The sequence below is a fragment of the Neoarius graeffei genome, chromosome 2 (assembly GCF_027579695.1).
Source record: "Neoarius graeffei isolate fNeoGra1 chromosome 2, fNeoGra1.pri, whole genome shotgun sequence".
Classification (NCBI taxonomy): Eukaryota; Metazoa; Chordata; class Actinopteri; order Siluriformes; family Ariidae; genus Neoarius; species Neoarius graeffei.
In genome coordinates, this window is record NC_083570.1 from 92,439,783 (window position 1) to 92,690,998 (window position 251,216).

At 42.3% G+C, this 251,216-nt stretch overlaps 5 protein-coding genes across 6 annotated transcripts in view; 2 read left to right on the plus strand and 3 right to left on the minus strand.

Annotated features, from left to right (window-relative positions):
- Positions 1-360: 360 nt before the first annotated feature.
- On the minus strand, positions 361-15,579 carry LOC132874378 (exosome complex component RRP40-like). Its single transcript, XM_060910514.1, has 4 exons — positions 15,258-15,579; positions 6,398-6,547; positions 6,134-6,285; positions 361-803 (listed from the first exon to the last, which is right to left on the minus strand). Exons 1-4 carry the CDS (start codon positions 15,492-15,494, stop codon positions 596-598), a joined length of 747 nt encoding a protein of 248 aa, XP_060766497.1. The 5' UTR covers positions 15,495-15,579; the 3' UTR covers positions 361-595.
- A 4,796-nt stretch (positions 15,580-20,375) lies between these two features.
- nudt22 (nudix (nucleoside diphosphate linked moiety X)-type motif 22) lies at positions 20,376-46,182 on the plus strand. Its single transcript, XM_060915205.1, has 6 exons — positions 20,376-20,880; positions 24,023-24,623; positions 30,957-31,070; positions 39,621-39,718; positions 45,459-45,552; positions 45,684-46,182. The coding sequence occupies exons 1-6, from the start codon at positions 20,795-20,797 to the stop codon at positions 45,786-45,788; spliced, it is 1,098 nt and encodes a 365-aa protein (XP_060771188.1). The 5' UTR covers positions 20,376-20,794; the 3' UTR covers positions 45,789-46,182.
- Positions 46,183-48,220: 2,038 nt separating this feature from the next.
- si:ch211-107m4.1 (heterogeneous nuclear ribonucleoprotein U-like protein 2) lies at positions 48,221-102,166 on the minus strand. Of its 2 annotated transcripts, XM_060915207.1 has the most exons (14): positions 101,520-102,166; positions 95,250-95,379; positions 95,068-95,144; positions 93,755-93,894; positions 92,122-92,218; positions 91,846-91,958; positions 88,030-88,296; positions 87,112-87,234; positions 82,302-82,409; positions 78,348-78,516; positions 58,343-58,522; positions 58,102-58,163; positions 57,920-58,009; positions 48,221-48,532 (listed from the first exon to the last, which is right to left on the minus strand). In XM_060915207.1, the coding sequence occupies exons 1-14, from the start codon at positions 102,022-102,024 to the stop codon at positions 48,458-48,460; spliced, it is 2,136 nt and encodes a 711-aa protein (XP_060771190.1). In that variant the 5' UTR covers positions 102,025-102,166; the 3' UTR covers positions 48,221-48,457. The 2 variants fall into 2 exon arrangements, with proteins under 2 accessions (XP_060771190.1, XP_060771191.1); XM_060915208.1 differs by lacking the exon at positions 82,302-82,409.
- Positions 102,167-102,432: 266 nt separating this feature from the next.
- On the plus strand, positions 102,433-142,314 carry smyd5 (SMYD family member 5). Its single transcript, XM_060910527.1, has 13 exons — positions 102,433-102,525; positions 102,894-103,002; positions 114,311-114,450; positions 119,578-119,699; positions 125,449-125,518; positions 125,745-125,849; positions 125,946-126,008; positions 128,249-128,319; positions 131,047-131,153; positions 131,352-131,408; positions 131,531-131,625; positions 136,418-136,488; positions 141,959-142,314. Exons 1-13 carry the CDS (start codon positions 102,433-102,435, stop codon positions 142,095-142,097), a joined length of 1,242 nt encoding a protein of 413 aa, XP_060766510.1. The 3' UTR covers positions 142,098-142,314.
- Positions 142,315-233,843: 91,529 nt separating this feature from the next.
- The window catches only part of LOC132870238 (uncharacterized), a 22,224-nt gene continuing 4,851 nt past the window's right edge, over positions 233,844-251,216 (minus strand). The window contains exons 3-4 of the mRNA XM_060903883.1: positions 249,122-250,297; positions 233,844-235,596 (exon numbers count right to left, since the gene is read on the minus strand). Coding sequence (XP_060759866.1) covers positions 233,844-235,596; positions 249,122-250,297 — 2,929 coding nt within the window. The remainder of the gene's footprint in view (positions 235,597-249,121; positions 250,298-251,216) is intronic.

Below are 251,216 nucleotides of genomic sequence, written 5' to 3' on the forward strand. Positions count from 1 at the left end.
TTTCCATGCTGTCTTTTCAGATCGGAACGATTGTGCAAAGCAGCATGGGATTTCCCAGGCTAGTGAAAAAGTGATTGGCCGCCATTTTGCTGAGTCGCTCGAGGTGATTATCGAGAATTAGTCAGAATTTCTTGATCAATCAGTGTGTGATTTTCTATAATCACCTCCGTATATTAATTATAATATCATCTGCTGTTCTGAACAACCTTTATACCAAATAAAGACCTGTGAATAATTAACAGTGCATTAAGCAGCTGTTAAAACCATAATTAAGGTAAAATATCATCATTGGGATTACAGTTGCTTTATAATTATGTAGTATACCATGTTTACCAACTTACAAAAAGTATTATAAGCACGTTCATTTCATCACAGAAAAATTTATTTATACAAAAATATACTGAAACAAGGCTCCAGTAGAAAAAAAATCTGTTAATACAGAAATAATGTGTGAGCTGCTGCACCTGCGTCCCAGACAGTACAGAAGTGCAGTCCATCCAGAGTCCTACTCGTATACTGTACACTCTCCTGTGAGCCACATTTGGCCTGTGCTGATGGGTCCATGAGGAATCGCCATGGAAACCAGCACTGTGCACTAGAGGGCGCCCTCTGCCACTCTCTTGAACAAAGCCTGTCTCTGCTGCGGGGTCATGTTCTCACAGCTCTCCAGGAGATTGGCCACGATCAGTGTCTGCTGAACGGTCTTCGCCTTTACCCACACCCTGCCGTTCAAACCCACCACCATCTCGAAAGGGAAGAGCTTCTCAAGATCTTTCACGATCTCACTCTGAGGTGAAAGGAGCCTGCAGGGAGAAAAAAAGAGCAGCGATTTGAGAAAGGGTGAGGGTGCAATTTTAATATTTATGGATGGAAGCAACTAAAATGTAAGCATGCTTCAATCTTGCAGCAAAAACGGATAATGTCATAACACAGCAGGTTCTTTATAACTTGTGTTTAAGGGAATAAAATTCATTGTATGTAGTGAAAGTTCATCATGTCTAACTATTCAAACTATTCTTTAAGTTCGTTTCTTAAGACAAGGATTTTTTAAGATGTTACCTTGTTGTTGACAGTTTCGGCGATAAAGGCACGTCACCACTCGACATCTGGTGACTGTTTTGAAGAAGGCGGAAGTTTATCACCGAAACTGTCAACAACAAGGTAACATCTTAAAAAATCCTTGTCTTAAGAAACGAACTTAAAGAATAGTTAAAATTCATTGTAGATTTGTGATGGAGCATCACAGTAAATGAGTGGGTTTGAATATCAGAAGATCAAGAAAATACAGAATGGTTTACTTCAAATCATCTCAACTCAACTCAAACTTTATTTATAGAGCATGTTTAAAAACAACCGGGGTTGACCAAAGTGCTGTACAGGTTAATATATATAATATACATATAATGCCACAATTACAAGAAATTAAGATAAATACTAAAATACTTAAACTTGGTTAAAAGCCAGGGAGAAAAAGTGTTTTTAGAGAAGATTTAAAAACCTCAATGATCCTGCAGATCGGATGTGCCAGGGCAAGTTATTCCAGAGCCTAGGGGCCGCCGCCACAAAGGCTCGGTCACCTTTGGTTTTTAGTTTTGTTTTAGGGGCGACCAGTAGCAGCTGATTAGAGAATCTCAGTGTTCTGGCAGGGGTGTGGATATGAATGAGCTCGGTCAAATACTGGGGAGCTAAGCCATTAAGAGCTTTAAAAACTAACAGTAAAATTTTAAAATCTATTCTAAAAGCAACCGGGAGCCAGTGCAGCGACGCAAGGACCGGGGATATGTGGACACGCTTGCGTTTTCCGGTGAGGAGGAGAAAATCATGACATTAAACAAACAAAAAAAAAAACACAAGAGTGCTCTGAAAGCACAATATCCCCCGCTGCCAACTAGGCTATAACTCTAGTAAAATGCGACTGAACTGAACAAAATTGCATAACTAAGAATGCTGTTAAGTTTCATGAAATTCCCCCAAAAATTGTGAGAGGAGTTGATTTCAGAAGGTTAGCACCCTTCCTGGGACGGACAGACAGATGGACGGACGGACATCACCACGACATAATCCCTCTTTGGGCCTTTCAGCCAGCGGGGGATAAAATTGTGAAGGAAGTTGATTTCAGAAAGCAAGCACACTTTGATGAAATTGCCAAAGTACAAGTTTGTTACAAATCAAGGGCATAACTCTGGTAAAATCTGCCCAAATTAAGCAATTTCAATATGCGTATAACTGTCATATAACAAAGCCTTTTGCCAAGTTTGATGAAATTCCTCCACAAATTGTGAGAGGAGTTGATTTCAGAAGAACGTACAGCTTCATGAAATTGTCAAAGTACAAGTTATTTAATCAAGGGTCAAAATTCTGGTAAAATTTTCACAAACGAAATTAAATCGCAATATGCGTATTACTGTCATATAACGAGGCCTTTTGCCAAGCTTTGAGAAATTCATCCAAAAATTGTGAGAGGAGTTGATGTCAGAAGGCAAACACACCTTCATGAAATTGCCAAAGTACAATTTTGCTAATCAAGAGCTGTAACTCTGGTAAAATGTGACCCAGTTGAACGAATTACAATAAACGTACTACTGACAGATAACAAAGAATCCTGCCAAGTTTCGTGAAATGCCTCCAAAAACTGTGAGAGGAGTTGATTTCAGAAGGCGAGTACCCTTCCCGGGACGGAAGGATATCGCCCCGACATAATCCCCCTTCGTTTTACATTTTACATTACTCCTAAAAAATACAATGTCGTCAATAAAACATCCGGGGAAATGGCTCAACGGACTGATGTTAGAACTTTAACATGTTTAAGCTAAAGTCTGCTTATTTTTTTCATCTAGAACATCTTATATTAATGCATGATGATGGCAGAGAACCCATTGAAACAAATGAGACAAAAATATTATACTTGGTCATTTATTTATTGAGGAAAATGACCCAATATTACATATCTGTGAGTGGCAAAAGTATGTGAACCTTTGCTTTCAGTATCTGGTGTGACCCCCTTGTGCAGCAATAACTGCAACTAAACGTTTCCGGTAACTGTTGATCAGTCCTGCACACCGGCTTGGAGGAATTTTAGCCCATTCCTCTGTACAGAACAGCTTCAACTCTGGGATGTTGGTGGGTTTCCTCATATGAACTGCTCGCTTCAGGTCCTTCCACAACATTTCCATTGGATTAAGGTCAGGACTTTGACTTGGCCATTCCAAAACATTCACTTTAATCATTCTTTGGTAGAACGACTTGTGTGCTTAGGGTCGTTGTCTTGCTGCATGACCCACCTTCTCTTGAGATTCAGTTCGTGGACAAATGTCCTGACATTTTCCTTTAGAATTCGCTGGTATAATTCAGAATTCATTGTTCCATCAATGATGGCAAGCCGTCCTGGCCCAGATGCAGCAAAGCAAGCCCAAACCATGATACTACCACCACCATGTTTCACAGATGGAATAAGGTTCTTATTCTGGAATGCAGTGTTTTCCTTTCTCCAAACATGCAGTGGGGCAAAAAAGTATTTAGTCAGCCACCAATTGTGCAAGTTCTCCCACTTAAAAAGATGAGAGAGGCCTGTAATTTTCATCATAGATACACTTCATCTATGAGAGACAGAATGGTGGGAAAGAATCCAGGAAATCACATTGTAGGATTTTTAATGAATTAATTGGTAAATTCCTCTGTAAAATAAGTATTTGGTCACCTACAAACAAGCAAGATTTCTGGCTCTCACAGACCTGTAACTACTTCTTTAAGAGGCTCCTCTGTCCTCCACTCGTTACCTGTATTAATGGCACCTGTTTGAACTCGTTATCAGTATAAAAGACACCTGTCCACAACCTCAAACAGTCACACTCCAAACTCCACTATGGCCAAGACCAAAGAGCTGTCAAAGGACACCAGAAACAAAATTGTAGACCTGCACCAGGCTGGGAAGACTGAATCTGCAATATGTAAGCAGCTTGGTGTGAAGAAATCAACTGTGGGAGCAATTATTAGAAAATGGAAGACATACAAGACCACTGATAATCTCCCTCGATCTGGGGCTCGACGCAAGATCTCACCCTGTGGGGTCAAAATGATCACAAGAACGGTGAGCAAAAATCCCAGAACCACACGGGGGGACCTAGTGAATGACCTGCAGAGAGCTGGGACCAAAGTAACAAAGGCTACCATCAGTAACACACTACGCCGCCAGGGACTCAAATCCTGCAGTGCCAGACGTGTCCCCCTGCTTAAGCCAGTACATGTCCAGGCCCGTCTGAAGTTTGCTAGAGAGCATTTGGATGATCCAGAAGAGGATTGGGAGAATGTCATATGGTCAGATGAAACCAAAATAGAACTTTTTGGTAAAAACTCAACTTGTCGTGTTTGGAGGAGAAAGAATGCTGAGTTGCATCCAAAGAACACCATACCTACTGTGAAGCATGGGGGTGGAAACATCATGCTTTGGGGCTGTTTTTCTCCAAAGGGACCAGGACGACTGATCCGTGTAAAGGAAAGAATGAATGGGGCCATGTATCGTGAGATTTTGAGTGAAAACCTCCTTCCATCAGCAAGGGCATTGAAGATGAAACGTGGCTGGGTCTTTCAGCATGACAATGATCCCAAACACACCGCCCGGGCAACGAAGGAGTGGCTTCGTAAGAAGCATTTCAAGGTCCTGGAGTGGCCTAGCCAGTCTCCAGATCTCAACCCCATAGAAAATCTTTGGAGGGAGTTGAAAGTCCGTGTTGCCCAGCGACAGCCCCAAAACATCACTGCTCTAGAGGAGATCTGCATGGAGGAATGGGCCAAAATACCAGCAACAGTGTGTGAAAACCTTGTGAAGACTTACAGGAAACGTTTGACCTCTGTCATTGCCAACAAAGGGGATATAACAAAGTATTGAGATGAACTTTTGTTATTGACCAAATACTTATTTTCCACCATAATTTGCAAATAAATTCTTTAAAAATCAGACAATGTGATTTTCTGGATTTTTTTTCCTCATTCTGTCTCTCATAGTTGAAGTGTACCTATGATGAAAATTACAGGCCTCTCATCTTTTTAAGTGGGAGAACTTGCACAATTGGTGACTGACTAAATACTTTTTTGCCCCACTGTAACGCTTCTTATTTAAGCCAAAAAGTTCTATGTGGGTCTCATCTGTCCACAAAAAACTTTTCCAATAGCCTTCTGGCTTGTCCATGTGATTTTTAGCAAACTGCAGATGAGCAGCAATGTTCTTTTTGGAGAGCAGTGGCTTTCTCCTTGCAACCCTGCCATGCACACCATTGTTGTTCAGTGTTCTCCTGATGGTGGACTCATGAACATTAGCCAATGTGAGAGAGGCCTTCAGTTACTTAGAAGTTACCCTGGGGTCCTTTATGACCTCGCCGACTATTACACGCCTTGCTCTTGGAGTGATCTTTGTTGGTCGCCCACTCCTGGGGAGGGTAACAATGGTCTTGAATTTCCTCCATTTGTACACAATCTGTCTGACTGTGGATTGGTGGAGTCCAAACTCTTTAGAGATGGTTTTGTAACCTTTTCCAGCCTGATGAGCATCAACAACACTTTTTCTGAGGTCCTCAGAAATCTCCTTTGTTCGTGCCATGATACACTTCCACAAACATGTGTTGTGAAGATCAGACTTTGATAGATCCCTGTTCTTTAAATAAAACAGGGTGCCCACTCACACCTGATTGTCATCCCATTGATTGAAAACACCTGAGTCTAATTTCACCTTCAAATTAACTGCTAATCCTAGAGGTTCACATACTTTTGCCACTCACAGATATGTAATATTGGATCATTTTCCTCAATAAATAAACGACCAAGTATAATATTTTTGTCGCATTTGTTTAACTGGGTTCTCTTTATCTACTTTTAGGACTTGTGTGAAAATCTGATGATGTTTTAGGTCATATATATGCAGAAATATAGAAAATTCTAAAGGGTTCACAAACTTTCAAGCACCACTGTACATGTAAATATTTCTAAAATTCTTTTTACCACTGAAGTTGCTGATTTGTAATGAAAACCTTTGTGACAAACTGTAAAAGAATGCTAAACAGAAGCATTTCCACTCGTCTCAGACCTTTTGACCCCACTGTATTAATATTCAAGCTGGTGCTACTCGAGGATCTCTGCATACCTGCGCACTAATCCCAAAGACACCTTGAAGAGAAACCCATCTGCTCCAAACACTCCCATCCCGTTCGCCCGGCCACAGCTGTCTATACACACCAGCTCTGGCTCCATGTCTTTGTTTGCGATGATAAACTGGGCATACACCAGATCCCCCACCTGTACAAGGGGTTAAATAAAGAAAGAAAGAAAGAAATCACATTTAATTTCAGTGCACTTTCTCTGCAAACACAATGACATGCAATAAGATCTGGTAGGGATGGAAGTGTACCTGCACATTGGGTCTGTTCCTTTTAGTCGCTCCTTCAAAGGCTAGGTAGGACAATGAGGCCTGTTCACTGCCTCCCACATCCACTTTAAAGATGTCCCCAGACTTCGCTGTCACTATCCCAATCACGGCCTCGCCTTTAACTGGAACGTACTGAAGAGAAATCGTTCAAAATAAAACTAATATTCATACTTGAACTCCGCAGTGACAGTATACAGGTCCTTGAGTAACTACACAAGTCTAAACTCAAAAGCTAAATCCCAGACAGCTTACTACTGAATATATATATTCATCGGTTATTTTATTAGAAACACCCATACATCTGCAGTTCTCTAATCAGCCAATTCTTTGACAGCAGCACGATGCATCAAATCATGCAGATACAAATCAAGCACTTCAAACATTAAATGTTCACTTCAATCTGGGGGGCGTCGTGGCTCAGGTGGTTAAGGCGCCATACCATGAATGCGGGCGACCTGGGTTCGATTCCGGCCCGAGGTCATTTCCCGATCCCTTCCCGTCTCTCTCTCCCGCTCATTTCCTGTCTCTACACTGTCCTATCCAATAAAGGTGCAAAAAGCCCAAAAAAATATCTTTAAAAAAAAAAATTAAAAAAAAAAAAAAAAATGTTCACTTCAATCATCAGAATGGGAAAAACTGTGATCTCAAAGTGTGACTTTCACTCAGTGCGTTTACATGCACATAGAGAAAATCGAATTTCTGCCGTTGCTCAACTGAAATCGAAGTTCTAAATGCCATGGAAACACCTTAGCTAGGCTGAAATTGAACCGAACTGGATTTCTCGTAATCGAGCTACACGACCTAGATTATGCGATTTTAGCCGAGCTACTTAGTGCATGTAAACCCTATCGAGCTACTTACTTCAGCACTGCCCCTTCCGGAAGTGACGAGTGACGAGACCACAAGCGGGAAACACAACAGCCTCGGTCAGCATGACAACGAATCATGACAACGGCATGAATCTTTTCTTTTTGTGGCATTGTTTGCACTGTTAAAATTTAGCTCACTTACTGTATCACCAAATACATCTGTACAGCTGTTGCATAGCTGTGAATTGTGTACATAAACAAGTCATTGTATTTGTGTGTGTGTGTGTATATATATATATATATATATATATATATATATATATATATATATATATATATCTCCAACATCTGAAGAATGTCAATAAAAACAAAACAATTGAACTTTTTTGTGTTTAAGACATAAGTTAAATTGTAAGCAAAAAAAAATATATTTTTTGCAAGCAAAAAATGGACTTTAGAAAAATATACAATTGTGCAAAATAAGTTGTCTTACAAAACAGTGGTCTGCGCAGGACAGTTTGTAGCCATACAGTCTGTTAGAGCAAGCCTAACAGCTTGAGCACGGAACTTGTGAACACGGAACTGCCAGTGTTGCCAGATTGGGCGGTTTTAAGTGCATTTTGGCGGATTTGAACAAGTTTTGGGCTGGAAAACGTCAGCAGTATCTGGCAACACTGCTGATAACTTTGTTTATACTCTTGAATAGCTCTTCTTCATGATGACAACCGGAAGTGTACCAACACGATGGGGTGTGTAGCGCCACCTGTGGCTCGGGTGCACAATGTACCTCACACAATAGCTTGATTTCCTTGTGTGCATGTAGGATTGGATTTCTCTGGCACCCCTGCTGGGACCCTTAGCTCGATTACCGACAGTAGCTCGATTTGGATGTGCATGTAAACGCACTGACTGTGGCATGAGTGTTGGTTTGAGCCAGATGGACTGGTTTGAGTGTTTCAGAAACTGTTGATCTCCTGGGGTTTTCACACACAACAGTCTCTAGAGTTTACACAGACAGAATGGTGCGAAAAACAAAAAACATTGAGTTCTATGGGTGGAAACAAACATCTTGTTGATAAGAGAGGTCAGAGAAAAATGGCCAGATTGGTTTGAGCTGTTTTGCCAGGAAGGATATAGCAACTCTTTACAACTGTGGTGAGCAGAAAAGCATCTCAGCATGCAACAGCAGAAGACCATAATGGGTTCCAGTCCTGCAGCCAAGAAAAGGAGTCTTAGAATCAAGAACAAGTTCCTATTAAAGTGGCTGGGGACCGTAAATAATAATAATAATAAAAAAAACTCCATAGGGTGTTAAAGAAAGTCGTTTTCTAGGAAGCAGGATGTCATTTGGCATTCAGCATGAAAGAAACTTCTTTAAAGTTTCCTATTTTAAGGGAGCTGTCTGGTGAAAAATCGAATGTTGACAATTTTCCACTTTCCCCAAATGGAGCTGATCAGCTCGGACATATTTGCTATCAGACCATTCTTCTTCTAATAGCTTAGCTAGTTGGATAATGCAGCTATCAAGTACTAGAACTCAATCTCGGCCAAAATATTTCCTGTAAAAAATCTGCTTCAATCCTTATCCATTGTTATCTCCGTCAACTTTTTACCTCCGCCAGCTTTGTTGGAGGAGGTTATGTTTTCGCCGCTGTTTGTTTGTCTTTTCCCAATGTATCTCGAAAAGTAGTGAACAGATTTGGATGAAATTTGGAGGAAAGGTGGGTCATGGGCCATGGAACAATTGATTTGATTTTGATGCAAATCCGGATATGTATGTGGGTCCAGGATTTTTTTATTTAAACTGTTCCCAATGTAAATCAAAAAGTAGTGAACAGATTTGGATGAAATTTGGTGTACAGCTTTAGTATTATCCTAGGTTCAGGTAATTTGATTTTGATGTTGATAACATCTGGCTTGGTGAAGGTCTACACTCTACTGAGTGCCCTTCTAGTTTTTGGTGCTGTTACTCAAAATTTCGCTGTGTAGCTGACCGCTGTAGTGTGGTCATCTTGGGGGCGGCCATCTTAGACAATCAGAAATTTTACAGAAAAGCTGGACGTTATTCCATTTTGAAGCAAAATTTGTGATTACAGCATAAATACGTATCATACTGTAATACCAGAAGACATTTTAATAGTACATGATATCTATCACAATAATTAGCTTGGTTGAGATTTTGATAAGATGGTAAGTAAATAGCAGAGCTGCTTTATGGTAAACTATCTGTTCACAGTATTATATAAATATTTTTTTTAATTTTAATTAACACTTGGAAGTATTTAACAAGAGAAACAAAGGAAAGTTAAAACATACAAATGACACAAAAACACATTTTATCCGCCAGCCACCTCCTGTTGGAGTTATAAAAGCACTGACAGCTGATACAAGAAAAACTAGAAGGGCACACGGTAGAGCGTATACCTCTGCCAAGCCACATATCAACAACATCAAAATCACATCGCTTGAACCGAGGACAATACTAAAGCGGTATTTCATCAAAATCGGTTCAGTACTTTTTGAGTTACGTTTGGAACAGACAAAAACAATCCTGGATCCGCATACACTACCGTTCAAAAGTTTGGGGTCACCCAGACAATTTTGTGTTTTCCATGAAAAGTCACACTTTTATTTACCACCATAAGTTGTAAAATGAATAGAAAATAGAGTCAAGACATTTTTCTGGCCATTTTGAGCATTTAATCGACCCCACAAATGTGATGCTCCAGAAACTCAATCTGCTCAAAGGAAGGTCAGTTTTATAGCTTCTCTAAAGAGCTCAACTGTTTTCAGCTGTGCTAACATGATTGTACAAGGGTTTTCTAATCATCCATTAGCCTTCTGAGGCAATGAGCAAACACATTGTACCATTAGAACACTGGAGTGAGAGTTGCTGGAAATGGGCCTCTATACACCTATGGAGATATTGCACCAAAAACCAGACATTTGCAGCTAGAATAGTCATTTACCACATTAGCAATGTATAGAGTGGATTTCTGATTAGTTTAAAGTGATCTTCATTGAAAAGAACAGTGCTTTTCTTTCAAAAATAAGGACATTTCAAAGTGACCCCAAACTTTTGAACGGTAGTGTACATATCCGGATTTGCATCGAAATCTAATCAATGGTTCCTTGGCTGATGACTCACCTTTCCTCCAAATTTCATTGAAATCCCGTTCACTACTTCTTGAGTTACGTTGGGAAAAGCAAACAAACAGTGGCAAAAACATATTAAAAAAAAAATGTTGTTAACACATTCTAATATTAATATGGTCATTGTATCCCCTAACTTGAGAGGGAAAATTCTACCATAAAACATATTAAAATGTGCTTATATTAAAGATTTTATTACATGCTTTGTGATGGTAGTAGTAGCTGCGCATGTTTTTTTTTTTCCTCGCACCTCCAAATTTACATCTGCAATCCAATGAATGAAAGTTTGGCCAGCTTGGTGGATCGTCCTGTACCCCCAAGTACTGCTGTGATTAGGCAGTGCAACACTAGGTGGTCCGTGTCTTGTTTGTGATGGTGCTAAATCTTTGGCTGGTGCTGTATTTTCATTATTCTTGTGAGTCACTAACATTAAAGGGAGTCACTGCTAGCACCAACACAACGGCATTTAAAGGTAGACTGCCTTTCAGATTTTTCAAGTGTAGGTCATAAAAAGAATTTTCCCCGACACCCAATTATTTTTGTTTAGTGGAACAAAAGCTACTTAATTCAAATCACAGACTTCCAATTTTATTAGGTGTGTTTTGAAATAGGACAATTAATGAATTTAGGGCCACGTGGCCCTAAATTCTCCACTATTATTTCTTGCTTCACCGTGACGCAATTCAAGATACTACGTCATGCATGACGTGGTGGGCTTTCCCCGTTCGCACAAGGCATTGTGGGATACAAATTTGAAACCGGAGAGAAAAATGGCGGAGTGAGTGTGAATGTGAAAGACCGACTACAGTAACGGAAAGTGAGAAGAAAAGACATTATGTTGCGAAGGAAAGGAAACGCAGGACCAAACTAATAAATATCGGCAGTGTTCGTTTAGCGACAGAATGATGTAACTGTCAGTGCACGGTCAAAGGTAAACCTGTAGATGGCAGTAATGCAACACTGTGGATGCCAGCTGCCGTAAAATCCAAGTGAAGATGATGATGATGACGACGACGCCAAAAGGTGAACCTGCGCATGCGCACACGGACTTCCTCTGTCTGCTTGACTGCACAAACCGAGTGATTTCATGCACATTATTTGCTCAGGAATCCCCTCAAATTAAATAACTCCCCGGCCACAGAATGGCCTGTTTTTTTTTTTTTAAGATATTACAGAAATAAACTTATATCACAAAGACCACATTTCAGAGGGAAGTAAATTTCACTGATTTTATGAAATCAAAAGGCCGTCTAGTATTAATAGGAGAAAACATTTAACCAAAGTCAAACATAACAGATAACATTAGTTTTGCTGTTAGCTCTGGAAAAAAAAAAAAAAAAAGAGCAAGAGCTTCTTTTCTCGCTGACTATTTCCCAGTGAGATGTTCAACCTCATATTAATGAGAAATCCAACTTAGAAGTAGTAGAGACAGCAAACACTCGACTCAAACTTTCAGGCTGCGATGCAGCTCAGCTTGGTTAGCTAGAGATCTAGATGATGAGCAAGAGGGTGTTTACTATGGTTTCCTGGGGGAAACTATGGCCTAATGGTCAGAGAAGCAGCTTTGGGACCAAAAGGTCACTGGTTTGATTCCCTGGACCAGCAGGAATGGCTGAAGTGCCCTTAAAGTGCATATTCTGGACCAATTTCGTGGGGTTTTTTTTATATGAAAGTATGTCCCTTTAGGCGGTACGGTGGTGTAGTGGTTAGCGCTGTCGCCTCACAGCAAGAAGGTCCTGGGTTCGAGCCCCGGGGCCGGCGAGGGCCTTTCTGTGCGGAGTTTGCATGTTCTCCCCGTGTCCGCGTGGGTTTCCTCCGGGTGCTCCGGTTTCCCCCACAGTCCAAAGACATGCAGGTTAGGTTAACTGGTGACTCTAAATTGACCGTAGGTGTGAATGTGAGTGTGAATGGTTGTCTGTGTCTATGTGTCAGCCCTGTGATGACCTGGCGACTTGTCCAGGGTGTACCCCGCCTTTCGCCCGTAGTCAGCTGGGATAGGCTCCAGCTTGCCTGCGACCCTGTAGAACAGGATAAAGCGGCTAGAGATAATGAGATGATCTTCAAAAGCATCCAAGGTTTATTGTTCCCCCATCTCATCGAGACATTGGTTAGTGTTCACTTCCCGCAATGCGCTTTGACTACATACTTCATATCTCTACCTAAATAGAGCGATGCAGCAGCACTTTAATATTTTTATCTGTCCAGCTCTCTCACCTCCTCATCGGTACACTCTGCTCAAGCTAACCTGTTACATTAGGGGCATTGAGCGGACACTCTTATCCAGAGCGAAGTACATACAACACACCCAGAGCAGCCTTGCTTAAAGTGCATATCGCGGGTAAATTCAGGAGCAAGATCAATGTAATTCTCCTATTTTATATTAAACTTTGGTCAAATATCTGTAACATTTTGCATTCTCTGCAATTTTTGTACCTTGCGCAATACCAGAAAAATTCAGTTGAAATCAAGCCATTTGAGGCGAATTGGTCCGTCTCTGAAAAAACTTGGCATTTGGATTTCCCGGGAAACATTGATTTTCGTGACGTCGCGTGCGGGACGCCTCCCTCTGAATCCTACGTCAGTGCTGGTTTGTTTATGAGAAAACGACCTGGTGGTTTTCTGCAAATTTCTTCACCGTTATCGCGTAATTATTAAAATGGTTAACAGATGTATCGTAGGAGGGTGTAGCAACACCAATCTTGATGGGATTAGTACTCATCATTTTCCAAAAGACCGGACAATGAGAGAGAAATGGGAGCGCTTGGTCTACACAGGCTGTGCACTGAAACCATGCAAAGCTCTCGCAGCCTGCTGGCGCTTCCGCAGGTAACGTCACGAATCTGGCTCCAGACTCCCTTGGGATTTTTCCAGATGCATTTTGTTATTTTATTTTTTTTCTGCTGTAGACAGATGGCCTTGTGCAAAATTACCCTTCTGGATGAGTGTGTAAAGGGACATACTCATCTCATTCTCATCTCATTATCTCTAGCCACTTTATCCTTCTACAGGGTCGCAGGCAAGCTGGAGCCTATCCCAGCTGACTACGGGCGAAAGGCGGGGTACACCCTGGACAAGTCGCCAGGTCATCACAGGGCTGACACATAGACACAGACAACCATTCACACTCACATTCACACCTACGGTCAATTTAGAGTCACCAGTTAACCTAACCTGCATGTCTTTGGACTGTGGGGGAAACCGGAGCACCCGGAGGAAACCCACGCGGACACAGGGAGAACATGCAAACTCCGCACAGAAAGGCCCTCACCGGCCACAGGGCTCGAACCCGGACCTTCTTGCTGTGAGGCGACAGCACTAACCACTACACCACCGTGCCGCCCCTTTTGAAGATCATATTCATGATAAAAATAAATATGCAAGGGTGGACTGTTCCTGTAATGGTGCTGATGCTGTTAAATTACTTGTAAATTTACTTTGGTATCTTCAGTGCAGAACTAAAAATCCCCTATGAAATCCCAATAATCTTGCTGATTGGTGCCATTTGGAGTAAGAGGACAGCTGTGTGCTGTAGCCTAATGGTTCAAGAAGCAGCTTCGGGACCAAAAGGTCTCAGGTTCGAGTCCCTAGACCAGCAGGAATGGCTTGAGTAAGGCACCTAATCCCCAACTAGTATGTCGCTCTGGATAAGAGCGTCCGCTCAATGCCTCTAATGTAACAGGTTAGCTTGAGCAGAGTGTACCGATGAGGAGGTGAGAGAGCCGGACAGATGAAAACATTAAAGTGCTGCTGCATCGCTCTATTTAGGTAGAGATGAATTAGGTAGGGGGCGGCACGGTGGTGTAGTGGTTAGCGCTGTCGCCTCACAGCAAGAAGGTCCGGGTTCGAGCCCCGTGGCCGGCGAGGGTCTTTCTGTGTGGAGTTTGCATGTTCTCCCCGTGTCCGCGTGGGTTTCCTCCGGGTGCTCCGGTTTCCCCCACAGTCCAAAGACATGCAGGTTAGGTTAACTGACCGTAGGTGTGAATGTGAGTGTGAATGGTTGTCTGTGTCTATGTATCAGCCCTGTGATGACCTGGCGACTTGTCCAGGGTGTACCCCGCCTTTCGACCGTAGTCAGCTGGGATAGGCTCCAGCTTGCCTGCGACCCTGTAGAAGGATAAAGCGGCTAGAGATAATGAGATAAGATGAGATGAGAGATGAATTAGGTAGTCAAAGCGCATTGCACGAAGTGAACACTGACCAATATCTCGATGAGATGGGGGAACAATAAACCTTGGATGCTTCTGAAGATCGTATTCATCTCATCTCATTATCTCTAGCCACTTTATCCTGTTCTACAGGGTCGCAGGCAAGCTGGAGCCTATCCCAGCTGACTACGGGTGAAAGGCGGGGTACACCCTGGACAAGTCGCCAGGTCATCACAGGGCTGACACATAGACACAGACAACCATTCACACTCACATTCACACCTACGCTCAATTTAGAGTCACCAGTTAACCTAACCTGCATGTCTTTGGACTGTGGGGGAAACCGGAGCACCCGGAGAAAACCCACGCGGACACCATGCAAACTCCTTGGGCTCGAACCCAGGACCTTCTTGCTGGGAGGTGACAGTGCTAACCACTACACCACCCTCAGTGCAGAACTAAAAATCCTAAATATTCCCAGTATTCCCTATGAAATCCCAATAATCTTGCTGATTGGTGCCATTTGGAGTATGAGGACAGCTGTGTGCTGTAGCCTAATGGTTCGAGAAGCAGCTTTGGGGCCAAAAGGTCTCAGGTTCGAGTCCCTGGAGCAGCAGGAATGGCTTGAGTAAGGCACCTAATCCCCAACTAGCATGTCGCTTTGGATAAGAGCGTCCGCTCAATGCTTGTAATGTAACCAGCTGATAGTCGGCAGTATAATGACTAGTTTCTTACGCGTTTCTGCTGGGAATCGATCCAGTACAGATTGGGCTGTTTATGGCGGAGGAGGCCGCTTTTAAACACCACGATCTCGTCTCCGTTTCGCCGCAGTCCCGGTCCGCAGATGATCTTTTCAGCTTTCACGCTGCTGTCCTCCTCTACAGATGACACATCGAACCGGAAGACATCTCCAGGTAACACGACCTCACCGATCTGAGCCTTAAAACAAGAGTGTATGACGTCCATGGTCATATATAAGATTACTATATACACTATACACACACTACAGTGCACACTTTCACTAGACCCACGTGAAAAGCGGGTAATGTAAAAACAACTGTCGGTTGACTTCCGGGTTTGGAAAAGCTTTTCAAAATAAAAGTCCCAGCCATGTGGAATTCAGGTTCATTCATTAATTCATTCATTCTGACAGTGGTTCTTAAAGGTTTTAGACTCAGGGACCTCGTTAAATGTATATATCCCATCTCATCTCATTATCTCTAGCCGCTTTATCCTGTTCTACAGGGTCACAGGCAAGCTGGAGCCTATCCCAGCTGACTACGGGCGAAAGGCGGGGTACACCCTGGACAAGTCGCCAGGTCATCACAGGGCTGACACATAGACACAGACAACCATTCACACTCACATTCACACCTACGGTCAATTTAGAGTCACCAGTTAACCTAACCTGCATGTCTTTGGACTGTGGGGGAAACCGGAGCACCCGGAGGAAACCCACGCGGACACGGGGAGAACATGCAAACTCCACACAGAAAGGCCCTCGCCGGCCCCGGGGCTCGAACCCGGACCTTCTTGCTGTGAGGCGACAGCGCTAACCACTACACCACCGTGCCGCCTAAATGTATATATACTCAGCAAAAATAAAAACTTGACACTCATTATTTTTCAAATACCGTTTAGAAACTTTTCTTGAAAGAGTTCTTGTTGTGATTATGGTTAAATGCGTTGTCAAGGGCATTACGTCACACATTCATTCTACTGGTCGGGCCTACGTAGCACGTGCGAGAGCACTGCACGCTAAAATCACGTTTCCACGTGACACAAGTGACATGACCTATTGATACACATGCAATTGATCTCACGGTAGCAGAGTAGAGTGTCATCTCAGAAAAACAAGGTTTTATGGTTAATTATTCGTTAATTTGCAATGCCACGACTGTCAAACATTCAGCGTGAACGTGCCATTGGCATGCTGAATACGGGAACATCCGTCACTGACGTTGCGAGGGTTATGGGATGCAGTCGACAGACCATCCATAATCTCCAGACACGTCTCCATCAAACTGGCACCACAGCCGACCGTAAGGAACCCTCCATAGAACTTGCAGGAGCTTGGTGCCATGTTGGTACAAATATGGCGGCGCATTCCCCAAGCTGTGTTCAGACGCATCATCCAATCCATGAGGAGACGTTGTATCGCAGTTGTGAACGCCCATGGAGGACACACCTGATATTGACATGATTTCATTAAGTTGTGACTCACAGTTTTTGATCATGGACGTTGTCGTCGCATTTCCGGTGGAACCGATTCCATGACAAACATGATCTGTATGCTATAGCATCTTTAATGACAAGATAATTGAATACAATCGTTATTTCAAACCTATTTTCCAAAATGTTCAAATTATTGACTTTGAAACGAGTGTAAAGTTTTTATTTTTGTTGAGTATATTTAATAACTATATTTGAAAGAAAAAAATCACAGATAATCTTGACCCAGATTTATTTGACAATTTTTTAAAATAATGTGTTTATTTTAGGGCGGTACGGTGGTTTAGTGGTTAGCGCTGTTGCCTCACAGCAAGAAGGTCCTGGGTTCGAGTCCAGCGGCCGGCGAGGGCCTTTCTGTGCGGAGGTTGCATGTTTTCCCCGTGTCTGCGTGGGTTTCCTCCGGGTGCTCCGGTTTCCCTGTAGGTGTGAATGGCTGTCTGTGTCTATGTGTCAGCCCTGTGATGACCTGGCGACTTGTCCAGGGTGTACCCCGCCTTTCGCCCGTAGTCAGCTGGGATAGGCTCCAGCTTGCCTGCAACCCTGTAGAACAGGATAAAGCGGCTAGGGATAGGGAAAATTTGTGTCATTTGTGATAGGAAAGTCCCAGCAAAAGTGAAAGGTAAGATGTATAAGACAGTAGTGAGACCAGCTGTGATGTATGGATTGGAGACCGTACCCTTAACGAAGAGACAGGAGGCAAAGTTGGAGGTGGCGGACTTGAGGATGTTAAGGTTTGCGATGGGAGGTTGGACAGAATAAGGAACGAGCACGTCAGAGGGACAGCACATGTGGAGAGCTTGGGAATTAAGCTAAGAGAGATGAGACTGAGATGGTTTGGGCACATCCTGAGAAGAGATGCAGAGCATGTTGGAAGGAGAATGTTGAGGATGGAGCTGCCAGGCACACGAAAACGAGGAAGGCCAAAGAGAGGTGAGAGAGGACATGAAAGCGGCAGATGTGGTAGAGAAGGATGCAGAAGACAGGGAGCAATGGAGACGAAAGATCCGCTGTGGCGACCTCTAATCAGGAGCAGCCAGAAGAAGAAGATGATCAAAGATGTTATTTTTACAATATGGCAAGACAGATGGGATAATTCCCAAACTGGTAGATTCTTCTACCGACTTGAACCAAATATTACAACACACACCACATATACTGACAAAAAACAGGAACAAACAAAGGATAATTACAAGACTTAGATTTGGAAAATGTCTACTTCATCAAGTCAAGTTTGTTTGTATAGCGCTTTTAACAATCGACATTGTCCCAAAGCAGCTTTACAGAATGTGAATGACCCAAGACATGAGCCAATTTTATCCCTAGTCTATCCCCAATGAGCGAGCCCGTGGCGACGGTGGCAAGGAAAAACTCCCCCAGATGACATGAGGAAGAAACCTCGAGAGGAACCAGACTCAAAAGGGAACCAATTTTCACCTGGACAAGGTCTACGCAATTTCTTTTTTTTTTAAAATAACCTCCAATCAATGTACAACTTGTGGTGTAAAAGAAAATATCAAACACCTGCTTCTAGATTGTATAAAATATCCAAACTTTCATGAGAAATTTATTCAAAAAAAAAAGAAAAATAAACAATTAGAAATTAATATTAAAAATTTACTTTTACATAAATAATTTTATGAAGGGGCAGCATGGTGATGTAGTGGTTAGCGCTGTCGCCTCACAGCAAGAAGGTCCGGGTTCGAGCCCCGTGGCCGGCGAGGGCCTTTCTGTGCGGAGTTTGCGTGTTCTCCCCGTGTCCGCGTGGGTTTCCTCCGGGTGCTCCGGTTTCCCCCACAGTCCAAAGACATGCAGGTTAGGTTAACTGGTGACTCTATATTGACCGTAGGTGTGAATGTGAGTGTGAATGGTTGTCTGTGTCTATGTGTCAGCCCTGTGATGACCTGGTGACTTGTCCAGGGTGTACCCCGCCTTTCGCCCGTAGTCAGCTGGGATAGGCTCCAGCTTGCCTGCGACCCTGTAGAACAGGATAAAGCGGCTAGAGATAATGAGATGAGGTAAACACTTTATTCACAAATGTCGTTTTTTAAAAACTAAACCTTATGTTACACACTGGAAGAATGACCTCAAGCTTTTTTGCCAAATCTTTAAAGTTAGTTGAAAATAAGGATGTTGGTTATTTTATATCCTTTTTGGATGACTTTGATTTACTCGATTAACATATGTAAAGATAGTTAAGTAGCCCCTTTCTTGTTCATATTTTTTACTTTATTGCTATGTGTGTGTTTTACTACTTTGATGTTTTTGGATCTGTATATATATGGTGCTCTATTTGTTTGTATTTTGAATGTTTTTTTGGGAAAAAAAAGTAGTTCCAATTCTTACAGGACGCCAAATGACGTCGAGTGGGCGTGTCCCTGAAAGAAGCTGCTCTTCTTCTTTTGAGTAATGGCAGATCACAATGTACTTGTATACCGCCACCTACTGCACAGGAGTGTGTGAAATGATCATGTCAAATCCATTTGGGCAGGAAAAAAAAAAAACCCCTCCTAAATTCTTTCTATGAGCTTTGTATCATTAAGGTATGACATAAGGGCTTTAATTCTTTCTACTTGTATACCTTCTTCCTTAAGAATAGTATTAATGTCTCCATCTTCACCCTCTTGTTCTATCCATGTTTCTCTCTGGACATTGTACTTTCTACAATGAAAAAGAACATGCTCCACATCTTCCTTGACCTTGCACTCTACACAGAGCTCATCAGTTTTCCCTAATACATGTAATGTGGCATTGAGACCAGTGTGTCCCAACCTTAATCTTGTGTACGTCACTTCTTCTCTTCTGCCAAGTCCTATATATGTAATTCTTTTACCCCCAACCTGACGCTGTACATTGCAGTATTGTCTACCCTTTGTTCCTGCCTCCCATTCTTCTTGCCATCTTTTCATGATCTCTGTTTTTATAATAGATTTAGTTTCCCCTCTTCCTTGAAAGAAGCTCAAGTATAGAATAAACACAAAATAAAATCATCAGGTTTATTTTGAATGCACCGTTCAGAACACACATAGGAGCTGATGAATTTAGACGGGTCGGTATGTTGCCAGATGTTGCCAGGAAAAACTTCTTTTCTGTACACTGCAACCAAAATTTGGAATGAACTACCTTCAGAAATAAAATCAGTAGAAAATTTTCCCCTGTTCAAGAAGAAGGTAAAACAGCACTTTTTCAACATTCCATTTGATGAGGAAGCAGCAGATTATGTGTATTTTTAGTTTCTATATTTTTAAGTTCATTCTTTCTTTCTTTATTATTATTATTATTATTGTTTTTTTTCTTGCTTTTTTTGTTTTTCTATTATTATTAACATTATTAATATTGTTTAGTATTATTTGTTATGGTATTAGTTTTTACATTTTTGCTATGCTTCCCCATGATATTCAGTTATACAGTATTGTCAAATTATTTTTATTTTGTTTATTTTTTAATTGTGTGTAGTTTATTTTTTGTCTGTGATAAGGGACCACAATGGAAACAAGTTTTTATGCTTTTTTGTGTCATCCCTGCCACATCTGTACTGTTTTTATTGTACGTTTATGGCCAAATAAACAAAAAAAAAAAAGTAGACGGGCGCATTTTATTTACGTCATTTCCTGTTTGTATAGCCAGTCAGGTGAAATCTTGGAGCTCGCGGCATATATTTTATTTCTGTATATATATATATACACACATATTTATAAAATGTGGTGTTTGCACTGCAAAGCAGTTTACCGTGGTTGTATTTAAATTAAATTCGAAAGCAGAAATATTCACAAAAAACTTTGGTCGGAGCCGTGTTTTTAAATTTGTGTTCTAACCGGAAGTGAGTGAAATAGAGAAAAGTTTGAACGACAGGAAGTTGTCCAGCTATAAACTTCTAAGATTAGCTCACAGTCTCAACAAATAACCGTGACTGGTTTGCTAGCGAAATGAACAAGTTTTGTATCACTGTGTGAACATTAAACATGATTAGTAACGTTAACTAGCTTGCTAGCTGCATCTACGGTCCTGCTTTCCTTCCTGAAGAAGGTGTAAAACATCCCAAAATGGACTCTGAGGTGTCTGTGATGCTTCACTGTGCTCCAGCTCAAGGCTTTGAAGAGCATCAAGTAGAAGTAGAGATATCAAGCAGGTACAGACATGACATCTGTGTTCAGAAGTTAAAAGACATCACGGATACATCATGTTCATTAGAGATGGGATTTATGGCTCTTTGATGGGATCCGCATCTTTGTGATCCGTTCTTTGAAAAGAGCCGTTCAAAAGACTGGCTCATTTGGCTCTTTTTAAATATTTATTCAGTTTTAAGAAGACAGCGTCTAAAGAAGCCAGATCCCTCTGCTTAGACAGTGACATCAATATTTCTGGACATACCTTTTATATAAAGCAACCTAGACTTACATTATTGTAACCCCTAAACGCTCATAAATAACCATTCAAAAACAATGAGGGCTTCAATGAATGTCCATGCAGAACGGCTTTTCTGTAAAAAAAAAAAAAAACCACTCAAGAACATAGTTATCAAGAACGCAAGAATATTTTATAGAAAAACACTTCATTCATCTCATCTTATCTCATTATCTCTAGCCGCTTTATCCTTCTACAGGGTTGCAGGCAAGCTGGAGCCTATCCCAGCTGACTACGGGCGAAAGGCGGGGTACACCCTGGACAAGTCGCCAGGTCATCACAGGGCTGACACATAGACACAGACAACCATTCACACTCACACCTACGGTCAATTAAGGCTACGTTTACATTAGACCGTATCTGTCTCGTTTTCTTCGCGGATGCACTGTCCGTTTACATTAAACCGCCGGGAAACGGGAATCCGCCAGCGTCCACGTATTCAATCCAGATCGTGTCTGGTCCGGTGCTGTGTAAACATTGAGGATACGCGGATACGCTGTGCTGAGCTCTAGCTGGCGTCGTCATTGGACAACGTCACTGTGACATCCACCTTCCTGATTCGCTGGCGTTGGTCATGTGACGTGACTGCTGAAAAACGGCGCGGACTTCCGCCTTGTATCACCTTTCATTAAAGAGTATAAAAGTATGAAAATACTGCAAATACTGATGCAAATACTGCCCATTGTGTAGTTATGATTGTCTTTAGGCTTGCCATCCTTCCACTTGCAAGTGGTAAGTGATATGCACTGGGATCACACACACAGTGGCTCAGTCCCGAATCACTGCTCGTGCACTTCACTCACGCGCTGTGTGAGCTGCGCAGGGCCGGAGTGCGCACCCTCCAGAGGGCACTCGCTGTTCAGGGCGGAGTGGTTTGGAGCGCAGGATGCCTGCGGAGCCGAGCGTATCCGTGTATTGGCGTTACTGTGTGCACGCAAATCGTGTATTGGTGTTGCTGTGTGCACACTAATCGTTTTAAAAATGTTAATCTGATGATCCGCTAATACGGTCTAATGTAAACATGGGCTTAGAGTCACCAGTTAACCTAACCTGCATGTCTTTGGACTGTGGGGGAAACCGGAGCACCCGGAGGAAACCCACGCGGACACGGGGAGAACATGCAACTCCTCACAGAAAGGCCCTCGCCGGCCACGGGGCTCGAACCCGGACCACCTTGCTGTGAGGCGACAGCGCTAACCACTACACCACCGTGCCGCCCTAGAAAAACACTTGTTTTACAAAAATATTTAAGTCTGAGATACAAAATAGATACAACTACAATAAATATAACACAAGAACTAGTTATCACACAAGAACATTTTAATAGAAAAAAACCAAACTTTCTATATTAAAAATATTGAAATTGTAACAAAAATAGATACAACTAAACAGTCAGATAAATAGATAGTTATAACAAGAACACAAGATTATTTTAATAGGAAAAAACAAACTATTAATGCAAAAATATATTATTATTAGAAAAATAGATACAACTAGACAAACAGATAAATAAATAAAATACACAAAAATAGAACAAACAAAATGACGATAGAATAAATTAAATGAACGTCCGTGCAAAGTAGTTTTCCCACAATATTATCATTAATATCACACAACAACATTATAAACTATATACAAAACAATTTGAACTATTAGGCAAACAGATAAAACTTGAATAAATAAAAGGCAAATGCTGTTTAGCCTACTTCTTGTCCTTGGGCAAATTTGCATTAAGGAACACAAGTTCTCGAACCTTTTTGGGCTTGAGGCGAATTCTCTCCAATTAACTACTCTGAAACAGAGCCACGCAGGTTTTTTTTTTCTTTCTGGAGAGCGCACGTGCAAGCAGCATGACCACAACGGGCTGCGCTCTGACGACCACCTCCCACTCCCCGATGTCACATTGGTGCCTATTTGTCTGATAGCTACATTTGCATATCAGACAAATAGGCACCACTGTGCCCTCACCGTAACCTTTCCCTAACTCAGGTGGGGTTTACATTAGACCGTATCAGCGGATCATCAGATTAACGTTTTTAAAACGATTAGTGTGCACACAGCAACGCCAATACACGATTCACGTGCACACAGCAATGCCAATACACGGATACGCTCGGCTCCGCAGGCATCCTGCGCTCCAAATCACTCCGCCCTGAACAGCGAGTGCCCTCTGGAGGGTGCGCACTCCGGCCCTGCGCAGCTCACAGAGCGTGCGAGTGTAGTGCACGAGCAGTGATTCGGGACTGAGCCGCTGTGCGCAAGTCACTTACCACTTGCAAGTGGAAGGATGGCAAGCCTAAAGACAATCATAACTACACAATGGGCAGTATTTGCATCAGTATTTGCAGTATTTTCATACTTTTATACTCTTTAATGAAAGGTGATACAAGGCGGAAGTCCGTGCCGTTTTTCAGCAGTCGCGTCACATGACCAACACCAGCAAATCAGGAAGGTGGATGTCACAGTGACGTTGTCCAATGACGACGCCAGCTAGAGCTCAGCACAGCGTATCCGCGTATTCTCAATGTTTACACAGCACCGGATCAGACACGATCTGGATTGAATACGTGGACCCTGGCGGATTCCCGTTTCCAGGCGTTTTAATGTAAATGAACAGTGCATCCGCGAAGAAAACGAGACAGATACGGTCTAATGTAAACTTGGCCTCAGTGAAGGGAGGAGGAGTAAAGGAGGAGCTTTTTCATCTGAAACACAGTACAGAAAAAGAACGACAGAAAGAACGGCTCCCCCAGCTCGAGACTCGGTTCTCATCGTTCATGCCTAGGAGCCGTTCAAAAGAATCGGTTCGTTTGCGAACGTCACAACACTAATGTTCATGCTAGACTTCTTCTGTATGATCTGTGTAGGTTCAACCGCAGAAGCGTTCCTGAGGTCGAGAACCACATCGAGGCCGTGTGGAACGAGCGGGTGACCAAAGCGCCGTGGCTTTTCAATGGGGCGAAATTCAGGCTTCACTCAGCGGAACTCTGCACAACACCTCCTCAGAGCTCGGCAGACTTCTACGACACTGTCGCACAAACCCAAAACTCCAAAACAGCCGAGGGTGGAAACTATTCACCTCTAAATCATATTTTGTGTGGTGAAGGAGACCGTGCCTGTCTGACAGGAATGCATAGTTCGTCAGCAAAAATCGAGAAGAGTAGGTGCTGTCGAGAACCCCAGAAAGATGCAAGATCCTCAGAAGCAAATGGAGTGATCCTTCGATTACAGCTGGGTTTGACGTGTTATAAAGACTTCCTAGGGACCAACTGGTCACAAAATGCTGTGAACCTTCAGCAGCGAGGACGGCTGGAGGTGGGAGATCCTCAGGCTCTGCTGGCGCAGCCTCTCGGCGTCGGTGCGGTCCTGCTAACCTCAGACGGACAGGTGGTGATGCTGAGAAGGAGTCAGAGAGTTGCAGAGGCAGCAGGGCTCTTAGATATACCCGGTGGGCATCCTGAGCCTAAGGTGATGTCAGGAATGTAATAAAACAGTAGATGTAAGGAATAGAACATGACATTTTTTGATAACGTAACTCCTCGGTCTTTTAGTCATAATTTGGAAAAGCTTGATGATCTTTGAGCCTATGGCCCAATCCCAATTCTAATTTCTACCCCTACCCCTCCGCCTTCCCCTTGGCCCTTCCCCTTGAAACTGAGCTACAAGGGATAGGGCTTGAAATTCAACCCTTACGTATTGGGATAGCCCTTCAACGATCGCATACGTCATCGCGTACCTCCGTCAGCGTTTACGTTAGCAAAACGCGACCAAATGCGTCATTGGCTGCGACCAGCCGCTACAGTCAGAGCCAGAAATCTCTGCTGGCAGGGTGTGATTTGTTAACTAACACCACTGAATGGGATATCTTTGGCGCTTCGTGCACCACATCCGACAGAATGAGGTGTCAGAACACTCATGTAAACAATAAAAGCGAGAATAACAGAACAAAACGTACGCAGTCAAGCAACTGAAAACAATACTCACTCCCAAAGCTTTTTAGCAGCAGCTTGGATTTCAGAAATCGCTGCTCATTCTCAGCTCGAAAGCGAATCAAGCGGCGTGTTTCCTCTGGATAACAACTTAAAACACGTAAATAATGTAGAAAATACATTTATGACAATCTTTCGCCGCGGGAACCGCCATCTTTCTGAAATCCGCATGAAATCTCGCTGAAATCCGCATGGCATTGTGGGAAATCACTCAAACCCCTTCGTTCGGAGTCAGCTCCAGGAAAATCTCCGTTTGGAGGGGTACAGAAGCCCTACCCCTTCCCCTACCCCTCCGCGTTAACTGGGATTGGGATACCCCTACCCCTTCACGTGAACGCGCAAAATGGAGGGGAAGGGCCAAGGGGTTGGTCCAAGGGGTGAAATGGGATTCGGCCTATAAAATACACTGATCAGCCATAACATTTTGGCCACTGACAGGTGAATAATATTGATTATCTCATTACAATGGCACCTGTCAAGGGGTGGGATAGATTGTATTAGGCAGCGAGAGAACAGTCAGTTCTTGAAGTTGATGTGTTGGAAGCAGGAAAAATGGGCAAGCGTAAGGATCTGAGCGGCTTCGACAAGTTGTAATAGCTAGATGACTGGGTTTGGGCATCTCGAAAATGGCACATCTTGTGAGGTGTTCAGTATGCAGTGGTTAGTACTGACCAAAAGTAATCCAAGGAAGGACAACCAGTGAACCAACGGCAGGGTCATGGTGTCAAAGGCTCACTGATTTGCGACTGTAGCACAAACTGCTGAAAAGTTAATGCCAACACCTTTCTGTTTTAGCCAGCGTTAACTTTTTCAGCAGTTTGTGCTACAGTAGCTCTTCTGTGGGATTGGAACATATGGGCTAGGCTTAGTGCCCCATGTGAATCAGTGAGCCTTTGACATCCATGACTCTGTCACAAAGATCACTGGTTGTCCTTCCTTGGATCACTTTTGGTAGGTACTAACAACTGCATACCGGGAACGTTGCACCGTTGGTGTGTATATATCGGATTTACAAATCCAGTTAACGAAACTCTCAAGTTGCACTTCTGGTATCGAATTTATAAATTCGATTTGGAAATATTTAGTATGCGTGCTGCATTTGAGCTGCAAAATAACGCCTGAAATACAATATTGATGATCCATAATAATACTAAAATTCATCTATATTATTTACCAGTTTAAGGTCGGTCTGTATCGTGAAATACCGTGACCGAGGTCTTGAAAATACTGACCGAGGCCTCTGGGCTGAGGTCAGTATTTTCAAGGCTGAGGTCATGGTATTTCATGATACGGACTGACCTTAAGCTGGTAAGTAATATGTATATTTTTTCTTTACCAAATTCTAACAGAAAATGAGAGCGCCCGAAACGGAAGCCATATTTAGTACAAACCTGCGACAAGCTCGTCAAAAACCTGTTTGACAAGCTATGTCAGCTCAGAATTTTCCGAAAAGAAAACTTGATCTAGATCACTTCCCTGAGCTAGGCGACAAAAACGTTGACACAAAATTGCTACTATGTTTGTTGTTGTTGTTGTGAATGAGCGAGTTGTCAAAGGTCCGTAACCGGGGTCCGGATCGCAGGGGCTTCAAAGTTTGGGAGAATAGCAGGGTACAAATAATTTACAGCAGGGTGCAAAATGGTAAAATGTCTGCCAGCGGCAGACATAATGCACGCAAAGCGTGCAGGGATAGATAGATAGATAGATAGATAGATAGATAGATAGATAGATAGATAGATAGATAGATAGATAGATATGCTAGTACGAATTTTTCATGGGGCGGGATGGTTTGGAACAGGCCATCTAAAATTGGGATAACATTTACCCGGGACGGGTATTTGAGGCGGGTCGTCTAGCTTAAGCTTGATTAGCGTTGTTACGCACGCCAGTGTTTCCCACAGAAATTTTGGAGACTATGGGGGAGGCGCGGGGGTTGTTTAAAATTGAGTGATATTATTACTGAAAAACTATTGATTAAAAAAACAGACACTGAGAAATGGTCCTATAAACAACTTTACCAATATAAAAGATTAGCAGGACTACAAAAATGCAGAAAAATGGGCTTTACTTATCCAAATGCACCTGTTGGTTCAAAAGTTAAAGTGCAGAGAACCTCACAGCACAACATGAAGTTACCTTCAAATATAATATAAATGCCTCAGCTTTCATGGAAGAAAAAAAACTATTAATACTAGTACTGTGTGCAGGCAGTCTCTCCTGAAGACTAAATTAAACAATAATTATACACTAATAAAATAAATGGCTCAGGCTTCATAGAAGAAAAAAACAATTTGAACAGAATCTCACAGTATGATGCTGAAGCTGCTAAACAATGGAAAATAAAATACCATTTTGGCAAAAACGTTGGCATCCATTAATTTCTTGTATTAAGTAAAAAAATATGTTGCCAGATACTGCTGATGTTTTACAGCCCAAAATATGTTCAAAACCCGCCAAAATGCACTTAAAACCGCCCAAATTGGGCGGGAAAACGCGCAATCTGGCAACACAGGCGGCAGTAATGGCTGCACTCGTGTCGAGGATGTAAACACAGTTGACGCGGCAACGGACATACATGACATAGTGGATGTAATTTACGTTCACAACTTTTTTTGCTGTCAGAAATATTTAATATTAAATTTTGTGACTCAACTGACAATAGCTGGCGATTTGCCGCCGGTGACCGGCTACTTTTGAGACTGCTGGGATCGTAGGATGCCGGACCGCTCGTGAGCCAATCAGAGCGCATGATTTGATGGAAACCAGACCGCGAAAAAAATATATATATTGTTTGTGATATTTTGAAGGACTTCCATTGTAGAGGTCTGCGCGGGACAGAATTTTCAGTCCCGCTCCCGCAAAGAATTATGATTTTCAGTCCCGCTCCCGCCCGTGCCTGCCATATTTTGTCCCACTCCCGCCCGCAAATCCCACATGATGCAGACGTTCGCGTTATTTCTCACGAAAGTTCTTGTCATTGGCTTGGGGAATTAAACATGCTGAGCTTAGCTGAGCTCTCCACTGACCGATCCTTCACCTAGCGCACGGAGCGAGGGTGCGTGTTGCCAGGCACCTCTTTCTAAAGCAGCGCTTACTTCTGAAGCACTGTGAGCTTCACTCGAGGAGCTCTGCTCTTCTACCATGATCGGAGATCTCAAACACGGAAGAGCGGAAAGGAATCGGAAACGTACGCGAGATTAGACCACATCCGCAAACTTAGGCATCTTAAAATGTTTTTATTAATGCTAAATAAAATATCCAGCACAAATTATATATGATAGACATAAATTAATAATTTATACATTTTATTTTAAACACGTTTTTAGTTAGCGGGACTGCAGCTCATCACCTCTCCCGCCCGCTCCCGCATTGTGCACTCCCCCTCCCGCCCGCGCCCGCAAAGAGCTTTCAAAATTTGTCCCGCGCCACACTGCTTTGCGTCGGGTCCCGCGGGAGTGCAGGGCTCTATTCTATTGTGATCCCACAAGCGATAATTAACCCTAACCCTAGATCTTATTATCCGTAGTTTCGGCATATACACAAAAATGGTGTTATAGGCGCACCCCACAAGATGTTCCATTTAGGTGATGCTCAGACCCAGTCGTCTATCCATCACAATTTGGCCCTTGTTAAAGTCACTCAGATCCTGACGCTTGCCCATTTTTCCTGCTTCCAACATATCAACTTCAAGAACTGACTGTGCTCTTGCTGCCTAATATATCCCACCCCTCGACAAGTGCCATTGTAACGAGATAATCAGTGTTATTCCTGTTACCTGTGAGTGATTTTAAATGTTATTGCTGATCGATGTATGTTTCATTATATGGACAGCAAAAGCTTTCAGGCTCTTCTTCTTTCTCCTATTACATCCAAGTCTACTAATCCATCTTATTGCTTCCAGCTCACTTTGATTGGACAGTGATTGCATTTCAGTGTTGCACGACTGCAACCCAACACACTGATGAAATTGTTACTATAGAAACAATAATGTATTGTTTTATCTACAAGTGCATTAATATAAACCTGTGATTTGTCTTCTAGCCAGAACTTGTTCTGGAAAATTAATCAACACCTTCAGACCAAGCAGATGCAAGAATTCAACAGCGCTGGTGTACAGTGGTGCTTTAAAATTTGTGAGCCCTTTAGAATTTTTTCTGCATAAATATGACCTGAAACATGATCAGATTTTCACCCAAGTCCTAAAAGTAGATAAAGAGAACCCAGTTAAACAAACGAGACAAAAATATTATACTTGGTCATTTATTTATTGAGGAAAATGATCCATTATTACATGTCTGTGAGTGGCAAAAGTATGTGAACCTTTGCTTTCAGTATCTGGTGTGACCCCCTTGTGCAGCAATAACTGCAACTAAACGTTTGCGGTAACTGTTGATCAGTCCTGCACACCGGCTTGGAGGAATTTTAGCCCATTCCTCCGTACAGAACAGCTTCAACTCTGGGATGTTGGTGGGTTTCCTCACATGAACTGCTCGCTTCAGGTCCTTCCACAACATTTCCATTGGATTAAGGCCAGGACTTTGACTTGGCCATTCCAAAACATTAACTTTATTCTTCTTTAACCATTCTTTGGTAGAATGACTTGTGTGCTGAGGGTCGTTGTCTTGCTGCATGACCCACCTTCTCTTGAGATTCAGTTCATGGGCAGATGTCCTGACATTTTCCTTTAGAATTTGCTGGTATAATTCAGAATTCATTGTTCCATCAATGATGGCAAGCCGTCCTGGCCCAGATGCAGCAAAACAGGCCCAAACCATGATACTACCACCACCATGTTTCACAGATGGGATAAGGTTCTTATGCTGGAATGCAGTGTTTTCCTTTCTCCAAACATAACGCTTCTCGTTTAAACCAAAAGTTCTATTTTGGTCTCATCCATCCACAAAATATTTTTCCAGTAGCCTTCTGGCTTGTCCATGTGATCTTGAGCAAATTACAGATGAGCAGCCATGTTCTTTTTGGAGAGCAGTGGCTTTCTCCTTGCAACCCTGCCATGCACACCATTGTTGTTCAGTGTTCTCCTGATGGTGGACTCATTAACATTAGTCAATGTGAGAGAGGCCTTCAGTTGCTTAGAAGTTACCCTGCGGTCCTTTGTGACCTCGCCGACTATTACACGCCTTGCTCTTGGAGTGATCTTTGTTGGTCGACCACTCCTAGGGAGGATAACAATGGTCTTGAATTTCCTCCATTTGTACACAATCTGTCTGACTGTGGATTGGTGGAGTCCAAACTCTTTAGAGATGGTTTTGTAACCTTTTCCAGCCTGATGAGCATCAACAACACTTTTTCTGAGGTCCTCAGAAATCTCCTTTGTTCGTGTCATGATTCACTTCCACAAACGTGTTGTGAAGATCAGACTTTGATAGATCCCTGTTCTTTAAATAAAACAGGGTGCCCACTCACACCTGATTGTCATCCCATTGATTGAAAACACCTGACTAATTTCACCTTCAAATTAACTGCTAATCCTAGAGGTTCACATACTTTTGCCACTCACAGATATGTAATATTGGATCATTTTCCTCAATAAATAAATGGCCAAGTATAATATTTTTGTCTCATTTGTTTAACTGGGTTCTCTTTATCTACTTTTAGGACTTGTGTGAAAATCTGATGATGTTTTAAGTCATATTTATGCAGAAATATAGAAAATTCTAAAGGGTTCACAAACTTTCAAGCACCACCGTATAATAGTCTTGAACACTTTACCTAAGTTATAATTTACAAACATGCCAGGATGTAGTTTGTAAATTCGCTGACGTGTCACGTGTTCGTTGATTGATTTCCTCAGGCTGTGTGTCAGGGGGTGAGCGAGGAGGACATCAGCACTGAGCTCATGCAGGGTTGTGAGAGAGCTGTCGTGGCCGAGATCTTCTCGTCTGTGTGTGTGGAGGTCAGGGATGAGGTGAGTGCTATTTACACAACTTAGTTTTGGAGAATGATTTGGATGCCTGAGACTGAGACAGGGTTTAGAGGCGGGTATCCGGTTATTTAGCACAAAAGTCTTGAAACGTGAGCAACTTCATAACTATGATCAGAAGTGACTGAAGTTATCACAAATTCAACTGATTGTCAATAATTATGCGTTTGCCAAATTAATTAAGTCACAGCAGTTATCTAAAATGTGAACAGCTTCATAAAATAATTGAAATAGCTGTACATAGTTTTCCTTTCTTTTGACCTTTTTTCTTTTTAAAAAAATTAAAATAAAGAACGAACAAAAAAAGCTTTTCTTTAAACTCTTATCTTGTAAATCTCTCTTGACTTTTCATTCTTTATCAAATTAGCAAATTGTAAATAATAAATATGATCTAATTTAAGCTTAGCACTTTTTTTTTTAAGATATTTTTTTGGGCTTTTTTCACCTTTACTGGATAGGACAGTGTAGAGACAGGAAATGAGCAGGAGAGATATGAGTAGCACGCTGTGTGAGCACAATCGCTATCAGGCGCGTTAAAATGTAAATAACTTTTCTAGAATTTCACCAAAACTCATTGAATTTTCAGCACTGTAAGAGAACTCCCTAAAGTATTATTCAGCAAAACCCCAGAATGATAGCACAAATCTAGAATTTTTAACAGAATTTTAGTTCTTAAAATTTAACGTAATTATGGACGTCACGCGTAACATTTACACCCGTGAAAAATCACTTTGAATGCTGTTTTGAAAGTTTTGATCAAATATTCTCTATAATAAAAAAAATCGCTTAAATATTATAAACACAGTCTTTTAATGTATCAAAAAATAATTTTGATAAAGCAAGGAAATTCGGAAGAAAATTTTTTTCTTTTGCTTGTTGTGTGCGTCACGCTACCAAAATCTAACTAACCCCTTCACGAACAATTCCAACTTTCATGGACTTGTAGCGCGAATAAACCTTTCAAAAAAAAATAATAATACTTCTCACCCAGTAAATTAGAATCCTGGTGATTTATATCATCATAGCTTCAGTAGATCTAGAGATTTAGTAAATCCCAAACGCTGTGAAACACGCCAGCCATCTATGGTGAGAAGTGCTGCTGTAGTTGAGAAACTCTCATTTATCCCGCTTCCAACTAACTCCGTGACCCATACCAAAGTAACAATGTCATGCTCATCACTTAAAGGAACAGTCCACCGTACTTCCATAATGAAATATGCTCTTATCTGAATTGAGACGAGCTGCTCCGTACCTCTCCGAGCTTTGCGCGACCTCCCAGTCAGTCAGACGCAGTCAGACGCGCTGTCACTCCTGTTAGCAATGTAGCTAGGCTCAGCATGGCCAATGGTATTTTTTGGGGCTGTAGTTAGATGCAACCAAACTCTTCCGCGTTTTTCCTGTTTACATAGGTTTATATGACCAGTGATATGAAACAAGTTCAGTTACACAAATTGAAACGTAGCGATTTTCTATGCTATGGAAAGTGCGCACTATAATGACAGGCGTACTAACACCTTCTGCGTGCTTCGACAGCTCATTGATACGGAGCTCAGATATCAATGCGCTGCCGAAGCGCGCAGAAGGTGTTAGTACACCTGTCATTATAGTGCGGACTTTCCATAGCACAGAAAATCGCTACGTTTCAATTTGTGTAACTGAACTTGTTTCATATCACTGGTCATATAAACCTATGTAAACAGGAAAAACGTGGAAGAGTTTGGTCGCATCTAACTACAGCCCCAAAAAATACCATTGGCCATGCTGAGCCTAGCTACATTGCTAACAGGAGTAACAGCGCGTCTGACTGCGTCTGACTGACTGGGAGGTCGCGCAAAGCTCGGAGAGGTACGGAGCAGCTCGTCTCAATTCAGATAAGAGCATATTTCATTATGGAAGTACGGTGGACTGTTCCTTTAAGGATGATTTATGCCAAGTTTCACAGAAAAATACAGCGAAATAAACTTGCTAGAAGCATTTTTTAAAATCCCAAACATTATGAAACATTTCTTGTAGGGTTTCAGGTTACAAATTTCGAGAATAGAGAAATTGCGGTGCAAAAGTTTGCCACTAAACTCGTGAAAATACTCCATCCTAGCGAGTTTCACAACCGAACTAGGCTACGTGACAGTCCGTGACCACCCAGGAATGTTCTAGAAGGTACGCTTCTAGGCACGTGCGATCGAGAAAGACGCCACGTGAAGGTAGTAAAGGTAGTATTTCCACTGTCTTATGATGTTTTTGCTTGTTTTAGCGTGATAAACAATGCATTATGGGTAATCATTAAAATGCTGATTTCAAGGTTAAAATGAGTAAAAACAACTAATTTATATAGATATTGTAAAAATTGTGCCCAATAGTTATTTCAGTACATAAAATCAAAACCTGAATTTTTACCCTATGTTACACCATTGTGCATCTATAGCATGCTACTCATCAGAGAGATGGGGAGGGATCGGGAAATGACCTCAGGCCGGAATCGAACCCAGGTCCCTGGATTTATGGTATGGCGCCTTATGCACCTGAGCCACGACGCCCCCAAGCTTAGCACTTTAATAAAGACAAAACAAACCTGGAAGTTGGCTGTAGCGGTGTACTGGGTCAGGGTACGTGCTGTGTTAAATAATTTGGAGGGAGGATTGGTGAATAACATACGGGCTACATCCAAGATGGCGGAGTCGGGAAATACAATCAGAATCTCGGCAACTTTCATAAAAAAAAAAAAATCCATCAAACATCTTTAAACATGATCAGTAAGTATTCTTGATAAAGATGAAGTGTTCTTGGATCTTGTGCTAAAGAACTCCTGCCCAGGTCAGACGGCAGGCTGCAACTAGTTTTTAACTACTTGCGTCTACCTGCGATGACAAAATCGCAGGTACACGCAAGACTGGTCTTGCGTCGACGCACGATGACGCGGATTGTTGCAGAAGGTCTTTAGTAGAGGCAGGTTGATGCAAGTGGATCACAATCTGTTCGCGTTTCAGCTGCGATTCGCTTCCAACCGGCGCAAATAGCAGGTTGACGCATGCAGAGGCAGGCGGTCGTGCAACGTTTGAGCAACTAATCGTCGGTTGAAAAAAAAGCATGCTCGCGTCCAGAAACGCAGCCCTGTGACAGTTCAGAAGTGTAAAAGTTCAAAGCGCTTCCGCGTCAGGAAAGCACCACGCTCACAGTCCCAATAAAAGATATCCACGGGAGAGCGAAAAACTCCACAGCGCTCAGCAAAGTGACAAAATAATCGAATACAAAAACCAGGGGGAAAAAAGGGGAAAAAAAAATATATCCTGAGGCGAAGACAATCCCGTGCTGAATGAATATCCGAGCTGTATAATATAGGCTTGTGGATGAGCTGATGAGAGACGGGTGTGCTGGCTGCAGCGTGGGGAAAGCTCACATCAGGACCTAGATGTTCCCGGCTGGCTCGTGACAAGATTCAGCTTAAAAACTCAGCGTCTTGCAATACGTCTGACCACACTGAAGGATTTGACGCAAAACGACCACGTCCACCTGACCGATCGCAGGTCGCAGCATGCGTCTTTCTGCCGTCTGACCTGGGCATTCAAGTTGTGCTAAGAGACTTTACAACTTGTGCTGAAAGACTTTTGTGTGAAATAACCGTAAACCTAGAGGTGTCCACAGGTTCGAGTGATCCAGTCTGCTGCTGCTGCAGTGATTCCTCTCTGCACCCATCCACATTCATTTCTAATCGGTTCTGTTTTGTCAAAAATGAACAAAGACGACTTTAAAAAGCAAAATAAAAATCCCACCATAGCAAGACAAAATTTACAGTTCTGTATTGTGATCGTGAAATAAGATTTTTCATCGAGTTCTAATGAATTATTTGAAATGTGCTTGTTTTATGCTGTGAGCTTCATATCTGACTGCCAACGTGAGATTGTTTTTGTTTTGTTTGTTCAGCAGGATGCCAATGATAATAGACACATTTAACAGGGTAATATACAGTGCCTTGCAAAAGTATTCACCCCCCGGTGTTTCTCCTGTTTTGTTGCATTACAAGCTGGAAGTAAAATGATTGTTGGAGTGTTGGCACCATTTGATTTACGCAACATGCCGACCACTTTAAAGGTGCACTTTTTTTTTTATTGTGACACAAACACTAAGATGAAAAAACAGAAATCTGGAGTGTGCATAAGTATTCACCCTCCCCCAAAGTCAATACTTTGTAGAGCCACCTTTTGCTGCAATTACAGCTGCAAGTCTATTGGAGTATGTCCCTAGTAGCTTAGCGCATCTAGCCACTGGGAATTTTGCCCATTCCTCAAGGCAAAACTGCTCCAACTCCTTCAAGTTAGATGGGTTGTGTTGGTGTACAGCAATCTTCAAGTTATGCCACAGATTCTCAATTGGATTGAGGTCTGGGCTTTGATTAGGCCATTCCAAGACATTTAAATGTTTCCCTTTAAACCATCCAGTGTAGCTTTAGCAGTATGTTTAGGGTCATTGTCTTGCTGGTCCCAGTCTCAAACCTCTGGCTGACTCAAACAGGTTTTCCTCCAGAATTGCCCTGTATTTAGTGCCATCCATCTTTCCTTCAGTCCTGACCAGCTTTCCTGTTCCTGCAGATGAAAAACATCCCCACAGCATGATGCTGCCACCACCATACTTCACTGTAGGAATGGTGTTCTCAGGATGTTGGGTTTGCGTCAGACATGGCATTTACCATGATGGCCAAAAGATCAATTTTTGTCTCATTTGACCAGAGAATCTTCTTCCATGTGTGTGGGGAGTCTGCCACATGCTGTTGGGCAAACTCGAGACATGATTTTTTTAATCAATGACTTTTTTTCTGGCCACTCTTCCATAAAGCCCCACTCTGTGGCGTGTACAGCTTAAAGCGGTCCTGTGGACAGATACTCCCATCTCCACTGTGGATCTTTACAGCTCTTTCAGTGTTATCTTTGGTGCATCTCTGATTAATGCCCTCCTTGCCCAGTCTGTGAGTTTTGGTGGGCGGCCTTCTCTTGTCAGGTTTGTAGTGGTGCCATATTCTTTCCATTTTGCTATAATGGATTTAATGGTGCTCTGTGGGATATTCAAAGTTTGGGATATTTTTTTATAACCCAACCCTGATCTATACTTCTCTACAACTTTGTCTCTGACCTGTTTGGAGGCTCCTTGGTTCTCATGTTGCTTGCTTAGTAGTGTTGCAGAGTCAGGGTCCTTCCAGAGCAGGTTAATTTATACAGACATCATGTGACAGATCATGTGACACTTTGATTGCACATAGGTGGATCTTAATCAACTAATTATGTGACTTATGAAGTGAATTGGTTGGACCAGCTCTTATTTAGGGGTTTCATATGAAAGGGGGTGAATACCTATGCACACTCCAGATTTCTGTTTTTTCATCTTAATTATTGTTTGTGTCACAATAAAACAACAATTTTCACCTTTAAAGTGGTCGGGCATGTTGTGTCAATCAAATGGTGCGAACCCTCCCAAAATCCAGGCAAGGCAATATAATGGTAGGGGAAACGCTGCAATCACCAAGTTTCCTCCCTTGAGATGCTTTGCCAGGCCTTTAATGCAGCCGCCTTCAGTTGCTGCTCATTTGTAGGTCTTGTTGCCTTCAGTTACGTCCTCAGAAAGTGAAAAGCATGCTCAGTTGCACTGAGGTCAGGTGACTGACAGCCATTTCAGAACATTCCATTTCTTTGCCTTAAGAAACTCTTGGGTTGCTTTCGCAGAATGTTTGTTTTAGATCATTGTCCATCTGTGAAGCACTGTCCTGTCAGTTTTGCAGCATTTGACTGAAACTGAGCAGAAAGTCCGTTTCAGCCTGCTACTTCTATCAACAATAATATCATGAAACAAATAAATAAACATACACACACACAGTGATGCAGTTCCACTGGCAGCCATACACACCCATGTCCACCCTGTTTGACAGATAATGTGGTATTGCTTTGGATCTTGAGCCCTTCCTTTCCTTCTCCATATTTTTCTCTTCCCATCATCTTCGTACAAGTTAATCCTGTAAGTTAACCTGTTCAAAGAATCTTGTTCCAGAACTGGGCAGGCTTTTTTAGATGTTTTCTAGAAAAGTCTATTCAGGCCTTTCTGTTCTTGAGTGCTCCCAGTGGTTTGCACCTTGAGGTAAATCCTCTGTATTTACGTTCATGAAGGTGTCTCTTGATTTGACAATGTTACTTCTTCCTCTTCGAGAGTGTTCTTGACTTGGCCATATGTGATGAAGGGGGTTTTATTCGCCAAGGAAGGAATTCGATTATCATCCACTTTAATTGTCTTCCATGGTCTTTGAGGCCTTTTGGTGTTGCTGAGCTTACCAGTACATTCCTTCTTCTTTCAGGAATGTATCAAATTGTTGACCTGGCTACTCTGAAAGTTTCTGCTGGTCTCCCCAGTCGATGATTTGCAACCATGTGATCAAAATGTGCGACGTCATGAGCGTCTGCCATGATGGTGGATATACAAAGCAACTAGGACAGCAGCCGCTGAAAGCGTGTCTGTAAACAATGCTGAATTTTCTCAGTATTACCACCATTTGAATGGTTGAGCAAAGATTCAATTCAAAGAGAAGATGGATACAGTATGTCTGGTTTTGACCTATATTATTGAAAAAAGTCAGACTTTTCTGAGAAGATGCTTCTACCGACCATTGAGCATCGACTGTCGCGTTCTATCCGGTTTGGCTGCCGAAGAATCAAGTCCAACCCTGGACGAAACTTAGCCCATGTTCTGAGTGGGTGCCCAGTCTGGATTGTTTCTATCGTATAATTTTGCTGGCGCTCCTAGAAGCGAAATGGTAATACATGTGTTAAAATTATAACAACGACCGAGTGAACCACGACAAGAGAACACTCATTTTATAGCAAAATTCTAGCAACACGAAATAAAATTCTTCCATGATATTATCGAGAAAGCTTTTGAGGGTGTTTTCACACTTGGTCCCTTTCAGCCATCTAACCGAACTCAGATCGATGACTCAGCATTTTTTTGCGCATATGTGAACACTCCAACCGTACCCAGACCCCTTTAAAGTGAACCGAACTGAGACCACCTCAGGAGGTGGTCTCAGTACGGTTCGCTAAAAATCAATGGTACGGTTCGCCTAATCTGCGCATTGTGAACAAAAAGCGCACCGGGTTCACTTCGCCTTTTTCACTGTAGTTTAACCTTCTTCGTTTGCCATAGTTGGTCACGTGACTGTAGCAGGGAAACTCAACTTCCTTTTGGAACTTACCACAGCCGCTGGAATACATTTATTTTCCTTAATCCGCACTATTTTGATCAAAGAATACAGCAGGGCAAGCATGGCAGCAGACATTTTGATTCAAGAGAAAATTACCCAGAATTCCATGCACTGGGGGTCTGAGGGCTCTAGAGGACCTGGTGTGAACAGAAAGAGGACTGAGGCCCCATCAAAGCTTAACTGGATCAGAAAGGGAACCCAGTCCTCTTTGTAATAAATTCACAGTGTGAACACAAAAAGAACTGAGTTCTTTTTCTGTTGGTCCACTTTTTGGTCCACTTAAAGAGGACTGAGTCTGGTTCCTTTAAAGGGGACCAGGTGTGAAAACACCCTGAATCTCAGCTGAGATAAAATGATTACTGCAAACACGAACTGTTTTGGTTTTAGTCCCTGTTAGATCAGCCCTGCCAATGTTGTTCAGCCGTGCTCATCTCCTCTCTGAGTTTCCTCGCCCTCTTTTCGAATCATGGACGGAATTCTAAAAAATCGGAACGTGCCCCGGTCACGAGTACTGTTGTGACCACAACCATATACAGCACAAAGATATGGCAGAGCTAAAAGAATGCTTAAAGCAGTGGAAAAACAAAGAGTTTTGTGCACACGTGAGTATGTTTTGTATGGAATGTCGCTTGACCCTGCATTTGTATATCCACCAACATGGCCGACATCCGGGTTTCTATTTTGCTTTGACGTCACTTGCAAGTCAAGGATAAGCCTTTCCCGTGCCCGCCTGCCTAATGATGGCCTCCTTCACTTGCATTGGCACCTGTTTGGACTGCATATTGAGAGTTCCCATGAACAGCTAGCAAATGTAAATTCAAAACTTGGAATCAACGGCGCACCTTAATTTATGAAATGAGGAAATGGGCCAAAACTGACGATGAAACTGCTCATCAGTCAATTGTTCAATTTATTTTTCAGCCTGTGAAAATGGAGGGACTGAAAAAAAAATGGCTGTAATTCCTAAATGATTTATGCAGTTTTTTGTTAAACCCCTTGAATTAAAGTTTAAAATGAATTGTATTAAGCCTGAATTAAAGTCTACACTTCAGTCACATCTTAATGGCTTGGAAGAATATCCATACACCTGTAATTTTTAAAACATTTCCTTAATATTCGTACTTGTTTCGAAATAAAATTCCACACCTTTCAAGGCTTGAACAAAAAAAATCTTAGGAAAGCTCATACCAGTATCTGTGTGACTTTACTTCTCTGTCTCAGGCCATTATGCCTTTTTGACCTGCATTACTTGATGAAGGAAAGGTTTGAAAGGATTTGTAACATAGATCACATTTCTGCAGGTAAATGTTCCACTCGGTTTTCTCAGCGCACCTGTTCTAATGGGAATAGCACTAAACCACACCAGCGCAGGACGACCCAGCGCAGAGTTTTTCATCAGGTAAAAACAAAACACCACCACACCCACAAACAACATGACAACCTGTACGGATCATTAAAGGGACAGTAAGGAATTCAGATGAACACAATTGTCCTCCATCAGCTAGGACATGTTTGATTAGAGCTATGAGGCTGAAGAAGCTAACAAAGAATTGCCGTCAAAAAAACAAACAAACATTCCCAATCGCATTTTGGATAACTTCATGTAGGCTTGCCAACAGGGTTTAAAAGTTGCTTACATTTGTATAAATCAGGGCTGGGATGATGCATCGATGCAATCGATGATGTACAGTGGTGCTTGAATGTTTGTGAGCCCTTTAGAATTTTCTATATTTCTGCATAAATATGACCTAAAATATCAGATTTTCTCACAAGTCCTAAAAGCAGATAAAGAGAACCCAGTTAAACAAATGAGACAAAAATATTATACTTGGTCATTTATTTATTGAGGAAAATGATCCAATATTACATATCTGTGAGTGGCAAAAGTATGTGAACCTTTGCTTTCAGTATCTGGTGTGACCCCCTTGTGCAGCAATAACTGCAACTAAACGTTTGTGGTAACTGTTGATCAGTGCTGCACACCGGCTTGGAGGAACTTTAGCCCATTCCTCCGTACAGAACAGCTTCAACTCTGGGATGTTGGTGGGTTTCCTCACATGAACTGCTCGCTTCAGGTCCTTCCACAACATTTCGATTGGATTAAGGACAGGACTTTGACTTGGCCATTCCAAAACATGAACTTTATTCTTCTTTAACCATTCTTTGGTAGAACGACTTGTGTGCTTAGGGTCATTGTTTTGCTGCATGACCCACCTTCTCTTGAGATTCAGTTCATGGACAGATGTCCTGACATTTTCCTTTAGAATTCGCTGGTATAATTCAGAATTCATTGTTCCATCAATGATGGCAAGCCGTCCTGGCCCAGATGCAGCAAAACAGGCCCAAACCATGATACTGCCACCACCATGTTTCACAGATGGGATAAGGTTCTTATGCTGGAATGCAGTGTTTTCCTTTCTCCAAACATAACGCTTCTCATTTATACCAAAAAGTTCTATTTTGGTCTCATCCGTCCACAAATCATTTTTCCAATAGCCTTCTGGCTTGTCCACGTGATCTTTAGCAAACTGCAGACGAGCAGCAATGTTCTTTTTGGAGAGCAGTGGCTCTCTCCTTGCAACCCTGCCATGCACACCATTGTTATTCAGTGTTCTCCTGATGGTAGACTCATGAACATTAAGATTAGCCAATGTGAGAGAGGCCTTCAGTTGCTTAGAAGTTACCCTGGGGTCCTCTGTGACCTCACCGACTATTACACGCCTTGCTCTTGGAGTGATCTTTGTTGGTCGACCACTCCTGGGGAGGGTAACAATGGTCTTGAATTTCCTCCATTTGTACACAATCTGTCTGACTGTGGATTGGTGGAGTCCAAACTCTTTAGAGATGGTTTTGTAACCTTTTCCAGCCTGATGAGCATCAACAACGCTTTTTCTGAGGTCCTCAGAAATCTCCTTTGTTCGTGCCATGATACACTTCCACAAACGTGTTGTGAAGATCAGACTTTGATAGATCCCTGTTCTTTAAATAAAACGGGGTGCCCACTCACACCTGATTGTCGTCCCATTGATTGAAAACACCTGACTCAATTTCACCACTAATCCTAGATGTTCACATACTTTTGCCACTCACAGATATGTAATATTGGATCATTTTCCTCAATAAATAAATGACCAAGTATAATATTTTTGTCTTATTTGTTTAACTGGGTTCTCTTTATCTACTTTTAGGACTTGTGTGAAAATCTGATGATGTTTTCAGTCATATTTATGCAGAAATACAGAAAATTCTAAAGGGTTCACAAACTTTCAAGCACCACTGTAAATTCATCAACGTGATGAACAACACGCTACAAAAAAGGCCCGCACGCGGTCCTCTAAAGTATGGGAATTTTTCACTCATGCCAACGTTGTCGTAGTCTGCAGACCCTGTAAAGTGCAGTTAGCGTACCACGCTAGCATGACAGTGATGCATGAACACACGAAGAGGAAACACCCTGGGGCTGTGAGTCGGGACGGCAGCAAAACACCGGAAGTTCTGTTCACTTTTTTGTCCCTTTCCCACTCAAGCATGTTGGATTGTCAACACGTGGAATGTGTTTCTAGTCGTAATGTGTTACGTTAGTCAGTTAATTGTATTGTTTTGTTTTCAATGTCCCCCCCCCCCCCCCCCCCCATCACTTCACGTTAAAAGTAATTTCCGCACCGCTACGAACTAACGTTAAAGTTAAGCGTTACTGTATCTAATGCTGTTAGGAGTTCCTCCATTGTAATACCTGTCTCTTCGATACACACAAATTGATTGGACACGCAGCCTGAGCGAAGGAGAAGGGGGAGAGAAAAGCGGTGTGAGAGAGATATTGGGAGTATATTACTTTGCACTAGTTTGTGATGTTAACTGTAGCTCAAATTGCAGGTTTTTTTTTTTTTTTTTACCGTGAAATGATTTTATTTTTGTATTCCTCCTGAAAGTGACTTAAATTTCATTTGTTTTGTTGTTGGATTCACATATCTGGCTTCAGAGTATATTTGCCCTACTACTACTACATACGTTTTACGTGAAGTGATTTTAAAAAAAGCTCTTGCTTTTTTATTTTGGAGAGATTTTTTTTACTGTAAAATGGGGGGGATGATGGGGAGAGAAAAAGAAGGAGGGGGGATAGAGATTTTTGTGTATGGGCTTAGGTGTTAAACAGAGTCGATCCTGATTCAATGCACTAGTTTACCCGTTACTGTTAAAAGAAAATACGTTACTCTTTTTGCAGTTGCTCTGTTTACTAGAAGATGGTTAATTGTTTAAAAACTTAATCGTTTGGGACAGCCCTACTCTGTGTCCGAAACTGCTCACTCGTTCACTACTCCCTATATTGGGAATTACTATATGGAGGACTATATAGTGCGCTCATTGGTAAAATGAAAAAACGCTTTCGGACACGAATGTCACACTGGTATTTACATAATTTCTGTCGCACAGTTAAAACGTGCCAGATCAATCGGCTGGTGGGTTTTCAAAATGATAAGTACATATGTTACTTCCCAGCTGGGAGGTCCGTATGGTGAAATACCGTGACCGAGGTCTTGAAAGTACTGAGCGAGGCCCTCTGGGCCGAGGTCAGTATTCAAGGCCGAGGTCACGGTATTTCACCATACGGACCGACCTTAAGCTGGTAAATAATATATTAATTTTTTTCTTTACCAAATTCTAACAGAAAACGAGAGCGCCCGAAAGGGAAAACCGAGCCGAGCCACCATTTTGAATCCTCATTCACGGCTGTAATGCAAATTGCTTCCTCCTCGGTATACAAGTGCACTTCCATGGCAGGAAAAAACTACATTTTGTTGCCTATGTAGTCCCCTATTTATACAAAATTGAGTCATTCAGGATTCAGCCATGTTTTTGCTCGGCGTTAGCAACAGTTAGAGGTTTTTAGCTTTCTCCTGAAATGTTTTCTTTTATTTCTTCTTCCTCAGGGTAGTAAAACTCGCTTTTGCTGTGAACACTGTCGTTATCGCTATCCATGCTGTAAAATTAATGATATTCTCCTGAGAAATACTGGCAAAAATTTATAAGATTTTTGATAATCTTATAAATAAATCTTATAAAAAAAAGATAAATGTTGACAAAAAATGCTACTATGTTTGCTGTTGTTGTGAACGAGCGAGTCACCAGAGGTCTGTAACCGGGGTCTGTACCGTAGGATACGGACCCGCTCGCCAGCCAATCAGAGCGCAGGATTTGGACCGCGAAAAAAAAAAATGCATTTATTTTTTTCGCGGTCCGGTTTCCATCAAATCATGGCTCTGATTGGCTCGCGAGCGGTCCGGAATCCCATGATCCGGACCCCGGTTACGGACCTTTAGCGACTCACTCGTTCACAACAACATAGTAGCAATTTTTTGTCAGCATTTATTTTCGGATTTCACTATGAGTGTCGCTTAGGCTACGTTCACACTGCAGGCTGAAGTGACTCAAATCCGATCTTTTCGCCCATATGTGACCTGTATCCGATCTTTTATTGACAATATGAACGACACAGATCCGATTTTTTCAAATCCAACCCAGGCCGTTTGGATATGTGGTCCTAATTCTGATCCCTATCCGCTCTTTTCATATGCGACTTCAGTCTGAACCGCCAGGTCGCATTCATCCGACTTGCACGTCATCAACAAGCCACAAACGTCACTATTCTGCGCTGAAGTAGGCGGCGGGTCTCTCAAAAAAAGTTACAACAACATGGCGCATGACCACGGGCGCAGATAGAGGGTGGGATTCGTCCCACCCAGATTTAAATTCACCTCGTTCGGTCCCCCCCACTTATAGGGAGGAAAAAACGTCTATGCTGTCTTTCTTTGCATAAGGCAAACCTCACGGAAAAATCAAAAGACTAATTACCATTCGGTTTATTGAGGTGCACAGCAGTGTATACATAGTTGCAACAACTCACATAAAACAAAAAGACTGATATTCGGTTGGTTGAGCTGCGCAGACTGCACAGGTTGCGAGCTCGAGCTTGGTTGCTATGGTAACCCACAACAAGTTTGACAGGCATATCGGGGTTGGGGTTGGTTTGCTGGCAGCTTTGTCCCCCCCAGTTTTTTGTCCCCCCCAGTTCAAAAACCGTATCTGCGCCCCTGCGCATGACATCAATGCGAGGGACGCTTCGGGCTGTGAAGGTTCTGAATCTTCTCAATGGAAGGACGCAGAGGTTAGGGAGCTGATTTCCATTTGGGGGGATACAGCTATTCAAGCTAGATTGGATGGGTCATACCGCAACCGGGCGGTTTTACTTCCGTAAACACTGGCCATGCTCACTGCGTGTGACGTCGTCGTATCCTGCAATGCGCATGCGGAACACTTTTAGGTCGCTTTTCGTTCATACTGAGGATCACATACAAGTCGCATATATTTGTTAATGTGAACGACCTCACAAAAAAAATTGGATTTCACAAAAAAATCGGAATTGAGCATTAAGCCTTGCAGTGTGAACGTAGCGTTAGATCAAGTTTTTTATTTTTGGAAAATTCCGAGCTGACGTAGCTTGTCAAACAGGCTTTTGACAAGCTTGTAGCAGGTTTGTTCTAAATATGTTTTCCCTTTTGGGCGCTCTCGTTTTCTGTTAGAATTTGGTAAAGAAAAAAATATATATTATTGACCAGCTTAAGGTCGGTCCGTTTCGTGAAATACCATGACCTTGGCCTTGAATACTGACCTCGGCCCAGAGGCCTCGCTCAGTACTTTCAAGACCTCAGTCATGGTGTTTCACGAAACAGACCGACCTTAAGCTGGTCAATAATATGTATTATTGTGATAAATCCATATTATACTGAGTGTATTTCCCACATTAATCAATACAAAGTAGCTGCATCTTTCAGTTCTTTTAAATCAAGGCTGAATACTTTCTTCTTTGCCGCTGCCTTTTATTAAATCAAATTTGAGACTTTTAATTTGGTTTCTTTCAGCGCGACCGCAATGCATGATGGTTGTACACTACTTTTCATGATGCACTGTGGGATACTTTGAGTGCACTATATAGGGTGCAAATAATCCTCACTAAGGTTTTGGACAGCACTACAGAATGGCTTCCTTACTATATAGTGAGTAGGGAGCAATTTCAGACAGCCCTAGCCTAAATAATATCGAATTCCTTTCTTGCTCCGATTTTTACATTTGTTTGCGGACAGGTGTTCTTTGACGATGGAGGCCGTGAAGGATTGTTATTGGCGTGGAGGCCCTGAAGCTCACGAGTCTACAGATATAGTGTTCCTGAGTAAATCGGTAAGGCAATACCATATACTGTACTGACTCCGTTCAATAATTAACCGAAAGCAAAACCAGGTTCCCTGCATTATTTACAAAGTGTTAAATGAAGCACGTTCACGATGATGAATTCTTTCTGCTGATTATAGGAGATGCTGCGGTTGGACATGGAGTCGCCCTTGTGGTCAGAACTTTGTCCGTCAGCCAAAGGAGCCGTCCTGCTGTACCAACAAGTGAGACCTGATCAGCCTTAGACACAACGATGGATGTGTTTTGGTTTGTAATGTTTGTAAAAGGTCTCCAAAGATACTGTAGATATCTCCGATTCACAACACGATGTAGAACTTTTGGAAGTTTCTCGTTTTCTGGCTCCTGTTTACATTTTTCAGACTGAAAGCGATATGTTTATAGCGATGGTTATTCACCTCTCAGGACGAAGAGCGCTCGAAAATGACAAACCGTTCCTTTAGTTTTACAATTATGAAAGTCCTGAGATCTGTATATTGTGTATAGATTTTTTTTAAATGCATATAATTTGTATTTTTAGAGCTTAATATTTCACATAAAATGTTTGAATCTATTTTAAAGATGTTACGTGACCAGTTTTAATGACAGTTTCACATGTGCTTTCATGGAAATCAATCAATAAACCGTATTTTGTTCAATAGATGTTATGTTCATTATGTCGTCTTATTAAATCAAGTCATTAGTTTTCTTTTGTTTCAGACGTGTAAAAGTTTTTTCCTTTACCTGACATGTTTCGACGGTGTAACTTCCGTCTTCATCAGAGGGTCACACGGATGTTGGTGTGTGACCTGCCTTTGTAATCAGCTGATGTTACGGAGGTGTGGCCTCCCTGTCAATATTGACAACCCAAAAACAGGAAAGCAAAGCAGTAGGTGACTCTACCATATGTCAGAGGAGTTACAGAACGAATCCAAAGAGCCATGAAAAAACAACATACAAACACCCGTGAAACCACACATCAAACTATTGGGCCTTTTCCACTACCCTTTTTCAGCTCACTTCAGCCCAACACGGCTCGCGTTTCGACTACCTCAGAGCAGCACGACTGAGCTCACTTCAGCCCTACTCAGCACCCAGAACTCGCACGGTTTTGGAGTAGGGCTGAAGTGAGCCCAACCGAGCCGAGTGAGGCTGGGGGCGTGAGCAGACACTCCCCTGTGCACTGATTGGTGAGGAGGAGTGTCCTCACACGCCCACACACGCCCCGCGAGCACGCTGGGATCTGTAAACACCGTAAACCCGGAAGAAGAAGAATTACGACAAAGATGATGATGATGATCAGAAAACTAGCACCAAGACCAGCAACACTAACGCCTCCATGTTTGTTTACTATCTGGGTCGTGAGACTACCGCTTAAAAGGTCACTGATGTCACTGTTTGCGCCGCCTAACGACATCACGTGACGTCCACCCACTTTCGCTAACTCCACCCAATGTGTCCACCCACTTCCAGCCAGCACGGTTCAGCGCGGTTGTAGTCGAAATGCAACTCCAACAGCCCCACTCAGCCGCGCTGGTAGTGGAAAAGCCCCATACGACAGCTACAGTTGTGTTCAAAAACATGAGTAAAGCTCAAAATCCTTATAATAGTTATTTCCATGGATGTACGACATGTGCTGGCTTCATCCTTAAATTAGGGCCACCTGACTGACATCTGTTTTTTCACAGAATGAATGATCTCAGTAATTAAACTCCACACTGCTATTATTTTGAACACGTCCCTTTCACTTAACTATTCGATTACACAGACTCAGGAGCATGCATATCATGAATGTTGGGTCTGTTGGTTTTCTATGACTCTACTACACCTACTGGTAAATTATTTGCCATGTAGTAATATAATTTCCACCAAAAACAGTGATTGATCTGGTTAGTCGTGTTGGACTGCTATTATTTTGAACACAAGTGTACTAGTTCTCCCTAAGGACAAAATCGACCAACACAATAAATGCAATGTCATATATGAATACCATGCCTGTCATGTAATAAAACCTACACTGGGGAGACAGGAAGGAGTTTTAGTACATGAAAAAAGGAACATAAAAAGGAATGTGAAAAAGAAACAGAACAGAGACAAACGAGCAAAAAAAGATAAAGCCATGCAAGAGAACCTCAAATCAGCAATAACAGACCACTGCAGAAGGGAAGATCATATAATGGATTGGGACAATGCTCAAATCATACAAGAGAACAACAGATACCACCGTTGGATTAAGGAGTCAATAGAAATCAGAAAGCGTAGCCCAAGAACAATAAACAGGGATGAGGGGGCATGCATGCTCTCCCACACCTGGAGCGCCGTCCTGAGGGAGCAACACTGACAGCGGGAGGCGTGACCGACCTGTCAATATTGACAGGGAGGCCACACCTCCGTAACATCAGCTGATTACAAAGACACGTCACACACCAACATCCGTGTGACCCTCTGATGAAGACGGAAATTACACCGTCGAAACATGTCAGGTAAAGGAAAAAACTTTTACACGTCTGAAACAAAAGAAAACTAATGACCTGATCGTATTTTGTTCAAACGAGCCAAATATGCACAAATGTATTTACATATTCAGGATCATTTTATGTGTTCAGTGTTTCAACAATACAAAACAAGTTCAGCATTTTGATTCAAAAGGAAATGCATTTCAGAACACTGCAATACAATCTGATACAGAAGTTGGGACTTTATTTTTTTTTGGTACAAAATACATATAAAACAAATTATCATCATGATTGTTTTCCCCCCACTTTTGCTGGACTGTTCAGAACGACAGCATTAGACCCAGAATGCTTCTTTACTTCTCGGAGGAGTAAAAAGTCTAAAACAGTTGTTCAAAATAAAGTCCAATGCCATCTGAATGAGAAAAAAAACCTCTATGATTTAATTCAGTTGCTGTTATGATTTACCAAAAAACTTGGCTGCCAAAATAATAGCTCTGGTTGCCATAATAGCTCTGATTTTGGCTTCCCAGGTTCCACTGCAAGAGAAAGAAAAAAAAAAGTGTGTTAAAACATGAATCTGTTTCATTTCTTTCTTTCTGAGGTGGGGTTTACATTAGACCGTATCAGCGGATCATCAGATTAACGTTTTTAAAACGATTCGCGTGCACACAGCAACGCCAATACACGGATACGCTCGGCTCCGCAGGCATCCTGCGCTCCAAATCACTCCGCCCTGAACAGCGAGTGCCCTCTGGAGGGTGCGCACTCCGGCCCTGCGCAGCTCACAGAGCACGCGAGTGAAGCGCACGAGCAGTGATTCGGGACTGAGCCGCTGTGTGTGAGATCTCAGTGCATATCACTTACCACTTGCAAGTGGAAGGATGGCAAGCCTAAAGACAATCATAACTACACAATGGGCAGTATTTGCATCAGTATTTGCAGTATTTTCATACTTTTATACTCTTTAATGAAAGGTGATACAAGGCGGAAGTCCGCGCCGTTTTTCAGCAGTCGCGTCACATGACCAACGCCAGCGAATCAGGAAGGTGGATGTCACAGTGACGTTGTCCAATGACGACGCCAGCTAGAGCTCAGCACAGCGTATCCGCGTATTCTCAATGTTTACACAGCACCGGACCAGACACGATCTGGATTGAATACGTGGACCCTGGCGGATTCCCGTTTCCCGGCGTTTTAATGTAAACGGACAGTGCATCCGCGAAGAAAACGAGACAGATACGGTCTAATGTAAACTTGGCCTGAATTACACAAAAAGTGAGACGCTACCCAGTGCGTCTTCACTCTTTACTAGGCTAACATACCTTAAATACCACAAATACACCTTTAAATACAGGGACAACTACCTTTTTCGTTAGCTAACTGACCCAGATAGCGCGCACATCTACAAAATGTTATTTTTGATCACTGTATAATTCAGGCTCTTAATGTTCAGCTTTGTATAGCTTTATACAAGGTCGAACGTTTACTGGGCTAAACATCGATCAGGCAGTTAACGTCAATCAAGTATGGGAGTTGAATTTTCTTATCACGTGGCAAGTGTGTGGAAATTAAATAAATAGTTAGCAAAAAGGAGTACTTTCTTACAATACTGATGTCGTGTTCAAAGGTGCCGACTGCAAAGGCGGATAATTTTTCAAAATTTATTTTTTTTTTACATTGTGCATGGTATTTTCCTGTCTTGCAAGAACAATATGTGGACAAGATGTGATCATTTTAACATGCTGAGGGTCGCTTTTCTCCATTTTGGGACTGTTTTCCTACTTGTTGAAGTAAACAGTATAGCCCTACGGAAATAGTTAAATGCGTTTTTGTTTTTTGAATGCGAAGAGCTTTAAGTAATTAGCATAACTATTGAACTGCGTCATACCTATAGAGATGAAAGTGGAGCAAAGAAAAAAATCCTGAACTTTTGAAAGTCAAACTAAGGCCCTGTTTACATTATTTCAAATCAGCGGATCATCAGATTAACGTTTTTAAAACGATTCGCGTACACGCACAAAATTTCTGTGCCCGCAACAAAACCGTTCCCCGTGCACACAGCAACGCCAATACACGGATACGCTAATCACATGACTAATTAGACGGCACGTCACATGATCCCAGTGCATATCGGGCATGCGCAAGTCACTCACCACTTGCAAGCACAAAGTGTGTGAGAGATTGAGTGAGCGAGTGAGAGAGAGAGAGAGAGAGAGAGCAAGCGAGCGAGAGAGTGTGAGAGAGCATAAGAATCAAAATTTGAAGTTCTTTACGGAAATCAGGGATGCCGTGTCATTGGGACTAAAGAGGAGAAGGTTTTTCAGCAGTCACGTCACATGACCAACGTGGCATGACCAACGCCAGCGAATCAGGAAGGTGGATGTCACAGTGACGTTGTCCAATGACGACGTCAGCTAGAGCTCAGCACTGCGTATCCTCGTTCCTCAATGTTTACACAGCACCGGATCAGATACGTACTGGGTTGAATACGTGGGCCCTGGCGGATTCAAACTGTTCCGCCTGTGGAGTCGTTTCCCTGCGTTTTAATGTGCACGGACAGTGCATCCGCGGCGAAACGATACGGATACGGTCTAATGTAAACACCACCTGGGGGGGGTAACGTCCCCCGAAAAAATTTTAATAACATAACACGCAAAACCCTGCATTCTAGTACTTATTTTCACTAAAACAAGTTATAACTTTTAAGCCTTTTTCTTTCATGTACATTAATGATTAACATGTCAAAAAAATCTAATGTAATTCCCTGAGTTAATGAGTAATTTTCAGGAGTGCGTTTAGAAAACGCGGTGATTTTCCTGCTACACACTTCATTACTTTGAAAAAAATCAGACAGACAGTTGAAGGTCAACTCAGCAAAATCCCAAAACAGTCCTGTTAAAAAGTAAAGGTCTGTTAGAGTTTCTAAAGCTTTCAGGTTTCAGTGTTGGGGACGTTGAGCCTCGTTTATCAATCTTTTAGTCGAGTTGTGCGTTTGCAGAAGCTAAAGTGAACTAAACATTTCCAATTCACATTTATGCGAGTTGAAGCCAATTGTTTGCATTAGTTCGTATTGTCTGTAAATTTAAACACACCAATGAATACCACATTTCTCATGTAAATCAGGGGCGTAGCTAGGAGTTTTCAAGGGTGGGGGTGTCACACACTGACCAGCAGCCTGAGTGCATTATGTAACAAAAAATAAATTCCCATTGCTAGTTTTAAGCAGCTTAGAAACCGGCTCTTCCATTATTGCTGTTTCTTCCACGTTTTCTTGATGTTGTGTTCTAGAAACGGCACTAAAACTTCGCTTCGAAGCCACAAAATGCAACTTTGATGGAAAAAAATATATAAGAAATTGCTTACCTCTCTTCATGTCGAAAGGAGGAAAGTTTTGCTTGTTTTGACATGGCGAATTAACAACACGAGGAAATACTCGTAATTCGCAACTAAAAAGACTGCAGTTACACTGGCAGCTTGAACATGCTTTCTTGTGCGATTGTGTTGCGCTTGCGCAGAACGGTGTCAGTCCTGCACGCCTTAGCTCATGCACCTGAAGGCATGCCTTGCGCATGCGCCTAACGAGCTCCAGCACGCACGCCGTTAACAAAGAACACCTGTCTTTAATCAATGAACTGTGTTTGGGCTATTTAAGGACTGCGCCCATGCAAGGACGATGCGAAGTATTACGCCGTGTCTAGGAACGCGAAAAATAAATTTCTCCATTTGGAAAACCAGAGATTTAAGAGTTTTGTCAAATATCCGGATTTCTGGGTAAATCCGGAAGACTTTCATCTATATACCAAGATGGCGACATGCGGAAAACATCGTGCCGATTAAAAAATTATTATACCAACATATTGTGTTACATCCAAAAGCTGAAACATGCAGGCATCGCAGATCCATAAAATTTACCCACAAATGTATGTACAGTATTTATTCTGCCCACTGCGTACTTGTGCTCTCTCTGTCTGTGTTGCGCCGTGCATGTTCACTGCTTCAAATGGGTTAAATGCAGAGGAGGAATTTTGCTGTGCTTGAGTGTACATGTGACAAAATAAAGACTGTTTCTTCTTAATTTACCCACAAATGTATTTATTCCACTTAAAGTATTTGGGAAACCAGCTACTGGATTCGGGACACTACGACATCCTGAACTATTTAGTATTTGGGAATTCTAAATCCACCAGAGATGCAAAAGGCAGACAAAAGTACAAATGCCTACCAATATTTCGAGGCAGGTTTCGTGCCGGAATGGAAATTCCTGATAAAGATAAATACTTTATTATGACAAAGGTAAACTCAGACGTGGACTTGTAATAGTAATAAACAAGCCAGGGCCTAGATCTAACATTTTATGGTGTTTAGTTGAATCTAGATTATCAGTACAGAACAAATACGCTGCTAGTCTCACCAAGCATCATGTCCAAAGGCCGTATCCAGATATACATTTAATGTTGCACAGAGCTTTCACACTAAACTGATATAAAATGTTCTCCGCGCACGGGGATGTTTTGCTGGCATCCAGTCTAACTGCAGTTCACCGGGAAGCAGTGAAAAGTTAAACCAGGTTTATCTCCACATCTGTTATTCCATCCCAAAGCACAACAGGTCACTGGCATTATCAGGGTGTCTGCAGGCTTGAACAAGTTCAATTTAAGACTTTTTAAGACCTTTTTAAGACCATAGCAGGTTAAATTTAAGACTTATGCCGCACAATAAAAATAAAGAAAATTGGGAGAGCCTGAATTACTTTCGAAATAACAAAATTTATCATCATTCACCAATGAACTCATTCCATCCCTAGGGTGCGCTCTTGCATTAATGAGGAACTAAGTTGCAGTGGAGCCAAAGACATCCTGCAAATCACTTGAGGATGAGGCATTCGATTCCGTACGGTTTGCGTGTTGTAGCGTTACAGTTTGCACGGAGTTAGCTGATACACCGTCTCGAGATGTGCTTGGACCTGCCAACAGTGAACAAAATTGAGTGATGGCATGCGATTGTTGCAGACTTTTATGGGCAGCCTAGTGCTTCTCCGCTTTCGCGTGCGATTCCGGAGCCTTTACACCCAGGGTGCTGAGTTTGAGTGTTCTTTTGCACAATGTGCAGTACGCCTCAAACGGATTGTTTGGTACACGTTTTAACCAGTCTACGAAATCATTGCGTTCAAGCCAGCAGTCGTTAAACTTGCATTTGCCCATTTTGCTACAAACCGTGACAATAGGGCTGTGCGATATGGGAAAAAATGAATATCCCGATACATTTTCTCCATTTCACGATATACGATATATATCTCGATATATTGAAATCTCCTCTAAAGGACCCCATGAAATCTAACTTTTACTCTTTACTGTTTTCACTACAATCCCTGCAGATTAAATAACATTCTTGGTTAACTTTACAGGTGGTTTTCAACAACACATTTTAAATTTTCATGTTGGTGATTAATCACAATTGAATTGAAATAAGACTATTTTTATTCAACAAAGATGTGGCACAAACTGCAAAAACAAATCTTGAAAATTGCAACAAAGGGGCAACACAATACAGAGCTGCTCAGAGCTCAAACCAATAAAGCGCAAGCTCAACACTGAGAAAGACATTTAGCCTAAATAAGAAAAGCACTAATTCATTAAATTATTTTAAAAAATAGATCTCCAAGCTATTAACCTGACTACTGAGAACCACTGGAACATTCACAATAGAGAGAGAGAGATTGAGGGAGAGAAGAGAGAGAGATCTGCAAAACAATTTTTCTCTTTGCACATTTTTGAACTGAATGTTTTCTGGCTCTGCCTCTCAGATGTGTATAATGCCGGTATTGCCTTCTCTGTAAAATGTCTGCGACCAGGCAACTCATGTTTGGGATCGAGTGTGTTTAGTAATTTTTGGAAGCCTGGTTTTTCCACTACACTAACTGGGATCATGTCTTCGGCAATGAAGTTAGTGATTGCATCCGTTATAGCTCTCCATCTCTGACTCGTTTTCTCATATGGGATGGCTTTGGAGAACGAGGCCACTATGGTCATTTGTTTAGCTTGGGGGGGGGTTAGCTTGTGGGCAAGTAGTTCAGAATTTAAGAGACTCTTCATACTGTACCGGGTGAGTTTCAGGTGATGAAACATATTTGTAGTGCTGCTGCCTTTCGTGATGACAGGTTTTTTTGCACACTTCACAAACTGGCATTTGCTGTTCCACGTCCTCCTCGCGATATCCAAAAAAATGCCAGATGACTGACCCCTTACTAGTTCTTTTAGGAACCAATTCGTCCGCTTCCATTTTTAATGTGTCGCTGAAATTGACAGAGCTTACACGGTAGCCTACGCAACACCAGCAATTGCACGAACTGAGTCAGCGCTGTAAACCGGAACTAGGAAATCTTCCCGCCGGCAGTGTTGCCAGATACTGCTGACATTTTCCAGCCCAAAATATGTTCAAAACCCGCTAAAATGCACTTAAAACCGCCCAATCTGGCAACACAACCGAAACTAGAAAATCTTCCCGGAAGTTTCTTTCAGCACCTAGATGTCACCCGGGATTGGTTAGCATCTAGGTGCTGAAAGGAACTTCCGGGCAGAATAATTTTGCACGTAACCTAGGTCTTAAATTACCCAAATGAGATTTTAGACCAGGGCGGCACGGTGGTGTAGTGGTTAGCGCTGTCGCCTCACAGCAAGAAGGTCCTGGGTTCGAGCCCCGGGTCCGGCGAGGGCCTTTCTGTGTGGAGTTTGCATGTTCTCCCCGTGTCCGCGTGGGTTTCCTCTGGGTGCTCCAGTTTCCCCCACAGTCCAAAGACATGCAGGTTAGGTTAACTGGTGACTCTAAATTGACCGTAGGTGTGAATGTGAGTGTGAATGGTTGGCTGTGTCTGTGTCAGCCCTGCGATGACCTGGCGACTTGTCCAGGGTGTACCCCGCCTTTCGCCCATAGTCAGCTGGGATAGGCTCCAGCTTGCCTGCGACCCTGTAGAAGGATAAAGCGGCTACAGATAATGAGATGAGATGAGATTTTAGACCAACAGTGCAAAATATCTCTGTATTTTAGACTTTTTTAGGCCTAAAATTGAAAATGTGTAATTTTAGACTTTTTTAGACTCCGCGGACACCCTGCATTATCCTTTTAGATGGAATTTCTACAAATTTTTCTGTAGATGTACTGAATTTGGCTTACAGTCACTCGCGTACACTCGTGCTAGTCATTATCAAATACAAAGCTTGACCGGGAAAAACAAATCCAGTTAGTTACGATGAGGTCACATGAAAGGTCCCTATAACTCCATGCTTGCTACTGTGAAGTCGAGCCCATGCATTCTAAGGCTACGATAGCTAAGCGCTCGATAGAATGATTTAGTTATCTGTTCAGAAAAATAACCCGTCATCTAATCTTGTTCCATCTTGCAGTTGCACTCACTCGGCAGGCTTTCCTTTTCTTTTCCGCTGACTTTTAACTGGCAGGAGAGCGGAGTCCGCGATGTTTGCCCACGCTGACTTGTTTTGCTTAAAAGTAGGTCAAATACACCCCATGGTGGTCATGTGATATTGTTGCTCATTTTTGTTTTAGCAATCTCTGGAATCGTAAAACGTGGGACGCTTTTCGTCTCGGCAAAACAGTGACGCAAGATGCACGGTGTGTACAGCAGCGAAACCTCTCAAAACTCCAACAGCAATAAAAATAGAACATTTTGCCCAGAATTCAACTTTGCAGTCAGAACCTTTAAAGGAGAGCTGAAGGCAAATTTATCATCATCAATACTATTTCTCATTTTATTAAATATTGGAATGCATTTTTGATAGCTATTTTGCCACTGCTACACTACCGCTCAAAAGTTTGGGGTCACCCAGACAATTTTTGTATTTTCCATGAAAAGCCACACTTTTATTTCCCACCATAAGTTGTAAAATGAATAGAAAATATAGTCGAGACATTTTTCTGGCCATTTTGAGCATTTAATCGACCCCACAAATGTGATGCTCCAGAAACTCAATCTGCTCAAAGGAAGGTCAGTTTTATAGCTTCTCTAAAGAGCTCAACTGTTTTCAGCTGTGCTAACATGATTGTACAAGGGTTTTCTAATCATCCATTAGCCTTCTGAGGCAATGAGCAAACACATTGTACCATTAACACTGGAGTGAGAGTTGCTGGAAATGGGCCTCTATACACCTATGGAGATATTGCACCAAAAACCAGACATTTGCAGCTAGAATAGTCATTTACCACATTAGCAATGTATAGAGTGGATTTCGGATTAGTTTAAAGTGATCTTCATTGAAAAGAACAGTGCTTTTCTTTCAAAAATAAGGACATTTCAAAGTGACCCCAAACTTTTGAACGGTAGTATATGTAATAGATCAGTCCATGTGTCAAAGCGATGGCCGTAAACGAGATTCGTTGAGACCTGGGCGAGACATCGTAGAACGGAGATAAAATGTACAGCGGAAATCAAAGTGACCGACGTCAACCAACGTTGTCAAAAGACGCACGTGCCCTCTTTCGAATGCTAACGTAATCAAGCTGGAAGTTTTCCCTGTGTCCGAAATCGCTCCCAACTCACTATATAGTGGGGACGCTGTTTTGTAGCGCTGTCCGAAACCTTAGTGAGGATTATGTGGTAAATGCGCTCAGTATAATACGTATTTATCACAAAAATACATGCATGTATTTATTATTTTGAAAACCCACCAGCTGTCTGATCTGGCACGTTTTAATTGTGCGACAGTAATGTCGTAAATACCAGCGCGATGGACTCGTCCTTATCCTGTCGTCTTTCCAACTCTTCTCTACTCCACGTTGGTTCGAAGTCGTATGGAATAATCTCCATGTCACGTACGCAAGGGAGGCGGATGCATGTGCAGGAGTATATGTACACATGCAAACGAGAATACAGGCAAAAGGGTCGGTCAAGGTGCAAACAGTATATCAAAGGCTAAGCGAGGACAAGAACGAGAGACAACGGGCAGAAAGGCTCGGTAATGCGTACATGCGTATCGTAATACTTCGTGATGCAAATGCATCAGCACAGTCCTTAAACAGGCAAACACAGAGTTCCTTAATTGAGCTCAGGTGTGCGCGCAGGACTGACACTCCATCACTGATGAAGCTGGCAAATCTTGAAATTAATCTAAATTGGGGGCGGCACGGTGGTGTAGTGGTTAGCGCTGTCGCCTCACAGCAAGAAGGTCCGGGTTTGAGCCCCGTGGCCGGCGAGGGCCTTTCTGTGCGGAGTTTGCACGTTCTCCCCGTGTCCGCGTGGGTTTCCTCCGGGTGCTCCGGTTTCCCGCACAGTCCAAAGACATGCAGGTTAGGTTAACTGGTGACTCTAAATTGAGCGTAGGTGTGAATGTGAGTGTGAATGGTTGTCTGTGTCTATGTGTCAGCCCTGTGATGACCTGGCGACTTGTCCAGGGTGTACCCTGCCTTTCGCCCGTAGTCAGCTGGGATAGGCTCCAGCTTGCCTGCGACCCTGTAGAACAGGATAAAGCGGCTAGAGATAATGAGATGAGATGAATCTAAATTGGAACGATATGGCGATCTGGCCGCTGTGTAAACAGTTTTCAAAATGGTGGCGGCGCTGACACGTCACGTTTGAAGTTTCGCACAAGTCTCGTGAAGATCGCGCGGATAAGCGACGCCTGCCGTGGACCAAGCGAACTACATTCAACATGGCTAAAAACCGAAAAGGCCAATAAGTGTGATATAATATGCCAATACGAGTCACAATATAAGGTTAATAAAACCGAAAACATAATTGAATAACACATTAATTAAGAAACAAAGCGAGTTTAAAAATAATTTCAGTTCCCCTTTAAGCAGAATGGACTGAACGGAGCAGACAGCGTGCTAAACTCTTTCCAATTAGCAATAGACCTCCATGCGACTCTGAAGAGGTGTAAACAGTGCGAATGGTAACTCATGCACTTATTCACCTGTTCGGTGCAGGGCTGATAGTAATCTCTGTACTGCTGTGGATCGCTGTTATAACCGTAAGACTGAGAAAAAGCAGGAAAGTTCCATCCCTGAAGACGAGAAAACACAGTTATATTGCATTTACAAGGTAAACGCCACAAGACACAAGTTTAATACAAAATAATGACGAGAATAAACTCACATTTTGTTTAAAGCATCCCCACTGTGACTGCTGTGCATACTGACTGCAGCTTTGGCTCAGTTCTGGCAGATGGAAAAGCAGAATTCAACACAATGTTGTAAGTATAAGGCTCTAATTATAGGAAAGCAGATGTTATCATAATTATCGACCATCTGTGTCAATCATTTAACGACGACAACGATTCTAGGTTCTGCCTTCTTTATGATTATCATCTGGTCCCGCACTCCGCCGTTTTCCTCACCAGGTGCTTCAATGGGACGTTTATGGGGACGTTTTTTGAGTCTCTTGCGTGTAGGTGCAGGTAGGAGACGCGTGGCTTCGTCTTTATAGCTTGCGAGGAGTTTCTGGGCTTCTTCGCTGCACAGCTCGACAAACAGGACGTCCTCCAGGAGACTGCCCTGCTCCGGCAGGGTGAAACTCGCTGCACGACCATAAACAAAACAACAACAGGTTACTTTTACATATTTAAAAGAAACAGCAAAAAGCTGATGTTTGAAACCAGGTGGATAAATAACCCATATGTCCAGATGTGGCAAGAAAAAAAAAAAAAAACAGGCTCTAAATAAATGTGTCCGTTTACAGCAGTTCATTTTCCATTGTTGAAAATTTCTAACTAAATACGTAGATGCTTGCTGCACACCTTTTCTGTGGTTACATGAAGTTTTGCTTGGAATATAACGTGCAAAGTTATACCCTACACAGTGAATCTACAAAGGGGGGACAAGTTAAAGGGTTCACTCATCCCCTTAGACCGAAAAGTCACTGCAAATCAATACAAAGTTATTCGGATTACTCTGATCAATGTTATCCTGGGATGAAACTCTTCTATCCTTATAGCGCTGGTCTCGTCCAGAGCTCACTGAATGGTTTAAAGGAGAACTGAAGGCAATTTTTTTTCTCTCATTTTATTAAATATAGGAACGCATTTTTGATAGCTATTCTGTCACTGCTATCGCAGGTTATGGGTGTTTGAAATATGCTCTGTAATATATCAGTCCATATGTCAAAGCAATGGCCATAAACGAGATTCGTTGAGACCTGTGCGAGACATCGTAGGACGGAAGTAAAACGTACAGCGGAAATCAAAGCGACCAACATCTACCAACGTTGTCAAAAGACGTGTGCGCCCTCTTTCGAATGCTGATTTAATCAAGCCGGAAGTTTTGTTTGTTTTGATAGCAATCAGGAAAGTTTGAAAAAAGTAGGCAGTAATCGTCATTTCAACTCGTTTTTGTGCAATACTTCGTTTGGAAAACAGTTTTCAAAATAAAACATTTGTACCACCTCCATTTTTCTTCTCTTTTCTTTAGTTTTACAGCAGTCTATTAAGAGAGAGCGCTGAGTTTCCTCTTAAATCTATTTGCACAGGGTAGCACGGTGGTGTAGTGGTTAGCGCTGTCACCTCACAGCAAGAAGGTCTGGGTTCGAGCCCCGTGGCCGGCGAGGGCCTTTCTGTGTGGAGTTTGCATGTTCTCCCCGTGTCCGCGTGGGTTTCCTCCGGTTTCCCCCACAGTCCAAAGACATGCAGGTTAGGTTAACTGGTGACTCTAAATTGACCGTAGGTGTGAATGTGAGTGTGAATGGTTGTCTGTGTCTATGTGTCAGCCCTGTGATGACCTGGCGACTTGTCCAGGGTGTACCCCGCCTTTCGCCTGTAGTCAGCTGGGATAGGCTCCAGCTTGCCTGTGACCCTGTAGAACAGGATAAAGCGGCTAGAGATAATGAGATGAGATCTATTTGCACACTCAATCACACAACAGCCCTTTCCCATTTTAGATCTGTTTTTTGTGTTTTCGCAGCATTAGAGCTGTGTTACTTCCATCTATGATGAAGTCACGTGCATGCATTCCTGCTGTTATATAGGGTGCTGTGCTTTCTGCTGTTTCAACACAATTACATTTTGGAAAAACTAAGATTACGCAGCCTGATAATAATCGGGATTCGTTTTTTTTTACTTCATCGATTCGAATCGTCAAATTTGTCGAGCACATGATAAATATTTATCATGATGTGCCTAGTTACAGGTGTTTATACATGAACGAAAACATACTTATGAATGCTATATTCCATTTATGCTAACAGCTCTCTAAATCCTGCATATACTGTAGTGCATGTTTAAGCATTTCAAGTACCTTTTATGCATTTTATCCCTGTGTAAACTGTGACAATAAATCTCAAAAAAAGAGAAATTTATTGCATACGTTTGTTCTGTTTGTGTCAATATAACATTATAGGATCATGACTATCTGACTGAATCAATGCTAAATCTTAAGTAATTAAAATTCAGAGTCACGTGGGATTGCCGAGTAAAATGGCCGCACACTAGAAGTTGTCCAGAAGCGTCACCGAAATAATGTAATTTATCCATCTATATCTCCTCATTTACGATTATTTGCTATTATTTGTCTTCAATCAATTAACTGCCTTCTTGATATCAAACAGCTGTTTTGATAACTTTCAGTCAGGATTTTGGGCCAATCATAGCACTGAAACAGCGCTGATTAAAGTTATAAATGACATACGTCTTAATACTGATGCAGGCAAAACATCGGTCCTGGTGTTACTGGACCTCAGTGCAGCTTTTGATACTGCTGATCACAACATACTGCTATATCGACTTGAACACTGGGTTGGGTTGACTGGTAAAGTTATCAATTGGTTAAAATCATACTTAAAAGATAGAAGCTTCTTTGTTACCATGGGAAATTGTACCTCAACATCAATGTCCTTGACCTGTGGTGTCCCCCAGGGGTCGAGCCTTGGACCATTACTATTCAAACTTTATATGCTCCCACTTGGACAAATTATCAAGAACAACTCAATTTTGTATCACTGCTATGCAGATGACACCCAAATTTATTTTATTTTTTTAAGATATTTTTTGGGCTTTTTTCACCTTTATTGGATAGGACAGTGTAGAGACAGGATAGGAAATGAGTGGGAGAGAGAGACGGGGAGGGATCGGGAAATGACCTCAGGTCGGAATCGAACCTGGGTCCCCGGATATATGGTATAGCGCCTTATCCACCTGAGCCACGACGCCCCACCCAAATTTATTTTGCTGTATCACCTAATGATTATGCCCCCCTTGAATGTCTCTACCAGTGTATCGACCAAATCAACAACTGGATGTCACAAAATTTTCTTCAGCTGAACACAGATAAAACAGAAGTAATTCTATTTGGGAAAAAAGACGAAAGCCATGCAAGAACAGCTGACTGAGGCCGAAACCCGAATATCCGAAGTGGAGGACACTACCCAACAACTGGTCAACGACCGTGAGGTACACCGTAGGCGTATAGACACACTGTGGAGTCGTGTAGAAGATTTGGAAAACAGAAGCCGCCGTAACAATGTCAGGCTGCTAGGTCTGAAGGAGGGCGCTGAGGGAAACAACTTAAAGGCATGCATTGAAAGGATCTTGTCTGAGGGTTTAGGCATGGACATTGACAGTGAATTTGAGATTGAAAGGGCACATCGTTCTCCCGGATATCGTCTGGAGGAAAACCAACCACAGAGACTAATAATGATTCGATTCTTACGTTCGTCTGCGAGAGAAAAGGTGCTTAAAGCAGCAAGGGAGAAAAGGGGAGCAATGTGGAGCGGATGCAACCTCTCGCTTTTTCCAGATATGACAAAGGTTCTGGCTGAAAGCAGAAAGGCCTTTACAACGGCCAAACAACTACTGCACGCCAAGAAAGTGAAGTTCACCCTCGCGTTTCCTGCGACACTACGGTTCACATAGGATGGGAGGAACAGAAAGTTTCAAGACGCGTCGGAGGCTGTCAAGTTCATTGAGCAACGAATGACGGAGGCGGAGGGCGATGGAAGAGATGACATTAGTTGTCACCAATGTACAATGACATTTACCACTAATGGAGAGTTTGAGAAAGGTATGGTGTGGCTGGACGGTTTTTGTGTAGCCATCTGAATCTAGGAGAGTTGGACGTTCCACAGACCAAGTCAGATTTTCTTTTTCTTTTCTTTTTTGGTATTTGGACTGATTTAAAAAAGGAAGAGTCTCCAGTTAGTAGGAGTCTCTTGTGTGTGAATATGTTTTCTTCTACTGATAAGGGAGGGTTTTTGTTGACCGGTTTGGTCATGTTTGTTCACTTGCCAGTTCTGGACATTTTGATTTTGAAATTATTCAGCGGTACAAAAGCTTTGGTAATGTCTCAAGAAGGTCAGACAAAATGGAATTGCCTTTATATGCTCAATATTTTAATTTGTTTTCCATAAGGCCTGAATGGCAAATAATTCTCATGTTAAGGTAGTGTCCTGGAACATAAATGGATGCGGAAACCCAGTGAAAAGGAAGAAGGTGCTCTCATATCTTAGGGTGTTTTCACACTTGGTCCCTTTCAGCCATCTAACCGAACTCAGATCGATGACTCAGCATTTTTTGCACGTATGTGAACACTCCAACCGTACCCAGACCCCTTTAAAGCGAACCGAACTGAGACCACCTCAGGAGGTGGTCTCAGTACAGGTCGCTAAAAATCAACGGTATGGTTCGCCTAATCTGCGCATTGTGAACAAAAAGCGCACCGGGTTCACTTCGCCTTTTTCACTGTAGTTTAACCTTCTTCGTTTGCCGTAGTTGGTCACGTGACTGTAGCAGGGAAAATCAACTTCCTTTTGGAACTTACCACAGCCGCTTTACAGTTCTCTGAACTTACTGACTGATGAGTCGGCCACAATAATATAACTATATTATAAATAAATAAATATATATATATATTAGTGCTGTCAAAAATGTCGCGTTATTAACGCATTAACTTGACTCAATTTTAACGGCGATAATTTTTTTATCGCGAGATTAACGCTCTGTGACGTGATGTAGGTTTTTCATAAGCTTTTGAAACTGCCAGGAACTTGGAACAGAGACTTTGCTTAGAAAACCGATAGCAGCTAGACTGTAATGCCACGCCCCGCACAGCCAGAGTCCTCTGCCCTCCTCCCTCAAAGAACCAGCGCGGGCAGGGCGCGCTAGTAGAGATAGGATTTATGGCTCTTTGATGGGATCCGCATCTTTGTGATCCGTTCTTTGAAAAGAGCCGTTCAAAAGACTGGCTCATTTGGCTCTTTTTAAATATTTATTCAGTTTTAAGAAGACAGCGTCTAAAGAAGCTAGATCCCTCTGAACTGTAAACTCAATGCTATCCCAGAAATCCTTCCTGTAATATGCAAATTTGGCCTCCTCTGATTGGACAGCGCGACGCATCAACAGGCAGAAAGTGTAAAAGTACAAAATGTGTTAAGTGAGCTGAAACAGTAAAGATCAGATTCAATGCAATATTTATCAACGAACAACTTAAAGTTAATATAATAGTGTACTTTATATTATAATCAAGCATGTCAAGCCTACCGTCACTGTGTAACCTGTCTCTCTGATAGACTAACTCAAGCAGTAGATTACTTCACTCATGGTTCTCTTGTTAGCCTCGGGACGAAGAGCCACGGTGCTCAGCTTAGGTTTCAGTTTGCAGTGGCTGTGTCAAGACGTGTTATGCTTTGCAATAAGAAAAACATTGGTACAAAGCAAGCCCATTCACTTTAATTGCGATTAATCGCGAGTTAACTATGACAGTCGCGACATTAATCGCGATTAAATATTTTAATCGCTTGACAGCACTAATATATATATATATATATATATATATATATATATATATATATATATATATATAAACATTTATTTTCCTTAATCCGCACTATTTTGATCAAAGAATACAGCAGGGCAAGCATGGCAGCAGACATTTTGATTCAAGAGAAAATTACCCAGAATTCCGTGCACTGGGGGTCTGAGGGCTCTAGAGGACCTGGTGTGAACAGAAAGAGGACTGAGGCCCCATCAAAGCTTAACTGGACCAGAAAGAGAACCCAGTCCTCTTTGTAATAAATTCACAGTGTGAACACAAAAAGAACTGAGTTCTTTTTCTGTTGGTCCACTTTTTGGTCCACTTAAAAGAGGACTGAGTCTGGTTCCTTTAAAGGGGACCAGGTGTGAAAACACCCTTAAACTTCAACGAACAGACATAGCATTTATTCAAGAAACACACCTAAAGGATGATGAGGCTAAACAATTTAAACGAGATTGGGTGGGGCAAGTTTTTTATAGTTCTTTTTCCAGCAAGAAAAATGGAGTTCTTATTTTGGTACACAAAATGTTAAATTTCTCATTGGTAAGGGAATTTTGGGATGCGAATGGTAGAATTATTTGTCTTGATACCATCATAAACGGCATGGAATTAACACTCTAATATTTATGCCTCCAATAAAGACGAGCCATCTTTTTTCCATGAGGTTAATAGCATATCAGGGAATGCACAAGGTAAAGTGGTTTTGGCAGGAGATTTTAACCAGGCTTTGGATAATACATTAGATAAAAGCAGATTTTCCCGAACCGTAATACCTAAGGATAGAGCAGCCATTCACATGTTGATGAGAGACAATGGTTTGATTGACATATGGCGTTTGGTTAATCCAAATAAATGAGAATATTCTTTTTACTCTCATTGCCACGGGTCCTTTTCACGTATAGATATTATTTTGATCTCTCAGAATCTAATCAATGCCGTCATCGACAGCAACATTAATGCTATTTCACTGTCAGATCATGCACCTGTTGAACTCATTATAAAAATATACACCCAGACAGAATCAGGCGAGGTAGATGGAGGATGAATACTTCCATGCTGCAAGGTGAGGTATTTCATAATGAACTGGCTGAAGATCTGTCATCGTTCTTTGAGATCAACATGGGTAGTACAGACAGTGTGGCAATGGTCTGGGAGGCATCAAAAGCTTACATTAGAGGTAAAATAATTGCGCAAACTTCCAAAAAGAAAAAAGAGCACATTAACACTTAAAAAACTGGAAGCAGAATTAATCATAATGGAGAGAGAACTGGCCAAGCATTATACAGATAGTCTGTTTCATAATATTTGCAAATGTAAATTCAAAACATATGAAATATTTAACAAAAAGGCTGAATATGCTCTATTTAGATTGAAAACGAAGCAGGAGAGGAGAGAAAACAGGCAGGCTTCTGGCTAGACAGCTTAAGGAGCAAAGCACTGCTCATGTATTCCCAGTGATAAGAAGAGGGGGGTCACTAGTAACATCTTCCAAGGGAATTAATGAGGTCTTCAAAAGTTTTTATGAGAAGCTGTATAGATCAGAAGGTATGCCAAACAAACTATCATTGCAGAACTTTTTCTCAAACATAACTCTTCCAAGCCTGACGGTAGATATTCTTGACAAATCAGTGTCCCAAGAGGAGGTGATAAAAGCTATCCGAGCTATGAAAACAGGGAAATCACCTGGAACCGGCGGGTTTCGTGTTGAATATTACAAAGAGTATATAGACATAATTACTCCAGTTTTGACTAAGGTGTATGAAGAGGCTTCCACCATCTCTGAATGAAGCGCTCTTATCGTTGATTCCTAAAAAAGGCAGAGACCATACAGATCCTGCCAATTTCAGGCCAATTAGCCTAATTAATGTAGATAGCAAAATACTGGCCAAGGCATTAGCCCTAAGGCTAGAAACAGTTTTACCAGACATTATACACCCAGACCTGGTTGGTTTCTTACAGGGTAGAATTTCGACTTATAATCTACGAAGGCTTATACGTTTGATATGGTTACACTCCTCCAACACTGCATCGGTGGCTGCAGTCTCATTGGACGCTGAGAAGGCCTTTGACAGGGTCGAGTGGGGTTTTCTTCACTCGGCCCTGTCAAGATTTGGGTTTGGAACTGGTTTCGTGAAATGGATTAAGATACTGTACAGTAATCCTAAGGCAGCAATTATGACAAATGGTCTGATCTCATCATTCTTTAACCTCTCCAGAGGAACACGACAGGGGTGTCCTCTATCACCACTTCTATTTACAATTGTCTTGGAACCTCTGGCGGTAGCTATAAGAGCAAACTCCTCCATCAAAGGAGTGAAAGAAGGGGGTAGTGAACATAAGCTAATGCTTTATGCTGACGACATACTTTTTCTGACTAGTGACCCACAAAACTCCCTACCTGCTTTAATGGATACGATCAGTGAATATTCTCAGCTTTCAGGTTACAAAATTAATTGGACCAAATCTGAAGCAATGCCAATATCCAAACACTGTCATCCACAAGTAATGAGACAGTATAACTTTAAATGGATCCCAAAGGGCATGGTCTACCTGGGTATCAAGTTGAGCCCAGAACTTTAGTGAAATGACTGCATTGAACTATGATCCACTGCTTCAAAACTCAAGACAAATATAGGGAAATGGGAGAAGTTAAACCTGACCTTGTGTGGCAAAGTAAATGTTATTAAAATGGGGATTGCCCCACAAATTAATTATATATCCATGATGCTTCCGCTCAGTATACCAGATCATATTTTTAAACAGTATGATAATCTCATCAAGGAATTTCTTTGGGCAGGGAGGAAACCTAGATTTAAACTGAGCAAACTGTTCGCACCTAAGGATAAAGGTGGGCTGGGTTTACCTAATATTAGATTGTATAGCTTGTCTTTTGAAATGGCTAAGATAGCTAAACATTGGAGCGGAATAGTGTCTGGCTTAAGACGGGCCACCATAGAAGAGACTCTTGCATCCTATACAAGTATTATCCCAACAAGTGACTGGTATAGAGAGAAATAAAACCCCAATTATTAAGCACTCTAGGGAGGTCTGGGCAAAAATTCATAAGCTACACAAACTCTCACATTACAAGCAGCAATATGCCTCACTATAGCCTAGGTCACAACCGGAAGTACGATTTTTTGGCCGTGCGATTTTTGGTGTTTCCCAAATCGCTGCGTTTTTTTTTGTTCGTGGAGAAAGACGCACGTTGGCCGTAAGTTTGTCTTGCAACCTGACAACCTTGCACGCGCCCTCCGTGCGTTTCTTGCGTTTTTTGCACGTAGACCGGCCGTGGGAGCACGTACGGCCGGTTGTGACCGAGGCTTTAGGCATAACCCAGAAATTAGAATAGGGAAACAAACAGTGTTTTGGAAAAGCTGGGTAGAGAAAGGACTTCATAAAATTAATGACCTCTATAAAGACGGCGTCTTTACAATCCTTTGCTGATCTAGTTCAGGAGTACGATCTTTGAGAGAAAGGTGACTTCTGGAAGTACTTGCAGATTAGCCTGGGCCCGCCCATCCTAAGTGTGACGCAACACGAGGGCCTGTTGCGAGCTTAGTCTGGCAAGGCAAGCTATCTACAGCTCTTCCAAGCTCCCGAAAAATCGGGAGCCAATCAACTTTGAGCATCTCCAACGGCCCTGGGTAGAGGCGTGTTCAAGGCACTGACGTAGTAGAGCTGCGACCGGAAGCCACAGATTGTTTACAGAATCTATACCGGAAGCGCTTCATTCACTAGAAACATTACGAACATGGAGCAAGTTCTCATTGAAAACGGAGCAAAGAGCAGCCCTGGAGGTATTTATTGAAAGGAAGGACGTTTTCGCCTTGCTCCCGACTGGCTTCGGTAAGAGTTTAATCTACCAGTTAGCCCCGTCGCGTCGCATACGTCAGAGGAAAGAGTGATGTGAAGGTCACAGCCTTTTCTGGCTTCGACCAGTAGCAAACTGAGGCATTTCAGGGAGGCGGGTCAACCACGCACTTTGGGAAACGGTTGGGCTTAATATCTTTGCCAGACCAAATGCTCGCAGAGCTTTGAAGTCGCGTTAGCCAGACTACTTGCAGATTAGACACTGCATAATGGAAAAAAAAGTCAGCCAAATAAAAGTAGACAATCCAGTTGCTGACTACTTCCAATAGCCATGTAATCATAAGGCATCAGTAATTTATAATAAATCGATTTGTTTGACCAGTGGCACATGTGAAAATTTAAGAATAATTTGGCAGAGGGAACTTGATTGTGAAATTGACAAAGATATCTGGGAACAAATTTTGGCAGATAATGGTAAATATATTAAAGAAATGAAATGTAAATTTATTCAATACAAAATGCTACACAGGTTTTATTGGACACCATGCAGGCTTTTTAGAATAGGGCTAATAACTAGTAACATCTGCTGGAAATGTTAAAAGGAAACTGGCACATTTCGGCATCTCATATGGGATTGTGCTATGGTCAAGCCCTTCTGGTGCAGAATATCGGGGTTCTTGGAGACATGGATGGGAGTGGACCTGCCAGCATGCCCACGCTTATGCCTTTTAGGAGAGAAGACCGTAATACCACAGCTGACTAAAGACGCTCATTCAGTGTTGATGGTTGGGTTAGCCTCAGCTTCTAGAATCATACTACGGCACTGGAAAAATCACCCGTAAACCCAACGTTCCAAGAATGGAAAGTTTTAATGAGTGAGACAGTGTCGTGTGAGATCATGCTTGCTAGAATAAGGGGCAAAGGGCCTGTGGCACTGGGTAGCTGGGACTTCTTTGCAGGAGTATCTGACCTCTGGACTAGCAGCTTAGTTATAGGGCTCTACTATGAAGCCTATATTCACCTTTTCTGTTCTTGTGTTAAGATTATACTTTGTACGTTTTTTCTTTCAACCAGGAACACTTATCAAATTACGTTAACTGTCTGACCTTTTTTTTTCTTTTTCTATCTTTGCTTTTCTGTGTGATGTACCATATGAGCCATGTACCACAGTTGTTCAAATAAAAACTTTAATTAGGGCCCGAGCCCGAAAGGGCGAAGGCCCTATTGATCTTGTTCGGTTTTTTATTATTAGGGCCCGAGCCCGAAAGGGCGAAGGCCCTATTGATCTTGTTCGGTTTTTTATTATTATTAGGGCCCGAGCCCGAAAGGGCGAAGGCCCTATTGATCTTGTTCGGTTTTTTATTAGGGCCCGAGCCCTATAGGGCGAAGGCCCTATTGATCTTGTTCGGTTTTTTATTATTATTATTCTTATTATTATTATTATTATTCCTTAGTCGCGGTCGCTGTTCGGCCTTTTTTGGGGCACTTCCTGTGGACGAAAACGCGCATATTTTGGATCATTTTATCGGCATCCCCTACGCTACTCAGATCCAAAACCCCAGATCTGGGCGGGGCTCTGGGCCTCTATAGCGCCCCCTAACGCCTTGAAAATTTTGCCTTTTTTCGAAGGCTCCTGGTTGCCATATAGTTTGTCGTAGAGGAACGAAATTTGGTTCACATATGTATCTTACTGAGACGAACAAAAAAAGTTCTATGAATGCATAGCCACGCCCAACAGGAAGTGAGGTAATTTTACTTTTGTGCGAAATGCATGGCCACGAAGACGGCGCAACTCCTCCTAGACCGTTCATGGGAATGTCACCAAAATTGATACACATCATCTACAGACATGGCTGACAAAAGTTACTAAATACGTTTCACGTAGGATAAAACGTTCAGAAGTTATACGTCAATCAATTTTCACTTCAAAATTTTACATGCTAAAAAATTCATAACAAATCTTCTAATTGCTCAAAACTGCTCATACTTCACACGCAAATCACTCATTGGGCTTCTGACATGTTACCCAATTTCTGTGATATTTCGCCACTGGGGGCGCTATTTTTGGGCAAAAAATCCAATCTTTCCTCAAATTTGGTCAAACTTCACGGCCACCCTCTTACTACCTCCCATGTCATGTATACCGCATTTTGGGAATTTTCGTCCATGGGGGGCGCTGTTTTTGGCCGACGCAATTGCTCCAAAACGGGTTTTTGGTAAATAATTCCATAATGCTTTTCCTTCACACCACTACCTTGCGATAGTGCGTTCCTGTTGTAGACACTTATTTTTCCAACTCATAATCGCTCATGTACAGCATAGCGCCACCTTCTGACATGGGAAAAACCAAAAAATTTATTCTTCAAAAATCTATATCTCATCTTCTATTTACTCAATTGTCATCAAACTTCATACGCAAACTCTTCATAGCTCACCTGACATGTCCGCCAAATTTTGTGCACTTTCGCCCCTGGGGGTGCTGGTTATGGCGGAAATGATATTGCAGCTTCTGATTTGTCAAACTTGGCAAGCAAACTCTTTTCAAGACCCTTATTGGGGCGCTTGCCATGGTCGACAACGCACGAAATTTGGCTCCTTTTTCTTAGACTGCCACCGCTACTGAGAACCAAAAGCCCAGATCCAGCCGGGCCTCAGGGCCTCTATAGCGCCCCCTAACTCGTTGTGATTTTGGCCTCCCGCTTTAAGGTGCCTGGTTGCCATGTAGTTTGTAGGAGTGGCATGCCATTTGGTACGCATATGTATCTCACTAAGCCGGACAAAAATGTAATGCCAATGCATTAGCCACGCCCAACAGGAAGTGAGGTAATTTCACTTTTGTGCGAGATGCATGGCCACGAAGACGGCGCAACTCCTCCTAGACTGTTCATAGGAATGTCACCAAAATTGATACACATCATCTACAGACATGGCTGACAAAAGTTACTAAATAAGTTTCGCGCAGCTTAAACCGCTCAGAAGTTATACGTCAATCAATTTTTAATGCAAAATTTTACATGCTTAAAAATTCATAACAAATCTTCTAATTGCTCAAAACTGCTCATACTTCACACGCAAATCCCTCATTGGGCTTCTGACATGTTCCCCATTTTCTGTGATATTTCGCCACTGGGGGCGCTATTTTTGGGCAAACAATCCAATCTTTCCTCAAATTTGGTCAAACTTCACGGCCACCCTCTTACTACCGCCCATGTCATTTATACCACATTTTGGGAATTTTCGTCCATGGGGGGCGCTGTTTTTGGCCGACGCAATTTCTCCAAAACGGGTTTTTGGTAAATAACTCCATAATGCTTTTCCTTCACACCACTACCTTGTGATAGTGCGTTGCTGTTGTAGACACTTATTTCTCCAACTCATAATCGCTCATGTACAGCATAGCGCCACCTTCTGACATGGGAAAAACCAAAAAATTTATTCTTCAAAAATCTCTCTCATATCTTCTATTTACTCAATTGTCATCAAACTTCATACGCAAACTCTTCATAGCTCTCCTGACATATCCGCCAAATTTTGTGCACTTTCACCCCTGGGGGTGCTGGTTATGGCACAAATGATATTGCAGCTTCTGATTGGTCAAACTTGGCAAGCAGACTCTTTACGGTATTTCGCGGGGACGCATGCCCCCGCCCCCCCTGGCCGCTGGCGCGAGGGCCCGTCGAGGCCGCTTGCGGCTTTAATTCTTATTATTATTAGGGCCCGAGCCCTATAGGGCGAAGGCCCTATTGATCTTGTTCGGTTTTTTATTATTATTATTATTATTATTATTATTATTATTATTATTCCTTAGTCGCGGTCGCTGTTCGGCCTTTTTTGGGGCACTTCCTGTGGACGAAAACGCGCATATTTTGGATCATTTTATCGGCATCCCCTACGCTACTCAGATCCAAAACCCCAGATCTGGGCGGGGCTCTGGGCCTCTATAGCGCCCCCTAACGCCTTGAAAATTTTGCCTTTTTTCGAAGGCTCCTGGTTGCCATATAGTTTGTCGTAGAGGAACGAAATTTGGTTCACATATGTATCTTACTGAGACGAACAAAAAAAGTTCTATGAATGCATAGCCACGCCCAACAGGAAGTGAGGTAATTTTACTTTTGTGCGAAATGCATGGCCACGAAGACGGCGCAACTCCTCCTAGACCGTTCATGGGAATGTCACCAAAATTGATACACATCATCTACAGACATGGCTGACAAAAGTTACTAAATACGTTTCACGTAGGATAAAACGTTCAGAAGTTTTACGTCAATCAATTTTCACTTCAAAATTTTACATGCTAAAAAATTCATAACAAATCTTCTAATTGCTCAAAACTGCTCATACTTCACACGCAAATCACTCATTGGGCTTCTGACATGTTACCCAATTTCTGTGATATTTCGCCACTGGGGGCGCTATTTTTGGGCAAAAAATCCAATCTTTCCTCAAATTTGGTCAAACTTCACGGCCACCCTCTTACTACGTCCCATGTCATGTATACCGCATTTTGGGAATGTTCGTCCATGGGGGGCGCTGTTTTTGGCCGACGCAATTGCTCCAAAACGGGTTTTTGGTAAATAATTCCATAATGCTTTTCCTTCACACCACTACCTTGTGATAGTGCGTTCCTGTTGTAGACACTTATTTTTCCAACTCATAATCGCTCATGTACAGCATAGCGCCACCTTCTGACATGGGAAAAACCAAAAAATTTATTCTTCAAAAATCTATCTCTCATCTTCTATTTACTCAATTGTCATCAAACTTCATACGCAAACTCTTCATAGCTCACCTGACATGTCCGCCAAATTTTGTGCACTTTCGCCCCTGGGGGTGCTGGTTATGGCGGAAATGATATTGCAGCTTCTGATTTGTCAAACTTGGCAAGCAAACTCTTTTCAAGACCCTTATTGGGGCGCTTGCCATGGTCGACAACGCACGAAATTTGGCTCCTTTTTCTTAGACTGCCACCGCTACTGAGAACCAAAAGCCCAGATCCAGCCGGGCCTCAGGGCCTCTATAGCGCCCCCTAACTCGTTGTGATTTTGGCCTCCCGCTTTAAGGTGCCTGGTTGCCATGTAGTTTGTAGGAGTGGCATGCCATTTGGTACGCATATGTATCTCACTAAGCCGGACAAAAATGTAATGCCAATGCATTAGCCACGCCCAACAGGAAGTGAGGTAATTTCACTTTTGTGCGAAATGCATGGCCATGAAGACGGCGCAACTCCTCCTAGACTGTTCATAGGAATGTCACCAAAATTGATACACATCATCTACAGACATGGCTGACAAAAGTTACTAAATAAGTTTCACGTAGCTTAAACCGCTCAGAAGTTATACGTCAATCAATTTTTAATGCAAAATTTTACATGCTTAAAAATTCATAACAAATCTTCTAATTGCTCAAAACTGCTCATACTTCACACGCAAATCCCTCATTGGGCTTCTGACATGTTCCCCATTTTCTGTGATATTTCGCCACTGGGGGCGCTATTTTTGGGCAAACAATCCAATCTTTCCTCAAATTTGGTCAAACTTCACGGCCACCCTCTTACTACCGCCCATGTCATGTACACCACATTTTGGGAATTTTCGTCCATGGGGGGCGCTGTTTTTGGCCGACGCAATTTCTCCAAAACGGGTTTTTGGTAAATAATTCCATAATGCTTTTCCTTCACACCACTACCTTGTGATAGTGCATTGCTGTTGTAGACACTTATTTCTCCAACTCATAATCGCTCATGTACAGCATAGCGCCACCTTCTGACATGGGAAAAACCAAAAAATTTATTCTTCAAAAATCTATCTCTCATCTTCTATTTACTCAATTGTCATCAAACTTCATACGCAAACTCTTCATAGCTCTCCTGACATATCCGCCAAATTTTGTGCACTTTCACCCCTGGGGGTGCTGGTTATGGCACAAATGATATTGCAGCTTCTGATTGGTCAAACTTGGCAAGCAGACTCTTTACGGTATTTCGCGGGGACGCATGCCCCCGCCCCCCCTGGCCGCTGGCGCGAGGGCCCGTCAAGGCCGCTTGCGGCTTTAATTATTATTATTATTATTCCTTAGTCGCGGTCGCTGTTCGGCCTTTTTTGGGGCACTTCCTGTGGACGAAAACGCGCATATTTTGGATCATTTTATCGGCATCCCCTACGCTACTCAGATCCAAAACCCCAGATCTGGGCGGGGCTCTGGGCCTCTATAGCGCCCCCTAACGCCTTGAAAATTTTGCCTTTTTTCGAAGGCTCCTGGTTGCCATATAGTTTGTCGTAGAGGAACGAAATTTGGTTCACATATGTATCTTACTGAGACGAACAAAAAAAGTTCTATGAATGCATAGCCACGCCCAACAGGAAGTGAGGTAATTTTACTTTTGTGCGAAATGCATGGCCACGAAGACGGCGCAACTCCTCCTAGACCGTTCATGGGAATGTCACCAAAATTGATACACATCATCTACAGACATGGCTGACAAAAGTTACTAAATACGTTTCACGTAGGATAAAACGTTCAGAAGTTATACGTCAATCAATTTTCACTTCAAAATTTTACATGCTAAAAAATTCATAACAAATCTTCTAATTGCTCAAAACTGCTCATACTTCACACGCAAATCACTCATTGGGCTTCTGACATGTTACCCAATTTCTGTGATATTTCGCCACTGGGGGCGCTATTTTTGGGCAAAGAATCCAATCTTTCCTCAAATTTGGTCAAACTTCACGGCCACCCTCTTACTACCTCCCATGTCATGTATACCGCATTTTGGGAATTTTCGTCCATGGGGGGCGCTGTTTTTGGCCGACGCAATTGCTCCAAAACGGGTTTTTGGTAAATAATTCCATAATGCTTTTCCTTCACACCACTACCTTGTGATAGTGCGTTCCTGTTGTAGACACTTATTTTTCCAACTCATAATCGCTCATGTACAGCATAGCGCCACCTTCTGACATGGGAAAAACCAAAAAATTTATTCTTCAAAAATCTATATCTCATCTTCTATTTACTCAATTGTCATCAAACTTCATACGCAAACTCTTCATAGCTCACCTGACATGTCCGCCAAATTTTGTGCACTTTCGCCCCTGGGGGTGCTGGTTATGGCGGAAATGATATTGCAGCTTCTGATTTGTCAAACTTGGCAAGCAAACTCTTTTCAAGACCCTTATTGGGGCGCTTGCCATGGTCGACAACGCACGAAATTTGGCTCCTTTTTCTTAGACTGCCACCGCTACTGAGAACCAAAAGCCCAGATCCAGCCGGGCCTCAGGGCCTCTATAGCGCCCCCTAACTCGTTGTGATTTTGGCCTCCCGCTTTAAGGTGCCTGGTTGCCATGTAGTTTGTAGGAGTGGCATGCCATTTGGTACGCATATGTATCTCACTAAGCCGGACAAAAATGTAATGCCAATGCATTAGCCACGCCCAACAGGAAGTGAGGTAATTTCACTTTTGTGCGAAATGCATGGCCACGAAGACGGCGCAACTCCTCCTAGACTGTTCATAGGAATGTCACCAAAATTGATACACATCATCTACAGACATGGCTGACAAAAGTTACTAAATAAGTTTCACGTAGCTTAAACCGCTCAGAAGTTATACGTCAATCAATTTTTAATGCAAAATTTTACATGCTTAAAAATTCATAACAAATCTTCTAATTGCTCAAAACTGCTCATACTTCACACGCAAATCCCTCATTGGGCTTCTGACATGTTCCCCATTTTCTGTGATATTTCGCCACTGGGGGCGCTATTTTTGGGCAAACAATCCAATCTTTCCTCAAATTTGGTCAAACTTCACGGCCACCCTCTTACTACCGCCCATGTCATGTTTACCACATTTTGGGAATTTTCGTCCATGGGGGGCGCTGTTTTTGGCCGACGCAATTTCTCCAAAACGGGTTTTTGGTAAATAATTCCATAATGCTTTTCCTTCACACCACTACCTTGTGATAGTGCGTTGCTGTTGTAGACACTTATTTCTCCAACTCATAATCGCTCACGTACAGCATAGCGCCACCTTCTGACATGGGAAAAACCAAAAAATTTATTCTTCAAAAATCTATCTCTCATCTTCTATTTACTCAATTGTCATCAAACTTCATACGCAAACTCTTCATAGCTCTCCTGACATATCCGCCAAATTTTGTGCACTTTCACCCCTGGGGGTGCTGGTTATGGCACAAATGATATTGCAGCTTCTGATTGGTCAAACTTGGCAAGCAGACTCTTTACGGTATTTCGCGGGGACGCATGCCCCCGCCCCCCCTGGCCGCTGGCGCGAGGGCCCGTCGAGGCCGCTTGCGGCTTTAATTATTCTTATTATTATTATTATTATTATTATTCCTTAGTCGCGGTCGCTGTTCGGCCTTTTTTGGGGCACTTCCTGTGGACGAAAACGCGCATATTTTGGATCATTTTATCGGCATCCCCTACGCTACTCAGATCCAAAACCCCAGATCTGGGCGGGGCTCTGGGCCTCTATAGCGCCCCCTAACGCCTTGAAAATTTTGCCTTTTTTCGAAGGCTCCTGGTTGCCATATAGTTTGTCGTAGAGGAACGAAATTTGGTTCACATATGTATCTTACTGAGACGAACAAAAAAAGTTCTATGAATGCATAGCCACGCCCAACAGGAAGTGAGGTAATTTTACTTTTGTGCGAAATGCATGGCCACGAAGACGGCGCAACTCCTCCTAGACCGTTCATGGGAATGTCACCAAAATTGATACACATCATCTACAGACATGGCTGACAAAAGTTACTAAATACGTTTCACGTAGGATAAAACGTTCAGAAGTTATACGTCAATCAATTTTCACTTCAAAATTTTACATGCTAAAAAATTCATAACAAATCTTCTAATTGCTCAAAACTGCTCATACTTCACACGCAAATCACTCATTGGGCTTCTGACATGTTACCCAATTTCTGTGATATTTCGCCACTGGGGGCGCTATTTTTGGGCAAAAAATCCAATCTTTCCTCAAATTTGGTCAAACTTCACGGCCACCCTCTTACTACCTCCCATGCCATGTATACCGCATTTTGGGAATTTTCGTCCATGGGGGGCGCTGTTTTTGGCCGACGCAATTGCTCCAAAACGGGTTTTTGGTAAATAATTCCATAATGCTTTTCCTTCACACCACTACCTTGTGATAGTGCGTTCCTGTTGTAGACACTTATTTTTCCAACTCATAATCGCTCATGTACAGCATAGCGCCACCTTCTGACATGGGAAAAACCAAAAAATTTATTCTTCAAAAATCTATATCTCATCTTCTATTTACTCAATTGTCATCAAACTTCATACGCAAACTCTTCATAGCTCACCTGACATGTCCGCCAAATTTTGTGCACTTTCGCCCCTGGGGGTGCTGGTTATGGCGGAAATGATATTGCAGCTTCTGATTTGTCAAACTTGGCAAGCAAACTCTTTTCAAGACCCTTATTGGGGCGCTTGCCATGGTCGACAACGCACGAAATTTGGCTCCTTTTTCTTAGACTGCCACCGCTACTGAGAACCAAAAGCCCAGATCCAGCCGGGCCTCAGGGCCTCTATAGCGCCCCCTAACTCGTTGTGATTTTGGCCTCCCGCTTTAAGGTGCCTGGTTGACATGTAGTTTGTAGGAGTGGCATGCCATTTGGTACGCATATGTATCTCACTAAGCCGGACAAAAATGTAATGCCAATGCATTAGCCACGCCCAACAGGAAGTGAGGTAATTTCACTTTTGTGCGAAATGCATGGCCACGAAGACGGCGCAACTCCTCCTAGACTGTTCATAGGAATGTCACCAAAATTGATACACATCATCTACAGACATGGCTGACAAAAGTTACTAAATAAGTTTCACGTAGCTTAAACCGCTCAGAAGTTATACGTCAATCAATTTTTAATGCAAAATTTTACATGCTTAAAAATTCATAACAAATCTTCTAATTGCTCAAAACTGCTCATACTTCACACGCAAATCCCTCATTGGGCTTCTGACATGTTCCCCATTTTCTGTGATATTTCGCCACTGGGGGCGCTATTTTTGGGCAAACAATCCAATCTTTCCTCAAATTTGGTCAAACTTCACGGCCACCCTCTTACTACCGCCCATGTCATGTATACCACATTTTGGGAATTTTCGTCCATGGGGGGCGCTGTTTTTGGCCGACGCAATTTCTCCAAAACGGGTTTTTGGTAAATAATTCCATAATGCTTTTCCTTCACACCACTACCTTGTGATAGTGCGTTGCTGTTGTAGACACTTATTTCTCCAACTCATAATCGCTCACGTACAGCATAGCGCCACCTTCTGACATGGGAAAAACCAAAAAATTTATTCTTCAAAAATCTATCTCTCATCTTCTATTTACTCAATTGTCATCAAACTTCATACGCAAACTCTTCATAGCTCTCCTGACATATCCGCCAAATTTTGTGCACTTTCACCCCTGGGGGTGCTGGTTATGGCACAAATGATATTGCAGCTTCTGATTGGTCAAACTTGGCAAGCAGACTCTTTACGGTATTTCGCGGGGACGCATGCCCCCGCCCCCCCTGGCCGCTGGCGCGAGGGCCCGTCGAGGCCGCTTGCGGCTTTAATTAAAATTCAAACTGTTTTTTAAAGGAATTGGATAACACTAGATCATGGTCATGCAAAATTAAGTGTACTGTGCCGGAGTTAAATCAGATATTTAAGAGCAAAGACACCACGGAAAGTAATAAACGAGGGCACAGCCTTGAGAGCTAAACGGAAATGAGATGAAATGAGAAGGGGTAGGTATGACCTGACCTTTGCTTTTTAGTAGTGACATTTCAGGCAGCACTGCTCCCTCGCTCTGCTCTTTCTGCTGCAGACGTCTCTTCCACTCCTCATCCGAGGGGACGAGCACCACCGCCTTTCTCTGATAACCGGAAAAACTCAATAGCTTGTGCCTCTGAGCAGATGGGTAAATGTTTGCCTAGAAAATGAGGAAATAAAGCAGAAGGGCAGGGGTTTTATACACCATTCAAATGAAACACTGCACATACAACAGATTTATATGCACATCGGGACAACAATGTTTTTTTTTTTTTAAAGATTTTTTTTGGGCTTGTTTCACCTTTATTGGATAGGACAGTGTAGAGACTGGAAATGAGCGGGAGAGAGAGACGGGGAATGACCTCGGGTCGGAATTGAACCCGGGTCCCCGGATTTATGGTATGGCACCTTATCCACCTGAGCCACGACGCCCCCAACAATGTTTCTTATAATTAAAAAAAAAAAAGTCAAGGACGTTGCTCAACTGGCCTGCCATCAAAACAACCATGATGACCAAAACAACAAACAGAACTGAAATGTGACAATGTAAGAGAGGACCAACCTCAACAAATTGTTTACAACAGGAAAATCAACAAAGGACTACATTTTGTTCCCTGAGGGAAGATCTACCCGAAACAGCGATCAGAACTGAATTCGCATGATAAATGAGAGAGGAGATACAATTCTAGTCGGAAGAAAATGTGTTAAGTTGACCTAATTACTAATTTCTTTGCAAATAATTGACAATACAATGACCAAGTGTTGTGCAGAAGGTCTAGTTCTTTCAAATAAAACAATCAGAACTGAAATCCATTGAGAACTGAGGGAGGAGATACGATTTAACTGAAAATAAACAACGTTCTAAACAAGAAAATCAACAAGAGTGCTCTGAGAGCACAATATCCCCCTGCTGGCAACTCGTAAAATGTGACTGAATTGAACAAAATTGCAATATGCGTATTACTGACATAGAACAAAAGCTCTTGTCAAGTTTTGTGAAATTCTTCCAAAAACTGTGAGAGGAGTTGATTTCAGAAGGTGAGCACCCTTCCTTGGACGCACAAACGGACATCGCCACGACACAATCCCCCTTTTGGCCAGCGGGGGATAAAAATTGTGAGGGAAGTTGATTTCAGAAAGCAAGCACACCTTGATGAAATTGACAAAGTACAAGTTTGTTACTAATCAAGGGCATAACTCTGGTCAAATTTGCCTAAATTAAACGAAATATCTCATCTCATCTCATTATCTCTAGCCGCTTTATCCTGTTCTACAGGGTCGCAGGCAAGCTGGAGCCTATCCCAGCTGACTACGGGCGAAAGGCGGGGTACACCCTGGACAAGTCGCCAGGTCATCACAGGGCTGACACATAGACACAGACAACCATTCACACTCACATTCACACCTACGCTCAATTTAGAGCCACCAGTTAACCTAACCTGCATGTCTTTGGACTGTGGGGGAAACCGGAGCACCCGGAGGAAACCCACGTGGACACGGGGAGAACATGCAAACTCCACACAGAAAGGCCCTCGCCGGCCCCGGGGCTCGAACCCAGGACCTTCTTGCTGTGAGGCGACAGCGCTAACCACTACACCACCGTGCCACCTAAACGAAATATCAATATGCATATAACTGTCATATCACAAAGCCTTTTGCCAAGCTTTGAGAAATTCGTCCAAAAATTGTGAGAGGAGTTGATGTCAGAAGGCGAGCACACCTTCATGAAATTGTCAAAGTACAAGGTTGTTAATCAAGGGCCACAACTCTGGGAAAATGCGACCGAATTGAACAAAATTACAATATTGGCCCTTTTCCACTACCCTTTTTCAGCTCACTTCAGCCCGACACGGCTCGCGTTTCGACTACCTTAGAGCAGCACGACTCAGCTCGCTTCAGCCCTGCTTAGCACCCAAAACTCGCACGGTTTTGGAGTGGGGCTGAAGCGAGCCAAACCGAGCTGAGTGAGGCTAGGGGCGTGAGCAGACACTCCCCTGCGCATTGATTGGTGAGGAGGAGTGTCCTCACACGCCCACACATGCCCCGCGAGCACACTGGGATCTGTAAACACCGTAAACCCGGAAGAAGAAGGAGAATTACGAATTACGAGAATTTCTGAAGCCTTATGCGCCTCGCCTCATCTATACGCTCTTGCCAGTATCTGTTGGCGTTGTCGGTGACAACAAGCCACAGCACCAAGACCAGCAACACTAACGACTCCATGTCCTCCATGTTTATTGTTTACTATCCGGGTCGTGAGACTACCGCTTAAAAGATCACTGATGTCACTGTTTGCGCCGCCTAACGACATCACGTGACGTCCACCCACTTTCGCTAACTCCACCCAATGTGTCCACCCACTTCCAGCCAGCACGGTTCAGCGCGGTTGTAGTCGAAATGCAACTCCAACAGCCCCGCTCAGCTCGACTCAGCCCAACTCAGCACGGCACGGCTCAGCCCAACTCAGCCGCATTGGTAGTGGAAAAGCGGCATAAGTGTACTACCGACATACAACAATGCCTCTTGCCAAGTTTCATGAAATTCCACCAAAAATCGTGATTTCAGAAGGAAAAAACACTCTCATGAAACTGTCAATGTATAATTTTGTTAATCAAGGGCTGTAACTCTGGTAAAATGTGACCAAATTTAACGAAATTATAATATGCACATTACCGACATATAACACAGAATCCTGCCAAGTTTCGTAAAATTCCTCCAAAAATTGTGAGAGGAGTTGATTTCAGAAGGTGAGCACCCTTTCCAAGACGGACGGATGGACATCGCCACGACATAATCCCCGTTTGGGCCTTTCAGCCAGCGGGGGATAACAAACAAACGACTAAAGTTTTGTTCCCTGAGGGAAGATCTACCCAAAACATCAATCAGAACTGAAATCGGGTGAAAACTGAGAGAGGAGATACAATTCTAATGAAAAGTCCGAAAACTTGTTAAGGAGACCTTAGTAGCAGTTCGTTCGCAAAAATTTGACAAAACAACGAACAAGTTTTGCGTGGCATAACGAGTTCTTTCAAACGAAACAATCGGACTGGAAACCCGTGCAGGACTGACGGAGGAGATACGATTTAACTGAATTGTGGATGAGACGCCACGCCATGGCAACAGGTCACTGGACTTATGGCCAGATGAGCTAAAAAGAAATCAAATGTCACTGTAAAAAGCCTGACAAAAGAGACTTTATAAAAGACACACACACACATATATATATATATATATATATATGTATGTATGAAGACTGATTTCGTCTGAAATGAGGAAAGTCTAGGATGCTGACCCAAAATTAAACATTTAATTACATTTTTTAAATACTGGCAGATACACTACCGTTCAAAAGTTTGGGGTCACTTTGAAATGTCCTTATTTTTGAAAGAAAAGCACTGTTCTTTTCGATGAAGATCACTTTAAACTAATCAGAAATCCACTCTATACATTGCTAATGTGGTAAATGACTATTCTAGCTGCAAATGTGTGGTTTTTGGTGCAATATCTCCATAGGTGTATAGAGGCCCATTTCCAGCAACTCTCACTCCAGTGTTCTAATGGTACAATGTGTTTGCTCATTGCCTCAGAAGGCTAATGGATGATTAGAAAACCCTTGTACAATCATGTTAGCACAGCTGAAAACAGTTGAGCTCTTTAGAGAAGCTATAAAACTGACCTTCCTTTGAGCAGATTGAGTTTCTGGAGCATCACATTTGCGGGGTCGATTAAATGCTCAAAATGGCCAGAAAAATGGCTTGACTATATTTTCTATTCATTTTACAACTTATGGTGGGAAATAAAAGTGTGACTTTTCATGGAAAACACAAAATTGTCTGGGTGACCCCAAACTTTTGAACGGTAGTGTATGTGACCATTTTATGTGTATAATTTCTGCATCTGAAGAAACACACACACACACACACACACACACACACACACACACACCTGGTCCAGGATGAAGTTTCTCTTCTTAGTTGCTGCGATTCTAATGAGGTGCGTGAGACACTGCGTGGCCTGTTGCAGCATCAGATTCTTGTGTTCTGGGCTCGGCAGCTAAACACACAAAACACCAACAGATACTGGTTCAAGACTGGAATAAGACCAGTGATGTTCAATCTTTAACTGTTCAGTTTCAGTGCACCTGTGCCCATTGTAGGCTCAGATTCATGTTCTTGGCTGACAGGAGTGAAACCCGATCTGGTCTTCTGCTGTTGTAGCTCATCTGCCTCAAGGATCAACATGCTGTGTGTTCGGAGATGCTTTTCTGCTCACTACAGTCGTAAGGCTAGTACAGGTACCGTAGGCTTCCTGTCAGCTCAAACCAGTCTTAACGAGACTTTGTTTTCAGAAGGTTAATCTTTGGACTGTGGGGGAAACCGGAGCACCCGGAGGAAACCCACGCTGACACGGGGAGAACATGCAAACTCCACACAGAAAGGCCCCCGTTGGCTGTAGGGTTCAAACCCAGAACCTTCTTGCTGTGAGGAGACAGCGCTAACCAGCACACCACCATTTTCCTCTAACCTCTCTTCATCAACAAGGCGTGTCCATCTGCAGAACTGCCACTCGTACCCCTTTTTGATCAACAGGGAACGGGTTCTTGAACCGGTTCCGTTTAGGATTCTTTGAACCTTAGTTCCTGCTGACAAACCAGCCTACAGTGGTGCTTGAAAGTTTGTGAACCCTTTAGAATTTTCTATATTTCTGCATGAATATAACCTAAAACAACAACAGATTTTCACACAAGTCCTAAAAGTAGATCAAGAGAACCCAGTTAAACAAATGAGACAAAAATATTATACTTGGTCATTTATTTATTGAGGAAAATGATCCAATATTACATATCTGTGAGTGGCAAAAGTATGTGAACTTCTAGGAATAGCAGTTAATTTGAAGGTGAAATTAGAGTCAGGTATTTTCAGGTCAATAGGACGACAGTCAGGTGTGAGTGGGCACCCTGTTTTATTTAAAGAACAGGGATCTATCATAATAATACTCAAACCAGCCTGTTTGGTGCCAACACACATCCTATAGTCAGAGTCACAGAGTCTGATGTTTGATGTGAACATTAACCAAAATGTTTTAAACTGGATCTAAAGGATTTTATGCGTTGCTCTGCTGCCACATTATTGGCTAGTAATTGGATAATTGCATGAACACACATGCTACACGTATTCAGATTAACGTGGCCAGTGAGTGTATTTAATAATCTAATTATCGAGATCAGATTCAGGTAATGACTGGATTTTGTCTGATCACAATGGCATTCTAATATATACGATATTCAACATACGACTTAAATAATCTGGATAATTGTGTAAACATGGATTAAAGCAAAAAAAATAAATCATCTGACTGAAAAAAAAAAAGCTCCATGTCGTTGGCCCCTACCATGTCAGCGATGCGTCAAATTTTAAACGCCGTGTTGTCCATTATCCCCTCGGCCCCTACTTATAGTACATTTACATAATTTTAACAAATGACTAAAGCTAAGGCAAGACTTTACCATTGTCATTACTGGCTATTCATGATGAAACATCAAGTTTTCAGCGCAAAGTGCAAATTTATTTCAACAATACTTTAGTAATGCACAACAGTGGTTCAGAGAAAAGTGCAAGTGCAGTCGAACTTGAACCATGCTTTCAGAAGAGTGGAACAGAAAGAAAAATAGGAAAATCTGTTGAAATAAAGCCAGGAAACAAGAAAAGTAAAGTGAAAGTTCACTTTTTCTGCTTCTTCGCAGTGAAGCCAAAGGCATCTAGTTTGGCAACACCTGATGCTTGTTTTTGTTTCTTTTTCCTTGGCACAGCAGCAGGAGCTTGCCATTATCGCCCATTTCATTTCGCCAAGCCCATCTCCACTTATCCTTTACCGTTTTGTCGATGTCTGACACATCTGTGCCTTCATTTAAAAGAAGCGCGTCCATGCTGGCAAAACCGAAAGTAATTTGATGCGCTCTAGTGATGGAAATCGAAGGGCCTATGTCAGGTGAAATATGGCCTTATACGCAGTACTCGAGTTGGGGGGGGGATGTGGGGGGAGGCATCCCCCTTCTGAAATAAAAATCTCAAATCATCCCCCTTATAAAACGGCCATCCCCCCATCACATCCCTTGGGCCATTTTACCGATTAATGTGGAAATTAGCCTACTATTATTTTAACAAATATTACTACCATTTCAACATTAGAGGCTTTGCGCAGTGATAGCCTACATGTAGCCGGATAAAAAAGACGCACATTTATTTATTTGGTTGCACCTCTCATTCACACCTATACGGAGGTTTCAGTCACTGAAAACAGCTACTTTTGCAAACTCTGGGCAGAGTGGAGATTTCTGAAAACTCCATCTTCAGACACGCGTGTAAATCGGGAAAACGAAGCAACAGTGGGTGAGAGGGCGCGCGTGAATATAATGAGTCATAGGTGTGAATCTTTCACCGAATGGCAATTGTCCCGGTTCTTCATGAAATCGCACGCGCACGCACAAATTCATTAGGTTAACTTTCAAATCACTGTTCTTGTGCACTTGCGACACCGGAGCCACTTTCCTGAATTTTGAGCTTCGGAGTATTCGCTTCTTTATCTATTTAATCAATGAATTTATTTGTCACATACATTAAATTACTAATGTAAAACATTAGTAGCCTATTTAAGCAATAGCTGTTTTCTCCACTGTTTTCCGACCTTTTGTGCTTAGTGAATTAGACACTTCATTACACTCCACTGACCGACTTCCAATTCCAGACTTTTTTGAAAATGTAAAATATAGGCCTACGAGATGTTTTTTTGGGACTTAATTCGCGTTGCTCCTTCACTATTAATTTTTGAGACTGACGAGGCACTAAATACTGTGGAATTATTTTCTCCTTACTATGAAGTTTGGCATCTTAAACAAGTGTCGGGAAATCTTGCAGCCCGACTCCGCAGCCTCCAATGTTTAAGCGAACTGCTGAAACCATAATGTTTAAAGATTAAATCGTAGGCTAATCAAACCAAAGAAAAATACAGCCTTTCCAGAACGTTGTCTGCCGAAGCCTGTTTAACCTACAAAAGGCTTAATAGCATAGCTCTTGCTGCGGCTTCAACAGGGCTGTTTAGATTTTTCACCTGATCACCTTTCAATAGGCAAATATCATTATTATTATTATTATTATTATTATTACTACTACTACAATAGGCCTAGTATTAGTAGTAAGCAAGTAGTTGCCTAGTAGTAGGACAGCCAAATTGTTTCATCAGTGGAGCCGCCGTTAAAAGGAAACTGATGCGGAGCGCCGCGGCTCGCCTCGGGGTGAATCGCGTCCCGAGGCGGGGGCTGGCCCACCCTGGCAGCGCTGGTTCGTTGGGGAGAGGGCAGAGGTCGCTGGCTGCCAAGTTTGGAGAGGCTGGGACCTCCCCTGGCCGAGTTACGAGCATCCAAAGTCGGGCTGGAGCCGCCGATAGAAACGAAACTCAAGCCGAGCACCGCGGCTCGCTGCCTACGCCCAGCCTCCCCGGGACTAGACAGTAGCGTAGGCTGTATTTATTTATTTAGGCCTATCTAGTGCAATAACTTATTCCTTTACATATACTCAAACATAGCACAAGAAAGGGTTCAACACCAGGCAATCACAGCAGCTTGGTGAAGTTCTAAATCACATCGGTGTCAGACCTATGGGCCTACCCCCCCTTTTTTCCTCAGACCTGCATCACTCTCATTATTGATCTTTAGCACTCCCAGTTGACAGAAATCCGTCGTAGCGACGGAAAACTTTAATCCATGTGTAAATCTGATAAAGATCGGATCATTATTGTACTTCTAAACACTCACTGTTACAGTGGTGCTTGAAAGTTTGTGAACCCTTGGTCGAACAACAAAGATCACTCCAAGAGCAAGGCGTGTAATAGTCAGCAAGGTCACGAAGGACCCCAGGGTAACTTCTAAGCAACTGAAGGCCTCTCTCACATTGGCTAATGTTAGTGTTCATGAGTCCACCATCAGGAGAACACTGAACAACAATGGTGTGCATGGCAGGGTTGCAAGGAGAAAGCCACTGCTCTCCAAAACGAACATTGCTGCTCATCTGCAGTTTGCTAAAGATCATGTGGACAAGCCAGAAGGCTATTGGAAAAATGTTTTGTGGACGGATGAGACCAAAATAGAACTTTTTGGTTTAAATGAGAAGAGTTATGTTTGGAGAAAGGAAAACGCGGCATTCCAGCATAAGAACCTTATCCCATCTGTGAAACATGGTGGTGGTAGTATCATGGTTTGGGCCTGTTTTGCTGCATCTGGACCAGGACGGCTTGCCTTCATTGATGGAACAATGAATTCTGAATTATACCAATGAATTCTAAAGGAAAATGTCAGGACATCTGCCCATGAACTGAATCTCAAGAGAAGGTGGGTCATGCAGCAAGACAATGACCCTCAGCACACAAGTCGTTCTACCAAAGAATGGTTAAAGAAGAATAAAGTTAACACTAGATACTGAAAGCAAAAGTTCACATACTTTTGCCACTCACAGATATGTAATATTGGATCATTTTCCTCAATAAATAAATGACCAAGTATAATATTTTTGTCTCATTTGTTTAACTGGGTTCTCTTGATCTACTTTTAGGACTTGTGTAAAAATCTGATGATGTTTTAGGTCATATTTATGCAGAAATATAGAAAATTCTAAAGGGTTCACAAACTTTCAAGCACCACTGTATCTCAACAGACAACAAAGTGACTGCATCAGGGGATTTTGTTTGTTTGTTTTGTGCTCACCTTCATGCAGTGAAGGATGGCGTTTGTGCTTAGTACATTATAACGCTTCTCTGGGTTCTTGGCCATGTGGCTCTCAGCCCAGTAGCTCTTTCCAGAACCTGGCATGCCAACCATCATCAGCACCTGAAGAAGACAGGGAGTGGAAATGGAAGAGAAACAAATCATATGAAAAACAGCAATGGTCCACTTTCTTAAAGGGGAACTGAAGTCATTTTTAAACTTGCTTTATTTCTTAATTAACGTGTTATTCAATTACGTTTTCAGTTTTAGTAACCTTATATCGTGACTCGTATTGGCAATTAAATATTATACTTATCGGCCTATTCGGTTTTTAGCCGTGTTGAATTTAGTTCGTTTGGTCCACGGCAGGCGTTGCTTATCCGCACGATCTTCACGAGACTTGTGCGAGACTTCGAAACGTGAAGCATCAGCCAGGTGTCAGTGCCGCCATTTTGAAAACTGTTTTCCAAACGAAGTATTGCACAAAAACAAGTTTAAATGACGATTACTGCCTACTTTTTTCAAACTTTCCTGATTGCTATCAAAACAAACAAAACTTCTGGCTTGATCACGTCAGCATTCGAAAGAGGGCGCGCGCGTCTTTTGACAGTGTTGGTTGACGTCGGTCACTTTGATTTCCGCTGTACGTTTTACTTCCGTCCTACGATGTCTCGCACAGGTCTCAACGAATCTCGTTTACGGCCATCGCTTTGACATATGGACTGATATATTACACGGCATATTTCAAACACTCAGAACTTGCTATAGCAGCGACAAAATAGCCATCAAAATGCGTTCCTATATTTAATAAAATGAGAAATTGAATTCTGATAATAATAAAATTTGCCTACAGGTCTCCTTTAATGACTTTCAGCGTGACAGGCAAATCCTATGTTAATAGGATCACAGGAAACAAACCTCGCAGTCCTTCCTGTGTGCTGGAGGAAGTGGAGCTTGAGTCCGATGTGCAGATGGAAGCACTGGTAAAGGGCAGTACCCCGGAGGACCAGGATACCAGGTCTCACCCTGAGAGTCCAGGTTCAGGGAAACGGAACAGTTTTTGCACAGGACGTGTGGGTAGAGTGCACGACCTGCCAGGGCAGAGCCAGTGAGTCGAAACGCCACGCCGAGAAAGTGGCCGTTTTTAGAAAAAGACAGTTCTGTCTCTCCTCCGTCGCTGATGAACTGCAGAAACAAAGAACACAGTTATATAAATATAAAAATTTTTTTAAACTGAAACTGTAACAGAAAGTCTGGGTCTGAGCTGAACCCCATAAGCAAATAATTTTAAAATACAGTACCAGTCAAAAGTTTGTACACCCCTACTCATTCAAAGGTTTTTCTGTATTGTGACAATACAGGGTTAGTCAAAATTATGTTAACACTAATGGATTATTTTTCTCCTGCAGATAGACATACGCCATGGGTGACCGATTAAATGGTACTGTTGCTCGCTGTTTTTTTGTGTGTTGAACACGATGGTGAACAGGTTGAGACCGTCCTGTAAATCATCTTGCACATATGATGTATGTTTTGTGAATAAATGGTTTCTACTATTTAAGTGTTCACATAATTTTGACTAACTCCGTATTTTCGACATTGTCGAACAATAGCGAAAACATCAAAACTATCCGTGTCCGAAATTGCTCACTCGTTTACTACTCCCTACTCACTATATAGGGAATTACTAAATAGAGGACTATATAGTGAGCTCATTGGTAAAATGAAAAAAAAAAAAAAACGCTTTTGGACACTAATCTGTCGTGCTGGTATTTACGTCATTACTGTAGCACAATTAAAACGTGCCAGATCAGTCGGCTGGTGGGTTTTCAAAATAAATACATGTATGTATTTTTGTGATAAATACATTTTATACTGAGCGTATTTCCCACATTAATCAATACAAAGTACCTGCATCTTTCAGTTTTTTTAAATCAAGGCTGAATACTTTCTTCTTCACCGCTGCCTTTTATTAAATCAAATTTGAGACTTTTAATTTGGTTTCTTTCAGTGCGACCGCAATGCATGATGGGATATATTGCTTTGGTTAGTGACCACTACTTTTCGTGATGCATTGTGGGATACTCCGAGTGCACTATACAGGGTGTAATAATCCTCACTATCGTTTTGGACAGCACTACAAAATGGCGTCCTAACTATATAGTGCCCTATATGGTGAGTACGGAGTGATTTCGGACACAGGGTGTGAAATAACACCTGGAACATATAAGGAATTGTGTGATCAACAAAAAAGGTTCATATTTTAGATTCTTCAAAGTAGCCAGCGTTTATCCTTATGTTGCTTTGCACACTATTGGCATTATCTTAACCAGCTTCATGAGGTAGTCACCTGGAATGCTTTTCAATTAACAGATGTTTCTCATCAAAAGTTAATTAGTGCAATTTCTTGCCTTCTTAATGCGTTTGGGATCATCCATCCATTATCTCTAGCCACTTTATCCTGTTCTACAGGGTCGCAGGCAAGCTGGAGCCTATCCCAGCTGACTACGGGCGAAAGGCGGGGTACACCCTGGACAAGTCGCCAGGTCATCACAGGGCTGACACATAGACACAGACAACCATTCACACTCACATTCACACCTACGGTCAATTTAGAGTCACCAGTTAACCTAACCTGCATGTCTTTGGACTGTGGGGGAAACCGGAGCACCCGGAGGAAACCCACGGGGACACTGGGAGAACATGCAAACTCCACACAGAAAGGCCCTCGCTGGCCACGGGGCTCGAACCCAGAACCTTCTTGCTGTGAAGCAACAGTGCTAACCACTATACCACCGTGCCACCCCCATTTGGGTTCAAAGAGTAAATAATAAAGAATACAGTAAATAACCCTGTTCCACAAATCGAGTGTGGCGTAGTTCAGGCAGGTTACAAAGTCAAGCTCAGCCCTCAATCACAGCTATATCAGCTGACCGCAGCCGGTCTCAAGCCAGCCCACGTCAGCTGACAGCCCAGCCGATTCCCTTCGAAGCATTTTATTGGCACATCTCTCATAGGGCGCCTATTTACACTGCTGTAACATGCCTGCTTCCTCCGCAAGACATTTTTTGCAACCCAGCTCCTCCTTTTGCTGTTCTGACCTTAATATCACTCTGCTGGCTGCTCATTCTGTACCCCAGGCAGGGTCTTTTGCTGCTGCTCTTCTTGTCTTAAGCCGTTCCATGAAGGCGCATGCAAAGGCAGAGAGGGTCCAGGGTCTTTACTGCTGCTCTCCCTGTCTTAAGTTGTTCCATGTAGGCACAAGGAAGGGCAGGGAGGTCCCAGAACAGAGCCACACCGCCAAATTAAATTGTTAGATATAAATTTAAATTCTATGACAAAGTGGCCCTGATTGAACTGTAGTAATCCATATTATGTCAAGAAGATATAAAGTTTATCTTTTCATACTGAAAATATTTTCACTTGTTCGCTTTGGGTGGCACAGTGGTGTAGTGGTTAGCGCTGTCGCCTCACAGCAAGAAGGTCCGGGTTCGAGCCCCGTGGCCGGCGAGGGCCTTTCTGTGCGGAGTTTGCATGTTCTCCCCGTGTCCGCGTGGGTTTCCTCCGGGTGCTCCGGTTTCCCCCACAGTCCAAAGACATGCAGGTTAGGTTAACTGGTGACTCTAAATTGACCGTAGGTGTGAATGTGAGTGTGAATGGTTGTCTGTGTCTATGTGTCAGCCCTGTGATGACCTGGCGACTTGTCCAGGGTGTACCCCGCCTTTCGCCCGTAGTCAGCTAGGATAGGCTCCAGCTTGCCTGCGACCCTGTAGAACAGGATAAAGTGGCTAGAGATAATGAGATGAGATGAATAATAAAGGTAGATGTAGTGCAAAATAGGTAGTGTAATACAAAAATAAGGCACTGATCCGACGTAGCAGCAGAAGGGTGGTAATGTGCGAATGTGCAAACAATTTAACCAGATGTAAACAGTCAAGGAATGCCTTTCATGTTACATATATCAACACAAACTCTCGACAGAGCTTCACTAAACTTGGCATGTAGGTACAGGAGATAGCCACAATTTAGTAGAACTCAGAAATTCCATATTTGGGCCCCAGGGGCTCCCTGGTGGGCCCCTGGGTGGTGGATGTTTGGATGAAGTAAGAAATGTGGAGCAACAAAGTATCTTTCATTTCTTGGTGGATATCTTCTCTCCACCATTCCCACTGACTATGGTGTCACTCTTAAAACCCTTTTTCTAATAAATAAATAAATAAAATTATATATATATATATATATATATATATATATATATATATATATATATATAAAAACACAGCATATTTTATCAGAACCTAAAATGTCAAAATCTACAAAGTGAAAATATTTTCCCAGTAGAAATGTATGTAACTTATATTTGTGTTGCTCTAATAAAGAATAAAAAACTAAAATTGTTTTTAATATATTGTATATCACATACTAAAAAAAAAAAATTACGTCCGAGCTTCACCCCCCAAGAACGCGGGCAACGCTGGGTGCCTGCACGTTTAGCAACCTTGGAAAACCCTTTACGTGGTGAAATTTTGACATGCTTATTTTTTGATAATTACAGGACGAGGGAAGATTAAAACATAATTCAAAATCACATCATTTTGGTTAAATATTCTATAGATGAAAAAAAATTACAAATTTTAGTCAAAACCCGATTTTCGGCTTCTTCCCAGGATTATGCTGATGAATCTGCCAGTGTGGGATCTAGTTCTGGACGCTGCATTTCTCTTTACAACATACCGCATAGCAGCCGATGACATCACCCTCGCCAAATGGCTCGCCAAATTCTTCCATCTTTCCCCCCGTCACTGCTTTGCCTGCTCCATCAAATCCAAATGACAGCTCCTCCTCTCCTGAGACACAAATATAGCTAGAAGAAATGACAGGCTGCAGAAATAAACATTTCTGAATACAAATTTTCGGCATCTTCTGCCAAGTGACTCTTCCAGCTAACATTGAAGATGTATTTAAAAAACCCAACCCTTTTTTTTTGTGTTTCCCTTTTTTTTTTTTTACCTAGCTGAAGGCTGGAGCCATCCACAGACCAGCCCACTCTGAGAGCAGAAGGTTCAGGGTCACTCGTAACCGTAGCTGCTGACAATCTCTTCACATACTACAGAATAAAAGACAAAATCAACACTACTCATGACAAAGCTCCATATTGTTACTTTTTCTCGATTAGTGGTGAGCAATATAGCACAAATATCACATCGTATGACATTTTCTAAATACACAATAAGCCATGATATTCAGATTTGCTGACATGTTGGCAAAACACCAGTCTAACTTTATATAAGAAAAGGAACATTTTTTTCAATTTGAGGGTGCACTGATGAAAATTACTGGAAAAAAATAGCCTCAATGAGCTCCTGCTGTTGTGCGATTTAGAAATCTGATCAATCCTGTCGTCGGAGTAGTGATTTTTGTGAAATTGCATGTGACCCCTGTGTAGCCGTAGCCATGGTAGGTGGCACCACCTGGTGAACAACTCTTGTTGGAATCTGTCTTTAGAGTCTTCTGGATGAGTGTCAGTGAAAACATCCTAGCAGTTTACGAACAGTTGTGTTTGGTGTGATGAGTCACTCAAAATTTTCAAACACCCATGAAATGTTAAATATGACAGGTGGCGCCACTGTCTTGACAACTTTTATCCATACCAACCTGGGGAACATTCCATGAGTTTGTTCAAAACCTGATCACTCCTGTCGGAGGAATAGCGATTTTTGTGAAACTTCACATGACCCCTGTGTAGCCGTAGCCATGGTAGGTGGCGCCACCTGGTGAGCAACTCTTGTTGGAATCTGTCTTTAGAGTCTTCTGGGTGAGTTTCAGTGAAAACATCCTAGCAGTTTATGAAGAGTAGTGCGACGAGTCACCCAAAATTTTCAAATGCCCATAAAATGTTAAATATGACAGGTAGCACCACCATCTTGACAAGTTTTATCCATACCAACCTGGGGAACATTACATGAGTTTGATCAAAATCTGATCACTCCTGTAGGAGGAGTAGAGATTTTCGTGAAATTGCATGTGACCCCTCTGTAGCCTCATCCATGGTAGGTGGCGCCACCTGGTGAACAATTCTTGTTGGAATCTGAGTCTTTAGAGTCTTCTGGGTGAGTTTCAGTGAAAACATGCTAGCAATTTACGAACAGTCGTGTTTGGTGTGACGAGTCACCCAAAATTTTCAAACACCCATAAAATGTTAAATATGACAGGTGGTGCCACCTTATTGACAACTTTTATGCACACACACCTGGAGAAATGTTGGATAGGAATTTGATTGAAATCCGATCAATCCTGTAGGAGGAGTAAATTTTGTAAATTGTGGACGGACAAAGATGGACAGACGACGCGTGATCACACAGGCCTGGCCAACAGCTGGATAAGCTAAACAGGGTAGAACCTTTTTTTTTGACATCCAATCAGCTATTAGTTCCTGTCAGTTTTGAGTTATAAAAGTATTCGTAATGCTTACCTTATAATCATATTGCTAAATTTTCACAATATCATTGTGATAATGTTAATACTTATTGACCAGTCCTCTTCCCAAATCAATGACTCCTTAACAATGTGTATAAGCTGGATATGAGGAAATAAATAACTGGAATTCTCAGTCGTTTTACTTTGTCAAGACCTAAATTCCCACCTTGACTTCAAATCCCATTTTTCCGAGAGTAAAGCCGTGGGTCAGTCTACATCCTGAATGCAGCAGAGGGAACTTCTCCCAGAGTAAAGGCTGACCGCTGCTCCCATCTGCACCCACTTTAAAATGCAGGTCACTGTTGTCTGTAAAACATTACCATTTATGAGGACAAGAAGAAGAGGAAAGCATGTAAATCACCCAAGACACAGAGACACCGTACTCTAGTCTGCTGCTCTGTTTACGAGCAGTTACACAGTTTTATTTTTATGTTCTTGTGGAGGAGATGCACTTAGAGGCCAAACAGACTGGACAGCACAATTAAATAGCTCAGTAGCTGGGGAAAACAAGATCAACTGTGAGCTACTGCTCACTTAGGTATACTCCCGCTCCCGTTTATATCAGAATGCAAGCAATTGAAGGAATAGGACACTTATTATGAATGCTGACTTCAACAAATAATGAACCCTGAAACAAGTAAGCAAAGAGCAGTGTCTCTCCCCAGGGATTTCAAACAGCATCCTGGTAAACTGGCACTCTGAAATAGCATTCTGCTTCTTGAAATAGCATCAAAATCCACCCTATATGTTTTGTAAGGGGGCGGCATGGTGGTGTAGTGGTTAGCGCTGTCGCCTCACAGCAAGAAGGTCCGGGTTCGAGCCCCGTGGCCGGCGAGGGCCTTTCTGTGTGGAGTTTGCATGTTCTCCCCGTGTCCGCGTGGGTTTCCTCCGGGTGCTCCGGTTTCCCCCACAGTCCAAAGACATGCAGGTTAGGTTAACTGGTGACTCTAAATTGAGCGTAGGTGTGAGTGAGAGTGTGAATGGTTGTCTGTGTCTATGTGTCAGCCCTGTGATGACCTGGCGACTTGTCCAGGGTGTACCCCACCTTTCGCCTGTAGTCAGCTGGGATAGGCTCCAGCTTGCCTGCGACCCTGTAGAACAGGATAAAGTGGCTAGAGATAATGAGATGAGATGTTTTGTAAATACATTCAGTCGGTAAACAGGAAGTCAATATGGGACAGACCTGAAAATGGTATACATGGTACAGAACACCAAGCTGAAGTTTGGTACCAAGTGGCTATGATTTGTGGTTGCTGAGCAAAAGGGTGTTACGGACAGACAGAGGTAAACCAGTATTACCCCCCCCCCGGAGCGGGCGTTTACTAATAATTAAAATAAATATATAAAATGATTGTTATTACATCATTATGACAATACGGAATAAATAATGGATAATATAAGTCCTAAGGAGGCTGGGTTATGTTTCATATCACTATACATTCACAAATTCGAGTTTAAAATTCTTAAATTGAGACTCACAGGGATCGAGCCGAACCGTGTCATCATCGATTTCCATCTCATCCTCACTTGCAGGACAGGGCTCTGGTGTTTTGGCTCTGACAGTACAGCAGTTTAAAAAATAAAAATCTAATAATTCAATGACATAATTTATATTCCTAACATTTCAATAAAGACGGCTCTGAAGATCTCTGCTGTTATACCTTATATACTGAATCTCCTCTTTAAACTCGTAATAATCCCGACCCCTCTCTCCATCAGTTCTGCTTACATTCTGAGACTCGTCCTGCTTTTCCGTTCCGGTTTCCGCAGTGACAGGTGCCATATGGGGTACTGTGGAAAATGGACAGGGCAGAACGTCTTTACAATCAAGAATCTCACACCATTTGGCTTTTCATTTCATCAGCTCCATTTAGCATCTAGGTCACTCTGTAGGTGCAGCATTACTGATTGTTGTTATAGTCTGTACTAGAATTCAGCCAATATATTACAGGGATCATCTCATACAGTGTGAGAAATAATCTTTAATCTGGGAAAAAAAAAAGTGCTGTAATCGCGCACAGTCTAAAACTGCACCCGATACATTCACGGTACACACTGCAATCCGACCAAGTGTTTTATGTGCCACAGAAATAATATCTGGTCAGGCTATAGAAGCCTGTTTACAGCACTTGGGGGGGGGGGGGGGGGGGATATTTAAGTCACGTAGTACAACCCCAATTCCATAAACGTTAAGATGCTGTGTAAGCTGTAAATAAAAATACAGAACACGATAATTTGCAAATCATGGAAACCCTATATTTTATTGAGAATAGTCCAAGGAGAACACATCAAATGTTGAAACTGAGAAATTTTATTGTTTCTTGGAAGATATATGTTCATCTCGAATATGAGACCAGCAAAACGTTTCAAAAAAGTTGGGACAGGGGCATGTTTACCACCGTGTTGCATCACCTCGACTTTTAACAACACTCTGTAAATGTTTGGGAACTGAGGAGACCAAGAGCTGTAGTTTTGAAAGAGAAATGTTGTCCCATTCTTGCCTGATATACAATTTCAGTTGCTCAACAGTTCGGGGTCTCCTTTGTGGTATTTTAGAGTTCATATTTCACCAAATGTTTTCAATGGGAGACAGGTCTGGACTGAAGGCAGGCCAGTTTAGCACCTGGACTCTTTTGCAACAGGACCATGCAGCTGTAATATGTGCAGAAAGCGGTTTGGCATTGTCTTGCTGAAAGAAGGAAGGTCTTCCCTGAAAAAGATTTTGTCTGGATGGCAGCATGTTGTTCAGAAACATGTATATATCATTCAGCATTAATGATGCCTTCCCAGATGTACAAGCTACCCATGTCATGTGCACTAATGCACCCTCATACCATCACAGATGCTGGCTTTTGAACTGTGCACTGATAAGCCGGATGGTCCCTCTCCTCTTTAGCCTGGAAGACGTGGTGTCCATGATTTCTAAAAAGAATTTCTACTTTTGATTCGACAGACCACGGGACAGTTTTCCACTTCGCCTCAGTCCATCGTAAAAGACCTTGGGCTCAGAGAAGGTGGCGGTGTTTCTGGATATTGTTTATATCTGGTTTTAACTTGCGTTGGCGGATGCAGTAATGAACTGTTTTCACAGACGATGGATTTCTGAAGTGTTCCTGAGCCCATACAGTGATTTCCACTACAGACGTGTGTCTGCTTTTAATGCAGTGTCTCCCGAGGGCCTGAAGATCACAGGCATCCAATGTCAGTTTTCAGCCTTGTTTCTTGCATACAGAGATTTCTCCAGATTCTCTGAATCTTTTAATGATATTATGGACCATAGATGATGTAATCCCCAAATTCTTTGCAATTTTACATTGAGGAACATTATTCTTAAATTGTTGCACTGTTTGCCCACGCAGTCTTTCACAGAGCCGTGAACCCCTCCCTATCTTTACTTCTGAGAGACTCCGCCTCTCTGGGATGCTCTTTTTATACTCAATCATGTTACTAACCTGTTGCCAATTAACCCAATTAGTTTAAAAAAAATTACACAACTTTTTCAGCCTTTTGTTTCCCGTCCCAACTTTTCGGAAACGTGTTGCTGACATCAAATTCAAAATGAGCATATATTTAAAAAAAAATTCTCAGTTTCAACATTTCATATATTGTCTTTGTACAATTTTCAGTGAAATATAGGGTTTCCATGATTTGCAAACCTTCACATTCTGTTTTTATTTGTGTTTTACACAGTGTCCCAGCTTTTTTGGAATTGGGGCTATATAATTATGAGACACTAAGTCACGAGATATGGTCTCATTATTTTGAGATATCATAATTGTGCAAAATGTTCTTATTATGGTGGTAGTTGACAGACCTCCACAGTATGATGGTGACTTTCCACTGGGCAAACAAACAGATGGGCTATGGTCAGAACTTACAGTGGTGCTTGAAAGTTTGTGAGCCCTTTAGAATTTTCTATATTTCTGCATAAATATGACCCAAAACATCATCAGATTTTCACACAAGTCCTAAAAGTAGATAAAGAGAACCCAGTTAAACAAATGAGACAAAAATATTATACTTGGTCATTTATTTATTGAGGAAAATGATCCAATATTACATATCTGTGAGTGGCAAAAGTATGTGAACCTCTAGGATTAGCAGTTAATTTGAAGGTGAAATTAGAGTCAGGTGTTTTCAATCAATGGGATGACAATCAGGTGTGAGTGGGCACCCTGGTTTATTTAAAGAACAGGGATCTATCAAAGTCTGATCTTCACAACATGTTTGTGGAAGTGTATCATGGCACGAACAAAGGAGATTTCTGAGGACCTCAGAAAAAGCTTTGTTGATGTTCATCAGGCTGGAAAAGGTTACAAAACAATCTCTAAAGAGTTTGGACTTCACCAATCCACAGTCAGACAGATTGTGTACAAATGGAGGAAATTCAAGACCATTGTTACCCTCCCCAGGAGTGGGCGACCAACAAAGATCACTCCAAGAGCAAGGCGTGTAATAGTCGGCGAGGTCACAAAGGACCCCAGGGTAACTTCTAAGCAACTGAAGGCCTCTCTCACATTGGCTAATGTTAATGTTCATGAGTCCACCATCAGGAGAACACTGAACAACAATGGTGTGCATGGCAGGGTTGCAAGGAGAAAGCCACTGCTCTCCAAAAAGAACATTGCTGCTCATCTGCAGTTTGCTAAAGATTACATGGACAAGCCAAAAGGCTATTGGAAAAATGTTTTGTGGACGGATGAGACCAAAATAGAACTTTTTGGTTTAAATGAGAAGCGTTATGTTTGGAGAAAAGAAAACACTGCATTCCAGCATAAGAACCTTATCCCATCTGTGAAACATGGTGGTGGTAGTATCATGGTTTGGGCCTGTTTTGCTGCATCTGGGCCAGGACGGCTTGCCATCATTGATGGAACAATGAATTCTGAATTCATCTCATCATCTCTAGCCGCTTTATCCTGTTCTACAGGGTCGCAGGCAGGCTGGAGCCTATCCCAGCTGACTACGGGCGAAAGGCGGGGTACACCCTGGACAAGTTGCCAGGTCACCACTACACCACCGTGCTGCCCTGAATTCTGAATTATACCAGCGAATTCTAAAGGAAAATGTCAGTACATCTGTCCATGAACTGAATCTCAAGAGAAGGTGGGTCATGCAGCAAGACAATGACCCAAAGCACACAAGTCGTTCTACCACAGAATGCTTAAAGAAGAATAAAGTTAATGCTTTGGTCAAGGTCAAGGTAAACTTTATTATCCCCCAGGGGGAAACTCAAGTGGTCCATATTGCACATCTCCTCAAAACATACCAAAGACATATAGACAGACAGACAATAGACATACCACATTAAAATAAATCTGTGATAAAAGGTGTGATGTAAGATAAAAACAATAAGAGATAAAAACAAAAGATAAAAACTGTGCGCTACATAAAATAAATAAAATGCATAAAAGGAAATTTGTACAGATGAGTGAACTAAAGTGCAACAGATGTTTTTGGTTTGTTATTGTATAGTCTTATTGCTGTGGGTACAAATGATTTGTGGTACCTCGCTGTCCTAATTGGCCTCTGGAGAAATCTGTTATTAGACCTGGTGCTTCTTAAAAACTTTGGGAACAGAGGATGTATTGGGTCAGTTAAAATTTGATCCATCTTTCTTAAAATAAGCTCATTGTACAGCTCGACTGCAGATGTCTGGTCCACACCATCTCATCTCATTATCTCTAGCCGCTTTATCCTTCTACAGGGTCGCAGGCAAGCTGGAGCCTATCCCAGCTGACTACGGGCGAAAGGTGAGGTACACCCTGGACAAGTCGCCAGGTCATCACAGGGCTGACACATAGACACAGACAACCATTCACACTCACATTCACACCTACGCTCAATTTAGAGTCACCAGTTAACCTAACCTGCATGTCTTTGGACTGTGGGGGAAACCGGAGCACCCGGAGGAAACCCACGCGGACACAGGGAGAACATGCAAACTCCGCACAGAAAGGCCCTCGCCGGCCACGGGGCTCGAACCCAAGACCTTCTTGCTGTGAGGCGACAGCACTAACCATTACACCACCGTGCCGCCCGGTCCACACCAATAACCCTTTTTTTTTTTTTTAAAAGGTCAAGGTAAACTATTGGAATTGCTTTGGAATGGCCAAGTCAAAGTCCTGTCCTTAATCCAATGGAAATGTTATGGAAGGAACTGAAGTGAGCAGTTCATGTGAGGAAACCCACCAACATCCCAGAGTTGAAGCTGTTCTGTACGGAGGAATGGGCTAAAATTCCTCCAAGCCGGTGTGCAGGACTAATCAACAGTTACCGGAAACATAGATGGCCCTTTTCCACTACCCTTTTTCAGCTCACTTCAGCCCGACACGGCTCGCGTTTCGACTACCCCAGAGCAGCACGACTCAGCTCGCTTCAGCCCTGCTCAGCCCCCAAAACTTGCACGGTTTTGGAGTGGGGCTGAAGCGAGCCAAACCGAGCCGAGTGGGGCTAGGGGCATGAGGAGACACTCCCCTGCGCACTGATTGGTGAGGAGGAGTGTCCTCACACGCCCACACACGCCCCGCGAGCATGCTGGGATCTGTAAACACCGGAAACCCGGAAGAAGAAGAATTACGAATTACAAGAATTTCTGAAGCCTTAGGTGGGGTTTACATTAGACCGTATCAGCGGATCATCAGATTAACGTTTTTAAAACGATTAGCGTGCACACAGCAACGCCAATACACGATTAGCGTGCACACAGCAACGCCAGTACACGGATACGCTCGGCTCCGCAGGCATCCTGCGCTCCAAATCACTCCGCCCTGAACAGCGAGTGCCCTCTGGAGGGTGCGCACTCCGGCCCTGCGCAGCTCACAGAGCGCGCGAGTGGAGTGCACAAGCAGTGATTCGGGACTGAGCCGCTGTGTGTGTGTGATCTCAGTGCATGTCGGGCATGCGCATCACTTACCACTTGCAAGTGGAAGGATGGCAAGCCTAAAGACAATCATAACTACACAATGGGCAGTATTTGCATCAGTATTTGCAGTATTTTCATACTTTTATACTCTTTAATGAAAGGTGATACAAGGCGGAAGTCCGTGCCGTTTTTCAGCAGTCGCATCACATGACCAACGCCAGCGAATCAGGAAGGTGGATGTCACAGTGACGTTGTCCAATGACGACGCCAGCTAGAGCTCAGCACAGCGTATCCGTATATTCTCAATGTTTACACAGCACCGGACCAGACACGATCTGGATTGAATACGTGAACCCTGGCGGATTCCCGTTTCCCGGCGTTTTAATGTAAACGGACAGTGCATCCGCAAAGAAAACGAGACAGATACGGCCTAATGTAAACTTAGAGTTATGCGCCTCGCCTCATCTATACGCTCTTGCCAGTATCTGTTGGCGTTGTCGGTGACAACAAGCCACAGCACCAAGACCAGCAACACTAACGACTCCATGTCCTCCATGTTTATTGTTTACTATCCGGGTCGTAAGACTACCGCTTAAAAGGTCACTGATGTCACTGTTTGCGCCGCCTAACGACATCACGTGACGTCCATCCACTTTCGCTAACTCCACCCAATGTGTCCACCCACTTCCAGCCAGCACGGTTCAGCGCGGTTGTAGTCGAATGCAACTCCAACAGCCCCACTCAGCTCGACTCAGCCGCGTTGGTAGTGGAAAAGCGGCATTAGTTGCAGTTATTGCTGCACAAGGGGGTCACACCAGATACTGAAAGCAAAGGTTCACATACTTTTGCCACTCACAGATATGTAATATTGGATCCTTTTCCTCAATAAATAAATGACCAAGTATAATATTTTTGTCTCATTTGTTTAACTGGGTGAAAATCTGATCATGTTTTCGGTCAGAAATATAGAAAATTCTAAAGGGCTCACAAACTTTCAAGCACCACTTTATATATTATACAGTAGGATGGATGCTTATAAGTCCAGTACTGTGTTGAATTGCCTTACACTGATGACTGGTGGACAGTGGTGGTGGTGGTGGTGATGGTGTGGTCTGGACTTCCTCCTGATGGACATCAGATCTGGGACTTCTGGTGAGGACAGACTGTCTTTCCAGCTGCCCTGCTCCTTCTGTCCTGCGAGAACAGGAGCACACAACCTGGAGGATGCTGACTGCTGGCTCACTGTCTGTCTGTGTGCTCTGATCAACAGAGGACTGGGTTCTGCTCCTGACTTCCTCCAGATGTGATTGGTTCTGATCCACAGTCTGCTGCTTGTCTCCTGAAGCTGCCACAGCTGTCGGTGTGGTCAGTTCAGGGCTTTCCTCTGCAGTCTGGACAACTTCCGGGTCTACAGGTTCTAACCCCGCACGTGTGTCAGGTTCTGGAGTGCGGATGGCTGACAGGAGCCGAGCCACCAGCTCAGCCTTCAGCCCTTTGGGGTCGAGTCCCCGCTCTCGCAGCTCGGCCCGCAGCTCCGACACCTTCATCTTCTTCACGTCCTCCAACAACATACTGACCTGCACCAAGGATCTAACTTTAAAAAAAATAAATACTAAAACCTCAAATGTTAAAATTAACTTCTATAAACGTATTTCGAAGTGTTTCCGTGACAACAAAACACATAGCAAATGGCTGCTCAGGAAAATTCAACAGAGCGTCCTGAATGCTTATTGGTCTATCACCTAAATGACCCGCCCACTCAGAGCATTCTTTACACTTTTTAATTATTATTATTTTTTTTCCAAAGGAAATGCAGAAACTTTTACAAAACATACACTTCAGGAAACTTAATCCTATTTAATTCGTATTCACGCCTATAAAATACAATTAAATTAATTGTTGACGTCATCACGCATCCAAGAAGAACGCGTCCAATTGGCTAACTTCACAGAGGTCAAAGGTGACACGCAATTTCCAACATGGCCGCTCCCTTGGATGACATGTTTTCGCGTTGCGCTGATCCCTTTCAAACTGCTAACTGCGTAGAAGTCCGGTTCATCGACAATGTCAAGGTGTGGATCTGTAATAAAATGATTTGATAGCAAAATTCCTGACTTTTTTATGCTTTTCGTCATAGATAAATATCTTTTTGCTCCTAGATATTCCATACTGACCATTTCTAGCTACTTTTTTCAATGAAATTCTACATTTTGGGTCAAAATATGGTGCGGACATTTATATAAATGTGGCATGTTTATTTACTTATTTGTTTGTTTTTAGATACGTTGCTTCGAGAGTCAATCGATTGATAATTAAAGCTTTTGATAGGTTGTTGGTTGCGTTTAACCAGAAGGTGGCATTTGGTTGGGACACCCTAAAGCAGGCCTGAGATACACAGCATTAACTCCGAACACTTTTTTTTTCTGTGTTGATCTTTTAGGGTAAAGGACTGTTCGCGAAGAGACCTTTCAGGAAGGGTGAGATCATCTTTGCTGAGCGTCCCCTTGTGTCTACTCAGTTCTTGTGGAATGCCTTGTACAAGTATAAAGGTGAGCTGTGTTGGGTTGATCAGGATCTAATGAGTTGCCTCAGGAAGTCCAATATATGCATACATTCATAATTCATAGTGCGGTATTCTTTCTCATTGCAGCTTCTTCATGAATGATTGGATGTTTTCCATTTTTTGATCCCAAAGCCTTATGTGTGGGTTTGTCTCAATCTGTGTTATCTTGCCTTCAGCTGGTTCAAACTGCAGCAGCTTGACTATCTAAGAGCTAGACACTCCACTGGTTTCCAGTCTGTTTTAGAATTGATTTTAAACTTCTGTTGTTTGTTTGTTTTTTAATGCCATCAATGGCTTGGCTCCCTCTTACTCGTCTGAGATTTTAACTGTCCGTGATCATGGTAGGGCCCTGCGTTCTTCGGGTCAGCTTCTGTTAGAAGTCCCAAGGTCGAGATATAAACAGTGGGGTGATCGTTCTTTTGCTGTCGCTGCTCCCAGACTGTGCAACAATCTGCCCTCCGACATTCGCACCACTATTGATCTCGGCCTTTTTAAATTGAAGTTGAAAACCCACTTTTTTAGATTGGCGTTCAATCCTGACAAGGGGAGTCTTGTTTTTGAGGGGTACTTTGTTTCGTCTGTTCTATTTCATGTACTTCTGAAAGGTTTTTAATAAGCTGCAGCACTGTGGCATCTTCCGCAGTCAAAATCTGTGTTTTTATGTATTGTTTTATACAACACATTATTTTGTGTTATGTTTTATGGCTTTGATGTAAAGCACTTTGGGTACCTTTCGGTTATTGTAAAGGGCTATATAAATAAAATTTGATTGATTTTTAACTGGAATTAGGAAGAGGGACCACTTTTGGTTCTTTACTGTATCCCACAATCCACTGCACAGTTGGTAACTACCGGTGGCCAGCCCCAGGCTGCTAATTGGTACAAAAACCAATATTGGGCTATATAATCACTTTCAATGTTCAAATATTAATATGTTCAAATATTGCCAAGAAGCCTTTATTTGTCACGCGTACACTCAAGCACAGTGAAATTTAAAGCATATGCGCAGAGCCATGGCCTCACTTTCGTTTATAAATGCCTTGAGACCTCAAGAATGGCATCGAAATAGTTTTAAGCATTAACAATAAATCTAATATAGTTCTGTGCGGAGTTTGCATGTTCTCCCCGTGGGTTTCCCCCACAGTCCAAAGACATGCAGGTTAGGTTAACTGGTGACTCTAAATTGACCGTAGGTGTGAATGTGAGTGTGAATGGTTGTCTGTGTCTATGTGTCAGCCCTGTGATGACCTGGTGACTTGTCCAGGGTGTACCCCGCCTTTCGCCCGTAGTCAGCTGGGATAGGCTCCAGCTTGCCTGCGGCCCTGTAGGACAGGATAAAGTGGCTACAGATAATGAGATGAAAACACAGAGCTGACTGCAACTCTGTTCCTCCATTTTGAGCTAATTTAATCGCCATGCCACGTAGATATGTTGCTGCACCCGCCAGCAACACACGACAGAAGGTGGATTTACGTTGCATTCATGGCCCAAGAATGTTCAAACTGCAAAGATTTGGACGCGTTTTGCGAGAAGTTCATGGGCACATTGGGCGACAATGTAGTGTTCTCTCCTCTGCTCTGCACATTTTAAAGACTCGTATGAAACCTCTGATCTGTTGAGGAGCGTTGGCTATAAGCCCATATTGAAAGAGGGTGCAGTATCAAATAAATAAAACTACAAGAAAAGGTAAGTATTTTTATTTATTTTTTTTTAAAAGGAAAGGAAGTTCAGTTGCACCAGTTCTCCCGGAGTGAGCTGAGGGTTGTTGCTAAAACCCGGGACGGGACATATCGCTCGGGCAGTGACCTCCCCGCAGTGGTTGCTAAAACCGGTGACATCCCATTCTGGGTTTTAGTAATTGCCTGAGCCAAGCAGTAATGGCGGAGTACTCAGTATGGAGGGAATGAGTGGAGCAGCTGTCTTATTTCTAAACTGGATATTGCTGCCATCTCGCCCTTACATGGAAGAAGTGAATGATGCACCTTTTCCACCAAATCAGTTCCAGGGCTGGCTCAGGGCTGGTGCTGGTTCACAACTCGTTCAACTTGCAAGCCAGCTGCGAGCCAATTTGCTTTTCCATAGCTCGCGGTGCTAAGGGAAGCCACGTCATTACGTCACTGTATACGTCAGTTATGTCGCTACGTTTGCATAAACCTTGGCGCGAATATCGAAGCAAAAACAACATGGAAGCAGCAGCAGCAACAACAATAGTAATGGATGACTTCGCGTTTGTACAGCTGCTGCTTCTCGTCGCTTAAAAATGTCGATCTTTCGCGGTCTTATTGTTGTTGGTCTTAACAACTCCGCCCCCCCCGCTGACGTAAGCGGTTCTTTCCTCTGGCCCAGCAGAGAGTTGGTGCTAGCCTGGAACCGGTTTTTCTGGCCCCAGAGCCAGTTCTTTGTCAGTGGAAACAGAAAACCAGGTTCCAAACTAAGCACTGGCCCCGAACCAGCCCTGGAACTGCTTTGGTAGAAAAGGGGCATGAACAAACAACTGAAAGTCAGATTGTTTCAAAACAATCGGCCTTCAAGAAGCGAGAACACAGACGGGTAAGCTCCGACTCTCATTTGGATACAAAAACAACACGTTTACCTGCATTTAGATTAATACATGTAACTTGTATTGTGTGTTTAAGTTACCGGTATAAGATTATTTAATTTGCTTCAGAATGTGATTGTTTCAGTTCATCTGATTATTTAATTAGCCTTTTACGTTTTATCAGTGAAAATGCATGCATGTACATGTATGTTGCATAAGTTATAACACCTATCCTGTTTTAATGAGAGTCAACCCACAATCAATGAAGTCAAATCAGTCTTAGTTGAGCAAGTCGGTAACGGGATTTCTTACTTTCACCATAAATTTTTATTGATATGACTTTTTGGTCTATAGCTGTCAAAGGCCTCGGCCTTAAAACCGGTTACTGCTGTGACGTCACGCACTCAGGCATGGCTGGCTCAGCGGGGCAGCTCGAATGCCAACTTAACTCTCAAAAATATATTTTTTTAATTCCCATTTATACAGCGTACAAGAGTCACGGATGGAGATACTATCCACTCAGAAATTTATTTAAAAATAACGGGTCTGCGTATCTCCTTTCAGCCATCTGAAGCAGTGAACACACACAAGTGAGCAATGAACACACACACACATACACACACACACACACACCCCAGAGCAGTAGGTAGCTATGCTACAGCACCCAGGGAGCAGTTGGGGGTTAGATGCCCATGGGCACTTCAGCCTAACCTCAGGCCATGGCTGTGCCATTTTACCTAACCCGCATGTCTTTGGACTGTAAAACTGGAGCACCCGAATGAAACCCACGCGCAGACGGGGAGAACATGCAAACTCCACACGGAAAGGCCCCTGTCGGACGCTGGGCTTGAACCCAGAACCTTCTTGCTGTGAGGCGACAGTGCACTACACCACCGTGCTGCCCAGATGGTCAAATATTATTACAGGTTTTCATGGTCTCTCAGATTTTTTTTTTAAAGATTAATACTGCTCAAAATGATTGCACATTTTACAGTTTGTCATCAATATAAATTTGTCCTCCGTTTGGATGTTCAAATATCAGATGCAAGTTGAAATGTGATGTTCTGAGATTGCTTTTATATGCCTAGTTATTGGTTCCACGGTATTTTTCATCAGCACAGAAGCTTTTAATTGGTCATCCTTCCATTATCACCCATACGGCCCTTTCTCTTTTCACGCTCTGTATTGTTTACATGAAATGCATGTTCCAACTACTTAGCACTATAACTCTGGCCAACAGCATTAAGAGTGTACGTTTATATTGATGATGAATTGTAAATTTGCCATCATTTCGAGCAGTATTAATCTTGGAAAAAAATCTGAGAGACCATGTAAACCTGTAATAATGTTTGAACATCGAAACTGACTGATTATATAGCCCAATATTGGGTTTTGTACTGTTATCAGCAGCCTGGGTCTGGCCACCGGAAGTTCCCAACCCTGCACTGGACTGTGGGATATGTGAAAGGGTCGAATAGTTCATCTGTGCTTGCCTCTCTGTGTGTTCCCAGTGAGATTCTGAAACAAATATAAAATCATGCTGTTTATTTTTAAAGTCTTGCCTTTTCTCACTCCACAGTACATTTGCAAACTCCTTCATCCCTACTCAGCATCGCGATCACTTGGAAGTTTTGTCGTCGAGTCACTCAACCTCGAATTCGAGTCCAGTCTCGAGTCCCCAGTGTTCAAATCTGAGTCAAGTCCAAATCATTAAAGAAAATTTCGAGTCCAGTCCGAGAATAAGACTCCACCTGCACCATTTGCCGGTGGCTGTTTTAGCACCATTAACATTAGTTTGTTCCTGAACATGATGTATGAACAGGTGAATGTGCTTCTCTTTATCAGGGAGTGTGAAGTATTCTGTCAGAGATGGTTGGGAGATGGATGTAAGTGCAGAAGGTGTGTTTTATTAATACAAGTGAAGATGGTAAACAATCCAGAACGGCAGGCAAAATCATAAAACAGTGAAACGGGCAATAGGTCAAGCGAGAGACAAACAGGCTATCGTAGACTCGGCAGAATCAAAGACGAGAAACAGGGAATCAGGAACCCAAACAAGGAAATAAGGCTCGGTAATGTCAGCAACGCAACTCAATACTTCGCAAAGTACACTATATTGCCAAAAGTATTTGCTCACCTGCCTTGACTCACATATGAGCTTAAGTGACATCCCATTCCTAATCCATAGGGTTCAATATGACGTCGGTCCACCCTTTGCAGCTAGAACAGCTTCAACTCTTCTGGGAAGGCTGTCCACAAGGTTTAGGAGTGTGTTTATGGGAATTTTTGACCATTCTTCCAGAAGCGCATTTGTGAGGTCACACACTGATGTTGGACGAGAAGGCCTGGCTCTCAGATTCATCTCAAAGGTGTTCTGTCGGGTTGAGGTCAGGACTCTATGCAGGCCGGTCAAGTTCATCCACACCAGACTCCGTCATCCATGTCTTTATGGACCTTGCTTTGTGCACTGGTGCACAGTCATGTTGGAAGAGGAAGGGGCCAGCTCCAAACTGTAAAAACAGTTTGCATGCCTAGATGCTTGATTTTATACACCTGTGGCCATGGAAGTGATTGGAACACCTGATTCCGATAATTTGGATGGGTGAGCAAATACAGTGGTGCTTGAAAGTTTGTGAACCCTTTAGAATTTTCTATATTTCTGCGTAAATATGACCTAAAACGTCATCGGATTTTCACACAAGTCCTAAAAGTAGATAAAGAGAACCCAGTTAAACAAATGAGACAGAAATATTATACTTGCTCATTTATTTATTGAAGAAAATGATCCAATATTACATATCTGTGAGTGGCAAAAGTATGTGAACCTTTGCTTTCAGTATCTTGTGTGACCCCCTTGTGCAGCGATAACTGCAACTAAATGTTTGCGGTAACTGTTGATCAGTCCTGCACACCGGCTTGGAGGAATTTTAGCCCATTCCTCCATACAGAACAGCTTCAACTCCTGGGATGTTGGTGGGTTTCCTCACATGAACTACTCACTTCAGGTCCTTCCACAACATTTTGATTGGATTAAAGTCAGGACTTTGACTTGGCCATTCCAAAACATTAACTTTATCCCTCTTTAACCATTCTTTGGTAGAACGACTTGTGTGCTTAGGGCCGTTGTCTTGCTGCATGGCCCACCTTCTCTTGAGATTCAGTTCATGGACAGATGTCCTGATATTTTTCCTTTAGAATTCACTGGTATAATTCAGAATTCATTGTTCCATCAATGATGGCAAGCCATCCTGGCCCAGATGCAGCAAAACAGGCCCAAACCATGATACTACCACCACCATGTTTCACAGATGGGATAAGGTTCTTATGCTGGAATGTCACGTTTTCCTTTCTCCAAACATAACGCTTCTCATTTAAACCAAAAAGTTCTATTTTGGTCTCATTCGTCCACAAAACATTTGTCCAATAGCCTTCTGGCTTGTCCACATGATCTTTAGCAGACTGTAGACAAGCAGCAATGTTCTTTTTGGAGAGCAGTGGCTTTCTCCTTGCAGCCCTGCCATGCACACCATTGTTGTTCAGTGTTCTCCTGATGGTGGATTCATGAACATTAACATTAGCCAATGTGAGAGAGGCCTTCAGTTGCTTAGAAGTTACCCTGGGGTCCTTTGTGACCTCGCCGACTATTACACGCCTTGCTCTTGGAGTGATCTTTGTTGGTCGACCACTCCTGGGGAGGGTAACAATGGTCTTGAATTTCCTCCATTTGTACACAATCTGTCTGACTGTGGATTGGTGGAGTCCAAACTCTTTAGAGATGGTTTTGTAATGTTTTCCAGCCTGATGAGCATCAGCAACACTTTTTCTGAGGTCCTCAGAAATCTCCTTTGTTCATGCCATGATACACTTCCACAAACATGTGTTGTGAAGATCAGACTTTGATAGATCCCTGTTCTTTAAATAAAACAGGGTGCCCACTCACACCTGATTGTCATCCCATTGATTGAAAACACCTGACTCTAATTTCACCTTCAAATTAACTGCTAATCCTAGAGGTTCACATACTTTTGCCACTCACATACGTAATATTGGATCATTTTCCTCAATAAATAAATGACCAAGTATAATATTTTTGTCTCATTTGTTTAACTGGGTTCTCTTTATCTACTTTTAGGACTTGTGTGAAAATCCGATGATGTTTTAGGTCATATTTATGCAGAAATATAGAAAATTCTAAAGGGTTCACAAACTTTCAAGCACCACTGTACTTTTGGCAATATAGTGTAATTGTGTTTTCACAGTTTTTATATCGGTGCGCTGATTGCGCCTTAATCCTGTGCAGATGCGAGCCATTCACGGTGCGTGTGCGAGAGTCCGCTTGGCGTGTGCGCTGTCTGGAGAGCGCCCGAGAGTCTATCCGATGTACGTGCCAAGGTACACAGGTGTGACGCTATTACACGAAATTAGTACAAAAATTAATGCAGATATAAATAGCTTATGCCAAATTATCTCATCTCATTATCTCTAGCCGCTTTATCCTTCTACAGGGTCGCAGGCAAGCTGGAGCCTATCCCAGCTGACTACGGGCGAAAGGCGGGGTACACCCTGGACAAGTCGCCAGGTCATCACAGGGCTGACACAGACACAGACAACCATTCACACTCACACCTACGGTCAATTTAGAGCCACCAATTAACCTAACCTGCATGTCTTTGGACTGTGGGGGAAACCGGAGCACCCGGAGGAAACCCACGTGGACACGGGGAGAACATGCAAACTCCACACAGAAAGGCCCTCGCCGGCCCCGGGGCTCGAACCCAGGACCTTCTTGCTGTGAGGCGACAGCGCTAACCACTACACCACCATGCCGCCATGCCAAATTATGACGTTGCAAAAAATAAAGAAAAGAATCCGAACGCAGTTAATGCACGAGTCCGAGGTCCGAGTCATCAGTGCTCAAGTTCAAGTCAAGTCATGAGTCCTTAAAATTAGGACACAAGTCAGACTCGAGTCTGAGTCCTGGACTCGAGTATTACAAGCCTGGCACTACTCATAGTTCCAAAATTCTGGTTGAAGTCTAGGGGTGACAGGGCGTGTTCAGATGTCACCCCTAGATTTAGAAATGATCTTCCTCTCCATATGAGGTCTAATCCTTCTGTTGACGTTTTAAAATCCCCTTTAAAGACTCATTTCTGTTCCTCTATCTTTTGTGTGTAATTGTACAATATGTGGGGTGCTGGTTAATGTTATTGCCTAATTTTTAATGGTTTATTTTGACTGTTGATTGTTTCTGCCTTATTATTGTACAGCACTTTGGGCCAACGTCTGTTATTTAAACGGTGCTTTATAATTAAAATTTGACTTTGAATACTGTCATAGTCGAACACAGCAGCAGTCATTCAGCCCAGTGTCGTTCCTGAAACCAGTATTCAGTATTCGCTCGATACATTATTTGATTATCTCCTTGATACTGATGTGTATAGTGTCTTGCCATAAGAGTTGCATATTGAAATGTTAGATTTATTTCTTTGTTACATTTTATTTATTATTTCATTTTAGTTCTAAGTAACTCGACAAAATGTGGAAATGATCAGGGGGTGAATACTTGTGCAAAGCAGCGTGTGCTAAAATCTTCGAGTCTGATGTGCTGGAGTTTTATTAAAGTGTATGTCATGCCTTTTTGTAGTGCTTTAAAATGAACATCATTAGTAACAACCAAAATGAATTAATAAAGCAGGGGGGAAAATACAACCCCGATTCCAAAAGAGTTGGGACAAAGTACAAATTGTAAATAAAAATGGAATGCAATGATATGGAAGTTTCAAAATTCCATATTTTATTCAGAATAAACCATAGATCTCAAATGTTTAAACTGAGAAAATGTATCATTTAAAGAGAAAAATTAGGTGATTTTAAATTTCATGACAACAACACATCTCAAAAAAGTTGGGATAAAGCCATGTTTACCACTGTGAGACATCCCCTTTTCTCTTTACAACAGTCTGTAAACGTCTGGGGACTGAGGAGACAAGTTGCTCAAGTTTAGGGATAGGAATGTTAACCCATTCTTGTCTAATGTAGGATTCTAGTTGCTCAACTGGCTTAGGTCTTTTTTTGTCGTATCTTCCGTTTTATGATGCGCCAAATGTTTTCTATGGGTGAAAGATCTGGACTGCAGGCTGGCCAGTTCAGTACTTGGACCCTTCTTCTACGCAGCCATGATGCTGTAATTGATGCAGTATATGGTTTTGGCATTGTCATGTTGGAAAATGCAAGGTCTTCCCTGAAAGAGACGTCGTCTGGATGGGAGCATATGTTGCTCTAGAACCTGGATATACCTTTCAGCATTGATGGTGTCTTTCCAGATGTGTAAGCTGCCCATGCTACACGCACTAATGCAACCCCATACCATCAGAGATGCAGGCTTCTGAACTGAGCGCTGATAACAACTCGGGTCGTCCTTCTCCTCTTTAGTCCGAATGACACGGCGTCCCTGATTTCCATAAAGAACTTCAAATTTTGATTCGTCTGACCACAGAACAGTTTTCCACTTTGCCACAGTCCATTTTAAATGAGCCTTGGCCCAGAGAAGACGTCTGCGCTTCTGGATCATGTTTAGATACGGCTTCTTCTTTGAACTATAGAGTTTTAGCTGGCAATGGTGGATGGCACGGTGAATTGTGTTCAGAGATAATGTTCTCTGGAAATATTCCTGAGCCCATTTTGTGATTTCCAATACAGAAGCATGCCTGTATGTGATGCAGTGCCGTCTAAGGGCCCGAAGATCACGGGCACCCAGTATGGTTTTCTGGCCTTGACCCTTACGCACAGAGATTCTTCCAGATTCTCTGAATCTTTTGATGATAATATGCACTGTAGATGATGATATGTTCAAACTCTTTGCAATTTTACACTGTCGAACTCCTTTCTGATATTGCTCCACTATTTGTCGGTGCAGAATTAGGGGGATTGGTGATCCTCTTCCCATCTTTACTTCTGAGAGCCGCTGCCACTCCAAGATGCTCTTTTTATACCCAGTCATGTTAATGACCTATTGCCAATTGACCTAATGAGTTGCAGTTTGGTCCTCCAGCTGTTCCTTTTTTGTACCTTTAACTTTTCCAGCCTCTTATTGCCCCTGTCCCAACTTTTTTGAGATGTGTTGCTGTCATGAAATTTCAAATGAGCCAATATTTGGCATGAAATTTCAAAATGTCTCACTTTCGACATTTGATATGTTGTCTATGTTCTATTGTGAATACAATATCAGTTTGAGATTTGTAAGTTATTGTATTCTGTTTTTTATTTACAATTTGTACTTTGTCCCAACTTTTTTGGAGTCGGGGTTGTATATTATTACCTCCGCCAAGGAGGTTATGTTTTCGGTAGCGTTGGTTTGTCTTTTAGCAACATTACGGAAAAAGTTATGAACGGATTGCTCTGAATTTTTTTCCAGACGTGTGACTGGCCACAAGTAACAATCCATTAAATTTTGGTGGTGATCCGGATCACCGTCTGGATCCTGGAATTTTTTAAAGGATTCTTGGCGGAGGTCTGTGCTCTCAGAGTGCTTTTCTAGTTTATTTTATTATCAAGCACAAAACTATCGATAAATCATGATTTCCGGATCCCGGAAAAAGGCAGCCTTGCCTCAGGGCAAATCTCACACAATGTCATGCATGGAACCCCGGTTATCTGGGTTATTTCGGTTCATCTGACTCCATGCTTGTTTACTCGCTGAAATTGGATATTGTTGGAATCTTAGAAAAATAACAATGTGAAAGCGCTGCGTTGTTTGGATGTTCAAATCCCGATACAACAGGATGTTCAGTTCATGAATTTCCAAGAAAAAACACATCTTAAGCGACAGTGGGTGAAGTTTGTGCGAACAAAGTGGGCAGATTGTGTTGCCTACTAATAATAAATCTGATTCATCATGTGTTCATCACCACCAGAACAACCACATGGGAATTATTGGAGCAAAAAGAAACCCATTGATTTAATAAATGACATTTGATCTGACATTTGGACAGTTCGTCGATTCCCCTATTATCAGATACACACACACACACACACACACACACACACACACAGTGCACCAGATGCAGGATTATGAGCAACATTTACATGCTCACGACATCCGATCTTATCATATCTGATGCACTTTAACAGGAAGAAAAATGCTTTCGCACAATTATCATTAATTATTAACTGAAATATGTTAAATGCTCTCAGATTGCAGTATTGAAAGACTCAATTTGTTTTTAGTTTTGTCCAGGAAAACATGCTGAAAGGTAACCACTGCGTTCTGCACATCTCTCTATCCCTATCTATCCATCTCGTGTGTGCTACAGAGGAAGACTGTCATGAGCTGGCAGTTTCTCATCTGGGGGGGGCTTGAAAAGATACCCATTTACTCAGGAATATCCTTGATCATCATCTGCCCCTTCATCCGACATGTATAAGAATCGCGATCAGAATTCTCTCCAAAACGTGATTCCATATCGAGACCAGTCTAACCACTGCTGCGCATGGGAGCGAAATTGATACCTGGATTGTTCCATGTGTGACGTCACGCACCCCTTTGAGATTTTCCCGATGAGTCTCAGCAGATTCCGTGAAAATCAGCTCATCTTATTGATTTTTTTTTTTCCATCAATTTATGGCCTTTTGGATCAGCTATGGTTCGAAAACACATGGTCAATCAACATAATGATTGTTGCTTTGTGCAAAGGGAAAAAAAAGTCTGGTTTAGAGGCGCTACGTTCACTTTTTAATCAGTCTGTCTTGTCTGTAGCGTGTGAGTACTGTCTGCGTGCTCTGGAGACGGCAGAGGAAAATGCACGTCGACTCAGTGCTCTACCTGCCCTCAGCCTGCCCCACCCTGAGCTGTGTAAGGTCCGAGCTGAGCTGCACCAGGCCTGCCCACACTGCCAGGTATCGCATGCCTCGTCCTCCATCATCCAGTTCTCACACGTCTCATGTTCAGTCTCTGCCTCTGTGTGTGAAGGTTTTCAGTTAGGATGTTTACAATCATCAAATATCAAGGCAAAGCAAGGAGACCTGTTATTATTTTAGAAGATGTTTCAGTTCTCCTTAGATGTGGTCCATTACATGGTTGATTATTCTGTTTCAAGAAGTAATTACATGCTAATATAACTGAGATTATTTCTCCTTGATGATGATGATTATTATTATTATTATTATTATTATTATTATTAGTAGTAGTAGTAGTAGTAGTAGTTATATAATATTATGATTACACCGATGTTCCTGGTTTGAAGAAGCAAAATTAGGAAGGACCAGCCATGTACAGCCCTCCAAAGCTCAGAACATGTCCGTGAATTGGAGATGGTATACCAAAACATCCTGTTATGCTGCTATTGTTGTTATCTCATCTCATTATCTCTAGCTGCTTTATCCTGTTCTACAGGGTCGCAGGCAAGCTGGAGCCTATCCCAGCTGACTACGGGTGAAAGGCGGGGTACACCCTGGACAAGTCGCCAGGTCATCACAGGGCTGACACATAGACAACCATTCAAATCAAATCAAATCAAGTTTATTTGTACAGCGCTTTTAACAATAAACATTGTCGCAAAGCAGCTTTACAGAATTTGAACGACTTAAAACATGAGCTAATTTTATCCCTAATCTATCCCCAATGAGCAAGCCTGTGGCGACGGTGGCAAGGAAAAACTCCCTCAGACGACATGAGGAAGAAACCTCGAGAGGAACCAGACTCAAAAGGGAACCCATCCTCATTTGGGCAACAACAGACATCCTGACTATAATATTAACAGTTTTAACAGATATAACCCTCAACTGTCCTCATGGGGCCGTCCTTCACAGGAGTGGGGTGATAAAACTCCGACCAGACACAGGGCACCAGGATGGATCAAGCAGGTCCGAGGGGCAGAAGAGGCCAGCATCTCAATCCCAGGATCAACATGTAACTCAGAGGGACAGATGGGGGGGGGAACACTCACATTCACACTCACATTCACACCTACGCTCAATTTAGAGTCACCAGTTAACCTAACCTGCATGTCTTTGGACTGTGGGGGAAACCGGAGCACCCGGAGGAAACCCACGCGGACACGGGGAGAACATGCAAACTCTGCACAGAAAGGCCCTCGCCGGCCACGGGGCTCGAACCCGGACCTTCTTGCTGTGAGACGACAGCGCTAAGCACTACGCCACCGTTAATAATATTTTAAGAAACAACAAAAAACAATAGCGTCTAGCTAAGCTTCAATTCGTATCTTTCGCAATTTTAAGCAAATTTCCATCAAGTCAGCAAAATAAAATGTGAATAAATCTGTCTCCTTCAACCAAAGTCACATGTAAATAAGAGAAAGAAAGCACAACTTTATTCATCACACACTTGTGAAATTCCTCTCTGCATTTAACCCATCTGAAGCAGTGAACACACCCAGAGCAGTGGGCAGCTATGATACAACGCCTGGGGAGCAGTTGGGAGTTCGGTGCCTCGCTCAAGGGCACCTCAGCCCAAGGCCGTCCCATATTAACCTAACCGCATGTCTTTGGACTGTGGGGGAAACCGGAGCACCCGGAGGAAACCCACGCAGACACGGGGAGAACATGCAAACTCCACACAGAAAGGCCCCTCTCGGCTACTGGGCTTGAACCCAGAACCTTCTTGCTGTGAGGCGACCGTGCTAACCACTACACCACCATGCCGCCCTAAATAACTTTTATTTATTTTATATAGTGCGCTTATCCACAGCTCAAGGTGCTTTCCAACAATATAAATAATAATAATAATAATAATAATAATAATGTTTATTACTTAGATTGCGCATTTTAACATTTGGTAATATGATCAAATGCACATTATTATTACAATATATACAGTTGTGGTCAGAAGTTTACATACAGTGATATGAATGTTATCTTGGATATGAATGTCATGGCAATGTTTGGGCTTTCAATGATTCTCTGAACTGTTGGTTTTCTGTGGTAAAATGATTTGTACAGCATATTTCTTTAATTAAAAAAACAAACAAACTAGAATTTGGTGCATGTTTTAATTTTCTTTGGGTTTTCTAAGATTCACCTTGACCAAATGTTTTTGTTGACCATGAACAAGCTTCTGGCAGAATTCTGGTTGGATATTTAATGATTGCTCATGGTACAGTTGGTAGAGTTCAATTAAATTTTTTTTGTTTTTCTTCTCTTGGCATGGACTCGACTTATAAGCACAGTCCATATATTTTCAATAGGGTTGAAGTCAGGACTTGTTTTAAGCTTAATGTTAGCCTGCTTTATCCTCCACAACCAGCTCTGATGTGTGTTTGGGTTCATTGTCCTGTTGTAAGTCTCAAGTCGTGTTCAGAATTCTTAAGCATAACCCATCAGAAACTTGAGGTAGTCCTCCTTCATTATTCCATCCACTTTGTGCAATGAACCAGTTCCACTGGCAGCAAAACGGCCCCAGAGCATGATGACCCTACCACCACCACCACCACCACCAACTGGTACAGTGTCCCTCTGTACATGGTGGTCATTGTGGCCAAACAATTCGATCTTTGTCTCATCTGACCATACAGCTAACCTCCAAAAGGCTTTTTTCTTTGTCTGTGTGGTTAGCTTCAAACTTTAGTTAAGCTTGAAAGTGTCAATTTTGGCGCAGGGGGTTATTTCTTGGATAGCAGCCTCTTGGATCATGGTGATCTGAACTGTAGACAGTGATCCATCAGCTTCCAGTTCATGGCAGGGCTGTGCCATGGTGGTTCCAAGGTTGTTACTGACCATCCAAACCAGTTTCCTTTCAGCTGAGGGTGACTGTTTGGGTTTTCTTGAAGCAAAGTGGCTTGGCAAAGTGACTACACCTCACAATAACTTGGATACAATTGTTTGACTGATCTTGGAATTTGCAGTTGTTTAGAAATGGCTTCAAGAGACATTCCGGAGTTGTGTATATCTGCGATCCTCTTTCTCAGATCTGCATTGAGCTCCTTGGACTTTCCCATTTTACTGTGTGTGGGTCAATCCAATGAGTGCTGTAAACAAATTATTTTTATGAGCACAGAGAAGCTACCAGCTGTAGTCAATCATGATCACTAACAGGAAGTTTAGAGACCTTGGCCTTGGCAAGATAAGAGGCATTTTGGAAGTTTCAGCACCTCTGAATTAATAATCTAAGTGAGTGTATGTATAATTTTGACCAAGGGTTTATTTCAGAAAACCCAAAGAAAATTAAAACTTGTGCACCAAATTCTAGTGTTTGTTTTTAATTAAAGCTGTATGCTGTACTATCATTCTGCCACAGAAAAAGAACAGTTCAAAGAAATTACTGAAAGCCCAAATATATCCATGACATTCAGGTCACTGTATGTAAATCTGTAACCGCAACTGTACATGCTCATTCAGCTAGCATAATTATGAAATACTTTAAAAAAACAAAACACAATACTAAAATTCAATAACCCTAAAGAGTTCATAAAAACAAGGAATGACTATCTAAAAAAATATATATGTATGTATATGTCCGGGTTTGAGCCCTGTGGCCGGCGAGGGCCTTTCTGTGTGGAGTTTACGTGTTCTCCCCGTGTCCGCGTGGGTTTCCTCCGGGTGCTCCGGTTTCCCCCACAGTCCAAAGACATGCAGGTTAGGTTAACTGGTGACTCTAAATTGACCGTAGGTGTGAATGTGAGTGTGAATGGTTGTCTGTGTCTATGTGTCAGCCCTGTGATGACCTGGCGACTTGTCCAGGGTGTACCCCGCCTTTCGCCTGTAGTCAGCTGGGATAGGCTCCAGCTTGCCCGTGACCCTGTAGGACAGGATAAAGCGGCTACAGATAATGAGATGAGAGAATTTTTTTTTTTTCCCCACCTGGAAAGAAAGGCACACCAAACAGCAGAGTGATCGAGAGATTTGATGTTTGTGCATCTTCATGAACTGCTTAATCCTGGTCAGGGTCTCTGTCATGTTTATTGCTTTTGTTGTTTAAATCAAGGAAACCTTTTTATTTATTTCCCAAGCGACGCACTGAAAAGAGACAGAATTCCCATTACTATTAGATCTGTAGAGGATGTTACAGGGTTGCGCGAATATATGAAGTTTATCATTGAGTGATTTAAAGAGTAAAATATTTTCAACACAAGAAGATAAACTTCACATCTTTCACCACACCATGTAATGTTCTTTATTTTACATCGACGCATTCGCCGTTTTGACAGCGCGTGTCTATCAAGTCAGCGGGAAAACACTGGGAGTGACATCATCGAAGTGAAATATCAGGAATTATCCATACAGGACACTTTTCGATGGCATAAAAACACGTGTTCTATTCCCTTCTAGCGGGTTTCGTTCATTTGGTTTGATAGCATGCAATGTTGTTAGCATATCGCTTATCCTACATGTATTACATCACTCTACTCAATGGAGAATGAGCATTGAATATGGTTTACGGTATTGCATGGTTGCCAAGCCAACATGATGTTACACGTCGGAGACGTAAAACTTCCATGCTAGTGAGCGACTGTGATGATTTGTAAACAAACATGGCCGCCAGGTTTAGTTCGTTAAATATGGAAGGTTTTGAGAGAACTTTGAAAGAGAAAGACACGTTCAATATCATGCTAGCTGAATGGAATATATCTGATCTACCACGAAAAAAAGCTAGTCAATATTGTTAAAATATGTCGTTCAGATCCGCGATGTATTTCGATACAAGAAGATAAACGTCATATCTTCAAGCCAGCATGTGATTTTTCTTTTTTATATCAAAACAATTCCTTGATTTCCTCACGAGTAACATATCGAGATTTATGTCACGGTTTTGATTCTCTATGTCCCAGATGGAGCTCCTATGAAAAATACGAGTGGTGTACTGTATTTCCCAGTAAAGCACTCGTGTCCATATAATATATCTATATACAGAGTTGAAACGTGAATTATATCTGTTCCGTCATCATTATTTTACTCTTCCCGTGGCTCAGCATTTGACAGTATATCAAAGGTCTTTAGAAATAAATAAACCTCTCCTGTATTTATGGTTCTCTTTGGTCATCACTGCGTCACGTTTGCTGCCTGCTGCAGGTGATGTACTGTAGCAGCGAGTGCAGACAGGCTGCGTGGGATCAGTATCACCAGGTCCTGTGTCTGGGACCGTCACATCATGATCCCGATCATCCGCTCAACAAGCTGCAGGACGCGTGGAGGTGAGGGAGTCAAGACTCTCGTATGTAATCTCGCTATAACCTTGTCCATTTATGAAGGTATTCATTGGGTTATTTTGTGTCTCTTGGTTGTAAATCTACTCAAAGAAAGGTTCATTTAAAAAAAACCCTAAAGGTATAAATAACAAACAAACCAGGTTTAAATGCCATGAAGTTATAAAGCCTCTCGAAGTCTTTTACAAATTAAAATGGTTCATATGCAAACATGGGCTTGATACGATGAGCCATCGATTATGATATGCACATTACATGTGATCAGAGTTTTCCTGTGTTTTTTTTTTTTTTTCCTCCTCCTTCCTCCCCAATAAAACAATCACCTGCATTAGAGGCCTTACTGTACATACTGGTGTCTTATTAATCTGATTTTATTTCTTACGTTTGTGTCTGTCTGTATTTCCTGTGCAAGATCCGCTCATTTAAAGGAACACTCTGTGAGTTGGCCTTTACTTTGACCATCAAAGACGAGGATTATTTTGATTAAAAATGTGTATATATGTTTAAAGGGGAACTGAAGTCATTTTTAAACTCGCTTTATTTCTTAATTAACGTGTTATTCAATTATGTTTTCGGTTTTATTAACCTTATATCATGACTCGTATTGGCATATTCTATCACACTTATCGGCCTATTCGGTTTTTAGCCGTGTTGAATGTAGTTCGTTTGGTCCACGGCAGGCGTCACTTATCCGCACGATCTTCACGAGACTTGTGCGAGACTTCAAACGTGAAGTGTCCGCGCCGCCATCTTGAAAACTGTTTACACAGCGGCCAGATCGCCATATCATTCCAATTTAGATTAATTTCGAGATTTGCCAGCTTAATCTGTGATGGAGATTATTCCATACGACTTCGAACCACTGATTAAATGGAAAAAAAAAGAGTAAGTTTTCAGACACTAGTCCGTTGCGCTGGTATTTACGTCATTACTGTCGCACAATTAAAACGTGCCAGATCAGTCGGCTGGTGGGTTTTCAGAATAATAAACGTATGTATTTTTGTGATAAATGCGTATTATACTTGGCACATTTCCTACATTTAATAAATGCAAAGTACCTGCATCTTTTTTTTTTTTTTTAAATCAAGGCTGAATATTTTCTTCTTTGCCGCTGCTTTTTATTAAATCAGATTTGAGACTTTTGATTTCTTTCAGCGCCATCACAATGCATGTGGGATATATTGCTTTGCTTAGTGACCATCGGTCAAGTCAACTTTATTGTCAAATATGCTATACGTGCTCGACATAAAGCACAGATGAAATTTCAGTCCTCTGACCCACAGTGCAAACTGGCAATGCAATAAATAAAAATAGAATAATTGAAAAAACAAACAAAATAAACAGTATAAACACTCTAGATAAGAACTAGACATAGACTAAACACTCACACACGTAAATTGGTGCAAATAAACAAACAGTCAAGGGCACTTGAGGTATAGCAGGTAAACATGAAATAAGCAGTATAAACAAACTAGCAGCTGTTAAGGTGAGGTAGTGCGGAATAGTGCAAATGAGCGAGGTAAAGTGAGATGTGCGGTCCCTGAGTTCAGTGTGTTAATGAACGTTGAGATGTATGTGTGTGTTTGGGGGGGGGGGGGGGGGGCTGTGAGGATGACATGTCAGATGCTGAAGGGGTGAGTGCGAGCAGAATCTGTGGTGGGGGGCAGAGGGGGGATGAGGGGCAGAACAGGGAGGGAGTTGAACCTCCTGACCGCCTGGTGAAAGAAACCGTTCTTGAGTCTGCTGGTTTTGGCCCGGAGACTCCGCAGTCTCCTCCCCGACGGCAGCAGGCTGAAGAGGCTGTGAGATGGGTGGGTGGGGTCACCTGCAATCCTGATGGCTTTGCGAGTGAGGTGGGAGTTATATATATCCATTAGAGAAGGGAGAGAGACACCAATGATCCTCTCAGCTGCTCTCACGATGCGCTGCAGAGTCTTGCAGCAGGACACGGTGCAGGCGCCGTACCACACGGTGATGCAGCTGGTCAGGATGTTCTCGATGGTGCCTCTGTAGAATGTGTGCATGATGGGGGCCAGGGCTCTTGCTCTCTTCAGTTTGCGGAGGAAGTACAGACGCTGTTGGGCTTTTTTGGCCAGTGATGCGGTGTTGTTGCTCCAGGACAGGTCTTCAGAGATGTGCACACCCAGAAACTTGGTGCTGCTCACCCTCTCCACTGCAGCACCGTTGATAGATAGTGGAGCATGCTGGGTGTGCGCTCTCCTGAAGTCCGCAACAATCTCCTTCGTCTTCTCCATGTTCAGACGGAGATTGTTGTCCTTGCACCACATGGCCAAGCGGCTCACCTCACTCCTGTAGATTGTCTCATCACCATTGTTGAGGAGACCCACCACAGTCGTGTCATCCGCAAACTTAATGAAGAGATTAGAGTTGGACATTGGTGTGCAGTCGTGGGTCGGCAGAGTGAAGAGGAGGGGCTCAGCACACATCCTTGGAGGGCCCCCGTGTTCAATGTGATGGTGCTGGAGGTTGTACACTACTTTTTTGTGATGCATTGTGGGATAATTTGAGTGCACTATATAGGGTGTAATAATCCTCACTAAGGATTCGGACAGCACTCCAAAATGGCATCCTCACGATACAGTGAGTAGGGAGCGATTTCGGACACAGGGAAAACTTCCGGCTTGATTACGTCAGCATTCGAAAGAGGGTGCGCGCTAGGGCTGTGCGATGTCCCCTTAATTGGCATCGACGATGTTTACAGTGCAAACATCGTGATGGACGATGATATCGTGGGCGGGGGGGGGGGGATTTTAATACTACGTTATTAAATATATTATTATTATTATTATTATTAAAAGTATTAGATACTCATCCGAGGCTTTGGCACGTAAAGGAAAAAAAAGCGCTAGGTGATGTGGAATATTTGGCCTTGACAACGGATATGTGGTCCAGCTGCAACATGATGCCCTATATGTCAGCTACCGTACATTATGTGGACCGAGAGTGGGCAATGCAGTCCAAATGCCTGCAGACGAGTTTCATGCCAGAGACACATTCAGCGGACAATTTAGAAGACGCATTGCGCGAGACACTTGCCGAATGGAAAATAGAGGAGAAAAAGATCGCCTGCAACAACGGGGCGAATATTGTCGCAGCCATTAGGCAATTGAAATGGCCGTGGTTAAGTTGTTTTGGGCACAATTTGAACCTGGCCATAACCAACTCGCTTGCGCAACAGAGGGCCAGTACAGACCGAGCGTTTGGAGTTTGCCGAGCAGTCAACACTGCGTTTGCGCACAGCTGGCTTCGGAGAAATGAGCTGCGCAAAGCGCAGGTGGAAATGAACCTCCCCGAGCACTCACTGATCATGGTAAGATATTAATCTGCTCTAACAATGAAAGACTATGAGAAACTATGAGAAGAAACTACACTTAAGCTATTACTCATTGTTTATTTACACCATATCAATTGAAGATGCGTTTCGGCCTTTAGTGCGCACTTGAACGCGCTAATTTTTCCAATTTATTAGTGTTTGAATTATTGCACCAGCTTTTAAAATCATGATTTAATATTGTTTTTTTTTAACTGTCTTTACATTTATCAGAATCACCTTCATTCTTCCATTTGGTTTGACATTATGGCTTAGAGTGGACCATTTTGAGTCTGAAAGTAGGCCTATTTACCAGATTAAAGTTATTTGACTTCTGCCGAAGTCTGCGCTTCACTGCCGTTTGATAAGGTGCAATATTTCCCGACTGTTAATAGTGGCTATTTGTTTGAACAACATGACAAATTTTACATTAAAAGTATAGTGTAGGCTAAAAAATGAAGTCGAAATTTATTATTAGTAGCATACTGTATTTGTGTAACCACGTTATGTTCACTAGCACGTCCCTGCACCATAGCCTACGTGAACAAGCGGTAATAGGATATTACTCATCTCATCTCATATTACTTTATAATGATTTATATAATTATGTATTTATATATGTTATATTTATATATTAAACAAAACTAACTAACTAAACTAACAAAAAACTAACTTTTTAGGTTAAATAGGCCAGATGATACCGTATATGCATGTTTATGACAGGAGGGGGCGTGGTATCACGATGGTGGCTCTCCATCGTGATGGATTGACCACCATCGTCGATGGACGATGGCATCGTCTATCGGCACAGCCCTAGTGCGCGCGTCTTTTGACAACGTTGGCAGATGTTGGTCACTTTGATTTCCGCTGTACGTTTTACTTCCGTCCTACGATGTCTCGCACAGGTTTCAACGAATCTCGTTTACAGCCATCGCTTTGACATATGGACTGATATATTACACAGCATGTTTCAAACACTCATAACTGGCTATAGCAGCGACAGAATAGAGATCAAAAATGCGTTCCTATATTTGATAAAATGCTTCGGATTATAATGTAGGCTGAAAGAAAATGTACTTTTATGTTGGGTCAAACATGTTTTTTAAAAAAAAAATTTAGTTCCAACACTAAAAAAAAAAAAATTTCTTTAGCTCATCTGGCCATAAGGTCAGTGAGCTGTTGCCATGGCGTAGCGTCCAGTGTCTGTCCAGCGTCCACAATTCAGTTAACTCGTATCTCCTCTGTCAGTTCTTCATGGGTTTCTGTTACGATTGTCTTGTTTGAAAGAACTCATAACTACACACAAGTTGGTTGTTGTCCTTTTTTTTTGCTAACGAGTTACTAATTAGGCCAAAGTAACGAGTTTTCCAGGCCTCTCACTTGAACTGTATCTCCTCTCTCTCCGATCCGATTTCAGTTCTGATCGATGTGTTTGTTTGTTTTGGGCTGATCTTCCCTTGAACACTGTGTGTGTGTGTGTGTGTGTGTGTGTGGGTTTTTTTTCCCCCCCCCCATTGTAAACATTTTGTTTACAGTTTTATTTATTTTCAGTTAAATTGTATCTCCACTCTCAGTTCTCAGTGGATTTCAGTTCTGATTTTCTTATTTGAACGAACTAGACCTTCTGCACAACACTTGGTCGTTGGTCGTTGTTTTGTCTATTTTTTTTTTTTTTTTTTTGCAAACAAACCTACTAATTAGGCCAACTTAACACATTTTCTGACTTTTCATTAGAGTTGTATCTCCTCTCGTGGTTTTCACCCAATTTCAGTTCTGATCAATGTTTTGGGTCGATCTTCCCTTGGGGAACAAAACTTTTTTTTTTTTTTTGTTTAATAAACAATTTGTTTGCAACTTTTTGTTTTTCATTTAAATCGTGTCTCCGCCATCCCTCAGTTCTCAATGGATTTTCAGTTCTGATTGTTTTAATTGAAATAACTAGTCCTTCTGCACAACACTTGGTCACTGTATTGTCAATTTTTAGCTAACAAATTAGTAATTAGGTCAACTTAACATGTTTTCTCCTGACTAGAATTGTGTCTCCTCTCTCATTTATCATGCGAATTCAGTTCTGATTGATTGTTTTGGGTCGATCCTCTCTCGGGGAGCAAAATCTAGTCCTTTTGTTGATTTTCCTGTTGTAAATAATTTGTCATGGAGGTCGGTCCTCTCTCACATTCACACGTTTCAGTTGTGTTTGATGTTTTGGTAGTTGTGATTATTTTGACGGCAGGCCAGATGAGCTACTACGTCCTTGACGTTCTGGTTTGAGCCAACATTATTATAATCCTTAAGCATGATTAATCCTGATTAATCAAACAGTGGCATGCTTTGTGAACCTAAAAATGTTTGTTTATTTATTTATTTATTTAGTGTGTGTGTGTGTGTGTGGTGTGGTGTGTTTAGGAGTGCACACTATCCTCCAGAAACCTCCAGCATCATGTTAATGGCCAAAATGGTTGCTGTTGTCAAGCAGGTATTTGTCTTTCTCTTGTTTACTACTTTACTTTTCTAAAAGCTAAGCGAGAGTAATATCTCTGATTGTGGTACTTGCACTGTGGTGTTCCCTGAGTATTTGGACAAGGGGTTTTTGGCTGTGAGCTGAGAATGGATTTTGCTAGATGATTTAATCCATTTGCTTCCTAATTAAGTTTTTCCTTCTGTACTTGTTTTGGCTGATGTTCTTCCTGTGCCTCTGTAAGGCTCAAGACAAGGGCCGCTGGCAGAGGCTGTTTTCCCACTTTTGCAGCCGTGCAGCCAACGAGCAGGAGGAAATGGCACACAAACTGCTTGGAGAGAAGTTCCAGGTATAAATAAACAGGCTGTTAACATTCGTGTGTGTGTGTGTGTGTGTATGTGTGTGTATCTGCCTTTTAACATTCTTTTATTTTTTGACCCCTCAGGGCCAGCTGGCTTTGCTGCATAACCTGTTTACTACAGCACTCTATGATGATCATCTCAGTCAGGTCAGTGTGTGGGTGTTTTTTTTTTTTTTTTAAATATATAAATAAATCCATCCATCCCTTTCCATGCCAAATAGCACTAGTCTCAGTTTCAGTAGCTCTCAGCCTCTCCCCTATTACGTAGCTCGGGTTACAGTGGGGAGCTCATCCTCTGGTAATGATGGTCTTTGGTATGATCCGACCCCCAGTTGAACTCTCAATCTCCTGGTCGAGAGGTGGGCACACCAACTCGGCCAACTCGTGGTATAGGATGGCTGTTATACCCCCACTCCGAGGGGGGGGTATAATACTGGTTTACCTCTGTCCGTCTGTACGAAACACTTTTTTTTTTTTCTCAGCAACCACAAATCATAGCTAAGTGGTACCAAACTTCAGCTTGGGGTTCTATACCATGTGTACCGTTTTCAGGTCTGTCGCACATCGACTTCTTCCTGTTTACCGACTGAACGTATTTACGAAACCTGTAGCGTGGCTTTACAAAATTTTCATAACTTTTTTTTTTTTTTCTCAGCAACTACAAATTACAACTGCTTAATATTTGGTACTGAGCTTCAGCTTGGGATTCGATACCGTATTTATCGTTTTCAGGTCGGTCCCACATCGACTCCCTGCTTACCAACTGAATGTATTTACGAAACGTATAGGGTGGATTTTGACACTATTTCAAGAAGCAAAATGCTATTTGAGTGCCAGTTTACCAGGATGCTGTTTGAAATCCCTGGGTAGAGACACTGCTCTTTACTTACATGTTTCAGGGTTCATTATTTGTTGAAGTCAACATTCATAATAAGTGTCCTATTCCTTCGATCGCTTGCATTCTGATATAAACGGGAGCGGGGGGGGATACGCAAGTGAGCAGTAGCTCACAGTTGATCTTGTTCACATCCGTAGATATCCAGCTTGTATTCGAATGTAGAGAATCTCCTTTTCGGTGGCTAACGAACATGTTTACAAATTACAGCAAAGAACTCGCACTTGCTTTGAGTGCAAACAGCATCATGGAGACATGCATAAAAACTGTTTAAAGGAAGCATTTATTTATGACCGTGGATAAAGGACTGTCTAGTCCTTGATCATGGATGAGATCTCATTCATTCTCATTATCTCTAGCCGCTTTATCCTGTTCTACAGGGTCGCAGGCAAGCTGGAGCCTATCCCAGCTGACTACGGGCGAAAGGCGGGGTACACCCTGGACAAGTCGCCAGGTCATCACAGGGCTGACACATAGACACAGAACCATTCACATTCACACCTACGGTCAATTTAGAGTCACCAGTTAACCTAACCTGCATGTCTTTGGACTGTGGGGGAAACCGGAGCACCCGGAGGAAACCCACGCGGACACGGGGAGAACATGCAAACTCCACACAGAAAGGCCCTCGCCGGCCACGGGGCTCGAACCCGGACCTTCTTGCTGTGAGGCGACCGCGCTAACCACTGCACCACCGTGCCACCCATGGATAAGATATAATTTAAAAACATAACAAACTATCTGAAATAATTAATATAATTTGGAAAATATCTGATGTGTCCTTTTATTTTTATTTTTTTGGGGAGCAAATTTGAAGGGGGGGTGTTTTTTTTTTTTTTTTTTTTAAAAAGTGGTTTCAATTAAACACCATTTTAAAATGAAAGCCTGTGACATAACATGGTGAATATGAAAGCCAGTGGCATTAATAACACTGTAATGAATGTAAAAGCCTGTAATGTAAATAACAGCGTGATGAATATGAAATAATGACATAACGATTATAAAAGGATGTGACATTTAATAACAGTTTAACACAAAGCCTGTAACAGTTGTAAAGGGATGACACGTTAATAACAGGGGAAACTATGGCCTAATGGTAAGGGAAGCAGCTTTGGGACCAAAAGGTTGCTGGTTCAATTCCCTGGACCAGCAAGAATGGCTGAAGTGCCCTTGGGCAAGGCGTCTAACCCCCAACTGCTCCCCAGGCTGCTCTGGCTATGTTGTACGTCGCTCTGGATAAGAGCGTCTGCTAAATGCCATTAATGTAATGTAACAGCATAATAAAAATATGAAAGCTTATAACGTTTAACGGTGTACCAGCGTAACTCTTGTAAAAGGATGCAACATGAATAAGTGGATCTTTTCTAAAATATTAATACCAGTGGAACGAACATAAAGGCTGTAAGTGTAATAACATTAATAACCTGAAGAATTAAGTGTGCATTGATGATGATTTAATGAACATTTAATTAATTAGTCCTCTGCTTTGCAGTGGTTCACTCAAGAAGGCTTTCGCTCTCTTTTCGCACTCGTCGGGACCAACGGCCAGGGCATCGGCACCAGGTTAGAACCATGTTATTATCCTCTAGTTCTCAATTGAGAAGCAAATAAAATTCCTATCAGGTGATTTATCAAACACACATTGGCCACCCAGATCCTGGAAATCTTTATTCCGGATTTGGAGTGTGATGACATGACCTACTGTTATAAGGATATATGGAAAATAGCAGTGTTGGTTATACCGTGGTGATGTAAATGATGCCATTATGCACAAACACGCACCCCACGAACCATGCGATAAGATTTACATTTAAAAGGAATTCAGCGAGGATGACTTTCCTTACACCTTAATGATGTACAAGCTTTAAGAAAAAGGCAAATCTTTTATTTTTATTGTATGATTTATGTACACCAATAATATTCATGTTATCAAAAGATTTATTTGAAATGGATGTATTTCATAAAACGTATTAATTACCAATAATCCTAATGATGCCATTGCACCTCTTCAGATGAGATTAAATTTCACTAGGAAGAAGAATCTCTGCACGTTGTTTGCGCCATGGTTCATAGAATTCTGTCAGTATATCATTTTCCCTGGGAGCTTGTTAGAAGCAAAAAGGAAATTAATTAATATAAAGAGCATGATCCTCCAGGCTGATTTAAATGTAGAAATATTTTATTACAAACAGTATTCTGAGGGGGGAAAAGATCCCGTCCAAGCAGAGTGCTAAGAGAGAAATAAAACACTTGGGGTCATGCTGTTCTAGGAAAATAATCAGTGATAAGGTGGTTACAAGTCCAGCTTCTACTATAACAGCACTTCTAGAAGTCCTCTTTTTATAAAAGAAATATGGCAAAGATTTTTATTTTATTTATTTATTTATGTGATGCATTTTATCCATTTTATAGTTCCATGTAATGTTGTGGAATGTCCATAAACACTTATGGATCACTTGTAGTAATTCCCTCACAAGCTGCTCTTTTTTTTTTTTTTTTTTTTTTAAATTTCCCCATCACAGCTAATTCGAGGGGGGAAAAAAAGGTCGTTTTTAATGTTATCAAGAAATGACAGCCCTCTGTCTTGCAGACTTTCCAATCTGGGAAAACCTGTAGCTTTAGCTCTGACTGTTAGAAAGCACTGGCCCCGGAGGTTCCTTCCATTAATGCTAAATAAACATCTCTCAGAAAATGTCCCCATATCAACAGTTACACTTTTTTTTTTTTTTTTAAATCATAAATAATACTTCTGTTTATGTGGCACAACCTTCATATACATCCAGGGTTCTAACTAGACCAAAGTATCAGCATAGTGGGACCAGTCATAACGGTCCGGGGTCTGGGGCCCGCTTAAGGCCCTCAAAACCTCAAGGGTTCTACATGCTCAGAGATGCATTCTAGTGCATTTCCTGGCATTTGCAGGCCTCCCTGAAAGTTGCTCTTTTTTTTGGTAATATTAATGAGACTGATTTTTATTTTTGCCAAAAGTTGCTGTGATTTTTTTTTTTTTTTTTTTTTTTTTTTTGATTGAAGACTTATTCAACTTTGTTATAATAATCAATTAAATTTATATAGCGCCTTTCTCATACCCAAGGTTGCTTAACAATTCTAAGGAAAGGGGGAGAAAAAAAAAAAGTCCACCAAAAGGTGGTCAGGATGTCATTCCAATGGTGTAGCAGCCATAGTCCCACCAAAAGGCGCACAAAAATAATTCCCGCACAGCCGCCGCACCACCACTGGGCAACATCATTCAGAACACCGTGCCATGGATCCACAAAACGAGCACAGAACCACCGTCACGCGGCGTGCTGGTATGTCCCAAACCACCTGCATAGCCGCTGTGACGCCACCAGGCAACATCGCTCAGAACACTGTACCAAGCACAAAAGCACCGCCACACAGAGCGCTGGACAACCCTGATATTAAAAGAGCAATGAGCTCACTGCAGTCCATAGTGAGGAGCACAGCTAATCACCCATGGTGAACCAAGGCCTGGAAGAAACCGATGCCCAAAACTGGGTCTGGTGCTGCACCACAACCAGCAGACAAAAACGCTCAAGCAAAGCTCTGCACTGGGTGTTTACATGGATGGGGAGTGGAGTATGTCCAGATGTAGAACATTCCCATAGCGGCGTGCTGTCACCACTGTATGGGGATAAGAGAAAATTAAACAAAAGACCACATTTTCAAGATGGACAAGTCTTTTTATTCGTGTATTAGTGTAGCGGCAACTTTTTTTTTTTAAATAACAGGCATGCCGGCAATATTGTAGGCGTAGCGATAAGGAAACCTTGTGTATCGTCCTGATCCGCTGAAAAGGCCTAGTTAGAACCCTGACATCCTTGTGTAGCTTACATTTCCTATCAACCTGGAATTTGTTTTGCAGATGAACAGATTTCATAGCTGCTTTTACAGAAGATTCGCACCAATCAGAATCGAGAGATTTACTGCAGGATAATGAAAAATGAAATTCAATAACTTATTGAACAACTATTCAACAGTCTTTTTTTTGTTGGGGTGGGTTATTTATTTATTTATTTATTTATGGCCAGTGTGCCCTCCCTGTTGGTATGGTGAATGACCGAGGACCTATTTTAACACTTTTTTTTTCCGCCATAATCAGCATCATTGATTTGGAATTATGATTTTAAAATTTTGGTTGTATCTACTATAGAAGTATCCAGCTATAAGGAAGCCAATGAAAACTGAGCATTTTCTTTCGCCATGGTATAGTGTGATGTAGAAGACACGGTTGACATCTCTAATTGCTGGCTGTTGTTGTTCATTCAGTTCCCTCAGCCAGTGGGTTCATGCGTGTGATGCACTGGAGCTTCCTCACCAGCAGAGGGAGCAGCTAGATGCCTTTATTGACCAGTTATACAAGGACATCGATAAAGGTCACTTTTCCTTCAAACTACAATGAACACACGTACACACACACCACTGTGCTGTAAATGTGAAGGGAGCGAAGGACTGCCTACTTGTGATTCCCATATTATGTTTGAAATATATGTATTGATCTAGTGAAATGTGAAATAGGTTTGATGGCTGAAGGGTTTTCCACAGACTGTCATTTCTTCTTGCTCATCTTGCAGAAACGGGCGACTTCCTCAACTGTGAAGGATCCGGTCTCTTCCTTCTGCAGAGCTCATGTGAGAATAATGCTGAACATTTTGGCAATTTTTTTTTTTGTCTAGTTATCTTACACAAACATTGTTATTGTAAGCATAAAGACATTGAAAGGTCACTTCCAGTCATGTGCTTTATCGTCAAGGTAACCACAGCTGCATACCGAACGCAGAGGCGTCTTTCCCCGACAACAACTTCCTGCTTCACCTGAGCGCCCTGAGTGACATCAGCCCTGGCGAGGTCAGAGTGGGGGTGGCTTAACATGGGATATACACCACCCAGAGTGGTGTGGCGTTCATTTGCAAAAGCTTTGGTTGTCAGGATGAGGTTGTCCAACAAAACTGAAGAGGCTTACTTCAGTGTTTGTTGTGCCAGATGTAATGCGGAGTGGATATTTTTCTTACAGATATCCTATTTTTGTGCACAAGTTTTCTATGAAATTAGGACTGAATTGCGTCAAGAACATTTTGTTTTATTAAAAGCTCACATTACTGTAGCTCCTTTTTCCGAGTGGATGTCTGTGAAGGATGACTCATCTGCATTTTGAATTACTGACTTTTATTTATTAATATATTTGTACATCAGTAGCTGAAATCCTTGCCAAAAACTATTATTAATATAAAAGCTTATTCGAGTGTCAAGGAAACCATCGATATAAATGACTGGGTAAATTATTAATGAATGTTTTGTTTCTGTTCTTGCTCCTAGACACTTGTGGGTGGAAATTGTTCTTGATAAATGTTATATATGTGAGGTGTCACTTGGAGGTTCTGAGTAAGATGGTGCATGTAGCCATGATTCACACGACTCATTCATACATTTAATCATATGCGTAGTCATTGGGAAATTTCTATTTAGTGTGTGTATATATAGTAACAAGTATTGAGGACAAATTTCACAGCTTTCCGATGTTTTTCTGCTTTTTCTCTTCTGTTGACCTGTTGTGCTTCAGGTGTGTGCATGAAGTCATGTGGTACGTCTGTGGTTATTGGTCACAGCAAATGAAGGGGATAGTCTGGTTGCCTGGATGCAAATGTTCTTGAGTCTAGGTGCATTATGAAATGAATTGATTGGAGTTTTAAGACCAAAAGTGCCAAAAATTGAACACTGGGGGAATCAATTTACAGTGGCTAGCGAACAATAGACAATGCATGTATGGTACCAATAAAAAGTTTGGACACCTACTCATTCATAGGGTTTTCTGTGTTCTGGCTATTTTCTACATTTGTAGAATACATACTAAAGACGTGAAAACTCTGAAATAACATGGAACATGTATAGAATTATGTGGTAAACAACAACAAAGTGTTAAACAAAATGTTTTCATATTTTAGATTCTTCAAAGTAGCCACCCGTTTACCTTGATGACTGCTTTGCACACTATTGGCATTGTCTGTCTTAACCAGCTTCATGAGGTAGTCACCTGGAATGTTTTCAATTAAAAAGTGTGCCTTGTGTAGCGAGACTGCAAGTATCTGGAAACACAGACACTGAGCCAGGGATTCAGGTGCCAGAAAAAAAGTTATCTTTATTTAATTAAGCGTTGGGGAATTATGGGGCTGTGAGGTGGCATGGTGCAGGCATGTGGAGGGTGAGAGCTGGCACTTGGCGAAGGCCGCAGAGAGCCCCAAAGGAACGTGTGAGCGGCTTCAATCCTTTGCAGAAGTGGGTGGGAATTCCCGGGGTGCTCGGCTTGGTGCTTGGGTGCAGTGGACTTCTTTGTCATTGGTGGCAAAACTGCCGGGGGGTGGCAGGAGCTGAAGAGCTGTGCCAAAACTCAACTGACTCACGTGGATGGTGGCGGCACCTTGTATTCTCCTGTGAGCAGCTGGAGGGTGAAGACAGGTGCCACTTAAGAGTCAGCTGAAGCTGATTTAATGGCTCTGCTCCATTGACACGAGCCACTTGGCTCTTCCAAACAATGGTGCTGAAAAGGCACTACTCATTCAGCACTCGTGGCACAGGGAGGTGAGGAGCAAAGCAGTGGTGCCTTCTCACCCCCCCAAAAAAAAAAAAACTTTGAGCCGATTCCACAGTCTGTCTTATTGGAGAGCTTGTGTCTTCTTAAGAGGCTGTTGGCATTCCTGTGCTGTGCCCTTGCTCTATTTCGTATCCTAAAAGAGAAGTCCTGCAGAGATAGAAAGCATTGGAGTTCTTTGTACATCCTTTGTACATGTGGAGTGCTTTGTACATCCACTGTAGTGGGATACAAGTTACTAAGGTGAATTGACAACCAACCAGGTAGTAACTCTGTTCTTCTATTGTCTATTTGATTGCTGGGGCTTCTCTTTCAATAGTTGCGTAGTGCCTTTCAGCAGGGGTTAGTTTCCTTCTCGTATACAGCACAGGATGTTCCTCACCCTCTGAGACCTGTGACAGCATGGTGCTTAGGCCTGTCTTGGAGGCATTGGTCTATACGATAAACAGAAGGTTGTAATTGTGGTTCTGGAGGACTGACGCACTGATGAGGGCCTTATTCAGGGCCGTGAATGCCTGCTCTGCTTTGGGTGTCCACTTTTGTCTTCTCTGGGTGTCCCTTTTTGGTGAGGTTTGAGAGGGGAGAGGCCTGAGAAGTGAAGTTGGGTACAAAGTGCCAGTAGTACCTGGCTAACCCCAGAAAGGCATGTACCTGGCATTTTGATGTTGGCTGGGGTCACCATGAACTGACTCAATCTTCTTTTCTTGGGGCTTCAGTAAACCCCAGCCAATTCGGCAGCCAAGGTACTGTGTCTTGGTCAGTCTAAGGTTCACTTGTGGGGGTTTGCAGTGAGCCCAGCCTTCCTGAGTGTATTCAGTACCTCCCTTAGGTGCAATAGGTGGTTGACACCAGTGGATGAGTGGACCACGATGTCCTCCAGGTAGGCAGCGGCGAAGGTGTGATGGGGCCGTAGCATGATATCCATTAACCTCTGGAATATCATGGGCCCCATGGAGACCGAAGAGGAGGATCCTGTACTGCCAGTGTCTGCAGGTCATGCTGAAAGTGGTTTTTGGTTTTGCATTCAGCGCTAGGGCCACTTGCCAATATCCCTTTCTGAGGTTGAGCATGGATATGAACTGGGCCCTCCCAAGCCATTCAATGAGGTTGTCGTCCATTCTGGGCAGGAGGTAACAGTCGAACTGAACTATCTGATTTCAACAGTGGGAGTCATTGCAGATTCTGAGTGAACTGTCTTGGGCACTATGATTAGGCTGCACCAGGGGTTGGGGAACTCTTCAATGTTGCCCTCTTCCAGCATGCATGTTACCTCCTCTTCAAAAGCCTTCTGACGGGCCTCTGAGATGCAGTATGGTCATTGTCTGACTAAGTCTGGGTGAGGTTTTCATCCCCTCTTAGATCAGGTGGGCCTGCCCTGGTCCTGCTGAAAAGATGTCCTGAAATTGTTCGACCACCTCACTGAGATCTTGGCATTGAGCTGCTTGTGAGGTCTTCTCCTTGTTGGACCAAAGTATGCCATGGTGGACCTGCAGGAATGGAGGCAAATGCTGATAGGGTGGGAGGGGTTCGATACAACATTTTAGCAGGTTAATATGGTAGAGTTGAATTTTTTTTTTCTTTCTTTCCTCTTCTTACTGGGCTGTTGCAGGAAGTAGTTGACCAGACCCCCACACACACCACAATGGTGTATGGCCCCTGCCAACAGTTGAGAAACTTGCAGCTGGTGGTCAGGAGCAGTAGGAGCACACAGTCCGCTGGCTGGAACTACCGGGGCTGGGCTCACTTTGTCTATGTAAGACCGCATCTCCTGCACATACTTGATGATTGAGCAGAAGGGTGATGGCTGTTCCTCCAGGCCTCCTTTGCTGTATTGATGTCTCGGGTCCTTCTCTCAAACAGCAGCTCAAAGGGGGTGAACCTGTGGAAGCTTGTGGCATCTCCCTGACAGTAAAGAGAATGTAGAAGAGAAGGCGGTCCCAATTCTATCCCTCCTTGTTGACTGCTTGCTGCAGCAGCCTCTTCAAGGTCTGATTAAAACACTCGATGAGCCCATCTGTCTGGGGCTGGTATACAGAGGTCCGCACCTACTTCACCTGCAGAAGTTGGCAAACATCCTTCATTAGTTGAGACATAAAAGGTGTACCTTGGTCTGTGAGCAGGTCCTTGGGCAGGCCAACTCTGGAAAACAGCAGAACCAACTCCCTGGCATTGTTTTTGGATGTTGCTTTCCACAGGAGGGGACTGCCTCAGGGTTGTGTGTGGCATAGTCTATGAAGACCAGGATGGCTCGGTGCTCGGCATGGTGCTCAGATGTAGCAGACTTCCTCTTCTTCGTTGTTGGCAAAACTGCCTGAGAGAGTGTGGCACGAGCTGCAGAGCTGTGCCAAAACTCAACTGATTCACGTGGATGGTGGCAGTGCCTTCTTATATTCTCCTGTGAGCAGCTGGAGGGTGAAGAGAGGCGCCACTTAACAAGCGCCGGCTGTAGCTGTTTTAGCGGCTCTGCCACGCGCCGCTTGGCTCTTCCAAATGGTGGTGCTGAAAGGGTGTTGATCATTCAGCAGCCACTGCGTGGGGAAATGAGGAGGGACGTAGAGGGCATATGAGGCACCAGTGTCACACTTTGTTAGTGCAATTTCTTGCCGCCTTAATGCGTTGGAGATCAAATGGTAAATAATGAATAATAAACCTACAGTAAATAGTCCTGTTTGACAACTGTAGTAATCCATGTTATGTCAAGAACCGCTCAACGAAGTGAAAGAAACGATAGTCCATCATGACTTTTAAGATCTGAAGAGTTGTGTGGTTTTTTTTTTTTTTCCTTTGCTCTCCCCCTTCCCTGCATCTTCCACCTTACATGAGACAAACCGTACATTCAGCATGAGTCAGATCAGATCCGAGCCAAATAAATGTATCTGTTTGCTTAGCTTATTACTGGACCGTTACTGAAGGCTGTGGAAATCTCTTTCTGGCTACTCCTCACCGGAGTTAACTTTGACGTTAGTTCTAAAGCTAGTTGGTAATTCACTCAAACTTTTTTTTTTTGTTTGTTTTATTTTGTTTTTCATGAAAGCCTTTTTCTGTACTCTGTAGGAAATCTGTATCAGCTACTTGGACTGTTGCCAACGAGACAGGAGTCGTCATAGCCGGCATAAGATCCTGAGGTAATGAAGGCTACAACTTGTTTAAGAATTCATACATCCCTTCAGAAGGGATCAATTCCAAGGCTTATTTTTTTTCTCCCCGAGTTAGTGAGCGCACAGAAAAAAGGATTAATGCTGGACCTTTTACACTTTATTGATGACCTGCCTGTTCATTGATTGTTTATGTGATGGAGCAAAATAAATAAGGCAGGTTTACTTGGAAATTCCATTTTATTTAAGGCATATTCCGGCTTCCCCCTGTGAGACGTCTTGCGTCAACTTCAATTGCTGCTGCTGACGTCTCCAGCTGTGGGGCTCAAGCAAAAGCTGACTGCTTTATTACTGATGCTTCATGTGTTTGCAGGTTTTGTGAGACCTTCAGAAAATAGGAAGTTGCACTTAGTTAAAAATGCATTTGGGCTTGTGTGATGTTTCTTAATCGAATAAACTGTGTAGCAATAGATACTAAAAGCATCAGTTCACTTTACTATGTGCTCATTTAGCACCTGAATGAGTGGAACCAGTGTCTCCAGGGTGGATAAATTATAAATTAATTAGCATTGTTCTCATAAAAGATGGATTCTTAGTCTGGCTTGAGCATTTTTCTCTCGATAACCACAAGGTGGCCGTTACTTGTAGCAGGAGAGTTATAAGACAGCTTTTTTTGTTTCTTGCTCATTTAGTTTTTATTAAAAATCCTTCTATCAATCTCGGTAGCCTCAGTAGATGCATGCTGTGCAGCAGGTGGTGGGATTCAGAACGAATAGCAAACAGTATATTTACAGCATTGAGGAAGAACATTACATTATAGACACGTGACCATTACACCCATGCATGTTTGTTTAATATCCCATTCCAGATTTAGTCCTATTTTTGCTGTTATAATATCCTCCAGTCTTCTGGGAAAGCTTTCCGCTAGATTTTGGAGCATGGCTGTAGGGAATTATGCTCATTCAGCCACAACAGCATTAGTGAGGCCAGGCCCTGATGTTGGGTGAGGAGGTCTGGGGTGCCGTCAGTGTTCCAGTTCATCCTAAAGGTGTTCATTGGGGTTGAGGTCTGGGCTCAGTGCAAGACACTCGACTTCTGCCACTTCATTCTTTGCAGACTGTTTTTATGGAGCTGTCTTTATGTGCGGGGCATTGTCATTATGTTGGAACAGGTTTGGACCTCTTGGTTCCGGTGAAGTGAAATTGCAATATGACGGCATGTACAATTGTTTTGCTTCCAGCTTTGTGGCAGCAGGCTCATGGTCCGATGGTTAGGTGTCCACAAACACAAAAAGGTCTGATGGTTAGGTGTCCACAAACATTTGGCTATACAGTGTACTTTTTTGGGGTTTATTCTCCTTTTTCTGAACCTATTTCTCTGCCATGCAACTATGAATTTAAGAAAATGAACAGTTCGGACACAAAATCTGCTTGTCCTAGGTGCTAAAGCTACTGATGTTTTTACCAAGTGATCCCCTTTGATCTTTGGCAGATCACAAGTTCAAATCCAGGGGATGCCACAACCACCAACTGTGGCCCCAAAATTGAGCTAGTTTGGAAAAATCACCAGTGATGTTTGGGTGTGAAGGACAGCATTCCTCTCTGTCGTTTACGCTACGTTCACACTGCAAGGCTTAATGCTCAATTCCGATTTTTTTTGTGAAATCCGATTTTTTTTTTTTTTTTTTGTGAGGTCGTTCACATTAACAAATATATGCGACTTGTATGTGATCCTCAGTATGAATGAAAAGCGACCTAAAAGTGTTTCGCATGCGCATTGCAGGATACGACGACGTCACACGCAGTGAGCATGGCCAGTGTTTACGGAAGTAAAACCGCCCGGTTGCGGTATGACCCATCCAATCTAGCTTGAATAGCTGTATCCCCCCCAAATGGAAATCAGCTCCCTAACCTCTGCGTCCTTCCATTGAGAAGATTCAGAACCTTCACAGCCCGAAGCGTCCCTCGCATTGATGTCATGCGCAGGGGCGCAGATACGTTTTTTGAACTGGGGGGGACAAAAAACTGGGGGGGACAAAGCTGCCAGCAAACCAACCCCAACCCCGATATGCCTGTCAAACTTGTTGTGGGTTACCATAGCAACTAAGCTCGAGCTCGCAACCTGTGCAGTCTGCGCAGCTCAACCAACCGAATATCAGTCTTTGTTTTGTTTTATGTGAGTTGTTGCAACTATGTATACACTGCTGTGCACCTCAATAAACCGAATGGTAATTTGTCTTTTTGATTTTTCCGTGAGGTTTGCCTTATGCAAAGAAAGACAGCATAGACGTTTTTTCCTCCCTATAAGTGGGGGGGACCGAACGAAGTGAATTTACATCTGGGTGGGACGAATCCCACCCGTCCCACCCTCTATCTGCGCCCGTGATTATGAGCCATGTTGTTGTAACTTTTTTTGAGAGACCCGCCGCCTACTTCAGCACAGAATAGTGACGTTTGTGGCTTGTTGATGACGTGTAAGTCTGATGAATGCGACCTGGCGGTTCAGACTGAAGTCGCATATGAAAAGAGCGGATAGGAATCGGAATTAGGACCACATATCCAAACGGCCTGGGTCGGATTTGAAAAAATCGGATCTGTGTCGTTCATATTGTCAATAAAAGATTGGATACAGGTCACACATGGGCGAAAAGATCGGATTTGAGTCACTTCAGCCTGCAGTGTGAACGTAGCCTTAGAGTAACACTAGGCAATCATTGGCATCTGTCTTGTACGAGGGGAAGTCAAAAAGTTCTAAGACTGATGTTATTTCAAAAGGTGTGAAAGACATCCCCCAGAATTCTACAAAGAAGGAATTCTCCGATGGAAAAACCACTTGCAGAAGTGTTTAGACTTAAATGGAGGATATGTACAGAAATAGCTTTTGTTATTTTCATTAATAAAGATTTTTTTTCAATTTGTCATAACTTTTTGACTTACCCTCGTATAAGGAGGAGGGAAGTTGGCTGCGCTGTGACTGTGCATGAGCATCAGGTTTTGAGATGTGGAGATGGAGGAAGTATGTGCGAGTCCTCATCCTTTTTAGTTGGTCACAGTCATACAATAGAGAAGAACTAGCTAGTGGGTGGGAATTCAGTAAAATTTGTTTGAATCATGGGTAACAATTAAAAAGGGGATTTTAAAAAATGTTGGTGGTCTCAGTACATGTCCTGGTTAAAACCATGGCTAGACTAATCGCACGTTTTCAGTATTGGACTCGCACAAAAATGGTCCACATATGTGGGGTGGGTGGGTGTTTTATATACTACTGAGAACCAAATGTCCCTGCAGGGATCATAAAATCTGACAATTTCGACCTTGTGGGGACATTCGGATGGTCCCCACAAGGTCGAAATTGTCAGATTTTACTACCCCTGCAGGGACATTTGGATGGTCCCCACAAGGAAATTGCTTGGGAGTGTTTTTTTTTTTTTTTTTTGTTTAAACAAAAATTGGGAAAAAAAAGAGCCAAAAGTTTCCTTTTCATTACTGAGGTTAGGTTTAGGTACAGGCACAGCATTAATTAACTGCAATAATAATGTAATTGGAAGGTCCTCATGAGAATAGTATACATACATACATGCATACATACAGTGCCTTGAAAAAATATTCATACCCCTTGAACTTTTTCACATTTTTCCACCTTACAACTACGAACTTAAGTTTTTTTTTTTTTAATTGAGATTTTATGTGATAGACCAACACAGAGTAGCACATAATTGTGAAGTGAAGCGAAAATGATAAATGGTCTTCAAAATTTTAGACAAATAAAAATCTGAAAAATGTGGTGTGCATTAGTATTCAGCCCCCTGTACTCTGATACCTCTAAATACAATCCAGTGCAATCAATTGCCTTCAGAAGTCATCTAATTAGTTAATAGAGTCCTACTGTGTGTAATTTACTCTCAGCATAAATACACTTGTTCTGTGAAGGCCTCAGTGGTTTGTTAGAGAACACTGAAAACAAACAGCATCATGAAGACCAAAGAACTCACCAGACAGGTCAGGGATAAAGTTCTGGAGAAGCTTAAAGTGGGGTTAGGTTATAAAAAAAAAAAATATATATATATATATATATATATATATATATCCATCCCAAGCTCTGAATATCTCAAGAAGCACTGTTCAATCCATCATTCAAAAATGGAAAAAGTATGGCACAACTGCAAACCTACCAAGACATGGCTGTCTACCTAAACTGACAGAGCGAGCAAGGAGAGCACTGGTCAGAGAAGCAGCCAAGAGGCCCATGATCACTCTGGAGGAGCTGCAGAAATCCACAGCTCAGGTGGGAGAATCTGTGCACAGGACAACTATAAGTCGTACACTCCACAAATCTGGCCTTTTTGAAAGAGTGGCAAGAAGAAAGCCATTGTTGAAAGACAGGCATAAGAAGTCCCGTTTGCAGTTTGCCAGAAGCCATGTAGGGAACACAGCAAACATGTGGAAGAAGGTGCTTTGGTCAGATGAGACCAAGGTTGAACTTTTTGGCCTAAATGCAAAGTGCTATATGTGGCGGAAAACTAACACTGCTCATCACCCTGCACACACCATCCCCATTGTGAAACATGGTGGTGGCAGCGTCATGCTATGGGGATGCTTTTCTTCAGCAGGGACAGGGAAGCTGGTTAGAGTTGATGGGAAGATGGATGGAGCTAAATACAGGGCAATCCTGGAAGAAAACCTGTTGGAGGCTGCAAAAGACTTGAGACTGGGAAGGAGATTCACCTTCCAGCAAGACAATGACCCTAAACATACAGCCAGAGCTACAATGGAATGGTTTAGATCAAAGAATATTCATGTGTTAGAATGGCCCAATCAAAGTCCAGACCTAAATCCCATTGAGCATCTGTGGCAAGACTTGACAATTGCTGTTCACAGATGCTCTCCATCCAATCTGGCTGAGCTTGAGCTATTTTGCAAAGAAGAATGGGCAGAAATTTCAGTGTCTAGATGTGCAAAGCTGGTAGAGACGTACCACAAAAGACTTGCAGCTGTAATTGCAGCAAAAGGTGGCTCGACAAAGTATTGACGTAGGGGGCTGAATACTAATGCACATCACATTTTTCAGATTTTTATTTGTTTGAAATTTTGAAGACCATTTATCATTTTCGTTTCACTTCACAATTATGTGCTACTCTGTGTTGGTCTATCACATAAAATCTCAATAAAAAAAACCTTAAGTTCGTGGTTGTAAGGTGGAAAAATGTGAAAAAGTTCAAAGGGTATGAATACTTTTTCAAGGCACTGTGTGTAATGTTTTTATTTATATATAATGAGTCCACTGTTTTCAGGGTAATATTGGTCTTCTTTTTTTACTGACCGTATCAGATTAGTGCATCTCTAGTAAAACCTTGCATTTTTCCAAGAATCTCAAAGTCCACCTCCTTATGGCTAAATTATTAAGAAAACAACTGTTTTTAAAAAAAAAAAAGTGTATAAGGATGCATGCAGAACTCCTGAAAATGCTACGAAAATGTTGTCTTCTTGCATCACTCTTTCAGAGAGAACTACCTGTTTGTGTGCTCGTGCCAGAAGTGCATATCCCAGATGGATGATGCGGACGTCACCTCAGAGGACGATGATGAGGGGGAAGGAGAGACAGAAGGGGATGAAATTGAGGATGAGATGACGGACGTGTGATGACGATCGGGTTTTGGGTTTCACCATTTCCCCCCATTTCAGCCCTGTCTTCTTGTGGACATTTACATTTTCATATCATCATAATGAAAAATACCGGGGTTACAATAGCTCTGTTCATGCAATAGGAGAGTAACCTCTGGGTTATGCAAAGTAGTGTTTTTTTTGGGTCTCACTTCTACACCTTTTAATTCCCATCAAGTAAATGGTGCCAAGAATGCTTCCATTTCCATTTTTTCACACTCCTCTTCCACCTTGATAAAAAAAATAGAATTCTAACATTTCATCTATGCATTGATACTGATGCTCTAACACAGCATGAAGTCTTTCAGAGACAAAATAATCTGTGTTTTATCAGCGTTTCTGGACTGTAGACACAACAGCCAGCCATGTGATGTCTTCACCAATCTTTGAGTTTACTTGGCTCAAAAAATAGTGTCTGATTTTGTTCTGAGCAGCGAGAGCATGCTTAAACTCTCAAATTGTCAGCTACTCCAGCCTTATATTCTTCAAACTCGCAACTACAGTGCCCTCCAGTAATATTGGCACCCTTCACAAAAATGAGCTAAACTGGTTGTATTTAAAAAAAAAAAAGAACCTTGCCCACAGCAATTTAAAATTTTCACTTATTAATAGTTCATCTTATTGTATCTTTGTTCTGATAGTAAGGAATATTTTTAATAAATGCAAACCTATTATCACTCCCCCCCCCCCCCCCCCCCCCCCTTCACTTCATCTCCATCACCAAGGAACTTTGACCAGGTTATGTTTCCCTGGGGTGTAAAATACTATGTTGCACACAAACTTCTTAACTCGTCTCCCCTTAAAGTGCCATTCCACCATTGGATGTATTCTTTGGCATAAAATACAATATATTTTGACAACATATATAAATGGTATCACTAGATAGAGAAATCTTTTAGCTTCAAAATGATATATCAAACATAATTTTTTGACAACGACAAGTATATTAATTTTGCGACCAAAGTCACCTACCCTTTTAATTTCCGTGCGTGATGTCATCGGCAGGTTCCCCTTCTTGTGTACCACGTGACGTGGCACATATTATCAGCAATGGCGGATAGAACGCGATAAAAATAATACCAATAAATCTAGCTAATACCAATAAATCTAGCTAACTGAAAGATTAACTCAAAATTTTTCGCCATTTTTTTGGCCTCCATATACGAGGAGAAATGACTCTCTCACTTTGGGGGTTTCCTGGTCTAAAAATAGACCGACACGTGGTACACAAGAAGGGGAACCTGCCGATGACATCACGTTTCACTACCGCGCGGAAATTAAAAGGGTAGGTGACTCTGGTCGCAAAATTAATATACTTGTCGTTGTCAAAAAATTATGTTTGATATATCATTTTGAAGCTAAAAGATTTCTCTGTCTAGTCATGTTGTCATAAAATATATTGCATTTTATGCCAAAGAATACATCCAATGGTGGAATGGCACTTTAAGGCCGATGAGGTATTGTCATGGCATGGTGTCCGTTGTCCATCAGTTCTCCACAGACTTCCGTTCTGATTGTTTTGTTTGATAGAACTCATCACTCCACACACAATTTGATTGTCGTTTTGTCAAATTATTTCCTAACGTGTTAGTAATTGGACCAAATTAATGAATTTTCTAGGCCTTTCACTAGAATTTTATCTCCTCTCTAATTTTTCATACGATTCCAGTTCTGACTGATGGTTTGGGTAGCTCTTCCCATGAGGAACAAAATTGGTCATTTGTTTGTTGTTTTTCCTGTTGTAAACATTTTGTTTGCAACTTTTATTTTCAGTTAAATTGTATTTCCTCCATCTATTCTCCATGGATTTCAGTTCTGATTTTGTTTTATTTGAAAGAGCTAGACCTTCTGCACAACGCTTGGTCATTGTTTTGTCAATTTTTTTGCTAACGAACTGCTAATCAGGTCACTTTAATGAATTTTGGGACCTCTCATTTAGAATTGTGTGTCCTCTTGCAGTTCTCATCCGATTTCAGTTCTGATCGATGTTTTGGGTAGATCTTCCCTCGGAACAAAACTTGTTTGTTGACTTTCTTGTAAACAATTTGTTTACAACTTAAATCATGTCTTCTCCCTCAGTTCTCAGTGGATTTCAGTTCTGATTTGTTTTATTTGAAAGAAGTAGACCTTCTGCACAACACTTGGTCATTGTTTTGTCATTTTTTTGCAAACAAACTGCTAATTAGGTCAACTTAATAAATTTTCGGACTTTTCATTAGAATTGTATCTCTTCTCACAGTTTTCACCCAATTTCAATTCTGATTGATGTTTTGGGTCGATCTTCCCTCGGGGAACAAAACTTGTTTGTTTGTTTATCTGATTGATTGATTTTCTTGTTGTAAACAATTTGTTTACAACTTTGTTTATTTTCACTTAAATTGTGTCTCCTCCATCCCTCAGTTCTCAATGGATTTCAAGTCTGATTGTTTTATTTGAAAGAACTAGTCCTTCTGCACAACACTTGGTCATTGTATTGTCAATTTTTGGCTAACAAATTAGTAATTAGGTCAACTTAACACATTTTCTTCTGACTAGAACGTCTCTCCTCTCTCTCTTATCTGAATTCAGTTTTGATTGATGTTTTGGGTAGATCTTCCCTCGGGGAACAAAATTTTAGTCCTATGTTGATTTTCTTGTTGTAAACAGTTTTTGTTGTGGAGGTTGGTTCTCTCTCACATTGTCATATTTCAGTTTTGTTTGTTTTGGTCGTCATGGTTGTTTTGATGGCAGGTCAGATGAGCTGCTATGTCCTTGATGTTCTGGTTAAATGTTAAACCCCTAACCTAAAATCACTTAGTCATCAATTACCATTGGGAAGAAACCAAAGGCCTTGGCCACAAAGGCAACAGTTGGTTGTTGCCTTGCACAAATCTGATAATAAATATAAATATATATATATATATATATATATATATATATATATATATATATATATATATATATATAATAAAAAAGCAGTAAGAAAGGAGCAATTACGGCTATAAGCAAAAGCTTCATGTGTCTGAAAGGGTTTGAAATGATCCATGAAATGGACCCATGTACCTACTGTCTCCCTAAACAGTGATGAAGATGGTAAAGGGGGGAGTGCCCAAAGATCACAGTAATAAAATTCCACCGCAGCGTTATTTTTGTGGTCAAAGTGTTGGTGTTTTCCAAGCTTGTTAGATAGATATTGCAGAAAGAGCTTCAGTGCTGGTGTTTTGTCAAGGGTATGAGTCATAAAATATTAATGATAAGGGTGCTGATCATTTTTAAACCAATGATTTGTAGAAAACAAATGCACTACTTTAAATCTAGTTATTGCAAGAGCTATTTTTATGTATCAATTTTAGCGCATGGTTTTAAAATGGAGGGTGCCGATAATTATGGAGGACACCGCATACATTTCGTATTTGTTTCACCACTTTCCCAAATAATATAAAAGTAAAGATAAATAAATAACTTGTTATAATAAAGTAATACGCCTTAAGATAAATATCTGAACGGTAAGCCAAGATGTTTAAGGTATTAAGTTAGACGGCGCAGTAAACAGTGGCAGCTCTGCCAGGGCCGCCGTTCTGAACAAGTGTGGAGTTCACAGCAGGTCTTAGCTGATCTAAAGTTATATTTCAGGTATGCAGCATTAGTTTCACTACATCAACTGCCAAGCAGATGCATTTTTGCCTCAGGATTTTGTTTTTGATGTCGAGCGAGGACTTACCATGGTGTTGAGGAGGTAGCAAAACACAGCTGACTGTATTTTTCATGACTTGTCATCATTGTTTAGCACTTAATACAATCATTGTGTGTTTTATGAAATTCACATTGGAATATTTGCACTTTCTCCTTATTATGCATGGTGTTCTTGACAAATCCTGTCAGTTTCATCAACATCATGCCAGAACAATTCAACATCGAAAGCGGCAGATGCTGAATTAACATAACTGGATATCTTCGAAATGCAATAATAATCTTGTGGCAGTTTTAAGCGTGATCAGTACGTGAAATGAAATGTTTTTTTGAATAATTTTTGGAACATCGGTGCTTTTTATCTTGCAGAAACCACAGACCAAGTAATGAGTAGATTAGCATTCATTAGTGCAACAGCCGTCTCCTTGAAATTTATATACACGCGTGTGTGCACACTTTCTATTTGTTCTGCCATCAGGACTTGAACAGATTAACTTCTTAGACCATGAGTTCTGGACTATGAGCAGGTTTTGAATCAGCTATCACAATGAATACTGTTTCTATAGACACATCCCTGAGACATTCAACATGATGACCCTTCAGGACAAAAGACTTGTGCTACATGATGCACATACATAAGCTGTTCATAGCAGATGACCTCAAACTCTCATACATACTCGCACTTATAAAAGGCATCAGCTTCTTGTGAAAAGTTGACATAACACCTGAGTAATGTTGCAGAAATCTAATTTGCCCGGTGAGGTTAATTGAACGTTATAAAAAGAAAGTGTGTCAGTTGATTTAAGATTGCTTGACACAGTGGCATCTTGTTCAACAACAAATAATGATCTTCAAAAAGTACTCATTTAGAACTCTATGGATTTTACTAATTACCTCTTCGGAGTGATTTAATCTCATCTCATCTCTAGCCACTTTATCCTGTTCTACAGGGTCGCAGGCAAGCTGGAGCCTATCCCAGCTGACTACGGGCGAAAGGCGGGGTACACCCTGGACAAGCCGCCAGGTCATCACAGGGCTGACACATAGACACAGACAACCATTCACACTCACACCTACGGTCAATTTAGAGCCACCAGTTAACCTAACCTGCATGTCTTTGGACTGTGGGGGAAACCGGAGCACCCGGAGGAAACCCACGCGGACACAGGGAGAACATGCAAACTCCACACAGAAAGGCCCTCACTGGCCACGGGGCTCGAACCCGGACCTTCTTGCTGTGAGGCGACAGCGCTAACCACTACACCACCGTGCCGCCCAGTGATTTAATGAGTTTTAAAAAAGTTGACAGACGTAAACCAATGTTCTATTGATTTGCGCACCTTTTAAAATATTGTGCAATCCTGGGGTAGCAAGCTTTTGCCCCTAGTGTTTTCAGAAATGGGAACTGCAATAAGAACTATTAGATGCCCATTGGGGCAGGAAACACTTTGCCTCGTGCTCACTCGATGACATTTTCAGTGGAGGAGGAGCAGCAGACAGGACAGTTACTCACAGGATTGCCAGGGTTTAAAGAAATTTGGCCTAGTTTAGAAATTTTCTGTAACTGGCAAGATCTTTTACAGCAAATAATAATACAGTGATTATTGTGATCATGATGTAGAGAGGCATTTCCATTTATCAATGTCGTGCAAGCTAGAGTGCGGTTATACTGAGTATCAGCACAGCTGTGCCAATGTTCACCGTAACCAAATGATTGCGAGTGTAATATTGCTTTTATACAACTGTTTCATAAACAAAACTGATTGACATTTCAGACACAATATGGCCACAAGATTAGCGGAAATGGATCCAGAAAGAAGCCATGCTTACTTTATAGCACCCCGCCTAGCTGGCTGGCTAACATTGATTTGTACACTGTCATTAAAAGTATTTCTGGTAAAATGATCATCCTTTCTTCCTTTTCATCTGCTTCTGATGAGTTTTCATATTTCAAGCCAAATGTTATATGCCTGAAAAGTATCGTTTGCTGTGTCTGCTGATGTCAGTGACACTACTGTAGTAACCGTTTTGAACTAGGAAGTGGAATTTTACACGACTAACACAGATGAACGGAGTGATACACACAGTGAAACTGTGAACGCTGCTTGACCAGTCAAATTAGTTGTCCAGCACAAACTGTTATATACTGGGGGTTTTTTTTGGGTTTTTTTTTTTTTTTAATACACGGTGTTTAAAAAAATGTATATTATTTGAGATCTAAATATCCCAGAAACTACATAGTCTAGGTAAATGAAACGGAACAGGCTTAATGCTGAGCAATATATGATTTATTCCTCAAAATTTGAATGAGAAGTTCAAAAGTTTGTGGATTCTTTGAACGGTTTTACAAATTTTCAATATTCGCGAACCCACTTGATTGTCTCTTCTGATGCTGGTGGTTGGCTGGATTTTTTTTGCCCTGTACGCACACAGCCTTCCTCTTTTGAACTTTTTTATCCCATGTCTAAATCTGCATTGCAGTTGGTGCATTTTTAGAGAATTCTCTCATAAATGCACGCTGCAGTCTTGTTTGACTGTATTCGAGCGTACTCTAACACACAAAACGCCTTTTCTTTTCCAGTGAATGGCATTTCTATACCTAAAAAGATAAAAACAAAAAACATTAAACATAAAATTTTGGGGTGGCACGGTGGTGTAGTGGTTAGTGCTGTCGCCCCACAGCAAGAAGGTCCGGGTTCGAGCCCCGTGGCCGGCGAGGGCCTTTCTGTGCGGAGTTTGCATGTTCTCCCTGTGTCCGCGTGGGTTTCCTCCGGGTGCTCCGGTTTCCTCCACAGTCCAAAGACATGCAGGTTAGGTTAACTGGTGACTCTAAATTGACCGTAGGTGTGAATGTGAGTGTGAATGGTTGTCTGTGTCTATGTGTCAGCCCTGTGATGACCTGGCGACTTGTCCAGGGTGTACCCCGCCTTTCGCCCGTAGTCAGCTGGGATAGGCTCCAGCTTGCCTGCGACCCTGTAGAACAGGATAAAGCAGCTAAAGATAATGAGATATGAGAAAATTTTGACCTGTTTCTACACATGCTGTTAAAATTTGAGGTCAATTGAATGAGAATTGGCAAAGTTATTAGATTGTGAAATGATATCAATGGTGGCACGGTGGTGTAGTGGTTAGCACTGTTGCCTCACAGCAAGAAGGTCCGGGTTCGAGCCCCGTGGCCAGTGAGGGCCTTTCTGTGCAGAGTTTGCATGTTCTCCCCGTGTCCGCGTGGGTTTCCTCCGGGTGCTCCGGTTTCCCCCACAGTCCAAAGACATGCAGGTTAGGTTAACTGGTGACTCTAAATTGACCGTAGGTGTGAATGTGAGTGTGAATGGTTCTGTGTCTATGTGTCAGCCCTGTGATGACCTGGCGACTTGTCCAGGGTGTACCCCGCCTTTCGCCCGTAGTCAGCTGGGATAGGCTCCAGCTTGCCTGCGACCCTGTAGAAGGATAAAGCGGCTAGAGATAATGAGATGAGGTGAGAAATTTGCCTATCAAAGTTGTGTCTTCTGTTTTCGTCAACTCCGTCAGATTTTTTCATAAACCTCATTTAATCGGGCAATAGCATGGTCCGCTATATCCCTGAGGGTCCCTTTTCATTCTCCTGGCTGTGGTGAATGTATCATTACCATATATGGTCTGGTATGTTTGACATTTTTTGATATTTTAGATGAACAATGTCAATTTTCCTATGGTCACAGCTGGAGCATGTCAACACCATCTCTCAATAATAATACTTTTTATTAAACCATAGTGGATTCAATGAAGTATTTTATTGAGATTATGGAGACAGCTAGCAATAGCCAAAAAACTAGCTAGCTAGCTGCAGTGATTTTTTTTTTCTACAGAGGGGAAAAAACAGGCCATTTTGTCAACTCTCTCAACGTCAACTCTGTCAGATTTTATGTCTGACGGAGTTGACAAATCCACCAATAACCACTTAATGTGCTAATATTATACTATTTTTGAACATAGTAAATAATCTGTCACTTCCATCTGTTTAAAAAAGCTTGCGTGGATTAATCAGAAATGCAAATACAGTTTTGTCAACTCTGTCAGTTTCCTGTCAACTCCGTCAGATCTTCATCAGCACTGTCATGTAGGTTTTTATAATTTTTTGGGGAAAAAACAAATTCCTTCTTCAGTTTTTGTTGTTTAAGTAATAAAGGATCATCAGATCTACATCATCTTGTGTCTTATTCATGTAAGGATTCTTTTTCTTTAGTGGCAAAATAAAAGATAAAGTTTGAAAATGCAAAATTTTAGAAATCTGTGTATTCATTACAGTGTGAAATTAAGCCTTTAGTTTATATATTATATTTTATTGCTTATCAGAGTAACTGAACACTATTACAACATCAGAACTTAATTATTGTTGGGCTATTTAGAATTATATAATTATATACTTTTAGTGTGTCTGACGGAGTTGACACAAATCAAGTTTTTAAGGTAAACGTGAATTTGTTAAAAAGGTTTTTTAACCTCCAGCCTGCACCTTTACATGGTTAAATAGCAGAGATCTTTATCTACAGTGGTGCTTGAAAGTTTGTGAACCCTTTAGAATTTTCTATATTTCTACATAAATATGACCTAAAACATCATCAGATTTTCACACAAGTCCTAAAAGCAGATAAAGAGAACCCAGTTAAACAAATGAGACAAAAATATTATACTTGGTCATTTATTTATTGAGGAAAATGATCCAATATTCCATATCTGTGAGTGGCAAAAGTATGTGAACCTTTGCTTTCAGTATCTGGTGTGACCTCCTTGTGCAGCAATAACTGCAACTAAACATTTGCGGTAACTGTTGATCAGTCCTGCACACCGGCTTGGAGGAATTTTAGCCCATTCCTCCGTACAGAACAGCTTCAACTCTAGGATGTTGGTGGGTTTCCTCACATGAACTGCTCACTTCAGGTCCTTCCACAACATTTTGATTGGATTAAGGTCAGGACTTTGACTTGGCCATTCCAAAACATTAACTTTATTCTTCTTTAACCATTCTTTAGTAGAACGACTTGTGTGCTTAGAGTCGTTGTCTTGCTGCATGACCCACCTTCTCTTGAGATTCAGTTCATGGACAGATGTCCTGACATTTTTCTTGAGAATTTGCTGGTATAATTCAGAATTCATTGTTCCATCAATGATGGCAAGCCGTCCTGGCCCAGATGCAGCAAAACAGGCCCAAACCATGATACTACTACCACCATGTTTCACAGATGGGATAAGGTTCTTATGCTGGAATGCAGTGTTTTCCTTTCTCCAAATATAACGCTTCTCATTTAAACCAAAAAGTTCTATTTTGGTCTCATCCGTCCACAAAACATTTTTCCAATAGCCTTCTGGCTTGTCCATGTGATCTTTAGCAAACTGCAGACGAGCAGCAATGTTCTTTTTGGAGAGCAGTGGCTTTCTCCTTGCAACCCTGCCATGCACACCATTGTTGTTCAGTGTTCTCCTGATGGTGGACTCATGAACATTAACATTAGCCAATGTGAGAGAGGCCTTCAGTTGCTTAGAAGTTACCCTGGGGTCCTTTGTGACCTCACTGACTATTACACGCCTTGCTCTTGGAGTGATCTTTGTTGGTCGACCACTCCTGGGGAGGGGAACAATGGTCTTGAATTTCCTCCACTTGCACACAATCTGTCTGACTGTGGATTGCTGGAGTCCAGACTCTTTAGAGATGGTTTTGTAACCTTTTCCAGCCTGAAGAGCATCAACAACGCTTTTTCTGAGGTCCTCAGAAATCTTCTTTGTTCGTGCCATGATACACTTCCACAAACATGTGTTGTGAAGATCAGACTTTGATAGATCCCTGTTCTTTAAATAAAACAGGGTGCCCACTCACACCTGATTGTCAGCCCACTGATTGAAAACACCTGACTCTAATTTCTCCTTCAAATTAACTGCTAATCCTAGAGGTTCACATACTTTTGCCACTCCAGATATGTAATATTGGTTCATTTTCCTCAATAAATAAATGACCAAGTATAATATTTTAGTCTCATTTGTTTAACTGGGTTCTCTTTATCTATTTTTAGGACTTGTGTGAAAATCTGATGACGTTTTGGGTCATATTTATGCAGAAATATAGAAAATTCTAAAGGGTTCACAAACTTTCAAGCACCACTGTACATGAATATATTCCTCTAATCAATATAGTATAAATTTTCAAAAAAAAGTTTTTCAGAAAGTGTTTTGTCCCAGCTCTCAAGAATCAGTGATCTATTCTTACATGAGAGTTAAAATGTTGAGTACGAGATTCCAACCATTCTAACTTTGCAACAAAATGACTTTTAAAATGACTCAAAACTAGACACGGTAATGTCATTTGGCATTCAGACTAAAATCTGCTGGACTAGACTACTTGGAAAATAGAACAAAATAAAAATGCTATTAAAATATAAATCTACACCCTCCAAAGCATATGACTATGACTGTCATTCTTATTATGAATAAAAAAATACACAATAATAACATAACCACTGATTGGCAGTTTGACACTTAACATAATACTGTACTGCAAAGTTTCATATAGACTGAACTTTTAGTCAACTGACTGGATCAATCCGCTACTGTCAACCCTAAAACACTAGTTCAATTGCATTGTGCAACAAAAACAACAGTGAATACTGATTGCATTATTATTGTCTTATTTAGTGTGCCGCTCAGGGAGAGAGAGGTGTCTGTAAATTTTGACGGGGCTCGGACCTTCAGTGACAGAGTCATGAATTTTTAAATCCCTGTGTGCGCGAGTGGCTGGAGCTAGGGCTCGTGCTAAAGCTTTCCACGATCTGTGTTTGCTCCTAATGTTGGATTGGGCCAAGCCTGGGCTCATTTGAAAGGTCTCGGGGAGAGGGATGTGACTGTAAATTTTGGCAGGACCAGGACCATTGGTGGCCGGGTTATGAATTTTTTAAAAGCTGGCTCGAGCCATGGTTAACGTGGGGGTTTTTGGGGGTGAGTAGTGGGCTGAGCTGCGGTCGTAGTGGACCGTGCTTGTGCTGGTTCGAAAGGGCTCGGGGAGAGGGAGGTGCCTGTAAATTTTGGTGGGGCTTGGAGCATCGGTGAACAAGTTATGAATTTTTAAATTTGTGACCACTGGGGCCTTCATTTCACAGGCTGTGTTACGACAATGTATTCGCCTAGTGTAACATTTAGAAGAAAATTGGAAGTGGATTAGACCTATTTCTTTACAATTTTTCCATGGGTCATCCAGTTTGATGCTTTTGAAATACAGACAGAGACATTTAAATTATTTTTTGTCGACCATCTGGTCCAATGCTTTTGAAATACAGATGGACAAATGTGAAAATTACCGGTTAATGTCCGCTGGTCCAGCCTTATTTCCCACACTTCATACATCAAAAATACATGTGTACCACGGTGACCTTGTTTCCAATGTGAAACCTGAGAAAAAAGAAGAAAAACGTCTCCATTTTCCCTTTTTTGTATGGCTTTTGAGATGTCATTGGCCTGGAGACTTTCTGAAACCTTGCAGCCTTGATTTGTGAAAAAAAAAAAACACATCTGCTGTATTGAACTGAGTTAAACAAAATGCGTCTAAATCCACTGAAAACAAGCTGCTGAATGATGGTATTTTGTTGACTCTCTCCTGCCAATTATGCTGTTACTCTAAAAATTCACCAGCTATTGACCTGTAGCACTAGTCAAGTGTGATAGACTTAATTTTGTTTGAAGCTTTGTTGTTCATGTTATCCAGCCAAAATATATGGTTATGAGCCTCTGCTGACTTGCCGTCAGAATTGACAGGATGGTTGATGTCTGTCGGAATAAGCCTTCAAGAAGCTTTATAAGAAATTATATTATAAATTGGGTCTCGAGGTGAAAAATATGTAGAAATTTTTTTTTAGCTTTAAACCCTATGTTTGGCCACTGTAACGAAGAGTAAAGAATTTTTGGAGCTCTATGTGCGTATACATGCTGCATCTGCAAACAACATCTTGGCTGAAAGCCTCTGATTGTTATTTTTGGCGAATAGGAGTGTAATGTGAGTCCAACATCCTGTAAAAGGACAAAATAGGGAGAGATACTGTATGAAGGAGGAAGTATGGACACCTGGGGCTGTGTCTGAGAGGAATAACCTTTGAGTTCAAGCCAACTGAGTCGCGCTGGCAGACCGGCCTGCTGTGAATGCAGCCACACAACGGCGTCCCTTCAACATGGGCCACATGGCCGCGTGAGAGGGGTCGAAGTGCCTGCCCTGGGAGGAAGGAGCCTGATAGAGATTGAAGATGGAAAGGGGGGTTGGCTACACGCGTACAACTTGAATGAAGCACGGTTGTACGGAAATGACTGAGAAAAAGGAGCTTTTATTCTATCAAACTGGGGCCATGAGGAATCAGGATTTACATTCATAAATGAGCTTTGAGTGTAAAATTGGGGCAATGAAAACACGCCACATTATGATCACTGCAAATTCACGCAGGGCAAATGAAAGAACCCAATTTGCATCTTGTGATTAAAAAGGTTGGATCTCGTTTAAGCATATTTGACATTCAGAGGTGAAACTTGCCTGCCTTTATGAAGGAGCAATTCTGCTTTAACATTTGGTTGTTTACAGTTTGTCACAATGATAATAGCTCTCATTTGAGTGTTTCACTTGACTTGCACACAGCATGTTTGTATTTTTTGGATTACTTATTACTACATTAACTCCTGTCATTCAGCCCATGTTTCAGTGAAATAACACCAATAAAGACAAGTGCAAAACCCTGTACTCAGTGGTGTGCTGTTCTCTGTTGTGACATGACGTATTTTTCCTTGAGGGTGTTTCATTGTGTTGAAATACCATTCACCACAACCCCACACACACACACACACACACTCTGCTGTTGTGTTCTCTATTTTGTGTACACCGCTTGCTCAAAAATAGGTCAGAATACTTCCTGAAATCCTGCAGTCCCCTGTGGTGTACCTTTTTCAATTAGACCTTTTTCCTAGCTGACAAGATAAATCCAATCTATTTATGAGATTTTTATATCATATATATGTACACAATCAATTTGATGACCGCTAGAAACAAAAATTCAATCATTAGGTCCTGGCCAGCAAATGCTAATGTACCACTTCCACTTACCTAGTTAGAATGGTTATCTTAAAGGAGAACTGAAGGCAAATTTTTTATTATCAAAATTCAATTTCTCATTTTATTAAATATAGGAACACATTTTTGATCGCTATTCTGTCACTGCTATAGCAAGTTACAAGTGTTTGAAATATGCTATGTACAGTGGTGCTTGAAAGTTTGTGAACCCTTTAGAATTTTCTATATTTCTGCATAAATATGACCTAAAACATCATCAGATTTTCACACAAGTCCTAAAAGTAGATAAAGAGAACCCAGTTAAACAAATGAGACAAAAATATTATACTTGGTCATTTATTTATTGAGGAAAATGATCCGATATTACATATCTGTGAGTGGCAAAAGTATGTGAACCTCTAGGATTAGCAGTTAATTTGAAGGTGAAATTAGAGTCAGGTGTTTTCCATCAATGGGATGACAATCAGGTGTGAGTGGGCACCCTGTTTTATTTAAAGAACAGGGATCTATCAAAGTCTGATCTTCACAACACGTTTGTGGAAGTGTATCATGGCACGAACAAAGGAGATTTCTGAGGACCTCAGAAAAAGCGTTGTTGATGCTCATCAGGCTGGAAAAGGTTACAAAACCATCTCTAAAGAGTTTGGACTCCACCGATCCACAGTCAGACAGATTGTGTACAAATGGAGAAAATTCAAGACCATTGTTACCCTCCCCAGGAGTGGTCGACCAACAAAGATCACTCCAAGAGCAAGGCGTGTAATAGTCGGCGAGGTCACAAAGGACCCCGGGGTAACTTCTAAGCAACTGAAGGCCTCTCTCACATTGACTAATGTTCATGTTCATGAGTCCATCATCAGGAGAACACTGAACAACAATGGTGTGCATGACAGGGTTGCAAGGAGAAAGCCACTGCTCTCCAAAAAGAACATTGCTGCTCATCTGCAGTTTGCTAAAGGGCACGTGGACAAGCCAGAAGGCTATTGGAAAAATGTTTTGTGGACGGAGGAGACCAAAATAGAACTTTTGGTTTAAATGAGAAGCGTTATGTTTGGAGAAAGGAAAACACTGCATTCCAGCATAAGAACCTTATCCCATCTGTGAAACATGGTGGTGGTGGTATCATGGTTTGGGCCTGTTTTGCTGCATCTGGGCCAGGACGGCTTGCCATCATTGATGGAACAATGAATTCTGAATTATACCAGCGAATTCTAAAGGAAAATGTCAGGACATCTGTCCATGAACTGAATCTCAAGAGAAGATGGGTCATGCAGCAAGACAATGAGCCTAAGCACACAAGTCGTTCTACCAAAGAATGGTTAAAGAAGAATAAAGTTAATGTTTTGGAATGGCCCAGTCAAAGTCCTGACCTTAATCCAATGGAAATGTTGTGGAAGGACCTGAAGTGAGCAGTTCATGTGAGGAAACCCACCAACATCCCAGAGTTGAAGCTGTTCTGTACGGAGGAATGGGCTAAAATTCCTCCAAGCCGGTGTGCAGGACTGATCAACAGTTACCACAAACGTTTAGTTGCAGTTATTGCTGCACAAGGGGGTCACACCAGATACTGAAAGCAAAGGTTCACATACTTTTGCCACTCACAGATATGTAATATTGGATCATTTTCCTAAATAAATAAATGACCAAGTATAATATTTTTGTCTCATTTGTTTAACTGGGTTCTGTTTATCTACTTTTAGGACTTGTGTGAAAATCTGATGATGTTTTAGGTCATATTTATGCAGAAAGATAGAAAATTCTAAAGGGTTCACAAACTTTCAAGCACCACTGTAATATATCAGTCCATATGTCAAAGCAATAGCCGTAAACGAGATTCGCCGAGACCTGTGCGAGACATCGTAGGACAGAAGTAAAACGTACAGCGGAAATCAAAGTGGCCAACATCTGCCAACGTTGTCAAAAGACGTGCGCGCCCTCCTTCGAATGCTGATGCAATCAAGCCAGAAGTTTTGTTTGTTTTGATAGCAATCAGGAAAGTTAAAAAAAAAAAAAAGTAGGCAGTAATCGTCATTTAAACTTGTTTTTGTGCAATATTTCGTTTGGAAAGCAGTTTTCAAAATGGTGGTGCTGACACATCACGTTTCAAAGTCTCGCACAAGTCTCGTGAAGATCGTACGGATAAGCGACGCCTGCCGCGGACCAAACGAGTTAAATTCAACATGGCTACAAACCGAATAGGCCGATAAGTATAATATTTAATTGAAATTAGTTGCCAATACAAGTCACGATCTAAGGTTACTAAAACCGAAAACGTAATTGAATAACACGTTAATTAAGAAATAAAGCAAGTTTAAAAATGACTTCAGTTCTCCTTTAAAAATAGTTTCCTTGTCTAGATACTAGTGCATCTCAAACAATTAGAATATAGTGAAAAAGTTATTTTTTTCATAATTTAATTTAAAAAAGTAAACTTTCATATATCCTATATTCATTACACTTTTAGAGTGAAATATTTCAAGCCTTTTTTTATTTTAATGTTGATTATGGCTTATAGCTCATGAAAATCAGAACTCCAGTATCTCAAATTTTTAGAATATTTTCTAAGATCAATCAAAAAAGGATTTCCATGACAGAAATGTGCAACTTCTGAAAAATATCTTCATTTATACACTCAGTACTTGGTTGGGGTGTTCTGTAAAGTTATCCTACCTCTTGGATTTGTCCTACCAAGCCTACTGCGCATGCGCAGAACACATGACGTCATATCTTGGAATTTGGACTGAGTTTTGTCCTACCAATCAGCTGGGCTGATAGAAAATCAGTGAGTATGTCACGCATTTGCCGATTTTTATTATTGAAGTCCAGGTTGCTTTGATAGCAGCCTTCAGCTCGTCTGTATTTTTGGGTTGGGTGTTTCTCGTTTTCCTCTTGACAATACTCTATAGATTCTCTCTGGGGTTCAGGTCAGGTGAGTTGGCTGGCCAATCAAGCACAGTAATATCATGGTCAGCAAACCATTTGGTAGTAGTTTTGGCAGTGTGGGCAGGTTCTAAGTTCTGCTGGAAAAGGAAATTGGCATCTCCTTAAAACTTGTCATCAGATGGAAGCTTGAAGTGCTCTAAAATCTCCTGGTAGATGGCTACATTGACTTTGCGCTTGATAAAACACAGCGGACCAACACCAGCAGATGACATGGCACCCCAAATCATCACAGACTGCGGAAACTTCACACTGGAATTCAAACATCTTGGATTCTGTGCCTCTCCACTCTTCCTCCAGACTCTAAGACCTTGATTTCCAAATGAAATTTTACTTTCATCTGAAAAGAGGACTTTGGACCACTGAGCAACAGTCCAGTACTTTCTCTCCTTAGCTCAGGTAAGATGTTTCCGACATTGTCTCTGGTTCATGAGTGGCCTGATATTAGGAATGCGACAGTTGTAGACCCTTTCCTGAAGATGTCTGTGCATGGTGGCTCTTGATGCACTGACACCAGCCTCAGTCCACTCCTTGTGAAGCTTTCCCAAGTTCTTGAATTGATTTTTCTTGACAATCCTCTCAAGGCTACAGTCATCCCTGTTGCTTGTGCACCTTTTCCAGCCAGCCTTTTCAGCAATGACCTTCTGTGTCTTACCCTTCTTTTGAAGGGTGTTGATGATTGTCTTCTGGACAACTGTCAAGTCAGCAGTCTTCCCCATCATTGTGGTTGTGTGTACTGAACTAGACTGAGAGATGCATGGTATTTATACTGTTTTACTCAAACTCACAATGAAATACTCTAATATTTTGAGATTTTTATTTGCGCTGTAGGCTATAATTATCAAAATTATAATAGAAAAATGCTTGAAGCATTTTAGGTTACATGTAATGAGTCTAGACTACATTAAATTTTTACTCTCTTAAATAACTGATGGAAAATATCAAACATTTTCATGATATTCTAGTTGTTTGAAATGCACTAGTATCAGTAATTAACGTTTAAATTACTACCAGAAACAGGTAGATGGATAACAAATACCAGTAACCATTTTAACAACTGTCATATGACAAGTTGTCATGTTTTTCTCTGATTTCTCTGAGTCGAATCTTAATATGTAGTTGACTTTGCACTTGATAAAACATGGTGAGTGAGTCAAATGTTCCCAAATTTTTTTCCTTTTTGAAGAAATCTGTCAATTTCCATAGCTCTCAGGTAATAAAAATAATAATCAGAAACAGTGAAGTGAAAGTACAAGGCACTTTTACTGTTTTCATTGTGATCATCTGGGTTGTCCCAAAAGTTGTTGGAAAATGAACTAAAACCCCAAGTTCTGTTGGTTCATGTTTGAGCCAATCCTTTTTTGGGGGGGGGGCGGGGGGCGTTCTGTTATGAAACACTAACCCTAAAATTACTTCAAGTAATATCGAGCTCTTATTAAATGCATAAATGGTGTGTGAGAGAGCTGTGGTTTTAACCTCCTGACACAGAGTGATGTAAGCTTATTTGTATACCACAGTCGCCACATTTGTATGTATAATAAATGAACGACCGGGTTCGTTGGGAAAGTTTTCTCAAGTTGAAAAGCACGACATGTGGAAGCAGTCAGCATTAAACCATCCAGATCAGTTGTTTGAAAGCCCTCGAGCTGCAGCCATAAACCTGTATGATAGACTGCTCCTGCCCAGATGGCCTGATGGAGAGCTCGTTTGCTCCGTTTTCCCCAGAACCTAGTCGAAATAAACACCGAGTCTGCTACGCTATAATTCCAGTATAAATGTCCTGCAGTTCAGTAACACTGTTTCACGTTCAGATGGAACGTTCTAATTTTCCGGAAAGTTCAACAAACCATTTCCCTTAGTGCAAGTGAAATGGTGGATATTTGTCAAACTGGTCCTTACAAGAAAAAGACCCACCTGCATATATGGATCCCTCTCTGCACAAAGCATTTCACACTGTTTAACAATGAATACCAGGCATATATGTATTGATAATACCACTGTATTTTTTATATGCAGTTATAACAAACTAATCCACATGTGAGTTTCTTTGTGCTATTTTTTCCTCGCAGCAATCATACTGCATGCTTTCAACACCCCACATGGATTTTCAGGTCCTTATTAATTATTCTATCCACCCACTAGTGCCTCAAGACCGTTGGGATATGTTGACATTTGCTAAACTTGGCCAACCTTATCCAATTCTGAGGCTCAGACAATCAAAATAAAGCCATGCTTGTTTCTGTGAAGGAAACAGCATGTGCCTACAGAGACGATTTCAGCCCTGCAGACCAGGCCAAAGCTGTAGGTCTGCACCCTGAATCTTAAATAAAGGCGATGGAGATACTCTGGTCATCCAGGCTTCTGTTTGCTTATCTGCTTCTCTAAATTTTTCCCATCCCTTGTTAGAGCGAAACTGATGCTTTTCCCCAGCTTGGCATTTTAAACTGGCCAGTACAAAAGAAATAACAATGTGCAATTATGTTTCACCAAAGCTGGCAGTCAGAATGCTTAGATGTCTGGCAAGATATTCTGCCAAGATAGGCACTTTTTTTCAATTTGCAAGAGCTTATTTCACATTCAGAGGCCGAGCTTTTTGATAGCTGCACTTTAGACAAAAGGTCATATTCATGAAGAAGTTATTTGAGAAATTTCTCGTGAATACCACAGAATGAACATGATACCACAATGTGACAGTGCAGAGATTTCATCCATGCATATCAGCCATTTCACAGATCAGTTCTCAGCTAGACACGACACAAATGACCAGTTTAATAGATATCATCCTTTAATGAATTAATGGCATTTTTTTGCTTAAAATATTCGGTTAAAATAATCCCCACTACTGTTGATTCTGGCTGATCATCTCATCTCATCTCATTATCTCTAGCCGCTTTATCCTTCTACAGGGTCGCAGGCAAACTGGAGCCTATCCCAGCTGACTATGGGCGAAAGGCGGGGTACACCCTGGACAAGTCGCCAGGTCATTACAGGGCTGACACATAGACACAGACAACCATTCACACTCACATTCACACCTACGGTCAATTTAGAGTCACCAGTTAACCTAACCTGCATGTCTTTGGACTGTGGGGGAAACCAGAGCACCCGGAGGAAACCCACGCGGACACGGGGAGAACATGCAAACTCCGCACAGAAAGGCCCTCGCTGGCCACGGGGCTCGAACCCAGACCTTCTTGCTGTGAGGCGACAGCGCTAACCACTACACCACCGTGCCACCCTGGCTGATCTTGAACATTGGTATTTCATTGGAGTCTAGAAAAAAGAGGCAAACAAGAGTTGGGTCATATAAGCAGGTTGTATGAATTCTGAATGCTTATGCTTATTAAACTGAGAGGATCTTTGAAACTAACAAGCAAGAGATTTGAGCCCAATCTCCAGCTTGATGATACAATAAAGCAGTCTGTTCCTATTCAAAACTGATACCTTTTTGTTTTCTTCCCATCATTGGCTGATTAATTGCTCTTTGGCTGATCTGAATTTGCTATGACAAAATGCAACGGTGCGCTCCTGTGAAGTCACCTTAATTAGCGGCTTAGCCGAAATGCCATGGATGCTGGCAGCAACAGTGTCTGTGGATGTGTGCTTGATAAAAGGCTGCATTGAAATGACCATATCAAAAGCACTTCCTGGTATCGACATCTCGTGTGCTTTCAGAAAGCTCAGAGGGTTTATTATGCAACATTGCAAATCCTGCTTCCTGCCTTCATTATTGTGCTCATGAAGAAAAAGAAATATATGTGGCCGTCTTCTTGACGTCACAAACGATAAACACTGACTTCTTGATGGAGCAAACCAATCCACTGTTCATTTCAAATTTTCTGTATTTAATGGAGCCATAGAGGTTTTTATTCCTGAACTTTCTATTCACAGAACACATTAGGTCAAAGTCTTTATAGGCCTATTTTTTTCCCTTCTTCTTGAGGTTTGAGTTAAATCCATTCAATTCAAGTCTAATTCAGCTGGAATCTAATAACCTTGATAAATGGTGATTGTGATTTCTACCACTGTAACACAGTTAGAAAATCTCCGACCTCCTGGCTACACTTCTTGGACTCCTGGGGGTCTCCAGACACCAGTTTGAGACCCACTGCAGCAGATCTTTAATTGAAAGTGAGTGAATTACTGTAGTGAGGTGGGCTGTACACTTTAGGAAATGGTACCTCAAGGGTTCTTTAGAAAGTGAGGGCACTTAATGGTATTTAAAATTGTTCCTTTAAGTGTCCTTAACTTCCTAAATGGCTACCTGTTGTCTTTCTTGCACAGATTTGTCCTTGGGGAGATGCAGTGAACACACTTGCTAATTTAGCTGTTCACAGAGCTCTGCTTTTCTTTTACACTCACACATCAATCAATGTATACATTTGCACAGCACAGACAAGTCAATGCAGGGCAGCCCGGTGGTGTAGTGGTTAGCACTGTTGCCTCACAGCAAGAAGTTTCTAGGTTTGAGCCCAGTGGCTGACGGGCCTTTCTGTGCGGAGTTTGCATGTTCTCCCCGTGTCTGTGTGGGTTTCCTCTGGGTGCTCCGGTTTCCCCCACAATCCAAAGACATGCAGGTTAGGCTAATTGGTGGCTCTAAATTGACCGTAGGTGTGAATGGTTGTTTGTCTCTATGTGTCAGCCCTGTGATGATTTGGTGACTTGTCTAGGGTGTACCCCGCCTCTCACCCACAGTCAGCTGGGATAGGATCCAGCTTGCCTGCGACTCTGCACAGGATAATGGATTGACATATCAATGCACACTCCTGACACAATAAAATAGTGCCATATTACTCCATACAGAACAGTAGCAGAGATCAGGGAGACTTGGGACAAGTTTTCAGCTTTTGTAGATTTTGTGAAATTCTCTGCAGATAGCATCACATTCATATTACATTAGAGAGCATTTACTGTACCCTCTTACCACAAAATCAGTTTCTCAGCTTGTCACATATTAGCCTTTTAGGTTTTTCTTTCATTATTTTTTTGCAGGGAGACATGACACACTGAAGGGGAGATATTGGACACTATGTTCGGAGACTTGGGACATAGTGAGGACACATGGAACAAAAATAAAATACTGAGACCTATATGTTTAATTTTTATTTAATATCAAAACTGTAGGCAGCACGGTGGTGTAGTGGTTAGCGCTGTCGCCTCACAGCAAGAAGGTCCTGGGTTCGAGCCCAGTGGCCGGCGAAGGCCTTTCTGTGTGGAGTTTGCATGTTCTCCCTGTGTCCATGGGGGTTTCCTCTGGGTGCCCCGGTTTCCCCCACAGTTCAAAGACATGCAGGTTAGGTTAAATGGTGACTCTAAATTGACCGTAGGTGTGAACGTGAATGGTTGTTTGTCTCTATGTGTCAGCCCTGTGATGACCTGGTGACTTGTCCAGGGTGTACCCCGCCTTTCGCCCGTAGTCAGCTGGGATAGGCTCCAGCTTGCCTGCGACCCTGTAGAACAGGATAAAGTGGCTAGAGATAATGAGATGATTTTCCCCAGAATTTAAGTTTAATAAATAATACTATATCTGGTAACTCTGGGCTCCATCCTTTAATTCCTAACAAATCGCCAGTTCACCAGCATACATTACACCATAGAATGGAGGTGAAGGCGAAGTAGAAAATACAAGTTTTGTTTGATAAAATATTGAACTGCACAAACCTCACTGCAGTGTCCAGCTTCATGTCTCCAAAGGAAGCAGGTTACTCTAAGGGCAACCTCTAACGTCTGATGTCATCTAAAAGCTGATTGGTTGAAATCAGTTGATGGGAATACAAATTGTTCGAAGTCTCCCTGCTCTCCCCTACCGCTTTAGAACCCCATCTGATAGGGAAACATACTGTTGCAGAGTTATACATGGAACCTTTAATAGTTCTTGCAAAAGGACAAACCAAAGAACCCTCATCTCATCTCATCTCATCTCATCTCATCTCATCTCATCTCATCTCATATCTCATCTCATCTCATCTCATCTCATTATCTCTAGCCGCTTTATCCTGTTCTACAGGGTCGCAGGCAAGCTGGAGCCTATCCCAAAGAACCCTACAAGTTTTTATTCATTCACTTATTTATCAGTGAATCTGGACCTTAGCAGCAATTTAGAGTGGAAAGTCCACCTACAGTACTCGGCATAAATGAGTACACCCCCTTTGAAAAGTAACATTTTAAACAATATCTCAATGAACACAAACAATTTCCAAAATGTTGACAAGACAAACTTTAATATAACATCTGTTTAACTTAGAACGTGAAAGTAAGGTTAATAATATAACTTGGATTACACACTTTTTTCAGTTTTACTCAAATTAGGGTGGTGCAAAAATGAGTACACCCCACAACAAAAACTACTAAATTTAGTACTCTGTATGGCCTCCATGATTTTTTAATGACAGCACCAAGTCTTCTAGGCATGGAATGAACAAGTTGGTGACATTTTGCAACATCAATCTTTTTCCATTGTTCAACAATGACCTCTTTTAGTGACTGGATGCTGGATGGAGAGTGATGCTCAACTTGTCTCTTCAGAATTCACCAAAGTAAATAATTTATTTACACCACAAAGGTGAAGGCTACAAGAAGATCAGCAAAGCTTTACTTATCAGTCAGAATACTGTAGCAAAAGTGGTACAAAAATTTAAAAAGATGGAACTGCAACCATCTCACAGAGACGTCCAGGTTGTCCACAGAAGTTAACACCTTGACAGGAGTGTCTTCTGATGAGAAGGGTTGAAGAAAATCGGCATGCAAGTTCACTGCAGTTATCTAAAGAAATAGAAAGCCAAACTGGGGTGACTATTTCCCGTGACACAATACGGCGTACGCTGCAGAGGAATGGCATGTATGCCGTCCATGAAAGAAACCTCTCCTAAAGCCCAGGCACAAAAAAGCCCGCCTAGAGTTTGCCAGGGCCCATGCTGACAAAGATGAAGACTACTGGGACTCTATACTCTGGAGTGATGAGACAAAGATAATTGTTTTTGGAACTGATGGCTTCAAAACTGTATGGCGTCGCAAAGGTGAGGAATACAAAGAAAACTGCATGGTGCCTACAGTGAAACATGGTGGTGGCAGTGCCCTTATGTGGGGCTGCATGAGTGCTGCTGGTGTCGGGGAGCTGCATTTCATTGATAACATCATGAATTCACAGACGCATTGCTCTATACTGAAAGAGAAGATGCTACCATCACTCCGTGCCCTTGGTCATTGTGCACTTTTCCAACATGACAATGATCCTAAACACACATCTAAGGCCACTGTTGGATTTCTGAAGAAGAACAGGGTGAAAGTGATTCAGTGGCCAAGTATGTCTCCTGATCTGAACCCAATCGAACACCTATGGGGAATTCTTGAAGAGACAAGTTGAGCATCACTCTCCATCGAGCATCCAGTCACTAAAAGAGGTCATTGCTGAAGAATGGAAAAAGATTGATGTTGCAAAATGTCACCAACTTGTTCATTCCATGCCTAGAAGACTTGGTGTTGTCATTAAAAATCATGGCGGCCATACAAAGTACTAGATGTAGTAGTTTTTGTTGTGGGGTGTACTCATTTTTGCACCACCCTAATTTGAGTAAAACTGAAAAAAAAATGTGTAATCTAAGTTATATTATTAACCTTACTTTCATGTTCTAAGTTAAACAGATGTTATCTTAAAGTTTGTCTTGCCAACATTTTGGAAATTGTTTGTGTTCATTGAGATATTGTTTAAAATGTTACTTTTCAAAGGGGGTGGACTCATTTACGCTGGGCACTGTACATGCATGTTTATTGGGAGGTGGGAGAAAGCTGGAGAACCCAGAAGAAACCCACACAGACACAGCGAGAACATGCAGACAATAACCAGAGTTCAGGATCAACCTAGGTACCATGTATATATGAGATGGCAATGTTATCCACTGCACCACCATTCCACCTGTAGGGTTTTAGATGAAGCATTTTTTTCTCGACTCGAGTTTGTAGAGTTTGTTAACTCTTACACCAACACAGGCATATCGATCATGTTCTAGGCTGTTTTCTTTCACGATGTTTCAATAACCTTATGGAATTACTGTTCCATAAACCTTCTATCTGCATATTTACAAGAACCTGTTGGAATTATACCTGTAACCAGAGGAGGACAGAAATTCAATTTAGAATGATTCTTTCAAGATCAATAGAAGTTTCTGGTTCCTCTGGGATTAAAGGTAACATCGCAAATCCTGTTTCCTGCCTTTATTACTGCTCTCATGAAGAAAAATGTAACTTCCAGACACCACACTTCTCCTTTAAAGCATACAAAGGACAGGCAGTGACTTATTAGTGGTACAGTGGTTAATGGTTATTGTACCACAGCCATGTTGAATTCTCAAATCTGATTGGTCAGAAGGCGTTGATTAAATTTTCATAACCGCAGCTTTATACTGTATATATCAATGCAAATCATAGTTTAGATTTAATATGGTTGTTCTAAATTCAAATTCACAGTGACTTACATGGCAGATGCTCATTGTAATCTACAGTGGTGCTTGAAAGTTTGTGAACCCTTAGAATTTTCTATATTTCTGCATAAATATGATCTAAAACATCATCAGATTTTCACACAAGTCCTAAAAGTAGATAAAGAGAACCCAGTTAAACAAATGAGACAAAAATATTATATTTGGTCATTTATTTATTGAGGAAAATGATCCAATATTACATATCTGTGAGTGGCAAAAGTATGTGAACCTTTAGGATTAGCAGTTAATTTGAAGGTGAAATTAGAGTCAGGTGTTTTCAATCAATGGGACGACAATCAGGTGTGAGTGGGCACCCTGTTTTATTTAAAGAACAGGGACCTATCAAAGTCTGATCTTCACAACACATCCTTGTGGAAGTGTATCATGGCACGAACAAAGGAGATTTCTGAGGACCACAGATAAAGCGTTGTTGATGCTCATCAGGCTGGAAAAGGTTACAAAACCATCTTTAAAGAGTTTGGACTCCACCAATCTACAGTCAGACAGATTGTGTACAAATGGAGGAAATTCAAGACCATTGTTACCCTCCCCAGGAGTGGTCGACCAACAAAGATCACTCCAAGAGCAAGGCGTGTAATAATCGGTGAGGTCATAAAGGATCCCAGGGTAACTTCTAAGCAACTGAAGGTCTCTCTCACATTGGCTAATGTTGATGTTCATGAATCCACCATCAGGAGAACACTGAACAACAATGGTGTGCATGGCAGGGTTGCAAGGAGAAAGCCACTGCTCTCCAAAAAGAACATTGCTGCTCATCTGCAGTTTGCTAAAGATCACGTGGACAAGCCAGAAGGCTATTGGAGAAATGTTTTGTGGACGGATGAGACCAAAATAGAACTTTTTGGTTTAAATGAGAAGTGTTATGTTTGGAGAAAGGAAAACACTGCATTCCAGCATAAGAACCTTATCCCATCTGTGAAACATGGTGGTGGTAGTATCATGGTTTGGGCCTGTTTTGCTGCATCTGGGCCAGGACGGCTTGCCGTCATTGATGGAACAATGAATTCTGAATTATACCAGTGAATTCTAAGGATAAATGTCAGGACATCTGTCTATGAACTGAATCTCAAGAGAAGGTGGGTCATGCAGCAAGACAACGACTCTAAGCACACAAGTCGTTCTACGAAAGAATGGTTAAAGAAGAATAAAGTTAATGTTTTGGAATGGCCAAGTCAAAGTCCTGACCTTAATCCAATGGAAATGTTGTGGAAGGTCCTGAAGCAAGCAGTTCATGTGAGGAAACCCACCAACATCCCAGAGTTGAAACTGTTCTGTACGGAGGAATGGGCTAAAATTCCTCCAAGCTGGTGTGCAGGACTGATCAACAGTTACCAGAAACGTTTAGTTGCAATAAACGACCAAGTATAATATTTTTGTCTCATTTGTTTAACTGGGTTCTCTTTATCTACTTTTAGGACTTGTGTAAAAATCTGATAATGTTTTAGGTCATATTTATGCAGAAATATAGAAAATTCTAAAGGGTTCACAAACTTTCAAGCACCACTGTAAGTTTACTAATTTACAGATTAACAAAATGTGTTATTTAACAAAGAAAACATATTGTTGATACTGTAAAGCTGTCTTTAATTCAGGAGACATTTAGTTAACATGTTTTGGGTGGAATCTCCAGTGTCAGAGCTTCGAATAACGCTGTCCCTTTATGTTCTATGCCATCTAAAGACAGAGGATGTGATGTTTTTCTGTGTCTCTGTAACAAGTAATATACTGTATGTCTTATAAATTTCAAAAGACTGTTTATAACTCAGTGCAAGTGATAACCGGAGCAAATTTGTTTTGCAGATGTTCAACAACATGAAGTATAACTATGAATGGATAAAAAGTTGATGTTGATGAAGATAAAACTTGCTGTAGTATAAAAGGAATGCTTTGGGATGTGCTGCTATAGGGAAACTGGCAACCTTCTTACTTAACATTGTTGTTTGAAATAAATATTGGAGATCATCAAATGAAAATGATGGCAAAATTTGTAGAGCTAGATGAAACTAATACAATATACTTTATAGATGGGCTGTGAATTCATAAGGTCATCATATTTTTATATATGTATATGGCTCTAGACTTCTATGCTCAAAGCCTTAATTTTTCTGTAAAGCTGCTTTGCGACAATGTCTCTTGTTGGTGTTATGCAAATAAACTTGACTTGACCACATAGAATCTTTAAAGTTTCCCCACAGGAAAGTCAAAGTCCTTCCTGTGCCAGGACCTGGTATCCCAGGCAGTCTCCCGACCCAGTACTAACCAGGCCCTTAAGTGGTGCTGATCTCCACTTGTCTAGCCCTCGGCCTCTCACCTATATGACTAGGGTTACAGTGGGGGGCTAATTCTCTGGTAATCACGAGAGTTTGACTCACCACTCGCATCTGTATTGCAGTGTGCCTTGCCAGACGGCAGTAATAATAATAATAATAATGATAATCATAATCATTTCAACTTATATAGCTCCTTTCTCACACCCAAGGTGGCTTTACAATTGGAGAAAAAAAAAGTCCACCAAAAGAGGGTCAGGATGTAATTTCAGTGGTGTAGCTGCCCACAGTCTCACCAAAAGGTGCACAAAGGTATATCTCACACCGCCTGCACAGCCACCACGACGCCACCGGGCAACATCACTTAGAACACTGCACCAGCACAGAAGCACCGCCACTCAGAGTGCTGGACAGCCCTGATGTTAAAAAGAGCAACAAGCCCACTGCAGTCCATAGCGAGGAGCACAAGCATCACCCATGGCGGACCAAGGCCCAAAGGGAATCAACGCCCAAAACTGGGTCCGGCGCTGCACCACAACTGACAGACAAAACACCCAAACAAAGAACAAACATCAAATCATACAATCACAAAAAGAAAAACAAAGGGGGGAAAAATAAAAATAAAACGCTCCGGTGAGAAGTGGCAGCCAAAATGTGCACAGTGTAGAAGAAGAAGCCTTTATTTGTCACAAACACACTCAAGCACAGTGAAATTCATCCTCTGCATTTAACCCATCTGAAGCAGTGAACACATATACATACACACACATACACACACACACACCCAGAGCAGTGGGCAGCCATACTACAGCGCCCGGGGAGCAGTTAGGGGTTAGGTACCTTGCTCAAGGGCACTTCAGCCCAAGGCTGCCCCATGTTAACCTAACTGCATGTCTTTGAACTGTGGGGGAAACCAGAGAACCTGGAGGAAACCCACGCAGACATGGGGAGAACATGCAAACTCCATACAGAAAGGCCCCCTGTCGGCCACTGGGCTCAAACTCAGAACCTTCTTGCTGTGAGGCGACAGTGCAAACCACTACACCACCGTGCCACCCAAATTGTGCCGCCGTACTCTCAACCGGAAACAGAAAAGTCATCATGTGAGTAGGTGCCATTTTTATGATGGTTTTTGGTATGACCTGACTGTGAATAGAACTCACAATCTCTCAATCAAGAGGTGAACATGCTAACCACTAGGCCAGCTTGTGGTATAAAGCTTCCCCTAGAAGGACAAAATGAAAAACCTGTGAGAGTTTGAATTGAACAATTTTTAAAAAAAAGAATTTGTAGCCTTACACCAGCCCAGGAGAAAAATTGCAAAATTTACCCCACTTTGTTTTCTATCAGTAGTAGTAGTAACATTTCACCTGCTGTGCTACCATGTACTGGAACCTGTGGGAATTACGGCTACACCCTGAGGAGAACAGAAACCCATTTGGGGAATTAACTAACTTTCAAGATCAATAGAAGTCTCTGTCTCACTTTCTCCATCCTTCTGAGGTTAAAGGTAACAGATCACTCGTTGGCATATACGCAGTAGGAGCCAGCAGTCTCGAATGAAATGGTCTGCTTCTAGAACAGAACAACATTCCTTTTTTCCTTTGGGCCCTGCGGTCACGAACGCTGCCATTAAAAACCTCCAGAAACCCTCACTTTCAATTGATTGCACAAAAAACAGCCATGTGGGTGTTTGGTTTCCACACTATCCTTCTGTTTCGGTTGACTGGAGAAAATAGCACAATGCGTTTGTACGTCTCCGGTGTTGTTTTCTATAATTTACATTATGATGCCTTTCAGATCATGAAAACAATGAGGTGCCTATAATAACAGACTACCATGCTGGAAAGATGGAAGAGTTACGCACACCATACACCACACACACAACACCATAATTATGGAAGCTAACTTGATTTTTTTCATGAATAGGTTAATAAATGTCTTGCACTTCCATCCAAGCAGCCTTCCCAGTGCACAGAAGTTAAATGAGTTCTCGGCTTGCGGTATGTCCAACAGAGCCAATTACATTATGACACACTATATGTGGCCCTGTAACGAACGCCATTCGTTTTGTTCCTTGTTTTTTCCCCCACTTGAAAACACTCACACGCCAATCACATAGACAATTACTTGACATGACATTTGCAAAAGCAATGTTGCATGTTACGTTCATGATTTCATTAAGTCAAAATCCCCATAGAGAGCGAGTATATTGACAGAATTACCTGTATTTATGTGGAGATTGGCCTTCTTTTATTTGCTAGGTTTAAGTGCTTTTCGTTGGTGTGCATGTTTAATACATCTGAAATGAAATGACTTTTGCATGGCAGATGATCATAAGCCCACACTCCAGGTTTTAAAATAAATGCGTACCAGAACCATCTTGAATACAGACACTACGGATCATGCTAATGAATTCATAGTGTCTAGTTCTATCCTTCCACTTTCTGTTAGTAATATACAGCACCTACTCTTTAGCAGACTTTATGTCTTGGGAATGCATTCTTAAACAGTATTGCTAAGAATATCAAAGTGAAATGTGAGAACCTGTGAAGAAAGTGGTGTGAACTGTACCCAGAGGGTGCTATTTTCTAATGTATTTAATACATTTAAAACCAGGCAGTGTGTTTTACAGCATTAATAAAGTGGTTCTGTTTTGTTTTATTTTGTGCACTGTTGTTTTTTTTTCATGTTAGTTAAATTAAAATTCATGAACAGTTAACTACAAAGTGCATGAGTTTAAAAGATGTATTTAAGCAGACCCTGCATATTCCAGCACATAGATGAAACAAGAGGTGTCATTTTCTAGAGATGCCCAGCATGACTTAGGTGTCAGCTGATTTTATTCTGCTCTGCACTCATCCCCGATTCTGGCTTTGAAGTCTTGCCTTCTCCTAGAAAAGTTTTCCTGTGTGAACTTGAGGATGCTCCCAGCCGTATATTGCATAAACTCTGGCAAGCATAAATACCAGAAAATTTGACTCCTCGACACAATCTCACTTCCCACTTGGCCCATCCAGCTTCATGCAGTGTCAGAGTCGTACAGGCAAGCTCCTAAGGAAACATTTAGCTTTTATTTACTGTAAACCTACTTAATGCAGCCAAAATGATACATGCCTCTGTTTAATATGGAGAGAGTTTGGGATTTTCCTCCTTTTTGTCACTCGAGGCTGTTGGGATTCTAGCACCAACCTTTAAATCTGACAGTGCTGAAATTCCCTCGTGAAGTGTCTCCTGCAGGCTGCAGTTCATCAACAGCTGCACACAGCACCATGTAAAGAAACATTGTCTGGTGGTTTTGTGCTTTAGGACCCTCAGGGCCAAAAATCCTTTTTGCATGGGTCACTTTTCTTGAGCCAAATGGTCACCTCTGGGGTCATTTGGTCACTTTATCAAGAAAGCTTTTAATGGGCCCTGTGCACTTTTTATGTTCCTCTGACATTCGTGGTCAGCAGTATGTAAATAATGGCGCTATTCTTTTTTATGCTTCTACATTAAATCTATATCAAGTTCACTGAATCATCATTTAGTTCTACACTGACCAAAATGTCCAGTTTTCCCCATGTAGGACTGTTTTAATTATTTTATATGCCCCAGAAACTTTGAGTAAGGAACTAAGAACATCTATGTCCATTAGCCTCATTATAAGGCTTGGCTTTATGTATTTACAGTATATGAGTAGATGTGGGGGGCGGCACGGTGGTGTAGTGGTTAACGCTGTCGCCTCACAGCGAGAAGGTTCTGGGTTTGAGCTCAGCGGCCGACGAGGGCCTTTCTGTGTGGAGTTTGCATGTTCTCCCTGTGTCCACATGGGTTTCCTCCGGGTGCTCCGGTTTCCCCCACAGTCCAAAGACATGCAGTTAGTTTAATTGGTGGCTCTACATTGACCGTAAGTGTGAATTGTTGTCTCTATGTGTCAGCCCTGCGATGATCTGGCGACTTGTCCAGGGTGTACCCCAGCTCTCGCCTGTAGTCAGCTGGGATAGGCTCCAGCTTGCCCGCGACCCTGCACAGGATAAGCGGCTACAGATAATGGATGGATGGTATGTCTTAAAATGACCACGTTATGAGTATTTATAACACAGCACTTTTGAATTCTTAAATCTAATTGGTTAGAAGTAGAAAATTTCATACACTTTCTATAACAGCAGCTTGGACAGAAGTGGCAGTAATAAATCAAATAAATTTATTTTAATACACTTACTTGAAGACATGTCATTTAACAAAGAAAAAACAATGTTAAGATATGGTGAGGTTTTCTGGAAGGACACATTTATTCCACATTTATGGAAGGAGTCTCCAGTGTCAATGATTTGTGCTTTCTGGTTTCTTGGTTACATAAGTTGCGTTTTTATCTTATTAACTTCAAGAGAGGGGAAAAAAGAAGACTGGAGAGCAGTGTTGTAGTTGAGTCATTAAACCTCAAGTCCGAGTCCAGTCTTGAGTCCCCAGTGTTCAAGTCCAAGTCAAGTCCAAGTCATTAAAGAAAATTTCGAGTTGAGTCCACTACTGATCCGAGTCGAGTCTGAGAACAAGACTCCAACCACACCATTTGACGGTGGCTGCTGCTGCCTTTATGTGAAACCGTCTCTGCTACTGTGTTGGACTAACATTACTGCTTGACTGCCCCATTTTAGTTAATAGGCTACACATAAAAAGCTTGTTCATCGCTCAGCAAGCCCCGCCCACTATCAACAGGGCAAATAACATGAGAGAGGGCTAACACTAGCTAGTTCATCACTCAGCAAGCAAGTCCCGCTATCAACAGAGCAATGAACATAGCGTGCCACTTCCTTCTCTGGGTGGAGTCTTGCCAAATGATGATTGTAGTTCGAGGTTGTCCCCGTCGTCTCCTTGATAGTTCTTCTACATATGGAACACATAGCAGTGCATTTTTTTCCCACTGCACGAGAAGTCTGCATAAGCAAAGCGGACAATCCTAGGGGCTTCTCTCCAGGCATTTTAGTGCCATTAATGTTAGTTTGTTCCTGAACATGACATATGAACAGGTGAATGTGCATTCTCTCTCTTGCACAAAATTAGTATCAAAATTTATGTAGATATAAATATCTTATGCTAAATTATTATGGCATGTTACAAAAAAATAAAGAAAAAATCCGAGCCCTCGTCTCCATTTTACGAGTACGAATGCAGTTAATGGACGAATCCGAGTCCAAGTCTGAGTCATCAGTATTCAAGTCCAAGTCAAGTCATGAGTCCTTAAAATTAGGGCACGAGTCAGACTCGAATCTGAGTCCTGGACTCAAGTACTACAAGCCTGCTGGAGAGGGAATGGCTGTTTATAGTTATGTGGTAATAGGAACTAACTTGCTTCATGGATGTTCCATAACAATGGCGGCTGGTGGCCTTTGAAATAGGGGAAGCTCAGTTTTTGGTCTACATCATAAAAATTTTCAATTATTTGTTATTTGTCATTAGTCAATTATTTGTCAATTTGTTGTTATTTATTTGTGAATTCTGCTATGTTCTGCTCTGACTCTACCAAGTAAACTTAAGTGTGCACTTGAACTTAAGCATTCCTTGCTTTTCTCTTGCCTTTTGTATGCCCTGCCAAAGTTGGCCAAATCTCCAAAACCCAGTTTTGACCAAATTATACATCTCTGGGAAGGTCTCATTAACAGACAAGGCCAACAAGACATTCTCTTGGTCAAAGCACTCCCAGTTAACCAGTTTACTTTGTCATCCCAAGACAGCGGAAATGAGCAATTTGTGTCTCCCTGACTTTTGAATTAAATCGATCTTGGGCATTGATTTGCCCTGCTGTTTAATTTTGAGCCTCTTCTCATAAGGAAGAGCATCAAATATCTTCTCCAAAATCAAGTCGACAACATTAGCAACCAGGGCTTTGAACCGGTTCAAGGAACGAAAACGAAAACCGGGAACTTTTTCTATTTCACATGGAACAGAAATGAAACCAGAAACTTTATTATTTTTTATGCTCCGGAACAGAAATGCTTATTAAAAATAATGGTAACCGGTTAATACCGGTTTTTATTTCGTTCCTCAAAGTTTCCGTAGCCTACAAATAAAAAATGTCATTCTTCTCCTGCGCAAGTTTCTATGACCCGCTGGGGTTCACTTCCTGTGTGACGTTCGCTGACTGAATGGAGAGAGCGGGAAGGTGGACTACTATCACTTCTCCATGTGATAATAAGTGAGTAAGTGCATTACTGAGTGTCTGAGCAAAGAAGAGCCTGAACGTTGCAACCTCCCTATTGGCTGTTTATTGGCTGTTTGTAAAAATGTATCAATTGTTGCCCTTCCCACGGGAATCATCGCGGGCTCGAGAGACGAGACCTGACGAGTTAGTTCGTTGGTAGCAGAACAAAATGTCTGGACACAAATCGGGTTTTCAGAAAAGGAAAGAAAATAAACGGAGGGACGTAAATACAAAAAAGGAGGCAGAAAATGCAAAATGAGTTTTAAGGTAGGACAAATGGTTAGTTTTCTGAGGCAGCCCGCCGTGGCTGCAGGCTTTCAGTTATGTCATTGAATGGTTACTTTTCTGAGGCAGCCCGCCATGGCTGCCTGCAGCTTATTTATTATAGCCCATTTAGTTAAAATAGTTGATATAAAATGTTTATAGTTATAGTTATGTGATGGTTGTCCTGATTTAGACTGGTGTTTTTTTTTTTTGGGGGTGGGGTGGGGGGGTGTTTGTGCGATGTTGCACCCGGGTCCAGATTAGGGCAGAACCGGCCCTGGCTACATTTCAGGTGTAGTTTGTTTTATGTATGTATGTACTTGCATAGATGTGTACTTGGTCTTCCAATTTGGCGCCTAACAAAATCTCGCGGCGCGGTGACGTCATGCGATAGCCCTCTATAGGGCCTGACTAGCCTTTGGTAACACACTAAACGAATTATCTTTCATTTTTGGCACTTTTTCTGTTTGTGTAGATGGGAAGACATACTGAGAATCCAAATCGCCAACATTTGAAATAATAATTGTTTTGAATTATTTCTTGTCTTATTTAATGAAGGTTGTAATAGAATTAGCCTACATTTGGCTTAAGCTGGATGAGACAGAGACATAATTTTATAGCCATTTGTTAAACAGCTGACAGGGAACGTAATTAACCGTTCCGGGAACGAAATTTTTTTGTTCTAACCGGTTCGGGAACGTCTATTTAATGGTGGAACCCAAAACCGGAAACGTTAAAATTCCGTTTCTGTTCGGAACGAACCAATAGGAAAAAAATTCTGGTTCAAAGCCCTGTTAGCAACATTTGCCATTTCACACAGCTAGCTGGTGAGATTTCTCCTGTATTGTCTGGCTTAAAATAAACAGCCTTTACTGAACCAAAATGAAAGCAAGTAACAAACAAAGTCTATATTTACAATTTTATTTACAGTATATATAAATGGAAACAGGAACTGTATGTTGGATTGGTAGGAAAAGAATGAGAAATGAGCAGCAGTTAGTCTCATGACTTCACTTCCCAACACACTGCATGAACTGAGCTTGAATCCCTCCGATCGATGTGACATATAATTTTAAAATGCTGTCAGTTATATGACATTCAAAAGAGATTTGAGAGTTCCTCCAATCATCATACAGCAGCCCAGTATCCAGTCCCAACTCACTATCACTGACTCTCCACAGACCCCCAGTGAAGCCGGGTGTCCGGAAATTACATTTTAAAAGCATATTGTCCAATAAATGTCTAGCTTTGCTGCACTAAGATCAAAGCATATCCTGTAGTGGCAATAAACTACAGAGATACTGAGCATCAATGGGTTTTCAACGGGTCATGCTTCTACAGGCTTCTATGGGGAAAAATCATGTTATCAGATTATACCTCGTATAGTGAAGGCTACATCAGGGGGCAGAGCCTTTTCTTACAAAGCCCCACAGTTATGGAACAGCCTTCCAAGTAGTGTTTGGGAATCAGATACAGTCTCAGCGTTTAAGTCTACACTGAAAACATATCTGTTTAGTCAAGCCTTTTCTTAATAGTGTTTATGAGGTAAAGGAGTAGATCCCGAGGGTCCTCAGACAGAGTGTTTTGGTAAACTTGGATGTATGGATGCTGTCAGTCCCTCACTCACTTGCTCACTCGAGTTTGTTGACGGTGTAGTGGCTGCTGCTTTATGTCCCAGGGCTCCCTCATGCCTGTGCTATCTTCTAGCTTTCCTCTTTTAGTTATGCTGTCATAGTTAGTTGCCAGAGTCCCTGCTTGCACTCAGCACAAAATATATACTGTTTCTACTTATTCGGGTGACATTGGGCATACCTAATAACCTGTGTTTTCTCTCTCTCTCTCTCCCCCCCCATCTGTCCCTCTGAGTTACATGTCAATCCTAAGATCAAGATGCTGACCTCTTCTGCTCCTTGGACCTGCCTTATCCATCCTGATGCCCTATGTCTGGTCGGAGTCTCATCACATTGCTCCTGTGGAGGACAGCCCCATATGGACAGTCGAAAGTTTCATCTCATCTCATCTCATCTCATCTCATTATCTCTAGCCGCTTTATCCTGTTCTACAGGGTTGCAGGCAAGCTGGAGCCTATCCCAGCTGAATATGGGCGAAAGGCGGGGTACACCCTGGACAAGTCGCCAGGTCATCACAGGGCCGACACATAGACACAGACAACCATTCACACTCACATTCACACCTACGCTCAATTTAGAGTCACCAGTTAACCTAACCTGCATGTCTTTGGACTGTGGGGGAAATTGGAGCACCCAGAGGAAACCCACGCGGACACAGGGAGAACATGCAAACTCCGCACAGAAAGGCCCTCGCTGGCCACGGGGCTCGAACCCGGACCTTCTTGCTGTGAGGCGACAGCGCTAACCACTACACCACCGTGCCGCCCAGTCGAAAGTCACACTTGGAATTTTAATTTCCCTGAGGGAACCCTCCCAAAGGGATCAATAAAATTCTATCTAATCTAATCTAATCTAATCTAATCTGGAAGACACTCTGGACACTTACAGTAATGCTCTTATGGCTGAGGACAACAGTTGACTTGCTAACTTTTGGACTGCAGTTGTCATGAACAGTTTTGCACTCAAGTTTCCATCAATGAAGAGTTTATAACATCAACGAAACTGACTTCATGTTAAAACTGTTAATGTTATAGTCATGTTGTCTGTTGTCGCCCAAATGAGGATGGGTTCCCTTTTGAGTCTGGTTCCTCTCGAGGTTTTTTCCTTATGTTGTCTGAGGGAGTTTTTCCTTGGCACCGTCACCACAGACTTGCTCATTGGGAAAAGATTAGGGATAAAATTAGCTTATGCTTAAAGTCATTCAAATTCTGTAAAGCTGCTTTGCGACAATGTCTATTGTTAAAAGTGCTATAGAAATAAATTTGACTTGACTTGACTTATGATGACCACCAAGAAATAACTGCTGAAAGAACTAGCCATAAAGCTGAGCACAAAATATCGATTTAGAGTAAGAGAGTTAAGTCGTGTAAATACATATTTAACAGACAAACTTTTTCATGACATTTTACAGGAAGCTGGGCTTCCCTTGTAGTCTTAGAGCAGTCGCCTCTGATCCTTAACATTAAATATAACTATAAATGGTTAATATGCATGATGTGTCATTTTTTTAAAATAAAGGAATAAAAAATGGCAAATTTATCTTATAAGAGGAAGAAAACTTTTCTTATTAAGGCAGAGCCTGTTGTTAATTGTTCCTTAATTAAAGGTGAACTTGATGTGGTAATAATTGAGATCACTAAATGAAAATGATCGAAAAATTGCTTTAGATAAAAGTGTCAGGAGCATGTAAATTTCTCTTTTCAATGTCAAAGTCTAGCTTCAAAAAAGAAACTGTTCTACAATTTGTTTTCAAACAACATGTCCAATGGATTTTTGACAAGATCATAGATGCTGACCAAACTCCCAGGGTTTCTGATTGTTTTGGATTAAAGGCTGCTCCACTGAGTCATGGGATCCAAGTAGAGCATCAAATAGACCCTTGAATATGTGGCTGTATTGGCAGGAGGCTGGTTTGGACAGCTTGGGATGCCTGCTGAGCCATGCTGTGAACATACACACTCAGGAAACCACTGAATTGTAGATGCAGAAACAGGAAATTCCTCCAGCCCTCGACCACTGTCATTTAGCCCCTGACCTTCAACCTAATCAATTACCCAAGCCAGAGGCAGGCGGCAGGATTACTCCTGCACCACACTGAGCATAGATTTAATTTATGAGAGGCTCGTTGGCCTCACTAGACTGACTCTGAGAGGTGGGTGGCCATCTTAGCAAGAGTTAAAAGAGTGAGTTAGGTATTTCCAGTTGCACAAATGTTCCAAAATTGGTTTGCGTATACTTTCATCTTTGTAATTTACATCAACGTTTCTTCAGGCAGGCCATTAGCACTCTATCCGAGCTCCCTTCTAGAAAATTCTAAGAATATAGCTGTAACAAAAGATATGTTTTTCTAGGATCTAAAACAGTGCATTAGCAATCAGAGTTCATCAGAGTTTCCTAAACAGCTACTTAATTGAACTGGAAAACATAATAACATACTGAATTACCCTTGTTCTTCAGGCTGTTTCTCTGCCAGTGAAGTTTAATACGAGTGCTTCATTTTAGCAAAGCTCAAGGAAACAGCTCATCAGTGATTCAAATCTCTGAGCTCAGAGGTGAAAGCCCTGTAGAATACTCCGAGACCAGATGTGAGCAGCATTTACTCACAGCTCAGAGAGCAGCTCATTTTACAAGGGGATCTGAAAACTCAGCTATACAGCTTTACGGGCTTTGCGTGAATAGACATAGTTTCTATTGATGACCAGTGATCCTCTGTAGTTTGTTGTGGTCTCAAAGCTTCCTCTGAACACTTTTTCAAACACAGGAGAGGAACAGGTTGAACAAACCGGCACATTTCAGCATTCATTCATGACTAAATATGGCATAATGGACGATCTTTGTGGCATTGATCCTGATTTGTAAAGACACAATAGATGAAAAGAGACTCTGTTGTGGGTATGTGGTTAGACATGATCAAAGATATTATCATCCAGAGAAAGAAAATACTAATATGAAGTAGACTTAGTAACAATCAGCTCAAGTGTTTTGTTGTAATAGAGAAATGACTTTAATGCATGTTTAAAAGCCATTTCTGGGGTAGGTAAAATTTCAATCTCATAGGCATCCGAAAATGAAAAAAAAAAAAAAAATAGTTTTCCATTCAGGACAAACTCTTGATAAATGACAGTTTCAGTAAACTCTTCTCCACCTTCAAGAGCTTAATGAGGGTAATTCTCAACCCAGCTCTAATGCACATTTTGTGATTATACCAATTTGCTGTAATTGGATTGTGTACTAATAGTTACTCAAGGCGTCCAGACTTGTGTTCATCTAAACACTTCACCACTTACCCAAGTGTCCACCTCTTGATTAATGTCATGAAACTTGTTATGGTCACATGACGGTCATTATTGTGGAGGGGGTGTGAAACAGAGTGAACTTGCTTGAATAGCAATATAAGCAGATCATATGTGGTATTGCAGACTGCTGCCTCTATTCATGTAGGTCATCCAGATCATTTGAAATGTTCAATAAAATGGCTGAACTTATGATGGTGTAATATTGAAGACAGTTTACCTCTGATGCAGCGAGATGCCCAGTCAAACACACCCATCTAGATATTCATGTCTCAGCCATGTTTTAGATACATGGCTTCCTTCATATTTTTACTCAAAAACCAATTGTCTCTTATGTCTAAAATATGTCATGAAAGGAATGTCTCATTTACTTTAATTGCAGATAAATTGCTGAATCTCCATCTGAGCAGTTAGCGCTTCAAAATACAAGTCTACTGTTTACAATTAGGTTTTTTTTCAGAAATAAATATAAATATAATGTTGATCCACATAATGTTGATTTCTTGAATGTATGCAGTGTATGTCAGCAAGAATGGGAAAAGTTGAGTAATCAAATGAAAGTATTTTTATTTATGCCAAAATTTTCCTCAGTTAGACGTGGAAGGAGTAGAAATGGTCAAAATTAAAACTGGTATGGATTTTATTGGATATTGTAAAAATAAACATGACTAATTTCATTATTTCTAAAATAAATAAATAAACAAACAAACAAGTGTCGCCAGGCAAAACAAACCTCACCTGGTAGCACTTATGATGAAGGAAGATATTGCGATAAAACAATTTTGACCTTTTTTGGTGACCTTGACCTTGATTTTGACCTTGTGTGTGAACATACTTGGCCAATAAACATGGTTCTGATTCTGATTCTCTGCTGCTTTCAGCCAATCAGAACACACCATACTGCTCTTACACCATACTGCGTGATTGTTACACTCTTACATTCTTACAGCATGATGACATAGTGGCTACTGCCTCTATATGAAGCAGTAGCCACAAAAACCTTGACCTTGACTGGATGACCTCCAAAATGTTGGAGGTTCTATTTGAGACCAATGCCCATCTATCCTGAAAGTTTCATGATGATTGGTCCAGCTGTTTTCCCGTAACATCATTTACAAACAAACAAACAAACAAACAAACAAACAAACAAAAACCATACAAACAAAGAAACCTAACCGAAAACAATACCTCACCCCCTAGTGGACTCCGTCCTGGGTGAGGTAACAAACAAACAGATAACTTAATGAATTCATGAGTAATGGAATTAATGAATTGATGAATAAATGAATAAATGCCTGGGAGGCCTGAATGAAAATGTATGATTTTTCCTTTAAATGCAATGTATGAAGACTATTATCATTCCAGACCAGGGAAGTCCACGGGCTATTTGGCACCCTTGGCAAAATTTACTATTTTCCTCACACTTGCATCACTTATTCAAATAACGTTAATTTAATTTCAGTTACACTTTGATTGGGCTTTGGTTTGATGCATATAGACAGAAAACAAGTTTCTCCTTACTAATTCAGAGGGTATTGTTTATGTGTCTGTACCATGTAATTTGTAAAATTATGGCTTAGATTAAATTACCAGCAGTTTTAAATTACATTTAGCTTTGAGCTCATTTTGATCAAAAGGTGCAAAACTTTGGACTGAGTGAGGTTTTTTTATTATGGGGGAGACAGGCAGTGTTTGATTGCCTGCAGCGAAAGCTTTGTTTTTGACATCTCTGATGATTACTTGCACTGTTGCGCAGGACAGTGGGGGCTGGGGACAAGGGGCTGGGCAGACAGAAACTGGCAAGCATGTTGTTTAATACGACACACTGCACAGCTTCACTTCAATTTAAATCAATTCAGTTCATTTCAATTTTATTTGTACAGTACCTTCAATAAAATACATTGTCACAAATTAGATTTGGATTTAAATAGATTTAGATCTCTAATGAGCAAACCAGAGGCCACAGTGCCAAGAAAACCACTCGCTGAGATGTGAGGAACCAAACTCAAAGTGAACTCATCATCTTTTGGGTGACACTGGAGAGAGGTAAACTGTCATATAGATAAAGTGCAAGGACAAATCCCCTACTCCAAGAACATTACATTAATGGCATTTAGCAGACTCTCTTACAACATACCCAGAGCAGCCTGGGGTTAGGTGCCTTGGTCAAGGGCATTTCAGCCATTCCTGCTGGTCTAGGGAATTAAACCAGCAACCTTTTGGTCCCAAAGCTGCTTCTCGAACCATTATGCCATGGCTTCCCACCCTTGCATATTTATCTTTATCATGAATATGATTTTCAAAAGCATCCAAGGTTTATTTTTCCCCCATCTCATTGAGAAATTGGTCAGTGTTCACTTCCCGCAATGCACTTTGACTGCCTATTTCATCTCTACCTAAAGAGAATGATGCAGCAGCACTTTAATGTTTTCATCTGTCCAGCTTTCTCACTTCCTCATCTGTATACTCTGCTCAAGCAGACATGTTCCCAAAGCACATTCCATTACATTAGAGGCATTGAGCTCTTATCCAGAGCAATGTACAACATACCCAGAGCAGTTGGGGGTTAGGTGCCTTGCTCAAGGGCACTTCAGCCATTCCTGCTGGTCCAGGGAATCAAACCAGCGACCTTTTGGTCCCAAAGTTGCTTCTCTAACTATTACACCATGGCTTCCCCTAGACCAGCATTAAACAAACAAACAAACAAACAAAAACCCTCAGTTTTCACCAGTCTTTTGGAGGTTCTCCAGTCAAATGAAACAAACAAACAAACAAACAAATGTAACTGTTTGTCCATAATTATCATGCCACACCCTTTTTATGGTGTAAAAATGGCGAGGCTTTTAATCCAAAGAACACCATCCCAACTATGAAGTATGAGGGTGGCAGCATCAGGAAAATGGATGGGTGCACTTCAGAAACTAGATATCAAAGAGAAAACAGAATTATCTAGAAATACTGAAGCAGCACTTCAAGACATCATTCAGGAAGACAATGATTCTAAGCATACCTCCAAGGTTGTAATGAAATGAAAGCATTATACTTGACACCACAAAGCCTTGACCTGAATCTCACAGAAAATCTGTGGACTGAACTGAAAAAGCATGTCTGAGCAATGAGGCAAACAAACCTGAGTTACAGCAGCTCTGTCAGGAGGAATGAACAAAAATTTTCAGCAAAGTATTGTGAAAAGCATGTGGAAGGCTAAACCAAGCATTTGATTCAAGTTCAAGCAATTAAAAGGCAATGCCACTGAATCTCATCTCATTATCTCCAGCCACTTTATCCTGTTCTACAGGGTCACAGGCAAGCTGGAGCCTATCCCAGCTGACTACGGGCGAAAAGCGGGGTACACCCTGGACAAGTCGCCAGGTCATCACAGGGCTGACACATAGACACAGACAACCATTCACACCTACAGTCAATTTAGAGTCACCAGTTAACCTAACCTGCATGTCTTTGGGGGAAACTGGAGCAGCCGGAGGAAACCCATGCGGACAACATGCAAACTCCGCACAGAAAGGCCCTCGCCGACCCCTGGGCTCGAACCCAGACCTTCTTGCTGTGAGACGACAGCGCTAACCACTACACCACCGTGCCGCCCCTTGCCACTGAATAAAGTAATTAAATAAGTAAATAAAAGTACCCTAACTGACTTAACAAAGGAAATATATCATGTAGGTAACATGAAATATGAAGTGTTGTGGAAAAAAATTCAGTTTGAATGTCTTTAGCCTTGGTGTATGTGAACTTAAACCATAACTGCAACTGTGACTATGAACTGTTGCTACTGTTTCTCATTCACAGAGACTTATCAGACATGCACACAGTTTAAGCGTAACGATAAACAGATTAAATTTTTTTTTTATTATTTAAAAAAGAAAGACATTTAATCATTGGTATGGTGAGGTTTTCTTTATTTAACATTTCTAAAAGGACTCTCCATTGACAGCACTTTGAGGCTGTTCTGTTGTTTTCAATGCTGAGATGAAGAAGAATAAAACCCTTCTGGAAATGCTGTTATTAAAAAAATCATCAACTCTGAGGTGATAATTCAAATCTTGTGCCTGTTTCAAAAAGTGGGTTTACTGAAAACTCAGAGTCAGTTGACCAGAGTTGAAGGATACCTGGGGATTGTGGGTTCACAAAACAAGTTCAGCTTAACACTGAGCCAGTAACCATGGCAACATACTCTGTGAAGCTAACCTGCCTACTGGCAGGTTTTCTTCTACTATGCTTGCGCTTCTCCTCCTCTTTAGCTGAAGCCTGCAGACTGAAGAAAGTGTCAGACATGGTGTGTCATTTTCATGAAGATCCAGTTGACATTGAAGCAAAAATACTGTGCAGAATTCTCTATCGAGAGAAGGTGATCAGACCCCACGTGGATGTTTTATCATTCCCTGATAATGATTTACAACTTTGTTTCCAAGAAAGTTGGGATGTTGTGTAAAGTGTAATTAGAATGTGCTGATTTGCAAATCATGGAAGCCCTATATGTCATTGAAATAGTACAAAGACAACATATCAAATCAAATGTTGAAACTAATAAATTTTATTGTTTATTGAAAAATATATGCTCATTTTTAATTTAATGCCAGCAACATGTTTCAAAAAAGTTGAGGAATGCTAAAGAAAAAAAAAAGAACCTAATTAGATTAATTGCCAACAGGTCAGTAACGATTGGGTATAAAAAGAGCATCCCAGAAAGGCGGAGTCTCTCAGAAGTAAAGATGGGGAGGGATTCACTGCTGTGTGAAAGACTGCGTGGGCAAACAGTACAACAATTTAAGAATAACGTTCCTCAATGTAAAATTGCAAAGAATTTGGGGATTACATCATCTATGGTACATAATATGATTAAAAGAGTCAAAGAATCTGGAGAAATCTCTGTATGCAAGAAACAAGGCTGAAAACTGACATTGGATGCCTGTGATCTTCAGGCCCTCAGGCGACACAGCATTAGAAGCAGACACGTGTCTGTAGTGGAACTCACTGTATGGGCTCAGGAACACTTCAGAAAACCATCATCTGTGAGAACAGTTCATTACTGCATCCACAAACGCAAGTTAAAACCAGATATAAACAATATCCAGAAACACCACCACCTTCTCTGGGCCCGAGCTCTTTTACGATGGACTGAGACAAAGTGGAAAACTGTCCCGTGGTCTGTCGAATCAAAAGTAGAAATTCATTTTAGAAATCATGGACACTACGTCTTCCAGGCTAAAGAGGAGAGGGACCATCCGGCTTGTTATCAGTGCACAGCTCAAAAGCCAGCATCTGTGATGGTATGAGGGTGCATTAGTGCACATGACATGGGGAGCTTGCACATTTGGGAAGGCATCATTAATGCTGAATGATATATACAGGTTTTGGAGCAACATGCTGCCATCTAGACAACCTATTTCTCAGGGAAGGACTTGCTTATTTTACCAAGACAAAGCCAAACTGCATTCTGCACATATTACAACTGCATGGCTCTGTCGTAAAAGAGTCCAGGTGCTAAAGTGGCCTGCCTGCAGTCCTAACCTCTCTCCCATTTAAAACATTTAGCGCATTATGAAGCGCAAAATATGACAAAGGAGTCCTCCGAACTGCTGAGCAGATAAAATCCTAGATCAGGCAAGAACGGGACAACATTTCTCTTTCAAAACTACAGCAATTGGACTCCTCAGTTACCACACATTTACAGTGTTGTTAAAAGTAGAGGTGATGCAACACAGTGGTAAAGATGCTCCTGTCCCAACGTTTTTAAAACATGTTGCTGGTATCAAATTAAAAATGAGCATATATTAAAAAAAAAAAACAATAAAATTTCTCAGTTTCAACAAGTGATATGCTGTCTTAATGAAAGATAGGGTTTCCATGATTTGCAATTCATCACATTCTGTTTTTATTTACAGTTCACACCATGTCCCAACTTTCTGGGAAACAGGGTTGTAGTATGATGCTTTGAGACTTGAAGTACTTATCAGTTCATTTGATACACTATATTTTAAAATTTCCAGGTGTGAGTGATTGCATAGATGGGACTCCTATCACAGTTCTTTCAGTAAATGATGAAGATTATGTGAATAGGAAGTCTTTCCACAGTATTGATGTTCAGGTCAGTAGGAGCCTTTTATCATTCCAAATCAAAGATACTTTACAATACACATACTGCAGTGAATTACTGTTCTGCACTGTATATATTATATGTGATGCAGCCCACATCTGTTCATGACTTGTGAGTTGTGTGTGTATAGATAGATAGATAGATAGATAGATAGATAGATAGATAGATAGATAGATAGATAGATAGATAGATAGATTACTTACTTACTTACTTACTATTACTTACTTACTGCCCATTATGCCTCCTGGCATTTAGGGCAGCAACAAAGGCTCTCCACTCCTAGAGATTTTGGGCTGTCTTTTGGACACTTCCCCAGGTCAGATTCATGGTTCGCATCTCCTCCTCCACAGTCTGATGCCAGGTGGTTTTGGGTCTTCTTCTTTTTCTTCTACCTTCTGGTGTCCAATGCAGGGCTACTCTAGGGATGCTGTTTTTCCTCTCTTCTCATGACATGCCCTATCCAATTCCAGTGCTGTCTCATTATGATATTCTCCATGCTAATATTCCTCCTATTGCGACTGAAAATTTAAATTGCCAACCCGCTCTGTAAGGTACCCCTACCAGCCCTGTTTGCTGACCCCTTACGTGGATCCTGAGCCCAGCCCACAGCAATGTTTTAACTTGGTTCACTGCTGGACATTAGCCAGGGTTGAGATGACCATTGGGATGCTTTTGGCCTGGTTCCAGCGCCTTCATAGTCTTACGGTCACCCCAGAAAGGACATGTGACCTTATTGTGGCAAATGTGATTTTCCACTACATTGCCATGATTGGAAGAGAACAATGTCCTACTCAACCAGTGAACTATCCTGAAACCAAACATCCCAACCAGCCCACTGATGCACCAGATGGAAGAGCAGTCAGAGACACAATATCCTACCATCATTTCTGATTGTCCGATCACCTCCCCCTTCCCCTCCCTCCACATCAAAATTACAAATTAAGTAAGTTTTTTTTTTTTTGTTGTTCAAACAAGTAAAATCACCCACCTTTGGGCATGTCACCCACCTGTTTCTGATGTTCCAGTTGTTATATTTCTATTTAGGTCTTTACATCTGCATCCTTTTGTGGTCCATTTCTAAATTAGATTTATCAATTTGTTTCTCTAAGTACACATTCTGCAGCCTTTTCACAGGGAGCGATAAGAACACAAAAAATGACATTGAATTTCACAGTGCCAGGTCTATTTATTTTCAACGTAAGTCTTGGACCAATGCGGAATAACATCTTACTGTGGTAAGTAGTGCTGTGCAGCTGGATGGACCCTCTTTATCATTGTAATTCCTAGCATTGCTTTGTTACAGAAAAAGAAGGTGCACATTTCATTATGGTAGAGTATAACAAACAGCAACTGTTAGATGTTATGTTTTTTAAATATGTAAAACCTTGACATGCCTCTCTGTATCGTCCCTCTCTGTGGCAGCTGAAAAGCTGTCTTCATCATTCCCTTGTAAAGAAAATTACCAATTTTTGTGTTCTCCTCAAACCCATTACGAAAGATCTGTGGAATATTAAAAGTACTTACAATTGCAGAGAGGTCTGTTATAGCAGAAGGCTCCACCAGACAGATTACACCATCAGTAAGTGGTAGAAGATGGAGAGTAGACTGTGAAATTTTACAATTACCCATACAAGTGTCCCAACTTAGTTGCTGAATTTTGTTTTTACAACAGTGTACAGACCACATTGCAATTCTTCAAATATACAACTCTGAGTCACCTTAAAATGATCACAATGTCTGACAAGGACAACTAAGAATCTGATAAAGTAACAGGAGTCAATTAGGGGTGGCACAGTGGTGTAGTGGTTAGCACTGTCGCCTCACAGCAAGAAGGTCCTGGGTTCGAGCCCAGGGGCTGGCGAGGGCCTTTCTGCGTGGAGTTTGCATGTTCTCCCCGTGTCCGCGTGGGTTTCCTCCGGGTGCTCCGGTTTCCCCCACAGTCCAAAGGCATGCAGGTTAGGTTAATTGGTGACTCTAAATTGACTGTAGGTGTGAATGTGAGTGTGAATGGTTGTTTGTCTTTGTGTTAGCCCTGTGATGACCTGGCGACTTGTCCAGGGTGTACCCCGCCTTTCGCCCGTAGTCAGCTGGGATAGGCTCCAGCTTGCTTGCAACCCTGTAGAACAGGATAAGCGACTACAGATAATGGATGGATGGATGGATGGATGGATGGAGTCAATTAGAAAGAATTGTACAACAAGTAATTCTAATACTGCCAGTAATTCTGTGTACCAAGCTGTGCCCAAGATGGATGGGTAGGTGTCACTGAGATAACATTGGCAAAAGGATGAATACTGTAAAATTTGAAAAACTAAGTTCTTATGTAGGCACTTGTGTCCTGGAGGGTGGTTGGGTAGGGTATTGGTGAAACATCACAATTGCTTGCAATGAAATTATACTTCACCTGTTTGAATTTTATTTTTTTATATTTCATCTTCAGTCACTGCCAAGTACATTTTGTGCCTGCTGAGTTGCACCTGCATAAGTATTAAAGAGGTACTGCACACTTAAATGTGCTTTTTAAGCTGTAAACTAAATAATATGACAGTACTGTGATGAAACACATTATTCCTGGTTTTGATAATAACAAAATTACCATTTTTGTAAAAAAGAAGCATTTTGTGGGTTGAAAATGTGCTCAAAATGCCTTCTTAGGGTTAAAATTATCCTGAACCTTCCAAGGCTGATGCTGATGTAGACGAAATTGAGTCGTACATGAGCTGATAGCCGACGAGGCACGTAGCACCGAGTTGGCTATAAGCCATGTACAACGAGATTGAGTTGAGTGTAATAACTGTTTTATTCTATTCACATTCACTGGATTTTGAGAAACAGAACATTTTCATTTTCATTTTTTGCAAATTTGATAAATAAAAACTTTATATAAAATGTCAGACAAAATAATTTCTGCTTAGAATGTAAACAAACTTGTGAAATTTGTGAAAAATGCTATTATAATAATTCTTGAAAAAAAAAATATGTTCTTCCAATCAAATACTCTCATTCCATGTTTCGTTGCTTTTTTTTTGTGTGTATTTTTTGGGGTTTTGTTTCCGAGTAGAGTTTTTATTTTGTCCTCGCTTGGTTCACCAATACGCTCTGCCATTTTGTTTTTCTTTACTCATGGTATATGAGTAGATAGTTTAGTAGTAGAGTAGCCAATCAGAGCACACAGTTGCTCATATCCAGTGAATGTGGATAGAATATACAGGGTGTTTTCAAAAAAATCTGAAATTATTTGAGATGTAAATATCCCAGAAGCTACACAGTCTAGGCAAATGAAACTGAACGGGCTTAATGTTGAGCAATATAAGATTTATTCCTCAAAATTTGAATGAGAAATTCAAAGGTATGTGAATTCCATGAACGATTTCACAAATTTTAAATATTCGCGAACCCGCTCGATCGTCTCTTCCGATACTGATGGTCGTCCAGATCCTTTTGCCCTGCACACACAGACAGCATTCCTCTTTGAACTTTTTGTGCCATGTCCAAATCTGCAGTGCAGTTAGTGCATTTTTAGAGAATTCTCTCATTATTGCATGCTGCACGGTCTTGTTCGACTGTGTTCGAGTGTACTCTAACACACAAAACACCTTTTCTTTTCCAGTGAATGGCATTTCTATACTTAAAGATAAAAACAAAAAACATGAAACATAAAATAAAATTAAAAAAAATAAAATATAAAATATAACATAAAACATAAACATATAAAATATAACATAAAACATAAAATTTACCTGTTTTCACACATGCTGTTAAAATTTGAGGTCAATTGAATGAGAATTGAGACTGTGATACTGCCTCCATTTTCAAATACTGTATATATGCTTTACTTAGGGTTAACCTAACTCAGAGTTGACTGACCTTGCCAAATTATCACTTTTTCTGAAACTGAAAACTCTGACTTGGACAACTCAGGGTTAGTCAAGCCAGATTTAAGGTTTTAACTCAAAGTTTGTTCAACCTTCTTTGAGAAAGACACCTTTTCTTGCATCACATACCCTGTCTTTGATTATTTTTCTATAATGCACGTCCATTGTGTTTTATTTATTACACAGTGGTACATACAGTATGTATATTATTTGCCTGTTGTGTCTAATATTTGAACAGTTTGAATAGGAACATGTTCTTTAAAATAATCTGTACTGCAATAATAAGCAGGTCCATATTTTGTACACCTGCTACAACAAGCTTTTGAGTCCCTGCTATAAAACACAATGTGTCTCACTGCACTGGGCAATGGCCAATGTTGACGATGCCATATGTCTACTACTGCTTCAGACATATGAGAATAAAAGGATAAGGATGTTTTGTGTATTCTCATCTTTTCTATGTTCCCCTTTCACTTGTTGGTTCAATTTGGAACCTTATTGCTTCCATCAGTTGTTCAATTGTCCCTCCATCTGTCTCTTTATCAATTTCCCTCTTCAGATTTAATTAACTTTATACCACAGTGCTCTTGAAATCTTAAATCTGCTTGGTCAGAAGGTGTTGTTTAATTTTCAAAAACAGTCACTCTGATCCAGCTACATGGCAAATCAATGGTCTATAATAATGTACTTGTTTTAATGCATTATCATTTCTACAATAAATTTAACTTGCTTGGATTTGTATGCTGGATGTGCAACATAAACAGATTAGAAATGTGTATAATTATTAGCTCATCCAGCTGACAGGCAATGAGCTTATGCCATCATGTGTTGTCTGCCCATTGTCCGTCTGGCGTCGTCCACGTTTCACAAAAATCGTTTCTTCTCTCTCAATTCTTCACCGATTTTTATTCTTTTTGGCAGGAAGGTAGGTCTGCCTGGGGTGCATATAGCTTCTACACAGATTTGCATAATTGAAATTAATAATGAAGATATGGAGTAATTAAGCCCTAATGAGCAGTTTCCACACAACTTGCTTCTTCTCTCTCAATTCTTCACCGATTTTTATTTTTTCTGGCATGAAGGTAGGGGTACCTAGGGTGCATATAACTTCTTCACAGATTTGCTTAATTACAATTCTTCATGAAGTTATGGACTAATTAAGCCTTAATGAGCAGTTCAACAAAAATAATTTCTCTTCGGTCAATTCCATGCCATTTTGAATTCTTTCTGGCAAATAGGTTGGTATTCCTAGGGTGTATATAGCTTCTATATATAGCTTGTAGGGTGGTACAGTGGAGTAGTGGTTAGCACTGTCGCCTCACGGCAAGAAAGTTCTGGGCTCGAGCCCAGTGGCTGATGGGGGCCTTTTTGTGTGGAGTTTGCATGTTCTCCCTGTGTCTGTGTGGGTTTCCTCCGGGTGCTCCAGTTTCCCCCACAGTCCAAAGACAGGCAGGTTAGGCTAATTGGTGGCTCTAAATTGGCCATAGGTGTGAATGGTTGTTTGTCTCTATGTGTCAGCCCTGTGATGATCTGGCGACTTGTCCACTGCCTCTCACCCATTGTCAGCTGGGATAGGCTCCAGCTTGCCTGTGACTCTGTACAGGATAAGTGGCTACAGATAATGGATGGATGGATGGATGGATGGATATAGCTTGCAACATTTATTGCACAGGGTGGACCACTTTAGATCATTCCTTCTGAACTAAACAGGGCCGGAGTGAGCTATGCCGTCATTGACGGTCTCATTGATATGGTGAAGTGTTCTCTAAAGAGATGCTCATTTGCCATTTACAGAAGGAGTCTCCAGTGTCTGTGCTTTCTAACAGTCAGATCAACCACATTTTCCAACAAGGTAAAGTCTTCAGGATGGAGGGATTGCTTTCTAGGTAATAGGCTGCATGTATTTGTATTATTAAGTTCAAGAGAGAGAAAAAACAAGTGGCTCATGAGGGGTTGAGTGTTCATAGGTGTTTTGATGAAAAGGATAACAGAAACTAATTTGTTTTGCAGGTGTTCCACAACATTTAACATTACTATAAAGATTCCTTAATTAATAGAAATGTGTTAGTATTGGCAATTTTCTGTGGTGTAAGAGGAAAAAAGCAATCTGGCTCCTGTTGTGTTGGACCACATTAAACCACCTTACGGTTGAATATTTTCATCCAACACTATGCCCTGTTGTGTTTTAATCCTTACTTCTTCCATTAGATGCTGATTATTACACTAAGGCAAGATGGGAGCACAACCTGGATGGATTGTAGTCCGTAATAGGACACCATGTACACATACACTTACACCTACAGGCAATTTATCTTTGCCAATCCATCTACTAGCATGTTTTTTTTTGTTTTGTTTTTTAGACGAGAGAAAACCAGAGAATCCAAAGGAAACGGATAGGGACACAGGGAGAACATGCAAAACTCTGCACAGACATAAATCCAAGCTTGGCTCGAATCAAGGACCCTAGAACTGTGAGGAAGCAATGCTACTTGTTACCACTGTGCTGTCCAGTGATAATACGGCTATAAATTTTGCAACAACACAGTAATTAGGCATTTTCTAAATGCAGCTTTGTCCTCTAGATATAGTAAATAGCCTGTGCCACCACCTAGTCTGATGCCAAGGTTAAAAACCAAACACGCCTTTACCAAAAAACCCACAACAATCCGAGGATATTTTCTGCAGTTCAGGAGGAATGATACATTTACCAATTATTTATTTAAGGACATAGAAGCAGATACCCTAAGAACATTGGCTTATTATTTATAAGACTCCATACTCAGAAGTCTGGAAAGTTTTCTACAATGAGTTTTCTGTTTGGCCCAACAAGAGATATTTAATGAACCATGACTGACCTGCTCTTGTCTTCCTCCATGCTTCTTTCCCACATCGATCCACATGGATGTTCAGTATTTGTCTTTTTTAATATTTGCTCTGGTAAACCAACTGTTAGAAGCTGTTAGAAAAGGAATGCATGTGTAGCACAGCACCTTATTTTACCCTCACCATACTAAATACCATTGTTGCTGGGTATTTTAATAGCTTTCTTGATATTTAATGAAATCAGCCATGATGGAGGGAAGGAAAAAGGATGGTAGAATGGATTTAAAAAAAAAGAATTACAGTACTTGGAATGATGAAATAACTTTTACAAAGTAAAGACCATCTGAAATCTTAAGGAATAATACATCAGATTTTCTTTATCTCTCCATATTCAAGGAATTGCAGAGATACTTTGGCAGCATTGCACATCAGTGTTCATGAGTGTGATTCTCAAAATTGTATAAATGTTCTGGGAAGCTGAATGATAATTTGCATGCTTTTTTCTCTGCATGGTTTGTTAATCAGAAGCTTCTGTAAATATGCTGATGAGCAAAACCTCTGTTTGGGTACTTTGTGGCATCCACTTCAGGATGGCAGACTCATTATAAAATGCAAATGCATCTTTCTTCTTAAAGCGCTGCGGCTTTCGTCTTGTTCGCTTACTCACTCGCGGGTCTATTAAAGACAGGGAACTGGAAAACAAAGCGGAGAAAAATAACATGTTGAAATGATGTGGCAAGTGAAATATCAATCATTTTGATGTCAAAGAAAGAAAGTCAGTGTTCTTCTGATGATACTTTAGCCAGAATGTAATTGAGAGTAGGAATATTTACAAGCATTTATTTTAAAAAAAAGTCTCTCTCTCTCTTTTTTGGCTAAGTCTTGGCTCCAACTTTCACCAAAACCACATGCTTTCTTCTTTTGCATTGTGGTTGTGCTGTTTTCTCAGTACCCTGTGCTGTCCTGATTATCATTTTCCCTTCTGACCTTTGACTCTACCAGCTGTTCTCCCCTAATTTGGATAATTGCAACACACACACACACATGCACAGGCCCAGTCCACCCTTCTTATTTCACACAGCTGTGAACTCGATTGCAGTTCAAATCAGTTGTTCCGCATTGACCGCCATGACATCCAAGAATGTGTCCTGCAGCCAGTGACCTATAATTCACAACCTAGGTTAGTATATATGCATCTGTACCATTGTACAACATGGTCTCTGAGCTCTGGATCAGTGCAGGGTCATAACCTTGATGCGTCCCGCGTGGATATGTTATAACCTTTAAAATGGTGTCTGGTGTTGACTCAGGTGCCCTCTGATTATTTTCAGCCTAAGCATGATCCAGCCTTTTCACCTCCTGTAAAGACACTGAGGGTCCCATTAGCCAACATTTGGCATGTAATACCACTAGAGGAACCTGATCTGTCTGAAAAAGCCCACGTCATGGTTAATCTCTTATTAAACGTGCAAAATCTGAAGAAACTGAGAAGCTTTCTAAAGCACTCAATGCTGAGACATGAGACAGAGCTGTTGTGTTTTCTATCTGTACTCCAGCTGAGACAAAGAGCCATTCTGTTTGCAGTAAAGGACGGACGGAGTCAGCGTTCTAAGATCTGCATCACTACAGCTGCCCTTGTACAATGCCAATGTTTTATGATGGCTTGCGTAATTGCATAGTGTCCTCTATTTCATTATATATAGTTGTATGGAGGAGTTATGTACTCCATAGGCACCTATGTACCTGTGTCTACAGAACTGTACAGATGTGCAGAGGTGTTTATCCACATCTGCGAGTCTTTGTGTGCGAATTTAGGGTGTGAAAAGATGACTATATTTAAGGACAAACACAGCCAAGGCACTGTAACCCAATCTTCCACATCCAGTATGTGTGTGTGTGTGGCTATATGCACTCCATCTGTCTCTGTGGGAGGTGAAAAGGTGATTACATGCTTGGAAACCCAGCACGAAATCTCCTCACATTGTAAGAACTGTTCTATTCTTAAAGCAGGTGTTTAATATTTCCTGGAGACACGTAAAACGCGAAGAAAACTGTAAGAATAATGCATAACCTCTTCACTAAAAAGGGTAGGAAGGAAAACAATGGCCCTGTTTCTCTCCTCCATGAACTCGCCGACAGCATGCAGGCAAAAATATGAAATTAATTTTCCTCACATGACTGGTTCATCAGATAATTTGGGAAGAAAATGCATATGTATGGGGTGAAATAGTGGGTGAGTCATCTACATAGTGAATACTGATTGTGTTTTTCTTACACAGCTCCGTCAGCAGCTCCGTTGCAGAGAGGGTAGATAAGAAAGTTACAGATATTTCCCACTCTGAGTACAGAGCAGGCACCATGCTGGGTGCAAATGATCCCTTCCCATGACATCATCATTGTGAGACACAACGACATGCATATTCACTGTTATGAAGCCCTGAAACGTGCCTGTCCACATTCATCTGCTACTTAAAACCATATGTTCCATGTATTTTCTCTTACAGCCTGGAGAAAATATCTGTGATTTTAATGACTTTGAGACCTGCTTTCTGAAAGGCTTTGTACTGTTGATGTCATCTTATGTCTTACAATTCACCGTGAGTCCTCCACCTTTTTACATTAATCTATGGGCTGTCACATTTTGAAAACCCGGCCCGTGATTTGATCTTTAAAGCACAGAGTTGACAACACAGGAAAATAAGTGTAGCCATCAATAATCCTGATGTGTTCATGTCTGCACTGGGGAAAGCAAAATGGATCCGGGGGGGGGGGACACAAAAGAGTTAATAATCTATTACACATCGTAAAGCTGTGCAGACATTGAGTGTTTCTTGTCATGCTGTGAGATTGTGCATTGTATCTTTTGTCTGGTTTTCGTTGAACATCATATTGGAGGTGACACAAGTCCAGGTAAGTCAAATGGAGCAGGGTTCAAGACAAAAGTTACAAGTAAAGGCTTCAGCGTACTTAATGAGGAGACAGCATCTGCAAGGGTTTGACAAAGACCAAACCACCATCACCAGTTTACAACTTGCATACTGCCTGCGGCTTCGTATTGGCTGTTGTGTGTGAGTGCTCCAGTTCTGCAAATGGCACAGTTAAAAGTTCACAACATTTTCTATGTCTATTAGAAGATGATTGCGCACTGCAAAGTATTTTTTATTTTATTATTTTATTTTTTTTTAATGAGCTTTGCCTTAACATAATTGAAAATAACATGTACAAGGAAACAAAATGGAATTTGCATGTTCTCCCTGTGTCTGCGTGGGTTTCCTCCGGGTGCTCCAGTTTCTCCCACAGTCCAAAGACATGCAGGTTAGGTTAATTGGTGGCTCTAAATTGACCATAGGTGTGAATGTGTGTATGTGAATGGTTGTTTGTCTCTATGTGTCAGCCCTGCAATGACCTGGCGACTTGTCCAGGGTGTACCCCACCTCTCGCCCATAGTCAACTGGGATAGGCTCCAGCTTGCCTGCGACCCTGCACAGGCTAAGTGGTTATGGATAATGGATGAATGGATGGAAGGAAGGAAACAAAATGATAAGTATGATTACACATAGGCAGGATTACCACAACAGTTTACACCAATTACTGTGGGCCCGGTTAATAAAAACATAAGAAGATGGATAGAGCCATCCATCCATTATCTGTAGCTGCTTATCCTGTTCTACAGGGTCGCAGGCAAGCTGGAGCCTATCCCAGCTGACTATGGGCAAGAGGTAGGGTACACCCTGGATAAGTCGCCAGGTTATCACAGGGCTGGCACAGAGACAAACAACCATTCACACTCACATTCACACCTACGGTCAATTTAGAGCCACCAATTAACCTAACCTGCATGTCTTTGGACTGTGGGGGAAACCGGAGCACCTGGAGGAAACCCACACAGACATGGGGAGAACATGTAAACTCCACACAGAAAGGCCCCCATCGGCCACTGGGCTTGAACCCAGGACCTTCTTGCTGTGAGGCAACAGTACTAACCACTACACCACCATGCTGCCAAGATGGATAGATACACTAATAAATTAAAATGCAATGCAATAATAGAAAAAATCTGAACATTAATCTAAAAACAACAGGTAATGGGGCTGGTAAGGATGCGTGATTTTTTATATTTCACAAAGACAGTTTTCCATGAACGCAGGTCTTCTATGTTATACACAGAGATAAGTGCATCATGATAGTAAGCTTGTAACAAGAATTTAAACTATATGAGAGAAACCTGGGTTAACCTAAAATGTTCAGGAAGAGAGTTCCAAATTTGAGTGGTTCTCACAAGAAATGAGTATTGGTGTGTCACAGTTCTACACTTATGAGGATGAAAAGAAATTATATTGGGATTTGCAGTAGATCTAGTTAATCTAGTTGGTATCAAAAGACTGAGTAAAACATCAGATGAGATTGTTACAATGCCATTTATGACCTTAAAAAAGAATACTTGTGCCAATAGCAAATTGGCAAAAGGTTAATGGCAGGGAGTCTGTCCATATAGCTGTCCGAACAAAGAAAGGGGAGGTTTAAAATAAATTTCGATGCCTGACACTGAATGCTCTCGACGCATTTGATAAGCTCAACTGACTGCGGACACCAGACTTGAGTAGTGTATCCTAAGACTGGGCCAACAACCACTATTTATAATGTGCAGCATGTTTTTTGATTGCTAATCTCTGTAGCACATCTGCACAGAAAACCAAGTAGCTTGTTGGCCTTTGCACACTTTTCCATTACATGTTTCAACCACGTCAGGTCACTTGGCACCCAGATGGCAAGATCTTGCTCCACAGAGGTGATTGTCAGGGTTGTTCTGTTGATCTTGTAAGGGTACTGAACAGGTGTGACTTTCCTTGTGATCCGCTGACATTTGCACTTTTCTTGGTTGAACATTAAGCCAGACGAAGCAGACCAATTCCCCAAGTTAGTAAGGTCGCTCTGTAGTAAGGCGCTATCAGAGATGGAATCAACATGCCTAAACAATTTTATCATCTGCAAAACAGGCAAGCTTAGAGTGTTCCACAATGTCCGGCAAATCGTTAACCTACAGCAGGAACAGTATAGATCCCTGTGGGAAGCCTGACGTCACAGGCTTTTCAGGGGAAGTGACCCCAAAAACGGTGACACGTTGCCTTCAATTCTGCAAACATGAGCGAAACCACGGAAGCAAGTTACCAGAGATGTGAAAACAGCTGTGCAGCTTGTTGATAAGCACTGCATGGTTAACCTTGTCAAACGCTTTTGACATGTCCATATATATCACATCAGTCTGCTTCCCAGCGTCCAACAACACACCGATGTAATCAAGAACTTCAAGTAGCTGAGTGGTGCATGATTTTCCAGGGATAAAACCATGCTGAGTGCTGTTGATCAGACAAAGATGGTCCCATATTTTACTGAGCACGCAACGTTCAAGGACCTTAGAAACATTTGATAGCAATGAGATTGGATGGTAATGTTCAACATGCTTTCTTTCTCCTTTCTTGTGTACCTGAATAATATTTGCAAGCTTCCAATTGTCTGGCAGAGTGCCATGGCAAAGCGATAGTTGAACAGCTGAGTGAGCAATGGCGCCATTTGTCGAGCAGTCTAAGTAGACGACATGAAATGCCGTCAGGACTGGTGGCTTTGTTGGTATCAAGTGCAAGCAGAGAACCCAGCACCTCCTGGGTACTAAGCCACAAATCTGTCAGTGTGGGGCTAGAGGATATCGGTTCTGATACCTCTGCAGATGGAAGTGGTTGTACTGTACTGACTGTGACAATGCAGGTGATGGAAATATGGATCCTTTTTTTTTGCATTGTAAGCGCCAAACTTTGTTTTGGATAATGCTAATAAACCATTATTATTATTATTATTATTATTATTATTATATAAACAAATGAGGAAGAAGAACTGCTGTTCCATATTTACAAAAAGAGAAGGAAAAGAGAATTAAAATGTTTGTTGTATGTGAGAAGGACTTGGAATGAATCAGTTTGGGCTCACTTCATTTGGAATGAGTTCTCCCAGCAGCTATTTGCACAAGACAATCAGTGCAGTTCCTGCACAATGTCCAATTGTTTCACAATTATGCCATATTTCCAAATATGCTGAGACCAACAAATCTTCATAAAGCCACGTCAACATCCATCCATCCATTATCCATAACTGCTTATCCTGTGCAGGGTTGCGGGCGGGCTGGAGCCTATCCCAGCTGACTATGGGTGAGAGGTGTGGTACACCCTGGACAAGTCGCCAGATCATCGCAGGGCTGACACATAGAGACAAACAACCATTCACACTCACACCTACGGTCAATTTAGAGCCATCAAATAGCCTAACCTGCCTGTCTTTGGACTGTGGGGGAAACCGGAGCACCCAGAGGGGACCCACACAGACATGGGGAGAACATGTAAACTCCACACAGAAAGGCCCCCATCGGCCACTGGGCTCGAACCCAGAACCTTCTTGCTGTGAGGCGACAGTGCTAACCACTACACCATCATACCACCCTACATCAACATCTTACCGTTATATAAAACCAGACCTTTGGTGAGCTGATGGTTTCAAAGATGGTTTGTAGCTCCTTGCAACTTTTCACATCAATTTGAATTACAAATTCAAATGCATTCTACAAATTTGGGCCCATGCTGAAAGATCCTAACGGCGTTTTTTAATAATTCATACAATATCCTTAGACCTCATTAAGGTCTGTGTCAGTGAGGCACACCACCTAGCTGAAACTGTCCACTTGTATTAGAATCTCCATGTGTGTTTTACACACCTGGGTGTGGTCTAACAAAAGACTGAATATATGAGTATGGTGAAATATAGCAGGCCAACTCTAGCAGTTAGGATCGGCTTAACAACTTTTGGCAAACTGGGAGCTTAGTGTACATTCATTGTGTGTAGTGTACTTAAAAAAAAGTTCCTTTTTCGTTCATTAAGACCCCAAAGCAAGAGAAGGTCTGGTGTTGAGTGTGGAGTTATTAATGACTTCACCAGTCAACCAGCCTTAAAACAAAACTCTAAGGCACTATTTTTTTTCAAGCAGTCATTTCAGCTCAACTGCACTTAGCACAATGAGGCAACTCTTTTCTACACTATTCACTAAGCCCTGGTGGATAACACTATTCTGCAGATGTGCCATTTCGATTTTCAAGTAATTGCAGTTTTTTTTCAGACCCTCTTATAACCTGCTGCCACCCCCCTCCTTTCATGTTCAGTGCCAGCTTGAAATACCACCTCTTATAAACTATCCAATTTGCAAGATGTCTCCATCTCCATTCTCCTCTTTTTCAAAACAACTTGTCAACCAGCAGCCGAGTCGCCAACACCCATGTCCTCATGCCGATTCAAAGCGTGGTACTCTATAGAGAAGACTCTCATTCAGATCCTTCCTCTGAGGACTGGCAGCTGTGCTCAGCCCTGTGATCTTCTGCTTCAATGCAACTGCAGTGGAAATCTCAGGGTCGAGCTCAATCCTCCATGTAATCCTCTGCTGACCAGTATTCCAATAGTCCAATCCTTTTTTTTTTCAAGCCTCACTTGTTGGGGTATATTTTGTAAAATGGTCCAGTGGAATATTCATTTTGTGAATGTGAAGTCAGTTGTCTTTGCGCCAAATGGTTCAGTTTGGAAAACTCGCAGATGTGATTAGGTGATTATCTGTAGTGAATGAAGCAGATGCTGCTGGCCCATCCCAAACCTGTGTTCTTCAGTGAATGACACACAGTGAATCCGTGATGGAGCATTATTGCCAGCGTGGTCCACATGGTGCTAAGAATTAATTCACTGATAACGAATAAACTGGACTGGCGATGCATTCGATTCTGGTTCTCTAGTAAAACCTGTACCTTGATAACATCTATTAACTTGATTGTTCAGATCTTTTATCAGATATACAATATATTTAGAGCACATGGATAGGTGACATACTCTGTTGCTGTAGATAATCTTACCTTGAACCTATAATCTTCTGCTGTAATCATAAACACTGAACATCTTTTCAACCCACTTAGTACTATCTGGCTTCATATTATACAATTGCAGAAGTATAATCACTCATAATAACATTTATAATAATGCGACCTGGTATCACTCAGAAGTTTCAAGTCTTAAGTTTTAAGTTTATTCATCATGTTCTGACAAAAATCCAGAGACAGTTGTAAGGGAAGAAAGGAAAGAGTTCATTTTAAATCTGTCTCCTTTTAAGGATTTTTCTTCATGCTATCTCAGAGAGGTTTTCTTGCCACTGTTGCCTCTGGATTGCTCATTAGGGATCTAAAACTTCATCTGGAATTCTGTAATGCTGCTTTGGGACAATGTCTGTTGTTAAACGCACTATACAAAAAAAAAAATTTAATCGAAAATTTAATTAGAAAAAAATCAATCAATAGATTGGGCACATGTTGTTGCAAGATTTTCTGTCCAAGTTATTAGTTTTTTATTCTTAATTGCCTGATGGACAAGTAGGTTTAATGAAAAAAAAAGTTGCTATGTTTAAATGTAATGCACTTCATTATGGTGCAATATACTTTAATATTATACATACAGGACACTTTTTTGATGGAATAAAAAAGTACTCTATACCCTTCTAGTGGGTTTCAATCATTTGGTTCGATAGCATGCAATATTGTTATCCTATCACTTATCCTACATGTATTACATCACTCTACCCAATGGAGAATGAGTGTGCAATATGGTTTACAATATTGCACGTTGTCAAGACAACATGACGTTGTGACACGTCGGAGCTGATGCAAATATCCAACGAGAAAGTTTTCTGCTCCGCATGCACAGAAGCATTTCTTTGTTTTCTGGGAAAGAGAAAGATGTGCTGAACACCTGAAAGGCTACCAAAATGTCATTAGATATTCTTCATGCATATTTACAAGCAGTGACAAACTGTTACTATTAGAGCTCAGCCAAAACTTAGCCAGACACCAAAAAAGTAACAGGGCAAAGGATTTTGCAAGGGATTAGTGGCAGACTGCCAGGTCACTCCGTTGTGTGTAGTTGTCATTAGTAATTTTAAAAGTAAAGAAGTAAATTACATAGTGAAATGAATACTTAAGTCTGAGTGAAAAATACTGTAGTGAGCGTACATGGAAGAAGAGTCTGGAGACAGAAATCTTAGTTTTTCGGTCGTTAGCCTGTACTACTTGCTTTCGATAGCACTGGCTTGACCGCTTTATTACCATTCACTAATTCTACTGATGAACGCTACACTGGCTGGAAGGTGACTTCACTGCTGCACTGACGGTGCCGACTCGCAGTTAAGCTCGTGTTGGCCTTTGAGAAGACCTAGGGTGATAAATTTTTCATCCCTCCCACTATAAATCAAAATCTGATTGGTTAATTCATCTGTCACTTCCTACACTGCCATGGCCTTCTGTCCCGGCAATGAAGTCCTAGTCAATGAGTGAGTGTGGCAGCGGGGGCATGGTCAAGCGCCGGTCTGTGACAGGAGGGCGGAGTCAGGGAAGGTAAGTGGCAGAATCACTACACCTGACGTCAATTAACCTGTGTTTGTGTGTGTCTTCCCAGTGACCACGCCCTATTTAAAGAGGGAGAGCAGAGAGCAGAGGAGAGCTCATCCCCGTACAAGACGCCAGTCGTGTGTGTGTCTAGTCGAAGTAAAAATTGTTAAACTGAAAAGTGTAGCAATAAACGCTATTGTTAAACCCGATCTCTGTCCTGCCGTCCTCTGTGCTCCACCCACCAACACTGAACTACTACAGTGAGCCAGCTCTAAACTCTTCTCAGCCTAAAGACAACAAACAAAAAATCTCACTGGATAACTCGATTTTAATCTTTTCAGGACAGTAACCCTTTCATTCCTGAAGCAAATTTGATAAAAATGAGGCCAAATTAGAATTAGAAGAGAATAATTATAATGAAATTATGAAAGAATAAAAGCAATTAAATATAACATTTGAAATGCTGATATGTTTGGGCCTTCTCTGAAGGCCTAGAAGGCCCTGATGGTTCCCCTCTGTTTACAAGAGAAAAACATGCCAAAGGACATCAAAAAACTTGAAAAGAGAGTGTGTATGTATAACAATAATAATATTGGCTGACTTTTTTTCATGGTATGTCAGATATATTCCATTCAGCTAGCATAATACTGAACCCATCTTCGACTCATTCACTATTATGCTAGCTGAATGGAATATATCTGATATTCCAGTCAAAGCCAACTAATATTATTTAAATGCTGTAGCTATAGTACAAGCTACTCATTCTGAATCAAATGACTGGATTCACTACGTAAATCTTCAAGGCACAATCTGGTGAAATAAATTGAGAGGAAATGAGTATCCTCGCCAAACTTGAAGAATATACTATATGTGCTGTGTGATGGCAGAACACCATAACTCATAGCAGAAATACTAGCTGTTTGACTTGTTGTTGAGGGCATAAGTACGATACGCTACATTAAAAATTAAAATTAATCAACCTACCGATTTTTAACTTTCCAGTTTCCAGGCAACCAAAACATGGGACTGGGCAGCATACTGGAGCATTCACTTGCCTGGTGGGCTAGCTAGGCATGAGTATGACATGAGTCCATAAACAAAACAGACTTAGAGATTAAGTGTTTTAATAACAAGTTTTCTTTGAAACTTTGAAGAAAAGTGACCAAAATACCAAAAGTTACAAATCTGATTTGTGTACATCACGAACATATCCACACTGAGTGGATATCCAGGTATCTGTCTAAATGATAAAGCTCTGTTTATTGTTTCGTAGCAAGCCTGATATGCATTGGCAAACCTGGCCTCGATCTATGTGTTATGACAGCAGTGTCAGATTGGTGCAGCATGAGTGGTTAACATATGCTGATTTTGCTGGACACTGGTGCATTTTCGGACCAAAGAAAGATAGATTTAAGGACGTTTTCAGTATTTCCCTATATTCTTAGCATCTACATGTGGACAACTGAATGATTCCACAGTTAAATTACTTGACATTTTGTGTAGAAAAGCTGAAACATGGGCCAAAAATACGATACTTGGTATACAAAGCAATAGGAAAGTTCTCCATGTTTCAAACAAACAGATGTCATGTCCCTGTCCAAATTGATCTGTAGTTGGAACAGCATTGGGTTAGTATATAATTTAAAAAAAGGTGCTTTCTTGCTCGATGCATCTGTTTAGTATAAATGTAGCACAGGCAGCAGAAATGTTTGATATAATTGCCTATCCATCCAGGCCAGTCTTGCACAAATGATAAAAAATCCTAGCTATTGTGTTAGATTTTATGCAGTCTCAAACAAAGCAATGCTAATGCTACCTCTGGGCATCTTGACTTTGCATATGTTAACCCTTTAAAATCAGCCCCTTCAGCAAGTCCAGATTTGCATTCATCACTCTCAGAGCTACATAGCTTTTCCATTTGTTTAAGGGTTTAAACCTGTGCTTGGTCCCCAACAGCATGACCAGTATGAACTGGCTGCAACAAATAGGAGACAGACAAAACAGGACGTAAATAGAGATCCTTTTTGTTGAAGCTGTTCCAAAAGTCAAGCAGGGCAGTATAGTGGTAGCCTGGGCCAGCCCATCCTAAGCGTGACGCAACACGAGGGCCTGTTGCGAGCTTAGTCTGGCCAGGCAAGCTATCTACGGCTCTTCCAAGCTCCGGAAAAATCAGGAGCCAATCAACTTTGAGCATCTCCAACGGCCCTGGGTAGAGGCGTGTTCAAGGCAGTGACGTAGTAGAACTGCGACCGGAAGCCATAGATTGTTTACAGAATCATGCTGTATTGCAAGCATTCAACGGGAAGTTCTCATTGAAAACGGAGCAAAGAGCAGCCCTGGAGGTATTTATTGAAAGGAAGGACGTTTTCGCCTTGCTCCCGACCAGCTTCGGTCAGAGTTTAATCTACCAGTTAGCCCCGCTAGTAGCCAAATCAATGGGGCTCCGCGAGAATCCTATCGTCACGTCACATACGTCAGAGGAAAGAGTGATGTGATTGGTTTAAGCTTCGTCACAGCCTTTTCTGGCTTCGACCAGTAGCAAACTGAGGCATTTCAGGGAGGCGGGTCAACCACGGGCTCTGGGAAATGGTTGGGCTGAATATCTTGGCCAGACCAATAGCTCGTAGAGCTTTGAAGTCACGTTAGCCAGACTAGTATAGTGGTGCAGCAGGTAACATTGCTTGTTCAGATCTCCAGAGTCTAGTGTTTGGTCCTGCACTCCAATTAATATGTTTGGGATTTTTCCCTGTACATCTAGTATAAGAGTATGATTTTGCTTAGGATAGAGTCCAGTGTTGTATAAAGTACTGGGAAATCACACTCAAGTAAAAGTATTGGTACCCTTCCAAAAAATGACTTTGGTAAAAGTCAAAGTCACTGACTGAAATGTTACTTGAGTTAAAGTCTTAAAGTATCTGACATTTCTTGCACTTAAGTATGACAAGTAATGCAAAAATAAATGTACTCAAGTAATGTAATTAAAAGTACACATAAAAGTAAACAAGCAAAGGCAATCTGAATTTGTAATATTTTTAATATTTTGGTAAACTGAAGGCAATTTGTCACCAATGGTTCATGACAAGCAAGAAGCACACACAAAGCTCGTTTCAATTGTGTTAATGTTTTTTTTCCATTTTGAACTTGTATGCCAGTTTTCCCTATTCGTCCTCCTTACACTTACAGCTATGCCTTTCCTTGAGCCGAAAAGGCTCGCAGCAGGGTAGCCTGCTACAGCCAACAAATGCCAAAACCGCGTGGAACCGAAGAACAAAGTTCGTTTGTACAGGAATGCTCAAGGTTTCACAATTGTGTCTAGAATATTCATACTATGGTTGCTGAAATGGGAATATACTATAACAATTTCATAAACTTAGAACTTACCTCGATGTGTTTCTTTAGATTGGACGGGGAGTTTCTATAAGATAGAATTTCCACGTTTTTTGGAAGGCATAAGAGGCACTTCATTCGATAGGATGAATCCTTCACATCAACGTAAGAGAACATTGTGTTCAAATACGGCCAGGGGTGCTCATCATCAGGTTCCTCTTCATTTGTAGCCAAAGTAGCTGCTGTCTCCGTCTCCTCTTCCATCAGGGCTGTTGATTGCGAAGCTAGCTTTCTGCTTACTACGTGAAGCCAACAGGTGTAGCCTATTGGTTGTCATGCGCAAGTGGTGAACAAGCCCAGGCACGTCCTGACTTCGTTGCAGTCAGTGGGGTTAAAACAAGTTTTTTTTCCCTTTCTTTTTTTGTAACGAGTAACTAAACGGCTCTTTGAAAATGTATCGGAGTAAAAGTATGCAATTAAGTTAAAAAATATAGTGAAGTAAAAGTGAAAGTTCTCAAAAATTTGAAAACTCAAGTACAAAATCACCCAAAATGTACTTAAGTGCAGTAGTGAAGTATTTTTACTTCGTTACTATACAACACTGATAGAGTCTAGAGTTACAGTAGGTCTAGTTGTGACAAAAAGTTAAAATTAATTATCAAATGGTGTGGTTAGGGCCAGGCTTGGAAACTGGTAGGAGGGTGATCTCACGGTTGTGGTGCTATTTGTGTCCCACTTGCTTATATTACATCTATAAAAATGTAAATATGTCATGTTAAGCATAGATAAAGTGTCCTTCACAACAAACTATGTGCATATTTCAGATAAATATCTTTACATTAGTAAACCTCTACAGTACTTAGAATACATTTGCCTGTTTCAGCTCAATATAACTACACTGTACTTTGAAATATAATCATAAAGAGACCGTCAATGATGGTGTAACTCACTCCGGCCCCGTCTAGTCCAGAAGGAACAATCTAAAGTGGGTCACCTTGCGCAATAAATGTTGCAAGCTATATACACTATATACAAGCTATATATAGAAGTAATATACAACCTAGGAATACCAACCTATTTGCCAGAAAGAATCCAAAATGGCAAGGAATTGACCGAGAAGAAGCGATTTTTGTTGAACTGATCATTAAGGATTAATTAGTCCATAACTTCATTAATAATTGTAAGTAAATCTGGGTAGAAGTTATATGCACCATAGATACCCCTACCTTCATGCTGGAAAGAATCAAAATCAGTGAAGAATTGAGGGAGAAGAAGCGATTTGTGTGTAAACTATTCATTAGGGCTTAATTACTCCATATCTTCATTATTAATTTCAATAATGCAAATTTGGGTAGACGCTATAAGCACCCCAGGCAGCTCTACCTTCCTGCCAAAAAGAATAAAAATCGGTGAAAAATTGTGAGAAAAGAATGGATTTTCATGAAATGTGGACAACACCAGACGGATGAGGGACGATGGACAACACATGATGGCATAAGCTCATTGCCTATCGACCAGATGAGCTAATAATAGCAGAGCGCCATGCTTAAGAGAATACGGGAATGCATCGACCTGATTTTTGAAGTCATTTGACTGAATGATGTCCCTCTGTACATATGAACAATGTATGTGTACCACCGCAGGGCACCCAATCATTAGTGCAAGGCAACATATCTCAAACAATTGAGCTCCAGACAATTAAATATGTATCTTTATTTAAGATATAAGCATACATGTCAACCTATACGGATTGTCTGGAAATTATACGGATTTTAGCTCATTTCAAGGGCGTACAGGCGTATAAACAAAGTCTTACGGATTTTCAGTATTTTCTGACCTAAATTTATTTTGTGTATCTTACTTGAACATCATCAACTGATCGTCGCAAAAACATACAAAAGCTCGATTTATAGACAAAGAACAGCGTGTATGCAGGGCAGATAACCCAGACTATGTGAAACCGGATGTTTGTTCCTCAAGCCTCGTGCAGTATTGCAACTGCGAGACTTCGCTCGTTCCGGTCATGCGCACGATCTGCATTTAAACGCACCAAAACGGTCATTGTTCGAACGATTTTCTCATTGTGCAGAGCAACATTGTTTACACCTGAGAGATTTTGAATAGCGTCTGCTGAGTGAAAGAATGGGAACACCTAGAAAGAAAATGAGATACGGCGGGCGGTATCTTCCTGAATGGAAGGAGACATTTAATGGTGTCATTGTTCAGGCGAAAAATGAGGAGTACGCGCACTGCACAGTTTGTGTGCGAGATATAAAAGTTGCGACATCTGGAGTTTACAATGTGAGGGAACACATGAGGTCCAAACTACATCAGCAAAATTTGCACCAGAAACAGAATCAGCCGCAAATGACCATGTTTGCAAAGCCTAAGACCGATGATCAACCAACAAGTGTAATAAGAGCAGAAGTTACGATCTGTAATTTTATTGCTCAGCACAATTTGCCGCTAGCCGTTGCGGACCACCTAACAGAACTGTTGCCGCGAACTTGCACGGACAGTACGATTGCAAAATCTATCAGCTGTAGGTGCACCAAAACAACGCAAATAATCAAAAAGAGCTTGGCCCCCGAAGCTACACTACTGATCATCCAGCACTGCCGGACGTCGCCATTTTCCTTGATGATCGACGAATCCAATGACAAAAAGACGGACAAGCGACTGGCCGTTTTGGTGCGGATCTTCGACATAAACAGAGGGGCGAAGTCAAGAATCATAGACATGCCCGTGTGCAATATCGGCATGGGTGATGCGATTTTCGACATGCTGGACGAAGTTCTCAGGCAAGTTATATTTACTTATTTATTTATTAAGTTTGGTGCGATTCGAAGGCTATAAGGATTTTATGTTGATTTTATGGATTTCTTCCTCTGATATTACAGGTGGACGCCCAAAGGGGTTGACATGTATGTATAAGATAGATGGGTTTTTTATCCAGCACTTATTTTTCTTTTTTTTTAAATAGCATGGTTATTAAAGTTATTTAAAAAATAATTCTACAAGCACATTTTACACTCATCAGGAGCTCTGCTTTTAGGCAGTGCCTCAATCTCTATACTGTCAGAAATAGGGAGTCCCTTTCTGTACCCCATGGTACAATTTACACTAATGCACCCCTTAGGGTGTAACTAGGGCCAAAAAGGTACATATATGTTCCTAATTGGTACATAAAGGGTACAAATAAGTACCTTAGAGGTGACTGCCCCATTGCCAAGCCATTGCAGCCCTAAAGGTACAATAATATACTTTATTTTCTGAGAGTGTATATTACTTCTTCAAATATTGTATTATTTTTGTATTCACACATCTCATGTAGTAAAGATCCTTTTGCATGAGTCATCCATTACAGGTTATGAAAAATGTACATTTAGTTTAAAAAAAAATTCACCCAAGCTTTTGACATGGACACTTTCTCCATGAACTTATTTGGAATATTCCACAAATCACAAGTTCAACAGGAAGTTGCAACACTTGAATTTCCTGAAAATGATGTGAAGAAGAAAAGTATGTCCTTTCATTGTTTTTTTCTTTATTTTCTGTGATATTGAGGTCTCTTTGAAAGTGCACAGATCTTAAGTAAATTATTAGAATGCCCTTAGTGTCCTTTCTCCATTAGAGTGGATGCTGAATGTACGACTCTTGTTGATTCAACCATTTCTATGCCAATTATCAAAATTAAACTTTTAAAAATTATTTTTTAAAATTGTTTTCCAACATCTTACATATCTTATTTTTATTTTACAAGGTTTCTTTGCTGACAATGGCTGCACTTTGCTTTTGAAATTGTAACAGGATTGAAAGTAACAAGTTTGAGTGCTTTAATAACTGAATTAGTGCTTACGGTGGTGCTCGAAAGTTTGTGAACCCTTTAGAATTTTCTATATTTCTGCATAAATATGACCTAAAACATCATCAGATTTTCACACAAGTCCTAAAAGTAGATAAAGAGAACCCAGTTAAACAAATGAGACAAAAATATTATACTTTGCCATTTATTTATTAAGGAAAATGATCCAATATTACATATCTGTGAGTGGCAAAAGTATGTGAACCTTTAGGATTAGCAGTTAATTTGAAGGTGAAATTAGAGTCAGGTGTTTACAATCAATGGGATGACAATCAGGTGTGAGTGGGCACCCTGTTTTATTTAAAGAACTGGGATCTATCAAAATCTGATCTTCACAACACATGTTTGTGGAAATGTATCATGGCACAAGCAAAGGAGATTTCTGAGGACCTCAGAAAAAGCATTGTTGATGCTCATCAGGCTGGAAAAGATTACAAAATCATCTCTGAAGAGTTTGGACTCCACCAATCCACAGTCAGACAGACTGTTTACAAATGGAGGAAATTCAAGACCATTGTTACCCTCCCCAGGAGTGGTTGACCAACAAAGATCACTCCAAGAGCAAGGCATGTAATAGTCAGCGAGGTCACAAAGGACCCCAGGGTAACTTCTAAGCAACTGAAGGCCTCTCTCACATTGGCTAATGTTAATGTTCATGAGTCCACCATCAGGAGAACACTGAACAACAATGGTGTGTATGGCAGGGTTGCAAGGAGAAAGCCACTGCTCTCCAAAAAGAACATTGCTGCTCACCTGCAGTTTGCTAAAGATCACGTAGACAAGCCAGAAGGCTATCGGAAAAATGTTTTGTGGACGGATGAGACCAAAATAGAACATTTTGGATTTAATGAGAAGCATTATGTTTGGAGAAAGGAAAACACTGCATTCCAGCATAAATACCTTATCCCATCTGTGAAATATGGTGGTGGTAGTATCATGGTTTGGGCCTGTTTTTCTGCATCTGGGCCAGGACACCTTACCATCATTGATGGAACAATGAATTCTGAATTATATCAGCAAATTCTAAAGGAAAATTTCAGGACATCTGTCCATAAACTGAATCTCAAGAGAAGGTGGGTCATGCAGCAAGACAACGACCCTAAGCACACAAGTCGTTCTACCAAAGAATGGTTAAAGAAGAATAAAGTTAATGTTTTGGAATGGCCAAGTCAAAGTCCTGACCTTAATCCAATCAAAATGTTATGGAAGGACCTGAAGCAAGCAGTTCATGTGAGGAAACCCACCAACATCCCAGAGTTGAAGCTGTTCTGTATGGAGGAATGGGCTAAGATTCCTCCAAGTCGGTGTGCAGGACTGATCAACAGTTACCAGAAACGTTTAGTTGCAGTTATTGCTGCACAAGGGGGTCACACCAGATACTGAAAGCAAAGGTTCACATACTTTTGCCACTCACAGATATGTAATATTGGATCATTTTCCTCAATAAATAAATGACCAAGTATAATATTTTTGTCTCCTTTGTTTAACTTGGTTCTCTTTATCTACTTTTAGGACTTGTGTGAAAATCTGATGATGTTTTAGGTCATATTTATGCAGAAATATAGAAAATTCTAAAGGGTTCACAAACTCCCAAGCACCACTGTAACTAGTAAGCTTTTCAGATCCAAAGGACCACCAGCCCAAACTTCTTGTTCCAAGGCCCTATTAGCCCATCATTTCCAACAACCGGTGACTGCACTGTTGAATCCTTCAACACACAGAGGATGCCATTCCAATCTGCTGCAGCACTGTATAGATGTATAGCAATAAGGAGGACAAAGACTGCTCTCTTTCATTTCAGATGAGCTTTCAGACAGTCACCTGGCTGGCTGCACATGAAAATGAAAATGCATGACTTTAACACAGGCCAGTTGTAGTGCTAACCACTGCACTACTAAAAGGAAAAACACATATTTCAAGGTGTCACCAGTGACAGAAAGATTACATTGAGTTGCTAGTTTATTAGGTACGAAATATCTGCATCTAATAAACTGGAAACTCTGTTTCACATTGTCACCAATATTGATTGATCGTAAGCTGTTTTAAAATGCTACATGCTGAGAGATAATATATTACCAGGTTTTGTAGTTCGATTTGTTACATTCATTAAGTGAATCTTTGTAATACAGTACATAACAAAATGCATATTCATGCAGTTCTGCTTATCTTGGTATAAAATGACCAAGCTGTGGCTAGACAGATGGAGCACAGCTTAAGGGTTCTTATGCCAAATGCACCATAGTATGTACTTGTTTTTGTTTTGTTTTTACTGAATATAAATGTGCACTATAGACCCTCCTCAATCCCAAAATTTGATCAAAATTTGATCATGAATAAATTAATCCTAATCCATACACTGAGAGTAGTATGGATTCATCATTATCATAATGACCAAACCCATCCACCCAGGTACCAGAAGCTTCCTCTATGCTGATGACTTGTGCATTGCAACTCAGATGCATAACTTTGAAGAAGTAGAAGATTCCCTCAGCAATGCTCTGGATGGTCTCATCCCTTACTATGCCACAAACCATCTCAGACCTAACCCAGACAAAACACAAATATGCACTTTTCATCGAAGAACAGGGAAGCCAACTGCCAACTACAGATTAGTTGGTATGGTAAACAGCTGCAGCACATCACCAAGCCTGTCTACTTAGGGTTTACACTTGACCGGTCCATCACATACAAGGACAATATCACTAAGACCAGAGCGAAGGTGGGATCAAGGAATAGTATCCTCAAGAAGTTGACCAATACCAAGTGGGGTGCTGATGCTAAGACAATCCGTACTACAGCTCTGGCTTTATGCTTCTCTACCGCAGAGTATGCTTCACCCATCTGGAGTAGATCAGCTCATGCCACCAAAATTGACCCAGCTTTGAATGTTACCTGCCGGGCTGTCATTGTCTGTATGAAACCCACGAAGGTAGATAACTGTGGCAGTGGGGGCGTGGTCAAGCGTCGGTCTGTGACAGGAGGGCAGAGTCAGGGAAGGTAAGTGGCAGAATCACTACACCTGATGTTAGTTAACCTGTGTTTGTGTGTCTTCCCCAGTGACTGCACCCTATATAAGGAGAGAGAGAGCAGAGGAAGCGAGCTCTCTCCCCAACCAGATGACTTATGTGTGTGTGTATGCATGTGGCTGGGAGAGTGTATTTGCGACTGAAAAGTGCAAATAAAAAGAGTTTTTGGAACTCAGTTCTGGCCTGCCGTACTTCTGTGCTCCACCCACCCGCTCTGATTACCACAGTGGTGCCGAAACCCAGGACGGAGCACAGAGGAGAACAGCCCCATGGAGTCCTCCCCCTTCGCAGACCTGATCCACGCCCTCAGCACGGCCCAACAGAGCACCCTCCGAAAGGAGCAAGAACAACGGTTCGAGGCCCTGGTGCTGGCGCAACAGGAAGATCGTCAGGCATTCCGGCACCTCCTCGCATCGGCGGGGTCCACCATCTCCACCGCTGTGGGCCCACTCCACCTAACCCTAACGAAGATGGGCCTGCACGACGACCCCGAGGCCTTCCTCATGCTATTTGAACAAGCAGCAGAGGCCTCGGGGTGGCCGGTGGAATAGCGCGCGGTGCGCCTCCTCCCCCTGCTAACAGGAGAGGCGCAGCTGGCTGTGCTACAGCTCCCCACCAACAGCCGGCTGGTCTACGCAGACCTGCGCTGGGCCGTCCTCCAGCGTGTGGGGCGCACCCCCGAACAACATCGTCAGCGCTTCCGCACTCTGTGCCTAGAGGAGGTCAGCCACCCGTTCGCATTTGGCCAGCAACTCCGGGACGCCTGCAGGCGGTGGCTGAGGGCTGACAACCGTGATGCTGAGGGAGTCGTTGACCTGGTGGCACTGGAGCAGTTCATCGTGCAACTTCCCAAAGGAATGGCGGAGTGGGTCCAGTGCCATCGCCCGGTGTCGCTGGATCAGGCCATCAAGTTGGCGGAGGATCATTTGGTGGCTGTTCCCATGGCAGGATCACAGATCCCCTCTTTGCTTCTCTCCTCTCTCTCTCTCCCCCTCCCCTTCTGTGTCTCGTCCTCACCCCGTTCCCCCACCACGGAGGTGGGGGCTGGCTCCCTCACAGCCGGTCCAACGCACCCACGGTGCCCTCCCATTTCCTGTTTCCGTGTTTGTCTCTCCCCCCCTCAGGTGAGTGAGCCCCAGAGTACCAGTGCAGAGAGAAAGCCCGGGCCGGTTTGCTAGCGCTGCGGGGAGACGGGGCACCTCCAGCATCAATGCTCGGCAAAGGAGGTGGGCGCAGTGGTCCGGATCCCTGATGCGCCAGGAGCCACCCTCGATCGGGCTGGAGCGTATCGCATACCGGTGAGTATCCAAGGGGATACGTATCAGGCTTTGGTGGACTCCGGCTGTAATCAGACCTCAATCCACCAAAGCCTGGTGCAAGACAAGGCATTGGGGGGAGCACAATTGGTGAAGGTGTTGTGTGTGTGCACAGGGATGTTCACAACTACCCTTTAGTGTCGGTCCACATTCTATTTCGAGGGGAGAAATTTAGTGTAAAGGTGGCGGTTAATCCTCGCCTTACCCACTCGATAATTTTGGGGACTGATTGGCTGGGATTTGGGGAGTTAATGAGTCATTTAGTAAAGAGTGGGTCCTGCCATAGTTCAGCAGGGGGAGGTCCTGGTGTCGCATTGGCGGGAGCAGCTGTTACAGAGCCGTCTATGTCATCTCCGCGTCAGAGTGAGGAGCAGCAGGCTCCTCCTCCCTCTCTCGGGGAATCCCTAGAGGATTTCCCATTTGAGCAGTCACGAGACGAGACTCTGCGGCATGCGTTTGACCAAGTGAGAGTAATCGATGGTCAAACGCTCCAGTCAAACGCCACCCCGTCCTTCCCCTATTTCTCTATTATGAAAGATAGATTATACCGAGTGACACAGGACACTCAGACTAAAGAGCAGATCAAGCAGCCTTTGATTCCAAAGAGCTGCCGGGAATTAGTATTCCAGGCGGCTCACTTTAATCCCATGGCTGGACACTTGGGGCAGGATAAGACACTAGCCTGAATAATGGCCCAGTTCTATTGGCCAGGGATTTGCGGCAATGATGTCTGTAGGTGGTGTACGGCGTGCCGCGAATGTCACTTAGTAAATCCAGCAGCCATTCCAAAAGCGCCTTTGCGCCCTCTACCATTAATCGAGACCCTGTTTGAAAGAATTGGGATGGATCTCGTCGGGCCATTAGATCGGTCAACACGAGGGTACCGCTTTATTTTAGTCCTGGTGGACTGTGCAATGCGATACCCGGAAGCAGTGCCTCTGTGCAATATCTCAGCACGCAGTATTGCGGAAGCGCTCTTCCATGTCATCTCCCGGGTTGGAATCCCGAAAGAGATTCTGACCAATCAAGGCACCTCGTTTATGTCACGCACACTGAGTGAATTGTATGGGTTATTGGGAATCAAACCGATCCGCACCAGCGTTTATCACCCACAAACGGATGGTTTAGTCGAACGGTTTAATTGCACCCTCAAAAACATACACACGTAATTGGGATAAATGTCTCGAACCCCTGCTTTTCACAGCGCGAGAGGTCCCACAAGCCTCCACGGGGTTCTCCCCGTTTGAATTATTATATGGGCGTAAGCCACGTGGCATCCTAGATGTGCTGCGGGAAAATTGGGAGGAGGGACCTTCAACCAGCAAAAATACAATTCAATATGTTCTCGACCTGCACGCAAAACTCCACACCCTCACACACCTAACCCAGGAGAATTTGCAGCAAGCCCAAGAACAGCAAATCCGCCTGTACGACAGGGGCACACGCCTTAGGGAGTTCGCACTGGGAGATAAAGTGCTCGTGCTGTTGCCCATGTCGAGCTCCAAATTGGTCGCCAAGTGGCAAGGACCCTTTGAGGTCACACGGCGAGTCGGGGACGTCGACTATGAGGTGAGGCGAACGGACAGGGGCGGGGTATTACAGATTTACCACAATTTGTTAAAACTCTGGAACGAGGAGGTCCCAGTGGCGTTGGTATCGCTAGTTCCAGAGAAGGCGGAGCTGGGGCCAGAGGTTCAAAAGGGAACATTTACTACCGCTCCGGTCCCCTGTGGAGACCACCTCTCCTCGACCCAACTCATGGAGGTTGCCCAGTTGCAGGCCAAATTTTCAGACATGTTCTCACCCCTGCCTGGCTGCACCCGCCTCATAGAACACCACATTGAGATGCCCCCGGGGGTGCTAGTGCACAGCCGCCCTTACAGGTTGCCCGAACACAAAAAAAAGGTGGTTCAGGAAGAACTCGAGGCCATGCTCGACATGGGCATCGTCGAGGAGTCCCACAGTGACTGGAGCAGCCTGGTGGTCTTGGTTCCCAAGGCCGACGGGTCGGTCCGGTTCTGTATGGACTATAGAAAAGCCAATGCAGTGTCTAAATTTGACGCATACCCAATGCCTCATATTGACGAGTTGCTTGATCGACTAGGCACGGCTCGTTTTTATTCGACACTGGATTTGACAAAGGGATATTGGCAGATCCCCTTGACTCCATTATCCCGAGAAAAAATGGCCTTTTCCACACCATTTGGCTTACACCAGTTTGTCACACTTCCTTTTGGGCTGTTTGGGGCGTCCGCTACGTTCCAGCGGCTGATGGATAGGGTCCTCTGCCCCCACGCCACCTATGCTGCCGCATACCTTAATGATATTATTATCTATAGTAATGACTGGCCACGGCACCTGCAACATCTGAGGGCCGTCCTTAGGTCACTGAGGTGAGCAGGTCTCACAGCCAACCCAAAGAAGTGTGCGATTGGGCAGGTGGAAGTATGGTATCTGGGCTTCCACTTGGGCAATGGGCAGGTGCGTCCCCAAATTAACAAGACAGCAGCGATTGTGGCCTGCCTGAGGCCCAAGACCAAAAAGGGGGTGAGACAGTTCCTGGGGCTGGCTAGCTACTATCGTAGGTTTATACCTAATTATTCGGACGTCACTAGCCCGCTGACTGATCTCACTAAAAAGGGGGCACCAGATCCGGTCCAGTGGATGGAGCAATGCCAGTGGGCTTTTTCTGAGGTAAAGGCTGCACTGTGTGGGGGTCCACTGTTACATTCCCCTGACTTTTCTCTCCCCTTTATATTGCAGACGGATGCGTTGGACAGAGGGCTGGGGGCTGTTTTGTCCCAGGAGGTGGAGGGGGAGGATCGCCCAGTGCTGTACATAAGCCGGAAGCTGTCAGTGCATAAGGGGTGCTACAGCACCATAGAGAAGGAGTGCCTGGCCATCAAGTGGGTGGTCCTCGCCCTCCGCTACTAGCTGCTGGGATGCCCTTTCACCCTCTGTTCAGACCATGCGCTCCTCCAGAGGCTCCACCACATGAAGGATGCCAATGCGCAGAGCACCCATTGGTATCTGGCACTCCAACCCTTTAACTTCAAGGTGGTCCACAGGCTGGGGGCGCAGATGGTCGTGGCGGACTTCCTCTCCTGTCAAGGGGGGGAGTCAGCTGCGAGCCGCACAGCTGCCTGGCCTGAGTCGGGCAGTGGGGTATGTGGCAGTGGGGGCGTGGTCAAGCGTCGGTCTGTGACAGGAGGGCAGAGTCAGGGAAGGTAAGTGGCAGAATCACTACACCTGATGTTAGTTAACCTGTGTTTGTGTGTCTTCCCCAGTGACCACGCCCTATATAAGGACTCTCTCAGAGCAGAGGAAGAGAGCTCTCTCCCCAACCAGATGACTTATGTGTGTGTGTATGCGTGTGGCTGGGAGAGTGTATTTGCGACTGAAAAGTGCAAATAAAAAGAGTTTTTGGAACTCAGTTCTGGCCTGCTGTACTTCTGTGCTCCACCCACCCACTCTGATTACCACAATGACCTTTACTTACTGACCTTTACTTATGAGAACTACTGTAGACCACTGCAAAACCAATCTAGTGAAGTGGGGGTTTTGAGAGAATGACAACACCAGCTGCCTGTGTGGAGAGGAGCAGACTATGCAACATCTACCAGATGCCTGCACCCAAGGATTACCCACATCTACCAGATCCCTGCACCCAAGAAGACCTGGAAGCATTGTCCCCCTGTGTGAAACAATGCGTCCAACACTGGATAGGGACAGTTTAATCTAAAGTTGTTGCATAGTGACTCAAGAAGAAGAAGAAGAAGATTATTGTCATTTGGCCATTCCGGTTGAGATGCCCAAACAACCTCACTCCACACCTTCTGGTCTATCATTGCATTAACAAGATCCACCCTGTCAATTTCCAAATCTCTTGCAATCACATCTGGGAATGTCATTTTCCTTGAATGGACAGGGCCACTTGGTTTCCTTAAAAGGAGGGATTGGATGATCTCACCCTTTGCTCGTTAGCAGTGACCAGCAAGTTGGAGATGGCACGTTGTCAGCTTCTAGGAGATCGGGGAAATTTTGCCATATATCCGCTCACATGTGGCATGCTCTGACCAATGAATGTTTTGGATAAGTCGAAGTAGATCAGTATATGTCCGATCTAGCTGCTGTTGTTGTTGCATAGTTAGTGTCCACGTCTCAGATCCATAAAGCAGGGTCGGTTCAATCAGTATTTCAAAAAGATACAGCTTCTTCTCATTAGCGAGGCGAGAGTGCCATATCTTGGCACTCTGTATGGACTATTAATATGGATTAGTATTATTAGTCAACAGGATTGTATGAGTACTTGACTAATGCGCTATAGAATTTTGCTTGTAGCACAGACACTGAAAGTATGTTGTAAATTGTAGAGCATGAAAAATGAAGAAAATAAAATGTAGATCAAAATCTTGTCACACAGAGCCAAATATTGGGAAGCCATAGCCTAATGGTTAGAGAAGCAACTTTGGGACCAAAAGGTCACTGATTCAATTCCCAGGAATGGCTGAAGTGCCCTTGAGCAAGGCACCTAACCCTCAACTGCTCCCTAGACTGCCCTAGGTATGTTGAATGTTGCTCTGGATAAAAGTCTCTGCTAAATGCCTGTAATGTAATTTCACCTGCTAACATCAACAGAGAATACTACATGTATGACTGAGAAGCAAGGAATTTGTTTGTGTCTGTATTTCTCTGCATAGAATGCCTTTATTGTCACTATACCCATGTACAATGAGATTAAAAGCAACTCCAATAACAGTGCAAGCAGCGTGTAGAAAAAAAAGCATAACATTTACTTCCAACATGGTCTGTCTCATGAGTGTCATTTCATCAAATTCCAAAAAGACTGTGCTTTAAAGGTAGACTGCCTTTCAGATTTTTCAAGTGTAGGTCATAAAAAGAATTTTCCTTGACACCCAATTACTTTTGTTTAGTGGCCCTAAATTCTCTGCTATTTTTTCCTGCTTCACAATGACCCAATTCAAGATACTATGTCATGCATCATGTGGTGGGCTTTCCCCGTTCACGCAAGGCATTGTGGGACACAAGTTTGAAACAGGAGAGAAAAATGGAGGATGTGAGTGTGTGAATGAAACGTGAAAAACTGACTACAGTAACGGAAAGCTAGAAGAAAAGATGAAGGAAAGGAAACGCAGGACCAAACTAATAAATATCGGCGGTCAGTGAGCACCTCTGTGTGATCAGCTGTTCGTTTAGCAACAGAATGATGTAACTGTCAGTGCACGGTCAAGGTAAACCTGTAGATGGCAGTAATACAACACTGTGGATGCCAGCTGCCGTAAAACCCAAAAGAAGAAGAAGAAGGTAATCCTTCGCATGCACCCATGGACTTCCTCTGTCTGCTTGACTGTGCAAAGCAAGCAAGTTCATGCACATTATTAGGGTATCCCATTTAAATTAAATGACTTCCCAGCCACAGAATGGCCTGATATTTTGTGAGATATTACAGAAATAAACATATCTCACAATGACCAAATTTCAGAGGGAACTAAATTTCACCTATTTTTATGAAATCGAAAGGCTGTCTAGCTTTAAAATGAAGTAATGACTCAAATTAGTGATGCCATCTCTTCTTTTGTTTGTGCTTTATCTTCTCAGGTTCTCATGCATCATGCCTTAATGCCATTATAGTATCAAACCATAGCAAGAAAGCAGCTTTAAACTTAGTCTGAATTTACATAAATATGCTATTTGATAGAATAAAGTATAATATTATATTAACAGTAAAATGTTTTACAGGGGCGGCACGGTGGTGTAGTGGTTAGCGCTGTTGCCTCATAGCAAGAAGGTCCTGGGTTCGAGCCCCGGGGCTGGCGAGGGCCTTTCTGTGTGGAGTTTGCATGTTGTGTCCGTGTGGGTTTCCTCCGGGTGCTCTGGTTTCCCCCAAAGACATGCAGGTTAGGCTAACTGGTGACTCTAAATTGACCATGAGTGTGAATGGTTGTCTGTGTCAGCCCTGTGATGACCTGGCAACTTGTCCAGGGTGTACCCTGCCTTTTGCCCGTAGTCAGCTGGGATAGGCTCCAGCTTGCCTGCAACCCTGTAGAAGGATAAAGCGGCTAGAGATAATGAGATGAGATGTTTTACAGATTTTGTGATGTACCTTGCCATTCATCTCAGTTTGACCCATGACATACATTTTGTGATCGCTAAGTGCTTTTTATTAAAAAAAATCTCTATTTTATACTTTGATCTCTAACATTTCTGTGTATTGTATCAAAAAATGCATTTAAGATGTGAAATGGCTGTTTCTGCTGATCGTAATCCACAAAAAAACACTTACCATGATTTAAAAAAAAAAAACCCTTTTTTTTATTTTAGTTTGTACACTGTGCCCTTTAAACAAAATCACTGAGTTGTTTACTCAATTACAGGTTTTAAGTTATAATTTAAGACTACATTAAACTATGCAATTTGGCCCAACTGTTAATTCCATGTATTTGGAGTTCAAATACCTGAACATAGAGGCCACATTTGCTACTTCCACATTTGGTTAATTACAGTTATTAATTAAGTTATGGACTAATTAAGCCATAATGAGCAGTTCAACAAAAATCACTTCTTCTCGGTCAATTTCTTGCCGTTTTGGATTCTTTCTGCAAATAGACTGCTATTCCTAGGATGGATATAGGTTGTATATAGTGTATATAGCTTACAACATTTATTGCACAAGATGGCCCACTTTAGATTGTTCCATCTGGACTAGACGGGGCTGGAGTGAGCTACGCCATCATTGACGGTCTCATTTAACATGGAAGCCATAACTGAGTTAGAGATATAAACTCATCCACTGAAGACATTTAAAAAATAATAATAATAAATTGGCAGGACAAAAAGTAACAGCAGACTCTGATTTGAATGCATTTTTGGCAACTCCAGAATTCAATTCAATCCAATTCAATCAATAGCTTCAATTTGTTCAGCAACTTATTCAATAGCCATTATGAATAGGTGCTATTTGGAGAGAGATTTACAGTTTAACATTTATTAATTGATTGAATAACCCGAGTTCAAGTGCTACCTAATCAGTGCAAAAAAAAAGAACTCATATTGCCTTCATATTGATTGCTCCTGAGCCCTCATTATTAAGCTTTCTTCATACATTGCGATCTACTAGCTGTAATTATAAAACTGCTCATCTAAAAATAACACAGAAGGACAGTGAACAACCAGTATATTTGTATTTCTTTCCCCATGTTGGTGTAAAATGAGTACAATTCCTTACAAACACTTTCATATGCAACTCCAATTTTCACAGTCATGATATCTGTAGATTTTTCTTTCTTTTTTTGCAAAATAAAGTACACAGCATGCAGAAAGTGTGGTTTTGTGATTTTTAATTGACTTCTATGGAGTTTTTCTTCACTCACGCCAACAATGAAAAAAAATAGACACAAAATATAAAACAGGCACAGTGTAACATAGAGGCTCTAACATGCTGATGGGTATTAAAACACTTGCTAAAATTAAAAACTGAATGAGGTCTTGAGATGGCATGCGACACCCGATGTGAATTGGACTTTGCAACAAACTGATCACAAGGAAGCTTTGTACAAATTCAAAGGACTGAGGGTGAGAATGTGCAAACGCTAACAATACCCTTAACCCTGAACTTAATAATTTTTATCTTTTCATATAAAATAAGTTGTTATTGTTGTTGGGTGGCAAGAAGGTTCCAGGTTCGAACCTTGTGGCCAACGGGGGCCCTTCTATGTGGAGTTTGCACATTCTCCCCATGTCTGAGTGGGTTTCTTTTGGTTTCCCCCACAGTCCAAAAACATGCATGCAGGTTAAGTAAAAATACCCAGCCACTGGGGTTTCACAAGCCAGTGCATACTTAGGGCCGGGTCCCAAGTCCAGATAGATTGGGAGGGTTGAGTCAGGAAGGGCATTTGGTGTAAAAACCTATGCCAAATGAAATATATGGAAAAGATCTGCTGTGGCAACCCATAATGGGAGCAGCCGGAAGAAGAAGATACAAGTTGTTGTTGTTCTTTTTGGATAGCAAGAAGGTTCCAGGTTTGAACCTTGCAGCCAACGGGGGCCTTTCTGTATGGATTTTGCACGTTCTCCCCATGTCTGAGTGGGTTTCTTTTGGGTGCTCCAGTTTCCCCCACAGTCCAAAGACATGCAGGTTAAGTAAAAATACCCAGCCACTGGGGTTGCACAAGCCAGTGCATGCTTAGTGCCAGGTCCCAAGTCCAGATAGATTGGAGAGGGTTATGTCAGGAAGGGAATCTGGTGTAAAAACCCATGCCAAATGAAATATTTGGAACAGATCTGCTGTGGCAACCCATAACAGGTGCAGCCAGAAGAAAAAGAAAAAAAGATACAAGTTGTTGTTGTTTATTTGTTTTTCTCACTGGGTCTATAGATAGATAGATAGATAGATAGATAGATAGATAGATAGATAGATAGATTTTTTTATTTTATTGATCCCAAGCTGGGAAATTGTTTTGTTGCAGCAGCAAGTTATCAGACATGCAAAAATAAAAAAACATGCTGTACAACATAAAGTAGAATTAAAAAAAAAAAAAGATCCCAAGAACAAGCTGACTATACAATATACAGATAAAAATGCAACGATAAAAAAAATAGTGGGATCCATCACAAAAAGTATACATATTCTTCAGGGACACTTTATCTATGAATGATACTAAACAACTTTTTTTTAAAAGATATCCTTCTGACATTTAAATATATTTAAACACTCATTTAAATCTGAGAACATATTTAAAAAAGTAATTGTATTTGAATGTAACACAGAGATCTTTGTAAACCACTGTACCACTGTGCTGCCAAATAATGGTATTGTATTTGCGAAATATTATTTGCCAAGTAACATTATTCTATCTTTTTTTTCAAAGCTGATAAAATTAAAATGGTTATTGGCCGTGCACATGGATTATTGGACTTCACAGTAAATTAACAACCAAGACAAGCATACTGAAATATACATCTACATTCATATGTGCTATCCACTTCTGGCTAGAAATCAATTGTAGACCTACCTTTAAAAAAACAATCAATTTAGCCGCCTAAGGCTGAACTTGCAGAGCAGTTTTATGTATGCACCCAACAGCAAAGAGTTTTAATTCCATATACCAGCAAGTTTAGTTCATAATTAAACCAGCTTTGGCTGCAGTGGTCTAAAACTGGAGCTGATTATCAAGGGTATTTAATTTGAGCGTTAAGCACATTTTGCTTCTGCATACTCATAAGTACATCAGCAAAACTTTTCACAGGATCTGGTCTCGGAATCAAGCTACAAATCACCACATGAGTGAGTTGTCAATGCAAATCACATGCGCTGATCCACACCACTTCAGCAGCTGTCCATTTGTACATATCCAGCAAACCTCATCAAATGTTTTCAGCATTTTTGGTATGTGCTGCTGACACATCTTTCAGAGCCCATTCATCATAATTATAATTTGTGAGCAATAAACATGCATTGAACTGCAAAGGTACTTGGGACATCTGCCTCAGTGAAAGCCCACCAGTGGGAAAATCCTATAAATGTGGGTGGAAAAGGAAAAGTGTTTAGTTGCTGAACATATAGGGTTCAACATAAGTCAGTTGTACACTGTGCTTTTTAATATTATATGAAATGATCCAAGTCAAAACTTGCTTGAATTCTATAACAGATTGTGTGATAAAGTGTTCATGTCAGATTAGAAAATGAAGATCTGCTAATGATAGACCTGTGATTGAAGACCATTTCTATGTTCTGCTTACATTATTAATTAGTGTGATCTGAGCTTGTGCACAAAATGAGCTTGAGATTTAAAAAAAGACATTTCTTTCTTTCCATTAGCATGTTTTGTTATGTTTCACCATTGCTAATCAGAGCCAGCCCTGACCAATTTGGTGCCTCTTGCATCACAGCCAAATCCATCACCAATCATTGTGTTTATATGCTCACACAGAAACGGCAAAGCTTGATATCTTTGAGATTTTCTTTATTTTAGAAACAAAAATCACACAAAATAAAAAGCCTGGATTTGCAGAGGTGGAATAACAAGATCAATTGTGAGCTACAGCTCACTTACATATCCCCTGCTCTCGCTAATATCAGAATGCATGAACTTCACATGTGATTTCTCACATGTGAAATATGTGGAAAATGTGTTTTGCACATGGGAAACGTTATTTGCACATGGGAAACGTGGGTTTGGCCCAATTTTATGTGAATCACATGTGGGAATGTTTTACACATGTGGTAACATGTTTTCCACATGTGCTGTACATGGTAACATGTTACAAAATCTGATACCATGTATTCCACATGTTACCACATGTGGTGACATGTGATCACATGTGGTAACGTGATCACATGTGAAATACATGGGAAATTCATGTGTTTTTTCTGGAAGGGGAAGGAATAGGACAATTTTTATGAATGTTGAATTCAACAAATAATGAACCCTGAAATAAGTAAGTAAAGAGCAGTATTTTCGCCAGGGATTTCAAATAGCATCCTGGTAAACTCTCATTCTGAAATAGCATTCTGCTTCTTGAAATAGTGTCAAAATCCACCCGATATGTTACGTAAATACATTCAGTCGGTGAACAGGAAGTCGATGTGCAACAGACCTGAAAATGGTAGACACGGTATAGAACCCCAAGCTGAAGCTCAGTACCAAATATCAAGCACTTGTGATTCGTAGTTGCTGAGAAAAGTGTGACAAAAATTTTGTAAATCCACCCTATATGTTTCGTAAATACATTCAGTCGGTAAACAGGAAGTTGATGTGCAACAGACCTGAAAATGGTAGACACGGTATAGAACCCCAAGCTGAAGCTCAGTACCAAATATCAAGCACTTGTGATTCGTAGTTGCTGAGAAAAGTGTGACAAAAATTTTGTAAATCCACCCTATATGTTTCGTAAATATATTCAGTTGGTGAACAGGAAGTTGATGTGCGACAGATGTGAAAATGGTATGCATGGTATAGAACCCCAAGCTGAAGCTCAGTACCAAATATCAAGCAGTTGTGATTCGTAGTTGCTGAGAAAAGTGTGACGAAAATGTTGTAAATCCACCCTATATGTTTCGTAAATACATTCAGTCGGTAAACAGGAAGTTGATGTGCAACAGATGTGAAAATGGTATGCATGGTATAGAACCCCAAGCTGAAGTTTGGTACCAAGCACCAAGTGGCTATGATTTGTGGTTGCTGAGAAAAAGGGTGTTTCAGATGGACGGAAATAAGGAGATACGGACGGACGGACAGAGGTAAAAAATCAGTATACCCCCCTCCTTTGGAGTGGGGATATAATAAAAATATTTCAGAAATGCATCTGAAGAAACAAGAGGAGTATATGCGACTTTTCAGTGTTATGTTATATGAATAAAAATATTAATATTAATATTTTATTAATATAATGCAATGCATTTTTAAAGGTAAAAGCTGCTGATGGTGAAACTCAGCCAGTAATATCACCTAAGCCACATTATAGCTTATAACATTCAAAACACAAACAGCAAGAATAATTATACCGAGCGTTCTCTGTGTATGTGTGTGCTCGTTGCTCAAGTGTGTGCATGTGTATGTGTGTGTTCACTGCTATAGATGGGTTAAATGCAGAGGAGGAATTTTGCTGTGCTCTATTGTACATGTGACAAAGCCTTCTTCTTCTTCTTCTCCTTCATTCATTCATTCATTCATTCATTCATTCATTCATTCATGCACAAAACATCTATTCAGTGAGCACTTCTCTAACATGATCCATGCTGTTTGCTATCCATATAAGACCAATCAGTAGTCAAAATGCAAAGGATTACCACTATTAATTACGATACAAAAAGGGATGGAAAAGAAAAAGCATATTATTTGACTCTGACAAGCAGGGCTAATGTTGGCGAAGTAGACTAAAATGTCAATAAAAGTACATGCCTGGTTTCTTGAGGAAGACTCTGGATGATTCATGCAGCACAGTGAAAAGAAAAAGTGTATTTCTCAAAATTATGTTGAAAGTTATTCCCCAAACACCTGAATAGGCTTTCCAACTTTACCTAATGAATTTAAGGTGAGAGTAACTGATGTCAACTCTAAATATTTATTATTAGTGAAGGTTATGCACATCAGAAGAAAGCTAACACTCTGCTTCAATGGTGCAAAAGATAAACTATTCATTCATCACATTACTGTTGTCTTCTTTCCCAGGTTTATATATATATACAGTGGGGCAAAAAAGTATTTAGTCAGTCACCAATTGTGCAAGTTCTCCCACTTAAAAAGATGAGAGAGGCCTGTAATTTTCATCATAGTTATACCTCAACTATGAGAGACAAAATGAGAAAAAAAAATCCAGAAAATCACATTGTCTGATTTTTAAAGAATTTATTTGCAAATTATGGTGGAAAATAAGTATTTGGTCAATAACAAAAGTTCATCTCAATACTTTGTTATATACCCTTTGTTGGCAATGACAGAGGTCAAACATTTTCTGTAAGTCTTCACAAGGTTTTCACACACTGTTGCTGGTATTTTGGCCCATTCCTCCATGCAGATCTCCTCTAGAGCAGTGATGTTTTGGGGCTGTCGCTGGGCAACACGGACTTTCAACTCCCTCCAAAGATTTTCTATGGGGTTGAGATCTGGAGACTGGCTAGGCCACTCCAGGACCTTGAAATGCTTCTTACGAAGCCACTCCTTCATTGCCCGGGCGGTGTGTTTGGGATCATTGTCATGCTGAAAGACCCAGCTACGTTTCATCTTCAATGCCCTTGCTGATGGAAGGAGGTTTTCACTCAAAATCTCACGATACATGGCCCCATTCATTCTTTCCTTTACACAGATCAGTCGTCCTGGTCCCTTTGCAGAAAAACAGCCCCAAAGCATGATGTTTCCACCCCCATGCTTCACAGTAGGTATGGTGTTCTTTGGATGCAACTCAGCATTCTTTCTCCTCCAAACACGACAAGTTGAGTTTTTACCAAAAAGTTCTATTTTGGTTTTATCTGACCATATGACCTTCTCCCAATCCTCTTCTGGATCATCCAAATGCTCTCTAGCAAACTTCAGACGGGCCTGGACATGTACTGGCTTAAGCAGGGGGACACGTCTGGCACTGCAGGATTTGAGTCCCTGGCGGCGTAGTGTGTTACTGATGGTAGCCTTTGTTACTTTGGTCCCAGCTCTCTGCAGGTCATTCACTAGGTCCCCCCGTGTGGTTCTGGGATTTTTGCTCACCGTTCTTGTGATCATTTTGACCCCACGGGGTGAGATCTTGCATGGAGCCCCAGATCGAGGGAGATTATCAGTGGTCTTGTATGTCTTCCATTTTCTAATAATTGCTCCCACAGTTGATTTCTTCACACCAAGCTGCTTACCTATTGCAGATTCAGTCTTCCCAGCCTGGTGCAGGTCTACAATTTTGTTTCTGGTGTCCTTTGACAGCTCTTTGGTCTTGGCCATAGTGGAGTTTGGATTGTGACTGTTTGAGGTTGTGGACAGGTGTCTTTTATACTGATAACGAGTTCAAACAGGTGCCATTAATACAGGTAACGAGTGGAGGACAGAGGAGCCTCTTAAAGATGAAGTTACAGATCTGTGAGAGCCAGAAATCTTGCTTGTTTGTAGGTGACCAAATACTTATTTTACCGAGGAATTTACCAATTAATTCATTAAAAATCCTACAATGTGATTTCCTGGATTCTTTCCCCCCATTCTGTCTCTCATAGCTGAAGTGTACCTATGATGAAAATTACAGGCCTCTCTCATCTTTTTAAGTGGGAGAACTCGCACAATTGGTGGCTGACTAAATACTTTTTTGCCCCACTGTGTATATATATATATATATATATATATATATATATATATATATATATATATATATATATATATATAATCTCATCATCTCTAGCCGCTTTATCCTGTTCTACAGGGTCGCAGGCAAGCTGGAGCCTATCCCAGCTGACTACAGGTGAAAGGCGGGGTACACCCTGGACAAATCGCCAGGTCATCACAGGGCTGACACATAGACACAGACAACCATTCACACTCCCATTCACACCTACGGTCAATTTAGAGTCACCAGTGTGTGCTTAGGGCCGTTGTCCTGCTGCATGACCCACCTTCTCTTGAGATTCAGTTCATGGACAGATGTCCTGACATTTTCCTTTAGAATTCACTGGTATAATTCAGAATTCATTGTTCCATCAATGATGTCAAGCTGTCCTGGCCCAGATGCAGCAAAACAGGCCCAAACCATGATACTACCACCACCATGTTTCACAGATGGGATAAGGTTCTTATGCTGGAATGCAGTGTTTTCCTTTCTCCAAACATAACACTTCTCATTTAAACCAAAAAGTTCTATTTTGGTCTCATCCATCCACAAAACATTTTTCCAATAGCCTGCTGGCTTGTCCACATGATCTTCAGCAAACTGCAGATGAGCAGCAATGTTCATTATGGAGAGCAGTGGCTTTCTCCTTGCAACTCTGCCATGTACACCATTGTTGTTCAGTGTTCTCCTGATGGTGGACTCATGAACATTAACATTAGCCAATGTGAGAGTGGCCTTCAGTTGCTTAGACGTTACCCTGGGGTCCTTTGTGACCTCGCCAACTATTACACGCCTTGCTCTTGGAGTGATCTTTGTTGGTCGACCACTCCTGGGGAGGGTAACAATGGTCTTGAATTTCCTCCATTTGTACACAATCTGTCTGACTGTGGATTGGTGGAGTCCAAACTCTTTAGAGATGGTTTTGTAACCTTTTCCAGCCTGATGAGCATCAACAACGTTTTTTCTGAGGTCCTCAGAAATCCCCTTTGTTCATGTCATGATACACTTCCACAAACATGTGTTGTGAAGGTCAGACTTTGATAGATCCCTGTTCTTTAAATAAAACAGGGTGCCCACTCACACCTGATTGTCATCCCATTGATTGAAAACACCTGACTCTAATTTCACTTTCAAATTAACTGCTAATCCTAGAGGTTCACATACTTTTGCCACTCACAGATATGTAATATTGGATCATTTTCCTCAATAAATAAATGACCAAGTATAATATTTTTGTCTCATTTGTTTAACTGGGTTATCTTTATGTACTTTTAGGACTTGTGTGAAAATCTGATGATGTTTTAGGTCATATTTATGCAGAAATATAGAAAATTCTAAAGGGTTCACAAACTTTCAGGCACCACTGTCACTGTGAAAAGTCTCAGGCACCCTTTTTTTCATACAACTTTGCTACAGATTTCTGTTTTATGACTTCTCCATTATTGAGTCAGTACAAAAACATTTCAGAGTCCCGACTGTCCATTTTCCAGCTCAAAATTAAATGTTATGGAAAAAAAAGTTAGTGTCTGTGCAGCATATTACATAAGAGCCCACTTTTCAGATTAAAAAAAAAACATAATGAAGGCTACTGGGTTTTGTGTGACAAAGTGTCTTGAAGAACTGTGGCTGGTTTTGTAAGATGCTCAGTAAAACCTACAGCTCATTTCCTTATAAAACTGCACTCATTGTATCTGAGACTACTATTTTTTTTCAAGCAAAGTGTCGTCCCACACCAAATATTGACTTTCTTTAATTTATTATGGGTTACTGCTGTTTAGGACTGCATTGTAGGTGGCTTTATAGACCCTTTTCAGTCATGTGACCTTCGTAAACGCGACCGCCATTTTGGACATGGAGTGGACTTCGGCTCGAATCAGTTTGAATGCGAGGAAGGCGACAAACGAAAAACATAAAAGAAAAAGGGGCGAGATGCAGAAAACACCTTCACTATCCAGCGACGTAGGGCATTTACAGGGCGAGCAGATGGAGAGGTATTTGCAAAAATTGAGGTTAGCAGGCTTAGAGAACGACGTTTACCTGCTTCCACCAGGATTGTTCACTGACGTACGGAAGTACACGAAGCCCTCGTCTTTACCTGACTTCGGCCCACATGATCTGTATACCTATGTCGTTAAAAACCCATCGCCATACACATACACGCCAACGTCCGAGGTTCCAGAGCACGCTCCGGCTTGCTCCAGGAGTGCTCTGGCCGAGGTTCCCCTCAAATTAAGCAGCGCGCTCCGGCTTGCTCCGGAGCAAGCCGGAGCGCGCTGCTTAATTTGAGGGGAACCTCGGCCGGAGCATTCCGGGAGCAAGCCGGCGCGCGCTGCTTAATTTGAGGGGAACCTCGGCCGGAGCACTCCGGGAGCAAGCCGGCGCGCGCTGCTTAATTTGAGGGGAACCTCAGCCGGAGCATTCCGGGAGCAAGCCGGCGCGCGCTGCTTAATTTGAGGGGAACCTCGGCCGGAGCACTCCGGGAGCAAGCCGGCGCGCGCTGCTTAATTTGAGGGGAACCTTGGCCGGAGCACTCCGGGAGCAAGCCGGCGCGCGCTGCTTAATTTGAGGGGAACCTCGGCCGGAGCACTCCGGGAGCAAGCCGGCGCGCGCTGCTTAATTTGAGGGGAACCTCGGCCGGAGCACTCCGGGAGCAAGCCGGCGCTCGCTGCTTAATTTGAGGGGAACCTCAGCCGGAGCATTCCGGGAGCAAGCCGGCGCGCGCTGCTTAATTTGAGGGGAACCTCGGCCGGAGCACTCCGGGAGCAAGCCGGCGCGCGCTGCTTAATTTGAGGGGAACCTCGGCCGGAGCACTCCGGGAGCAAGCCGGCGTGCGCTGCTTAATTTGAGGGGAACCTCGGCCGGAGCACTCCGGGAGCAAGCCGGTTCCGAGGTTCCGGAGCGCGCTCCGGCTTGCTCCCCCTCAAATTAAGCAGCGCGCTCCGGAACCTCGGACGTTGGCTCCGGCAGCTATTTATACTGGATCCGGTGTAAATAGCTGCCGGATCATAATTACAGTAAACTAGTAAATACAGTAAAGGAAAAACTTGAGACTGAAAGGTTTTAACAGTCATCCAAATGACTGAACGTAAACATTGCTACAGTAACATACTAGCTACTTGTTGACATTAGCTAGTCAACAATAGCTACTACAGAAGAACAAAGAGGTTACAATGGGTTATTTTAACCTATTTGGTTACACACTCACTGCCACAGAATGTTAACAGCAATGTAATGCCTTTTCTGGCTAATTTTATTCGTCTTACCTCCAACAAAGTAGTCACTACACAAGCGCTGGTATGCCGAGGGCTGCCAATCTTTCCTGTTAATGGCCGCTATCCATCTTCTCCGTCGGGATCCGATAAAATGATAAACCTTGCCTTGTTTGTTGATGGTTACTACATCCAGGTGCACAACAATATAGTGGCATGATGGAAGTCTTGCTGAAAGTAAAAACTTTCTTTGCTGCCGTTCCTCAATGCTGGCTGTGGTAAACTACTGGTAGTACATGTCCAAAATGGCAGCCGTGTTTGTCGTGACGTCACGTGAAAAGGGTCTATAAGTGTTGTCTCAGACCACTTCTTCTGTCACCACTTATCAGCCACCTACAACCCAGTCCTTGGCACACTTCCCAGAAAACTGAATACACATCCACACCAAAACTCAGCTGACTTCAATGACTCGCATAATGGCAGAGAAAGCCAATAACCCACAGATCACCCTAACGACTCTCTCGGCTGCTAACACTGTTCACACCTGGCCCCCAGTGACCTACACCTACAGGATGACTCAATGACCCAGGTAAGCTCAATGACTCGCTGTAGGGTTGCTTTTGCTCCACTAGAAGATAATTACATGGAACTCCCCACTAGTCAGACAGAACTGAAGAAGCCTTTCGGATGAGAGGTGAAACGCCTTCAAGGATTTCAAGCAAGTCCAGTTGCCTTCTTTAGCACCGATGGTATAGACCCCTTCGCATGTTTGTAAACAAACTGATCGTTGCCAGGATGCGCGCGCAGCCTGGACTCAGAAACAATGGCGCTGCCCATAGATCGGCATTATGAGCTGTCAGATTATGCCAAACAATTGTCGTTACAAGATCGAGAATGCTACATAAATAAGTTAACTCTAACAAGTGGACGTCGCCTACCGGATCCGTATTTAATTAAAGAGTGGACGGACGATGTTAGTAAGTTCCTTGATATACAATGGCCAGATATATACTTGTACCTTATTGACAAGACTTCAGTGTACACCCACAAAAAACTTCGTGCCTACAAGTCTTTAGACGCATATGATTATGTTATGTGTGGGCATGTACAACTTGATTAACAATGGGACATTCATATTCATTTTCTTTTAATCAAATTATGCCAGTGATGTGATGGCAATGTGGCTTTAGCTACAACAGCAAATACCAACACTAAACAGCAATTTGCAGGAGGTAATGGCATGAAAGGAATGATAGTGTAAAGAGTGCAGCTAAGAGAAATCAGAGCTGCGTAAAAAGCGAGAGGCAGAGACCAGAAATGAAACTGAACGGGGCGGGAGCTAGGTTAGAGCAGTCAGCGTAAGTTGGCATTTAGAGTGAGGGCACACAATTTTACCTTTCCATCCTTGCTTTAAAATTGTGATTTTCGGCATACACAAATAATGATGGCACAAAATCTGGACTGCTTGAGTCAAGCGAGACCTCTCCTACAAACAAAATTGCATGCAAAGCTAAGTTAACATGCTAACAATATTCATTACATTGTGTAACTATGACCCAGCTAATCAGACAAACGTTACCAAAGTATTTTGCTACATCAATAAACGAAGACTAGAAAGAATAAAAAAGAAAGATTTAATAAATAGCCTGATCTTACCTGTGATGAAGTGGGCGCTGCAAACCCGCACATTTTTGATAGTGCTTTCATCCCAGTCTACACATTTGATGGCTTGTAGCCATAGACGTCGGCGATTTTTTTTGAATGGGTGAGATCCTGCTGGAATTCTGAACATTTTAACCCCATCACTGCTACGATTCTGACACCCGATAACACAACAACTAGGCATTTCTGAGTCTTTTTTGGGTCCAGGCTGCGCGCGCAATTTCCGCTTACGTATGAATGACGTTTACTGCAAAGGGGTCTATGAGTTGCTATATCCTTCCAGGCAGCTCAAACTAATCTCACCATTTTCCTCTGACCTTAATATCAACAAGGCGTTTCCACCCACAGAACTGTCACTCACTCACTTGATGTTTTTTGTTTTTTCGCACCATTCTGTGTAAACTCTAGAGACTGCTGTGTGTGAAAACCCCAGGAGATCAGCAGTTTCTGAAATACTCAAACCAGTCCATATGGCTCAAACCAAAACCCATACCACAGTGAAAGTCACACTCTGAGATCACAATTTTTCCCATTCTGATGTTTGAAGTGGACATTAATTGAAGCTCTTGATCTGTATCTGCATGATTTTATGCATTGTGGACAAAAGCTGTCCAGGGATTGGCTGATTAGAGAACTGCATCAAACAGCAGGGGCAATGGGTGTACCTAATAAAGTGGCCAGTGAGTGTACAGGAAACCACTATGATGAACCATGTTTGTTGCTATGCTGCTACTGTAGAACAAGACCCTCCCATTGTAGGTGGGGCATATACATTCCAAAGAGCATTTAATTGGACAAACACAAAACTAGCACAGGATGAGTCACACAAAAAAAATTCTCAGATGTGACAAACTATAAAATTCAAATGAGCAAATGTCAAAAACTTTTTATCATTTTTATTTGATATTATTAAATAGGTTTCTATAACAGTAAGGGAGAAATACAAAAAGCTGCGAAACATCTGTTTTGATTTCAGGGCCACTTTTAAACAATCTTCATTTGGACTGACTGCACCTGTCTTTCTTTCTCTCTGTCTCTCCTGCAGTTACACACGTTTTCTATCTCTCAAGCAGACACACACACACACACACACACACACACACACACACACACACTCTCTGCCTTGCTCTCTGAAACATGTGTGCTCTCTCTCACACACACACACACACACACACACACACACACACACTCTCTCACACACACACACACACACACACACACACACACACTCTCTCTCTCTCTCTCTCTCTCTCTCTCTCTCTCTCACACACACACACATGCTCTCTCACACACACATCCTCTCTCTCTCACACACACATATACTCTCTCTCTCACACACTCTCTCTCTCTCACACACCATCATCATCATCGGCGATCACTCGTAACGAGTATGATTGTCCTCCTGACGGTGCGTCTGGTCACTTGTGGGTCGTCAGGTGGCGGTTGAGGCCAATCCTCGATCCACAGTCTCTATTGCAGTGGGGGCATATGTAGATTGTTGTCCTGGAGGTGGTGGTTTGGGTTTGGGGAGCAGTTTTGGTGGTGGTTCTCTCCTTCCTCAGTTGCCTTTTAGTTTCTGCGGCACGGTGGAGGTCCTCTTCCAGGTGTGCTGTACCCTCATGGACCATCCTTCTCCACTCATCTCTTTTGAGGGCAGCCTCCTCCCAGTTATTGAGATTGAAGTGACACTTTCTGAGGTGTACTTTGATCATGTCTTTGTACCGCTTCTTCTGCCCTCCTTGGGTACACTTTCCTTCCTTTAGTTGGCCATACAGAATCTGTTTTGGAAGGCGGTAATTGGGCATGCGTACTACATGACCTGTCCATTGTAGCTGGTGCCTAGCGATAGTTGAGGTGATCCTGGCGATGTTAGCTTCCTTTAAGACACTGATATTAGTCCGTCTATCTTCCCAGCTGATCCTAAGAATCTTGCGTAGGCATAGCTGGTGATACTGCTCCAGGGCTTTCAGATGTCTACTGTAGGTAGTCCAGCTATCAGCTCCATAGAGCAAGGTGGGAAGAATGACGGCTTGATAGACCAGGAGTTCGGTTTTGGTCAGGATTTCGCGGTTGTCAAAGACCCTGTCTCTCAGCCTAGCAAAAGCTGCACTGGCACACCCTATGCGGTGGTGGATTTCTGCATCAATGTCAGCTCTTGTGGATAGAAGACTGCCAAGATACATGAATCGGTCCACATTTTCCAGGGTGTTGTTGTCCACATGGATTGCTGGGGCCTTGGAGGGTGTGTCAGGGGCTGGTTGGTACAGTATCTGAGTTTTCCTGATGTTAATATCAAGTCCCAGGAGTTGGTAGGCTCTGGCAAAGGCGTCCATGATGCTTTGGAGGTCCGCTTCAGAAAGAGCCACTAGGGCGTTATCGTCAGCATATTGGAGCTCCATGATGGAGGATGTGAGCACCTTGCTTTTTGCCCTGAACATGTTGATGTTGAAGAGCCCGCTGTCTGTCCTATATATGAACTTGAGACCCTCAGGTAGGTTTTGGCTGGTGAGGTGGAGGATGGTGGCGATGAAGATGGAGAAGAGGGTTGGTGCAATGATGCAGCCCTGCTTGACACCAGTGTGCACTTTGAAAGGGGCTGTTTCACAGCCACCATTTCCAACTATGGTTGCGGTCATGTCATCATGTAGTAGGCGCAAGATCTTCAGATACTTCTCTCGGCATCCGATCTTGGATAGAATACACCAGAGGGCAGGTCTGTTCATGGAATCAAAGGCCTTTGTAAGATCGATGAACGCCATGTACAGGGGTAGGTGTTGCTCTCGACATTTCTCCTGCAGCTGGCGAGCTGTGAAAATCATGTCAGAGGTTCCTCTGGCGGGGCGGAAGCCACACTGTGACTCTGGGAGGATCACTTCTGACAGTGGCAGTAGTCGGTTGGCCAAAATACGGGCCAGTACTTTGCCTGTGGTGGACAGGAGGGAGATGCCCCTGTAGTTGCCACAGTCTGCTTTATCTCCCTTCTTGAATATGGTGACAATCAGGGCGTCCCTGAGTTCGGCAGGGATTTTCTCCTCCTCCCAGATCTTAGAAAGGAGGCTGTGGTTGTGACTGAGGAGTTTGGGCCCACCTTGCTTGAGGATTTGTGCTGGAATCCCATCTGGTCCAGAGGCCTTGTTGTTACTCAATCTCCTGATGGCACCCAAGACCTCACTTTCAGTGGGAGGGTCATGCAAATTGCAGGAGCAATTAGTTTTAAGTGATCAATCTAATTAAATCAGTCTCATTAATAATCTCATTAAATCAGTCTCATTGATAATCTCATTAAATCAGTCTCATTGATAATCTCATTAATTAATACCATTCATTTTGGTGCTTAATAATAAATTACCAAACAGCTAAAATTATGGTATATTCCAAATTATCATGGTCACTTACCGTATTACATAACTCATATGCACCTTGGAATTCTTTGAGATTGGGTGACTTCAAAAGTATTGGTACAACAAAAACACACACAGTTTCAATAATAATTGAATTTATTATAACAATGATAAAAATTGAATAATAGCAGTTGAAATATATACAAATATGATATATACTTGATGAGCGTGTGTGTGTGTGAGAGAGGCCTTATGGCCTAAGCAAAAAGGTTAGCCTAGCTTGCTAACGAGACAAAAGAATTAGCCATGTGTGTGTGGCTAGCTAAGGTGTGTTGTGAGGCCTGTGGCCTAAGCAAAAAGAATTAACTCTGGATGAGTGTGAACACATGGTGGGAACAAAAGAATTAGCTCTGGTTTGCTAGCTAAGGTGTGTTGTGAGGTCTGTGGCCTAAGCAAAAGGAATTACTCTAGGTGAGTGTGACCACGTGTTCCTAGGTAGAACAAAGAATTAGCCAATAGCTAACCCACTAGCTCATAACTTTACTAAATCCACTGAAATCTTGATGAGGTCAAAATATGTGTAATAATGAAATTAAGGGTTAGAAAGCAATAGAGGAAAGCATGCAAAAGCCTATCTATTAAGCAATTGAGAGATCAAAACAAAATAGAACAATCAATTCAACACCGAGTGTCTACAGTGTACACAATTAAACCATTCCTGAGTTTAAATTCACACTTCTTCATAAAGCTAATTCCTAAGACTAGTTTTTATGCCCAAAAATGCCAGTCTTACTTCAGTATCTCGCTTATAGTGCAAGATTATGGCGATATGTTCCGAGACTTTTGGAGTCCACAGGAGCACGTGAGTCGATTCCGTGGAAGGCAGAGGATTTCTTGGTCCGACGCTTTGTAGTTCATGGGAAGAAAGTCTCTGATCAAGCAATGTGCACAGCGCTTTAATTACAAGGGATCCGGCTGCTTCTAACTATAAATGAACTGTTTTGGGCGGCAGTTCGTAAAGTTACTATAATAGACAAACAAACTGGCTGTAGCTCAACCGAGAGAGAGATAGCACGATTTAAGTAGTTCTACCGTGGCCAAGGGTAAACAAAAACCATGTTGAATTGTTTTCTCAGGAGAAAAGACATCTGTATCTTGGATGCTCTGGTGAGCAGCCTCTTTATCTCTGTAGAACGCGCCACTTGCGATGAAATTCACAGCACCAAAGAGGAAGAGAGTAGCGTGCCTTAGTTACTTATGGATTCCTGGAGGATGTGATGTACGTGATCCCGCCCCGGCGTGACATAGGCCATCGCGGAAGTGGGCCGATGGGATCTGTAGTTTCTTAAAGGGACGGTTACGTTGTACTTACATTCCCCCTTTTGGTCTCAGGGGTATGACGGAGTCGTAGCACTGAGAGCACAGTACTGTACAGTCCACATGTCCATCGTCCTTGAGGTGGCTTTGCTCTGTACAGTTCATGGTGTCCTGTGAAAACTGTGTAAACTCATGAGTCCCAGTAAGACAGTTGGAGGCAGAGGCATTTGGGCATATAATCAGGTGGTAGGCATTTGGGCATATAATCACTCTCTAACTAGGTCAAAATCACATCTAAAAAAATTAAACATTAAACATGAAACATGCAGTGTTTAATTTCCTATGCATAAAAACAAGAAAAGAGAAGGAATGAAGGAAGAAAAGAAGTATTAGTGTTTGGGTTGGTAAACCTAATCTTCTGGAAAGGTATTGGGTTGGTGAATGTGACTGGGAATGTCAGTGTACGCTTATGGGTGAGTGAGGCGTACAAGCTAGGTGGACAGGATGGGCCTAACTATCGTCCCCCCCTTTTTGGAGTGAAAACTGTTCAAAGGGCTTGATTTGATGGCTATGGAGATCGATATGAGGGAGTTTGATTAGGCCTGGATGTCCTAATGCGATACACGACGGGGGACAGTTTTCCTACGATCGAAGGTCCCGACCAATGTGGTAGGAACTTTTTTTTTTTAAACTCCTACCGGCTTGGTAAAATTAAAATGTAGGACTTTGTCGCCTATTTGATATTCGTGATGGGAGGCTTTTCGGTCGTAGTAGGCCTTTTTGTCCTTTTACGCTCACTTCGATTTATTTGTTGAGGGGTCTGACCTCTTTTGTAACAGTTCTTTAATCTCAGCCAACTGGGCTTTTAAAGAATCCAGCTCTGCGCAGAACTCAACAGGTTGGTCTGAGTCACTGTGTCGGTCACCTTTACCCCTACGTGTAGAGCTATGGTCGGAACGCTCCTGCCGTCTCCGGCCGGAGCGGGGATGACGGTCTTGCTGCCAACCACCTTGTTCCCTATGACCCTTTTCACATGATGGACGGTTGCCAGAGTCACTGTGGACTTGCCTTCGGTCCCTCCTGGTCTTACCTCGCCGATTCTTCCACTTACCCTGGTGATGGCTCGGCAAGGGGCGGTTCAGACCGGGATTTCTCCAGTTGGGTCCCCCTTTTGGAGCTTCCCCTCCTTCTAAGGCCAGCGGGGGCCCATCTGCATCCTGGAGACTAAGGACTCTGGGTTCATCATTGTTTCTGTTTGTGGTTTTGACAATGGTCTCCCAGGTCATTTGGGCTAGTTGCCTAATTTCCCTCATCGAGTAAAAACCCTGTCGACATGTCAGTGTGACTTGAGTCTGCACGCTTGGGTGGAGGTTATGTAAGAAGAGGGATTTGAAGCCTCTATCATCTTCCAAGCCTGGTGCACTACTACCCTGGAAATAGGCAGTACGTAGCCGTCTATAATATTCACGAGGCACCTCAGACCGTTTTTGTTTAATTTGGATTGCACACAATGTCGCAGAGGTTTCGTCCGTGTATGGCGCATATTTTTCCCTCATGTAATTGCGAAGTTTCGAATAACTATCGCGAACATTTGGGGGTAGCGTCTCTAAAAAGGCACGAACGCTGCTACTGGAGGTCTTCCAGATTAGTCTAAGTTTCTCTCACGTTGTGGCTTTCGGCAGGTCCATCAAGCATCGGTTAATCTCTTGCAAATAATCATTCACATTTACTCTTTTACTCTCAGGATCGAATCGCTCAACATCAGGGTGTCTGGTTGTTAGGGCTTTGCTGGGATTCGAACCTGGGTCGCTGGTGTGATAATCCAGCAAACCCCCACTAGGCCACCAGAGGGATGACACAAGTGCAGAGGCGTGAGGCAAAAGTAGAGTATCAAAAAACAGTTTATTTACACTATATACAATCCAATGGGGCGGCACGGTGGTGTAGTGGTTAGCGCTGTCGCCTCACAGCAAGAAGGTCCTGGGTTCGAGCCCCGGGGCCAGCGAGGGCCTTTCTGTGTGGAGTTTGCATGTTCTCCCCGTGTCCGCGTGGGTTTCCTCCGGGTGCTCCGGTTTCCCCCACAGTCCAAAGACATGCAGGTTAGGTTAACTGGTGACTCTAAATTGACCGTAGGTGTGAATGTGAGTGTGAATGGTTGTCTGTGTCTATATGTCAGCCCTGTGATGACCTGGCGACTTGTCCAGGGTGTACCCCACCTTTCGCCCGTAGTCAGCTGGGATAGGCTCCAGCTTGCCTGCGACCCTGTAGAAGGATAAAGCGGCTAGAGATAATGAGATGAGATGAGCGACAATCCAATGGAAAAAACAAAAATAAAATCCAAACGCTCAGAAGATAAACCAAAATAAAAATATCCAAAGGTTAAATGTCCAAAAACAAAAGGAAAGGCAAAATGCTGAACGCTCAGAAGATCAAAAAGGTACAAAGTCCAAAGAAAGCAAAAAATATCAAAAACACAAGGGCACAGGCAAGATATGTGAGACAGAGGAAACTAGCACAAGACAGCATAGCATAAAGATTCCGTGACAAGGGAACAAACAGAGGGGTATTTATACACAAAACAATTAAGGAACAGGGCGGGGCAGGAAACAGGTAATCAAGACAAACACAAAACACAGTGGCGGCCTCTAGAGGCCAACACAAACATGACAAGATAAACATAACAGCGGCCTCTAGAGGCCAAAACAGTCCCAGTCCTAACAGGACCCCCCCCTCTAGGAGCATCTCCTGACGTTCCCAGGGCAATCCGGATGGGCCGAATGGAAGTCCCGACAAAGTCCTTTATCTAAAATGTCCCGGGCGGGGACCCAACAGCATTCCTCAGGGCCATAGCCCTCCCAGTCTACCAGATATTGAAGCCCGCCGCGGACCCGGTGGGAGTCAAGCAGGCGATGGACAGTGAACACAGTCTGACCCTGGAAGATGCAGGGGGGTGGGGGATTCCTAGGGGCAGGGGCATACGTGGACATCAGTACGGGCCGCAACAGGGAAACATGGAATGTGGGGTTGATCCTCAGAGTCCGGGGCAACTGGAGCTGGTAGGCGACAGGGTTTACCCTGTGCACCACCTTGAAAGGGCCAATGTAGCAAGGAGCAAGCTTGCGGTTCTCCACCCGCAGTGGAAGGTCCTTGGTGGACAGCCAAACCCGCTGCCCAGGGCGGAAAGCATGGGCAGGTCTTCTATGGCGGTTGGCCTGAGTCTGGTTGGTTCTGGAGGTCTGGATGAGGGTCCTCCTGACCTTGCTCCAGGTCTTGCGACACCGTCTCACATATTGGTTGACCGAGGGCACCCCCGCGTCCTCCTCCTGGTCCGGGAACAGAGGTGGCTGGAACTCAAATTGGCACTGGAACGGCGACAGCTTGGTAGCCGATGACTGCAGGGTGTTGTGGGTGTACTCTGCCCATGGCAGCCAGGTGCTCCACGAAGTTGGGTTATCCATAGCCAGGCCTCGCAGGGTGGTTTCCAGGTCCTGGTTGAGCCTCTCCGTCTGGCCATTGGACTGTGAGTGGAACCCAGAGGAGAGGCTGGCAGTGTCTCCAATGAGCTTGCAAAACCCGTGCCACACTCGGGAGGAGAACTGGGGCCCCCGGTCTGAGACGATATCCTGAGGGAGACCAAAGACTCAGAAGACATGATTAAACATTAGTTTAGCAGTTTCAAGGGCAGAAGGGAGCTTGCACAGTGGTATAAAGTGGCAGGCCTTGGAGAATCTGTCCACTATGACCAAAATGACAGGTGTTACCTTGTGACTCCGGGAGACCCGTGATGAAATCGACTGCCACGTGGGACCAGGGATGCCAGGGAATGGTCAGAGGATACAGGAGGCCCTGGGGATGCTGTCGTGGGTTCTTGCTTCTGGTGCACACCTCGCAGGAAAGGACAAATGACCTCACTTCCTTCTCCATGCTTGGCCACCAGAAGCATCTTCTCAGGAAGTCCAGGGTCCTTCGAGCTCCCGGGTGGGCGGTGAGAGGGGACGAGTGACCCCACTGGAGAACCTTGGCCCGGGCTTGATGTGGGACATACAAGAGGCCCAGTGGCCCCGTCCCAGGACCGGGGTCCTGGTGTTGGGCTCGTCGGATGGTCTCCTCAATACCCCAGCGGACAGGGGCCACAATCCGGGACACAGGGATAATAGGCCCAACTTCGCTCTCCCTGTTGGTGGGAGTGAACAGCCTGGACAGCGCATCAGGTTTGGTGTTTTTGGAGCCGGGGCGGTATGATAGGGTAAAGTCGAACCAACTGAAAAACAAGGCCCACCTAGCCTGTCGTGGATTGAGTCTCTTTGCTTGTTGGAGGTACTCCAGGTTCTTGTGGTCCATCCAGACCAAAAATGGATGTTGTGCTCCCTCCAGCCAGTGCCTCCACTCCTCAAGGGCCAGTTTAACTGCTAGCAGTTCTCGATCCCCCACGTCATACCGTGACTCCGCAGAACTCAGGCGGTGGGAGAAGTATGCGCAGGGGTGCAACCTTCCTTCCAAGCGTTGAGAGAGGACCGTGCTGACGCCGCTGTCCGAGGCGTCCACCTCGACGATGAAGGGTTGCAAAGGGTCCGGGAGGACCAGAATGGGTGCTGTGCAGAAGCGGTGCTTGAGGTCTTTGAACGCCTTTTCCGCCTGAGGAGACCAGACACACGATCCACCTGTCCCTTTGGTGAGGTCCGATATGGGCGCTGCTACAGAACTGAAGTTCCTGATAAACTTGCAGTAGAACTTCGCAAATCCTAAGAACCGCTGAACCTCTTCAATGGACTTGGGGGTGGGCCAGTCCTGGACGGCCAGGATCTTGGCTGGATCAATCTGGAGTTGGCCTGTCCGTACAATAAAACCCAGAAAGGAGACCTCGGGAACATGAAATTCGCATTTCTGGGCCTTAGCGAACAGATTGTTCTGTAGCAGCCTCTGGAGAACCTGGCGGACATGGTGGCGGTGCTCCTGCATGGTTTTGGAAAAGATTAGGATGTCGTTGAGGTAGACAAAAATGTACTGGGTAATCATGTCCCTCAAGACATCATTGATTAGGGCCTGAAAAACAGCTGGTGCGTTGGTGAGTCTGAAGGGCATCACCTGGTACTCGTAGTGCCCAGACGGGGTGTTAAAGGCAGTCTTCCACTCATCTCCCTGTCGGATACGGATGAGGTGGTATGTGTTCCGTAAGTCCAATTTGGTGAAGACAGTGGCGCCTTGGAGCAGATCGAACACTGTGGACATCAGCGGAAGGGGATAGCGGTTGCGTACAGTGATCTTGTTCAGACCCCTGTAATCAATACACAGCCGGAGCCCCCCATCCTTCTTGCCGACAAAGAAGAAGCCGGCACCAGCGGGTGAGGTGGATGGTCGAATGAACCCAGAAGCCAAGGTGTCCTTGATGTACGCCTCCATGGCCTTGCGTTCTGGCTGAGAGAGGGAAAACAGTCTGTCACGAGGAGGGGTAGTCCCAGGGAGCAAGTCGATGGCACAGTCGTAGGCACGGTGCAGAGGAAGAACGGCGGCCCTGCTCTTGCTGAAAACTTCCTTGAGATCCCAGTACTCTGTGGGAACTTGAGATAACTCGGTGAGATCAGGAGGCTCGGCAGGAGACACAGGAGAGCTAGAGAGCAGACAAGAGGCATGGCACGCAGGGCCCCATTCCACAACCTGGCTTGTTACCCAGTCTATGCGAGGGTTGTGGCGGGTAAGCCAAGGAAGGCCTAGAATCACTGGGAACTCTGGTGAAGGAATCAGGTGCAGGGATATTTCTTCCTTGTGACCTTGAGACTGGAGGAAGACTGGAGAAGTTACTTGGGTGACTCTTCCGTCCCCTAAGGCTTGGCCATCCAGGGCAGACACAGACAGTGGGACTTCAAGAGGTGCAGTCGGAACATTGATACTTTGGGCAAAGTGAACATCCATAAAGTTTCCAGCCGCCCCTGAGTCTAACAAGGCCTGACAAGAGTGGACAGACTCACCCCAGGAGATGGAGACCGGGATGTAGACTCCTTGGCCAGGGAGTTCAGGAGAGAGGGTAGGCCCTGTCACAACCCTCCCTCGGCTGGACGGGGTGGTCCTTTTCCCGAGAGCTCGGGACATGATGCTCGGAAATGGCCAGGCTTGCCACAGTAGATGCAGCACTTGTCCCTCCTTCTGCGCTCCCTCTCAGCTGCGGAGAGACGAGTACGGCCAACTTGCATGGGCACTGGACAGTCACTGGAGGAGGTAGACGGGCTCCAGGTCGAGGCAGTGAGGCCGGGGAAGCTCAGGACTCGGCAGTGCTCTCTAATCCTGTTGTCAAGATGAGTAGAATGTGAGATCAGAGTTTCACTTGGGCATCCGATAAAGGCCAGGCCGTCTTTGATAGGGTCAGACAAACCATGGTGAAAGGCTGAAACCAGGGCTGCTTCGTTCCATCCGCTGACAGCTGCGAGCGTCCGGAACGCGATGGCGTAGTCCGTGAAGCTTCCTTCTTGCCGGATGGACATGAGCTTCCTGGCTGCATCTTTACTGGTGTCTGCCTGATCGAAGACACGACACATCTCCTCCATAAACAACTTGAAATCAGAGCACTCGGGTCCCTGTCTCTGCCAACTGGCCGTTGCCCAAGCTCGTGCCTTACCAGCTAACAAGGTTATCACAAAGGCAATCTTGCGGCGATCCGTAGTGTAGGTGGTAGGCTGAAGCTCAAAGGTGAGTTGGCACTGGGTAAGGAACTCCCAGCACTCACCGTGCTTGCCGTCATACCTCTGTGGTGCAGGAAGGCTGGGTTCGCGAGGTGAAGGAGACAGCATGGCGGGAGGCACTGGAGTGGGAGCAGGAGCCGGATCAGGATAAGGAGATGCGGGCAGAGGAGTCAGCTGTGCCGGGTTTTCCCAATTTGTTGAAGCAGTACCTCGTGGCGAGCAAGGGCCTCATGTTGGCTTGCGAGCGTTCGTCCATGAGCGTCCATGGTCGCTCCGAAGCGTGTCAAAGCTGCCATAATTCCCTGAAGGTTGGCTGGGTAGACAGTTGAAGACGCCTCTGCTGAGTCGGTCATGACGGAGTCTTTCTGTTAGGGTTTTGCTGGGAGTGATAATCCAGCAAACCCCCACTAGGCCACCAGGGGGATGACTCAAGTGCAGAGGCGTGAGGTGAAAGTAGAGTATCAAAAAACAGTTTATTTACACTATATACAATCCAATGGGCGGCACGGTGGTGTAGTGGTTAGCGCTGTCGCCTCACAGCAAGAAGATCTGGGTTCGAGCCCCGTGGCCGGTGAGGGCCTTTCTGTGTGGAGTTTGCATGTTCTCCCCGTGTCCGCGTGGGTTTCCTCCGGGTGCTCCGGTTTCCCCCACAGTACAAAGACATGCAGGTTAGGTTAACTGGTGACTCTCAATTGACCATAGGTGTGAATGTGAGTGTGAATGGTTGTCTGTGTCTATGTGTCAGCCCTGTGATGACCTGGCAACTTGTCCAGGGTGTACCCCGCCTTTCGCCCATAGTCAGCTGGGATAGGCTCCAGCTTGCCTGCAACCCTGTAGAACAGGATAAAGCGGCTAGAGATAATGAGATGAGATGAGATGAGATGAGACAATCCAATGGAAAAAAACAAAAAGAAAATCCAAAAGCTCAGAAGATAAACCAAAATAAAAATATCCAAAGGTTAAATGTCCAAAAACAAAAGGAAAGGCAAAATGCTGAACGCTCAGAAGATCAAAAAGGTACAAAGTCCAAAGAAAGCAAAAAATATAAAAAACACAAGGGCACAGGCAAGATACGTGAGACAGAGGAAACTAGCACAAGACAGCATAGCATAAAGACTCCGTGACAAGGGAACAAACAGAGGGGTATTTATCCACAAAACAATTAAGGAACAGGGTGGGGCAGGAAACGGGCAATCAAGACAAACACAAAACACAGTGGCAGCCTCTAGAGGCCAACACAAACATGACAAGATAAACATAACAGCGGCCTCTAGAGGCCAAAACAGTCCCAGTCCTAACACCGGTTCGGATGCCTCTTCCCGCTCTGAGCTTCGGGGCATTGTTGGGGGTCTTTCACGCCCCTTGCGCTCTTCCTGGGGGGTCTGCTCCTTGGCAACCCTCTTGGCAGCCTTTTCGGCTTTCTCTAGCCTTTCGGCGCAATCATCAAGGGAGGTTTTTAAGAGCTCACGCTCCCTATATAAATTATTGTTATCGGCTGCCAGCTCGGCGTTGCTGGTGGTCAGCCTTTCAACCTCTCTGTGGAGGCGTCTGATTTCTGAATCAGTATTTTGGAAGTATGATAGGAATAGCTTACCTAGTGTCTCTTGGACACTAATAATTGTTCCTTTTGGATCTCTCATATGTTTGTTCGAGTTATCTATGTTGTTTTGGCATTCACCCTTACTCGTGTTCCTAATGTTTGCCTTTTCGGAGGCAGAGCAGTGAATGAGGTCTGCGATGACCTCAAGGAGAGACACGTCTTGAGCATTGTCTTCAGCTTCTGAGACACGAGGGGATGACATTTTACTTAGGTTGGATATCATTAACTAATTAATCAGTGAGTTAATTTATTAATTAATTATTATTAATTAATATTAACTATGTAATTAATCAGTTGATAAAGTTTTTTTTTTTTTAAATGCTATCTCTTATCCTAAGTTATGAATAGGTTATTAGTATTTTGTGATATGGTTATCACGCTACTGTTAACCGTTTAACACACCTGGGGATATACCTTGGCAACTGCTGAATCAAACTGGTAGTTTATCTGTTGTTGCAACTGTAGGTACACAGCCCGTCCTTTTTAAAAAACTACATTTCCCATCAGCCCACTTCCGCGTTGACCTGCGTCACGCGGGGGCAGGATCACCAACGTCACATCCTACAGGAAAGCATAAGCAACAGAACACGCTTCCGCTTCCTTCTCTTTTGGAGCTGTGATTGCAACGGACACAGAGAGAAAATCGCTCGCTCCGCCGGGCAAATCAAAAAGACGTCTTTTTCTTTCTTTCTTGCAAGATCCACAAGTTAGCACGATTTCTTGTTTACCACTGGCCACAGTAAAAATCCAGAATAGCGCGATTTTTAAACTCAGTGAGTTACAACCGGTTTTTCATTCATTCCTTACATACGTACTACTGCAGCTCAAGGCATTTAATTTAGAATTGGGAGAGATGAGAATTCCTCCTGATTGAACTGTGCACATTATTTTGATCAGAGACTTTCTTTTCATCACGAGCCGGACCAGGAAGTTCTCTACGCTTTGTACACGAGCGACTCACGTGCTTCACAACGGTGAAAGAACCTCCGAAGTCTCAGAAAATCTTCTCATAATCTCGTGTAGAAGCGGGACATTAAGTAAGATTGGCATTTGGGCATAATTAAGCTAGTCTTAGGAATTTGCTTTTATTGAAACAGTGTGAATTTAAACTCAGGAAGGTTTTGTTTACACTATTAGACACGCAGCGTGTCAAATTTAATTGTTCTGTTTGTTTAATCTCTCAATTGTGTTATTAGATAGGCTGTGCATGCTTCTTTATTCCTTACTAATATCCTCAATTTCATTATCACACATCTTGATCTCATCAAGATTTCAGCGGATTCAGTATTGTTATGAGCTAGTGGGTTAGCTACCGGCTAGCCCTTTGTTACTTAGAAACACGTGTTCACCAGGCCTGGCCACACACAAACACACATTAGCAACACAAAGCTAATCTAGGCCTACCACGTGCTCAAACACACCTTTCTTTTGTTTAACTCCACGAGGTAGGGTCCTTGGGCTTTAGCTAGCCACACGGCTAATTCCTTTGTCTCGTTAGCAAGCTAGGCTAACCTTTGCTCAAGCCACAAGGCCTACACCACGTGGGGACACACACACAAACACACGTGGAGTTAGCTACACAAAGCTAATTCTCTTTTAAGCCACACCCACACAAGGCCTCTCTCACACACACACACACACACCTCACCGTTTGTATATATTCCATCTGCTACTATCCATTTTTATCTTTGTTATAATAAATTCATTTATTATTGAAACTGTGTGTTTTATTTGTGTTCCAATAATATACTCGAGGTTGCCCAATCTCCAAAGAATTCAGAAAGGTGCATATAAGTTATGTAATATGGTAAGTGATCATAATAATTTGGAATATACCATAATTTGGCTGTTTGGTAATTTATTAATAAGCACCAAAATTAACGGTACGATTCACTTTAAATGATTCACTTTGAATGATTCACTTGAATGATTCAAATGAGACTGATTCAATTTAATTATTAACCTTCAAATTTAATATGAGACTGATTTAATGAGATTGATCACTCAATTACCCAAATACACCCACACAACAATATTCAAGAAGTCAACACCAATTGCCTCACATGGGGCACCAATTTAATGTAGGTGCAATTAGTTTTAAGTGATCAATCTAATTAAATCAGTCTCATTAATAATCTCATTAAATCAGTCTCATTGATAATCTCATTAAATCAGTCTCATTGATAATCTCATTAATTAATACCATTAATTTTGGTGCTTAATAATAAATTACCAAACAGCTAACATTATGGTATATTCCAAATTATTATGATCACTTACCATATTACATAACTCATATGCACCTTGGAATTCTTTGAGATTGGGTGACTTCAAAAGTATTGGTACAACAAATAAACACACACAGTTTCAATAATAATTGAATTTATTACAACAATGATAAAAATTGAATAACAGCAGTTGAAATATATACAAATATGATATATACTTGATGAGCATGTGTGTGTGTGTGTGTGTGTGTGCGCACGTGTGTGTGTGTGAGAGAGGCCTTATGGCCTAAGCAAAAAGGTTAGCCTAGCTTGCTAACGAGACAAAAGAATTAGCCGTGTGTGTGTGGCTAGCTAAGGTGTGTTGTGAGGCCTGTGGCCTAAACAAAAGAATTAACTCTGGATGAGTGTGACCACATGGTGGGAACAAAAGAATTAGCTCTGGTTTGCTAGCTAAGGTGTGTTGTGAGGTCTGTGGCCTAAACAAAAGGAATTACTCTAGGTGAGTGTGACCACGTGTTCCTAGGTAGAACAAAGAATTAGCCGATAGCTAACCCACTAGCTCATAACCTTACTAAATCCACTGAAATCTTGATGAGGTCAAAATATGTGTAATAATGAAATTAAGGGTTAGAAAGGAATAGAGGAAAGCATGCAAAAACCTATCTATTAAGCAATTAAAAGATCAAAACAAAATAGAATAATCAATTCAACACCGAGTGTCTACAGTGTACACAATTAAACCGTTCCTGAGTTTAAATTCACACTTCTTCATAAAGCTAATTCCTAAGACTAGTTTTTATGCCCCAAAATGCCAGTCTTACTTCAGTATCTCGCTTATAGTGCAAGATTATGGAGATATGTTCCGAGACTTTTGGAGTCCACAGGAGCACGTGAGTCAATTCCGTGTAAGGCAGCGGATTTCTTGGTCCGACGCTTTGTAGTTCGTGGGAAGAAAGTCTCTGATCAAGCAATGTGCACAGCACTTTAATTACAAGGGATCCGGCTGCTTCTAACTATAAATGAACTGTTTTGGGCGGCAGTTCGTAATGTTACTATAATAGACAAACAAACTGGCTGTAGCTCAACCGAGAGAGAGATAGCATGATTTAAGTAGTTCTACCATGGCCAAGGGTAAACAAAAACCATGTTGAATCGTTTTCTCGGGAGAAAAGACGTCTGTATCTTGGATGCTCTGGTGAGCGGCCTCTTTATCTCTGTAGAACACGCCACTTGCGACGAGATTCACAGCACCAAAGAGGAAGAGAGTAGCGTGCCTTAGTTACTTATGGATTCCTGGAGGATGTGACATAGGTGATCCCGCCCCGGCGTGACGTAGGCCATCGCGGAAGTGGGCCGATGGGATCTGTAGTTTCTTAAAGGGACGGTTGCGTTGTACTTACAAAATGCTCCATGATGGGCTGGTGAGGAATTTGGTTGATGGTTTCTGAGTCAACTGTGGTGTTTCAGTTCAGGAGCTCCCGGAAGTGTTCTTCCCATCTGGAGCTGATCCCTTCTTCGTCCTTCAGCAGGGTTTGCCCATCTTTGGAGCGGAGGGGATTGAGGCCTCGATAACTTGGACTATACACAGCTTTGGTGGCATTGAAGAAGCCCCTGGTGTCACCTGAGTCAGCAAGCCTCTGGATCTCCAAGGCCTTCTCTGTCCACCACTGGTTCTTTAACTCTCGCACCCTGCGCTGGACAAGTACCTTTGCCTTGGAGTGGGCCTGTCTTTTAGCCTTACAATTGATGTCATTCTGCCAAGAACAAAAGGCTTTCCTTTTGGCATCAATTAGCTGTTCTATTTTGGTGTCATTGTTGTCAAACCAGTCTTGATGTTTCCTGGTCTTGTAGCCAAGGGTGTCCATGCAGGTCTCGAGCAAGATGGTCTTAAGGGTCTTCCAGTGTTCTTCCACGTCCTCAGGATATTCTTCAGGGAGTCGTTCAAGTAGGGTCTTCTGAAGTTGTTGCACTCTTTCTGTATCGCCCAAGCTGTCGATGTTGAATTTAGAACGTGTTTGCTTCCTTTGGGTCCTCCTTTTCTGATGTAGCTGGATGTTCATTGTGGAGTGGATAAGGTGATGGTCTGTCCAACAATCATTCGCACAGGTCATGGCCCTGGTGATGTTAACATCCTTGCGATCTCTAGCCCTGACAATCACATAGTCAATGAGATGCCAGCACTTTGATCGAGGGTGCATCCAGGAGGTTTTGAACCTGTTTCTCTGGCAGAAAAGGGTGTTTGTTACGACCAGCTCACGTTCAGCACACTTTGACAGTAGGAGGGTTCCATTGGAGTTGGTATTTCCAACACCCTCTTTGCCTAGGGTGCCTTTCCAGAGCTTGTGATCCTTGCCAACCCTGGCATTGAAATCCCTGAGTAGGAGGATTTTGTCTTCCTTCAGGATGTTCGATAGGACCTGGTCAAGGGATGCATAGAAGGCCTCCTTGTCTTCGTCCTGTGAGTCCAAGGTTGGTGCGTAGGCACTCACAGCAGTGGTCATCTGGTTGTTTGAGAGCCTCAGGCGCAGTGTCATGAGACGTTCATTGATGCCTACTGGAGATTCAGTGAGTTGGGAGATGAGGCGGTTCTTGATGGCGAATCCCACTCTGTGGATTCTGGCTTCATCAGCTGGCTTTCTCTTCCAGAATAAGGTGTATCCACCTTTCTCCTCCTTCAGTTGCCCCTCATCGGCCAGGCGGGTTTCAGATAGCATTCTTTAAATTCGTTTCTTAAGACAAGGATTTTTTAAGATGTTACCTTGACAGTTTCGGCGATAAACTTCCACCTTCTTCAAAACAGTCACCAGATGTTGAGTGGTGACGTGACTTATCAGCTGATGTTACTCTAAGGAGGCGTGAACGTCCCGCCCAATTTGACAGGTAGTTCACGCCTCCTGCTGTCAGGTCGCTCCTCCAGGACGGCGCTCCAGGTGTGTGACAGCGCGTACGCTCCCTCATCCCGGTTCATCGTTCTCTGCGCACGCTTTCGTATCTCCACTGCCTCTAAAATCCAACACTGGAATCTATTTTCTTCAGCGCGAATGACTCTGGCCTCTTCCCAATTCATTATATGATTTTGCCGTTTGCAGTGGTCTGAAATGGCTGATTTTAAGTTTTCTTGGTGTGCTTTTTCTTTTTCGGATCTTGTGAGTCTTTTTGTTGTTTCTTTTTCACATTCTATTTGGTGTTCTTTTTTGCGAGTATGGAAGCATCTGCCCGTTTCACCAATATAAACTTTATTACATGAACGGCAAGGGATTTCATATATGACGTTGCATTTATTGTCCAGTTGTATTTTATCTTTGGGGTGAACTAGCAGCTGTCGGAGGTTTTTGTATGGTTTGACCGGGGTGTTGATGTGGTATTTCTTCATGGATCGTTGGATGCGTTCTGTAACTCCTTTTATGTATGGTAGTGTGACAAAGCCTCGGTTTGTTTTTTTCTGTGTTTTTCCTTGTTTGTTTGTTTGTTTGTTTTTTTCCTTTGTTTGTGTCTGTAATTTCGCTTTTCGGATTGCCCACAGTGGATATTGGCAGTTTTTTAATGCCTGTTGGATGTGTTGTTCCTCCTCCTGTCTGTCTTTCTCCTCCGTGATGTTCTGTGTTCGGTCGTATAGTGTTCTGATTACTGA

What these genes read in the sequence shown, in the direction of transcription:
- LOC132874378 (XM_060910514.1), bottom strand. Translation starts at nt 15,494, where the DNA reads ATGACCATGGACGTCATACACTCTTGTTTTAAGGCTCAGATCGGTGAG. An exon ending in TCGATTCCCAGCAGAAACGC is followed by an intron (nt 6,548 to 15,257) that starts GTAAGAAACTAG and finishes ATTTCTCTTCAG; the next exon opens with TACGTTCCAGTTAAAGGCGA. An exon ending in GGAACAGACCCAATGTGCAG is followed by an intron (nt 6,286 to 6,397) that starts GTACACTTCCAT and finishes CCCCTTGTACAG; the next exon opens with GTGGGGGATCTGGTGTATGC.
- nudt22 (XM_060915205.1), top strand. Translation starts at nt 20,795, where the DNA reads ATGGACTCTGAGGTGTCTGTGATGCTTCACTGTGCTCCAGCTCAAGGC. An exon ending in GTGGGCATCCTGAGCCTAAG is followed by an intron (nt 24,624 to 30,956) that starts GTGATGTCAGGA and finishes TGATTTCCTCAG; the next exon opens with GCTGTGTGTCAGGGGGTGAG. An exon ending in TAGTGTTCCTGAGTAAATCG is followed by an intron (nt 45,553 to 45,683) that starts GTAAGGCAATAC and finishes TGCTGATTATAG; the next exon opens with GAGATGCTGCGGTTGGACAT.
- si:ch211-107m4.1 (XM_060915207.1), bottom strand. Translation starts at nt 102,024, where the DNA reads ATGTTGTTGGAGGACGTGAAGAAGATGAAGGTGTCGGAGCTGCGGGCC. An exon ending in AAATGGGATTTGAAGTCAAG is followed by an intron (nt 92,219 to 93,754) that starts GTGGGAATTTAG and finishes TTTATTCTGTAG; the next exon opens with TATGTGAAGAGATTGTCAGC. An exon ending in TGGCTCCAGCCTTCAGCTAG is followed by an intron (nt 91,959 to 92,121) that starts GTAAAAAAAAAA and finishes TTTGTGTCTCAG; the next exon opens with GAGAGGAGGAGCTGTCATTT.
- smyd5 (XM_060910527.1), top strand. Translation starts at nt 102,433, where the DNA reads ATGGCCGCTCCCTTGGATGACATGTTTTCGCGTTGCGCTGATCCCTTT. An exon ending in AGGCCTGCCCACACTGCCAG is followed by an intron (nt 114,451 to 119,577) that starts GTATCGCATGCC and finishes TGCCTGCTGCAG; the next exon opens with GTGATGTACTGTAGCAGCGA. An exon ending in GTGACATCAGCCCTGGCGAG is followed by an intron (nt 131,626 to 136,417) that starts GTCAGAGTGGGG and finishes TGTACTCTGTAG; the next exon opens with GAAATCTGTATCAGCTACTT.